Source organism: Erinaceus europaeus, chromosome 19 (genome assembly GCF_950295315.1).
Source record: "Erinaceus europaeus chromosome 19, mEriEur2.1, whole genome shotgun sequence".
NCBI lineage: Eukaryota > Metazoa > Chordata > Mammalia > Eulipotyphla > Erinaceidae > Erinaceus > Erinaceus europaeus.
Genome location: NC_080180.1, coordinates 21526786 through 21749906, shown reverse-complemented (window position 1 = coordinate 21749906; position 223121 = coordinate 21526786). Strand labels below are relative to the sequence as shown.

General features: G+C 46.2%; 6 protein-coding genes, 1 long non-coding RNA gene and 2 pseudogenes across 27 annotated transcripts; 4 read left to right on the top strand and 5 right to left on the bottom strand.

Moving 5' to 3' along the window:
- The first annotated feature begins 42761 nt into the window (after window positions 1–42761).
- MYOG (myogenin) lies at window positions 42762–45142 on the top strand. 2 transcript variants are annotated; one of them, XM_007522111.2, is made up of 3 exons: window positions 42762–43305; window positions 43941–44022; window positions 44563–45142. In XM_007522111.2, the coding sequence occupies exons 1-3, from the start codon at window positions 42835–42837 to the stop codon at window positions 44682–44684; spliced, it is 675 nt and encodes a 224-aa protein (XP_007522173.1). In that variant the 5' UTR covers window positions 42762–42834; the 3' UTR covers window positions 44685–45142. The 2 variants fall into 2 exon arrangements, with proteins under 2 accessions (XP_007522173.1, XP_060034602.1); XM_060178619.1 differs by having other exon boundaries at window positions 43857–44022.
- Window positions 45143–50030: 4888 nt separating this feature from the next.
- Window positions 50031–106342, bottom strand: PPFIA4 (PTPRF interacting protein alpha 4). Of its 17 annotated transcripts, XM_016187687.2 has the most exons (32): window positions 106200–106342; window positions 97502–97583; window positions 89535–90141; window positions 87681–87782; window positions 86338–86502; window positions 86038–86112; window positions 85757–85843; window positions 84662–84853; window positions 84380–84526; window positions 84074–84208; window positions 82229–82312; window positions 81949–82080; window positions 81641–81703; window positions 80998–81089; window positions 77443–77551; window positions 74572–74780; window positions 72578–72818; window positions 72160–72195; window positions 71856–71989; window positions 71476–71642; window positions 68953–69046; window positions 68394–68475; window positions 67510–67710; window positions 66055–66117; window positions 65480–65506; window positions 63338–63513; window positions 59664–59761; window positions 58757–58932; window positions 56396–56464; window positions 52464–52641; window positions 52255–52356; window positions 50031–52119 (listed from the first exon to the last, which is right to left on the bottom strand). In XM_016187687.2, the coding sequence occupies exons 3-31, from the start codon at window positions 89766–89768 to the stop codon at window positions 52298–52300; spliced, it is 3627 nt and encodes a 1208-aa protein (XP_016043173.1). In that variant the 5' UTR covers window positions 89769–90141; window positions 97502–97583; window positions 106200–106342; the 3' UTR covers window positions 50031–52119; window positions 52255–52297. The 17 variants fall into 17 exon arrangements, 16 of the variants coding, with proteins under 16 accessions (XP_016043173.1, XP_016043174.1, XP_060034578.1 ...); XM_016187688.2 differs by lacking the exon at window positions 106200–106342 and having other exon boundaries at window positions 84662–84850; window positions 97502–97823; XM_060178595.1 differs by lacking the exons at window positions 97502–97583; window positions 106200–106342 and adding an exon at window positions 90250–90314.
- A 1452-nt stretch (window positions 106343–107794) lies between these two features.
- Window positions 107795–129002, bottom strand: TMEM183A (transmembrane protein 183A). 3 transcript variants are annotated; one of them, XM_007522109.3, is made up of 8 exons: window positions 128806–129002; window positions 128477–128566; window positions 127483–127650; window positions 119928–120087; window positions 118825–119005; window positions 116369–116449; window positions 113456–113611; window positions 107795–109777 (listed from the first exon to the last, which is right to left on the bottom strand). In XM_007522109.3, exons 1-8 carry the CDS (start codon window positions 128912–128914, stop codon window positions 109592–109594), a joined length of 1131 nt encoding a protein of 376 aa, XP_007522171.1. In that variant the 5' UTR covers window positions 128915–129002; the 3' UTR covers window positions 107795–109591. The 3 variants fall into 3 exon arrangements, 1 of the variants encoding a protein (XP_007522171.1); XR_009546320.1 differs by lacking the exon at window positions 107795–109777 and adding an exon at window positions 117007–117170 and having other exon boundaries at window positions 113565–113611; window positions 128806–129001; XR_001601498.2 differs by lacking the exon at window positions 107795–109777 and adding an exon at window positions 117007–117167 and having other exon boundaries at window positions 113565–113611; window positions 128806–129001.
- On the bottom strand, window positions 111232–111384 carry LOC132534817 (U1 spliceosomal RNA; annotated as a pseudogene).
- A 27682-nt stretch (window positions 129003–156684) lies between the features above and the next one.
- LOC132534725 (alpha-1,3-mannosyl-glycoprotein 4-beta-N-acetylglucosaminyltransferase C-like) lies at window positions 156685–176473 on the top strand. Its single transcript, XM_060179182.1, has 3 exons — window positions 156685–156845; window positions 158900–159056; window positions 175253–176473. The coding sequence occupies exons 1-3, from the start codon at window positions 156738–156740 to the stop codon at window positions 176365–176367; spliced, it is 1380 nt and encodes a 459-aa protein (XP_060035165.1). The 5' UTR covers window positions 156685–156737; the 3' UTR covers window positions 176368–176473.
- Window positions 171427–173659, bottom strand: LOC107522445 (heterogeneous nuclear ribonucleoprotein A3-like; annotated as a pseudogene).
- A 15467-nt stretch (window positions 176474–191940) lies between the features above and the next one.
- On the top strand, window positions 191941–196662 carry LOC103112667 (alpha-1,3-mannosyl-glycoprotein 4-beta-N-acetylglucosaminyltransferase-like protein MGAT4E). 2 transcript variants are annotated; one of them, XM_060178594.1, is made up of 4 exons: window positions 191941–192193; window positions 192633–192762; window positions 193931–194087; window positions 195368–196662. In XM_060178594.1, the coding sequence occupies exons 2-4, from the start codon at window positions 192655–192657 to the stop codon at window positions 196489–196491; spliced, it is 1389 nt and encodes a 462-aa protein (XP_060034577.1). In that variant the 5' UTR covers window positions 191941–192193; window positions 192633–192654; the 3' UTR covers window positions 196492–196662. The 2 variants fall into 2 exon arrangements, with proteins under 2 accessions (XP_060034577.1, XP_060034576.1); XM_060178593.1 differs by having other exon boundaries at window positions 193928–194087.
- Window positions 196663–205678: 9016 nt separating this feature from the next.
- On the bottom strand, window positions 205679–215770 carry LOC132534607 (uncharacterized). The gene is made up of 3 exons (XR_009546318.1): window positions 215633–215770; window positions 215286–215376; window positions 205679–205894 (listed from the first exon to the last, which is right to left on the bottom strand). It is a non-coding gene; the product is annotated as an uncharacterized LOC132534607 (long non-coding RNA).
- Window positions 215311–222031, top strand: LOC103112639 (NADH-cytochrome b5 reductase 1). Its single transcript, XM_007522108.3, has 9 exons — window positions 215311–215431; window positions 215699–215848; window positions 215982–216054; window positions 216495–216601; window positions 216808–216937; window positions 217659–217742; window positions 219466–219551; window positions 220701–220800; window positions 221056–222031. Exons 1-9 carry the CDS (start codon window positions 215417–215419, stop codon window positions 221226–221228), a joined length of 918 nt encoding a protein of 305 aa, XP_007522170.1. The 5' UTR covers window positions 215311–215416; the 3' UTR covers window positions 221229–222031.
- Window positions 222032–223121: the final 1090 nt, after the last annotated feature.

Genomic DNA, 223121 nt, shown 5'->3' with positions numbered 1-223121 from the left:
CCTCTCCCTCTCCCTCTCCCTCTCCTACCTCTCCCTCTCCTGTGTAGAGTGACTTCACTCAGATTCAGGAGGAGCAAAAACAATAACTGAGACCTTGGATTTGCCCCAAGGGTGGTGAGAAGCATTCGGCACTTCCTCAGAGTCACAGAAGGCTCTGATCAATGCCTTATAGAGATGATCCTTGAGGCCACAAGGTGAGTGGTGGGTGTAGGACAAAGCAAAGAAAAGAAACATCCTTGGAGATCGCTATAGGAGTTCTATGGAGGAAAGAGAAAGGCTGTAAGCTGGGCAGTTGATGGAACAGGACAAACAGGTGGACTAACTCCAGAAATCCTTCTCTGCCCTTAGCCAGCTTTCTAGTCCTATTCTCAACTCTGACACCATCTTCCCAGACAACACTCCTAGCCCACCTGCATGTTAGCTGTGGGTTCAGGCAAAAATTAGTAAAGTCATGGGACCCTAGGAATATACTAAAATAGCTTTTTCCAAAACGCAGACCCTAAATCTCATCTGCTATATTCTTATCTTTATGTTCTTGATTAGTAGATAATTTGTTCTTCTTTATATCTTAATGCTTTTTTATCCACAAAGTTGCAGATACTACCATGACACTAACCTGACTTCCTGAGCAGACAACCTCACCAGTGTGTCCTAGAACCCCACATGTGCAGAGCCCTACCCCCACTAGGAAAGATGTAGACAGGCTGGGAGTATGGATCCACCTGCCAACACCCATGTTCAGTGGAGAAACAATTACAGAAGCCAGACTTTCCACCTTCTGCACCCCATAAAGATCTTGGATCCAAAAAAAAAAAGATCTTGGGTCCATACTCCCAGAGGGGTAAAGAATAGGGAACCTTCCAATGGAGGGGGTAGAATAAGGAACTCTGGTAGTGATTGTTTGGAATTTTACCCTTCGTTACCCCACAATCTTGTCAATCATTATTAAATCACTAATTAAAAATAATATTTTTATTTGAAAAATAGATCCTTCGCTCACTGGGCTAGTGCCTTTTGAGGGTTGTGACCTTCATTATCCTAAGATCAAAAACAATCCTAAGAAGTGAAGATGGGCGGAGGAAGAAATGGCTACAGATCAGTGTCAAAGGATCAAGACAGAGATGAGTCTGTGAGGCCATAAAAAACCAGGAATGGATGGAGTGTGGGCTGGAGGAGGAGGAGTCTGGGATGACTCCTAGGTATCTGCCTCACAAGGTGAGTGGACTGTATAGCCAGGGATAAAGCCAAGGCAAGCGATCAGTTCTATTATTTATTTATCTGTCTTTATCATAACACCACTCTGATCTGGCTATTGATGGTGCCAGGGTGGAAACTGGGGCCTCAGGAGTGAAGCCTCTTGTGCTCTTTCCCCAGCTCTTTGTTTGCTGCTTAATGAGCCAAAGCCACCCGTGACCTCAGAAGCCTTTTTCCCACTTGAAGGCATCATGTAGAAAAGCACCTAAAATAATTCCTGGCATAGCATAAGTGTCCAGCAAACATTAACTCAATGAATAAAATGCAAAGCAAGACCCACCCTGGTCAGGGCGCCTGTCTCCATGACATCGGGCAGGGACATGTGGCCCTCTGGTTCTGAAAGGCCACCAGAGACCTTGGACAAAAGCTGACCTCAATCTCCCAAGAGGAAAGTATAACTATCAACATGCAGACACTGAACCCACTGGGAGTCAGTTGGATTCCCCAAAAGAAAAGGATAGGGGTTGGGAGGTGGGTCAGTTCAAGCCCCTGGACACATAGAAGTACTGGGGGGGGGGGCAACTTCCCAAGTAGTGGAGTAGTGCTGAATGGCCTCTCCTCCTCCTTTCCTCCTTCATCTTCCCTCCCCCTCCTCCTCTTCTTCCTCTCCTCCCCTCCATTCTTTATTTCTCACCCTCTAAGAAAAAGGGAGAAGGGAAGGGAGGGGAAGGGAAGGGAAGGGAAAGGAGGGGAGGGAGGGGAGGGGATGGGATGAGAAGGGAGGGGAGTGGAAGGGAAGGGAAAGGAAGGGAAGGGGAGGGGAAGGGAAGGGAGGGGAGGGAAGGGGAGAGATGGGAGGGGAAGGGAAGGGAGGGGAGGGGAGAGAGGGGAGGGGAAGGGAAGGGAAGGGAAGGGAGGGGAGGGGAGGGGGGAGGGGAGTGGAGGGGCGGGGAAGGGAAGGGAAGGGAAGGGAGGGGAGGGGAGGGGAGGGGAAGGGAAGGGAAGGGAAGGGAAGGGAAGGGAAGGGAAGGGAAGGGAAGGGAAGGGAAGGGAAGGGAAGGGAAGGGAAGGGAAAGAAGGGAAGGGAAGAGAAGAGAAGAGAAGGGAAAGAAGGGAAGGGAAGGGAAGGGAAGGGAAGGGAAGGGAAGGGAAGGGAAGGGAAGGGAAGGGGAACTGAGGCCAGTAGAGTTTGGGTAGTCTGCTGTCATCAGAGCTTGCATGTCAATGCTAGTTTGAGGAGCCTGCACTTTGTAAACCACCCCCATTGCACAGAATTCCCTCAATTTCTGAATTGTCTTTGTTCTCACGCCTTAGCTATTGTCCATTTACTGGAAGCTTTTGATGAGAGTGAAGGGAAGTCAGGGTGCTGTTTATGCTGATGCTCTCTGGGCTGAAGTCATGGAAACTCACCGAAGATTTACTGGCCTGCTTCTCCATCAAGGGGTATTAAGAGGCTTTGAGGGACCCAATTCATCAGACTTCGGGGCAACTAACATCGTACTGCAATGACAAGGCTTGTAAACACTCTAATCTGGAAAAGGGATGTGCCAAGGGCACACTCAGGACATATGGAGAAAGTGACTGACCGCTGGGACCACTCAGGTGCAGTGAAGTCCCCAACAGCAGAGAACAGCAGCACTTGAGGCTCTCTGACTCAGATGAGGCCATGGTCTGAGAGAAGATTTCAGACTCCCAGACAAGTAAGGATTTTGCTTTGAGTTTCTGTACCTTTCACTTTTTTGACATTAACGTCTTCTGCTTCCACACTCCAGGTGCTATTCTTGGTGTTCTGTGTGTCCTAGTGTGTGCGAGCATCTTACAAATGGTGAGTGAACAGAGGCTCAGAGATTGGAGATCTGGACGCCCTCTGGCAGCTGACTTAGTGCCTTTCACCTCTTTGTATGACATGAGGCTGTGCCTGACCCACAGAGAAACTACTGGCAGCAGGGCTCCATTTCCAGAGAACTGGGTACCAGGAAGGGAATTAAGCTTCTCAGAAGTCTCAGTTGCCCCAAAAGTTTGGTTTGCACTGGATGGATGCCAGAACCTGAAAGATCCTGCCATGTGGTCTAACTCTGACCACTATCTGACTCCACTTCCTTTTTCCTCTGAAAACACTGAGGCCAGTGCTGAGAGTCCTCACTGGTGGTGTGAATGTGGAGTCTGCAAACTGCATGCTTTGTCTGTTAAATGGCCCCCCTTCCCCAGAACTCCACCTCTGCTCCTGAGGTTGACTTGGACTTGGACAGAACCTAGGCTTACAAGAGTACTCTTCTCCCAACTCCCACCCCCCATTTCCTCCTTCTTCAAATTTGTTCATTTATTTATGAGAGAAAAGAGAGGAAAGAGGGAAAGAACCAGAGCATTACATGTGACACCAGCATTCAAGCTCAGGTCCTCTCATGCTTGAGAGTTCAATTCCCTACCCACTGTACCATCTGCCAAGGAGCTACACACAGTGGTGCACTTCTATAGAGATTAGTTCAACAGCTTTTGAATTGCTTTCGTGTTGCTACTTAAAATCTTTAAGTGTTTTCAGCTAGCTTCAACCACTATTTTTCTTCTTTTCTTTATTCTGATAGAGACAGAGAGAAATGGAGAAGGCAGGGGAAAGAAAGGGAAAGAGAAAGAAAGACACCTACAGCACGGATTCACCACTTGTGAAGCTTCCTTCCTGCCAGTAGGAACCAGGGCCTGGAACTCGAGTCCTTGCACATGATAACATGTGTGCTCTACCAGGTAAACTAGTTATGGCCTTCAGTGGGCAGTGATAGCATAATGGTTATGCAAAGGAACTCATGCCTGAGGCTCAGAAATCTGAGGTTCAATTCACCACACAGTCATAAGCCAGAGCTGAGCAGTGCTCTGATAAAAATAATTTATTCAATTATTTTTTTTTGCCTCCAGGGTTATTATTGGAGCTTGGTGCCGGCACTACAAATCTACTGCTCCTGTGGCCCTTTTTTCAATTTTTTTGGATAGAACAGAGAGAAATTGAGAGGGGAGGAGAAGATAGAGAGGGAGAGAGAAAAACAGACACTTTCGGACCTACTTCGCCGCTTGTGAAGCTATCCCCCTGCATGTGGGGAGCTGGGGCTCAAACCAGGATCCTTGCTTGGTCCCTTATGTGTTCTTAACCCTGTGTGTAACTGCCAGCCCCTTAAAATTAAAAACAGAGTTGAAAGTAAATAAATAAAAGTTATAAGCTTCAGTTTCTAAGGTATGATCGAATGCTCAGAGTTAATTGCTCTGGTATCTTGTTAAAGATAACTATACGAACTGAAAAAAATAATTAAAAGTCACTTTTATTGGGCTGGGAAAAAATAGCATAGTGTTTTATAAAATATGCCTTCATGCTTGAGGCACTAGAGATCCCAGGTTCAATCCCAGGCACCACTACAAACCAGAGCTAAAAAAAAAAAAGTTATTTTATTTATTTTTGTTATTTTATCTTGTCTTTACTGGGGCTTCATTGCTCTGGGCTGACTATTTAGTTGTTTGCTTCAGACAGAGATGGAGAGAAGAAAAGACACCACAGCAGCACTGAGGTTTCCTGCACTGTGGTGGGGGATGGCTTCAAACCTGGGCCACACACAGGGCAGAGTTCTTTCTAAATCAATACACTGAAAAAATGAAAGGGAAATTCAGAAGATTTAAATCCTGGTAAAACAGGAGCCTGGAGGACTAAACCTCACAGTGATGTCAGCATTTACAATGAGCTTCGGTTTTCACAAAACTTGTTGACCTGCAGGGCTTGTCAGACTGGGGAGACTAATAGGAGAGCACTCTCTTAGCCTGTGCCCATAAATCTAGACTTTATGGGCTTTTGCTAGAATTCACATAAAGATGAATTCAAAATAGGTCTGCTATCCTACCTATATATCATGAGCCTGGCACCAAGTGGAAAGGAGGGACATCTCTCTTAAGAATTAATACCAAGAATTAAAAATTTAAAAAAAAGAATTAACATGCTAGCTCCTGTGCAGATCTGCTGTCCAAATCCACACTAAAGCATCTACAGTTAGTGGTCTTGGTGTGGGGTGGAGGACATCTCCTAGGCTATAGTACTCTTCAGTGTTTGGCTGCAGTAAATGAAAAACAGTCCAGGAAGAGTGCCAGGGAGATAACGCTAGCAATAGGTGCAACAGACTGTCATGCCTAAGACTTCAGGGTTCCAGGTTCAATCCCTGGCATCACCATAAGCCAGAGCTGAGCAGTGCTTTGGTAAAAAAATAAAAACAAACAAACAAAAAACAGGGAGTCGGGCAGTAGCGCAGCAGGTTAAACACACATGGCACAAGGACCAGCAGAAGGATGCCGGTTTGAGCCCCCGGCTCCCCACCTGCAGAGAAGTCGCTTCACAGGCGGTGAAGCAGGTCTGCAGTGTCTGTCTTTCTCTCCCCGTCTCTGTCTTCCCCTCCTCTCTCCATTTCTCTCTGTCCTATCTAACAACAATGACGACATCAATAACAACAACAATAATAACTACAACAACAATAAAAAGACAACAAGGGCAACAAAAGGGAAAATAAATAAATTAAATTAAAAAAACAAAGCCTATAGAACTTTGTGAAAATTATCAAATTATCAAAAATTATATGTTCCAATATATTATACACTGTGGGGCTGATAGTAGCATTGTTGAAAATAGTGCCTCTAAACAAAAAAGAAAAAAATCAAACCCAAGTAGCCATCAAGATAAATTTTAAAATTTAATATAATCAATTCATGGCTGATATTGTTCTATTTCTAGGCTTCATAAATCATTTCTAATCTGTACATTTTACTCCCTTCTGAACTGTGCTACTTTTTTTTTTTTTTTTAGTTTTAAAAATGTGTTAAAAGGCGGTGGGCAGCCTTAAAAGCAAATTAGACAACGATGAAGTAAGAATGACTATGCTGGGGTCATATCAAACTGAAAAACTATTCATAATGTTCAGAGAGGCACGGATATGGAAAATATAAGCGAAGTATTAAACTGAAATTCTAGATGACACTAGAGGAGGAAGGCGGAGAGACAATATTTGAATAATTAATGGCTGGAATTTTCTCAGAACTAAATAATAAGTAACTGATGAGCCTGCCAAGTTGGGAAGCCCAGCTAATTAAACCAGTATAAATAAGCCCCACCTAGCGCATCCGAGTGAAGCTGTCAGAATGTTGAGAATATCTGAAAAATTTTCTATGTCTGGGTGGGGGCTGCTCACAACTTTCAGCATCTGGTTCAAACTCTTTCAAAACAAAATATGTGCATGCTCAACATGGAGGATGATTTTTCTGCACCTCCAAATGCATGCAGATGAGTCAAAGCAGACCTTCCCCCCCCCCCCCGGTACTGATCAGTATGCTCTGAATGCTGAAACCGCCATCAAGATGAAAGCTTGCCATTGTCAACATTTTGAACAACAGCAACCACAAGTGACAGAGCACTGCCTTCTTCCACCCAATAAGAGTCAAAAAGGAACTTGCATGAGAATTGAAGCCAGCTGGTGATTTGTCCATCTGGTGATTTTGGATGTATAGAAAACACCTGTGTAGTATGTGCTTCCAATTTCAAAGTCTCCATATTGAATCTGGGACTTGGTGAGGACTTCTTCATTAATGTCACCTGCTCAGGAATTGATCAGAGTCTACATGGAAATGCACAATAAAGACATTGCTTCCAACTTATCAGTTGACCTCTACATGTTGATAGCGGTCCTCACAAAGGATGGCCCTATTGTTGATTATACACTGATTGATGGGTCAAGATACTCAGGATCTCTATGACGCTAGAAAGGAGAGGAAAATACTTGGATTCCCAGTTCAGCACTGGCAATGAGTAGAGTGCAGGAAGCTATAGCCTTAATGACATGTTGGGCAATCAAGAATAATGTCAAAGGAGACATAGAGAGCCTTTCCTGAGCTTGAGCTAGTGTATTCAGAGCAAGCCCCTATGCTGGGCAACTGAAAAACTCTGTAAAGAGCAAAGGTTTTTGTTAGAGTCATGGCTTCTCATAGGAAAGTGGACATGTTGAACATTAGACCTGAATTCAAGGGAAAGTATGGCCAGTCCCTGGTCAACTACATCTAAGAAGACAGCAAAAGTGGCTACCAGATATGAATAGACACACTGACCAGTGGACTAGAATTGAGAGCCTGGAAGTAAGCCCCCACACCTATGGACATTTAATCTTTGAAAAAGGTGCCAGAACTAGTAAATGGGGAAAGCAGAGTCTCTTCAACAAATTATGTTGAAAAAAATAGGTTGAAACATGCAGAAGAACAAAACTGAACCACTATATTTCACCAAATACAATAGTAAATTCCAAGTGGATCAAGGACTTGGATGTTAAACCAGAAACTACCAGATACTTAGAGGAAAATATTGGCAGAACTCTTTTCCTCATAAATTTTAAAGACATCTTCAATGAAAGGAATCCAATTACAAAGAAGACTAAGGAAAGTATAAACCTATGGGACTACATAAAATTAAAAAGCTTCTCACAGCAAAAGAAACCACTACCCAAACCAAGAGACCCCTCACAGAGTGGGGAGAAGATCTTTACATGCCATACATCAGACAAGAGGCTAATAACCAAAATATATAAAGAGCTTGCCAAACTCAACAACAAGAAAACAAATAACCCCATCCAAAAATGGGGAGAGGTCATGGACAGAATATTCACCACAGAAGAGATCCAAAAGGCCAAGAAGCACATGAAAAAATGCTCCAAGCCTTTGATTGTCAGAGAAATGCAAATAAAGACAACAATGAGATACCACTTCACTCCTGTGAGAATGTCATACAACAGAAAAGGTAGCAACAACAAATGCTGGAGAGGTTGTGGGGTCAAAGGAATGTCAATTGGTCCAACCTCTGTGGAGAGCAGTCTAGAGAACTCTCAGAAGGCTAGATATGGACCTACCCTATGATCCTGCAATTTCTCTCCTGGGGATATATCCTAAGGAACCCAACACACCCATCCAAAAAGATCTGTGTACACATATGTTCTTAGCAGCACAATTTGTAATAGCTAAAACCTGGAAGCAACCCAGGTGTCCAACAACAGATGAGTGGCTGAGCAAGTTGTGGTCTATATTTCTGGTCACTTCATTAACTGACCACATGACATGATCTGCCAGGATGGAAAATGTCCATGTTTTTCTCTTTTTAGAGAGGTGAGCAGGGATATGGCAGGGGGGGGTGGCATTTTATTCAACCCCCCCCTTTCTAACAGTATTGCCACCTCCACCCCAATTCAGTGGGCTGTGCTTGTATCTTTGTCCCAGCTCCTGTTATAGAAATAACATTGTAAGGAGAAATCAGCCTAGTGTCAGTATCTTGGTCTAGGGAAAAAAATTAATGTTTTTCTTTTTAAAAAATTGAATACACAATGGAATACTGAGTAGTAACTCAGCTATTAAAAACGGTGACTTCACCATTTTCAACCCATCTTGGATGGAGCTTGAAAAAAATCATGTTAACTGACATAAGTCAGAAACAAAAGGACGAATATGGGATGATCTCACTCTCAGGCAAAAGTTGAAAAACAAGATCAGAAGAGAAAACACCAGTAGAACCTGAACTGAAATTGGCGTATTGCATCCAAGTAAAAGACTCTGGGGTGGGTGGGGTGGAGAATACAGGTCCAAAAAGATGACAGAGGACCTAGTGGGGGTTGTATTGTTATGTGGAAAACTGTCAAATGTTATGCATGTACAAACTATTGTATTTACTGTCAAATGTAAAACATTAATTCCCCAATAAAGAAAAAATTTTTAAAGTGACTACCAGAAACCTTCAAGTAAAAGACAGTCAGACTGGCAGCTTTTGAAATGAACAGTGAAAGTCAGACAGTAGAATAAAGATATCTTTAATGTGTTAAAGAAAAAATACCCACCTGCAGGGGAGTCACTTCACAGGCGGTGAAGCAGGTCTGCAGGTGTCTATCTTTCTCTCCCCCTCTGTCTTCCCCTCCTCTCTCCATTTCTCTCTGTCCTATCTAACAACAACAACAACAACAATGGCTACAACAACAATAGAAATAACAGCAAGGGCAACAAAGGGAAAACAAATAAATAAATATTAAAAAATTAAAAAAAGAAAATAATAATAATTCACCCCAGAATTTCTGTACTTGGTGAAAATATCATTCATGAAAGAAGATATATGAAAATATTCAAGTAAATATGATATGAAGAAATATAAATAACTCATGATTAAAGAGTAAGTTTTGGGGGACAGATGGTGGCACACCGGGTTAAGTACAAAGCACAAGGACCAGTGCAAGGATCCAGGTTCAAGCCCTCCGCTCCCCACTCTCTCACTCTCTGCCCCCCCTCAATTTCTCTTTCTGTCTTATCCAATAAAAATGAATGTATATGCAGGAGCAGTGGATTAGTAGTGCCAGCACAGAGCCGCAGTGATAACCCTGGAGGCAAAAAGAAAAAAGAGTAAGTTATAACTGGAATTTAAATATTTATGCTTGCCTTAGTCTTCTTTGTAATTGGATTCATTTCACTGAAGATGTCTTTAAACTTTATGTGGAAAAGAGTTCTGCCAATATTTTCCTCTAAGTCTGATAGTTTCTGGCCTAACATTCAAGTCCTTGATCCACTTGGAATTTACTTTTGTATTTGGTAAAATATAGTGGTTCAGTTTCATTGTTCTGCATATTTCAACCCATTTTTTCCAACATCATTTGTTGAAGAGACTCTGATTTCCCCATTTAATAGTCTGGGCAACTTAGACTCCATAGGTGTGGAGGCTTACTTCTGGGCTCTCAATTGTATTCCACTGTTCTGTCTGTCTATTCATGTTCCAGTACCAAGCAGTTTTGATTACAATGGCCCTATAATACAATTTAAGATCAGGGAGTGTGACGCCTTCAGTTCTGTTCTTTTTTCTCAAGATTGCTTTGACAATTATATATCTTTTCTGGTTCCAGATAAACATTTGTAGCACTTGTTCTATTCTCCTAAAAAATGAGGTTGGGATCTTGATGGAGATAGCATTAAATTTGAATAATTCACTGGATAGTATATTCATTTTGATGATGTTAATTCTTCCAACCCATGAAGATGGAATATCTTTCCACTTCTTTGTATCTTTTTCAATTTCCTTGATTAGTGACTCATAATTTTCAGTATACAAGTCTTTCACTTCTTTGGTTACATTTACTCCTAGATATTTTATTGTTTTTGTTGCTATAGTAAAAGGAATTGATTTCTGGATTTCAACTTATTCTACCTTAGTGTTTGCATAGAGGGATGCCACTGACTTTTGAATATCAATTTTGTGGCCTGACACCTTACTGTATTCCCTGATGATTTCCAAAAGCTTCTTGCTGGATTCTTTGGGTTTTTTTTTTTAAATGTATACTATCATGTCATCTGCAAATAGGGAGAGTTTGACTTCTCTTCCAATCTGTATCCCTTTAATTCCTTGCTCCTGCCTGATTGCTATGACAGGAACTTCCTACACTATGTTGAATAGTAATGGTGACAGTGGGCAGCCCTGTCTAGTACCTGATCTGAGGGGAAATGCTTCCAGTTTTTCACCATTGAGTATGATGTTGGCTGTAGGTTTGCTATATATAGACTCCACTATCTTCAGGAATTTTCCATCTACTCCCCTTTTTTGTAGTGTTTTGATCATAAAGGGATGTTGGATTTTGTCAAAGGCTTTCTATACATCTATTATTATAACCATGTGGTTTTTGGTCTTGCTTTTATTGATGTGGTAGATCACATTGATTGATTTATATATACGAAACCAACTTTGCATGCCTGGGATAAACCCCACTTGGTCATGATGAACAATCTTTTGAATATACTGCTGTATCCAGTTGGTGAGAATTTTGTTCAATATTTTAGCATCAATGTTCATCAGAGATATTGGTCTGTAGTTTTCTTTTTTGGTTGTGTCCCTGTCTGCTTTTGGTATCAGAGTGATGGTGGCTTCAAAGAAGCTGGAAGAGAGTATTCCAGTGTCTTCAATCTTCTGGAAGACCTTTAAAATTAGAGGTATTATCTCTTCTTTGAAGGTTTTGTAGAATTCATTTATAAAACCATCTGGCCCAGGACTTTTATTTTTGGGAAGATTTTTGATAACTGTTTAAGTTTCATTAGCTGTGATGGGCCTGTTTATGTTATCTAGTTCCTCATTATTTAATTTTGAAAGTTCATAGGTATCTAGGAAATGGTCCATTTCTTCCAGGTTCTCTAGCTTGGTGGCATATAGTTGTTCATAGAAGCCTCACATGATATGTTGAATTTCTGCAGTGTCTGTTGTGATATCTCCTCTTTCATTTATGATCCATTTATTTGGGTCTTTTCCTTTTTTTGTTTTGTGATTATGGCTAAAGTTTTGTCGATTTTGTTCACTCTTTCAAAGAACCAACATTTACTTTCATTGATCTTTTGTATGGTTTCCTTATTTTCAATGTTATTTATTTCTGCCCTAACTTTAGTTATTTATGTCCTTCTGGTTGCTTTAGGGCTCCTTTGTTCTTCTTCTTCTAGGTCCTTAAGGTGTGCAATCAGGTTGTTAATTTGAGCTTTTTCTTGTTTCCTAATGTGTGCTTGTAGGGCTATGAACTTCCCTCACAGCCTTAGCTGTGTCCCAAATATTTTGATAACTTGTGTCTTCATTTTCATTGAACCCTCGAAACATTTTGATTTCTTCCTTTATTTCCTCTTTGACCCAGTAGTTGTTAAGTCGTGCACTGCTGAGCTTCCACATTTTGGGACTATTACTAATCTTTTGTTGATTGTTAAGTGTTAGTTTAATTCCACTGTGGTCTGAGAAGATGCTTGAGATGATTTAAATGCTTTTGAATTTGCTGATGCTGTCTTTGTGGCCTAGAATATGGTCTATCCTTGAGAATGACCCACGTGGACTTGAGTAAAATGTGTATTCCAATTTCTTGGGATGAATAACTCTGAAAATGTCCAATAGTTTTACTTTATCTATCTCCTCATGTATCTCCCTCATGTCTTTACTGATTTTCTGCCTGGATGATCTGTCAAGTTGAGAGAGTGGGGTGTTGAAGTCCCCTACTATGATTGTGTTTCTGTTAATATATTGCTGTAGCTCTTTCAGTAGATGTTTGATGTATTTAGATGGCTTCTCATTGGGTGCATAGATATTAATAATTGTTAAGTCCTCTTGATTGACTGATCCTCTGAGCATTAAGTAGTGTCCATCCCTATCTTTTTAAATTTTATTTATTTTAAAATCTATTGTGTCAGATATGAGAATAGCTGTTTCTGCTCTTTTATGGGGGCCATTGGCGTGTATGATAGTTTTCCATCCTTTTACTTTGAGTCTGTGTTTGTCTTATTGAGTTAGGTGAGTTTCCTGTAGACAGCACATTGCTGGGTTGTGTTTTCTGATACATCTTCATAGGTGAATTCAGGCCATTGACATTTATTGATATCAAAGATTGAAGATAGTTTAATGCCATTCTTGTAGATTTTTAGAGTGTTCTGATAGATAGCCTATTTATGGTGGTCTGACTGTTCATAGGAGACCTTTCAGAACTTCTTTCAGGGCAGGCTTGGTGATTGTTGATTCCTTCAACTGTTGCTTGTCTGAGAAGGTTTTTATGCCTCCATCTAGTCTGGATAACAGTCTAGACTAGAGAAGTTCTCAGCTATTATGTCCTGAAGAATGTTCACTCTTTCTTTCCCTCCCTCTTTTTCTTCCTCTGGTAAGCCAATAATGCACATATTATTTCTTTTGAAGTCATTCTAAAGGTCTCTGTTGTTGTTTTCAGTATCTCTTAATCTCTTTTTGAGATCTCTTACTTTTTTAGTTGTCTCTAATTCATCCTCGATCTTGCTAAGTCTGTCTTCAGCCTAATTTATTCTATTCTCTTTCTCCCCTACTGTTTTCTGGAGTTCATCTATTTTGTTACCCTGTTCTGATACTGTTTTAGCTGTTCAGCTAGTTTTGTTCTTAGCTCAGTTATTTTAGCTTTTAGCTCTCTAATAACCTTGAGCTAATTAGTGTTTTCTTCCAGAGTCTCATTGGTTGTTTCTGCATTTCTGATAATTCTTTCAAACTCTTTACTCACTCCTGTGATTACTTCCTTAACTAGTGTTTGGATGTCAACCTTAGTATTTTGTGCTTCAACCTTTGGGGGGCTTTTAGCTGGATTCTTGTCCTGGTTCATTTCTCCAATATTTCTTCTTGTTGGTTTAACCGTTTTATATAGTATGTTATGAGGCCCCTCTCTCATGACTTTTCAAATTACTCTTCACTCTTGCCTGGATTGACTTGTGTCTAAGTAATGTAATTAAAGAGTCCACAGTTGTGGAAATTGACAGTTTATTCAATGTTATTTTAATCCCTGAGTTGGAGCACAGAGGCTATTAAAAGCCTTTTTGGTTCTTCCCTGTAGGCTATGGGAGCCTGAGGGCTTTTAAACTATAAGTAGGCTTTTTAGCTTAATCCCTCACTCCTGTACAAGAGATAAAGCAGGGTGGGGCAGAGATAATCCAGTGGTTATGCAAAGAGACTCTCACAGCCCCACCACTAGGCCACTGAGGCATAGATCTTCTCCCGAGTTCCCTTGTTAGTTTTCTGTTCCCTGGTGTCAGCACAGGGCCTCCTCCCTGCTGCTCTGGCTTCTGAGGGCAGTAGCAATGGAGACTCACAGTTGCATTTGGTGAGTCTTAGAGGAATCCTCTCCTCCCTTCAGTCATCTTTTTGTTGGTGAAACAGACTGGAGGTGTTGTCTCAACTGGTAAACTGCCAGACTATTACCAGCCACTTAATCTTTCCCTAGGCTCCTCTCTGTCCGCAAGCCACATGTATTTTCACTCACCAGTGATTTGGTGGGTTCCTGAAGTCGTTCTAATCCTGTCTTGTTGCAGTCCCATATGATGTCCTTTGGTATTCCTAGTTGACCTGGGAGAGGAGAGGAGAGAAACACAGCTGCTGCTGCTCCATAGCCCCACCTCCAGGAATTTCTCAGGAATTTAAATATTTATTAAAATAACACTATATGTCAAATTTGTGAAATACAATTAAAGTGGTAATTTAGAGGAGAAGCATCGTCTTAAAAGCACACACAACCAATCAAAACAGAATGAAAATCAATGTGTTAAGCATTTAAAAATTCGATAAAGAACAGTAGAACAGTAGATTAAATTTAAAGAAATAATAATAATAAAGAACTAAAATTAATTAACGCATAAAACAATGAGAGGATCAATAATGCCAAAAGTTAATCTTGTGATAAATCTTATAAAATTGGTCAAAGTATGACAAGAATGGTAAAGTGAAAAAAAAGAAGAAGAAGAAAGGGGGAGAAACAACTCAAAAATGTTTCAATGAAAAATGAAAAGGGGAGACAATTACATGGAGTTAAAGATTCTTAAATGATTTTATCTTCTTGCTAACATTTCTTGAATTTTAGATTTTTAATTCATAACAATATATAGTTTATCAAAACTAATTCAAGAAATAAGAAAAATTTAAAGAAAAAATTTCCTAATCTATCAGAAAATTGAGTCAGTAGTTCTGTCAGTAAATCTAGAAACAAATCCAATCTTAAGAGAACAATTCAAGAACTATAAAAAAAGTAGAATCCCCATTCATTATTAATCTAGTACACCTTTTTAAAAATATGTATTTCCTTTTATTTGATAGGACAGAGAAATTAAAAAAGGAGGGGAGATAGAGAGAGAGAGAGGAGAGAGAGAGAGAGAGAGAGAAATCTGAAGCACTGCTTCACCGAGTGGAGGATCTTCACAGCAGGTGAAGATCAGGAGCTTGAACCCTGGATCCTTGTGCATGGTAGTACGTGCACTCAACTAAGTGCACCACCTCCCAGCCCCTAATCTAGTGCACTTGATAACAAAGAAAGATCATTTTTTTTTTCTTTGCTTTGCTTTGTTTTGTTTCATGTATGTACCTAGGAGACAGTTCAATGGTAGGATACAGTACTTGAATGCATGAGATTTCTTTTTTTTTTTTCTTCTCCCTAGTACTTTATATGCTGGAGTGATGCTTTGGTTCTTTCTGTATGTTCCGCCCTCCCTCCATTTCTTTCTCTTATTCTCCTTGTAAGTAAATAAACAAATCTTTAAAAGTATGAGGTCAGAATTTTAAAGGTCATTCTACTCATGAATACACATGTGAAATCTAAATAAATTATCAGCAAACCAGATACAGCAACATATAAAAATGTACTATATCTTGACCAGGATGCATCTATTCTGGGAATGAAAGTTGCTTTGTCATTTTAAAAAATCAATTAATGTAATTCACCACATTAACTGATTAAAGGGAAAAATAATCTAACTGTTGAAAAAAAGCACTTGATTAAAAAAAATAGATTCATGCTACCTAGACTTTTAGCAAATTAGAAGCAGAAGGAAATTGATAAAAGATAGATTTTCAAAACTCACATCCAACATTACACTTAATGGCAACTCAGAATAAGGAGAGAATGTATATCATCAACCCAGATATTCTGACTAAGACACAGAAGGAGGGAGCAGGAGAGAAGGAGAGGCAGGGAATCTCCAAGAATTGATAAGGACAAATGGAGATTGTTATTTCTCCCAGATAATAATGTTATCTGTGGCAAATCTTTAGGAATCTGTAGATGAATGACTAGAATAAATAAAAGCATTTTGCAAGGTTACTGGACAACAAAATCAATATATACAATTCAATTTCACTTAATCGATACCATTTCCATAAACTGGCAAAAGCGCAGTGTAATTTTTAAAGCTATAGTCATTCAAAATAACCAAAATATAAGGTAACTAGGAATGACTCTAACAGAGTGTTGTTAAGACTGTTCTCTTTCTGCCACCAACTGTGCCTGCATGAATACACTATTCCTAGAGGCCCTTTATTTTTAGAGGATGAGAAACAGAGATAGGGGGAGAGAGAGAGAGAAGAGAAAAGACACCTGCAGCACTGCTTCACCACTTGTGAAGCTTCCCATGTGGAGGTAGGATGGAGGCCTTGAACACAGCTTCTCACACATGGTAGTATATTTGCTCTATCAAGGGTGTCACCACCTAGCCTTTATTCATTTATTTATTTACTTATTTATTTTAATGAGAGCGATACATAAATAGAAAGACACCAGAGATTATTGCCCAGCTCTGGCTTATGGTGATGCTGGGAATTGAACCTGGAATTTCAGGGCCTCAAGCAAGAGAGTCTTTTGCATAACCATCAAGCAAAATGAGGAAGCTCCAGACCTCCTCCAATTTTTTAAAATTTAAAAGACTCTGCTATGGGTGGGAGGAGAGTACAGGTCCTGGAAAAGGGTGACAGAGGACCTAGTGGGGGTTGTATGTTATGTGGAAAACTGAGAAATGTTATGCATGTACAAACTATTGTATTTACTGTTGACTATAAAAACATTAATCCCCCAATAAAGAAATTTAAAAAATATTTAGGATAGAGGCAGAGAGAAATTGAAAGAGAAAAGGAAGAGAGAGAGACACCTGCAGCACTGCTCACCATTTGTGAAGCTTCCCCCCTGCAGGTGGGGACCAGGGGCTTGAGCCTGGGTCCTTGTGCACTGTAATATGTGCACTCAACCAGGTATGCCACCACCCATCCACTCCTTCCCCAAAATTTTATAGGACAAACTTTATTCATAACAAGTCTCCGTGAGGGCTGGGAGGTAGTGCAGTGGGTTAAGAGCACATGGCGCTATGCACAAGGACTGGTACAAGGATCACAGTTCAAGCCCCTGGCTCCCCACCTGCAGGGGAGTCACTTCACAAGCGGTGAAGCAGGTCTGCAGGTGTCTTTCTCTCCTCCTCTCTCGATTTCTCTCTGTCCTATTCAACAACAATGATAGTAATACAACAATAATAATAACAACAGGGCAAAGAAGGGAAAAAATGGCCTCCAGGAGCAGTGGATTTGTAGCGCAGGCATTGAGCCTCAGTGATAACCCTGGAGGCAAAAAAAAAAAAAAAATCTCCCTGCAGTTCAAAAAGAGAAGTCTCTTTTTCCTAGGTCAGATCGATGGAGTTTACAGTTACACCAGCAACACATGTACCAGAGTGATGTTATCTCCTATCTCTCTCTCTCTCTCTCTTTCTCTCTCTTTCTCTTTCTCTCTTCTTCATGAATAAATAAATAAAATCTTTTTATTAGAAAAAGGAAGTCTTTACTGTCCCAGAGTAGAAACTAAATTCCACTTAGGAAACCAAAGATTGCAAGAATTTTATGGAGAAATACTTGAAAACTTTATTGATTCCACAAGCTAGATATTGGGTAGCTTGGAATGTTCCTACTCATGACCACAGAATGTGAGCTCAGAGCTACAGGGATGCAGAGGATATATAGGCTCCTAAGCTGAATATGGACCCCAAACCAAATCAAATCGATGGAGTTTTCAGTCAACAATATTTATACCCCTTTCCCATATTAGGGAGCTACTGTCTTCCCTGATCCAGCTTTCTGTCTCTTTTCCAGCCATGACATCACCTCCCCTGACAATAACTTGAATCCACCTGCATATCAGATTTCAGGTTCAGGGGAAAAAAAAAAAACTAGTATAGCTATAGGCTCTTTGAAATATAACTAAAATATGCCTACTAGCTATATACAAAAGGGAGACCCCCCCCCCAACTCTTCATCTGCACTATTCCAGCCTTTAGGTCCATGATTGTTCAACAATTTATTTGGCTTTGTATGTTAACTCTCTTTTCAGCCACCAGGTTCCAGATGCTAGCATGATGCCGATCAGACTTCCCTGGACAGACGACCCCACCAATATGTCCTGGAGCTCTGCTTCCCCAGAGCCCCACCCTACTAGGGAAAGAGAGAGGCAGGCTGGGAGTATGGATCCACCTGGCAACGCTCATGTTCAGTAGGGAAGCAATTACAGAAGCCAGACCTCCCATCTTCTGCATCCCACAATGACCTTGGGTCCACACTCCCAGAAGGATAAAAGAATAGGAAAGCTATCAGGGGAGGGGATGGGATATGGAGATTTGATGGTGGGAATTGTGCGGAGTTGTACCCCTCTTATCCTCTGGTTTTGTTAATATCTCCTTTTTTAAAATAAATTAAAAAGTAAATAAAAAGAAAACTTTATTGAAAAACATTGGAGGAGAATACTTATTTCATGTTAACAAACACTTGGGAAGGATCAGCTACACATCAAGTTGTTGTAGTGCTTTACCAAGATTAGCCCACTAAATTCTCATAATCAACAATGTTAAAAGACACTTTGATTATAGTTGCCCTATTTTCAAATATGAAATCAAGAAATGATCATAATGTCACAAATCTACTGAATGACAGAGTTGGGGTTTGAGCCCAACTCCAGAATGGCTACAGAGCCATGTTCTTCATGATGTAAATGAATGGAGAGAGACATCTATTTATAGTTTGAAGCACATGGAATTATAAAAATGTTAATTCTTTTCAAAATTATGAAGGTATCAGTTACTTTCCCCAAACTGATCTATAGTTTCAATATAATTCTAATTAAAATATCAAGAAAATCAAAACAACACAACATTAAAAAGTCCAGGAAATGTTACAGTGGTTCAGGTATAGCACCCAGCCAGTTCCTGGGCTTCACTTGCAGAGCAGGAGAGAAACCAGATCATGACAGTGACCCACACAGAAGCCAAGGCCAGTGCCACTCCATTTTATTAAGCTCCTACTATGTGCTATTCACTACCTACAAACTGGGATACAATGCTGAACAAAGCAGACAGGGCCCAGCTCACTCTGAGTTTAAATAGATAGTCACAACCACCTGCAAAAAAGTAATGGAAGTGGAATAAAGTGGTGACTCACCTGATACAGAGTACATGTTACCATATGCAAAGATGATGGTTCAAACCACCGGTTCCCACTTGCAGGAGGGAAGTGTATTGAAAGGTGAAATAGTGCCGCTGCAGGTCTTCAGGTCTCTCTCTCTCTCTCTCTCTCTCTCTCTCTCTGTCTCTCTCTCTCTCTCCCTCCCTCTCTCTCTCCCTCCCTCCCTCCCTCCCTCCCTCTCTATATCTCCCTGTCTTTCACCCTCTATTAAAAAAAATAGCCACCAGGAATGGTGGAGTCATGTGAGCAATAAGCTCCAGTGTTAGCTCTGGTGGCAAAATAAAATGATAAAATAAAATAGTTGGTATTAGAACATCCCTCACATTGAGAACTTTAAAAGTTGAAGTAATGATACAACCAGTTGAGTACATACTTTATAGTGCATGAGGACCTGAGTTCGAGCCCTTGCTTCCCTTCTGCAGAGGAAAAGCTTTATGAGTGGTGAAGTAGGTCTGCAGGTATCTCTCTTTTTCTCTCCCTCTATTTTATCTATCTAATAAAAAGTAAAGGGGGAATAAAATAAAAATTAAAAAATGGCTGCTGGAAACAGTGAATTTGTTGTGCAGGCTCCCCAGTGACAACCCTGGTGGCAATGAAATAAATAAATAAATAAATAAATAAATAAATAATTTAAAAGTTGGTTAAGCCATGGCCTGGGAGGTGACACAATGAATACAGTGATTCACAAGCATAAGGTCCTGGGTTCAAGCCCCTATATTGCATGTGTCAGAGTGATGCTCTGGTTCTTTGGTTCAAATAAATATATATTTTTTTACGTTGGTTAAGGGCCAGTGATATAGCTCACTTGTATAATGCACTGCTTTGCCACATGTGTGACTTAGGTTCAAACCCAGTCCTCCCTCCATTGAAGGATATGATCTCTCTCTCTCTCTCTCCTTTATCTTCTCTGTGTCAAAGAGGGAAAAAAGCTGGTTAGCCCTATCTGAAAGTTCAAAATCATGGCAGTCAAGCCTTGAAGAAACAAGAACAAAAGAAAGTGGAATTATGTTCAGGTAAGGGAAATACTGTAGTGGTTATGAGGGAAAATTTTTTTTAAAGACTTTCATGATCTTGATGCCTGAGGCTCCAAAGTCCCAGTTTCAGCCCTCTGCACCACCACAAACCTGAGCTGAGCATTACTCTAGTAAAATAAATAATAAATAAGTACATGGCAGAAGCAAACACACACAAATTTTCTATCCAGGAATTTGGCTAAATCATATGTATGTGGAGCAAAGTTTCAATATGTCAAGTAGAAATGCTGGAAATGCTAATAATGGTTTAGGCTAGAGAGTGTTCAAGTTCAGGGCCCCCAAAATTTCAGTTTAGACACCAGAAGAATTATATCCTAGAAGCAAGGCTAGTATAGACAGACAAGTGTCAGTTGGGTCAAGACAAGCCACCATGGCCCCTGGTGGCCTGCTCTGCAGAGCATCTGGAAGCCTTACTACTTAGGACTTGCTCCAGCCCCCAGGACAACCATGGCTCCCCACAGCTTCCACACTGAGGACCCCACAATGTCCTCCTGTATGGACCGCAGAGGATGTTGGCACTTTTACAACAAAGCTAATCATAGTCTCACACCACATACCAAATTCAGTTCTAGACTTAGAGGACTCTGTATGAAAGGCAGAGCAACAAAAGTTTTAGAAGAAAATTAAAGTCTTCCTGGTATTTCAAGAAGCAAAGATTTCTTCAGCAAGAACCAAAATAAATAATAATAACAATAATAGTTTTAACGGAAATGAAGTGTGGGGAAAAGACCATAACAGTGAAAAGCAAACCAGAGTAGAAGAAACACTTGTAATAGTTCTAACAGGCAAAGGATTGCTAACTCCATTTTATTAAGCTCCTACTACGTTCTCTTCACTACCTACAAACTGGGATACAATGCTGAACAACGTAGACGGGGCCCTGCTTACCCTGAGTTTAAATAGACCGTCACATCCACCTACAAAAAAGTAATGGGAATGGTGTAAGGAAGAATTGCTACACTATTTTGTAAGAACTGCCAATCCAATAGAAAAAAGGGAGGGGAGAGGGAGAGAGAAAGAAAGGGAGAGCGAATACTCAAGCAAGAGTTTCATGAATGAAGAACTCTGAATGCTGGGCCAGTACAAAATAGCTAACCTAGATAGTGTTTCTGCTTTGCCATTCACACTACCCAGTTCTGAGCCTGGCCCCCAATGCACTGGAGGAAGTTTCAGTGCTGTGGAATCTTCCTCACTCTCTCTCTTTCTGTCTGAAAAAGTCATCCCAGAGTGGTGAAGCCCCAGCAACAACAAAAGAATTCTAAATATCTGTCGGGCTGCGCCATGGAGAAGAGAGAGAGGAGATCCGGAGCGAAGAGGGAACACAAATCTTTATTCGCATGGGCACCTCAGAGTTGGGTGAGAGCGCAGTGGTTCAGGCCACGAGGAGGTAGCAAAAATGGCCGCCTCCCAGACCACCCTCCCTTGCAGCTAATCACCAATGTGAAAAGCGGGCAAGAGAGACGAGGGGCGGAAAAAGAAGGGTTTTAGAGGGCAACAACCAGGAGTGACGTGTCGGGACAGGATTGGTTGAAAAAGGCACTGCGAGAATATTGCAAGAAGTGGCAAAGCCTGAAGGCACAGCTTGGCAGATGTGACTGCATCTGCATAACTCCCCAGCAAATATCAGTATACATCTGGGTTTGTTGCATGTGAAGAGAGAAAACTCTCTGGTGTCTCTTCTTATAAGGGCACTAATCCCATCAATCCCCCACCCTCATGACCTCATCTAACCTTCTTTACCCCCACCCCACCCCACCTCCAAATAACTCCACACTGGGGATTAGAATTTCAATATATGAATTTGGGTGTGAGGAGACACAAATAGTCAGTCGAGAGCACATGCCACCCAGATTAGCTAATTGTCACTCTGGTGGATTGAGGCTGAGGCGCACAGGACCTATGAAGAAAGTGTGCTTTTAGGTGCTTGGAATGAGGATGGAGAACAGTCCCAATAATTGTCACTTCATCTTTCCAACAAGATGCTTGAGGGCTTAATTAGCTTTGGCGACTCTGAAAGCTACTGCTTCAGAGCCCCTTTATGGGATTGGGGGTTGCCTACCCCACAGCCCCTTTAGGTTTTCTGTGCAAATGCCATCTGCCTTGCAGCTGCAGGCCCTGCCTGGCCAAGGACTGACGAGGGAGCATGCTGCTTTTTTGCAATTTCTTTAAATGGGCACTTCCTTCCCAGAGAACCAGTCTCCAGAGAGTACTTCGACATGTGTGGTGATGGGGAGTCCAGGCTTACGGGTGGAGGAGGAGGCAAGAGGGAAAGGCTTTCATTTCTCAAGTAGAAAAACATAAAAATCCTGCCAGAAAGACAGCCAAGAAGGGGAAGGATAGAGGCTGTTGCTGTTGGGCTCAGTATTGGGGTTGCATGTAGCAGATGGCTGGGGGTTTATTTATAACTTGCAACAGGCAGAGCTGAGATCCGTGAAATGTCAGGGGCTGAGCTGATAGTGAATGGGAACAGGGTCGGGCTTCAGACCTCCACCCAGACCTCTAGGGTGCAGGTTTGTGTGTCTGTTGAGGAGGGGTCCCAACCTTCAGGCTAGGTGGATGACGTCCCAAAGGACCACTTTCCAGTAATACTAGCGGCCCACTAACAGTAATAAGTCAGTCGGACACTTTGTCAGCTGGCTGGGCATTAGGCACTAACCTAAATGGGTCATCATGCCATCTGCAAAATGAGGAAACTGAGGCCTCAGCTGTAAGTAGTGATACACTCCACCTGACCTTCTGACTTGTGGCAGGGTGTATGTGTGGCGGGGGGGGGGGGGAAGGGGAGAACAAAAGTCTGCTGTGTCCCATCAGCTCTTGGCCATTAGAAGAAATGCCATCCAGACTTCCCTGGACAGACAACCCCACCGATGTGTCCTGGAGCTCCGATTCCCCAGAACCCCATCCCACTAGGGAAAGAGAGAGACAGGCTGTGAGTATGGATGGACCTGTCAATGCCCATGTTCAGCGGGGAAGCAATTACAGAAGCCAGACCTTCCACCTTCTGCATCCCACAATGCTTGGATCCATACTCCCAGAGGGATAAAGAATAGGAAAGCTATCAAGGGGGGGGGGGGAATGGGATACGGAGAGCTGGTGGTGGGAATTGTGTGGAGTTGTACCCCTCCTATCCTAAGGTTCTGTCAGTGTTTCCTTTTTATAAATAGAATAAAATAAAATAAAAAAGAAGAGGCAAGGTCAAAGATGTAGAAATCTGAATGAGGAGCCTTGATAGAGGCAGGAACAGAGAACCAGCAGAGCCAGGAAAGGTGTAGATGGAAGGTTCTAGATGTTTTGTGTGTGTGTGTGTGCGCGCGCGTGCGCGTGTGCATGCGCACATGTGTGTGTGTGTCTGTCTGTCTAGACATGCATGCACACAGCCAGGTGATCAGCACAGAAAGCACTGCCTGCTCATGACATGACTATTTCTTGGCTCCCGAGGACAATGCAGGCAACCTGCTGAAGTTCAATATGGCTTCCTCGACTCTGCCATCTGTCGCTTCAGGCAAACGACTTCCTCCTCTTAATTACTCGATTTCTCCCTTCAAATGAGACAATTCCTCTGAGATCCTTCCAGTGTTCATCAGCTATGCTTTCTCTGCAGTTAGTGAGTGTGTATGTGGGGGGGGGGGTGCAGAACAGGAGTGGGGAGAGACTAAAGATGTTTAAAGGCCAGAGGTCAGGTTTTTGGCTACCAAGCTTGAAGGCCAAGAGCCAAGCCCTAGCAGAGACAGCCAGCAAGAGCAAAGCAGAAGGAAGATGAGTTGGGAGTCGCTATGAACACAGCTGATCATGCCAGCATCCACTCCCCACTCTCTGGTGGTGCCAGCACACCCACCATTGGGCGGATGGAATGTCCCTAAAGTCACAGACTGAGGAGTGGGGCTGCCTGTCTCTGATCAAGTCCCAGGCAACCTGAGGCAGCTGCTCCCTGGGTGCCACTGAACCCTGAAGGTCAAGGTGTCTGGCCTCCTGCCCCCTTAGGCTACAATTTTCTGCCACCATGGACAGCACTTCCATCTCCCTTCACAACATCTCTAACACAACAAGGTCAGGAAGTCACCCTAGGTCCCAGAGCATGACCCAGAGAAAGAGAAATGACCTCGATTCTCCCTCAGTGCCCTAGAGGGAGCTTGCGTGGGTGCCATCATTTCGTTCGACCACCCCAGAAGAATGCAAGGGAGAGCCCCCTGGTGTACTTGGCCACTTCCACCACCCACCCACCCACTTTGAAGAGGAGATGGTCACCAGGGCCACCCCAGGTCTGAGTCTGAGACAGCAGTGCTTAATGGAGAAGACTGGCTTTGGAGCCAGCCAGGTTGGACTCTGATCCACCGTCCAGCTTCTCTGAACTGCCCTAGAAGCAGTGGAAGCTTCTTCATTAATCTGAACTGTGGCTCCCATGCTGAAAATTGCAACAATGATGTGTGCCACACAGAAGCACTGTGGGGATTCAATCGTCCCTGTGTGCCACAGTGCCTGGCCAACACGGAAGTCCCAGATGACGATGGTGCTGTGGCTGCTGCTGCTGATGACACAGCCATGATGGCCACTTTGTCCCCTGAGCCATCCCCCCTTGGGGCCTAAGGCACTTCCCCTGACCATCCCTCCCCAGCCAAGGGCCACTTGATGGAGAATTAGGGTGTCTCTGGGCTCAGGGACCCAGGAAGATGCTTCTCCCCACCCCCAGACCAGAAGTCTGAGATCCTCATGCGCCAGCAGGGCAGACAGTTGCTTCTAAAATCTGGTCACAGCCCAGGGAGATGAAGAACTGGCAACTGGAGACTTGGAGAGCCCGGCAGAGTATTATGAAAGCAGCCTTGTTGAAAATCCAGGGTTCAGACACTGGCAAGGGGAAGGACAGGTGGCTGAGTTCCCAGACCCAGTCCCCTGTCCCACCTCCCAAATCCACAACTTCCCCATTTATAAATGGAGAAAAGCAAACCAAAGTCCAAAGTTGATGCAACTAGAAATCTGGAGCCCTGACAGACTGAGGACAAGGGAGTGTACTGCAGTAACTCCTTTAGCTACTGGGCCTGGGAAGCTGGACCACCTACCCACACCCACTGCTAGGATGTTGCCTGTTTTCAAAGGCAGGAAAGTGTGTGGGTCTTGCCATGGACAGGCCCAAGCCCCCAGCCTCAGGGGGTGGGGAGAGGAATGGGGAAACAGGCAGGCAGTGTGGCTCAGGGAAAGCAACTTGGGCAGCAGGGCCTGGAGGGCGGCTCGCAGAGTTCCCAAGCCTGCTATGTAAAGACCGCACAGATGGACGCGCCCAGCTCCAGGGAAACATTTGCTTCCTTGTCTCACACCAACTCACTGAAGAGGTGGGTGAGGACGGCCTGGGGGACACATGGACCCAACAACAGGTCGGGGAAGGGCAAGGAAGCCAAGCCAGGAAACTGAGCAGAAGTTTCCTAAGATCCTTCCAGAGGTCTGGAGCAGGTGGCTCAAAAATGCCAGAGCTGGGTCTCACAGAACACTCAACCCTCAGTTCCCAGACCTGGACTCTGGCCCCAGAGAGGGGACTGTGGGATTAGGGAGCTGGGGGATCACCACTCGAGTGCTATGTGAGCCAGTATACATTTCTTAACTTCTCTGAGCTTCACTTTTCTCCTTTGTCAAATGCGAACCCTGTCACCACTGCACAGCCTGGTGAGAAAAGAGTGAAGTTTGATGCCCAACCCCCCCACCAGCACAGAGGCTCAGAGAGTGTTAGCTTTCATTTCTCAAGGTAGCATAGGGGTGGCTGGCAGAGCTGGGGGGAGAGTCCCAACATCCTGACTCTGGATCCCTGTCCCAGGCAGGCCTCTGCTGTGCCATAAGGGGGAGTGGGGGTGGGGGCACGTCGGAAGGGATTTTTCTCATGGCCAAGGCATGGGAATGTATTACCAGGGCTTCCATTTTGGGAGCTTATTTAAGCATCTGCCTGGAATGGATTAAAGGCCAGGAGAGAGCTAAATGTCAGCTTGATGACCCATCCTGCCCACAGAGGCAACTTACCCAGGCAGGCTGGTCTGACCAACACTCCCACCCCCACCCTCACCCTACGATGGGCAATAGAAAGGCATTGATTCACTCAGCAAACATTTCCTGAGCACGTACTATGCCCAGAGAAACAGGATTCCCAAATATCATCTTGCCTATGAGGGAATAAAGTGTCCAGATTGGAAATGCAATGAAGGGCCACACAGCTGGTTAGTGGCAGGGCCTGGTGGGAGCCGGGTTGCCCTTTGCCCCAATTAGCTTCACGGAGGAAGGAGTCAGACCCTGTCAGAGGGTGTTCATGGGCAGAGGTCCATACAGAGCCCTGGATTACCCCTTCCTGAAGGTGGAAATGACCATTGGTGACCGGTGTCCTGTGACCTTGTTCCTAGAATTGCCCAGAACTCCCTGGGGGCCACCCTGCCTTGAGAAGGAAGCTCAGTCAGCACCTCCTAGAATCAGCATCTCACCAAGTCCCTCCTGTGACATCCTCCCCACCCACCAGCTTCACTGGGGACCACCAGGCCCCTGTTCTAAACACTCGGCAGAGAAGGAGCCAGAGAGAGGAGATGCTGTTGTCTCAATCAAACAGGGTTCACATTCCTCACTCTCAAGTGGTCACCACTCTTGAAAAGAGACAGAAACCCTCCCCTAGGGAGCTCCCAAAATAATACAGGTGGTAGAAGAAATGTGACTTTGGGTCTCAGGGAGCTCCCAGTCTGATGGGGAGGCATGGGCAGAAGGCAGAGTCAATAATAATAACAGAAATGAGACTGACTAAGTGAGTTCCCATAAATACTAACTCATTTAAGTTGTACAAGAACTCCACGAGACAGATCCTATCTTTATCCTGAGGAGAAAACAGAGACAGGGAGAAGTCAGTCTACTTCTATAAGACTCAAAAACTAGAATGTAATGATATTAACACCCAGGCAAACTGGTTTAAAGATCTCCCACACGCAAAAAGAAGAAGAAGGAGGAGGAGGACAAAGAGGAGGAGGAGAAAGAAGAGAAGAAAGAAGAAAAGCAAGTCTCTGGGCAGTAGGCATTCTGGGACTCTGAGAACAGGTGGGTTCTAGGTGACCAATGGCAGAGTCTAGCTCAAGAAGGCTGCCTGAAACCATAGTGTCCCAGGTCTTGCTTGGAGCTCAGGACCCAGGATAAGTGTCCAGGAAACTCCAGTGCAGAAAACAGGCCTGCAGAGCTCCAGAGGATGAGAAGAGAGAAGTGGGGCCAGTGGAGAGGGACCTCTAGATGAGGAAGGTGCAGAGGGCTTGTGAAAAGCTGTCCAAGCACTAGAGAAAGGCCACTGGCCTGATGTAGAGCAGCTGACTAAGGCAAAGGAGCCCCCAGATTGAGCACTGTGAGAAGAAAAGAACTCAAGGAGATATCCACAGGGATGGCTCTGGGGCACCAAGCCTAGGGGTCTTCCTGGAGGTGGGGAAGCAGATTGTCAGTAGCTTAGACCCATACACTCCCACTTCCCTATGTCCAACTGGATGCTCTCAGAACAGTGTTCTCTGGGGTACCCACCTTAGATATTCTAACAGCTGAATAACATAGAGATCACAGTCTGTGTTTCTGGTCTAAGCTTTACAATCTCTCTGAACTCTGGGTTCTCCTCTAAAAACTGGTGTTAACAGAATTTCCTGATGAGATGAATGTGACAAGGAGTATACTTATGGGCTATAGCTGATCCAGCACTTAGCACAGAACTGCTAGACAGGGCTCACAGAATAATGCCACAAGGGTTAGTTAGAAATTTTATTTCCAAAACTTTGGGGATTTGCTGGCAATTTCTCTAATTGATTTCTAATTTAATTCCAGTGTAGTCAAAGCACATGATCCTTATTGTCAACATTTTCAAATGTATTGAGGCTTGTTCTGTGGTCCAGCATATGACCTGTTGGGGGAGGGATGTTCCAATCCACCCATTGTTGGGTGAAGTTGCCTACAAATGCCAACTGACAGCATTAATAGATAGAGTTGTTTAAGTCTTTTATTTTGGAATTGATTTTATTTACTTATTCTATAAACTACTAAGAGGATTTTTTTGTTTGTTTATAAAAAGGAAATACTGACAAAGCCATAGGACAAGAGGGGTACAACTCTACACAATTCCCACCACCAGAACTCCATATCCCATGCCATCCCCTCATAGCTTTCCTATTCTTTAACCCTCTGGGAGTATGGACCCAGGGTCACTGAGGGATGTGGAAGGTCTGGCTTCTGTAATTGCTTCCCCGCTGAACATGGGCGTTGCCAGGTCGATCCATACTCCCAGCCTGCCTCTCTTTTTCCCTAGTGGGATGGGGCTCTGGGGAATCAGAGCTCCAGGACACATTGGTGGGGTTGTGTGTCCAGGGAAGTCTGGCTGGCATCATGCTAGCATCTAGACCCTGGTGGCTAAAAAGAGAGTTAACATACAAAGCCAGACTGAATAAACTGTTGACTAATCATAAACCTAAAGACTGGTTCATGATAGTGCAGATGAAGAGTTGGGGGGGTCTCCCTTTTGTTTATAGCTAGTAAGTATATTTTAGTTATATTCCAAAGGGCTTGTGGCTATACTAGCTTTTTTTTCCCCTGAGCCTGAAGTCTGATATGCAGGTGGATCCTAATTATTGTCTGGGGAGATGATGTCATGGCTGGCAGAAGGACCAGAAAGCTGGATCAGGGAAGAGAGTAGCTCCCAAATATGGGAAAGGTGTATTAATATTGTTGACTGTAAACCCCATCGATTTGATGTGATCTGTGGCCCATATTCTGCTTAGGAGCCTATGTGACCTCTGCATCCCTGTAGATCTGAGCTCACATTCTGTGGTCATGAGTAGGAACATTCTAAGCTGCCCCAATATCAGGACCCATCTTCCTCAGGTGTAGCATAGAGTATGTTGTCCAGCCTCCCTTCAGAGGATGGAACATTCTCTACCGTTGTTGATCCAAGTTGGGGGCAAGGTCCTATGGGGAGCCCACAAAGGGGTCTGTTTTGTTGTTCCTGATAGAGATGACCGGTAACAATGGAGAGAGGGATTTATTCGAGGTCTAGGCCCATCATGTCTGTTTGGGAAAGAAGGTTTTTTTTTTTTTTTCCAGTCTTTAGCTAAGCTTTGGATTTATCTATCTCTTCAGTTTTTGCTTCCTATATCTGTAAGTTCTATAACTAGATGCATATACATTTAAAATTTATGCTTTGTTGATAACTGATCCCTTTATCATTAAGGTCTCTCTATATCCTTAGTAATACATCCTGTTCTGAAATACATTTTTTTCTAACATGATCATTCTGGATCTGATTAATGTTCTCATAGCATATATTTTTCCATCAAGCTGTGCCTTTGTGTTCAAGTTAGTATTTTATATAGACTGTTTGGGGGTGCATTTTTTTTATCCCAGTCTCTTTCTATTTAATGCAGTCATAGAGGTGGTAGGGTGTCAATGTATCATCTTGCTAGTTGTTTTTCATTTCCCCATCTGTTCTTTATTCCTTTTTGCCTCCTTTCTTGTCTTCTAGATTGACTAGTCTAATGTACTTCCAGAACTGACTTGTGCTTTACCTAATTGAAATTGTCTAGTGTAAATAGTATAAGTTTTTAATTTCTCCTTCAAATAATATTATACCACTTCCCTAATAGTCTAAGACCCACACAGCAGCATATGTCTGTCTTCTACCTCATGACCTCTCTGCTACTGCTGTCACACATTTTATCTTTATATTCTAAGCACTAAAGTACAATGTTTTTTATATTTTCTCTGAATAGAGAACATTCTTTTAAGGGAAATTTTAAATGAAAGAGGAAAGCCTTTTTATATTTATACACATGCTTACCACTTCTGCCACTCTAGATTTCTTTATGAAATCAACGTTTTCACTCATACAATTTACCTTCTTGCCAAGGAACTTCCTTTAACATTTATATAGTGATTATCTATCAGTTCTTCTTCTTCTAGCGTTTGCCCTTCTTCCGTAGCCAGTCAACAGCATCAGGTTGAGCCTGATGTAAAGTTTCGAGACCTCCTTTGAATCTGGAGAGGTGGCAGTCGTTGACTATGTGGGTCATAGTCTGTCTGTAGCTGCAGGGGCAGTTCGGGTCATCTCTGGCTCCCCAGCGATGGAACATAGCGGCGCACCGGCCATGGCCTGTTCGATAGCGATTGAGGAGGGCCCAATCATAACTTGCTAGGTCAAAGCCGGGTTGACGCTTGCAGGGGTCTGTGATGAGGTGTTTGTTCTTTACCTCAGCTGACTGCCAGCTCTGTTTCCAAGAGACTGGAACAGAGAAGTTCAGTGTAGGCGTAGGGGACCAGATTGGGTGACGAGACGTCAAGCGTTGGACAGGGTGGGCGAAGATATCCGCGTATATTGGCAGGTCCGGTCGAGCATAGACGTGGGAAATGAACTTAGATGATGCCACATCCCGACGAATATCTGGTGGGGTGATGTTGCTAAGAACTGGCAGCCATGGAACCGGGGTGGAACGGATGGTTCCAGAAATTATCCTCATGGAGGAATATAATTTGGAATCGACCAAGTGGACATGGGGGCTACGGAACCATACTGGGGCACAGTATTCTGCAGTGGAATAGCATAATGCCAGAGATGATGATCGAAGTGTGGAAGCGCTCAAGCCCCATGAGGAGCTGGCCAGTCTTGCAATGATGTTATTCCTCGCGCCCACCTTTGCTGCAGTTTTTATGAGATGTTTGTGAAATGACAGAGTGTGATCGAGAGTAACGCCAAGATAGACTGGCTGGGCTTCATGCCGGATTCTCGTATCGTCAAGCTGCACATTAATCTCACGCGAGGCCGAAGCATGGTGTAGATGGAAAACAGATGATACCGTTTTTGCAGTGCTAGGGATTAGTCGCCATTTTTTACAGTAATCAGATATCAGAGACATGTCTTTCGTGAGTGTTTCCTCGAGGATGTCGAACTTGGATGCCTGAGTTGCACAGCAGATGTCATCGGCATAGATGAACTTCCTTGAAGAAGTTTCTGGGAGGTCATTGATGTAAATATTAAATAGCGTAGGAGCCAGAACAGAGCCCTGGGGGAGGCCACTTGAGACAAGTCTCCATCTGCTAGACTTGTCACCCAGATGAACCCGGAATCTTCTGTTTTGGAGAAGAAACGATATAGTGTTGGCCACCCATGGAGGCAGGCATCTTGAGATCTTGACTAGGAGACCACGGTGCCAGACCGTGTCATAGGCTGCTGTGAGATCAACAAAGACAGCACCCGTCTTTAAATTCTTCTGGAATCCATTTTCAATGTAAGTTGAGAGGGCCAGGGCTTGTTCACAGGTAGATCTTCCTGGGCGGAAACCAGCCTGAGCGGGTGATAGGAATTTCTCTGTAAGATGAGAAATACGTGACAGAAGCAACCTCTCAAGGAGTTTGTAACACACGGAGAGGAGAGAAATTGGTCTATAGCTGGCGGCCAGTGTTGGGTCTTTCTTTGGTTTCAAAACCGCTATTATCTTCGCACGATGCCAAACTTTGGGCATAGACTCAGATTCCAAGATGTGGGACAGGAATGAAGCGAGCCACTTCTTTGCCGCGGGACCCAGGTTAAGAATGAGTTCTGGGGTGATGTTATCATAGCCAGCAGCTGTTCCCGGTTTAACCCTCTTCAAAGCGTCTTCCAGTTCAAACAGTGTAAAGGGAGAGATTTTTGGAGATGGACAAGATAACCGGAAGTGGGATGACCATTCATGGGAAATTTCTCTTTTCCAGACTGGGTCGATCTTAGCACGCCCAACTTGAGTTAGGTGACTGGCCACTGAGTTTGGAGATACGGGATCTCTCAGTAATAAATTCTGTCTACTTATTCTTGTCTGGAAAAGTCCCTGCTTCTTCTTCTTTCTTGAAGGATACCTTTTCTAGGTATGGACTTTTGGTTTGTGGGTTTGTCTTCATCTCAAAGATTTGAAAAAGATAAACTAGGGCTAACAAATATCTCACTTGGATAGGGTGCTGCTTCGACATGTGCAGGACCCACATTCAAAACCAGCCCCCACTGCACTGAAGGAGACTTTAGTGCTATATGGTTTCTTTCCCTCTCTCTTTCTCTGTCTCAATCTTTCCATCTGCTGAAAAGTCAGCCTGGAGCAATAAAGCCCCAAAGGTGACAAAAAAGAAGGAAAGGAAGGAGGAGGAGGAGGTGAATGTCTGCTGTGTTCTTACATTTCTAGTATCTGAGGATAAACCAGTGATTATTCCTCTCTTAGGTTCTCCATATTGAAAATGACTCTTTGCCCCAGCTAGTTCTGAAATGCTGTCAATGGTTTTCAGAAACACAATTATATATGTGCTATAGTGTGTTTTTCTTTCTGTCTACACCCTGGATAAATTTTAGTAAATGACTTCAATCTGTGAGTTTCTTTTTAAAAATTTATTTATTTATTATTAGATAGAGACAGAGAGAAATTGAGAGATGAAGGGGAGACAGAAAGGGAGAGAGACACCTGCAGCCCTGCCTCACCACTCATGAAGCTTTCCCCCTGCAGGTGGGGACCAGGGGCTTAAACCTGGGTCCTTGCACACCGTAGTGTGTGTGCTTAACCAGGTGCACCACTGCCTTGTCCCTTTTGTTTGTTTGTTTCGTTTTGTTTTTCAAAGATTTGCAGCCATAATTTCTTCTCATATTTTTCTGCTGCTTTGTGGGAGTCCAATCAAATATATGTCTTTCAGCTTGATCTCTCTCTCTCTCTCTCTCTCTCTCTCTCTCTCATTGCTAGGGATTCACAGCTCTGGTCTGACATCTTCAGATAGAGAAATAGACAGAGACAGAGGGGTGTGAGAAAGACACCACAGCACTGAAGCAGTAGAGACTGGGCTCAAGCCTGAGTTGTGTGTGTGTGGCATATTTGGCACACTTTCCAGCTATTTTGCCAGTTCCAACACTGATTTCTCTTCATGCAGTTCCAGAAATCAAACCCACATCTGAGTGTTAACAACTTTTTCCATTTTCCCTTAGCATGAAAGAGTGAAAGAGACAGAGAGGTAGTAAGAGGGAGCAAAGCACTACTACCACACCCACAGAGGTCCCCTTGCTGCTCCCTTGCTGTGCTAGAGAGCGAACCTGAAGCTGTAGGTGCGTGAGTTGGATGATTTACTGCTAAGCCATCTCCCCAGTAACTGAGGCTCATTTATTAAAAATATATAATATTCTGTGTTTTTCTTTAGATAATTTCAATTGCCTTATATTGAAATTCATGGAACTCTTTCATGCAATGTCTAATCTTCCATCAAGCTCTTATGGACTGAGTATTTGTGTCCACCACCCCACCCCCCTCACACACACACACAAAATGATACGTTCAGCACTACTCACCAGTGTGATGGTGCTTGGAGATGAATTTTTGGGGACGTTATTAGGCCATACATTTGAGGACCTGGTCTCACAGGATTAGCGCCATTCAAAAATGAAACCCTAGAAATCTTGAACTTTCTCTCCCCCTTACCAACCATAGCCTACGCACTAATAATAGACCATGTAAGCACACACCAGATGGGGAAGATAGCATAATAGTTATACAAAGAGACTCTCATGCCTGAGGCTCCAAAGGCCCAGGTTCAATACCCCCGAAACCACCAGAAGCCATAGCTCACAAACACACACACACACACACACACACACACACACACACACACACACACACACACACACACACCCCAGAAAGGTAGCCACATGCAAGCCAGGAAGAAAATCCACTTCAGAATCCAACCACCTGTGCTGACATCCTGATTGTGGACTTCGCATCTTCAGAACTGTGAGAAAATACATTTCTGCTGATTGAATCGTCCACCTGTGTTGTTTTGTATGGCGGCAAATACACAGCCCTATCCAGTGACACCTTAATTCCTTTTTGTCTCTTCCATTTCTCTATTACAACCATGTTTTTCTTCCAGTCCTTAAGCACACTGAATATAGTAGGTTTTTTAATGACTGGGTCTGATAATTCTATCATCTCTATCATTTTGGCATCAGTTTTTATTTATTTTATGTTGAGAGAGAGATTCAGAGACAGGCCAGAGCATTTGTGATGCTTTGCCTTATGGTGGTGTTGGGACTGAATCTGTGACCTCAGAGCCTCAGGCATAAAAATCTTTTGCATAAATGTTATACCGTCTCCCCTGCCCTTCTGGGTCAATTTTTTATTATTATTATTTAACTTTTAGCCAAGCTGGGCCTTGCACCTCTCCAAAGTCAGATTTTTCATTCACATAGAAAGAGAAAGGAGAGAGATCAAAGTATCAGTTTCCCCCAGTACTGAGTTATATCTGTTTATTAGTTTCATTATTAGACACCTGGCACTGAAATTTTTTTATAATCAAGTGCTAGATCTTATCAGATTCATGTAAGACTTTGTCCAAGCAGGCAGCTAAATTTCTTTGATCCTTTTGAAGCTTGATTCTACATTTGTTAAAAACTAGATCTAGAGTTGTATTTACTTTATTTGAGTATAAAGAGGTGCCTCTTCCATGATCTCTGTTAAAGGCCCCCTGCCTTCAGTGAGGGCTCTTGCTTTGTCTAGTGGAGACTCAGGTAACCCCTGTCCTGTATGAGTTGCGGATTACTGAGCTGGAGAGGGGAGCTAGACTGTGGGACTTTCTAGATGACTAGATGTGGAAGGATGAAAGTAAGTAATTACTGTGTGGGTGGTGGCACCACTCATGAATCACGGGAATAGTGGAATGGGTGGGAGGATCAATGAATTCCACATCAGACATATTTAAGAACCTTCAAGGCACAGAGGTAGAGGTGGCTACCCTTACCCTTAGTGATGTGATCTGCTACTGAAGGAGGACAGATGGCGGCCAGAGTATAGACTTGGGAGTTATCAGTACATCACAACTGAGAACAGCTAAAAATTTCCAGGCACTTAGACACATGGTGGTTGAGACTGAGTTGGGAGGACAAGATTACCAAGTGAGGTACAGAAAAGAAGACCAAAAATAGGAGACCCCCCCCTTTAAAGGGCAAGCAGGGGTGAAGCCTGTAAAGAGGAAATGGAAGAGGAGATGGGGAGAGAAGAAAAAAGAGGAGCGAAGGAGGAATAAGAAGAATAACCAAGAGATGGAGGAGCCATGGAAGCTTAAGAGTGGTTTCAAGGGGTGGGGGGTAGCCAACACTGTCAAATGACACCAACCAATGAAGGGAGATGGGGCCAGCAAAACAGATCACTTGGGTGGTGTCCTGCTTTGCCATGTGAGCAGCCCAGGTTCCAGCTACATTAAAGGAAGTTTCAGTGCTGTAGTCCTCTTCATGTTCTTTCTGGGCCTGTCTCTACCTAAAAATAAATAAATAAACAACTTGGAGTGGCTCAAGAGGTGACACAATGATTAGAACTTTGCACCTAAAAGCATGAAGGCCCAAGTTTGGTCCCAGTCATTGCATGTGCCTGAGTGGTGCTCTAGTTCTCTCTCTTCCTTTCTCTCACTCTTTGCCTCAAGTGAATCTCTCTCTCTCACTTGTAATAAATAAAGTAAATTTTGTTTAAAAGTCTGGAGAACTATTCCCTGGGGTTGGTGGTTGGCACCCAATAGAAGTATGTGGGAAGTGTACTATCAGGGTTCCAGGGAAGGTGGGAGCCAATGAGAGAAAGCTAAGTGAATGGAAAGTAGAATGAGTTAGTGTAAATGCCTCTTTCTAGAAATTTGGTGAGAAAGGAAGTGCCAAAAACATAGCTGGTGAAGGGGGGTGTCACAAGGGAAAGAGAGGGATTTGTTGATAGGAGAGTTTGATAGGCTTATGGGTTCAGAGGAAAGACCAGTCAAGAGAGAAAAGTTAAAGACGCTTGAGGGAAACAGAAATAAAGTCCTCAGAGAAAAGGCTATCAGGATTAATAACACAGGGAGAAGTTCCAACTCCCTACAGTGAACAAGTAGCACAACTACTTACAACTGGCAGAAAGAAGACATGAGTCCTCATTTCCATTTTAATAGATTTTATTATTCATTTTCAGGATAAAGATACAGACATTGACCAGAGCACTACTCAGCTCTGATTTATGATGGTAGTGGGGATTAAAGCTGAGACCTCAGAGCCTCAAGCATGAAAGTAATTTGCATAAATCACTATGTTATCTCCCTAGCCCCTCACTTGCATTTTAAAGACAGGAGAATAAAGTCCAAAGGGTAAGAGGCAGTCTCAAAACACACAGCCCTGGACTTAGCAGAAGAGGTCCCATCCCCATGACTGGCCACCTGACTTTCTGGGACAGAAGTCCTGTGTCTACAGTTGTGGCTTCACTGCAGGATCCCAGGCAAGATGGGTGTCTGAGTTGCAAGAGGGGAATGCAGGGAGGGTCTGAGAATGCAAGGAGGGTCTGGGAAAGGGTGGCTGATGGGCGAGGGACCAGGAAGGAGAAGACAGAACCAGGAGAAAAGCAAAAGCATCTCCACCCAGGCAGCAGCTGTTCCCAAATATGTCACAACTTGTCAAAGAGGCAGAAATAGAAGCTGTCCAGGGAGTGAAAGGGGGTGGGGTGGCATGCGAGGGCTTCTGAACCCACTGGGAGGGCAAAATGGGAGGCTGGAAGAGAAGGGGGGTGGGCAAGGGGATCAGAGCAGGGGTGAGTACAACAGGTCTCTGCCAGCCTGCTCTGGGCAGGGTGAATGGGTGCAAAGGGCCAGCTGGCTACACAGGCCGAAGTTGGGCTAGGCCAAGTTCAAGCAGCCCTCCTCCACCTGCCACATGAGCACTTCCTCCAGATCCACAAGCCCACCCCAAAAAGACAAGGCCAGCCCTCAAAGGGTCCCATCATTCCATCTTGCATCTTGATTTGCAAGCAGGGAAACTGAGGACCAGAGCAGAGAAGCCAAAGCACAGTACCCTGTTTATCCAGGTTCCTCGCTCCCACCTGACCTTAACTTCCGGGAAGCATGTGTCTTAACCTGGAAGTGAAGGCCCAGCTCACCCAGGAACGCAGAATATTCCTCAGGAAGCCTCTCCCATATTTCCAAGGCCCCAGGTTCACACAGACACATTCTCTGCCAAGCCCTGGCCTGGTTATTTTTAAAAACTAGTTCTGGTTTATTTTCTGTGTCCAACAAACACCACCCTGTGTGACACAATGACCCCACTCCCTTCCACCTCCAGGCCCATACCTTCCCCCACCCCAAGGTCAGAGATTCTTGATGAATGAGCTTGGATTCTGGGCTCCAGATTCTTGGCAGGGACGAATTTCCCAGTGGTCATCTGATGCTCAGTCTTCAGTGGAAGCAACATGTAGCCTGCGGAGGCCTGGGGCTCTGCCCTCCTCCCACCCTCAGCCCTAGTACTCACCTGCCATAGACTCTCTAGCCTGTTGCCTCTCACCTCTCTCCTGCACCTTCTTTTCATCTCTCTGGCACTGCTTCTCCCCAAGTCTCCCTGAACTACCCTCCCATCCAAAGCCTAGAGCACCCCCCAGTCCTTCACAGGCTCCTTCTTGTGGCCCCAGGCCCACCTAGAAAAGCTGGGTTCACTGGTAGTATCCTCTGTATCTGTCAGCTCAGGTAGAGCAAGAAGCAAAGAGGGAGAGACACCACAGTGCCAAAGCTTCCTCTGGTGCCATAGCACCTCCCATGTGGTGCGGAGTCTGGAACCTGGGTCTTGCACATGGTAAGACATGCACTCTATCCACTGAGCTATCCCCCAGCTGACATCCTATGATTCTGTAAGCTTTCCTCTCCCTGCTGCAAAGCCACTGGCCCACACACACTCAGGGCTGATTCGAGTTTCATTGCCATGCCTTCAAGGCCAGAAGGGACTGGAAGATTCTGGAAGACAGAGTGCTGGGGCAGGTGTGCAGCACAGGTGAAGGGGTTTTCTGAGCATCTGAAACCCAACCAGGGCCATGCAAATAAGGTCAGCCCAGCATGCAAATGGCAGAGTCTAACACAGCCGGTCAGAGTGATCAGAGCAGAGGAACAAACTGGGCTTGGAGCCCCCTCTCAGGGAGTGGGGTTGGGTTGGGGTGGGGTGGGGAGGTAAGAGCTTCCCCTGGAGGGAGCAAAGCTGCGGGGGGAGGAGGCCACCAGCATCAGGGCAGGGGCCCAGTGTGCCCACACCAGCAGGGTAAGGATTAGGGCCGGCCGCCCCGCTGTCAGGTTAGAGCTGATGGATGGCCACTGGTGTGCAGCACAAAGGCTGCTCTGTGCCTGGCACCAATGTGTTCCTGTCCATCAGAGGGCAGCCAGCGGGGGTGGAGGGGCAGGAGATGGGGGTGGAGGGGCAGAGCTCCCACAGAGGAGCAAGGTGGGCGAACATGAAAGGTGAGACCCCTGGACCCAGACCTGTCCCAGAGAGGCCATGCCCACAGCTGGGTCAGACACAGTCCCCAGGTCACCTGTACACACACACACACACACACACACACACCTACAGATGGAAACATAGACACATAAGGTTACCCTTGTCTTCCAGCCCTGACACACTTGAAGCCAAATGCACCCCAGCCTGAGAGCAGAGTCATGAGGAGGACAGGACAGGCAGGGGAAAATGTGAGGGAGTAGCCCCCTCAAGCTTACCAGGCCCCTAGCAATCCCTCCCCCCTTTTGTGTTTTTTTGGTGTTTGTTTGTTTGTGTTTTATCAGAGCTCTACTTAGCTCTGGTTTGTGATGGTGGGAGAGGAGGGGGTTGAACCTGGGGCCTTGGAACCTCAGGCATGAAAGTCTTTTGCAGAACCATTATGCTGTCTCCCCTGCCCTCAAGCCCCCTCTTCATCACCTAGCCTTCCTGCCTGGGCTGGAGGTCACAGAGTTCTCAGTCTCTGTCTTGTGCACGTCAGTGACCAACATCCAGCACGAGATGGGCCCTTGTGTCTCCTGACTGGAAAAGTAGCAGGGTAAACATGTCCACATCCATGCTGGGTGAGGCTGGGTCTCTCAACCCATTCCTGCCACTCTGGCTTCCTGAGGGCAAAGAGGAAAGCAGGGAACCAGCCAGCGAGGGGGCGCCATGGAGGAGAGGAAGGGCTTGATACTGGAGTCTCTGTACCCTTCCACCCAAACAACCAGTCTCCCCCACCACACACACTCATTCCCGCTCACACTCACACTCGTACCCTCACACATACACACTTGTACCCACAAACACATACACACACTCACAAACCCACCCACTCACACAGTCATCACACACTCACACACACACAGACTCACAAAAGCTAGCTTCTGCACACGCAAATACATACTCCCACCTCACACATACAAGTTCACACGCACTCTCACACATACGTACAAACCCTACACACTCATACATTCAAACTCACACACACAAAGACACACACAGTCTTATACACAAACTTACACACACACACTCACATGCATGTACACTAGCCCTCTGCCAGTTGTGCAGCCCCCCTCTCCAGTAGGGTCTAACCCCCCCCCCAAGCCTCCAAGGTGCTGTGGCCCTTCAGCACCTCAGGGAATCTTGTCCCGGCTGCCTTCTGGTCTCTTGCCTTGGCACTCAGGTACCTCCCTGCCCAGCTGTCCATCACTCACCTATCCAAGCAGGTTCCATGAGATGGCTATACCCAGCACCCCACCCTTCTCTCCTCCTCTGTCCAAGTGCCCCTGACTCTAACCCCCCAGCCCAGACAATTCCTATCCTCCAGGTTCCCTGAGGCCCCCATATGCCATGGTTTTGATTTTCTCCAAACTCCTAAATCCCTCCAATGAGAAGCCCTACCCACCCGTCAGGGCCTACACTTGCCAAAACCCCAGAGTGAGCTCCAAGGAGTCATACAGAACAGCCACTTTACCTGCTTCCACATTTAAGGGAAATAGAGGTATCGCCTAGGGGTGAGGTGGAGGGAGGGTCTCCAAAGGACAAAAAGATGCAATTTCTGGGTTTCCATAGTAAATTCAGCCCTCCTCCTTCTCTCTGGACTCTTTCGGTTAAAGTATAAACTGAGGTAAAGAGGGTTTTTAAAAAATATTTATTTACTTATTCCCTTTTGTTGCCTTGTTGTTTTTTTATTGTTGTTGTTCTTGATGTCATTGTTGTTGGACAGGACAGAGAGAAATGGAGAGAGGACAGGAAGACAGAGAGGGGGAGAGAAAGATAGACACCTGCAGACCTGCTTCACTGCCTGTGAAGCAACCCCCTGCAGGTGGGGAACAGGGGGCTCGAACTGGGGTGCTTACGCCAATCCTTGCGCTTCTTGCCACCTGTGCTTAACCCACTGTGCTACCCCCCCCAACTCTGGGTAAAGAGGTTTTTTTTATCGAGGGGCAGGTGGTGGTGCACCTGGTTGAGCGCACATGTTACGGTGAGCAAGGACCCAAGTTCGAGTCCCTGGTCCCCACCTGCAGGGGTAAAGCATCACGAGTAGTGAAGCAGGGCTGCAGGTGCCTCTCTGTCTCTCTCCCTCTCTATGGCCCCCTTCCCTCTCAATTTCTGGCTGTGTCTATCCAATAAATAAATAAAGATTTTTTAAAAGAGAGGGATTTTTTTTCTCACTATTTCTTTTTTTGGTGGGGTGTGTGTTAGAAAAGGAGATTCCTCTTCAGCCCAGCTGGATGGGATCAAAGCAAAGCCTAGAACCCATAGCCTCCCCACCCCACCCCCCAGAACTGCCATATTCTATCACATGGCCAAGGCTGAGAATCAGATCAAGACCTCACTGCACTACCTCCCTTCCCTACCCCACCCCCACCACACACACACACACACACACACACACACACACACACACACACACACACACACGCTGGGTTCTTCTGCTGTGCAATATAACCCCTCCTCATCTTTGTTTTCTGTCCGTGGAGCATAATTTCACTGCTTCCGGCTACTTTTTCATTCAGATACAGAGACCACAACACAGGAGCTTTCTCTGATGCCATAGAACCTCCTGTGTGGTGCTGGGTGGAACCTGAGCCCCACTCAATGAGTCCTTTCTCTGACCCTGTCATCTCTGTTTGCTACACTGAAAGGGCACCAGCACTTTTCAGGCTGCTCACCAGAGGTAATGAGGAGGGGAAAGGCAGGTCCTTCAGACCCCACTCAGATATCACTTCCTGTAAAGTCTTCCCTGAGCCCCGGGCCCACTCCTGTTGCCCCCAGTTGGCACTTACAACAGCACCTTCTGCTGTCAGAGAAAGAGGGATGAGGTTTTGTACAGTGGGGCTGGAGGAGAAAAACTGGTATGAAAGGATAAGAGATAATGGTGGCAGGTGGCAGATCAAAGCCAGGACCCTCTGTGGCCACAGCAGCAGTGGGACTGAGGGGTCTGTGGAAGGGGGACTGAAGCCACCAGAGAAGGGGACTTGGGCATTGGAGGCTGGTAACCCTCAAAGGTCCCCTGTAGTCCCCAAGCCTTGCCCACAGTGGACCTGAAAGCCTGCCCATGCCACTGTGGAGATTGGTCCCTGGCAGCCCCCTCAGCCTCTGCTGAGGGGTGGCTGTGGCTGAGAAGGCTGGAGAGTCCCACACACCCCCACACCTGCTACCTGCCACTTGAGACCTGCCAGCTAGAGTGTAACCCTGAAAGCTCAGTCAGGACAGCCACACCAGGTGATAAGGAAGGAGTTTCAGCTATGGCTGAAGGTCTCTGCCTCCATCATCCCCACCCACCCAGTGAGGAACCAGGACAGACTGGTGTCCTTGGCAAGGAGGTGACACAGGAGAAAGGCTAAATGACAGGGTAGAGGAGGGAGAAACTTAAGAGATCTTGACCTTGCCAATGTAAGGAAGGTGGCAATGTGTGGACTACAGATTCTAATCCCTGCTCTGATCATGGGCGGCTGAATAGAAGAGAAAACTTCCACTCATGCCTGTGCAGCCCCCCCCCAAAAAAAAAAAAAAAAACTAGAACCAAAAACTCCTGCTCCTCTTGCCTCCATTTACCCCTGACCACATAAGATCTAGAAGAATATATGTTAAAGTCACTTTGCAGGGCCAGAGAGACAGCTCAGCCATATCAGAGCTCCAGCTTGGACACAGGAGGCACCAAAGGTCCCAAGTTCAATCCCCACACCAGTATATGCCAGAACTGAATAGTCAGTTTCTTTCTCTCTCTCTCTCTCTCTCCCTCTCCCTCTCCCTCTCCCTCTCCCTCTCCCTCTCCATCTTCTCTCTCTCTCTCTCTCTTTCTCTTTCTCTCTCTCCTCTATCATTCTCTATATTATATAAATGTCGTTTCTAAAAGTTGCTTTGCAAACTCAGAAATTAGCTCCAATCTTACCCCTGGACAATGGATAACCCCACCCCATCCCTCCCACCATATTGGAAACAACCTCACTCTTGGGAGAGGTGTTTTTTTTAAGTCTCATCTGACTGTTAGGAAGCAGAGGATGGATAAATTGGCTTCTCCAGGCCCCTTTTAGCCTATACCCACCCTTTTCATGTCCCCACCACCCTCCAGCCCCCCAGCCCCTAGCCACGGCCACCCTGCTGCTTTGGGCCAAGCGAGGGTAGAGCCGGCTGCCTGCCCAGGGAGGAGTAATTGAAAGGAGCAGATGAGAAGAGAATGTGTGTCCTCCCCCACCTCCCCTGCCCCACCGGGGCTGTTGAGAAATGAAAACTAATCAAATTACACCCAGCGGCCTCCCTGCCCGTGGACAGGAGTCTGCCTTGCCGGGGGCAGGCGGGCTGGGTGGGGCGGGGGCGGGCGGGGGAGAGGGCAGGGGAATCACGTCTAATCCACTGGAAACGTCTTGATGTGCAGCAACAGCTTAGAGGGGGCTCAGGTTTCGGTGGCGTTGGCTATATTTATCTCTGGTTCCATGCCAGCGGGGAGGGTTTAAATGGCACCCAGCAGTTGGCGTGAGGGGCTGCAGGAGTTTGGGGGCTGGTGGCAGGAGCAAGACTTTCCCGACCCCATGGAGTTATACGAGACGTCGCCCTACTTCTACCAGGAGCCCCACTTCTATGACGGGGAGAACTACCTGCCCGTCCACCTCCAGGGCTTCGAGACCCCAGGATACGAGCGGCCTGAGCTCAGCCTGAGCCCCGAGGCCCGAGGGCCCCTGGAAGACAAGGGGCTGGGGACCCCGGAGCACTGCCCGGGCCAGTGCCTGCCGTGGGCCTGCAAGGTGTGCAAGCGCAAGTCTGTGTCGGTGGACCGGCGGCGCGCGGCCACGCTGCGGGAGAAGCGCCGCCTCAAGAAGGTGAACGAGGCCTTCGAGGCCCTGAAGCGCAGCACCCTGCTCAACCCCAACCAGCGGCTGCCCAAGGTGGAGATCCTGCGCAGCGCCATCCAGTACATCGAGCGCCTGCAGGCCCTGCTCAGTTCGCTCAACCAGGAGGAGCGCGACCTCCGCTACCGGGGCGGTGGCGGGCCCCAGCCGGGGGTGAGTGCAGGGGCTGGGGCACAGGGCGCAACATGTACCAGTTAGGTCTGGGGGCTGCAGAGCCCTCCTCCTGTGTGGGAGCTGGGCTGGCCAGCTGTCCCCTGTGTCCCTGTGTGCTTTTCAGTGGAGTTAATGGCAGCAGCAGGAGAAAGAGGGGCAGAGGGCAAAGGCGGACTCAGCCCAGCAGTAGTGAGGCTTAGTCCCAGCACCCAGGGTGGAGACCCAGAAGGCAGGGGGAAGACTGCTTTGCCTTCCCCCTCCCACCTCACCCTTGAGAGAAAACCCAGCCAGCACTTTCTCCTGGAAACCCAGCAGGCCGGGCTGTCTGGCCTGTTCACCTTCATCCTCCAGGCTTGGGAAAACCCAGTGCCGTTAGACGGGCGTCCTGTGAGGACAGGACCACCACCCAGGCTGGAAAGGCCAGAAAGAGGGACTGGGGGGTTAAGGGGAGGAGGCAAGTAAGGGGCTGACTGTGGCAATTCCAGGGGCCTGGGCGAGGGGTGGGGGATGGCTTCAGGGAGGGGCTACAGTATTCGGCCTGCCCACCACAGGTGCTTCTGCCCATTGGGACTGGACAGAGAGACAACGCGGAGGATGGCCGGGCCCTGACCTTGGGCCTTGGCGGTGTTTTGCAGGTGCCCAGTGACTGCAGTTCCCACAGCGCCTCCTGCAGTCCAGAGTGGGGCAACGCACTGGAGTTTGCCCCCAACCCAGGGGGTAAGTGCCAGCTGGACCCTTAGTCTGTGTCTCCACTCCATTCTCCCCTCTTACCTTCCTCCCCACTCCAGCCTCTTCCCTGAGCCTCGTCAGGGACCTGCTGGGCGCAGGGTCCCCAGCAAGAGGCTAGGAGGTCACCTGTGACAAATCACAGATGCCTGTAGGCCTCTGGTAGCTCCTGGGTTGGTGGCCGACACTGCCCATGGAAAGGAAGGTGCCCCTGCTGCCCCAGGAGTCCCTGGGAACTGCTGAGTCAGTGTTGCCAAACTGGGAAGTTCCTCTCTGAGTGCACAGCAGCCTGGCTCTGGAGAAGATGCTTCCAAATCCAGACCTCCCTCCCCAGAGAGCTCAGAGAGAAGACATGAATGTTTGTGCACCACAAACCTGCACAGGTGTGCACATGTGCACCGCATTGGGAAGGGAAGGGCAGGGGAGAAGGACACTGAGTTTCTGTCCACCTATGTATCCACCTGGGAAAACATGTGCCACACCCGAGGATCCTACCTGTTACCAGGTAACAACCTTCTCATCTCCTTACAGACCATCTGCTCACAGCGGACCCCACTGATGCCCACAACCTGCACTCGCTCACCTCCATTGTGGACAGCATCACCGTAGAGGACGTTTCCGTGGCCTTCCCAGATGAAACCATGCCCAACTGAGCTGGTCTGCCAGGCCAGACATCTGCGAGAGTAACTCCCCTGCTCCCCCAAGCTGGCCACAGCTGCCTGCACTTCTGCAGCAGGGGCCTCCTACATCAGGTGGCCCCAATGCCAGGGAGCCCACATGGGGCTGCCAAATGCCAGACTACCCCCATTCCTCCTCCATAAAAGGCTAACCCACCACCCAGAGGGGGAATGGACACTCTCACACATCTGACTCCTTAGAGCAGGGGACCTACTGTTTCCAAGGAGATGAATGGGGGACCAGAGCACCCCCTTGTGTATGCCCCCAGCTCAGGGGCCAAACTCAGGAGCTTCCTTTCATCATAAGGCAGCCTTCAGTCCCACCTCCTCCAAGGAGGTGGACTAAGAGGCCAGACAGTGTCCCAGCTCTCATGAGCTGTGCCCACCTCCGGTTCTTGCCTCTCCCTGATGCCAGTGGCTGGGCTGGGCCTGCCCTACATCGAGAGAGAAGACAGGGAGAGGAACAGAAGAACCCTCTGTTCCCAAGTCCCTGGGGGGCCAAGCTTTTGCAGTGAATATTGAGAATCTTCCAATAGTTTCATGTTTTGTTTTTGTGTTGTGTGTCATTTGTAAAGCTGCCATCTGACCAAGGTCTCCTGTGCTGAAGTTGCCAGAGACAGGTGGGGGTGGGTGGGAGGGAGGGTGGCAGGGGATCTTGAGGTGATTTCTTTTGTTAACAAATTATAGTGTGGTTGTGCCATTGTTTTGTAATTTTCTTTTGCTAACTTATTTTGGATTTCTTTTAAAAAAAAATAAAGACTGGGTGCTTGAGGCGTGTCATGATGATGGGAGGGAGGAGTGTCCATCATTCCCCCGCATATACCCTGGGAGTAGGAACTCCAAGGATCAGAGGGTGGGGTCCAGAAGCAGTGGGAGTACCACCTGCTGGAGCAGGCACGTTCCACAGAAACCCCTGCGGCCACAAAGGAAAGGTCGCTGGGAATGCTACTGCCCTCCAACTCACAGACATGGTTCAGTCTGAAGCCTTCCATCTAAAACCCTGAAAAGTCCACTCTCCCAATTAACAGGGCTTACTCCAAACCCAGTAGGCAGGGGCACAGAACTGGAATGTATGAGCTTCCCCTCCTCTGTCCTTGCCTTGCTTTCAGTGGAACTCTAGACTCTAGACTTGCTGACTTGACTTGCAGGCTCATTGCCATACAAGAAGTTGGGGAGAGATATAAGAAAGAGAAGTTGAGTTGAGATTATAAAGGATTAACTGGACATGAACCAGGAACTGTGTATTACTATAGCTTTGGGACAAATTTCTCTCACTGATTACCAATCAGCAGTGTCAGAAACCACTACAAGAGTCTGGGAGCTCAGAGTGGGGTACATTGCAGATGGCATCCAGTTCTTTGGGGTCTCTGACAACAGACTTGATCCTGTTTCACCAACTGGGGTCTGGTGCCTGTCCTGCATTTCTCTAGGCTGTCTCCCCCATACCTGCCCTCCTGGCTTGTACATGAAGAGAGGGTTCAACACACTCGTCCCCAAGTTTCTCCGAGAAAGAAAGGAACCTCAGAGAAGGCTCGCAGAACTGGGTGAGGCTGCAAAAGACAGGGTCTCTCCCAGGGCTGGCTTGTCCCAAACAATCTGTCAGGGCAGGACCTGTTGGGAACCCCAAGTTGGCTTAACCTGCCCCGTTTGTGAGTTTTCCTTCCTGAGTTTGAACTCAGCTGAACACGTATTCACAGTCTTGCCATCTTGAAAGAGCAGGGGAGACATTACCAGGCCACTTTCCCCCTCAGCTCTCTGCCACCACTCACTGTCACATGCCTGGGTATAATGTCTGAGTTCTCACTCTGCAGTCACTCTCTCCTGATTATCCACCAGAAACACTGAACTGCTCACTGAGGGGAGCTCTTCCCTCACAGGGTTCACTTCCTCTCCCTGGCTGTGCCCACTGTGTGGAACTCCCACAGCTTCTGGCTGTGGTCTTGGGCTGGCCCAGAAGGGCACTCCTCTCCTCTAAGAGCTGACAGGCTCTGAAGCTGCCAGGTATATATTTTAAGCTTATCTCTCTTCAGCTATCCTATCAGTTGGAACCGTGCACCCATCTGTAATCCGGTGAGAACGGCTAGTACTCAGCAATAGCTGTTAGGGGTCAGTAGGTGCCGGCCGTTGTCAAGCGTGGACATGCTCTACTTCTTTTTCATCACTTTGCAGTCCTGACGCTGCTCACCAGGCAGAAGCAATTTACTGGAATGGCACAGGTTCGAGGGGCACATTTTGCCAAGCTGGAGCCCAGCCTCACTCACTTTTTTCACAGGATAAACAACCAAGCCTCGAAGGCACAGGGCCCTTCTTAGATTCATGAAAGTTCAGCCTTCACAACTGAATTATAGGTAAGATTCCAATTAATGCAGGGTGAGCACAGTACTTTAGGGAAATCAGCTGAAATTGGGTCGCCTGTGCAAGCACCTGTGATAAATAAAGCTGGATTAATCAAATATTGCCTAATAATGGCCTTCAGGGAATCTGCTAGAATGAAAAGAGTGGAGTTCCTTGAAACTGACATACCAATTGCCAGTGTGCAAGCAGGAGCTTCTCAGAGTGGTTAGATAATGGGTGTGGATTAAAGAATGCCAAAGGCATCCTTTGTTGCACTCCAGTAAATACTCTGAGGTATCTAACTTCTTTTTTTTTTTTCTTTTTTAAGTATTTTATTTGTTTTTGAGAGAGATACAGAGAGAAACACCAGAGCACTACTCAGCTCTGGCTTGTGGTGCGGGGAATTAAACTTGGGACTTCAGAGCCTCAGGCATGACAGTCTCTTTGTATAACCACTATGCTATCTACCCCCACCCTGAAATATGTCTAATGAATGACAATATGATGGTAAGTGGATGTAATTGTGCTTTCTAAGAATAATGACTATCTTTTGAAACTTCTGATTAAGATATAGACATAGGGGGAAAAATGTTTTCTAAATAGAGATTGAGAAATGTATGTCTTGCCATGTGCCATCACCAAAAGAATTTGAGAATAATTGAACAAGAGAACCTAAAGTTTAAAAAAAATGCCAAATTTATATGTATTGAAGTTTAATTTCATGGTACTTCCCTAAGCAGACGACCTCAACAATGTGTCCTGGAACCTCATCTCTCCAGGGTTCTACCCCACTAGGGAATGATAGAAATAGTCTAGGGGTATGGATCGATCAGTCAATATCCATGTCCAGCAGAGATGCAATAAGCCAGACTTCTCACCTTCTGCATACCATAAAAATCTTTGATCCATACTCCTAGAGGGATAAAGATGAGGCACCCTTCTTAAAGTAGACCATTGGGCAGGCTGGAAGGTCTTCCCCAGAGCAGCAGGAGTAGTGAGTAGTGGAACCAACAAGAGGGAGAAGAGGGGACACTGGTGAGTGACAGGAGAGGCATCCGCTCAGCTCTGGTGGGCTTCATGGATTGAACATCATACCCAGTATATCCTGTCCCTTGGATGTACCTGAATTACTGGCTACTGGGCTCCAGGTGAGGCCTACAAAGGTGGGGGTGAGCAAAGGCTCTGGCTAAGGTCTTGACTGAAGAAGTTGGTTCAGGTCCAGGGGGACCCCCAAATCCCCACTCCACTGCCACCTCACCCCTCTTCCTTCAGTCACAGCACACAGACAGCCTTGCTTTGCTGGGAACATTCTAGGAAAGGAGCCGAGATGCTTCTTTCATCTCCAAATGCTGCCAGCAGCTCAAGACTGGGATTCATCTCAAGCTCACACTCAGATTTGCACATAAGAAGGTGCCACTGCATCCTCCTCCTCTTCTCCCCCCCCCCACCCACCCCCTCCGTTTCCTCTCTTTCCTCTTCCTCTCTCCACGCCAGCAGCTCTGGGAGAACTAGGTTTCACTGAGCATCTTCAGATGGTATTTGATTCCACCTTTGATCATGGAGATGGTGGGAGGAGTCCCCAGAGGCAGGAAAGCACTAGGCTACCGCCTCCCAGGCCTCTGTCTCCTGGTGGGGCTCAGGCCTGGCTGCCTGTCTTGCTCCTATCCTGTCTTTTGTATCCACAGGCTCTACCAAACCTGTTCACTAGTGTTTGGGACACTGTTAGTCTCCCAAAGGCTACAAGGGAGCACACTGCCTCTGGAGAGTTCACCATTCAGGCCTCACCGTGAAGTCAAGTGCTGCACATGCAGGGGATTGAGGAAGGATGTGGGTGAGGCCTCCCCAAAGGGCTGGGGCTTGAGTTCACTTAAAGGAGAAGCAGTAGCGGTCAAGGTGGTGGCACCATGTTGGGATCTTATGGTCTTGGCTTCTAGTTTCCTGTTCTGAAAGTAGTGATAAGACATCGCAGGACTGTGAGGGTCAATGAAGCTAAGCTCAAGGCCAGGTGGTGGCGACCTGGTTAAGCACACATGTTATAGTGCACAAGGACCCAGGTTCAAGCCCCCAGCCCTCACCTGCAGAGGGAAAGCTTTGCGAGTGGTGAAGCAGGTCTGTAGGTGTCTCTCTTTCTCTTCCTTCTCTAGCTCCCCCTACCCTCTCAGTTTCTGGTTGTTTCTATCCAACAAATAAAGAAAATAAAAAAGTTAGAAAAATAAATTTAAGAAACTTAAAAAAAAAAAAAAAAAAAAGCTAAGCCCTAGCGTGCTTAGAACAGCATCTGCCAGTGGGTTTTCACTTTATTTAATAATACCCCTATCAAAACCTCCCCGATAAGCTTCACTCACTGTTCACTCAAGTACATCTAGAGATAGAGAATCAAGACAGACAGAAAGGAGTTCACTCACACACAGGCCAGAGAGAAGCTCAGAGAGGAGACAGCAATGGCTTTACAGTACTGGGGTCCTGGGCTCTGATGGCAGAGCCTCTAATTCTGCTGATAGTGAGGGCAGAGGATGACTCCCAGACCCAAAGCCACAAAGGCAGGGGAAGAGGTGTTCAAGATGCTGGCTGACAAGGTGGGCACATTCTCTGTGTGAGGAGGCTTGGACCAGTGGGGGAAGGAGAAGATACCCTGCTTTTGTATCCAGGAAAGGGACCCCTGATGCTGGGTGGGGATGCAGGAGCTGCTGAGAGTAGGCAGCAAAGTGACAAGAACAGAGGGTGCTCAGGAGCTCAGGAAGTGTGGAGTGAATGGTGCCCCGCCTATACCCCAGCTACTCCCTGGCTACTCCTTGGCACAAGCAGCCCAGACACCACCCTCCCCCTCAAGCCCCCATTTACATAAGTGCATGCACAAGGTTATCGATGACAGATGGCTTTCAAACTCTGATATTCATTGAGCAGCCTTCAGCACGCGCACATGTGTGTGTAGAGTAGAATATGCCAGGTAAGCTCAGAGGTTAAAGAAAAATATCAAAGATCCATGTCCACTGTCTTAAAACCAGGTTGTTTATTGGTACATACGTACACACCCACACTCACACACCCACATGCCCAGTCCTGATTGGCACAGCACTGAGAAGGGACCTGACAAGATACAAGGGGAGACAGAGGAGTTCAGGTCCTTGGTGATTCTCCAAATAAAAAGGATATTGTAGGGCCAGGGAGCCAGGGACACAGCAGCCTTCCACCCCTGTGTGTGTGGCTTCCTCTTGTCCATCATTTCCCTGCAGGGCTGCCTGTGGTGCTCTGAATGGACCCAGGCCCACCAACTGCTGCCCATGACGTGATGACATAATAGGCTTGAGATGTCGAGGAAAGGCTGGGGAAGAATCCCCCACTTAGCTGGCCCTCACGGAATCCCCTGAAAGTCAGATGCCCTAATGGTCCCCGACCTCAGTGATCTTAGAAGTCTGGGCCTCCTCCACAGTCCTAACACCCATTACCCTGGACCGGGGCTTCTCCTCACCATCCAACTCACTCCCGCTCATGACAGCAAGGACAGGTGGGTGCTTTGCCCACACCTGGGGTGCCCCTAGCCTCACTCTGGTGGAGCTCTCCTCTCCTGAAGAGCGAGCAGCAGCAGGCTAAGCCTGACACTGCCCCACTCCCTCTGGACTGAGTGCTCTGACATGCTGTCCCACCTGCCAGCCTAGACTCAGACCTGAACTGATCAGGTTGCAAACCAGTTGCTCAGCCACTTGTGGAAGGGCCAGGCACTGGTCCCCTCCAGCAAATGTGAACTGGGCACTTTTCCTCTCCTTCCCCCTCAGACAAGCCTGGGATGCCATCAACCCACCCAAACTGAGCTCCAAAACTTTCCCAAGGCACCTTGACAGGATGAGGAGGCAGGGAAGAAGAGGGATTTCTTGGGGCTGCCATTCCTACCAAGCCAGAACCTGTATCCCCAGCCCCAATCTGCTGGGGGAAACAGTGGAGCAGTGGCAGGTCTGAGAAATTCCTGGAGAAGCCAGTACTTTCACACCCACAGAGCCCTGACAAAGGGTGGATCACTAGGAGACACACAGCAGGAGAGTGACAGTTGTCACTAGCATTAGGTTTCCTGGACCTGGGACATAGCTGACTGAAGGGAGGTAGCTTTGCTTATTTCCCAGGGGTCATGGGGAAGGAAATCTCCAACTACCTTTTCCCCAAATCTGATTTGAGGTCAATGAACATCGAATCTATTCACCAGGGGTTACTGAAGAAGTGGGATAAGGGTAGTGAGCAAGGGGGGAGGGTATGGGGGACATAGGTGGGACTCACACTATCCCCCAACCCAGCAGTAGCTCCACCTATGGTTGGGGCAGGAGGCATTGTCACTGTCCCTTGGGTTTAAGGATACCACAGGCCATTGGCTCACCCTCCCCTCACTGAGTAGGTGGCCAACGGTCTCCCCAACCCCAGGGGTCATTCCTCTCAGGGTCTTCCAAGTCAGGACCCAGAACTGCTCCCCACCCCCAGCCTCTTCTGTCCTTCCCTGCCTCACCATCCTTTGGGGGAATGGGCCTCAGCAGCACCCAGCCCCCAAAGTGGTCCTGAAGGCAGGAGCTGGGGGAGGGGATGAAGATGGGTTGAGGATGGGTAACACTGGGGATGCCTGAGCCAAATGTCAGAACATCTGCATCCCAGGGAGGTGGCTCAGGACCAAAGGGCCAGACAGCCCAGGCCTGGCAGTCTGAGTGCTCTTTCCTAGAAGGGTCACCTCCAGCCCTGGGCACAGGACCCTGGCAGCGGGTGGCCCCCCGGGCCAGAACAGTCTAGGTCCCAGGAGGGAGAAAGGGAGGACAGAAGGAAGGCAGGCACACACCAGCCTGGGCTTCCAGACTCTCCCTCCCTCTGAACATGAGCATGGGCAGCCTGGGTGCCTCCCAGGCGGGGAGGGGAGGGTTGAGGGCCAAGAGGGTCCCGGGAGAGGCAGGATGAGTAAATGCTAAGATCCAGGATACTGGAAAGTCGGGGCGCCGCGGGAGGAGGGGTCGAGCAGGAGGGTCAGGGCCGGCTGAGGCTGTGGACCGGGCGACTGGCTAGTCCCGGAAGGCGGCGAGCATGTGTCCGTAGAGATAGTGGGAGTGCGCTGCGAGGAGAGGAGACGGGGTGGGGTCAGGCCCTGTCCCAGGCTGCGCAGCGGCCGCACGTGCGAGCCAGCAAGCGGGGAGCGCCCGGAAGCGGCGGGGGCGGGGAGGCCAGGCGCCCGGGCCGGCCCACTTACCCCGAGCCACGGGCACACCCCGTCAGACCCGGGGCGGGAGGGCTCAGCAGGAGTAGGTCCGAACCGTGGAGGTCTCCAGTCTGTGCGCCCCCGCCGGCCCGGCTGGGGATGGCAGCGCGGGAGAACAGAGCGGTTAGTGCGCGCGCGCCCCGCCCGCCGCCCGCCGGCCAGCGCAGCGCCCCGGGCCCGCAGCCGCCGGCCGCACTCACCTTCCGGGGTGATCTTCTTGGGCGGGCCCGGCGCGGGCTGCAGTGGCCCCAGCGCCGCCACGCGGAAGCCGGCGGGGAGCGTCTCGGCCGAGGTGCTGAGCAGGCCGCTGCCGTGAGGATCCCGCGGCCTGAAGCGCTTCCTCCACGAGGGCGCGCGGCGAAACACCTTGTCCTCCCCCTGCACCGTGGGGACACGCAGAGGCCAAGGAGCCTGTTGTAATTGCCACCCCCCTCCCTGCCTGGAGGCAGGGTGTCTGGCTGGTTCTAGGGGTACCACCCCTGTCCCTTTGGAAAGAAGGGAGCACGGTCGCATCCCCTTTCTGAGCGGGAGCTCCTTGCTATGCTCACTGCCTGCAGGTGGGGAGAGGCCCTCTGAGCAGATTGACCCTACATCTGAAACCCCAGTTCCTACTGCCTCAGCCACCGACCCCCCCCCCCTTCCCAAGCTGGGCCTGGGTATCCCAGTGTCCTTCCTATTCTGCCTTTTCTGGTCCCTGCCTATGGGAAGAGGCAAGAGACCTCACTGAGCTTCTGTTTCCTTAGCTGGAACCAGGAACCTCAGCACCCTGCATGCTTCTCAGGCAGTTCCATCTTTACAGGGGCAGGTGAGAGGGGTTCTGCTGATGGCCAGTCACAGGCAGGGCCTCTACCCAAGTCTCCAAAATAACAACTTCTGCCCACAGGATGCTCCTCTGCTCAGGTCTCCTCAGGCCACCTTCAGATCCCACAGCCACCCTGCCTGGCAGCCATGCCTCATCTCCCTTCACCCACCATGTCCCTAGCAAAGTACAGCCAACAGAGACAGAGACACCACACACACACACACACACATACACACACACACACACACACACACACACAGCTTTCGCCTCTGCCAACCCTCTCAGCCCTATGCACTTTGAATTTGCTGATTGTGCCCTGAGCAGGCAAATGCTCCCAGAGCCCATCACTGCATTCACCTAGTGTTTTTTTTTTTTTTTTTTGACATACTGACAAGATTAGTCGATGGCTAATCTTCCCTCCCCCACCCTTTCAAATTCTATGGTCCATGGGACTTTGATCATTTCGGTACTAACCACCATATCTCATGCCTGAGTTTATTAGCAGCTGTCCTCACTTTCTGGCCTCCTTATGATCTGACCTTAACCTAACCCAAGACCCTCCCCTGCTCCTCCATCTCCACCTTCAACCAAACCAAAGGATTTGTTTCTGTATCCCCCTCCTGACTCCTAACAGGCATTCTTCTTATTTGCTGCAAGTCCCCCATCTTCATGCAGAAGCACAAGTGGATGGAGCCCTCCATGGTCTTGTAGCTTGAGAGGGGAAACTGAGAACCAGAACTGGTGGAGGGAAGAGTTCCAAGAGACAACTTAAAGTTGCATGTGAGAGATAGTGGGATAGGTGGCAGGGTCCTCAGACCTAAGACTGCCAATGGCCCTTGTCCTCCCCACTGTCACAAAGTCTCACCTCACTCCCAGGACGTAGCCCACTTACAAGCTTTTTGCAAGCCTGACACCTGGCTGCATCAGCTCTCCCCCCAGGCTTCCGAGATGACATCACCTACCCGATCATTCCACCCCATGTCTGAAGCTGAATAGGCCTGCTTGTTCCATGTGCTTCAGGAAGTCAGCAGCACGGAGGGAGAGGGGCAGGGGTCAGACACACATTTGCTGTAGCCTTGCCACATCTCACTCAACCTCTCTGAACTTTAACCTTCATCTATAAGATGGGATAATTACCTGTGTCACATGCTGATTATAAGGTGATGTATCTGTTAGCACTGAACCACCATGCCCTGCAGAGTGGGCATTCAAAGACTGTTTTTTGTAAGGGCTAAAGTAGTAAATTAGAAAGCACTGTATTAACATTTTTGAGAGTTTTTTGTTTGTTTGTTTGTTTATTTGTTTTTGCCTCCAGGGTTATCGCTGGGGCTCAGTGCCTGCACTAGGAATCCACTACTCCTGGAGGCCATTTTTTCCCATTTTGTTGCCCTTGTTGTCGCTCCTGTTGTTATTATTGTTATTGTTGCCAATAAGGCAGAGAGAAATAGAGAGAGGAGGGGAAGACAGAGAGGGGGAGAGAAAGAGAGACAGCTGCAGACCTGCTTCACCGCTTGTAAAGCAACCCCCCTGCAGGTGGGGAGCCGGGGGCTCAAACTGGGATCCTTGCGCCAGTCCTTGCACAGAGCCATGTGTGCTTAACCCGCTGTGCCACCACCCAGCCACTATTTTTTAACAAGAAGGAAAGAGAACCAGAGCATCATTCTGGCATATGTGGTGCCAGGGATCAAACCTGGACTTCCTGCTTGCAAATTCACTGTGCACCTCTTGAGCCACACAAGTCATTTTCCCAGACACCACGGAAGAAACCTCTGACCCTAGGTGTCTAGAGACTAAGCAGGAGAACCGTTAGCACAGGGACATTGGGAAAGTGAAGCTCTCTGAGTGGGCACAGCTGGTGGGGGGCTGGTAGTCTTATCTCCTTGGCTGGAGTAAAGACACGCCACACTTCAAGATCCTTCTGTGAAGTAAAACACCTCTCTAGAAAGTCTGCACATCCCCAAGATGTCCTCTCTTTTGAGATACATCTGTCACTCCACAAAGGTGGGCTTTCCACCCGTTCACACCAACTCCACAGGGACATGTGGATAAGCAGGAACACTAACGATGTCCCCCAAGGATGCTCAGAGGCACTCAGTGGGGCAGGCATGTGGACGGAGAGAGGGGAGCGACATGGGAAATGGGGGTCAGAAACAGTGATCTGACTGAAGATGGAGATGTTAAAAAAATAAACTGTCTGGGCTCTTTTTCAACTTGTGTGGAGTCGGGGAGGCTAAGGCGGACCTGGTAGGCAAGGGCAGGCAAGGTTGGTGGCTGGAAAATAGAAAATGAGAAGGGAGCAGGGTGGCTGAGGCCAAGGGGGTGTGTTCCCAGGAGGCAGGTGTGTTCTGCAGGACTCCCTAGCAGGGGTGTTGTGGTTAGAGAACTCGGGGTCCTCCCAACTACAGTCCAGCCTAAACTTCAGGTGAAGGCCTACAGGAAGCGAGTGAGGGACTGTTTCTTCAGGAGGACTGAGGGAAAGTGAGGACAGACACAAGAGTCAGACTAGGCAGTCAAATTAGGCAAGATGCCTGTGAGGTGGCAAGAGTCTGGGCTGTGTGTCCAGCTGTGTCAGACTGCACTGAGAAACAAGTGAGCAAACCTGTGTGTGCTGGCAACCTCAGCATAACGTCCACCTGCAGACAAGCACACTGCCTACTTACTGGAACCTTAAAAAGCGGGCAGGAGACACACTGTGCTGACAGCACTGAAGAGATGTGGTCTAAGACATGAAGACATGCTCTAAAGAGATGGGTAGTCAGCTCGCCCAACTGACAGGCACTTAACCAGTGAGTTTGAGTCCTGGCTGCTCAGGAGAGTACCAGGAACAGCACAAAGGGAGCTCCATGGATGGTGGAGAAGTGCTGTAATGTCACCCTTTCTCTCCCTCTCCCCTCTCCAAAGTGAAAAAAAATCAGCCCATGGAGGTCACTCAGCAGTGGCATCACACATGCATAAAGGCCTTAGGTTCATTCCCGTGTGTGTGTGTGTGTGTGTGTGTGTGTGTCACACGCAGGTGCACATACATATGCCCTGAAGAAATGGCCCGTGATGAAAATCTCTGGCTATATGAGCAGGGCACAGAGCTGGAAAATAATGGAGGTAGGACACATAGGATCTTGCAGCCTCTGTACAAGGGGGGTGGGGAGTTCTAGAGGCTTCTCTAGCCTATTTCTAGGCCTGGCCTTGCTTCTCTAGTGCCCTGACATTGTCCCCAGCCCCCCTGGCTCTCTTCCTTGAGGTAATCCCAAGGAAAGCAGAACTCATGAAATTCAATCCATCTAACCAACAATGACCAAGGACTAGGCTCCCGACTCCCAGCTAGCTACTCACGTCGTCCAGCTTCCGGTCTGTGCCCAAGGCCAGCAGGTTGTTGAATTCTCTCTCCATCACCTGTCGGGCCTAGATGAGAGAGGAGGAGGTAGAGGGCAGAAGAGAGGATCACTAGTGACCTTTATGCCACCTTCCACCTGCTTCCATGCATTTAACACATTAGCCCTGTGCTCCTCCTTCAAATAAGCCTCAGTATTCTCCTAAGTGCAATTGTACACCGCAAGGCCTCTTTCCTATGGAACAAAATTAGAAAACTGCAATGTTCTGAAAAGTAGGCTCACCAGCTGTGTTTTACCACATTCCCTGGTGGCAAAGCTAAATGGATATGCAGGGAAATAAGGAAGGTTAGAAAGCAACAGATGTGCTGCTAGCCACAAAAACAGGGTGTGTTTAGAAATAAGAAACAATAAATTGGGAAAAGTCTCTCTGGGTGGAGACTAGTCAAGAAGGCCAATCAGTACCAGCATTGTGAACACCATGTTTTTATAGATGATCGGAACAGGGAGCAGATCAGACAACATTGATTCTCTGAATAGGAGACGTGAACGCAGTATTTATAAACTTTCCACACAGCTCACAGCACTATGAGAGTGGGCAAGAAAGCAGCAGAGGAAACTGGCAGTGGTCAAGTATAGCAAATATATGGGGCGGGACAGGGGGAGATAGACAGCATAATGGTTATGCAAACAGACTCTCATGCCTGAGGCTCCAAAGTCCCAGGTTCAATCCCTGCACCACCATAAGCCAGAGCTGAGCAGTGCTCTGGTAAAAAATAAAAATAAAAATAAAATATAAATATAAATAAATAAATCTTTAAAAAGAAAAGAAAATGTATGGGGCTGGGGACATGGCATTAATGGTTCTGCAAGTCTCATGGCTGAGGCTCTGAGGTCCCAGGTTCAATCCCCAGCTTCACCACAAGCCAGAACTGAGCAGTGCTCTGGCATATCTTTCTCTCTCTCTCTCTCTCATTAAAATAAAATATTATTAAAAACTTTTATAGCAGGCCTGGAGAGATAGCATAATGATTATGCAAAATGACATTAGTGCCTGAGACTCTGATGTCACAGGTTCAAATACCACCATAAGCCAGAATGGAACAGTGCTCTAGTTAAAAATAAATAACAACTTTCAAAAAGAAAATGTGCATCTTCAAGAAAGAGGAGAATTGTTCTGTCTGACTGATGGTGCTGGAGTGGGGCTCTCAACAGAGAAGGCCTACTGCCACAGCCACCCCAAGAAGGCCAATATGTCACCCAGAATTATGAGACAACACAGTTCTACCCTCACATGAGTCAAAAAGAATATATACTATATACTCCTGGAACAGCTTCTGCAGCTCTGGTGGCTGAATTTCAAAAAAGACCTGACAACTGCAATCAGTCCAGACAAGGGCAGTTAAAGTGATCAGGGCCCATGGCATGTAAATGCAGAAGGACTAAAAGAATTAAGATCCTCCCCTGGGGAGACAACAGCCTGGGTCCACAGGCAACACAATCAGAGTTTAGGAAATCCCAAAGGTGAGAACCTGAAAGCAAACCACCACAGTTAGGGCCAGGCAGTTCCCTTCCCCCAGACAGCGCCCGGCTGGGCTGCAAGGCACTTTTAGAACAAATAAAATCAGGAAGTGCTTTACACAACAGGCAGTGCTTCTAGCGTCTATTACCCATGAGGAGTTAGGACAAACTTAAATTGGTTTAGGAGAATTTACACATATTCGAGGATGACAGCTCCACAATCATTAGGAAATGTCATTTAAGGAGAGGTCTGATCTTTGAGCCTGTTGACAGGGAGACAAAGACCTGGCAGGGAGAGACTTGGAGTTTTGTTATTCGGGACATTTAGCCTCCTAAGCTTTGAAGCCCAGCAGTCAATCTGAGGGCAGGAGACAAAACGAGACATGTGTTGTCTGAACAGTGAGGCTATTTCTCCTTTAAGAAATGCCCTTGCAGGCCTGGGTGGTTGTACAAGTGGGCAAAGCACTGGACTGGCAAGCATGATATTCTAAGTTCAATCCCTTGTACTGCATGTGTCAGAGTGATGCTCTGGTGTCCCCTATCCCTCTCTTTCTTTCTCTCTCTCTTTCTCAGTTACTTAAGTAATTTTTTTAGAGAAGGAAATGCCATTGCAGAAGAGCAGGTTGAGGAAACGGCAGGCATGGGGTCACAGTACAAAGGTAAGGCTGGAGAAGCAGTGTTCACAGCTGTGCTCTATGTGAAGGATTTTCTGGGTCTCCCCTCTGAGACCCAGAAAATCTCCATTAGCCCCCAAACCTGTGTGTGGGTGAGAGTGAGAAAGAAGGGGATTTGGGGCAAGGAGGAGAGAGCATGCCCAGCCCTCCAGGGGCACCAGGAAGCCCACCTGGGTGTTCTGCGTGGGGATCTGGAGCACCAGGGCGAGTGTGTGGTGGGCGAAGTTGTCATCCAGCGCCAGCAGGGCCCCGTGCACACCACTCTCGCGCAGGTTCCCTGCGTAGTCCCGAAGCCCAATAGACTGGACCCAGTGAACCACCTGGTCGTTGGTCCAGACCAGCACGTCTAGACAAAGGGCGAGGGAAGAAATGGGGCAGACAGACACAGGGACAAAAGCAGAGCCCAGGCACCCTGCTCTCTGACTCGCAACCTTCTGCATCTTTCCCTCAGTGTTCTGTGATCTCCTTTCTGCCCCTGCAAACCCAACCAACCTGCAGGACTCAGGGTCCAGCTACAGGCTCCTGGCTTTCTCCCCAGAATGCTTCTCTTTCATTCTACCTCCAAGTCACTTTTTTTAATATAGAGGATAAGAGACAGAGGAGAAACAGACATCTGCAGCGTTGCTCCAGCACTCATGAAGCTTTTCCCCTGCAGGTGACCAGTGGGGACTTGAACCCAGGCCCTAGCTCATGTGCACTCTAGCACCACCACCCAACCCTTCAGGCCACTTCTGAGACTTAACCTCTCACCCACCTGCCCAACCCAGACAGATCATCAAGTCCCAAGAGCTCGCTTTCATCTCCATCTATAGCACCATCCCAGGCACTGGCTCCACTTGTCCAGCTACGGGTCCGTGGGGTAGGAGTTTGGGGAGTGTTGTGGTGGAGTGGGCAGGGGCCATTCTCCACCAGATGGCAGTTTCCTTCTAGGGAGGCTAAATCCATCTTCCTATGGTTGGGGCTATCTCCTCCCTCTCACGTTTGGAACTTCCAAGAGTCCCAGGCTGCCTTCCCTCTACACAGCCCAAACTGGAGTCAGCCAGGAGCCCTGTCCTCCGGAGGAGAGCCCAAATTTACCCTTAATCTCATGCTGGCTTTCCTCTCGCCTCTTCTCCAGCTCCTTACGATCATAATTCAGCTTCTTCAGACACATGATGCCGTACTGCAGACTGGTTCTGCAAACACACAGCCCCACTGAGCCTGAGCCTGAGCCTCAAACACAGCAGGAATGCTTGACCCCATGCCACAGGGCCTTTGCACTGGTTGTAACCTCTACCCAGAACCCTCCACTCTTCTGCTGCGTGACTCACTCCTTTGAATTTCACCTTCTCAACTCGTCACCTTGCCCACCTAACTTCCAAATCACTGTCAGTACCCACAGCCCCACACTCCCATTCCCACTGAGTCTAATTGTCTAATTCCCCTGGCCTTCTTTATCTACTAACATAACTATATACTCATTGTTCCTTGCCTGCCTTTCCTGGTTAGAATATCAGCTCCATGGGGACACGGAACTTTGTTTTGTTACTGATGTATCTCAAATCCTCAGAAGGATGTCTGGCACAGGGCAGAAATCATAAAAGCTTAATAAATGAAATGATGAAATAATTCACACAAACTGCTAAAAGCACTCAGACACTGCAAGACACATATAAGTACCCAATAGATAATAACTAAGCCGGGCTGGTAGCCTAGAATCTGTGAGTGAGGCAAGAGAGCTCAGCTGGGAGGATGCCTGCTTGGTCATGGGTGTGACCAGGAGTAAGCATGGTCCCCACCACATTGGGAGAAGCTTTGGTGCTATGGTCTCTCTCTCCTATATCACTCTGTCTCTGCTTCTATCTGGAAAAGCTGACGCAGAGCATCAAAACCACAGAATTTTTTTTTTTAACTGTGGATGAGAAGGGACCCCCAAGGCCATCTGTTCTAGCTTCCACTTAGTGCCAAAGAGTGATCACCTGGGCCTGAACACCTCTGGTGACAGGGAAGTCAACACCTGTTGAGACATCTCATTCTGCCTCAGGCAGCCTACAATGTGGTTTTCTTAACTTGAACCTACCTACTTTTGTCACTCAGCTTCTCTGGGTTTGAAACTAAATTCTGAGATGAAACCACACAGACTGCTGCATCCATCTCTCCCCAGCATTCCACCCAGGGAGCCCTTCTGCCTAGAGCAACCCCTTGAAGCTCAAAGGCACCTGTTCTCAGAAGCCTTTTCTGGCTCAAGGCTCCCACGTATTGGTCAAGCCACTGGTTGAAGCTCTGGCCCACTGTGAGGGGGGCAGGAACACAGACCTCCTCGCTGGGAATTCAGCCTCACTTCCTATACTTGTCAGCCCTGTTTCTGTGACTTGCAAGGTGTTACATGGCACAGCAAAAACATAACGGCCTTAAAGTCAGGTCAGTCTGGGGTTGAATGCCAGCTCTGCCTCTTCCTGGCTGCTGGCACTAGGCAGGGGGGATCAGGGGCCCCCTCTCTCCAGCATGACAGGTGACAGTGCATGGAAGCCCTGGGACATAAAGACAATGGCATCACTACCTGGAAAATGTTTCTTATGATGCAGGTACCAGATCTCCCCAAACAGGCCCTTCAATGAAGCCTGCTTTGTAGGATACTGCTCCTCAGAAATGAGCTTTTAAATTCCCATTTCTTGTGATAAATAAATATGATTTTAAACAAACTTAAAAACACAAAAGCACACTGCTGTGGAGTCAGCGCAGGCATCTGCAGAGGGCTGTGGTGCTGTCTTAGCCATTCTGAAGTGCTGGTCATTTAGAGCTGAATCTGGAACTTGGTGTGCGTAAGAATCCCCTCAGGAGCCCAGGCAGAGGATCTGGGGGAGGGGGGTCTCAATGCTGGGAGGGGTCCAGCTGACCCAGGAAGCACTGGTTCACCCCCACTCCCCACCCCTATCAATCACTAGGAAGGGGACAGGTGCAGGCGGCCCGACAGCCTCCTGGATAGCTTCCTTACTGCCCCAGTGATGGGGGGCAGGGAGTACAGAGGGAGCACACAGCTAGAGGCCCCCACCAAGAGGCCCTGCCATGCTTCAGCTGTTACCCCATGGAAAGCTGGGACTGCTGCTCCTTTCTATGCCTCAGTTTCTTCATCCATGAAAAGCAGAGACTTCAGACCAAACTTTCTAGAGTTAAAGGAATCAGAGTCCCAAGAGAATCTTGAAAAGCCATGCACACCCCAGCCCCAACTTCTGCCCCATTGTCAAAGTCCTGACAGCCTGTGCAATGTGAAGTCAGATGTTGACAAGGACCTCCTAAGAACTGTCAGCTCCTGAGACCATCATCACAAGTCTTGCTCCACAGCCCCAAACCTACTGCATCAAACAGACTAGATCAGTCAGCATCCTGGAGATGCAGGGGTTGCCTAAGAGACGCCCTGTCTTACTTAGCAGGCTGCCATGATCCAGCCCCAACTGCCTGTCTCAGAGTGTCGACAGAGCTTTCACATTTCCAAGAGAAGCCAGACCTCCAATTTTCTGTGAAATTCCCCAGTGTTTAAATACTGGCAACTAAATCGTCATTTAAAAAAAAAAAATACTGTGTGGGCCAAACAAAACACATCTGTGGGCCAAGTGTTGCCCATGGGCTGCCAGCTTGGGACTGTAGTACAGCCACTTGTGAAAAGATCTTTCCAGTACAGGAGGAGAGGACTGGTTGAGCTCCTGCCGCAGCAGACATGGGTTCACCACCCAGAGACTCCCAGCTAGGACATTAGCAGGGCTGGGGCCCTTTCCTTCTACATGCAGAAAAAGATGACTAAAATTTCCCTTGGGCTTAGTTGAGACTTCTCAAGCAATGAAAATTCAGCAAACTCAAAGAAAAGCAATGAAATCCCAACCTTAGGGGGGAAAAAAATCTCCAAGAAAGGGAAGCTAACAAATTAAAAGAAGATAGTGCATCCTTCTAGTCAAATTGGATGAAACTCGAGGTGCTTATGCTTAGTGACTGAAGTAAGTAACAAAGTGAAAGATGGTCTCACTCATGTGTGGCATACAGAGAGCTGAAACGCATGAGCTTGGGGGTGGGGAGGGGAAAGCCAACCCATCTCTAAGACCATAGGAGAACTAAGTCCTCGGGGACTAGAGACACAGAACTTTGGTAGGACTATGCCCCTATTGTCTTATAATCTTGTAAATCAGTTTAAATCACTAATCTAAGAACCAGGAAGGAAGGGAGGGAGGAAGGAAGGAAGGAAGGAAAGAAGGAAGGAAGGAAGGAAGGACTAAAGAAAGAAAGGGAAAGACACAAAAGAAAAGGAAGGGAAGCTAATGAGAAATAGCATCTCATTTTCTTTCTTTCTCCCCCATCCCACCAGAGACGGGATAAGAAACAGAGGGTGAGGGTGATCGCAGAACAGCGCTCTCACCAGCTGGACTGCAAGAGAATCTTGGGGACGGGGACACAATAGACATAGAGAAGGAGAGACACCTGCAACACTGCTCAACATTCACGAAGCTTCCCCTTTACAGGTGGGGACTGAGGGGTTGGACCCTGGTCCTCGAACATGGTAGCATGTGCGCTCTACCAGGTAAGCCACCACCTTGCTCCCAACTTCTCATCTCAGGGGTTGGAGTTGAGAGACTCAACTCCTCAAACTGCAGGCTGATACCAAGCTTCAGCTTTCCTGGGACGGAGGCTGTTTCCACCCAGAACAGACTGTTGAAGGAGATCTGGGGCCTCCTGATTCCCAGAGACAGACGCCCCCAGCCCAGCTCTGGCTCCAGCTCACTCACCGGTGGAAGCTGTCCACCATCTTGAGGTGCACGCGCAGGTCCTTCTTGGTCAGGTGGTCGAGCATGCGCGCATCCACCAGGCACTCCATGAAGTAGCTGCGGTACTGCGGGAGCCCCAGGCTGGGCAGCCACTCGTTGCCAATCCACTCATGGTTCATGTCCCCATAGGCCAGGGTCTGGGGAACAAGGTGGAGGGTTACGGGGGAGGCTGGCAGGACCAGCAGGGTGTGGCTGGCAGAGCTGGCTGAGAGAGACGTCACTCCATCCTCCCTGGCTGCTGGGTACCTTATAGCGGTAGTGGTGGCGGGAGGTGGTGGTTTTAAATGGAACTTTTCAAGCTCCTGAAATGAGATAGTGCTGCTCACTTATCAATTAGCTACACTAATAAACAGAAGCCACTGCGTGAACCCCTTCCTGTGGGCTCTGGGGTACATTTGCCAGGCTGGGTGGCAGGCTTGCTTTTCTGCCTCTCTGTCGGCCTCAAGCCCAGGGGACAGACTGTGTGACAGGCACTCACAGAGTGGCTGAGGGAAGCAGGCCTCACCTGGGCCACTGGCTAAATACTTGGGGGAAAAAAAAACATGTAAAGGGCCCTGGTCTATGGCCACCCTGCCCCAGCCCTTACTGCCCCTGGAGGTAACCACTACACTATTATTATTGTTGTTTTTCCTGTGGCTTATTATTACCCTTGCTTAAAGTTTTAACAGTTGCCAATACACCTTTATCTATGCAATAGATAATTGTACACAAGTCTTAGCATAAGAGTCTATGACTCTTAGGCTGGGGGGGGATTTCCTAGTGTAGAACACAGGATTTGCATGCTTGAAGTTCCAGGTTCAAGCCCCAGCACCACCATATGCCAGAATTGAGTGGTCTTCTAGCTCTGTCTCTGTCACTCACACACACACACACACACACACACACACACACACACACATCAATTCTATGGTTGTCTGAGGACTTGAATTTTCCCCTTAGCATCATACTTTTAAGGTTCAGGCCAGGCAGGCGGTGGCACACCCAATGGAGCACACACATCACCAAGCACAAGGACCCAGATTTGAATCCTCACTTCCCACTATGGGGCATGCTACACAAGTAGTGAAGCAGATCAGCAGGTGTCTTTCTCTCTCCATCTCTCTCTCTCTCCATCTCTCAATTTCTCTCTGTCCTACCAAAATAAAATAGAAAGGGAAAAAAGGAAGAAAAAAAAAAGGAAAAATGATAATTGGGAGCAGTAAATTTGTAGTGCCAGCACAAAGCCCCAGTGATAACCCTGGTGGCAATAAATAAATAAATAGATTCATCCATTCTCTCTTCCAGACAGTACTGAACTAAATAGGGTTTGATACCATAACTGATCTGTCCACTCTTCTGATTTTGTCTGGAAGACTTTATTAACTTTTCTATTTCCTTAGAGAGAAAGATATTTATTAGAGAGAGGAAGAGAGGAAGAGAGAGAGAGAAAGGGGGGGGAGAGAAGCCAGGGGCCTGTTGAGTTCTGGTATTGCAGTGCCAGAGATTGAACCCAGGACCTCACACGAGGGCATGTGCTCTACTCCTGAGCCCCGTGCCCACCCCAGCCCCACCCAGTCTGCTATGGACAGGGCCTCCCTGGAAGAATCCACTGTTCTAGGCCTCATTTTTCTCTACAAAACTATTTCTGCCTGACATGTTGTCCACTTATTTGTCTAATGACAAGATTGCTGCCACACATGGGCTCCGTTTGTTGACTTCTGCATTCTGAGAGCCTCCGGAGGTTGGTGCCCAGCAGGCTAATGCTTATCTACTGACATCTGCTCAGGAATGAATGAATGCAAGGCTTCTGCTCAGCATTAAAGGGCTCCCCTTGAGAGAGGGACAGGGAGAAGCAGGGGCTTTGCAGGGATCTGAGTCTCATTATTCTTAGGAAGAGGGTCCATCTGAGGGGAAGAGGGAGGCATGCTGGGGGAAAGCCCTCTGGGGCTCCCCTGTCATCATCGTGAGAAACTAGAACCAGGGGAGTGAAAAGGGAAATTAGCCCAGCAGGCGGAGAGAACTCGTGTGACAAGAGACAAGGGACTCGTGAGTCCTGCAGGAGAGAACCTGCCAGGAGACCATCCTGGACTCCTGAGAGGCTGCTGGACAAGGGCAGGGTCTTACCTGAGCCCAGCTGCCCTCCTCACTGTCCTGGCAGGAACAAGTGCAGCAGCGTGTGAGGAAAACAGGCAAAGTCATGGCCCAGGCAGCCACCCTTCAGCCCCAGGGAGAGGAAGAGGTGGGCAGCCCATAGGCTGAGCAGGTGAGGGTGTGTGGCGGGGAGGGACAGTGGTGGAGGGACAGAGGCTGGTGCCTGTGTTATCACTGTGAGAATGGGAGACCAGACAGTGGGGACTATCCTAGTCCTGCCCATTCCCCCACCAAGGATCGGGACTCCACGGCTTCAAGCACACAGCAGCCAAAGTGTAACCAAGCCCTGTTCTTCTCCACTACACCAGAGGCTGAGAGGAGCTTCCCTGCCCTGGAATAGACCCCCCCCCACACACACACACACACATACACACTTAATTGCCCCTAGTCTCTCTGCTCCCCCTCCAACCCCCCACCCACAGACAGAGCCCAGCCACACCCAGGCATGACACCCTCACTCTAGCTCACCTGCCGCCCTCTGCCTCCCTGTATTTTCCCGCGTCCTCGTGAGACCATGAGTCCCAACCCCTGGCCCAGGTCCAACTCACTGTTTTACTGGATGTTGCCAGCGTTTCCATCTCTTCATGGGTGACCCAGACGTTCCCGGAAGACTGCAGGCAGAGGAGAAATCTAGCTGGTCCTAGTGTGCCCCCTCCCAGGGTCTCTATCAGACCAGGAGCCCAAGGACAAGGACAAATGCCCTGTCCCCAAAGTCTTCCCTTCCCCCTGAGTCTCAGAGTCCAGCTCTGAGCAGCTCATGTCACTAGTGCATGCTGCAGGGCAAAGTGCCTGGCTCATGGGAGACACCTGGCAAATCCATCCTGAATGGTGACAGATGTGTGAAGGGCGGGCAGGTGAGGAGTACTGGCCCAGTGGTGGGGGTGACTACACTGAGAGTCTGCAGTCCAGTCTGCACTCATAAGCACTCCTGCCATCACTACCACACCACTGGAGGGAAGGAAAATGGGTGCAGCTATTATGAAGAATTCCTCAACAAATGCAAATGGAAATACTGTAGGATGCAGCAATACCACTCCTGGGCATTTGTCCAAAAGATAAGAATGTACTAAGTTAAAGGGTTATATGTGTTCCTGTGTTCATAGCTGCATTATTCACACTAGCCAAAATATGGACGTGACCTAAATGCCTATCAACAGCTGGCTGCATAAAGAAGCAATGGGCCATATGCTCAATGGAGTACTAGTCAGCAATTTAAAAAGATGACATTGTGTCCACTGGGACAAGATGGATGGAACTGGAGGTGATTATGCTTAGTGAAGTAGGTAAGGAAGTAAAGGACAGCTACTAGATGGTTTCACTCATATGTGGAATATAGAGAACTGAAACACATGAACTTGGAGGAAAAGAATAAGTCAACCCATCTCTAAGACCTTGAGGGAACTATGATGGTTATCATCGGGGGGGAGGGGTAGAGAGGGTAGGGGCAAGTTGTATGGAACTATACCCCTATTATCTTTAATCTTGTAAAACACAGTTAAATCACTAATTTAAATGTATATATATATATATATGGCACTGAAACAAAGGACTCTGGGAGGGAGGAGGAGAAGGGAGGAAGAAAACTCTAGAAACCCACTACAGAAAGAAATTGTATACATGTGTCAATGACTATACTGTAAAGCACTAACCCCCTTAATAAAAATAAACAAATAAATAAATTTAAAAAGAGGAAAAAAACAAGTGTTCCAGTTCACACCTTCACTGCTCCCTTGTAACCACTCCAATCCCCCAGTCTGGTAGCTACACAGAAGCCCGGGGACCTGGCCTGAATTCCAGAACTGCTGGCACAGTCAGGATGGGGCAATACAGCCCAGGAGAGATATACAGGATGCAGAGGGCAGGCCTGCTGGGATCCTTCTAGAATCAGAGTCATCAAGGGCCATTTAGGCCACCCCACTCCCAAAAGGGCAATTTTGTGAGCACTTATCCTGGGGTTTCTGGGAAACGTCCTGGGGGTGGGGGTGGGCAGGACAGTCACTCACAGTCCTGGAGGTGGGGGGCGCAGAGGGGCTGGTCAATGACACCATCTCCTGGATGGCCAGCCGCAGCTTGAGCCGATGCAGGGCATTGCTGATGCCAATCTCGCGCTGGATCTCCGTGTCTGACAGGGCTGACATGATGGCCCCGCTCTTGACATTGGCCCTGCAGGCAGCCACGTACCAGGCTGGCATCCCCACCCAGAGCTGCGGGCACAGGGCAAGGAGTGGAAGTCACCCTCTTCCCCAAGACCAGGGCCCCACTGCCTAGAGCACGATAAAGCACTAAGGGGCAAAGGTGTCAGAACCACAGTGCAGAGGGAGAAAGCAATAGCTGACTGTCAAATGTCTCTCATTCCTTCTCTTCAGATGAAAAGTCTGAGGTCTGGGAATATGAAGGGTTTTCCCTAATAGGGGGTAGCACCGTTAGGAAAAGCCAACCTGTTTGTGAGGCCCTGCAGCTCAGTGACCCCTAGCTGCCCTGACCAAACCAGCTCTGGCAGAGGCCTCACATGTGGCACCCACTCTGCCCTCCAGAGAGCCCACAGTGTCTGCCAGAGAGGGGTAATGCCGCCTGCTCGACAAGGCAGCCATGCCATTAGCGGGAAAGAAACGTGAGAAGGCTGTAAGGGTGCCTGCCTTGCCATGCATGTGGCCCAGGTTCAAGCCCCTGGCACTACAGAGGAATGCCTGTGCTGTTGTGTGTGTGTTTGTATATGTGTGTAGCTCCGTCTGAATGAAAAAGTGGTCTGGAAGCAGTAAATTTGTACATGTGTGAAGCCCAGACACCAGAAAGAAAAAGAGAGACCATCCCTCTACCGAAGGAGTTTTCCACTCCTTAGAGTTCTTCCCATAAGAGCCCCAGGGGGACTCCCTTTGGCCAGACTTACCTCCAGCCAGGAGACCACTGTGGGGCCATCCCACTGGGCAAAGGGCATCCCCTTCCTGCGGGCATCTTCAAGCAGCTGGTGCCTTCCAGGAAGAAGAGCAGACTCACTCATCCTCCCTCCTCCCTCTCGCCCATCCAAACACTAACCACCCCGACACTGTTCAGCTTCTGAGATCAGGCAAGTTCAGCTGCATTCAGAGTGGCACAACTGTAGATGCCAACCCTACCTCCTTTCTCCACACACACACTCCTAGGGGCCTGCTGCCAGCCCTGGGCTGCCTACCACCTCCTCTCTGCCTGAAACCAGGGTGATATCAAGACACAGGCAGGAGCCCCTCTCTGTGCCCACAAGTTGAGGGGCTCTCCACTCCATCTGCTCTCCCCAGGTCCATCTCCCACAGTCCCAGCCTCCTTTTTCCTGGCTCATCCTAAGATCATTCTTCCAGCCCCTGCTGTGCCCAACTGGCCAGGTGCCTCACTTAAGAAAGGTCTGAGCTCCACCCCCACAGTGCCCAGGGAGTAGGGGTCCCATCCTGGTGGAGCCCAGTCTCTGCTCTTACTTTTTCTTCAGCCGCCGATCCTTCTCTGCCTGGGTCCCCAGCTTGGCAGGCACCAAGGGCTCTTGCAGACTGAGCTCAGAGTCTGTAAGCAGAACTGGGGGGGGAGAGAGCACAGCCATCAGTGGCCCTTTGCTCCTGCTCCCCAGGTCCCTGGCTGGGTGGACCAGCAGGGTGCTCTACTGGCCAGAAAAGCCCAGCAAGACTGGTGGGACCACCTATTCCCTGTTCTTGCGGGGGGGGGGTCACCAGAGTGAGCCACCCCCAGCCTGGGGAATCCCCCACTCCAGCCTTGGTCTTAGAGGTGTTTGCTAGTCCATCTTCCAAACAAGGGTGCAAAGGAGCCCCAGACAGGAATAGGGTTCAAAGGGGAGTGTCCTGACTGGGCAAGGGAAGGAATGGGGCACATGGAGAGGCCTGTGTTTCTTGGATGCATTTCCTAAGAGTCTTTTGAGCAAATGTCAGAACCCCAGGGACTTTCAGGCAGAGGCAGTATCTATGAATTTGGGGTCTCCTGGTCAGACCCCACAGAGCCCGAAGGGGTGCAGGGAAGGGTAACGCCAAAAGCCCTGTAAGCTGTTGCTTCTGTGAGGTGTGCGGCCACAAGGAGTCACAAAGTCATATGCCAAATGCCTCCTTCCATTGTCACAGACCCTGTTGCTTTGGCTGGTGCTCAGCACCCTGTCCCTGTGTGGCCCCACCCATTTCAGAGCAGAGGAGCCCACCTCCTGAGCAGAGGGGCCTCTGTTACCTCCTCCTCTTCTTCCTCCATCTTCTCTTCATACCTCCTCCTCTTCCTTCTCTCCCTCCTCCTTCTCTCCTCCTCTCCATCTCCCTCTCCCCCTCCTCCCTGCTTAGAATCCTCCCTGATTCACACCTTCCTGAGGTGCAGGGAATGTATAATTATGCATTTGGGTTTAAAGGTTCCTCTGCTGCTCAAAATACATCAGTGGCCCCACTGTCTCAAGGGGCCTGGCATGGCCCTGAGGAGATGCCCCAACTCCCACCCCAGCCCACTGCAGGCCACTCCTTTCTTCCCCACTAAGAGCTCTCACCCCCAGGAACACCTGCCTCTCCTGGCTCCACGCTGCTCCCCCCACGCACACCCCTTCTTGGCTACTTCCTACTCAGCTCCAAACTTCAGCCAGTCACCAACACACCTGGCTCAGCCAGGAAGTGCACAGCGCCGCCCTGGGTGGATCTCTATCATCTCTCTGTTTAGGGAACTGTCACTAGCATTTTTCTTTTTCAGGGCCAGAGAGACAGTTCATCTGTGGCTCAGGTTTAAGCTCAGGAGCCACACAGGAGGCCCCATGGCACCAGATCACTCAGTGCTTGAGTGAGGTCCCAGCTCTGAACTATTTCCTTCTTTTCCATTAGTCACTGAGTTTCTTGAAAGAACTGACTTTTGTTCCCACACCTAATACTACGCCTCGTCTACAGTAGTTATTTAATCAGTGTCGGCTCCACAAATGACTGAACAGACGAGGAGGAAAGAAGAGGGAGAGGGGAAGAGAAGGGAGAAGGAAGGGACAGATGAGAGCCAACGTCTGATCACAAGCCACACGTGTTCTAGAACTTAGTATGGCCACAGAGATGGCAGTAACACTACCCCAGTCCAAGCTCTTGAACATAATGTCTGCTAAGCCATGACTAGTCCTGGAGGCTACGTACACCAGAAAGAACATCTAATTAGTGGTTCAGGAGGTGGCGCAGTAGCTAAGGAACTAGACTCTCAAGCATGAGGTCCTGCGTTCAGTCCCCGGCAGCACATGTACCAGACTGATGTCTGGCTCTTTCTCTCCTCCTATCTTTCTCATTAATAAATAAATAAATAGAATCTTTTTAAAAAAATGAAAGGAAGGAAGGAAGGAAGGAAGAAAGAAAGAAAGAAAGAAAGAAAGAAAATCTAATTGAAAAATGGCTTGAGGCCAGGAAGTGGAGCTGTGGCTAGAGTGCTAGACTTAAAAATATGAGGCCTAGACTTAGAGCTCCAGCATCACATGTGCCAGAGTGATGTTCTGGTGCTCTCTCTCTCTCTCTCTCACACACACACACACACACACACACACACACACACACACACCCTAGCAGGGCCAGGCAGTGACATACCTGATTGAGAGCAAATACTGCCGTGTGCAAGAACCCAGGTTCGAGCACCAGTCCCCACTGAAGGGGGTAAGCGTCATGAGCTGTGGAGCAGTGCTGCAAGTGTCTCTCTTTCCCTCTTCCTCCCTATCCCCCTTCCCTTCAATTGCTCTCTATCTTAACAAATTAAAAAATAATAAGTAAATATTTTTCAAAAAATGGAAAGCAAATATACGCATGTGTCAACAACTGCACTATAAAACATTAACCTTCCCCAATGAACATGGAAAAAAGGAAAAGACCTGGGGGGGGGGACACTCCCCTCACCCTCCCCACTTTGTGAGAATGAGCTCGCACAGAAACCTTCTTCTCCACAGCTGAGAGCCTCCTGCTCCTGACACCCCTCCACGTACCCACCCACAGGGAAGGGACAGAGACCGTGGCCCGTGGCGGCGTCCTGGCTCAGCTGGATCAGCCTGCCCTTCTCCTTCTTCCCAAATAGGCGGCCGATGGATGACTTGATGCCCTTGCGCTTGACGCCCTTGTGCAAGGAGTCCTGGCTGCTGTTGCTGCTGCTGGGGTTGCTGCCCTGCTCCTCCGAGGCACTGCAGGGCCACAGCCAGCAGGGGGCAGAGGAGGAGACACAGGGTGAAGTCACCCGAGAGGAGAGTGAGACCCCAGGAAGAAATGGGCCAGAGCTGGGGGACAAGGGGTGACCCGGGAGGCTGTCCTTCCTTCCCCAATGGGGTGGTCACAGGGTAGTGGTTCTCTCTCTGGGAGCAGTTCAGAGGGAGGGGCTGGGGGGGCTCCCCACTTACCTCTTGCCTTCCTCCTGGCTCAGGGCTGGGTGGCCAAGCTTCTCTAGCCGCAGCGTCCTGGGTGAGGAAGGAGGAGAAGTCTCACATTTTATGGTGGCTTTATCCTCTCGGTTCTCTTCCCGAGACACTGGCGACTGAACAGACAGTGGAGTCGTCAGGGCATAGAGGGAGAGATGCGGGGCCTGCCTACCCAGACCAGACAAGGAGGGCTGTGGGGAGGCCCCAGGGGCCTCTCTGAGTTCAAGCCCGGGGAGCAGGGCCTGCAGAGGTAACCCGTGAGTACCTGGTGACAGTCAGCACTCACCAGCAGCTTCCTCCTATGCTTTCTTAAGTCACTGGGCTGGAAGAGAGAGTGCAGGGTGAGCTCAGACCCCACTCGGCACACACCTGAGAGTCCACCCCAGGGGGAGTCTGGTGGTCTTGGGATGGGAGGAGGGGGTTCCGTGTCTCTCAAGAGCCTGGAGAGAACAACATATCGGAAAAAGAGGATGGGCCAGGGATTCCTCTAGAAATGTGGAGACGGTGTGGGCAGTGGCCAAGCCTCTGAAGCTCTTGCGCTCATCTCAAGGGAGATGGCAGGGGACATGGGACATGGGCCCTGCTGGCATGACAGTGGGAAGGGACCCCCCCAGGGTCTCCCACACCTTACAGCACCATCACAACCGCCCCAGAGCCCAGTAAAGACAGGCCTGCGCACCCACTGCCCCAGGACTCTCTCTTACCAGGGTCATGACCCCCATACGGTCCAGGTCCTGTGCAGCACTACGGGAGGTGAGCTTAGGCGTGGAGCGGCCACTGAGTGGAGGTGACGCACTGGCCAGGGACAGGGCAGTCAGAGAGGTGGGGATAGAGCCGCGCTTGCGACGCTGGCTCAGGTTGAGAGCCTCCATGCTGCCGCTGGTGACGCGCGTCTCAATCTCCTCTGCACGCAGCTCCGTAGACTCCTTCTCTTCCTGGATCATTCTGGAAGGCAGACGGAACCGAGCTCACTATCATCTAGGCCCAACAGGAAGCAGGACCTGAGCCCCACCTGCAGCATGGAGCCCCATACAGAAGGCAATGCACAGGAGAACCCTGCTGCTTTCTGGCATGACCAGGGCACAAGAGGCCTGCAGGTCTGCGGGGACCCACTGCATTGGATCTAGAAACTTCTTTCAACTGGACAACTTCAACAAACACCCCAGTTGAGCAAAAGCAACTGCTGCAGGAGGCAGCTGAGCACAAAGACCACACACACACATACACACACATACACACACAATTCTGGAAGTCAGAATTTCTGTCTTGCCACTAACTACAGGTGGCCTTGAGTCTGACACTTTGCTCTCTGGCCTCAGTTTCCCATACACGCAATGCTAGGAGTGCTCCAAGTCAGCAGTTAGTTCCCAAACACGGAGCTTTTAACTGGCACTGACCCCTGTTCCATGGAACAATGAGAAAACTCATGACAACAGTGTGTTGAGGGCAGGGGTGTGTCTGACACGTGCTCACATACACACACGCACACACTGCAGGGCCTCGTGCAGAAAGCAGCACCCTTCAGGGACAGGACTTCATTCTAAGAGTGTGTCTTTCCCACTTGAGGGATGTTAAACATGTTCTCTCTTCTGGAGAACAGTTATGAAAGGCAAGGGCAGTTATCTTTAGTGTTCCACTCAGCAGAACCAAAGTTGACCAAAAAGGGGCTGGGTGGTGGCACACCTGGTTGAGTGTACATGTTACAGTGCTCAGAGACCCAGGTTTGAGCCCCCAGTTCCCACCTGCAGGGGAAAAGCTTCACAAGTGGTGAAGCAGTGCTGCAGGTGTCTCTCTGTCTCTCTCCCTCTCTATCACTCCCTTCCCTTTCGATTTCTGGCTGTCTCTATCCAATAAATAAATGATAATGCAAAAAAAATTTTTTTAAGTTGACCAAAATAAAAAAAAGTGGTCACTGGAAGCAGTGGATTTGTCATGCCCAGAGATAACCCTTCTGGCAATAAAATAAATGAATAAGTTATATAACAAATGATTTTCTTTAAAGTTGACAGTCCTATGATTGCTGTATGTGTGTGTGTGTAATCTGCTTTTCACTATAAGATCTGAAAGTATGAGAAGCAGTGAGTCAGAAGCCCTCTGTCAGCCTCACAGCTCCAGGATGCTGGCACTCAGCTCTCCCTCACTGTCAGGAGTAATACCCTCTAGCAAGGCCAGGCACAGTACAGGTGCTGCCACCACTCCAAGCCCGGGGTTACTGCTTGATGCCTTATCAGTGATGGGAGGCCAGGCACAGTCACTGACATTAGATCCAAGCTTGAAGCCTGGTTCTGCTATTTACTGTGTGACTTCAGACCAGCCACTCAAAGTCTCTGGTTTCTTTGCACTTAGCTATAAAAAGCCAAGAATGCTGCCTCTGGCAGAGACTGTAACCAGATGGACACTCACCTTTATCAAGTCCTCAATCTGGGGTGGCTTATGTAAGTGAGCGCCATACTCATAAAGATTGTGTTTAGCTGAAGGAGATGCAGAAACACAGTCCCCTCCTGAGCCACATCACCAGATCGAGAGAAGCAAAGCCTGAGAAGCCAATCTCAGATCCTGCCTGTCTTGGCCCAGGAGCCTGATGCCCACACAGAGCTCCCAGACTGTGGGACCCTAGGGTACAGTGATAAGATATAAGACAGGATTTTTCCTGCAGTGTCCAGGTACAGAGGGGACCCCTGTCCCTCAAACTCCCCACCTGATCTCCTCGTTGATGGCATCCAGCTGTTCCTGCAGCATCATGGCCAGAGTCTGGGCATCCGAATGGCCACTGGGGGATACCACATCCATGGAGCTCACCAGGCCCCCTGGTTCATCCTCATCCACATCAGAGATCTCAGGGTCACTGTCAAAGGCAGGGGTGGCTGTGGGGGCCAGCACCCCAGGCAGAGCAGAGGACTCCCAGTCCTTGGCAAAAAAAAGAGTAATAAGACACACCAGACAGCTGAGGGGCAGACAGCCCTGAAAACCAAAGAGCACCAACACATCCTGAGAACTTGCTAGAAATGCACATTCTGGGGTTGAGCAGTAGCATACCTGGTTGAGTGAACAAATTACAATGTACAAAGGCCAGGGTTCAAGCCCCTGGTCCTGACTTATACAAGGGGAAGCTTCATTAGCAGTAAAGCAGTGCTACAGTCTGTTTCTTCCTCTATCTACCCCTTCCCTCTCAATTTCTCTCTGTCACTATCTAGAAAAATAAAAAAAGACTGTCAGGAGAGCTGGATTCACAGTGTATATACCAAGCCCCATCGATAACCCTGGTGACAAAAAGAAAGAAAAAGGAACGAAGGCACATTCTCACACTCTGCCACAGACCTACTTGTTCAGTATCTGCATTTTAACAAGAGCCCTGAGTGATTTCCATGTGGATTAAAGCTAAGAAACCACTACAACAGCCTACGAGGTGGCACAGTGGACAGAGTGTTGGACTCTCAAGCATGAGGTCCAGAGTTGGATCCTGGCATTACATGTGCTACAGTGATGCTGACTCTCTCTTGCTCTCATAAATAAATACAGAATTGTTAAATACACTCTAACTCAAGGAGCTAGAGAGAAGATTGGTTAGGAATAGAGTCTAGAGAAAAATGGAATCCCAGATCCATGTAATGAGAAAGGTAGTTAACCTCTCTGTGCTTCGGTTTCTTTACCTATAAAAGGGCATGGTAACGGTCCCTAGTCCATCAGTGGGCTTAATAAGGAAAGACTTGTAAGCACATGGCACAGTGCCCAGCACAAAGCAAGCACTATGTAAAGGCTCTCCCATGTCTACAAATACAAACAATGATCCAGAATGAGCCAGGGACTAAGAAAGGCCAAGCAGCTCTGGCTGTCTTATGTCTTCCAGCATCTCGGGCACATCACACAGGTCAACCCTGAATGCTGAGAGCTTCTCAGAAACCACTCTCTCAGCTTCCTGAGAGGACAGGGACCCAGAAGAGCAAAGTGCATAGGACTGGGAAGGAAGAGCCAAAAGGGGGAGTGGGAAAGATGAGGTTGGTGGCCAGGGATGGAGAGGTTAAAATCCCACCCTCTGAGTCCCAAACCCCAAGTTCCCCCTTAGGACTTTTCCTAGTTTCTGGAAAATAGCTATTCTGTTAAGAAAATGAAGAAAGGGATGAGAGGGGAGAAAGAGGTACCTTAATAATTATTTAAAATAATAGTAATTCCAGACTGAGTCCATAGTCACAGATGGGAACATCCTGCACTCATTTCAGAGTGGCAGAGTAGGCTGGCCCAGCCCCCCTTTGGAGAGTAAGGCAGTCTCTGCCCTTACTATTTCATAGTGAGGGTATGGTCCTGTAGAAGCCTACAACAGGACTTATAGTGACACTTCCAATGGGTGTGACCAGTGATGGTAAAGAGAGGGATCTATCAAAGGTCTAGGCCCATATTACCTATGGGGGGAATCCAACGATCCCCATCTAAGATCCTAGGTGACAGGGTGGCCTGATAGTGGCTAAAAAGGCCACTGGTGAGTGAGTGAGCCTGTCTCTTGCCCTTGTCCAGCTTTTTAGTCACTTCTTTTTCTGTCATACATTGTAATCTTATAATCTTGTAACAAGCTATTAATAACAAATACAAATTATTTTAAAAGAAAAAATAATAATTTTAATAGGGTAGTAGGAGTCTCCCCTTCTCTACCTTCTAGTACCCAAGGCCCTGTAGAGGATCTGGGCTCAGGAAGGAACTTGGTTGGAAATTATGGTGCAAGAATGGAATCACCTGGGAGTCGGGCGATAGCGCAGTAGGTTAAGCACACATGACATGAAGCGCAAGGACCTGCTTAAGGATCCCGGTTCAAGTCCCCAGATCCCCACCTGCAGGGGAGTCCCTTCACAGGTGGTGAAGCAGGTCTGCAGGTGTCTATCTTTCTCTCCCCCTTTCTGTCTTCTCCTCCTCTCTCCATTTCTCTCTGTCCTATCCAACAACAACGACATCAATGATAACAACAATAATAACAACAACAATAAAAAAGGCAACAAAAGGGAAAATAAATAAATAAATATAAAAAATTTAAAAAAAAGAAAGGAATCACATTTCCTCAGAAGTTGAGAGTGGGTTGGTCCTTTTCTACTCCCTATCATTCTTGTTCCCCCAGAATCCACCCAACAACTTGGCCTAAACTCACAGCTGCTCAGGAAGCTGCAGTGTCACCCCAGGGGGCAGTTAACCTGTCATCTTCACGCCATCCCACAAACCACAGCTTCTGACCCACAAAGCTTGCCAATTCCAATTTGCCCCTCCACACCCCACCCCAACCACCAGAAGCACATGTCTGTACCCCCAGGTGCACGTGCACACGCTTCAGTGCTCCCCCAGGGACTGCTGGCCGCCCGCCAGCCCCAGCCCTTGCCCACCAGGAGGCCGAGGCGAGGGGGGCACAGCTGTCGCAGCTGACTGTGGCCCCAGCCCCAGGGCTGCAGCTGTCATGGACATGGGGGAGGGCAGGGGGTGGAGGGGTAGGCTCTGCACTACATACCAGGCGCCTGAAACCGGAGCCAGGCATGTGGCCAAACTGACCCCAAACTCCCTGGGGAGACTCTCCCACACTCTGATACCCCCTCACCTTGGCGGACTCTTCCCGCAGTGCTGAGTATCGGCGATGCGGGCCTGAGGGTACGTGGGTGGCTGTACCCAGGGAGAAGCGCACATCCCCTGTGCTGCCCATGTGTGACCTTGAGTGAGGGGGTGGGAAAGAAAGCACACTGAGTACTGAGCACCCCAGCTCACACCCACTGGGTCCCAAGGGCTGTGAGACCTTCAGCTTGGAGAAGATGAATCTGAGCAGGACCTAGGGCTGCTGCTAAACTGGGCAGAGCAGCCATGTAAGCAGAGAGAGTGGCAATTTATTCCCAGGTCAATTCCTCAAGGGTCAGACTGGCGGCCTCCTAGGGAGGTGGCTTTCCGTTAAATAGAAAGACCTGACAAGAGCTGGTTTATGTTGTAGCTGGTGGCTTGAGAAAAGCTAAATCCAGGGGGCTAGGCAGCGGCACACCCTGTTAAGCACACACATTACCATGCACAAAGACCCAGGTTCAAGCCCCCACTCCCCACCTTCAGGGGGTCAGTTTCATGAGCAGTTAAGCAGTCTGCAGGTGACTATCTTTATCTCCCTCTCTCTATCTCCCTATTCCCTCTTAATTTCTCTCTGTCCTAAAGAAAAAGAAGGAGGAGGAGGCGGAGGAAGAGGAGGAGAAGAAGGAGGAGGAGGAGGAAGAGGAGGAGGAGAAGGAGAAGGAGAAGGAGAAGGAGAAGGAGAAGGAGGAGAAGAAGAAGAAGAAGAAGAAGAAGAAGAAGAAGAAGAAGAAGAAGAAGAAGAAGAAGAAGAAGAGGAGGAGGAGGAGGAGGAGGAGGAGGAGGAGGAGGAGGAGGAGGAGGAGGAGGAAGAAGAGAGAGAAAATGGCTGCCAGGAGCAGTGGATTCATAGTGCCAGCACTGAGCCCCAACAATAACCCTGGTGGCAAGAAAAAATAAATAAAAATCTAAGTCCAAGAGCCAGGAGGTGGCTCACCAAGTAGAAAACACACGTCACTATGTGCTAGGATGTGGGTTCAAGCACCCAACCACCACAGAGGAGCAGCTGCAGGAAGGAGCTCCATGAGCTATAAAGCAGTGCTGTGGTCTCTCTCTCTCTCTCTCTCTCTCTCTCTCTCTCTCATCTTCTATCTATCCATAAAAGGGAGAAAATGGTCACTGGGAGTGGTGGAGTCATGAAGGCACAGGACCCCAGTGATAACTCTAGTGGCAAAAATATATGAATAAGTAGTACAAGCTGAGCTCCCCACCCATTACATATTCAAGCAGCCATTCTTGGGTCGCCAGGCTAGAATGGTGTGGAGGGGCCTAGTCCCAAGAGGCTGGAAGGGGTGATGTCTCGGGGTCCTCTTAGCTCTACGGGGCTTTGTTTCTGGTCTTCTCCCCAGTAATTTGCCTTGCCCCCCCCCCCCCCGAATCTGGCCTATGTGTCTGGATGACATGCAGGCAAAGCATTCCTGGAAGCCTGAGGACTCACACAACGCAGCAGAGACTGGGTGAGTGGACAGCTGACCTCTCCAAAAGTCTATCCTGCTCTCAGATTCTAGGCTCCCACAGCTGCCACAAGCAAGCAAAAAAGCAAAAGGGAAGGGGAATTTCTGCTTTTCTCTGTCTTTGCCCCTGCAACTCAGTCCTAAGCTCATAAAGTTGGGGGTGGGGTGGGCGGATGTCTTCTGAGCTGAGCAACCTAGGGAGGAACCCCACAGCTAATCTGGGTCTCTGTTCCCTGCTTCCTACACACACACACACACACACACACACACACACACACACACACACACACACACATCCTCTCCTGTACTGTATTTCCTGATGGACTTGCCCATGGTACTTAGGTCTCTAACACCCCCAGACAGCCATAGGCTTCTCTTTTTCAAGTTCAATGACCCTTTGCCTGACTCAAGCCTGACCCCTGCACATTTACACACTGCCCCATTAACCTCTCTTCATGAAAGCGGATCTCTACTTCCCTGTGATGGTGACAACATGACCAAAGGGAGCTCCAAGAGTTATCATCTTAGAGGATTTGAGTGGACAGAAATGGCAGGAGCCATGACCACAGGGTGGCATCACCCACTTCAGTCTCCTCCTTTCTCTGTACCTCCCCAGGCAGAGGGCAGGCTCCAAGTATGAGCTTCATGCCAACTGCTTCTTCACAAAATGTGGAGAAAAATCCAGTAATCCCCTAAAATGGGGACCAAATTCAGGCATCAGGAAGAAAACTCCACTCCCCATATTGTAAAATGTTTTCGGGGGAAGAAGCAGGTAGTGGTGTATCCGGTTGAGCATACACATTATAATGCACAAGGACCCAAGTTCAAGACTCCCAGTCACCACCTGAAGGCGGGAACCTTCATGAGCGGTGAAGCAAATACTACAGCTATCTCTCTGTCTCGCTCCCTCTTTATTACCCCAACTCCCCTCAATTTCTCTATGTCCTATCAAATAAAGGAAAAAGGAAAAAATGGCCATCTTATATGGTGGACTCGTGTGCAGGCACCAATACCCAGCAACAGCACTGATGGCAATAAAATAAATCTTTTCAGGAAAAGAGAAAAATTGTCTGAGTGACATGGCATCTGGATTCCAGCAGTCACGAGGTTCTGGAATCTCATTCCGTCTCTTCTGCTGTCTGCCATCCTGCCTACTGCCTACCTGCTTCCAGAGCCTAGCAGTGATCTTCCATGTCCCAGAGACTGCATCGCAAAAGAACTAGAGTGAGCCATGGAGATGGTACAGATTGTACAGGAACACAGACTGGCACACCTAAGGCCCCACTGGCACCAGGTTCAAACCTCCAGCATCACCATATGCCAGAGCTGAGTAGCCTTTCTCACTCATCCATGAAAATAAGCAAATCTAAAAAACTGAAATTTAGGAGCTAGTGAAACAGCTCACTTGGCTAGTGCACTGCTTTGCCATGTGTGAGGCCCTGGCTCGAGGCCAGCCTCCACCACCATGAAGAAAGTTTCCATGCTATGATATCTCTCTCTCTCTATCTATGTATCTGTCTATCTATCTTTTTAAAAAATTACTTAGAAGACAGCAAGACAGCTCACCTGAGGTGGGGGAGATGCCTGCTTTGTCATGCCCATGACATAGATTTTTGCCCAGATCCCATTGCACTGGACAAAGCTTCGGTGCTGTGGTGTCTTTCCCTCTCTCACTCTGTCTCTACCTTTCTATCTGAAAAAAGTCAAGCCAGAGTTATGACAGAAGAAGAAGGAGGAGAAGGAGGAGAAGGAGGAGGAGAAGGAGAAGGAGAAGAAAAGAGTGAGCCAGGCACTTCCTGAGCATGCCCCCGCCAAGGGTGAGGGTGAGAGCACACTAGCCATCAGCCCCTCTCAAAGGCATACCCTCTGACAAGGAGGCAGGTGACAGTCCTGGTCCCTCTGCTGAACTGCTTCCCTTCTTCCCTTAGAGAATAGCCACTCCCTTAAAATCTGTCTGAGTGAGCTGGGTGCTTACAGCCAAGCTCCCTGAACCTCAGTGGCCTGCCTGAACTGGAGGCCCTGGGAGGGTGTCTCCTGCCTCAGGGTCTATCCAGGACCCCGTCCCCGCACATCTGCCTCCCAAGCTGCAGTACCTGGAATGGAGGCTGTCCACAAACGACCCCCCTCGACCCTTCAGCTGGTCCACCTCCTGGCGCAGCTTCTCAATCTCTTCAGACAGGCGGCCCTGTGCCAGGCAAGCCCCGGGTGGGGATGGGAGAGCAGGGAGAGACAGAGAGGGGAGACAGGAATAGAGAGGACAGCAGAGTTGGGGAGAAACAGAAGAATACACTGCACAGTCCAAAGCTAGGGCCCTAGGCCAAACTCATGGATGACACCCAAAAAAAAAAAAAAAGGTCTGACTGGAAGGCAACTCAAGGTTTATCTATGGCAGGCAAGTGAGGGACAGAGCCAGGAGAGGGGGCAGGTGGGGAGGGCTCACTGCAACAGGTCGTGTACAAATGCAGAGGCGTTGGCTAATGCTTCCTCAGAGGTGCAAGACTCCACCAGCACCTTCTGTTAAGTTCTTCACCGGGCCAGCCTGCTGCGGCCCCCCTGTAATTCCAGCAGCTCTTTCCTCCAGGTGGCAGCTGGTGATGCTTGGACTGGATGGCTCAGGTGGGATGGGGCTGTGTGTGTGTGTGTGTGTGTGCTGTTCTTCAGTCTACCGCTGGTAGGGGTGTGTGTGTGTATATGCGTGTGTATGAGAGTGTGCATGTCCAGCCTGCAGCTGGGTACCTTGTGGTGGTGCTGTTCTTCAATCTGCCGCTGGGAGCTCTCCAGCTCCTGGATCAGCGTGTTCTGGAGAGAAGAGCTGGGAGCTAGGGCCCACCCCCAGCACCTCTGCAGCTCAGGCCTCGCCCTCCCTTCTCAGTCAGCCCCATTTCTCCAGGCAACGCCCCCCAGCCCCTCAGGCCCCTCCCACACCGGGCCACGCCCAGCCCCGACTAACCACTCACAAGCTGATCCAGCCCAGCTCCGCCCCACTATCGGGCCCTCTCTCTCTGGCCACGCCCCCCCGAGTCCTGGCCCCAACCCCACGGCACCTTCTCCTCCAGGGCCGCCATGCGCTCCTTAAGATGAAGCTGCAAGCGCTCATTGGACTCGCTAAGCAGCCGGTCCACCGTGTCCGACAGCCGCTTGTTGTGGTCCTCATTCATCTTCTCCCGCTGGCGCACCTGCACGACCAGCCCACCTGCTAACGCACCAGGGGCCTCTCTCCAGCTCTCTTACCTCCTCCTCTGCCCCTTGGTGACTCTTCCCCAGTGCCCCCACAATCGGCCCCCTGGGCAAAGGGGAAGCGGAAAGCCTAGCCTGTGCCCTCACCCTAGCCAGCTCCTGGTTCTTCTCCTCCAGTTGCCCCTCCAGCTGCCGCAGGTGCTCCTCGATGTTGCCATGCCGCTCCTCAGCCTGGGGTCGGGGTGGGAAATAGGCTGTCTAGGGAATACACCCTCCTGCAAACAGGGTGGCCTCTGGGGACCAGGGTTCAAATACCAAGCCCAGGCCTCCACCTAACACCTAAGCACAAAATCGCCTTCACTTCTGCCTTTCCCAGTACCGCCAAAACTCCAGCAAGTTTTCCCTTCACCCCTTTATTCCTACTTATGATGAGTCTTAAAGCATCTCAGAACTGGCAGCTCAAGAGACCAGACTAGACTAGACTAGACTGTAAAGTCTCTCCCTATAGTCCAAAGAGAGAAAATAAATAAAAATAAACTCCATTTGAAAGCTTGAGCTCCCACAAATCTCTGTGCTCTAGACAGACCTTCATTTAAAAGCACAGACTCAAGCCAAGCTGGGTTCAAATCCTGCTCATTCTCTTCCCAACTGTGTGACCTGGAGCAAGATCCTGAATGCCATGTGTGTTCTCCCTAGCTCAGCTCTGCAAAATGTGGGTCGAAATATCACCCACTGTACCACTTTGCAAATGAGATGGACCAATCCAAAAACCCTTGTGACTTGTGGGCACTTGACAAATGCCAGTCTGGTTTCCCTTCCATTCATGCATCTCCAGAGATGGAGACCTTACTGTCTCTGCTCACAGAATCGTCAGGAATCACCCTGACAGCACTCCTACTGTGACTCACTTGAATATATTAATCACTTGTCAGTTCTGGGAGATACTAGAATTGACGGCTGGCGTCCCACACATACAACCTCTGCTACTCATTAAACTCAGCCCTTTGTTCCTAGGTGCTGGAGAAAGTTCGGAAGCCACCGAGTTCAACCCCATCATCACAGAGATAACACCATCAACAACACCCAAGGAATTTTGTCCAAGTGACAGAGCTAGCTGGCAGCAGTAGCAGATGTAGCCCTGGGTCTATGAGGCACCGACAGCCAGGCTGTGGGTTCTGTCCCCAGGGTCCCCAAGCTGACACACTAGCGTTCCCTCTCTCCATGGTAGGAGGAGGAATATCCACACAAGACCTCCCCACTGCATCCAGCCTGCTGCAAGCACAGTATGTCTATGTGTGTGCATCTCTCTTGATCTCCCAGATCTGTCACGTGCCCAGCCAGAACACCCCCAGGAATGGCTGCTCTATACAGTCAAGTGCCCATGGGGAAAAAAATCCATATCCCCTTTAGTTTATCTTAAAACTGCAGTCTTCAAGCAGCCAAGGTGGTCCTGAGATCTAGAATTAATTTTTTCCAGAGCACTTCTCAGCTCTGGCTTATGGTGGAGCTGGGACTTGAACCCAGTATCTTTGGTGCCTCCAGCATGAAGGGTTTTTTTTACATAACCATTATGCTGTCTCATTAGCCCAGAACTCAAGGTTTCTACTTTCCTAAGGAAAAAAAAAATTCTCAGCCTAATTCTCTCCACTTCCAAGTGTGTAGACTTTGATCATAACTTCTCTCAGCTTTCACCTTTCCAGAGATGAAAGTCCTCATCCACTACCACCATGTCTGCCCCCAAAGACCCAAGCTAGAGGGAGTATTAAGCCCAGTGGTCCCAAAGATGGTGAGAGACTTCACACTGGCATAGCCTCTTCCTTTCTGCCCATTCTGTCCAGTAATGAGGACAGAGATCACTCATCCAGCTGACAGGAGTTTTCAACTCCCAGCCCCATGTGCCCCCACCACCACTACTCCCCTCACACTCACTGCATGGCTCCTCAGAGCTCAGGAAGTGGGGGACAGGGTGACCCCTGGCCCTCGCCCACTCGCCTTGGTGAGGGCTGCGATTCTCTGGGCCAGCTCAGCCTCCACCTCGGGCAGCGTCTCTGCCTTGCGCATGGTCTGCTGCAGCTTCTGCTCTGCCACCTCCAGCAGCTCCTGCAGGTGCCGGGCCTTCTCCTCACACTGGCCAAGGGGGTGGGGGGCATACTCAGAGGGAGTACCCAGACAAGAAGGGGCAGGCATGGCTCTTGGCCACCTGGGATGCCCTACTTCTCCCAGGGCAGCCCAAGTCTCATCTAACCACTGAAGCTTCCTGGGGGCCTCTGGCCACCCCACCCCAGCTGGGTGCATTACCTGGCGGTGCAGAGACTCCTTATTGGCCAGCTCATTCTCCAGCTTGTCATTGAGGTCATGGATGGACGTGGCCTCCCGCTGGGCGGCCAGGTAGCGTTTCTCCAGCGTGGTGATCCGCTCCTCCATGTCCTCCTTCTGGGCCAGAGCCTGGCAGAGGGAGCATAGGAGGGCAGCTTCTCCCGGCCCCCTTGGTGCCAGCCCCACCTGAAGAGCTAGGTCTTCTCCCAGCCCCCTTGAGCCAGCCCTCTCCACCATGGCCTTCTATTCCCAGCCCTCGCTCACCTCCCGGAGGTCCCGCTGGTGCTTGTTGCTCAGTTCTTCCGACTTGATGAGGTCTCGGCGGGCCGTGCCTAGGTCCTCTTCCAGCTCAGTCACAGTGGCCGTCAGGGTGACCAGCCGCTCTCGCGTCTGGCTCAGCTCAAAGTTCTGCTTCTCCAGGAGCTCCTGCAACTCCTCCACCCGGCCCGAGTCCTCCTCCAGGGACAGGAGCCGGCCCTCAGTCTCCAGGCAGGTGGAGGCAGAACCGCACTGCCTCCGGGCCCAGGGCACACACACAGGCCCCCGCCAGCCTGGGCCCAGGAGCGCACTCAGGGCAAACACAACACACCCTCACTCCCCTAGCACCGCTGGAAAACAAGAGTTTCTATGTTCCCTGCCATCTCAGCCTCTTGGAGCCTAGAGAGGGGCACAGCTAGGAGCCTTGCCTGAGGCTGGCACACCGGCAGATGGCATCTGATTCTCAGGTGACAAGCAATAGTATGTGCTTATTTTAGGCTCTTATAAAGTTTGGGCTTTTATAAATCTTTACAGATGTGGGTTTTTTTATAGATTCATTTCAGTCATCTCATATGAGATACAGCTTCACACAAGAGAAGAAACCAGAGCACCACGATGGCTCACGTGGTGCCTGGATAAGACCAGGAGACTCAGGTGTGCAAGTCCTGCACTCCACCAGCTAAGCTATTTCCCTAGATGCAAGAAAGAAAAAGAAAGAAAGAAAGTGTGTGTGTGCATGTGCACGTGGATTTGTTTGCAGATAGAGGAGGGGGAATTGTTAAAAGAATTTCTCCCGATCTGTTTTATTTTTGCCACCAAGGTTGTCACAGGGACTCAGCCACTGCATGACTCCACCACTGCAGGTGGCCTTTGTTTTTCCTCTCTTCCAGACAGCGTGTGAGAGATAAAGACAGAAAAAGGAGAGACACTGCAGCATTGTTCCACGGTACATGAGGCTCCACCCAGCACTGCCATGCGGTGGCCCAGGGTGGAACCCGGGTCCTCTCACGTGCTAACAGGCACTGAGCTGAGGCAAGGCAGCTGTGCCCATCTGTCTGGGAGATGTGTCCTTCCCACCCCGTTATGAGCCCCAGAACCCACCTTCCACGGGCGCTTGGGGCCCAGCTCCGCAGGCCCTTCTTCTTCCAGTCCATCTCGAAGGCCTGCCCCCTGCTGCAGGGCAGAGACCTGTGGGCACAGTGCTGAGACTGAGAGGCGAGAACCCCTGTATATTCAGAGGGGACCCTCTGAGTCCCCAGCCCCAGGACCCTCTGAGTCCCCTTGACCTCCAGTCAAGACAAAAGGACGTCCACTAGGGAGCAAAGGGTCGCCCACACCGGCTCCCAGGAGCCGCAGGAGAGTGGACATGGCGGGCAGCCTACCTGCTGGTGGGCCCCAGCCAGCTGCTCCTCCAGGGTGGTCACTCGCTCCAGCGCCGCACGGAGCCGCTCTCGCACCTGCCCAAGGGGGGTGAGGGGAGAAGCGGGTACACACTGGACTCAGGTTGCAAGGGCCTCAACTGGACCCCACCACTGGGCACACTTCTGAGAGGGAACACAACAGGAGCCCTGGACACTGGGTCAGCAGGCAGAGGAACCACCAGGAAGCTGGAAGGCCGGTCTCCCTCACAAGGACGCTACAGGAAGCCCAAAGGAAAGACCCCCCGAGGCTGGGATGGGTACCTTCTCATCCAGGGCCTTGTGGTGCTCGAACAGTGACTTGAGGGCCTTCAGCACCTCCACCTCACTGGACACGCCAGAGGGGGACTGGGCCTGGCGCTTCACCACCGTCATCCGCAGGGACCGCTCGTGGCGGGACACCAGGCACTCGAGATGCTCCAGAAGCAGCTGGCAGGGGGCAAGAAGAGCAGAAGGAGGACATGGGCCTGTGCCTCTGGGCTGGCAGCAGAGCCAAGGGCCTGGTTTTCACACAAGGCCCCTGGAGTCACCTGTGCGAGGTTCTGGACCTTTCTCTGTGTCTCTGTATCTATTTCTTTTGTATGAACACAGAAATACATGTATAAAAGCGAGAGCATTAGTGACCCAGGACGTGGCACAGTGGCTACAGTGATGAACTTACAAGTATGAGGTCTCAGGTTCAATCCCCAGCATCACATGTGCCAGAGTGAAGCTCTGGTTTTCTCTTCTCTCTCATCAGTCAATAAATAAAATGACATATACAAATACATTAACTAGAGGCCTGGGCAGTGTGACACCTGTCTGAGCATACTTGTTACTATATACAAGGATCTGGGTTCAAGACCTGCTCCCCACTTGCAAGTGGAAGCTTCATAAGAAGTGAAGCAAATTCTCTCTCTCTCCCTCTCTCTCTCTCCCCCCTCAATTTCTCTCTGTCATATCAAATAAAATAGAATAAAGGGGGGAGGGAAATGGCTGCTAGAGGCAGTGGATTCATAGTGCCAGCACCAAACCCCAGTGATAACAGTAGTGGCAATAAAAACAATAGATTAATTAAATTCAATAGAATATCAGTGACTTGGAGCAGAGTGGTGGCTCACCTGTCAGAGCACCCAGGTTGTAACGTGCAAGGCACATCCCCCACAGGACGGGGGGAGCTTCATGAGAGATAAAGCAGTCCTGCAGGTATTTTTCTTTCTCTCCTTCTCTTATCTCCCTCTCCCTCTCCCTCTCGATTTCTCTCTGTGTGTGTGTGTGTGTGTGTGTGTGTGTGTGTGTACAGTAAGAAAAGCCATGGCATATTTTTCTATGCAAAAATGAGTTATGACTTTTCTGACAAACTGAAGACCTCCATGGTGACTAACAGTTTCTGCCCCACTGAGCACCTGCCTTACGCTGAGAGCAGCCCTGGCCTCCCTCCCAGCACCCGACTCCTTATGACCCCCAACTGCAGTTGAGAAGTCTTTATGGGAGGATGAATAGGTGACTGTCCCCCCAGGGCACAGGCAGGATAAGCGTGAGTGGGGGAGTGCTAGGCTCTGGCCATGTCAGGTGTACACACATACACACACACAAACACACACACACACACACACACACACACTTACTCGTGTGTTGTTCCGCTCCGCTTTCAGCTCTGATATCTCCTCCTCTCGCTCCAAAAGCTGCTCTCGACACAGGCTCAGCTCCCGGGTTAAGGTTGTAAATTCCTGGAAGCACCCCCACCACAGGGCACCTCAGTACTTGGAGATCTGCCCCCGAGGAGTGTCCTGAGCTCCAAGTCAATGCCCCACGCTCTTCTTACCTTCCCTTACTCTCACCACCTGCCCCCCCCCCAAGTCCCCACTTCATCACCACACACGCAGTGCACCTGCAGCAAGCCATGGTCTCCAGGCGGGGCCTGGCCTCATTACAGGGTGCGAGGGACCGAGTCGGGTCTGGGAGTGGGAAAGCCCTTCATGGGTGTGTTCTTCAGCTGGCGCTACAACCTTAGGCTATGTTCCCCCTTCCACTTCTTGGAGTTCTGCTTTGCTTGTTTGTTTGTTTTTTGAGCTGGGGCTTCACCACACCCAGGTCACTTCATCATTCAGACAAAGAGACAGAGAAACAAAGAGAGAGGAGGGAGCCACCATGGTGCCAGAGCCTACGCTGGAGCCATGATAACTCCCATGTGGCGCCAGAGTTGAAGCCTAATTGTCAGGCACGGCAGGGCATGCACCATACCTGCTGAGCTATCTCTCCACCCATCCATCCCATATTACATTTTATTTATATCTATTTTCTCTTTTGTTGCCTTTGTTGTTTTTCACTGTTGTTGTAGTTATTGTTATTGCTGTCATTGTTACTGGATAGGACAGAGAGAAATGGAGAGAGGAAGGGAAGACAGAGAGGAGGAGAGAAAGATAGACCTGCAGACCTGCTTCACCACCTGTGAAGCGACTCCCCTGCAGGTGGGGATCCAGGGGCTTGAACCGGGATCCTCTAGCTGGTCCTTGCACTTTGAGCCACATGCGCTTAACCCACTGTGCTACCGCCCGACTCCCCGTTTTGCATTTTTTATTTTCCTAGTCATTCAATAATGCTGTTCTTTAGAAACCTGTGGAGGGCAGTACTGCTCCTGGGGTGATGAGAGGATGTCCAGCAGTTGATGGGTCCCTGGGGTCCTTTTCCTATTGCTCTGCAAGCTGCAGGTCAGAGTATGGGCAGCAGTAGCTGAGGTGATGGCTCAGTGGGGGAACACTAGACTCGAGTTCATGGAGTTCTGGATTCAAGCCCCAGCACTGCATGTGCTAGAGTAATATTCTGGTTCTTTCCCTGGTGCTCCTGGATTGAGTCTCTCCCTCTCTCTCTCTCTCTCTCTCTCCGTGTGTGTGTGTGTGTGTGTGTGTGTGAGAGAGAGAGAGAGAGAGAGAGAGGGAAAGAGAGAGTATCTTTCCTGTATTATATGAAATAAATAAAAATCTTTGTAACCCTGGCTATACAGCACTGGACTTTCATGTATGAAGTACATAAGTGTGATCCCCAGCATAGAATATTCCAGAATGATTCTATGGTTCTAAATAAATAAATGAATGAAATTTTAAAGCTTTGAGAAAGAAAGAAACACCACACTAGACAAGTGCCTGCGCTGCTAGCAGTCGTGCTGTGGATGGACAGGCGAGTGTGGAAAAGCCTGGCTTGCACAGGGACCTCCGGTGTGACTCCCCTCGCTTCTCTCATGTGTGCACTAGCCGGGCTAGAGCAGATGATGCCTGAAGCTTCTCCCATCTCTGCTCTGGCTCCTCCACCCACCGCCTCCACGCAGCCAAGGCAGGAGGGGGCTTTCCGGTCTATGGCGCCACCTGCTGGCCGCATGGGCTCACTGCAGCTAGCAGCTAGGGCGGGATTTTCTTCCGTCTGCCCGCCTCCCAAAAGATGCAGATGGGCCCAGAGGAGGGTGAGTCCCCCCTGCGGGGCCTTACCTGCGGGAGGGCAGAGTTGAGGTGGCGCTGGAGCTGGTCCCGCTCGTGAAGGGCGTCCTGGAGCCGGCTCTGTGTGGCCGCCAGCGTCTCCTGGCTCTCGCGGAGGGACTCTAGAAGCTTCTCCCGCTCATCTAGCATGTTCACCATCAGCTGCTCGAAGTTGGCATCGGCGTCGGCGCTGTGAGGGGGGCCCAGAGGGTCCCCCTCGTTGATTGTGGGCATCACCTCACACATGGTGGGGCTGGGCAGAGCCGTTCAATGGCAGGGCACAGGGAGGGGTCGCAGGGGTGGCAGCCCCGAGGGACCCAGTGCTTGGGTCTCAGAGGCGGCAGTGCCAGGCAGGGCCGTGTCCCATGGCCTCAGTGGCTCTGAAGGGGACCTGGGGCCTGCAGCCCTGGGAGACGGAGCCAGGGGGCCTGGCCTAAGCTCTCAGAGCCGGGGCTGGGCGCCCTGCGTCCCCAGACAAGTGGGCAGCTGTCCTGTATGGCCATGACCAGCGGGCAGGGAGGCAGAGCTGGAAGCAGGTCCTCGGCTTAGACGGAGCCCGGGAGCCGGGCACAGCCCCAGCGGCGCCTACGGACACCCATGGCTTCTACAGGGCAGCGGCCTGTGGGAGGGAGAGGCTGTGTGAGGGCCTGGTGAGGACCCCTGGGGGGCATGGGAGCTCTGGACTGGGACAGGGGAATGGCGCTGGCGCTGGCTCAGGCTGACTCACTCGGATGGCGCCTCCCTCGGTTCTCCCCATGAGCACAGGTCGCTGCCGCTGCCCCAGCCCCAGCCCCCCCACCCCCCAGCTGTCAGAAGTGCAGCCACACAGGAGTGGTTCCCCCACCCACGTGGCTCACAGGCCAAATATAGAAATGATTCAGTCAGCTCAGGGGAGCAGCAGGCAGGCTGCCCAGAGTCCTCCGGAGACGTGGGGATGGGGGTGGGGGTGGGGCAGGGGGATGGAGTCTCTCTGGCACATACCCCCCCCCCCAGCATCCTCCCCAAGCTCAGGGCACAGCAGACAGGGTTGAAGGGCTCAACGTGGGTGTGAGGTCTACACAGGGTGGAGGCTCCCCTGGCATAGCTCAACCCTGGGAGAGGCAGGAGTTGAGTGGGCACTGGGACAGGCAGAGAGAACTGGCCCTCAGGAGGTCTGCCACTCAGGAAGGAAGCTCTGGCTTGTCAACACAAACACACACACACACACACACACAAGCAGCTGAAGACCTAACACCAGTTCTGTTCTGAGTTCACTGCCTCCAGATGAGAGCAGGGACTGAATAATGTAATGCAAAAGAGTCAAACTGGGGGGGGAGAGTTATTCTCATAGGGCAAGATAAGGCAGGGTTGCTGTTCATGTCAGGACATCATCTTCCTCCATACAACTGCCCGTTGCTGGCAATGCCAGAAGTCAACAGAAGGACATTTAGTAAATGTGCAGGCTGCCCACACCTTGAGCAGGGCACAGGGGAGCCCAGCGGTCGGAGCAAACACAGGCAACCTCCCAGAAGCCTAATCAAGAGTAGAGGGAGCTCCCAGTGGTGGGACGTGGCATGTGAGGGCCCCGCAGAGCATCTGGATGCATGGATACTCCAGAAACAAGGCCTACGTACCACCCCTCCCCCCCACCTGGGGACCCAACTGTCCACCCCACACCCGGCAGACTCAGGGGTTCAGAGTGGACAGGTGGCATCAAGGCTGGGAAGCCCTTGGCAAGGGAACCAGAGAAGGCCCGAGCACCTTCCACGGAAACCCCTCTTCTCCCAAAGCCCCCGTGATCTAGTTGGAAGGGGTAGCTAGGGCCCGATAGCAGTCAGCACCAGCCTGAGAAGCCCAGACCTCACACCCACAGCCATTCCCAGAGAGCCCCATGGTTCACACAGGCATATGGGCAGTGAGTACACACATGCACACACACATGTGAAGAGGCGGGCACAGGAACATGAAGGCCTGCAACATACACGTGACCACACACATTCGCAGGCAGAGAAGCTGGTTGCTGGCTGCTCGCAGAGGCAGGATCACAAGAGGCAAGAGAGCAGAAACCAGCAGGCTGGCCTGCACCCAACCTCCCACTACACCCTGATGCCAGGGAAGCCCACACCTGCCTCCTGGTGCTGCAGAGCTGCTGGGATGGACAGGTGGGCTGAGTCCCTGCCTGGCCACAGCTGCCACCTGCCCTGCTGCCCAGACCCCGTCCCCCTGAATCCTGAGTGTTCTCAGCCTTGAGGCTGGAAATCACATGGTCATCACCGCCCAGACGCTCCCACCATCCCACCCCCAGAAAAAAGAGGTGGGCAAGCAGCAGAGGTCAGAGAGGGGAAGGGCCCCAAGGCTGCAGGAGGCCCCTGGAGAAGATTCTGGATGCTCAGAGACCTGGGGTGGCCTGTCCTGATCCCAGCAGCCTGTGGGCTGGAACACATGGACCCAGAGGCCACTCAGGAGACCAGCTGGGTGACCTTGGGTTTGTCACTATGCTTGAGATCTAGTCTATGTAATGATGGCATGTTACCACTCCTTGTTTTTTAAGATAGAGATAGGCCGAAAGGGAGAGATAGAGAGATGAAGAGACAGAGAAAAAGGAAGAGACCACAGCATCAAAGCTGCCTTCAATGCACTGGGTCACACACAAGGCCAAACAGAGCACTAACCAAGTGAGTGACTTTGCCAGCCCCGTGGCCCTTATTTCCCTCCCTTAAAGGAATGAGATCAGGAATAAGCAGCTCAGGGCAGGACAGAGCACTCGATTCCAGGTGAGAGTGAACTGTGCTGGTGGTGGAGCAAAGTGGGCCTGAGGCTCACACCACAGACCACACACATGACTATGCTCGAGGACCCAGGTTCACCTGCAGCGGGAAGCAATAAAATGATGCCATAGGGGCCTCTCCTCTTTCCGTCTTTCTCCCTTTTAATCTCTGTCTCTCAAGCTCTAGCAAAAAGAAGAAGGAAAAAAAATTTTTAAATGGTCACCAGGAACATTAGAGTTTTGAAAATACTGAGCCCCACAGGTCGTGGCATACCCAACAGAGCACACCTGTTATGATGCACAAGGACCCAGGTTCAAGTCCCAGTCCCCACGATGGGGGGTAGCTTCATGAGTGGTAAAGCAGTGCTGCAGGTGTTTTTCTTTCTCTCTCTCCCTCTCCCTCTCTCTCTCCTGCTTCCCTTTCAGTTTCTCCCTCTCTATAACCAAACAATAAGTTAAAATTTAGAAAAGAAAATACTGAGCCTCAGAAATAACAAAAACAAGCAAAAAGGGTCGGTAGGTGTTTTGGGGTTTGTGTTTGCTTGTTTGCCTCAAGGGTTGTCACTGGGGCTCAGTGCCTGCACTAGGAATCTACTGCTCCTGGTGGCCATTTTGTTCCATTTTGTTGTTGTTATTGCTGTTGTTGGATAGGACAGAGAGAAACTGAGAGAGGGGAAAAAACAGAGGGGAGGGATAGACACTTGCAGACCTGCTTCACTGCTTATGAAGTGACCCTCCTGCAGGGGGGGAGCCAGGGGCGCAAAAGGATCCTCATGCCAGGTCCTTGTGCTTCATGCCATGTGCACTTAACCCTGTGCATTACCGCCCAGTCCCCTACTTTTGAGTTTCAAATATCCTTTTAGGAAAGGGCTGAGGGGCTGCCAGATGAAGATGTGTCCAGAGGGGGCCCAGCAGAGGCCCCTTGGGTGACTGTCACAGCCCCCCAGGCCCCACACACCCCCTCACACTTGCAGAACCAGCAGGAAGGGCACTGGGCCAGCTGGTCGGGACACCTGGCTTCTCCAGGCTCAGAGCATCTTTAAATAGTACAGTCGTCTCAGCCTAACAGAAGCCACCTCGCTCCCGCACAATTCCTAAGTGACACTCACAGGTCCTGATTCAGAGGCGAAAGCTCCCAACAACATCAACACCACCCCCCGCACCACCACCACCAAACAAGCACTGGCAAGGGGTTCGCCAGTGAGGAGTGTGGGCAGACTGTGAAACAACGGAAGAGGCCGTGACAGCCAGCGAGGGAGTGTGTGCTCGGGTGGGGAGGGGGGGAACCAGGCCTCTGTGCTCACTTGCAGACAAAAAGAGGCAAGCTTCTAGGCCTTCTTGGCTCCCCCAAAAGACATCCCATTCCCCATAACAAACAGGAAGGATGGGGACATGGGTCTGTGCTCTGGCTGGCTCCTGCCACCCCAGCAGATGGCTGGGCCCCCAGCCGGCAGGAAGCTCAGCCAGGGCAAAGCCACCGGCTGTCAGGACTGGGCTGGGCAAAGGGAGAGACTCAGGACTGGAGGGCCCTTCTGAGCAGAGATGTAAAAAAGGGGAGGAGGCACCCACCTGATAGAAAGCAGGGGGAAGGCCTGAGGAGATAGGGAGGGAAGTGGTGACAGGGAAATAATAGCCATGTGATGGCAGCTGTCACCTGTCGATGACAGCTTCTTCTGTGCCAGGTGACAGACACTAACTTTATTTTTTATTTTTTTATGTGAGGCTGGGGCTTTGTGCATGCATGATTTCACCACTTCTGGGCCAACGTTTTTCATTCTTTTTTATCTCAGAGAGAAAAAGAGAGACCAGAGCTTCCCCCAGTGTTGTGGCCTGCCTGCCAGGCTTCAGGCACAGCAAAGAACATACCCAGTGAGCTATCCTCTGATCCTCAATTTTTTTTTTCAGAAGCATATCCAGCCTTCAAAGTTTGTGATTTTTATTTTCACTCCTCACAATACAACCAGTTTTTACTATCTTCAGTATCCTGATACATTTAACTTCTTCACTGTCCTTCTGTATAGCTTCCCACAGGAACAACGCTCAAGGCTCTGACTGCAGCTCAGTATAGAAAATTAAGTTCTGGAGCCAGGTGGTGGCGCACCTGGTTGAAAGCACATGTTGCAATGCTCAAGGACCCGGTTTGAACCCCCCATCTACAGGGGGAAAGCTTTGCAAATGGTGAAGCAGTGCCACAGGTCTCTTCTCTGTCTCATTCCTTCTCTGTCTCCCCCTTCTTCTCAATTTCTGGCTATTTCTATCAAATAAAGAAAATTTAAAAATTTTTAAAAGAAAATTAAGTTTCTTTATTATTATTATTATTTATTTTACAAAATTACATGTCAATAGGGCCAACCCTCAATTTTCATGTTTGTAGATGCCTTAGTCATCACTGCCAATGCTTGGAATTCACCAAGATGACTTTTAGTTGGTGAGTGGATCAATTTCAACAGATAGTGACAATGGAATATTACTCGACAGAGAATGTAATGAGCTCTCCAGTGAGGCAGAGAGGGAGCGTACATGCTTCTTACTGAAAAGAAGCCAGTTTGCAAAGGCTCCATGCCAGATAATTCCGGAAGAGGAAAACCTATAGAGTAATCACTAAAAATTGGCAGGACAGGTGGACGGATGGGAATATGGAGAAAGATTTGAGAGCATCGGGATTATCTGCATGATAGCAAACTGATGGGTCCATGGCCACTGAACGGACTGTCTCAAGGGGGAGATTTGGGCAGACAAGGGCCTCTGGGGAACGATGGTGGGCTGCCCAGTCACAGCAAACCCACCACTCAGGTGGGAGGTGTCGGCACAGGAGCAGGCAGACCTGAAGCATGAGGAAAATGCATTGACTTGAGTCCTCGAAGTGTCATGCAAGAAAGACCTAAAGCTTCTTCAACATGAGAACCAGAGCTCACAGCCCAGTAGCAGGAGCACACAGCAAGCAGGGAGAAGAAGGACTCAAGCTCAGTCCAGCTAGCTCCCCAGACGGGGCCAGAGGGGCCAGGCAGTGGGGAACCTGGTTAAGCACACACGTTACAGTACATGAGGACCCAGGTTCAGGCCCTGGTCCCCACCTGCAGGGGGAAAGCTTCACATGTGTTGCAGTAGGGTTGCAGGTGTCTCTCTCCTGTCTCCCCATCTCTATGTCTCTAGCCAATAACAAATAAACAAATATTTTACGGAGGGCAGGTGAGGGTGAACCTAATTAAGCACATGACAGTGTGTAAGGACCCAGGTTCAAGCCCCTGGTCCCCACCTGCAGGGGGAAATCTTCACAAGTAGTAAAGCAGGATGGCAGGTGTCTCTCTCCCTCTCTATCTCCCCTCCCCTCTTGATTTCTCTCTGTCTCTATCTAATAATAAATAAATAAAAAGAAAAAATCTTTAAAAGAAAAAAAAATCTCTTAAAAAAGGGGGGGGTCAAGCAGTGACCCATAGGGTCAAGCGCACATGGCACAAAGTGCAAGGACCTGCCTAAGGATCCCAGTTTGAGCCCCCGGCTTCCCACCTACAGGGGGGTCACTTCACGGGTAGTGAAGCAGGTCTGCAGGTGTCTTTCTCTCCCCCTCTCTGTCCTATCCAACAACAACAGCAATGACAATAATAACACAAAAACAAGGGCAACAAAAATGGGAAAATTGGCCAACAGGAGCAGTGTATTTGTAGTGCAGGCACCAAACCCCAGCAATAACCCTGAAGGCAAATTTTAAAAAGCTGGGGCTGGGGTGGAGGGGAAGGAACATGGCCTCCTGCAGGCATCCTATCTGCTCCAAGGTGGCTGGGCCATAGACCCCTCGCTTGATGCAGTCCATGACCCCATGGCTTGGCCCTGCTCCCCCAGCCTGAGAAAGATCACCAGGATCTACATCTACAAGGGCCACTGTCCCCATGGCCATGACCTGCCTCCAGGGCCCCAGCCTTAGCTGGCTCCATCACCCATGTGTCCCCACATCACAGCCCACATCTGCAGGCAGACTGTTCTGGGGGCTCCAACTTCCTCCCCCGTGGTCTTTGGGGCTCTCCTCTCAGTAGGGTGCAGTCAGGCTGCTCCCTTTCCTTCCATCCAGCCCAGGAACTTTTCCTTTGCCCATTCTAGCTCACTGGCCCGAGAAGGCCTGTCTTTACAAACAGCCCTGCTCACTGCCACCACCTCCTGCTCCAGAACCCAGGACTATCCTGGCTGTCTTTCTCCCCAGGAGCCTTTTCTGGTCCTCACCTCCCAGATATATGCTACCTGAAGGCTCAGTTTGAGGACTGCCTCTGGGTGCTGTGACACAGGGCCCCAACATCCTGGGATTCAACAGTCACTTCTGGTCCATGTCCCCCAACCCCAACTGTTGACCTTAGAAGCTCCCAGACAGAAAACTGGCCTCAGGCCTGGGAGTCATATCACTGCTCTTATTCTCCCCAAAAGAAATGTTTTTGACCGGCCAGGTGGTGGTGGTAACATCTGGTTAAGTGCACACATTATAGTGTGCAAGGACCTGAGTTCAAGCCACCTGCAAGGGGAAAGGTTCACAAGTGGTGATGCAGTGCTACAGGTATCTCTCTGTCTCTTTCTCTATTTCCCCTTCCCCCTCTCAATTACTCTCTGCCTCCATTCAATAATAAAAAATTTTAATTAAAAAAAAAGTTTTTGAGAGCAAGGCCAGGCATTTCCTGTCTTGAAAGGCAGGCTCTGGGGCCTGAGAACTCGCGTGATCTCCCCAAACATCAGCACCTTCCTTCTCTGTGAAGTGGGGATGATGACAACAGTACCCGGAGTGATCTGAGGGTCACAGAGTGTCACATGCCAAGTGCCACTCCCTCAGTGAGCACCAGGCAAGGCCCACTGTAAATACAATCAGAAAACTAAGGTTTGGGTCAGAGAGACAGCACAGAGGTATAGCACAGGACTTGAATGTTAGAGGCCCTGGGTTTGATCCCTGCTAACACCAATAGCCAGAGCTGAGCAGTACTGAGGTCAAATAAGCAAAGGCTAAGAGCCATGCATATAGCTCAAGTTTAAACCCAGGCACCACATGGGAAGTGTTACAGCAACAGAGAAAGCTCTAGTATTGTGCTGTTTTTCCCTTTCACATCAACTATTTCTCTGAATAAAAAGGATGGCACAGGAACAGTGAAATCACATGAGAGAGGCCCTGACTCAGCAAAAAAAGAAAAGAAGAAGGGGGGGTATTAGCCACAGGAAGCTACTATCAGAGACAGAAGTCTCTTGGAAAAGCTCTACTTACCGTTCCTCACTGCTGAGTCCCTCCAGGAACATCTACAAGGTCAGCGGTGAGACCTCTCTCCCAGGGCTCTTGGCTCCTGAATCTGGAAAAGGAAGGTCACAGTGCAATCCAGTACCTCAGGCTGTTGCAGGCCACTGGCAAGAGAAGGCAGGAAGCTGCTCTGAGAAGCACTAATGCCACCGAGCAAGCCCAGAGCAGCACCGACCACGGACAAGCACCTGCCACCCCAGACACGAGCTGCCCAATGTCCAACACCTTCAGACCGGCACAGGAAGAAGTGCTGTGATCTCACAGGCACCTCTGGGCTGAGCCTGTGAACCCCGTCTTTCCAGCTACTTCTTGATACCCCAAGATATGATGGCTCTATCATCTGGGTGAGCCAACCCTTGAGGGGGAGAGACAGCTCCCAGCCCTTAAGGGGGAGAGATGTTGTTTATGGATAGCTTTCCTCAAATGACAAAGCTTGACTTTTTTATAAACTGCCTTCATTAGAAATGTTAAAGCCGCGAGTCGGGCAGTAGCACAGTGGGTTAGCAGGTGGCACTAAGCGCAAGGACCGGCATAAGGATCCGGGTTCGAGTCCCCAACTCCCCACCTGCAGGGGAGTCGCTTCACAGGCGGTGAAGCAGGTCTGCAGGTGTCTGTCTTTCTTTCCTCCTGTCTTCCCCTCCTCTCTCCATTTCTCTCTGTCCTATCCAACAACGACAACATCAATAATAACTACAACAATAAAACAACAAGGGCAACAAAAGGGAATAAATAAATAAATATTTTAAAAAAAGAAATGTTAAAGCCTGAGGCAGAAAATATTGGTTATTTGGGAGCCTTGTTATAATGTGCGCCTGGTTAAGTGCACACATTACTGGATGCACCCAGGTGCAATCTCTCAGTCCCCACATGCAGAGGGAGGAAGCTTCATGAGCAGTGAAGCAGGGCTGCAGGTGTCTCTCTCTCCCCCACTCCCTCTCAATTTCACTGTGTCTCTATCCAAAACAAGTAAATAAAATTTTTTAAAAGATAAATCTTTTTTTTTTGCCTCCAGGGTTATCACTGGGGCTCAGTGCCTGCATTATGAATCTACTGCTCCTGGAGGCTATTTTTCCCCCTTTTGTTGCCCTTATTGTTTTATCATCATTGTTGTTGTTATTATTGTTGTTGTTGTTATTGCTGTCATTGTTGTTGGATAGGGCAGAAAGAAATTAAAACAGGAGGGGAAGACAGACAGGGGGAGAGAAAGACACCTGCAGACCTGCTTCACCCCCTGTGAAGTGACCCCCCCTGCAGGCGGGGAGCCAGGTGCTGGAACCGGGATCCTTGCACCAATCCTTGCACTTTGTGCCATGTGCACTTAACCCACTGCGCTACCGCCTGACCCCCAAGATGAATCTTTTCAAAAATGAGATACTGGTTACATTCTATCTGTAGAACCAATACAAAGGAAAGAACATCACTAAAAAGGCAAAAGATGACATCGAACTTCTGTGAGGCAGCGTGACCCTCAGGTAGTCCCAGTGTCAACGCTTGCAGGCGTATCTGATTCTCTGGAACTGATACCTTACTGTCCAGAGATGGTGCAGTGGATAGAGCACTGGACTCTCCAGAATGAGGTCCTTGGGGCCAGGTGGTGACGCACCTGGTTGAGCGCACACATTCCACGTGCAAGGACCTAATCCCTGCCTGCAGGGGGAAAGCTTCACCGGCAATGGGGCAGTGCTGCCGGTGTCTCTCCTTCTATCTATCTATCTACTTACCTATCTATTTCTTCCTGCACCAAGCCCTGATGGCAGATAATAAATAAAAGAGTAAAAGAATCACATAGTTTCAACAAGGGGAGAAGTGTACCCAAATGAGAACTTTCTACATGGGGCTCAAAGCTTTCCACTGGAGAAGATGCTGGTGGTCTCTGAAGCACTGGTCCTTTGGATGGTCGCTTGCACGTGCTTCTCTTATTATTCATTCTGTGGTGAGTGCTCACACCCCAGGACACAGGTGTGAGTGGGCTGTCCCAGGATGACTGGACACAAGGCCCTGTGCACCCCACAATAACTCTGAAATTACACCGAGTAGTAACCAGCACAACTAAGACTCTCTCTCTCTCTCTCTCTCTCTCCCCCAGCACCCTGCTGAGCTCTGGCTTATGGTGGTGTAGAGGATTGAACCTGGTACTTTGGAGCTTCAGGCATGAGAGTCTCTTTGCATAACCATGATGCTACCTACCTCCACCCCTAAGTCTTTAAATTAAGGCAGAGATTTGCAAACTAGGCATTATGACAAAACATCACTGAGGAGAAGCCTGGGACCAAAAAAAGAAGTGAGACATATACATCCTGAGCTCTCAACTCCCTGCCCCTACTTTCCCTCACCAGCTCCAGTGCTGTCCCTCCTACTGGACACCCGATTAAGGCTTCCTTGGTGTAAAGGACTCCAAGCCTAAACGGGGCTGGATATCCCTGCTTTCAGATGAATGTGGTGGGTGGAGCTGGGAAATATATACAATTCATGGTGTGAAGACCAGGATTCGAGCCCCTGGCTTGGACATGGGAACACCATACAAAGGGAAATTTTCACTAGTGGTGGAGCATAACTGTGGTGTCTCTCCTTCTCTCTGTCTCTTCCTGTAAAAAATAAAATAAGACTCTGCTCAAAGCAGTCGAATTTGGCAAGTCCCAGTGACAAAACCCTGAACACACACACAGAGAGAGAACTGTCTACAGAGACTGGGAGCCAGCTCCCCCAATAGAGAACCTTCTACCATATGTGAGGCCTTGAGTTCAAGCCCTGACACCATGTGGAAGCATGATGGATGACAGCAGGGCTGGAGCTATGATATCTCTCCTCTCTGTGTGTCTGTCTCTTCCTCTATCCTCTCTCTTTCCCTCTCTCTAAAGGGACTATAGAAAAAAAATCAGCCTGAGAAGGTTACTGTGTGGCAGAATCACACACATGCACGAGACTCAGATTTCATTCCCCAGTGGCATGTAGTGAATAATCCATGGGCAGGCAGGCAGGCAGGCAGACAGACAGACAAGACAGACTTAGGAGCTGGGAGACGGCTCAGCTAGTAAAGCACACACTCTGTCATACATACGGACCCAGATCTATGCCCCCAACATCACATGGGAACACCACGTAGGAGGCTTCATGGGTGGTGGAGCAGTACTGTGCTGTCTCTCCTCCTTCTGTCTCTCTCCTCTGTCTTTCATGGTCTATCTGGGGGAGAGCTTCCAGGAAAAGTGGAATTGTTCAGGCATGGAGCCCCAACAATAACCCTGGCAGAGTGGGGTGGGGAAGAGGAGGAGGAAGAGGAGGAGAAGGAAAGAAAGGGTAAGAGAAATTACTTTAACTTTTTTAAAAATATGGGGCCAAGTGGTGGCAGACCCATAGTAGAGTGTAGGCTACACCATTATGCAAAGACCTAGGTGTAAGCCTCCAGTCCCCACCTTTTGGTGGTGGTGGTGGGGGCTTCACAAGCAGTGAAGAAATGCTGCAGGTATCTTTCCTGACCTCCATTTCTCTCTATCTCTATAAGAGAAAGAAAAAAGAAAGGAAGGAAGGATGGAAGGAAGGAATGGAAAGGAAGGGAAGTGAAGGGAAGGGGAGGGGAGAGGAGGGGAAGGGAAGGGAAGGGAAGGGAGGGGGAGGGGAAGGAAGGGAGGGGAAGGAAGGGAAGGGAAGGGAGAAAAGAAGGAAAAACAAGATTGGCAGGAATATCGGATTTACCGTGCAGACACCAAGCCTCAACAATAACTCAACAATAATAATATACTTTATTATTTCTGTGGCAAACACAGAAATAATAAAGTATATATTTCCCTTACCAAGGATTGTCCACAGAAGGCCCCTGCTTAAATAAGCACAGCAACACACCAGCAGAGACCTGAGAAGGCCTCACTGGTGACACTGGAAGCATCACCTCCATGTTTTTACTGGCTAGCAGGACTCAGGATTTCACACAGGCTCAGACAGAAGGCTGCCTCGCTGAACACTGCGCATAGCTCTGGGGAACTCAGTCTTATGCACAGCTTCACAGCCATCTTCTGCTAATCAGAGGAGCAAGTGTGTGTCCTCAAGAATGTTTGCAAGAGCAGAAATAAAATAGTAACTGTGGCATATTATATGGAGGCTAAAAATCTCTCAAAACTAGGGGTCCAGATGGGATAACTATCAGCCCACAAGTGCTGAATCTCTGCATTGAGCCCCTCAGAGGAAGGAACCTTCATGGAGATGGCCAAAGGGATCAAGAACCTGAGAGGGGCAGACATGTGCCAAGGCACAGAGGATCCAGTCCACATAAATGCCCGGAGAGAAGAATGCATTGTAAGAAGGGGGGAGGAGGTAACAAAAGTGTGCTGTGGGTTTGGGAGAATACTAAAGAAAGAAGTGTGGGACCCAGTGGTGGCGCACCTGGTTGAACACACATGTTACAGTGTTCAAGGACCCAGGTTCAAAACTCCAGTCCCCACCTGCAGGGGGAAAGCTTTGCAAGTGGTGAAGCAGGGCTACAGGTGTCTCTCTGTTTCTCTCCTTCTCTATCACCCCCTTCCCTCTTGGTTTCTGGCCATCTCTGTCCAATAAATAAATAAACAGAATACAAAAACCATTTTTAAACTAAAAAGAAAAAAGAGACAGAAGGGTCACACATATTCATGCAATATAGCACCCAGTGTGTGGTCACAAGAGGGGTGTGTGTGCATGTGCGTGGGTGCCTGTGTATATAGCACCCAGTGTGTGGTCACAAGAGGGGTGTGTGTGCATGTGCGTGGATGCCTGTGTCTGCGTTTTCCTAAGAAAAGAGCCAGTGTGTGCACAGTAGGGAGGCTGTGTGCTGTGAATGCTTGTGAGAATGGCAGGGGTCATGACTGTATAAGACATGGTCATGAGAAGATGTGTATGGGGAGCTGGGGAGACAGCATAATGGTTATGCATAAAGACTTCTGAAGTCCTTACATCTTAATTTCTCTCTGCTCTATCAAATAAAATAGAAAGAAAGGAAAAAATGGCCACTGAGAGTGGTGAATTCATCACGCAGACACTGAGCTGAGCCCCAGTGATAATCCTGGTGGAAATGTAAAAATCAAATTAAATTAAATTAAAATGTAAGTGTAGCAGCCCAGAAAGTAGTACAGTGGCTAAGGACTCTCAGACATAAGGTCCTAAGTTCAATCCCCAACAGTGACTGTGCCAGAGTGATGCTCTAATTCTCCCTCTCCTCTATCATAGATAGAGTACATATATGAAGTGTTTTCACCATTGACAGGCAATCTACCTCCCCTGTGAAATAGCAAACTCTGAGGAAGCCCCAGTCATCTCAGACATGCATTTAACTGAGGACAATTCAGCTCTGTTGGCTGGACAAAATCAGTCACGCAGGGTCCTAGATGAGAATCAGGTTTTCAACCCAACACTTCACTACTAGATTATATTGTCTATCAGTGCTTTTCTAAGTCAGTGTGCAAACATATTTATGTAATTAATATGAGCATACTCTAAGGGGACCAGGTGGTGGCACAACCCATTGAATGCACATATTACCAAGCACTAGGACCCGGGTTCAAGTCCCCAGTCCCCTCCTCCCATCCTGCATGGAGGAAGTTTCACGAGTCGTGAAACAGGGCTGCAGGTGTCTCCCTTTATCTAACTATCTATTTATCTATCTCCCCTCTTCTCTCTCAATTTCCGTCTCTGTCCAATAAGAACTCTAAAAAAAGGAAGGGAGAGAGAAAGTAAAAAAGAAAAGAAACACACTCTTTTTGCTCATGAGTATTATTCTCCAGGGCTAGGTACCTAAACCCATATGCCCTGCATGAGAAAAATGTAGAGATTTTTCACTGTATTGCTTACAGCATCAAATTCCTGCACTGAGACCTAACACCACTGCACTGGGTCCCCACAGGCTCCTCTGCTCCAGGTTAGAGACTTCATTGAACCTAGGAAATCAGAAGACAGACCTCTTAATTCAGTCCAACAATTACTTATTGAGCAGATGTCCAGGAACCCAATATTGAGTTAGGAAGGGCTCTGGACACAAAGGACATGTGAAGTATGATCTCAGCCCCGTGGAAGTTCCCTGTCGACTTGAGAGAATATAGATCCCTGAGGAAGCCTTGTAGAGCAAGAGAGCAGGGCACAGGGCGAACATTGAGTGTCTGGCACGGCCTGGGGGGGGGGGGGTCAGGGCCTGGCAGCACTTGGAGTCAGACCAACAGAATTACCCAGAGGCAGTGTTTCCAGCTCTCTCAGAAAGAGACAGCCCCAGCCAAAGCCTCTCAAGCCCCCTGGAAGGCAAGAAACTGCTCCATACCAGGGCCAACTCTACAGTGGGGGTGCGGGGGTCACAGAAGGCCCTTGAGGAAGGTTGGAGGGAGCTGGAGTTAGAGCACCCTGCTTCTCTGACAGCTGAGCAAAGCGCTCCCAGCCTAGTCCGCTGCTACCCCCACCACTCACTCTCTCTGCTACCTAAGGCCCCTTCCAGCAAAGGGGAAGCACATCAGAAGTAACCCCGGTTAGCTGAGCACCAGGCGTCCCAGTGCTTCTCCCTCCACTGACCACCCTGAGTGGTGCTCCTGCAAACAGCTGCGAGTGTCCTCCAGAGCTAATTATAGGTCAGTGAGGGAGCAGGCCAGAGGGGGGCCAGATGGTGACTTCATGCAGTGGCAATACACCCTCCCCCTCCCTCTCCCCCCAATCCAGGCTGCCTGGCTCCCTCCCTGGGACCTAGCCTCACAGGGAACTTCCTCTCCCTGGGTCCTTTCCATCCATACCAGTCCTCTGCAGCTCCCAGAAGAGCACACACACCTCCATGCTACTCACCAACCACACCTGCCTGCCCTCTCTAGCAATCCATCTGCCCGCCAGCACACAGCTAGCACACAAATGCTAACCCTTGGTCCCCAGATCCCAGGCCTGGCCGTGGGCCCTCACTCCTGCCTCATTCCACCAGAGCCTGTCTCCTCCCCAGCTCTCATCCTGCCAGCCTCCTGGGCTCTGAAAAAGCCCACGAGCAAGCCCCTGACAACTGTTTCCAAGTCAAAGAGATCCAGGAGGCTGGTTGCCAGCCCTGCCTATTTCATTCCCCTTTCCCAGCCTGAGGCCTGATCACACACCACAGTTCTGACATCATGACATGCTCAGCGGCCAGATACCACCCTTCCACGGCCCCTCCCTCCACACTCCCCCACCTTGCAGAGATGGCGACTCCTGCTGGGACCTTGTCTAGTGTATTCTTGACCGTACCCCACACCCACACCCACTGTGTTTGTTCTTGATCACCACCTCCTGATTTGTCTTGGCCTTTTTTTTTTTTTTTAACACTTTGTATCTCAGGCAACTAAAGCAGAACCAAGTCCTAGAGACAGGCAAAAAAAAAAAAATCACTCAAAGTCCCCCTTTCTCCAAGGCAGCTTCCTTTGGTCAGTGAGCAGTGGCAGGCAGGGAGTGAGTGGGTGGTTGGAATCCTGTCCAGAGAGGCCCCACAAGCATGCAGAGACAGCTCTGGTTCTTTTTAACCCAACAGCACTGTAACAGAACTTGAAGGGAGTGAAGAGTCCAGGGGGCGAGGGGAAGTGGGGGACAAAGTGTCACCTGTGTATCTTTCAGCCGCTCCATGGCACCACAGTGCCTTCAGAAGGCCCTGAACCTAGAATGATGCCTGGCACAGAACAGCTGCCTGATAAAATGTTTGCTGATTGTTGAGCCAAGTACTCAGTACTGGTTCCAGTATCTCTGGAAAGAGTGAGGTTAAGTCCCAGAAACCTGGGTACTAGAGGGCCTCTAAACTCTCACCAGGAGGGGCTCCCCAGCAAAGCAGAGCCTCCTTACTCCTTAACCACTTGCCTGTCAGGCAGGACAGCTGCCGCTACTCTCCTGCCCTCCAATGGACCAGCATCCCTCTCCTCAAAGGTGACATCACACCTAGTGGCACCTAGCCCTCCTCCCTCTTCCTCCTCCTCCTCCAAGAAAACCACACCACGTCTTTTAAGTCCTCCAGCCCGACCTCTCTTGCCACCCCCACCCCCCAAATCTGCAGGCTCTGTCCTGGAAACACCCCCTCCTGCCTAGTGGCCCCACACCCAGGCCCCTTCCCTCAGGAATCTCTTCTTGGTGGTGACCACCCGCGTCCCCACCCCCACCAGACCTCCAGTCGGCCACTCCTCCACCCTACAGCCCTGGCGCTGCGGAGATTGGGGTGTCTCTGGCAAAGCCGTAGACTGGCAGTTCCAGGAACAGATTGCTGGCGAAAGTGAGGAAAGGTGTTATGAGCAAGGGGGAGAGGATGAGACCCCCGGGAAGCACGGAGACGTCGGCTCCTCTTGTGCCCAAGGAGCAGCTGGCCCAGGAGCCAAGGGACGCCTTTTCCTGACCCTTCTCCAGAGGAAATGGGGGGCGCATTCCTTCCAGTTCCTACCCGCAGGCTTGCCAACTCAGCCCCCCTCCTCCAAGGCTGAAGAAGGCTGAACTCCTCGACCCCCCCACAAACCAGACATCGCCCCCCACTCTCATCCCCAAGGGCACAGGGCTCCGCAAAGGCCAGTGAGGGGCGGCAGAGGGAGCCGGATCTGTGCCTAGAGACCAGACATTCGGAGTCACAGGCAGCTGTTTCCCCAAGCGCGCTAGACAGCGACCCCTCCCCAAACTGAGGGAGGCCGGAGGTGTGGAAAAGGCACCCTCCCCCACCCCAGCCCGAGCTGTGGATGCTCACTTGCCTGCAATCACCGTAGGCCCAGCAACTCGGCTCACAGGCCGGCAGCAGGCAGCCTCGTCCTCGCGGAAGCCGACCTGGAGAGCGCAGCGGGCGCTGAGGTCTTGCAGCCTCCACCAGCGCCAGAGCGCCCTGCCCCAAGGCCCCGCCCCACCCCTCCGCTGGCCCTAGCCCCACCCCGGGGCGGAGCCTATTGGCTTCCGAGGCCACGCCCCCTGTGCCCCGCCCCCCTGCACCTGAAGGCTGCTTTGATGTGCTCGCCATCTTGGCCCTGGGAGATGGCTGGGAGCCAAGGTTTACCTAACAAGAACGCAGGCTCTGGGCACACATCCTTCCCAAGCAGGCACAACACACAATCCATCTCTTCCTGATCTCATACTTGTTCCTGACTAACCACCTGCTCCCTACCTTGACCTCAGTCCTGTCCTCGTAGTTGTTACCAGTGGGAAAATTCTCCCTTGTGCTCCGGCACCCATTTACTTCTCTTTTGATAACACCCATTTTTCAAGTGGTGAAACAAAATCCTGATCCATTTCTGTGGCATGTGTCTTAAGTAAATGGTGGTGCTTGCCTGCTGGCACCTGGCTGTGCTAGCCCTGTTACTATAAAATGAAATGTTGTCTATTACATATATAGTAGGTAGACAGCCTCCATGCCAAATCTTCTGACAAATGCTAGTTAAATCTCTCCACTTTCCTGAATAGCTCCTTACCCTGTACCCTTGTGGCTATTAATGTATCTTTCCCATCTGGGTTGTGAAGTTTTATCACGTTGCCTACTCAATACTCAGTAAGTATACAATACTCATTAAGCACTAGAAAGAAGTGTGAATAACTGTTGTATACGTACAATGTCTACATATGTATAATTGCACACACTACATGTTCTCTATCTGCAACAAAAGTGTATTTGAAATTAGTGACACATATAACCTTTTTAAAATCCTCTCCCAATATATTCCCCATTTGGATTTCTTCCATTGTATCTTTGACAGAATGCAGGGAAAGCTAAGTAATTTGACTGGTTTATTTGGGGAGTGAGAACTAAAGCTAAATTTGTGTTGTCTGTCCAACCCTCAGAGCAAAAGGAAGTGAAAATTGCAAAGCTGTTTTTAACCTGTAGTGCAGAAAGCACCAATGCTTCTCCAGATGGTTTGGTGTTTGCGTCAAAAGAAAATCCCCCAGTTCAAGCCCCCGGCTCCCCACCTGCAGGGGGGTCGCTTCACAGGTGGTGAAGCAGGTCTGCAGATGTCTGTTTCTCTCCCCCTGTCTTCCCCTCCTCTCTCCATTTCTCTCTGTCCTATCCAACAACAACATCAATAACTTCAACAATAAAAAGCAACAAGGGTAACAAAAGGGAAAATAAAAATAAATAAATATAAAAAAATTAAAAGAAAAAGAAAATCCCCAAATCACTTTTCATCTTTTCATTGACAAAACACAATCATCTTAGAAATAACAATTGGGCAAATGGAGGAGGGAGGCTGAATAATGATAAATGCTTACCAATATTATGCTAAGAGGCACAGAAGAGCCAATATCTAATCTAACTTCTTTCATTATACCATGGAATTGGAGACAAAAACTCAGGTTGAGTCAGGATACAACTATAAAGTCAGATTTATTTCACTTCCCTTTGAAAGGTACCCTAAGTGTGGGGACACACAGCGCAGCAGGAAGCGCTCCTGCTCCACGGCATTCTACATTCTTGAGTTTCTTTCCTCCTGTCTCGGAGGTTGTCTTTGGGTTTTATCAGTGTAAACAGCCAAATTTTGTTTTTTTACTGACCCAGGCTCATTTTCTGTGTGAACAGTTTTAGTACCACCTTCAGTGTGGGGTAAGGTTAGCTGTTAGCAGCAGTATTAAGCAGATGCTTCCTAAGAATATTGTTCTTTAAATATAGCAGTGGATAGAGAAGATGGGAAGGGAAAAAACAACATGCTAATTTAGCAGTTTGGCTCATGATAATAACTGCCCCCACAAGACTTTTGTGTTTAAAGAATACTGTCTTACTGCCCACCTCATGGATATACAACTCACTAATTAATTGGGGAATTTGGTGGGGGGTGGGGAGGACAAGCAGCAAGTTTATCTTGTTAACAAACAATAGCAACAATAAAAACCCACCCATAAACCTCTTCCCAAAGTACACTTGCTATAGCAAGTCTGTGATTATCAGGAAAATATTAGCATCTCTTCAGGGTCAAAAGGCCAGGTTCCTATAGTCACACAGGATGATCTCAGGCAGCACAGAGCAGAGCAAAGTCACTAAGTGCTTACAATTCAAGAGGCTGGTTTTGATATGGGATGCTTTTTTTCTTCAGTGACCTTCAGCAAGATAAATGCTTACACCAATTCAATGAAAACACTGCAGTAACTTTCTTGGCTTGGTTTACATTTTTTCTTAGACATTTAAACGATTTTTTTATCAACCGGATATATTATACATTTTTGCTGATTAGGAATAAGGTACACCACAATCAAATTTTCACTTACTTTTACTTGTTTAAATCTGTATACTCTCTGTCTACTCCCTTTTGCAACCATCTACCACAAGAAAACTGAAATGAACCTTTTAGACTGTGGTACAGCTGGGACACGTGGGTGGTATGCTGGCTCTGCTTTTCACTGGTTATTACAACCTTGGGTGTATCACTGATCCATAGTTTTCAACTATAAAATGAGGCCAGTATTGTTTACCTTACAGAATGTTGAAAATTAAAGTTATTATGTAAAGTTCCTAGTACAACACCAAGGGCACAGTCATAGTCATGATCATCACCACTACCAATCTCATGCAGGGGAAAAAAAAAAAACAAAAAAACCTAAAGTCCAAAATTGGCAAACGAATACTTGTACAATAAATATCCAAATGTTATTTTTAAAGAAAGATACACAAGCAATCTTATAAGATTCTGAAAACCCTGTCACCTGCTTTATTTCTGAAGAAGGGTAAAGGGAAAAGAGAAAATAATCACTTGAATTTGAAGGGCAGCTAGGTTGAAGCAACAATAAACAATTTTAGTCCTCTAAGATCCCTCTGATCCATAACGGAATGCTGTAATTTCCTTGTTCATCCAAGAGTTCAACTTTTCTCTACTGCAAGACCATCCGTTTTTGCTGGGATGAAAGAATAAAGAACAAACTCAATAGCACCAAATGGGGTTTAACGCAGAAAGTAGGGCCATGCTTCTCCTTTCACATTAAACCGTGTTGTTTCTACATCAGAGCTGTCTTTTCCTCTTGACTCAATCAACCCTTCTTTCCCCTAACAGAGGTTCCAGGAACCTGAAGAATATGTGCATCACTGACCAGCTGCCCCTTCCAAACTGGAATCTGATTTTGAATGGACTGGCCTAGCTGAGGGCTGCCCTCACAGACAAGAAGCTTTGATTATGCTCTCAAGGAGAATGGATACTGAGGATGCCACCAATCAAAGAGCCGAACGCTGTGCACTGGGTCCAGGATGACTTGCACCCCCTGTTCACTGCGCAGTTTGCGACCACCGTGGACAGGAGAATCTTGGAACACCAGTCTCACTCGATGATGCCGCATGTCCGTGCTCACATTGATAGTAAACTGGGAAGGAAGAGTACCAAGATAAACAATCTTATTTTCCTATGGCTTGCTGGAGAAATGAGACAATTCAGATACCGACTAGGCCATAAGACAATCTCTAAATAACAACACTAACACCTTTGCAAAAGTATAGGATTAGTTGTGCATAGTATATAATAAATTGTGCCTAGTTTCCTATACTATGCTTAAAAAAAAAAAAAAAAAAGGCCTCATAAATGGTTGAATAAATTAAGATACACTCACTGGGGCCAGAGGTTGGCGGACCTGGTTGAGCATACATGCTACAAAGCATAAGGACTTGTGTTCAAGCCCCCAGCCCCCATCTGCAGGGGGAAAGCTTTGCAAGTGGTGAAGCAGTGCTGCAGGTCTCTCTCTCTCTCTCTCTTTCTATCCCTCTCCCTCCCTACTTCCCCTTTCCCTCTCAACTTCTGGTTGTCTCTATCCAATAAATAAATAAAAATAATAAAAAAATAAAACACAAACTAATAAATTACCATTAAATCTTTTTTTGTAAACTAAGCTAGGGTTTGGGGAGATAGCACACAGCAGCAGTCTACAGGATTTGTACATTGAAAAGTCAGGGGGGTTCAATCTCTAACCTCACCAATAACCAGAGCTGAGAAGGGCTCCAGTTTAAAAAAAAAAAAAAAAGATGACTGTTTTGGTTGAGGGTGAAATGGACTGATTTCTATCATGGGGAAATGTGGAAATGTATCCTAGTGACAACAAAAACCCTGTAAACCAACATTTCCTCAAAAAAGTGACATGGAAATTGAAAAAAGAAAAAAAAAAATGGGTGATGATAGTTGCACAGCTCAGTAACTATTATAATCACTGAACTGTATGTACATTTAAATGTGTAATTTCTGTGTGAACTGAATAGCAATACTTTTAATTAAAAAAAAAAGGGGGGGCCTGATTGAGCACACATGTTATAGTGAGCAAGGACCGGGGTTTGAGACCCCAGTCCCCACCTACAGGGAAAAGCTTCACAAGTGGTGAAGCAGTGCTGCAGGTGTCTCTCTGTCTCCTCTATCTCCCCCTTTCTCTCAATTTCTGGCTGCCTCTATCGGATAAATAAAGATTTAAAAAAACAACAACAACAACATAAAAGGTAAGGCCAGGCAGGATGTGGCACACTCAGTTAAGAACACATAGTAGCAGAAGCAAGGACTCACACAGAGACCCGGATTTGAGTCCTCAGTCTCCACCTGCAACAGGATTGCTTCACAACCTCTCTATATTCCCCTCCCTTCTCAATTTCTCTCTATCCTATTGAATAAAAATAAATAAATAAAAAGGTAGAATTATAAGAGATGACTTGACAGGATTTTGGATTTTATTAGAGATTGCTGAATAAGCCAAGCAAGATACACAAGTAGACATTCGGTTACACTTTTTTGTAACATAATCAAGAAAATGGTTCTGTTTTTTTTTCCTTTATTGTTTTTGTCAGGGGGAGAACATGAATGTACTCCCCTACTACAAATTATGCAGTTGAGTTTCCCACATTTGAGGAAATTGCACATTCCAGAGTACAGTGGATAAGCCTCGCCCTGGGAAAATCCCCTTCATGATCATGGTGTCTCCCCCTGCCAGGTAAGTATAGCAAGAACATTCCCAAATATGTATGTGTAGGTCTATTACATTAGTATGAGTGTCTATCATTAACATGGCTTAGTCAAGATGAAGCAGAAAGTTGCCTATAATAAAAATAGGATGTATGACATAATCTCTACTATACAAACCATTTGAGAGTGAAAATATATATATATGACCTTCAGAGTTATCGCTGGAGCTCGATGCCTGCACTCTGAAATCCACTGCTCCTGGAGGCCATTTCTTTCCATAGTATAGGATAGGACAGAAAGAAATTGAGAGAGGGGAGGGGAAGATAGAGAGTAAGAGACAAAGACACCTGCAAACCTGCTTCACCGCTTGTGAGGAGATATATATTTTTAAAGTCCCTAAAAGGGCAATTATAGCGATAGGAATATATAAAACTTAATTGCTTAATGTGTTTATTAAACTATTTACACACCGCATATTTTTTTCTTTTAATTTTAACCACAGCACTGGTCAGCTCTGGCTTATGGTTAATTATTTGCTTTACTATTATTTTACTATTTAAAAATAGCTATTTCCAATGCAAATAAGGAAACCCCTAACATGAATTCTCCAGTTGTCAGACCAGTCAAAAATGTTAAAACCTGGAAAATATACCAGAGATATGTTTGTTGCTTAATAATGTAATTCTTTTTTTTTTTCCTTTTGTGACCTTTGTTGTTTTATTGTTGTGGTGGTTATTATTATTATTGTTACTCATGTCATTATTGTTGGCTAGGACAGAGAGAAATGTAGAGAGGAGGGGAAGACAGAGAGGGGGAGAGAAAGATAGACACCTGCAGACCTGCTTCACCACTCATGAAGCTTTCCCACTGCAGGTGGGGACCAAGGGCTTGAACCTGGATCTTAGTGCACTGTGCTGTGTGTGCCAGCACATGGACCCCTTAATAATGTAGTTCTTAGCTAAACCCTGAATAATCAGAATACCACAAAGAGTACAGTTCACCACCTTATATTTTAATATTCCATTCATGAAACCACGTGTGAGGATATGTGCATAAGTAGCTCAGGGACCCTGCCATATAGTTCTGTACAAGCCTCATCATTAACCCTAAGGAATTATATTTCTTAAATGTTTATTTATTTATTCCCTTTTGTTGCCCTGTTGTTTTATTGTTGTAATTATTATTGTCGTCGTTGTTGGCTAGGACAGAGAGAAACTGAGAGAGTGGGAGAGAAAGATAGACACCTGCAGACCTGCTTCACCATTTGTGAAGCGACTAACCTGCAGGTAGGGAGCCAGAGGCTCAAGCCAGGATCCTTATGCCGGTCCCTGCGCTTTGCGCCATGTGCACTTAACCCACAGCACTACCGCCTGACTCCCCAATATTTCTTAAATGTTAATAATCACCTTAAAGAGTGTAAAAACCTTCCCTTTACTAAAGAGAAGAAGAAATAAAAACCACCCCAGATATAATTAGCTGTTCCTAATACACAACATGCCTTCACACATTCTTTTATTTGCTTTTTTTTTTTTTTTTCTGATAAAGACTTCATGAAGCAGAGTGAAAGTAGGAGAGAGAAGAGAGTGAGTGGAAAAGATTATAGCACCGAAGCTTCCTTCAATGCAGCTGGGCTCAAACTTGGGTCACACATTTGGCCCAGTAGCACTCTATCCATGTAAGCAATTTCGCCAGTCTCATTCCATACATATATTTTTTTTTTCCTATAGGGTTATTCCTGGGGTTCAGTGCCTGCACTACAAAGCCACTGCTCCTAGAGGCCATTTTCCCCATTTTGTTGGCCTTGTTGTCATTATTATTGTTGTCATTGCTACTGTTGTTGGATAGGATAGAGAAATGGAGAGAGGAAGGGAAGACAGAGAGGGGGAGAGAAAGATAGACACCTGCAGACCTGCTTCACTGCCAGTTAAGTGACCCCCCTGCCGGCAGGCTCGAACCAAGATCCTTACGCCGGTCCTTGTGCTTCGCACCATGTACCTTTAAGCCAATGCGCTACCGCCTAACTCCTACCCCATTCTTTTATTACTCTTCAAATATTTCTTCCTCAGTGGTTAAAAAGCTGAAGATGACATTTTGTGTCCCCACTTACCAAGGTAAAGATCATTCCCATGACAATTGGAATAAAGATGAAATTGAGGGTTGTGACCTGCAGCAGGCAGCAGTCCTGGTCTGGGTTGGTGTGCACGTCTTCATACTGAATGGGGGGCTGCAGCCCTCCCATACACTTGCTCTTTAATCTAGGAGACTAAAGAGAACAGAGACTTAATCTACTGGTTCAGGGAAATGTTCATAGCTCTGAGACTCAACCAGAGAAAGCCCCACAGTTCAATTAAGATTTGCAAAGTTCATTTTTCTATTATCTCTTTCCTATGTATATATACCAGATCCTATAAAGATCAAGGAAAGCTTGCTCTTTGAAAAAAGAGGAAAACAAATTTGGATGGTCAAGGGGGCAATGTTTCATTTAGATGCTATTTTCTGTCACCTGGCAAGAAATGGAAACATAGTTTCTATCACTGACTACTCAATATTTCAGAGAATGCAAATTCCTTGTGACTTAAAACTCCAAAGATCATCAAGAGGAATGAAGGAAGAAGTAACCATCTAATTTCAGACACCATAAAACAAAGGTCACGGGCCAGGAAGTGTGGTACAACAGGCAAAGCACACAAGTTACTATGAGTTCAAGCCCCGGGTCCCCAACTGTGGCGGGGGAGCTTCATGAGCAGTGCAGTAGACTACAGATATCGCTCTTTTCTTCCACTATATCCCTCTCTCTTGCTCTATTTTTTTGCCTCTATCATAATGAGAAAATAAATAAATAAAAATAAAAAATAAAGTGAATCGTGAAATAATCCAGAAAGAGAAGGATGAATATCAGATGATCTCACAGAAAGGGGAAGCATAAAGCATGACCTGTTTCAGTGTATTACACCAAAGCAAAGGACTCTGGGGAAGGAGGACGGGGGAAGGGGAAGGGGAAGAGGGGTTTCAGGTCATCTGGGGATAAGAGTGTTTTATAGACACTTATTTTGGTGAAATGAGACATTATACCTATGTGCCAACAACAGTACTGTAAACCATTAATCTCTTAATAAAAGAAAAAAGGGAAGGGAGGGAGGGAAAGCAAAGGTCACAAGTCTCAAAACCAGAAGAAATTTCAGCATTCACTATCCTGCAATAATTCTGGTCTCAGCTTACATGTTGCTGAGACAGCCCTCAGGCACTCCTTGTAAAGATCCTATAATAGACTTTTGCCAATATCTAATACTATCACAGACTGTGAACATCTAACTAATCACCAACTAAATCATCAGAGCCAAAATTTGCCTCTAAAGCTATGATTGCAAAAAATCTAATGAAAAGTTAAAATTAAAATTTATTAACTTTACTTATAAACTCATCTGCAATTTAACTGACATCAAGTGAGATATGATTAATAGTATCTGGAATGTAATATATATATTGAGAGAGGGGGGGAATATGGAAACTGGTTATAAGAAAACAGACTCTAAGAAGCAATAAAGACAACCAAAACATATCCCACTATGGTCAAGAACTCTGGTATAGTCCAGACAAATAGCAGAAAACAGAGGAGATAGCATAATGACTATGCAAAGAGACTCTTGAGCCTGGGGTGCCCAAGTCCAAGGTTCAATCCCACACACACCACAAACCAGGGCTGAGCAGCACTATGGTAAAAAGAAAAGGGGGGGGGGGGCGCGCTAGGGAGATAGGGTAATGGTTTGCAAGAGACTTTCCTGCCTGAGGCTCTGAGGTCCCAGGTTTAATACTCAGAACCACCATAAGCCAGAGCTGAGCAGTGCTCTGGGCTGACTCTGACTCTTTCTCTTTCTCTCTCTCTCTCCCTCTCTCTCTAATTCATCATAATAAAATTTTTTTAAAAACCTAAAATTTAATAAGGGGCTAGATAGCATAATGGTTATGTGAAGAGACTCCCATGCCTGAGGTTCTGAAGACCCAGGTTCAATCCCTGGTACCATCATAATCCAGAGATGAGTAGTACTCTGGTAAAAAACAAACAAACAAACAAAAACCACCCAGCAGCAGGTAGTGGAGGTGCTCTTCTTATAAATAGCCTTTGGGCAGCTGCTCCCCAAATTATCTCAGAAATAAAACCATTTAAATTGTTGTTTACAAATGCAATCGTTTGGGACAATGACAACAAAAAATAGGACAGAACTCTAGTACATTGTCATGTGTTTGCTTCTCATTTTAGTCTTCAAATATATAGAATAGTAATTAAATACTATTCCAAACTCCCATAAACCTTCTGCCACTGGTCATTTTCCCACATTTTCTTATCCTAGCTCTATTTGTTTAAAATGTAAGCTCTGGTACTAGAGATCACACAGGAAGCCTCAGGCATGCTACGTACCAGCTGACCTATTTCCCTGGCTGCAATATACATAAATATACACATAAGAATCATACCTACTTTGGGATTGGGGGATACAAAATTGTTTGAAAGTAAATGCCACCTTTATTCAACTTGCCTGAAGACACTTATAACCACAATATAAGTATCACACCTAAGAAAATAATAATTTCAAATTTGTTTTTATTTATTTATTTTATTATTGGGTAGAGATAGATAGAAACTGAGGGAGGAGATAGAGAGGAAAAGAGACACCTGCAGCCCTGCTTCACCACTCGTGAAACTTGCCTCCTGCAGGTGGGGACCAGGGACTTGAACCCAGGACCTTGTGCACTGTAATGTGTGCATTTAACCAGGTGCACCACTGCCTGGCCCTCTCAAATTTCTTTAACTGCCCCCAAAATGACTTTCATAATTTTCTTTTATTGCTTTTTGTTTCCTGACCACTCAAGGTTTACTTTGCATTAAGTATATTAAGTATATATCACATATACCACATATTATAATAAACATTAAGTATATATTATTAGATTTTAATAAGGCAATTTTATATGTCTAGTGAACTTTATTAGAACACAATTTAAAAAAAAAAAAAAAAGATACCTGTTTTTTGAACTTGAAGTTGAATTCCCACATTGGTTCCTGTCTGTTCCCAACAATCTTTCTGCACCAGAAAAGTAAGCACTGTAAGAAAATAAAAATAAACCAAGAATAATAATAATAAATAAAGAGAAAAAAATCAAAATAAAGTAACAAAACTAATCAGAAGAAAACCTTTCTGATCACCACCTCCAGAGTCAGCTATGGTCCCAATGCTGAGATCTTACTTTGGCACAGATAAACCCGCCCCAATCTGACACTGCAACATGAAGAGACAACCCCAGGGCTACTCAATAAAAAGAGGGACCAATGTCAGTCAACCTCAGAGGCTGCTGAGGTCAATCCTTAACGTTCTCCTCTTTAAAGACAGAAGTAAGGTCTCTAGAGACCAGGGCGTTCTCTGATCCAGCAGGCCACTCCTCTATGTTAAAATCTAAGGGCAGCCAGTGCCAACAGGCAAGATGGTCACAAAACCACATGGGAGGCAGAGAAGGCCAGCCCTGGAATTGGAGCAAGCCACTCAGGACCTTCTGAGAGCAGACAGCCGGGGTGGAAACTACAGTTGGGCTGAATTCAGTGTAAAGTAAGCCCCTTAATGAAAGTCAGGCTACAGCTAGGGTTAAGCACAAGAAGTTAAGTACCTCCCAGGGGATAAGGGGTGGGTCGTCCGCCGTGCCAGCTGTCCTGCACTTCAGACATGCCCTGTACGTCCTGCTGTTCCATCAAAAATAATGGGCTTGGCTTTAAGGGGCAAACACTTCTGCTGCCATCACAACGGCTCCAGTGTCCCACACAAGCTATGCTACTGGAAAGAGAGAGAGGGAGAATCAAATACGAAAAGCTGGAGTCCAGGAACAACTTCCTTTAGGCATGCTGGCAACTCCCTGAATGCCATGCGACTGTGGTTATATGAGTGGCAAGGCCATGCAGGGGACACCTGCCACTGCAGGTCCCAAATCATCTTCATCTTCAGAAGAGAAATAACAAGGTACAAAAGCAGCAGCCAAGTGTCCTGGGGTAACTGTCTGAAATGAGACTGTAGTTATCACTACCTTGGCTTTGTATAGTTTGCTTAAAAGATATTAACAAGTGGTGAAAAGAATATGAAGACATGGGATTTGAGACTTAGGAGTAGCACTTGCACTGTGCACTGGAGCCGCTAGGATGTGTCAAGCATGAGGAGTTTGCCCAACGCTGCTCTGCTCCCGGCAACAAAGTCACCTTCAGCATGGTTAGCTCTCTCCGCAATTGGTCTGATACAACCAAGTGTTTCTGGGGGTGGGAAACTGTAAATGGGAAATGACACACTGTCTGCTCATGTTACCAGCAGCAGCAGCTACTAGGTGAAAAGCTATGCAACCGGCAATCCAACTCCATCAGCCAGCACAACATTAATTCAGCTCAGTCAATGGCTCTAAGCTCAGTTTGCAACCCTGGAAGGAACCTAGATAGTCTAAACAATCAAGCACTACCACCCAGAATATTATCACACTGAAGATAAACTGGGGAAGAGCAATTACAACATCCAAAGCATAAAAACAAAGCAGGAGAAGACAAAGTGCCACTGAACCCCAGATTGCACAAGAGTAAGAAAAACGACCCATAGGCTCAGAAGATACCACGCTCAGGATGGTGTTAGTAGTTGGATGATACCAAGTCTGAGGCATCCATTTTCCTTAACTAATCATACCTGTCGTAATTGTCTATCTTGATAAAAGGCACATTAACTAGATATTTCATTAGAGCACTGGCCAAAGACTATCTATTTAAAAATTAAAAGAACACCAGAAACTTGAACAAATTCTATGACTATAAAATGGGAAATTCTGAGATACCAAAATAAATACAAAAAAAAATAAATAAATAAAAAGCCTAGACCACAAAAAGAATTTTAGATCAGCAAGATTTATGATGGGAGTACCTTCTAGTTTCTGAGATGACCTGCCCCAGAGCCTGGCCACAGTGGGGGAGGGGGGTAGCAAATACTAAGAGAGTTAAGAGTTATGCCAGAATCTTTTAAGGAAGTTAACAAGAAAGGGGAACCTCACGTGTCATGGTCATACTAGGAAAAGAAAATGAGCGAGTTACATCTTGACATCATGGTTGCAAGCACCTTTTAAGAAGTACAGTTTGCATCTATCACCTTGAGTTGTGCTCTTTCTAGCCCAAACCACCTAATGTGATCCAATGTACAATGCATAAAAACAAACTAAAACAGAGGGAATAAAGAATATGCTGAAAGCACAAGAAAGCTTCATGGTAGAGGTAACATAAGCCAGTCCAGCACAGCGGGAATGCCTTGGAGAGGTACAGCCCCCAAACCCTGTAAGAACACATGGTCTCCTAGCATCCTGGTGTCTACCGGGCGAGCGCTCCCCATCAGAAAAGCTGGAGACAAGCCGTGATAACAGGCCTATGATACAAAACTCGGTTAAACCCCAACACTAATTCTCACTTACTTTGGAATTCTTTAATGTGCTGGGAGTACTTTCTGGAATGGCTGGATTCTTGGAGATTCGAGCAGCAAATGGCTCATACATATGGTACAGAGATCGGATCACACAGGCCCGGAGACAGCGCAGCTTCTCCATTGACTCTGGTCGCAGGCGCAAAGGCAGAGAGGCATCCAGCGTGTAGTGCCTGCAACATGATACATTACTCCTACCGATATGTGGCCAGTCTCTCCTGAACTAGGTCAGTCTCCAAGGACACCTGTTCTCTGCATGAACTGTTCTGGACCATTCCACTGGCCAGCAGTCAGCTTGTGCCAAATGTTCTTATTAACACAAACCACCATCTCCTTCACCCCTCAGTTGCTTTTGCTTCTTGGCTCTGTAAAGTTCAATATATATATATATCTTGAAGTTCTCTTATGTCTCTAACCAATTTTAAACCCTTACTACTTTACTCTAGAAAATGGCAAACCTCTTGATTCCAGTATAAAATGCTTCCGTTGCTCAATAAATAAACAAATAAATAACCTGAGAAAAAACTACTAGAAAAAAACTGAGAAAAGCTACTAGATTCTAATGCCACATGCTTCCACAAAGTTCTCTGCTCCCTGCTACCTCAACATGCCTAGGTTTGTGGACTGACAGTTAGTAATCTTCACCAAACTCTACACCCAGTACAGTTAAGCCTCCCACGAATTATGCATTTCCCTCTCCTCTCTATAACTATACATAGCAAGAATAAGTACTATGCTGTTTCAAGAGCATTAAAAACCAAAGAAATAACTAATCCAGTTGGAAAGATAAGTAGATAGGCATCAACAGTTTTTGAAAAGTCAGAGATAATTCTCTTTAAGACTTGAAGCAAAATTCTTTTCCTGAAAGTGAGTTCTAGATTTGTAAGGGGGGGGGGGGGGGAGTGTGAACAATCACCAGGAAGAAAATGATCTGAATGCATACTATTAATTTTAAATTGGAGAGGGGCTCAAGGAGTTCAAAGCTAAGAATAGAAAAAAAGTGAAAAGAGGCCACCATCAAGGAACTGGCTTCAAATCACACACAGCAATGAGATCAACTACACAGTTGTCAGAGCAAGCTCCCTGTGGTCGCACCTTCGGTACAACCTGGTCCAAAAGGCAGCAGTGCAAGTGACAGTCCAGGCATTCTTACAAATCAGGGAAAAATTCACAATGTCCTCAGGACGAATATAGGAGGCCAGCAATAGCCAAATATCCATGGGATACTCTTCTCCTCCAGCCCCATCCAGGTCATCTGAAACAGAAGAAACAATTACAGTCATTTACCTTCATATACGTAACCCAGATCATTTCATTTCTTGCAGGATTTGCACAACTAAGGAAAAAAAAAAACAACTTTTCAAACTCATCATTTCTTGCTTGTTTCACTGCAAGAAACTTTTGTTTCCAGTTGCCCAAGTGAAAAAGTCTTGCTCTTAAGGTCTTTCACAATTATTTACATACTATTCTGCAGTGTCTATTATGTTCGTTTCTTTTCTTTTTTTTTAATATTTATTTATTTATTTTCCCTTTTGTTGCCCTTGTTGCTTTTTTATTGTTGCTGTAGTTATTATTGTTGCTGTTATTGATGTCACTGTTGTTGGGTAGGACAGAGAAATCGAGAGAGGAAGGGAAGACAGAGAGGGGGAGAGAAAGATAGACACCTGCAGACCTGCTTCACCGCTTGTGAAGTTACTCCCCTGCAAGTGGGAAGCCGGGGGCTCGAACCCGGATCCTTGCGCCAGTCCTTACACTTTGTGCCATGTGCACTTAACCCACTGTGCTACTGCCCAGCTCCCTATTTTGCAGTTTCCATCAACATACATGATGTAATTCAACTATCAAAATATTTCAGTGAAACAGAAATATCATTGTGCCCATTTTACAAATAAAATAGAATCCTGTCACCTAGTCAAGATAAACAGAATACAAGTTTTCTGACTCTAAATTTCAGTTTAGCACTGAAACTATCCTTAATTTTTCTTTTTGATCTTTTTTTTTGGGGGGGGTGGTTGGGGGGGGTCTGGAGGAAGTATCAGGGCTACAAACTTGTGTAATCCCACCACTCCTAGCAGACTCCACCTTTATCCTTTATAAATTTCAGACAGACAGAGGAGGAAAGAAAGGCCATTGCATCATCACCCCAGTGTTCATGAAGCGCCTGGTGCAGCGCCCAATGCTCCCAAGTGGCACAAGGGGCTCAAACCAAGGTCCTCACATTATCACAGTGTGTGTTCTAGAGGGCAAGCTCTCTTCTGGTCCCTTGTTCCTATTTTCTTTCATTTTCCTGTCTTCATTCCTCACATACTTTCCTCAGCTTAATGATTTAAACAGCAAGAATATCTATGATAGTTATGAAGAAACCTCAAAGTGCAGATTAAATTAAAAAACAACACGTAAGTTACTGGGCGCTCTCAGTACCCAGTAACTAACTGCCTGCAGACGAGGTTCTTTTCTTCTTGTGTCTTCCCTGTTTCACTGCCTGCTTGATCTACAGTCCTAGTCAAAGGCGTTCTTCCTCCAAAGGCACTCTATTCTATGTCAATGTATCCCTACTTCTTTCTCTTTCAGACCACACTAGTTTACTATACATGCCAGATTCAAGTGAAAATTCATGTTCCATAAAGACATCTGAATCTGAGCTAAGCCTAGATCTAGACCCAGACCCAGCCTTCAATTCAGACCCGGTCATAAGTATCCTAAAAGGAGCTTTATTCTTCTTTCTTAAGCCCCTAAACCCCTCCCTAAAGCTGTCTCTCTTTTCTAACTAACTGCTTCCTGTAGCTCTATGACTCAATCAGGTCCTTACACTTGAGTTTTCATAACAGAAACCAACCCACACCTTTAAGGCAACATCCTCTTTACTGATTCCTACCCCTTCTAGTATCTCCAGTGAGTTTTCAAGACTCTCCCTTCCAATTCTGCACCCCACCATCTCCCACATTAACTATCTCAGAAAAAAAAAGGAACTATCAGAATGCCCTACACTGAGACCCAGAAGTAGTTCAAAAAGCAAAATGTTACTTTAAATACTGCCTTTAAAGATAAAGCTTCATCATTACTGAAGAATTGTCAAGAGTCTTAAACACAGTTAGGAAATTTAAAACATGGGAAATGTGAGCCGGGTGACAGCTCGCCAGGTAGAGCACATAGTTATCACACACAAAGACTTGAAATAAAGACAGTAAGATGCCACTTCACTCCTGTGAGAATGTCATACATCAGGAAAGGTAGCAGCAACAAATGCTGGAGAGGTTATGGGGATAAAGGAACCCTCCTGCACGGCTGGTGGGAATGTCAATTGGTCCAACCTCTGTGGAGAGTAGTTTGGAGAACTCTCAGAAGGCTAGAAGTGGACCCACCCTATGACCCTAAAATTCCTCTCCTGGGCATATATCCTAAGGAACCCAGCACATGCATCTAAAAAGGTTTGTGTATACCTATGTTCATAACAGCACAATTTTTAACAGCCAAAACCTGGAAGCAACCCAGGTGTCCAACAACAGAAGAGTGGCTGAGCAAGTTGTGGTATATATATATATATACACACACACACACACACACACACACACACACACACTGGAATACTACTCAGCTATTAAAAATAGTGACTTCACTTTCCTCACCTCATCTTGGATGGAGCTAGAACGAATCATGTTAAATGAGATAAGTCAGAAAGAGAAGGATGAATATGAGATTATCTCACTCAGACAGAAGTTGAAAAATAAGAACAGAAGGGAAAGAGACACCTGCAGACCTGTTTCACTGCTTGTGAAGCTTCTCCCCCCCGCCCCCCACCAGTGAACCCACATCCTTGCGCAGGTCCTTATGCTTAGTACTATGTGCACTTAACCAGGTGTGCCACTGCCCAGCCCCCCTCCATATCTCCCTCCCTCCCTCCGTCCCTCTCCCCGCCTCTCTCAACTCTATTTAAAAAAATACATTGCCCACAGGGGATGGTGGAGCTGTGCAGGTATTGAACCCCAGCAGCAATCCAGGTAATAATAATAATAACAATAAAGTTGTTTTTTTTAAATAGGGAAATGAAATAAGAAAAGGAAAATTATTCATGGAGATAAGCTATGACAAGACAGAAAATGTGATAGTCCTAGATTAAGAGGAAGAGTAGTCAAGTAGGGGCTAGGTGGTGGCAGATGCAGTTAAATGCACTATGACCAGGGACCTAGGTTGAAGCCCCCACTCCCCACCTGCAGCAGTGATGCTTCAAATGGTGAAGCAGGTCTGCAGGTATCTTTCTGTCTCTCTCCCTCTATATCCCCCTTCCCTCTCAATTTCTGTCTGTCCTATCAAATTAAAAAAAAAAAAAAGGAAAACATGGCTGCCAGGAGTCTTGGATTTGTAGTGTCAGCACCAAACCCCAGCAATAGCCATGGAGACAAAAAAAAAAAAAAAAAAGTAGTCCAAGTAAAATAAAGAGCTAAAATGAAGCACAGATACATAAGATACACATCTGCAAGCAAGAGACAAGTCTAACAAGATACTAATATTAATATGCTAATTCAACTTTAGCTATATTAAAAATTAACTGTGCTAATGAGACAGAGTAACAGTTATGAAGACTTTTATGCCTGAGCCACCAGAGGTCACAAGTTCAATCCCCAGCACCACCATACACCAGAGCTGAGCAGTGCAAGGGGGCTGAGGAGGCCGGTTATCAACTTTTTTTACATGAGATCTTGGTTTGTCTTTTCAGAGTCTTCCTTTTATGGTTGGAGAGGCGGCACTGATCCCCGAGACTGCCTGGGTCAGAGTCACACTCGGGCATGTTCTCGCTCTCTTGCTCACGCGCCTCCACCTGCTCGCGCGCACGCGCCCTCTCTTTCTTCCCTCCCTTATTAATAAATTTAAAAAGAAAAAATAATTTTTTGAAGGAGTATTTCTCAGGCCAGAGAGACAGCTCCCTTGGATACCATGCCTGCACTGCCATGTGCTTAACCCAGGCTCAAGCCCGAGACTACGTGGGAGGTGCTGTGGCAACAGAAGTAGCTCCGGTGCTGTAATGGTTGCCCCGTCTCTGTGAATGAAAAAAGTGGTCTGGAGCAGTGAAATCATGCAGAGAATAATAGCCGAAACAAAAATGGTCATGAGTTGGTAACTGTTGAAAGTAGGTAGTAGCTAGCTACATGGGGTTCAGTCCATTACTTCCTCTTAGTTTGTGTATGTGTCATTTAAAGGGCTAAAAAGAGGATGAGAGGATAGCTCACTCAGGAAAGCCTGTGTCTGACTATACCTGAGGCCCTAGGTTCAAGCCCTGGCCCCACATGGAAATACCATCCCTCTCCCGCTCCACAGATGGTGAAGCCGTGCTGTGGCGCCTCTCCCTTTCTACGTCTCACAACCTCTCTGATTTGAAAGAATAAAAAGTAGTCCCGGTCAATGCATGTGCAAGACCCCAGGCACCCAAAATAAATAAATGAAGCTAAAAAAAAAAAAAAATGACAGCAGCCAGGTGGTGACGCACCTGGTTAAGTGCACAGATTATAGTGTGCAAGAACCCATGTTTAAGCCTCCCATCCCCACCTTCAGGGGGAAAGCTTCAGGAGTAGTGAAGCAGGGCTGCAGGTGTCTCTCCGTCTCTATCCTCTCTATCCTTCCCTCCCCTCTCAATTTCTCTGCCTCTATCCAATAATAAATAAAAATATTTTAAAAAAATAAATTTTAAAAAGTGACTGGAGGGAGTTGGACGGTAGTGCAGCAGGTTAAGCGCAGGTGGCGCAAAGCACAAGGACCGGCATAAGGATCCCAATTCGAGCCCCTGGCTCCCCACCTGCAGGGGAGCCACTTCACAAGCCGTGAAGCAGGTCTGCAGGTGTCTTTCTCTCCCCTCTCTGTCTTCTCCTTCTCTCTCCATTTCTCTCTGTCCTATCCAGCAACAATAGTAACTACAACAATAAAGCAAGGGCAACAGAAGGGAATAAATAAATAAATAAACCTTAAAAATTTAAAAACAAAAAGTGACTGGAATGAATGGGGGAGGGCAAGTAAAACTGGGCAAAAAGTAAGCAAAAATTAGGAAGTCTGTAAGCCAGAGGGTGGGGGAGATGGTTATCTATTTAAACAGACTTCATGCATACGACTCCAAAATCCCAGTTTCAACCCTTCACAGCAACACAAACCAGAGCTGAACAGTGCTCTGGTAAAATTAAAAAAAAAAAAAAAAAAGATAATTTAAAAGTCTATATGCCACAAAGCATATACCTGTTGACTGACATCCTGAATTTATAACGAATTCTTATAACTGAGTGATAAAATAATCCAATTTTAAAATAAGCATAGGACTTGAAGACATTTCTCCAAAGAAGATATACAAATAGCCAATAAGCACATAAAATGATGCTCAATATCATTATCCATCAGAGAAATGCTGATGAAAACCCTTGGATAGCACTTCAGACCCACTAGAATCGTCACAATTTGAAAAGTCATTCAATTCCCAACACCACTTTATGCTACAGCTGAGCCTAGGTACCCTAACCTCTCATAAAAATAAAACTTTTTTTTTTTTTGAAAAAACAAAATAGTCATTAAGTACTGGTAAAACTACTCCATAATGATATGAAGAAACTGGGGCTCTCGAACACTGCTGATGGGAACGCAAGGTGGAATCATCAAAAGCATTTTGGCAATTTCCAAAAACCTTAACAGAATTACCAACTGATCAGCAATTTCACTCCTACCCAACAGAAATGAAATACATCCGGGACTGGCAGCCCAAGAAGTGGCACATCAGCTAAAGTTTTGGATGCCAAAGCATGAGATCCCTGGCATCACAAGCGCCAGACTGATGATCTGGTTCTTTCTCTCTCCCTCCCTCTCATAAATATTTCAGAAAAGAAAAGGCAGGGTTGGCAAAATCACTAACTTGGATGGTGTGCTGCTTTGTCATATGTGAGACCCAGGCTCAAGTCCAATCTCCGTTGCATTCCTAAAGGAAGCTTCGGTGCTGTGGCCTCTTTCAAGTCTATTGAGTGTTCATAGCGGCGTTCGTATTTTATTTTTCCCCCGCCCCTATTTTACTTTATATATATAAACAGAGACAGAAATAGATGGCAAAAAAGGTGAGTGAAGAGGGAGTCGGGTGGTAGCGCAGTGGGTGAAGCGCAAGGACCGGCCTAAGGATGCCGGTTCAAACCCTGGCTCCCCAGACACTTCACAGGTGGTGAAGCAGGTCTATCTTTCTCTCCCCCGCTGTCTTCCCCTCCTCTCTCCATTGCTCTCTGTCCTATCCAACAATGTCAACATCAATAACTACAACAATAAAAAACAAGGGCAACAAAAGGGAAAATAAATATATAAATATCGGGAGATAGACAGTAGCACAAGGGGTAAGCGCATGTGGGGCAAAGCACAGGACCTGTGTAAGGATCCCTGTTCATCTGTCACCCCATTGATCGCCAGGGTTGATTCGGCTGATCTGGCTGGCTAAGCAGGTGTCCCCTTCCTCCCTCACCGCTCCATGTGCATCCCTCACGGAACGGTCTTCCATCTGACCCGTCTTCCAGAGGGTATACGAGTAGCTGCGCTCCCCTGCTAGAACCTCCAAACAAGCTCTCAAGGATCCCTGTTCCATCCCCCAGCTCCCCACCTGCAGGGGCGTCACTTCACAAGCAGTGAAGCAGGTCTGTAGGCGTCTCTCTTCTCTTCCCCTCTGTCTTCCCCTCCTCTCTCCATTTCTCTCTGTCCTATCATAAAACTACAATAACAATAATAATTATTATATAATATATAATTATATGTTATAGTATAGAATATATAGTATATTATAATTATATAATATATAATAATAGTAATAAAACAACAATAACTACAACAACAATAAAAAACAAGGGCAACAAAAGAGAATAAATAAATATTTTTTAAAAATAAAATAATTAAGATAGGGGCCGGTGGTGGCGCACCTGGTTGAGCACACGTTACAATGCTCAAGGATCCAGGTTTGAGCCCCTGGTCCCCACCTACAGGGGGAAAGCTTTGCAAGTGGTGAAACAGGGCTGCAGGTGTCTCTCTATCTCTTTCCTTCTGTCTCCCCCTTCCTCTTGACTTCTGGGTGTCTCTATGCAATAAATAAATAAATAAATAAATAAATAAATAAAAAATAGTAAGGGTGGAGGGTAGATAGCACAATGGCAAACAGCAAACAGACTCTCATGCCTAACACCAAAGTCCTAGGTTCAATCCTACACACCACCATCAGCCAGAGCTGAGCAGTGCCCTGGTAAAAAAAAAAAAAAAAAGTAAAAATAAAAATAATAATAATGGGGGGGAGAAACTGAGTAGAAACTGGTTATATACACTTCACACATCTGGGAAAACATTTTTGTCACCTATCTACTTCCCTATATATTAGAAATCCAGATATACTAAAGTTTTTTGTTTTCACATTGTGATTTTTTTTTTAACCTGATAGTGACATGTTCCTAATGAATGGCTACTTACAGTGGAGTTCACTGCTCCTGAAATCTGACTGACTTGTCTGTCCCCTTGCTCAAATTAAAACAAAATAAAAATAAACCCTAGTAGAATAAACCCTGCTCCACTAATAAGATCCAAACTACGGTTCCCTACTTGTACTCCTGAGAAAATGAGGACTTCAGGTTACCACCACAAGGCAGGACCAAAAATCCTGTACCTTTATGCCTCTTGCTTTTCTTTTTTCTGGAGATGGTTCTCTCAGGGATGCTCTCCTCCTGGGCATCCATCTCATCACTGCTGTCCATGATGTCACAAGGCTCACCAGCCCCAGAAAGAGATTCCACTGCAGGGACCTGGGAAGCTTCCAGGCCACAAAGAGATTTTACTAGAAGAAAATAAAGGGAATAATGAGATGGCAAGAGTCCTAACCAGAAACATAGATGGATTAGTCAGGCTACCAACCTCAGTGCAGGAAAGGAAAATGGAAAAAGGAAAATGGGGGGAGGTAATAAAGAAACAGGTATTGTAAGAGTAGACTGCTGCAGCTGAGAATCTAAATAGAAATAAATGTTAGCAATTTAAATGCAAAATTTGTTTAAGCACTTAGCAAACTGACTTCAAAGGCTCCTTAAAAGAGGCAAGTTCACCCATGAAGGGAATCCATTAATTCCTCCACTATAAACCCTTAAAAACAAACAAACTGAAGGCTATTCTCATTTGCTAGCAAGGGACAAAATACTATTTAACTGAGCTCCTGGGCTGGAGACAGTGGGTGTCATAAAATAATTAACTTAAAATGTTCAAGTCTCGAGGGTCCTTGAGCAAAGCTTGTGAGAGAAGCACAGAAAACAAAGTATTTCAAAGTTATTACACATGGAAGCAAACCGCAGAGTAACATGTGGTTAATAATAGGTGAGCTACAAGGAGAAAAAAAATAAAAAGAGTAATAAGCAGAAAGCTGTGAAAAACTTAATGGTGTGTAGATATCTTTTAATGCAAAGTCTCATGAAATATTCCTGCTACAGAAGTTGCTATTACGCTCTTCTCACTCTCGCTCTCTCATTAGAAGCCCGGGGATGAGAGCACACATTTATGAAAAGATGCCCAAAGGTCTGCAAGAAAAAACACCTGAGGCAGAATCTCTGGGAAAACAGAATAAAACAACAGAGCTCTTTTAACGGTTGCAGTGTGAAATCGCACTGGAAGCCTACCTTCCTGCTGAACAGCATTGGCGACGGCTTTCTTGATCCGTCCAGACCTCACGATGGCCGGATCCGAGTTGGCATAATCCGCCACCGTCACTGAAGCAAACATTAATATTGCAGAGCATTTAGAATCCCGCCGAACAGCGCCCAAACCCTCGGAGGAAGAGGCCTTCGCTCTTCAGCAGCCCACCGCCCAGACCCGCTCCTCTCCCGGCGCCCCCGACCCGCGACCCCCGACCCCCGACCCGCGACCCCCGACCTCCAGCGCAGGCTGGGGAGCGCTCGGCCGGCCCCGCCAGCCCCCGGCCTTTCACCGCCCCCGCACCCTCGCCCACCTCGCCCAGAGCAGGCATCGTGGGCCCGGAACTTGAGACGCTTCCCTCTCTTCGGCATGGCGACCCTGTCGGGGCGAGGCCGGCCTAGCGGGCCGGGACCCCGAGCCATGCCTCGGGCCAGAGAGCGGGCCCCCGGAGCCGCGGGCCAGCTCCGCCCGGCTCCGCGGCCATCCCGCACCGGCGGCCAAAGCTATCGCGAGAGCGCAAGGCCTGGGCTAAGAGAAGCGTTGGCAGCTGACACGCCCCCTTCGGAAGCCAATCGCCTCGCTGCCTGCGGGGTACGTCATCACCCAGAGCCTCTATGGAGCGCCTCTTGGGTGGGTTCGTTCTTTGCAGGTGGCTTTGGTTCTTGAATGTATGACTGCCGTAACCGATTAGTGACTTAGACCTGCGTGGATTAAAATAGAGTTTACAGACTGGTCGCCCCAATGTTTCTGCTGCCACCTCTTCCACACTTTAGCATTACCTCCATGCTCCAGCCCTCTCAAGCCACGTACACGGAGCTAGTTTAACGTAAATCTATGAGTCTTCGCTCTGATTTATTATACAAAGCTATAAATTGGGGCTTGGGCTGGCGGTGGTGCATCCGGTTAAGCGCACATAGTACGAAGCTCAAGGGCTCGCTCAACGATCCCGGTTCGAGCCCCCGGTTCCCCACCTGCAGCGGGGGGGGGGGGAAATTCACAAGCGGTGAAGTCGGTCTGCAGGTGTTTATCTTTCTCCATCTCTATCTCCACCACCACCCCTCAATTTCTCTTTGTCCTATCCACTAAAATGGAAAAAATGGCCGCCGGGAGCGGTGGATTCTTAGTACAGGAATCGAGCCCCAGTGATAATCGGGGGGGGGGGGGGGGGGGCGGCGCTAAAAATTTCTGAATTCTCGAAATAAGAGGAGGAAGTCTTTAAAAGTTTGCACCCTCCAATCAAAATGCTGGAAGACTATGTAAAGATATATACTGTCTTCCTTTGCAGAGTCACTGAGTGAAAGTCTACCGAACTGTTGAAGGTTAATTACACATCAGAGCAAATAAGTATTTGATGTCCTGAGTCATCAGTGCAAATATGTTATTTCGTGTCCTGAGTTAAGTTCTTTGTTCTTCTGTCTTGCACCATCCAAAAGGTGCTAATTGCCAGTTTGAGAAGCATGCTACTTGGAGACTAGACATCGACCATGGGGAATCCACCAGAGAGCCATCCTAAGATAGTTAAAAAGAGAATCCTATTTTAAAATTTTAATTATTGATGCATAGAAGTTCATTACGTGCAAACCACTAGCTTTTTCCTGGCATTGTGTAATTTCATTAGTGTGCTGCTTCGCCATGTATAAAAACCCAGGTTTGAGAATGGCCCCTAGAGTATTGAAGAAAGCTTTGTGCTGTGGTTTCTTCCATCGATGTAGATAGATATAGATATATAAGTGGAATTATATTTGAAGGTGAATATAACCAATTATAATTGGAAACTTTTTAAATTAATTTGAATTTAAAAGACACCATGAAACTAGAGTCTAAAAGACTTCAACTTTTTCAACGAAAAAAAATTAAGTGGGTTCTAGAAACCAACCCCAGTTTCACAAATGTACTTGATCTCTGAGCCTCCCCGCAAAGCTTCTTCCCCTCTTTTGTAGAATGAAAGAGAGAGAAAGAGAACTATCGCTCAACTATCCATGGAATTCTCCTTACTGCTACCTCATGTTGTCAGGGCTGGAGCACAAAGTTTCACTCAGGTGAGGAGGCACTCAGCCCTTTAAAACTGTGTTAATGTTGCCAGTGTATAAATGTTGGTATGCTTCTAATTCTGATTCATGTTTGTAGTCAAGCTGAAAACTCAAGGAAAAGCAGTGAACCTCATTTCACAGTGTAATCAATAACATTTTCATAAAGCCCAGATAGATGTCAGTTTCTACTCATGAAGCCTGCCATTGAAATCTTTGAGGCATTGGGATTCTAGAGGAAATTAAAGATGCCAGAAATACTGTATACTGTGACTATGACAAACATACTGGATTTAACTGAAATGTGCTTTCATTCCCAGTGCTTTAGTTATAACTTCAGTTTATTGGATGAAATAAATACTAATCCAAACTATCATCTTTCAAATTTTCAAAAATGAGATTACCACAAGGGAGGTAGCTTCTTAGGTAAGAAGGCACTTCGTGCATACAGATGGGCGCTGGGTTCAGTCCCCAACGCCCCTGCAGGTGAGGAGCCAGGGGCTTGAACCAGGATCCTTCCGCTGGTCCTTGTGCTTTGCGCCACATGTGCTTAACCCACTGTGCCACCACCCGACTCCCTAAAGTGACACTTTTAACAATGGCATTGTTACCTGCCATGCCCAAAAATGAATGTTCTTTTGAGAAAGACAAATGAAGTTGTTCTTCTAGCTGTTAGATTTAAATACAGGTGGCAACTAGCTATTAGGAAAAAGGTGGATAGATAATGCTATTCTAAAATCTTTGTCGTATGTGGATAAAGAAGTTATGGGACATACATTCAATGGCATACCACTCTGCAATTTTGAAAAAAGATGGTATTCACTATCACTGGCCATCTCTATCAGGAACAACATAATGGACCCCTATGTGGGCCCCATAGGACTTGGCCCTCAATGCGGATATGTGTCATAGAGCCCTGCCTCCCCAGATCCCTGCCCCACTAGGCAAAGAGAGAAACAGGCTGGGAATATGGATTGAGCTGTCAATGCCCATGTTCAGCAGGGAAGCAATTACAGAAGCCAGACCTTCCACCTTCTGCACCACATAATGACCCTGGGTCCATACTCCCAGAGGGATAAAGAATAGGGAAGCTATCAAGGGAGGGGATTGGATACGGAGCTCTGGTGGTGGGAATTGTGTGGAGTTGTACCCCTCTTATCCTATAGTACTGTCAATATATCCATTTGATAAATAAGAAAAATTTGAAGATAGCATTATGTCCTTTGGGATAAAATGGATAGAACTGGATGTGACTTTTATTTGACTTTGGTGTATGGTGTTAGGTGGTGGTCTAATTTTACTTTTCTATTTGTGGATGAGCAATTTCCCTAAACATCATCTGTAGAAGAAACCTTCTTTACCCCTTTGAATGGTTTTGTCCCCTTTGTCATATTAAATTAGGTAGTTGTATGTGTATATGGTTGTATATGGGATTTCAAGTATACTTCATTGATCCAAGTGTCCATTTTTATTCCAGTACCATGTTGCTTTGATTACTATTACTTTGTAGTATAAACTGAAGTTGGAGAACGTGATACCTCCATAGTTTTTCTTTTTTCTCAGAACTGTTTTGGCAATTTGTGGCCTTTTGTGGTTTCACACAAATTTTTTGGCTAAGTTGTTCATTTGCTTAAATAATGCCATTGGAAGTTGGGCAGAGATTGCGTTGAAATTGTAGATTGCTTTCAGTAGACTGGACATTTTAATAATGTTTATTCTTTCAATCCAGGAACAAGGAATGGTGTTGCATTTCTGTGTGTCCTTCTCTCTTTCTTTTAGTAGTGTCCTATAGTTTTCGTATTAAAAGTCCTTCACCTCCTCCATGAGATTCACCCCAAAGTATTTTTATCTTTTGAGGAATTGATTGTAAGTGGGATTGAGTCTTTCATTTCCCTTTCCTCTCATCCCTTGTTTGTATACCAAAATGCCACAGATTTATATGTATTGATTTTGGGGCAAGGGTAGATAGCATAATGGTTCTGCAAAAAGACTTTCATGCCTGAGGCTCCAAAGTCCCAGGTTCAATCCCCTGCACCACCGTAAATCAAAGCTGAGCAGTACTCTGGCTATGTGTATACATATACATATACATATACATATACATATACATATACATAATCAGTAATAATATAGCCAACAGGCTGACCTGATATCTAAAAGTAGAATTTTCCTATGACACATTTTCTAAACCAAACTGGCACAGTACTAAGAAATAGTGACTCTTGATTTACATGGGAAAAAGATCTACTGCCAGAAAGCCAGAAAGTAAACTACCAAATTATATCAAATGACCCAGAAACCGTAGGATCACAATAGCACAGTGGCAAAGACTACCCTGAGAAATACTCCCAGCCAGCAGAGCAGTTCCTGGGAGGGAAGGAGGCCAGGTGAGCTGCTCTCTGCTCTGGACCCACTGCGTCTACCATCACGGTCTCAAAACAGCGGCTTTTCACTTGTCAACTTTTATCATAAATGTTTTTTGTTTTTCTTCCTTTAGTGAAAACAGCTATTAATGTAGTTTTTTGGTAAAGCAGGACACACCTGTCTGCCTGCATTTCATCCAGCTTTGTGGGTTTTTTTTTTTCCCCACCAGGGTTGTCATTGGGGCTCGGTGCCTGCCTTAGAATCTACCACTTCCAGCAGCACTTCTTTCTTTCTTTCTTTCCTTCTTTCTTTCTTTCTTTCTTTCTTTCTTTCTTCTTTCCTTCCTTCCTTCCTTCCTTCCTTCCTTCCTTTCTTTCTTTCTCTTTCTATTTTATTTGATGAGACAGAGAGAAATTGAGATGAGAGTGATCCCTTGAAAGTGGAGAGTGGGGTCTCAGACTTGGTCCATGTGCGTGGTAGTGTGTGAACTCAGCCAGATGCACTACCACCCAGCCCCTGTGTTATCATTTTCAAATAACTACCCCAGACAAACCTTATTCCCCCCTTTAATGTGAAATTCTCATGGCTCAGAAGGTTGTGCACTGGCTAGAGTACTGGACTTGAAAGCATGAGGTCTTAAGTTCAAGCCTCAGTACTACATGTACTAGAATGATCCTGTGAGGTTCTCTTTCATTTTCTCTCTCTCTCTCTCTATCTCTCTTTCTCTCTCTCCTCTCTTATCTCTCTCTCTCTGATAAACAAGCACTTGCCTAGGAAGATAGCATAGTGGTTTATACAACAGGATCTCATGAGTTGCCAGGCTCAATCTTGAAACCATCATAAGTCAGATCTGAACAGATCTCTGTTCAAAAGGATAACTTTTCCCCATAACCCAGTACATATATATGATTTGTTTTATTTATCTCATATGATTTAGAGAGAAGCCAAAGCACTACTCCAGTACATGCGACACCAGGGACTGAATCGGGAAATTAGGCATTCATGTCCCATGCTCTACCAGATGAATTATTTTACCCCCAGGCACACATAGTGAAGTTTACTAAGTAAAGTTGTCAACAAAGGAAGTACTTCTCTAGCTCATCCCTTCCCTTGAACAAATCTAGAACATTTTTTGCAAGTGGAAACAAAAATAAAATGATGGTCATGACAACCCGCTCTGTCGGGTGCACAGGAGCTGGCCTTGCTCGCTCCCTGTCTATGCCTCACCCTTCTCCTACCTACTCACTGGTCCTTCCCCACCAGCCTCCTTATTCCTCCTCAAACAGAACCAGCTCCTCCATGCCTTCAGATCTTTGTAATTGCAAAGTTCTTTCTTCCTGAGACATTTTCCTCTAAGATCCACATATGATCTGTTCTTTCATAGAACCTAGATCATTATGTACAAATGTATTTAGCAATACTGAGAGGGTAAAAAGGAGAAAGAGCAGGAGAGACACTATAGCATCACTTTACCTTTCTTGGAGACCACCTTCCCCCCTCCCCGGCAGTGTTTGAGCTCAAACCAGAACCTTTAGCATAGCAAGAAACTTGTGCTGCTGGGTAAATTATCTCCCAACCAAACCTCCCCCCACCCACCTCACCCCACCCCTCCTTTTAAAAAAAAAATGTATGTTTACAGGAGTCAGGCAGCAGCGCAGTGGGTTAAGCCTAGGTGGTGCAAAGCACGAGGACCAGCGGAAGGATCCTGGTTCGAGCCCCCAGCTCCCCACCTGTAGGGAGTCACTTCACAGGTGGTGAAGCAGGTCTGCAGGTGTCTGTCTTTCTCTCCCCCCCCCGTCTTCCCCTCCTCTCTCTATTTCTCTCTGTCCTATCCAATAACCACAACAATAAAACAACAAAGGCTACAAAAAGAATAAATATATATGTGTATATATATATATATATGTTTGGTTGCTTGGGATGGTCATGGAAGCAAAGGAAAGACACAGAATCTGAGGAGTAAAAATTTCTTTTCTACTCATGTTGTCCTTGAAGGTGACAGACTGACTTTATTAGATAAAAACAGAGAGACAGAGACCATGGGAATGAAGAAAAGACAACACAACACTGAAGCTTCCTCCGGAGTGGTGAGGGCTCAGCTAGAACCTGGGCCATGGGCATGACGATGATGAGCTGCATGGCAGTCGGATACTGTAAGACTTATTTAAACATTTATTTATTTGTTTATTTTGTATAGAGACAGAGAAATTGAGGTGGGTATATAGAGAGACAGAGAAATTGAGGTGGGTATATAGAGAGACAGAGAAATTGAGGTGGGGTATATAGAGAGACAGAGAAACTGAGGTGGGTATATAGAGAGACAGAGAAACTGAGGTGGGTATATAGAGAGACAGAGAAATTGAGGTGGGTATATAGAGAGACAGAGAAATTGAGGTGGGGTATATAGAGAGACAGAGAAATTGAGGTGGGTATATAGAGAGACAGAGAAACTGAGGTGGGTATATAGAGAGACAGAGAAACTGAGGTGGGGTATATAGAGAGACAGAGAAATTGAGGTAGGTATATAGAGAGACAGAGAAATTGAGGTAGGTATATAGAGAGACAGAGAAATTGAGGTGGGTATATAGAGAGACAGAGAAATTGAGGTGGGGTATATAGAGAGACAGAGAAATTGAGGTGGGTATATAGAGAGACAGAGAAACTGAGGTGGGTATATAGAGAGACAGAGAAACTGAGGTGGGTATATAGAGAGACAGAGAAATTGAGGTGGGGTATATAGAGAGACAGAGAAATTGAGGTGGGTATATAGAGAGACAGAGAAACTGAGGTGGGTATATAGAGAGACAGAGAAACTGAGGTGGGTATATAGAGAGACAGAGAAACTGAGGTGGGGTATATAGAGAGACAGAGAAACTGAGGTGGGGTATATAGAGAGACAGAGAAATTGAGGTAGGTATATAGAGAGACAGAGAAATTGAGGTGGGTATATAGAGAGACAGAGAAATTGAGGTGGGTATATAGAGAGACAGAGAAATTGAGGTGGGGTATATAGAGAGACAGAGAAATTGAGGTGGGGTATATAGAGAGACAGAGAAATTGAGGTGGGGTATATAGAGAGACAGAGAAATTGAGGTGGGGTATATAGAGAGACAGAGAAATTGAGGTGGGTATATAGAGAGACAGAGAAACTGAGGTGGGTATATAGAGAGACAGAGAAACTGAGGTGGGTATATAGAGAGACAGAGAAACTGAGGTGGGTATATAGAGAGACAGAGAAACTGAGGTGGGTATATAGAGAGACAGAGAAATTGAGGTGGGGTATATAGAGAGACAGAGAAATTGAGGTGGGTATATAGAGAGACAGAGAAATTGAGGTGGGTATATAGAGAGACAGAGAAATTGAGGTGGGGTATATAGAGAGACAGAGAAATTGAGGTGGGTATATAGAGAGACAGAGAAATTGAGGTGGGGTATATAGAGAGACAGAGAAATTGAGGTGGGTATATAGAGAGACAGAGAAATTGAGGTGGGTATATAGAGAGACAGAGAAATTGAGGTGGGTATATAGAGAGACAGAGAAATTGAGGTGGGGTATATAGAGAGACAGAGAAACTGAGGTGGGTATATAGAGAGACAGAGAAATTGAGGTGGGGTATATAGAGAGACAGAGAAATTGAGGTGGGGTATATAGAGAGACAGAGAAATTGAGGTGGGGTATATAGAGAGACAGAGAAATTGAGGTGGGGTATATAGAGAGACAGAGAAATTGAGGTGGGGTATATAGAGAGACAGAGAAATTGAGGTGGGTATATAGAGAGACAGAGAAATTGAGGTGGGGTATATAGAGAGACAGAGAAATTGAGGTGGGGTATATAGAGAGACAGAGAAATTGAGGTGGGGTATATAGAGAGACAGAGAAATTGAGGTGGGGTATATAGAGAGACAGAGAAATTGAGGTGGGGTATATAGAGAGACAGAGAAATTGAGGTGGGGTATATAGAGAGACAGAGAAATTGAGGTGGGGTATATAGAGAGACAGAGAAATTGAGGTGGGTATATAGAGAGACAGAGAAATTGAGGTGGGGTATATAGAGAGACAGAGAAATTGAGGTGGGGTATATAGAGAGACAGAGAAATTGAGGTGGGGTATATAGAGAGACAGAGAAATTGAGGTGGGGTATATAGAGAGACAGAGAAATTGAGGTGGGGTATATAGAGAGACAGAGAAATTGAGGTGGGGTATATAGAGAGACAGAGAAATTGAGGTGGGGTATATAGAGAGACAGAGAAATTGAGGTGGGTATATAGAGAGACAGAGAAATTGAGGTGGGGTATATAGAGAGACAGAGAGACACCTGCAGCACTTCTTTACTGCTCACAAAGCTTTACCCTGCAGGTGAGTACAGAGACTTGAACCTGTGACCTTATGCACTATAATGTGTGCAGTTAACTGAGTGCACCACCATCTGGTTCCCTTTCAGAGGTACTTTAAATTTTAAGATTGATTGATTGATTGATTGATTTTAGAGAAAGGGTTTGGGAGATAGTGCATACAGTAGTGCTCACTCTATTTTTATTTAGTTTTCTTTGATAGGAGAGATAAATTGAGAAGAAAGGGGGTTAGAGATGGAGAGGGAGAGAGACAAAGACACCTACAGCACTGTTTCACCACTTATGAAACATCCCCCCCACAGGTGGGGGCAGAGGGCTTGAACTCTGGTCCTGGAACATAGTAGGGTGTGCTTAACCAGGTGGCCACCGCCCAGGCCCTTAATACATATAATTTACTATGAATGAGAAGCTAGGTTCAAGCCCATGTCACCACATGGAGGGAGCACTATGCACAGGGGAAACTTCACAAGCAGTACTAGGTTGTCTCTCCTTTCCTCTCTGTCACTCTCTCCATCTCTGTCTTGCATTCTTATAAAAAAAATTAGAAAAGAGGGAGTCAGGTGGTAGTGCAGCGGTCCCCGTTTGAGCCCCAGGATCCCCACCTGCAGGGGAGTCGATTCACAGGCAGTGAAGCAGGTCTGCAGGTGTCTGTCTTTCTCTCCCCGTCTTCCCCTCCTCTCTCCATTTCTCTCTGTCCTATCCAACAATGACAACAACAAGAATAACTACAACAATAAAACAACAAGGGCAACAAAAGGGAATAAAGAAATAAATATTTAAAAAATAAAAATTAAAAAAGAGTGCACTAGGAGAGATGGGATCCTGTAAGCATGAAACACTGCAGGAAACCATGGTGTCCACAGAGAGGAAGAGAGGAACAGGGTGTCACTCTGGCATATTCTATGCCCAGAATCAAGCTAAAAACCTTCAAAACCTGTAGTCCAGCAGCCCAGAGCTAGCACAAAAGCAATCTAGATGGAAATGACTGTTAAGTATCCTACAGATTGTAACTTATTAAGCAAACACTGATCCCTTTGAAATCCCCACAGATACAAGCTATTTGATGTTGAGACTAAAAAGTGAGAAAAACTGCGACTCTAGTTCATCCAGCTCTTGCTCTGACTTCACAAGGAGACATTACGCTGGAATGACAGGAAATGTAGATAAGTTCTTGGCTGAGCCCGGTGTCTTGTCCATGTGCCCCAGAAGCCACTGTTGGTGACCTTGGTAGGTTCAGACATTAGTAAGATTGATTTTCCATTGATTACATGTATTTTTGTTAATTTCTGTTATTCCTCTTTTCAATTATTTAACCTTCTTTTTCCTATATCTCCCCTCTCCATACTCCATCTTTCACCACCTTCTTCCCTCCCTACTCCTCCCCCTGACCTACTCTTTTCCTCCATTGTCCTTTACTTGTTATTTTCTCCTTTGTTGTTATCAATCCCACTTTATTTAATCTGACATATTTCAGTACCATTAGTAGATTACCACATTATTGATAGAATCAGTCAGTATATTTAGTTAGTTGTTTTTTGTTTGTTTGTTTGTTTGTTTGTTTTCATAGTTCATAGAAATAATCAGCACTGCTAGATGGTGGCCCAGCTAGCTGCTCAGTGAGAGTGGTAAGGTCATAATGAAGGACCTTCCCGCCACCTCCTCCACTCGGTTCAGCCTTGCTCACTACATTGTGGGGAAGACCACTGGGGAGGTGACCTTCCGGAAAGTCGGTGTGGCCCCTCCTAAGTGCCAGAAAGATTGCCATAAAAGTGATCAGGAAAATCCGCACCCCCAAGCTCCAGTGCCTGTACCAGGAGGGGCCAGATGAGTGTCCCACCTTCCCTGCATCCTGACTCTGTATCAAGTCACTGTGACAGAAAAAACCCTCTTTCTGGTGCTCAACTGCGCCTGGGGGGAGGCCTACCATTAGGGAATACCTGCTTCATTCCTTTCCTCTGGACATCACAGAAGCATTTTAGAATGTTAAGAAAAGGGAGCTTCTTTTGATAATTCCAAGAACTCTGTTTGCATTTTACTATACTTAGCTCAGGTTTTGGGAATTGTGCTTAAAAACTTTAGAAGTAGAGATAGCCAAAAAGTTCACTGCTTTGCCATGTGCACAACCCAGGTTCAAGTCCATCCCCACCACACTGAAGGAAGTTTGGTCATGTTTTCTTTTTTTAAGTTTTTTTTTTTCTTTTTTTTTTTTTGCCAACAGGGTTATTGCTGGGTCTCAGTGCCTGTACCACAACTCCACAGCTCCTGGAGGCCATTTTTTCCCATTTTGTTGCCCTTGTTGTAGTTGTTATTATTAATGTTGTTATAGCTGTTGTTGTTGGGTAGGACAGAGAAATGGAGAGAGGAGGGGAATACAGAGAGGAGAAGAGAAAGATAGACACCTGTAGACCTGCTTCACCACTTGCAAAGTGACCCCCCCCAGGTGGGGAGCTGGGGACTCAAACCCGGATCCTTATGCCAGTCCTTGTGCTTTGTGCCATGTGTGGTTAACCCACTGCACTACCGCCCAGCCTTCTGGGTCATGTTTTCTATCTTGTCACTGGTACAAGTGGAAGAAAGTCACCGTACTGGTGGCCTATATATGTGCTCGTAGTAAAGCAATAGAGGGCATCGCCAGTAGACTGAGAACGGACGATGGCTGACTGGAGCTCGTAGTAAAGCAATAGGGGGCATCGCCAGTAGACTGAGGACAGACGACGGCTGACTGGAGCTCGTAGTAAAGCAATAGAGGGCATCGCCAGTAGACTGAGAACGGACAACGGCTGACTGGGTATCTATCAAGCCACCTAAATGTCTCTTCCTTCTGATGCAGAGTAGAATAAGTTGTTTTGATGGCACATTTTCAGGAAAAAGAATACAATAGAGTCAAGCCAAAGCCATTGGAACAACTGTTTTAGACCGGGGCTTAGATGGGAAACAGAAATTATACAACTGTACAGAGAGGAAAAAAAAAAAAAAAGGCAAATGCTGAAATAAAGTAAGCTATATGAAATTACTTTAAGGACTAGTTTTGGCCTAACATCCACATGGGAAACAGACAACTTCAACCATGCCTGAGGCAGGCATTTCTTCCGTAACTCTGAGACTCCAGCTTAAATCCTACAACTGCCTTATTACCAAAAAATAAAAATAAATAAAAACCTATACTTTCAACTCTTCTTCAGACATCAAGACATCAGCTCACATTCTTTGCAAATAAAAGCAGCCTCATCATCCAGCCTTGTGGTCAGGATTAGATCAATAAGTCATAATAGCAGGAGTTCTTCCTTTCTTCCTATCTTTCTTTCTTTCTTTTAACAAAGTGAAAGGGAAGTGAACTGGCATCTTTTTTATGACTGGAAAATACTACTGCTTCTGAGGAACTGGCCTGTTCTTTGTTTTTGCTTTTGTTTTTTTTACCAGAGCACTGCTCAGCTCAGGCATATGGTGGATATGGTGGTAAATATGCAAATTGAACATGGGACTTTCCGTGCCTCATGCATGAAAGTCTTTTTGTGTAACCATTATGCTGTGTCCCAGCCCAGATATTACTTTTCTCTCAAGTATCTAAAATTAATAAAGCTTATCTAGTGAAGACGAATAAAGCAAATTCTCCAAGAAAAACACTTTCGACCTAGAAACAGTTTTCCTAGATTTCTGACTTAGACTAGTTTCCTGTGTTCCAATTACAGTTTCACTTGAGATCCAGGTGTATTCCTAGTATTTATGTGACACCGCAGAGGTCTTAAGCTATTCTGAACTGATTCTTTTATTTGTAACTGGAGTCCTAACTAATCCTTCTGCTCTCTTAAGCAAATCTACTTGCCCCAACTTCCTTTACCTGTTCACTTAGCAAGCCACTGGCTCCCCCTGGAGGAAGAAAGATAGGAATGCTTTGTGAACAAAAACTGGTCTCTTTTTTTTTTTTTTTTTTTTTTTAGGATTTTTATTTATTTTCCCTTTTGTTGCCCTTTTGTTCCTTTTTGTTTTTTTATTGATGTTGTAGTTATTATTGTTGTTGTTATTGATGTCGTCGTTGTTGGATAGGACAGAAAGAAATCAAGAGAGGGGAAGACAGAGAGAGAGAGAGAAAGACACCTGCAGACCTGCTTCACAGCCTGTGAAGCAACTCCCCTGCAGGTGGGGAGTAGGGGACTCAAACCAGGATCCTTCTGCGGGTCCTTGCATATTGTGCCACGTGCGCTTAAGCCGCTGCGCTACCGCCCAACCCCCACTGGTCTCATTTTTTTAAAGATGTCCTCAACTTCTACAAGATCACTCACTCCACAGCATGGTTAATAACTTAAACAGATGACCACTATTCTGGGTCATCTCCATAAACCTAAGATGTCAATGAATTCGCATCTTTTGGTACTAGTCAAAAAAGTGTATTGGCCTCTTCTGACAAGATTTTTTTTTCTTTCTTTTTTCTTCCTCACATGGCATGTCTCATCTAGGTTTGGAGCAAAGCTCTGGCTCTGCTCCGCGTGGTCACTCAGAGACCCAAAAGGACATCTTGTAGCTGTGGAGCCCAAGTCCAACATCTTGTAACTACCATATGGAAGGCACAGTCACCTCAGTGAGCAGAATGGAGGAAGGGAGAAAATGGAGACTGGCATCGAGCTTTGCCCCTCTCTGCCCCCAGCCTGCCCTATATTTTTACCTGCTGAAGGTAGCATTGTGACCTCACCTAACTGTGGTGGCGGGGAGGCAGGGGTGGGTGAGGTGGTAACAAGTTTAGGGAGCAAATGGGATACTTGAAGAGACTTAACTGTCTCAGTTGTAAGTAGAACACTGCTTTTTTAAATATTTATTTATTTATTCCCTTTTGTTGCCCTTGTTGTTTTATTGTTGTAGTTGTTATTGTTGTTGTTATTGATGTCATCGTTGTTGGATAGGACAGAGAGAAATGGAGAGAGGAGGGGAAGACAGAGAGGGGGATAGACACCTGCAGACCTGCTTCACCGCTTATGAAGCGACCCCCCTGCCAGTGGGGAGCCGGGGGGCTCAAACCGGGATCCTTAAGCAGGTCCTTGTGCTTTGCTCCATGTGCGCTTAACCCACTGCGCTACCACCCGACTCCCTGAAAGCTGTTTTTTAATGCTTTCTCATCACTCAAAAGTAACCTTACCCCACTGACATGTTGCTGGGAGGAGGGAGTAGGAAGACTGGTGCTCCCTATTCAGGGAGAATAATAGTCATCAGGGTGTCTCTTGGGGGGGGGTAAGCTATCTTGTGTGGCCTGTTCAGTGGTCTCCACCCAATCTGTATAGTCAGAGCCTAGAATTTCATATGCCTTTTGCGTGTGAATGTGTGAGTTCTAAGTTATCAGACAGACAAAATGGCCCTTGGTAGATTTACTACTCCAGTTATGGTGAAGGGTTTCATGTGGCTGGGCGATGATGGTTCTTTTCCATTTCCCTTCCTGCCTCAGTAGCCCTGGTGGGAATACGATGTGTGTCTTATAGGAGTAGCACCTAATTTCCTTATTTGATTCTGAAACAAGAGTCTCTACAAAAACTCTTCCACTTTGCGCCACGTGCACTTAACCCACTGCGCTACCACCCGACTCCCTGAAAGCTGCTTTTTAATGCTTTCTCGTCACTCAAAAATAACCTTACCCTACTGACATGTTGCTGGGAGGAGGGAGACCACATGGAAGTCTCAAGGGCGACCTGGGATGAGCCTTCAGACTGGAAGGCAGAGTGACTCAGCAGAATCTAAGAGGGAACCTTAGAGACTGAGCATTTAGGAGGACAGTACCCCACCCTTCCTTTCTCTCCTCCAGTACCCTGTCTGGTTGGATCCCTACTCCATTTTCATAGCTTTCCTTGCCTACAAAGGATCTCTGGCTTACAAAGGTGAAAAGTGTCTTTAGTTAGTTCTTGTTGTGAACCCCCAGAAAATAACTATGCATTAGGAAACCCTAATGCAGGAAAAGAGAATTTGAACATTGAATAGAGTCAAGCTTCTTGGCCTTGTTTATTGATGACATAAACTAAAAATGAGGGGGAGTGGATAGTGACACACCTAGTTGAGCACACGCATTACAATTGTAAGAGATGGTTAGGTCTTCTCTTCAAATGAATGGTTGAGTAAAAAAAAAAATTATAAATTGTTATCTATAGCCACCTGTGGTCAGTAATTCTGTATTCTTTTTTTAAAAAAGGTTTTATTTATTTACTGATGAGAAACATAGGAGGAGAGAGAAAGAGCCAGACATCACTCTGGTACATGTGCTGCCAGGGATTGAACTCAGGACCTCATGCTGGAGAGTCCTAGGCTTTATCCACTGCGCCATCTCCCAGACCACCTAATTCTGTATTCTTTAGGTCAGATAATAGTTACTGGCAGTGCTTGCTAATCTTCCAATAGAGACCCTCATTTTTTTTTTCCTATCCTTATTTAGACAACAGGGAGATTGTGAGGCCAGGGGTGGAGGAGACACTTCTGAATCTGGTATAAAAGGGAGAAGGGGGTGGGGGTGCACGGCTGCCTGACTGCCACTGTTGGCAGTACACCCTTTTGCAAAAGAACAAACACCTTGCTTCAACTCCTTATCTTTTGCCTTGACAAGTAATTTTAATTGGACATCATTTACAGCACAATGCACAAGGACCCAGGTTCAAGCTCCCGCTCCCTATCTGCAGGAAGAAAACTCTGAGAATGGTGAAGCAGTGCTGTGGGTGTCTCTGTCTCTCTCCCTCCCTATCTCCCCCTTTCCTCTCAATGTCAGTTGTCTCTACCCAATAAATAAAGACAATGAAAATAAATAATTTAAATAAATAAATAAATATTTTTTTAAAACACAACATAAAATGAAAATGAGGAGAGGGATGCCAGTTTAGGAACAGGAGGCTTCGGAGAGAATGAGACAGTGGCGGATTGAGGCAGGAATAGAAGAAACACCAGGAGCCGACACCTGTGCTTCTCTGAGCGCTGACACAGGGCCCGAAATGCAGTTCACATTTCTCTCCGGAGCTGCTCTTACCTCTGACACCATGAGACAGACTCTTTGTTGTTTTTTTTCATTTTTAAAAATTTTATTTATAAAAAGGAAACACTGACAAGAACCATAGGATAGGAGGGGTACAACTCCCCACAATTCCCACCACCAGATCTCCGTATCCCATCCCCTCCCCTGATAGCTGTCCTATTCTTTATCCCTCTGGGAGTATGGACCCAGGGCATTGTGGGTTGCAGAAGGTGGAAGGTCTGGCTTCTGTCATTGCTTCCCAGCTGAACATGGGTGTTGACAGGTCAATCCATACTCTCAGCCGAGACAGACTCTTTGGATAAGTCTCCTAGCAGTTGTGTCATTAGCCCATCTTCTCATTTATTATTTATTTATTTACTTATCTATTTATTCCTTTTTGTTGCCCTTGTTATTTAATTTGTGCATTTTCTATGAAAAAGCCCATACTGAGGAGCAAAAACTTGTGGTGAGTACAGAGCCTGACAGTGTAGCCAGTTTTCAGTCATTAATTAGGATAATGAATAAGTGAAGGTTTTTGTCTTGAGAGGAACACTCTTAGACTGTAAATATTCTCAGAGAAAGACTCAAAGTAAAGCTGTTCATGATGATGTGAGCTATTGAGTTTTGGCTAGATCTTCTCATTACGTATAGGCAATCAGGAGCTGGGCAGTGGCACAACTGGTAAAAGGCACACATTACCACAAGCAAGGATCTGGGTTCAAGCTCTTGGTCCCCACCTATGTGGGAGGAGAGAAAGTCTCACAAGCAGTGAAGCAGTGCTGCAGGTGTCTCCTTCTCTGTGTCTCTCTCCTTCTCTACTCTCTCTGTCTCACCCTCTGTTAAAAGGAAAATGGAGGAGGGGGAACAGATATTGGTCTTCAACATCCAGCACAGTCTAAGTGAGATGGATGACTTTTGGTACCTGTTAGTGTGGGGGCTGGGGAGACAGCATAGTAGTTATATAAAAGACTTTCATGAGGGTGCCGAGTGGTAGCACATCGGGTTAAGCTCACATGGCGTGAAGCGCAATGAGCGTGTAAGGATCCGGATTCGAGTCCCCGGATCCCCAGCTTTACAAGTAGTGAAACAGGTCTGCAGGTGTCTATCTTTCTCTCCCACTCTCTGTCTTCACCTCTTCTCATGATTTCTCTCTGTCCTGTCCAGTAGCAATAACAGTAACAAGGGCAACAAAAATAGGGGGAAAATGGCCTCCAGGAACAGTGGATTTGTTGTGCAGGCACCAAGACCCAGTGATAATCCTGGAGGAAAAAAAAAAAAAAAGACTTTCATGCCTGAGGCACTGAGGTACCAAGTTCAGTCCCAAGCACCACCTCTTGGGGGGGAGGAGGGGAGATGGAAAGAAAAGGGCAAAAAGGGTAAAAAGGAAAAGGGTAGAAGGGTACCTAGAAGGGTAAAAAGGAAAAAGAGAGAGGAAATTAGATGTGGGATATGATGGAGGAAGGCAAGTTCTTACTCCAGGACCCTCTTACAGACATTCCGCTCAAAACAGGGAAGTCCCTCTCCCAGGACTCCAAGACCTTCACCCCTTCTGGAAGCTCTGATAATGTAGTAGGGATAGTGATTAACTGAGCCCCAATACTCTATTTCTCTGGTGATTGAGTCATTGGGCTTGACTGGCCTGTTCTAATGGGGAGAATCAGCCTCTGAATGATCAGAGGATCTGGGAGTGAAAGCTCAGAGCTGCTACTTACTTATCCCCACAGGAGAAACAGGAGAGAGCTTAGCAGATGGTTGCTGAGCAAATCAACTTGAAAGAACCATCTGGAGACCTTCAAGGAAAAGCAGATAAAGTCTTCTTTACTCCTACACGACAGCTATAAATTCCTGTCAGCTATAAATCCCCCCCCCCCGAAAAAAAAATTTAGTACCTGGGAGGAAGTGGGAAAAGGTCAGACAAGAAATGCTAACAAGAAAGGGGAAGGTAGGGGCCTAGGAACCCTTGATCATCATAAGGAGCAAGGACCCCTAACCTCCCCATGCCTAGAACTGTTGACCTGGGGGGAGGGGGGACGGGAGGAGCTGGCATCTAGCGAGGAAAAGTGGGTGCTGGGTGACATGCTGTGGAAGTTGGTGCAGGGATGGGCCCGAGTGTGCTTTCTTCCCACTCTCCAATGGTAAGCAGGATGAAAGGTCCATAGTAACCCCGAGGTTCATTCAGGGCAGGTCTCCTGGGAGAAGACAGAATGAGAGAGGACCCAAGGGAGAAGTGTGGGGACCTCTAGGGGATGAAGAAGAGGGCAGCTAGGTGCTGATTCACCAGACGCAACATAAACCTGGAGTTGACTGAGGTCTCCGGACAGTCCACTGACCCAGGTCAGGCTGGACCCACTGTGGCTAGATACCCCAAGGTCAAAGCCAGGCTGCGAGAGTTTTCCAAGGCAGCAAATTTACCTTTAGGGTCAGATAACCTTCCCCTTTCCAAAGCATCTTATCTTTCACAAAGATCAACTTCCCTTCACCCCCAACAGGGCCGGAGAAATAGAGCTCACTTGGATGTGTGCTGTCTTGCCCTCTGTGTAGCCCAGGTTAAAACCAGGTCCCCCACCACACTGAAGGAAGTTTTGGTGCTGTGTGCAATTTCTCTCCTCTCTCTCTCTCCCTATCTCCATCTAAACAATAATAAATAAATACTCCCCCTCATAAAGAGCCCTTCAGAGTAAAGATCCAATCAAACCTTTTCACAGTTTCTGCCCAGACTTGACCTCCTCTGTAGACCCAAGTCTCCTATCTGCCCCCCTTTTCTCCTTACCACTCCCTCTTCCTCTCCCACTGTGCACGACTGTATGCAAAATAAATGCCAAAGTATTTGCAACAAACCATCATATTGATATTAGCTTCCTGTTAGTATGAGCTATAGATTTTATTCATTTTAGAATATTTGCTGCTTGAATGAATCCTAACGAAAAAGAAGTTCACAAAATAAGTATCTCTGAATAAATGCATAAGGGAATAAGTTAATGTGTGCTCTCAAACTGGAAATCCCAAACTGGAAATGCTAAATACACAGTTTCATACACTTGGTTAAATTTTCTGTCACCAAGAAATTGTATCTCCTAGTTTAGTACTTTATATACTTTTTTGCCATATAAAATGCTGGTAAAGGTAATGAGTTTCACTGTAGTTAAATATAGATATGAAAATACATGAAGATTTAGATCTACTTCTGATGAATTCAAGGTCATGTTCAGACTCTGTGAGTCCAAGAATTGTTGTACCAGGGGATTGGACCATCCATGAACCCAGTGCCATTTTCCTATGCACTGTCATTTTCTAAATCATTCCAGTACTCTGGAGATATGGATGCCTCTTGCATACATGAGAGAAACCCTGTAAATCTAACTAATTAAAATGGTTTGAATAATCTCCTTTCATAACCTTCACTGAAGACCAAAGATGCTGGGGAGAGGAAGCAGCTGGTCAGTTTCCTGGAAGGTTGCTTAGAAAACCACCAAAAAAAAGGTGTATTTGTTGTGCAGATGCCAATTTCTACCTTTCCCGCTGAAAGAGAGCAGGTGCCCAGGGAAATGCTCTGTCCAGGGTCAAGCTAACTTCTGTCAACAAAGCATCTCTTTCTCTTGGAGAAGCTCTGTCCTTGTGGGCCAGGCAGTGGTACACTGGTTAAGTGCACATAGTACAAAGTGCAAAGATCCGGGTTTGAGTCCCTGCTCCCAACTGCAGGGGGAACAGTTCACGAACGGTGAAACAGGTCTGCAGATGTCTCTGTCTCTCTCCCTCTCTCTCCCCTCCCCACCCCTCTCAATTTCTCTGGTCCTATCCAATAAAATAGAAAAAAAAAAAAATGACTGCCAGGAGCAGTGGATTCATAGTGCTGGGAAGGAGGAAAGTGAGTAAGGGAGATAACATAATGGTTATTCAAAAAGACTCCCATGTCTGAGGACCCAAAGTCCTAGGTTCAATTCCCTGCACCACCATAAGCCAGAGCCTAGTGGTGCCCTGGTATAAATAAATAAATAAATAAATAAATAAATAAATAAATGGAATAAAGTGAGAAACCAGAAGCAATAGTAAATAGGTTCAGCATTTTATATTAGACATATATTACACATGTAGTTGGGAAAATAACCATAAAACTATTTTGATTTAAAGACAACAACAACAACAATGTGACCCAGTTCTAGTTCACAGTCCTGGATTTAGGTCAGAGTCCTAGGAAGGCCATATCAAATTTTTCACTGTTTCCCTTGGTCCCCAGCCAAGGAGCTGGCGGTTGGTGCTTGGTATGATGCTGGACAGCCAAACAAGCCCCATTCAGGGAGAACAATGGTTGTCAGGGAGGGGATGTCATCTGAAAGCAGTGACCAACTACTTCGCCTTGGAGGATGTATGTTCTGACCCCCAGTCCAATCTCCCCAACCCCAAACATTATATTTTCTTCCTGATTTTAGGGAAAGTCCGGAACACTCAAGAAGCATGAGATGTGAAGCTGAGTTCCTATACACCCAGGAAAAAAAGTCTCAGAGGTAACAACAGTTCCAGTCAAGTGAGGAATAGATATAATTTCCTCACTCCTCTTGAAAACTCTGGGGGGATTGGAAGACTGATATCAGGGAGGGATGCTGTGTCCTGGGTCTCTGACTTGATCCCACTCATGACCTACCTTGGACCCTTAATTTTTACTTCTTTAATAAATGTCTGTGTTGCCAGGGCTTTCCAAAGGGTATAAGGAAATGAGAGAGAGAGAGACAGAGACAGAAACAGAAAGAGAGAGGGGGATTGTTATGAAGGACTGGTCCACATGATTGTGGAGGCTGAGCAGTCATGAAGCCAACTGTAGGGTCCAAAAGCTGATAGTATTATTCCAGTCCAAACCTGAAGGCCTGAGAATCAAGAGTGCTAATGTCTGAGAGTAAAAGAAAATAGATGTTCAAGCTCAAGGAGAACAGCATAAGAAGTATGTGCTGGACAGAGAAGAGAGGGGAAAAGGAACGAAAGATTATTCAAAGAAACAATGTCTGGGGGCCAGGTGGCGGCACACCCGGTTGAACACACATATTACAATACCAAGGACCCAGGTTCAAGCCCCTGGCCCGCCCCCCCGTAAGTACATATGTCAATAATATAATTTAATTACACCAACTGTAAGGGAAAACTTCACAAGTGGTGAAAGAGTGCTTCAAGTGCCTCACTGTCTCTCTCCCTCTCTACCTCTCCCTGACTTCTCTGTCTCTGTCTAACAAATAATAAATAAAATTTTTAAAAGAAACAATGTCTGAAATTTCCCCAAATTTAATGAAATATATGAAGAGGAAAACCAAAAACCTCAACCAACTTCAAGTAAGATGAACTCATAAAAACCACACCATGAAACAAGCTTTCAAATACCAAGTCAAAGAGATAATTTTGAGACCAGCAATAAATAAATAAATTAATCCTTAGATACAAGGTATCCTGAGTAAGACTAATAGCCAGGAACAGCAAGATAGTTCACTTCAAAGGAACCCTCCTGCACTGCTGGTGGTAATGTCAATTGACCTAATCTCTGTGGAGAACAGTCTGGAGAACTCTCAGAAGGCTAGAAATGGACCTACTCTATGATCCTGCAATTCCTCTCCTGGGGATATATCCTAAGGAACCCAACACACCCACCCAAAAAGATGTGTGTACACATATGTTCATAGCAGCACAATTTGTAATAGCCCAAACCTAGAAGCAACCCAGGTGTCCAACAACAGATGAGTGGCTGAGCAAGTTGTGGTATATATACACAATGGAATACTACTCAGCTATTAAAAATGGTGATTTCAACATTTTCAGCCCATCTTGGATGGAGCTTGAAGAAATCATGTTAAGTGAAATAAGTCCGAAAGAGAAAGGTGAATATGGGATGATCTCACTCTCAGGCAGAAGTTGAAAAACAAGATCAGAAGAGAAAACACTAAGAAAATCCTGGACTGGAGCTGGTGTATTGCACCAAAGTAAAAGACTCTGGGGTGGGTGGGGGGTAGAATACAGGTCCTGGAAAAGGATGACAGAGGATCTAGTGGGGGTCGTATTGTTATGTGGAAAACTGAGAAATGTTATGCATGTACAAACTATTGTATTTACTGTTGAATGTAAATAGTTAATCCCCCAATAAAGGAAAAGAAAAAAAAAAGAAGTTGAAAAACAAGATCAGAAGAGAAAACACATTGTTGGGGTAGATAGCATAATGGTTATGCAAAGAGACGCTCATGCCTGAAGCTCCAAAATCCCAGGTTCAATCCCCCACACCACCATAAGCCAGAGGCTGAGCCGTGCTCTAGTTAAACAAAAAAAAAGAGAGAAAGAGATGTGTCAGGGCCTCACACATGCCAGTTTCACTGCTCCAAGACTGACTTTTTCATTCTGATTTCAAACAGAGAAAGATAGTCATAACTAGAGATACAGAGAGAAATGCTGCAGCGTCAGAATCTCCCCCTGTTGCTCCAATGTGGTGCCATTACTTAAACCCAGGCCCTACACATGGTGAATCACACATGCAGCTGGATGAGTTCCCTTCTTGCCCCAACAACACACTCTTGAGCAGAGTAGATCAAAGAGAAAATCACAAGCATAGTTAGAAAGTACAATAAATGAAAGAAAGTAGAGATATCATATGCCTGAACTTAAGGGGTGCAGGCAAGTGATTCTTAGGGGGATTTTATAATTCTAAGTACCACTTTCCTGCATCCCTTAAGTTTGGGCATATGATATCTTTACTTTCTCAATTCAGTAGCCTAACTTTCCAACTTAAGGAACTAGAAAAACAAAGCAAACTAAACTCAAATCCAGCAGGAGGAAGGAAATAATAAAGATTCATGCTCAGAGAAATGAAATGGAGAACAGAAAAGCAATAGAGAAAATAAATTTAAAAAACTGGTTCTACAAAAGGATCAGTAAGATTGATAAGCCTTTAGCTAGGGATGCATTGGATCGACCTTCTCGTGGTGCATCCCGTGAGTACCCATTTATTGGGGAAACTGAGGATCCTTCCTAGCCGACTGAATCCACATGGATCCCAGTCACTTTCAAAGCCAGCAACAAGCAGACATCAGGCTCAACCTGACGCTGTTGACTGGCTACGGAAGAAGGGCAAACACTAGAAGAAGAAGAAGCTAGGTAAATTAAGGGAAAAAGAAGATGCAAATTCCAATATCAGAGACTACCACTGACTATACATAAATAAACAGGATATTAGAGAGCACTATGAGGGGCAGGTGGTGGTTCACCCATTAGAGTGCACATATTACCACACATGAAGACTCAGGTTCAAGTTCCTGGTCCCCACTTGCAGAAGGGAAACTTTGTGAGGTACAGAGCACTGCTATATGTGTCACTCCTTTTTCTATTTCTCTTTCTTTCTTTCTCTCTCTCTTCTCTCTCTCTCTCTCTCTCTCTCTCCTTCTTTCTACCTATATAGATATCTATCTCTTTTTTTCTTTTTTTTCTTTTTTTTTTTCACCAGAGCACTGTTCAGCTCTGGCTTATGGTGGTGTGGGGTATTTAACCTGGGACTTTGGAGTGTCAGGAATGAGAGTCTGTTTGTATAACCATTATGCTATCTACCCTCCACCTTCTATCTCTATCTCTACCCTCCAGCAAAAAGAAAGAAAAAAATGACTGCTAATAACAGTGGAATTATGCTGGCACTAAGACCATTGATAACCTTTGTGGCAAAAATGTTAGTATGACTAACTGTCGCATTGGCACATTGGATAACAAAGATTCAAGCCCCTGGTCCCCACCTGCTGGGATAAAAGCTTCACAAATGGTGAAGCAGGGCTGCAGGTGTCTCTCTGTCTCTTTCCCTCTCTATCTTCCCCTCCCCTCCCAATTTCCCTCTATCTCTATCTAATAATAAATAAATAAGTATTCTTTAAAAGTTACCAGCTTTACTATTTGCACTTAAACTGCAGTCAGTGATGCATTTTTGCTAGGTCACCTGCTTGCATATTAATAAGCCTGCATGAAAGGTATGCAGAAGCACACACATATACAAACCACCATCAACAAAACAAAAAGGCAGAGATACCTGAAATCATATATCCAGAGTATTTAGAGGCAAAACATTCTTTTTAAAAATGTCTTTATTGGGGGATTAATAGTTTACAGTCAATAGTAACATGCATAACATTTCCACCTAACAGTACAATCCCCACTAGCTCCTCCTCTGCCATCTGATGTTCCAGGAACCCTCTCCCCCATCCCAGAGTCTTTTACTTTGGTGCAATACACCAACTCTGTCCCAGTTCTGCTTAGTGTTTTCCCTTCTGATGCTATTTTTCAACTTCTGTCTATGAGAGAGATCATCCCATACTCATCCTTCTCTTTCTGATTTACTCACTTAACATGATTTCTTCAAGCTCCATCCAAGATGGCGTAAAGAAGGTTAATTGACCATTTTTAAATAGCTGAGTAGTATTCCATTGTGTATATAGACCACAACTTAGCCACTCATCTGTTGTTGGACACCTGGATTGCTTCCAAGGCAAAACACTTTTTTAAATTTTTTTTATATTTATTTATTCACTTTTGTTGTCCTTATTGTTTTTTTATTGTTGTAGTTATTATTGATGTCGTCGTTGTTGGATAGGACAGAGAGAAATGGAGAGAGGAGGGGAGAGAAAGAGAGACACCTAAAGACCTGCTTCACCGCCTGTGAATCGACTCCCCTGCAGGTGGGGAGCCGGGGGCTTGAACCGGGATCCTTACACTGGTCCTTGTGCTTTGCACCACGTGGGCTTAACCCGCTGCGCCACCGCCCGACTCCCAGCAAAACATTTTTAATTAAGATCAATTGCAATTCAAGGATGTTCCTCTTTTTTTTTTTTCATGCCTTTTCAATATCATACAGAAAGTCCTTACTAGTGCAGTAGAGTAAAGGTATACAGACTGGGGAGAAAAAAACATGATCTGTGCTTGCAAGCAAAATGATTTATAGAGAAAATCTGAGAATGAACAAAATTTCCCAAGTCAATAGGTGAGTTTAGCTAGGTTTCAGGATCCAAGGTTAATATATAAAAGTCCATTACTTTTCCTATATGCCAGCAGTGATATTTGAAATAAAAAAACATGTCATTTTTACTAACTATTCCCAAAATAACTTAGATGTAAATCTAAAAATATGGGCAAGATACATAAGGAAGCACACAAGATGCCAATGAGCAAAATCAAAGGACTAGATAAACAGAAAGGTATTTCATGTTCTTGAATAGAAAGACTCAAAGTTGTCAGGATACCAGCTCTTCCAAACTTGATTATCTATGGATTCAAAGCAATCCCAATCAAAGCCTCATCAAGTCATTTATGGGTATTGACAAATTGATTCTAAAATTTATCTTTGGAGTCATGAGATATAAAACAACCAATACTCTATTAAAAGAAAGAACAAAGCTGAAGGATGAAAAATAATATAAAATACTGAAATGATGCTGTCGTTGATGACATTTCCCCCCCACTCTTTTTTTAAATAGTGATTTCATAATGATTAACAATGTTGTAATACAAAGGGATATAATTCCATACAATTCCTACTACCATAGTTCTGTATCCCATCCCCTCCATTGAAAGTTTCCCCATTCTTTACCCTTCTGGGAATATGGAACAGAATTCTTTATGGGGTGCAGGTCGATCCATTCCCCAGCCTATTTCCATATTTTCCTAGTGGGATAGGATTCTGGGGAGGTGGGGTTTCAGGACACATTTAGTAAAGTTTTCTGCCCAGGATGTCAGGATGTCAGGCTTCTGTGCTAAATATGAATAGACATGGGCGCAAGGTCAGATCGATGGAGTTTACAGTTAATGGTATTTATATACTTTCTCCATATTTGGGAGCTTCTGTCTGCTCTGATCCAGCATTCTAGTCCTATCCTCAACTCTGACAGCATCTTTCCAGACAATACTCCTTCCTAGGCCATCTGCAAGTTAGCTGTCAGGCTCAGGCAAAAATTAATAAAGTCATAGGCCCCTTAGAATATACCTAATATAGACTTCCTAGCTCCTTCCAACATGAAGACCTTAAATTCCGTCTGTTATCCTCTTACCTTTAGGTTCCTGATTGTCAAAAAAAAAAAAATTCTGCTGGGGTGGGTGGTGGTGCACCTGGTTGAGTGCACATGTTACAATGTGCAAGGACCCAGGTTCGAGCCCCTGGTCCCCACCTGCAGGAGGAAAACTTTGCAAGTGGTGAAGTAGTGCTGCGGGTGTCTCTAAGTCTCTCTCCCTCTCTATCACCCTCTTGATTTCTGACTGTCTCTATCCAATAAAGATAATGAAAAAAAATTTTAGAAAATTCTGCTTTATATCTTAATGCCTTTCAGCCACCACGTTGCAGATGCTACCATGATGCCAACCTGATTTCCCTGGGTGATATGTATTCCTTCACCAATATGTATCCTGGAACTTCACCTCCTCAGAGCCCTATTCCAATTGGGAAAGGTAGAAACAAGCTAAGAGTATGGATTGACCTGTCAATGCCCATTCAGCAGAGAAGCAATTACAGACGCCAGACCTTCCACTTTCAGCTCCCTATAAAGATCTTTGGTTCATACTCCCAGAGGGATAAAGAATAGAGAACTATTCAATGGAGGAGAGAGTATATGGAACTCTGGTGGTGGGAATTGTATGGAATTGGACACTCCCTTATTCCATAATCTTGTCAACCATTATTAAGTCACTAACAAAAAAATTTTAAAAGAAAAGAATGTGTTAGTGCCAGTAGCATAGCAGCAGACTTTCATGCTGGAAGTGCCAAAGATCGCAAGTTCAATCTCTAGCAAGCCCAACAGCCAGAGTTGAGTAGTGCTCTGGCGGGAAGGAAGAAGAGAGGAAGCGGGGAGAGAGAGCAGGAGGAAATGCTAACTAAAGTTTTGCCAACACCTGACCAAAGAAGATAAGCAAATGTCAAACATGCATTTGAAATGATGCCACCACAAACTTGTTAGAATGGCCCAAACTGGGGGGTCGGGCGGTGGCGCAGTGGGTTAAGCGCATGTGGCACAAAGCGCAGGGACTGGCGTAAGGATCCCGGTTCAAGCCCCCGGCTCCCCACCTGCAGGGGAGTCGCTTCACGGACGGTGAAGCAGGTCTGCAGGTGTCTATCTTTCTCTCCCCTTCTGTCTTCCCCTCCTCTCTCCATTTCTGTCTATCCTATCCAACAACGAATTGCAATAATAATAACAAGGGCAATAATAGTAACCACAACGAAGCTACAACAAGGGCAACAAAAGGGGGGAAAAAATGGCCTCCAGGAGCAGTGGATTCATGGTGCAGGCACCGAGCCCAGCAATAACCCTGGAGGAGGGGAAAAAAAAAGAATGGCCCAAACTGACAACACAGATGTTGGGAGAATGTGTAGTAGCAGAACCCTCATACACTGCTCATGGGATTGCAAAATGACAGTCACTCCAGTAGGAAATCTGGCAGTGTCTAACAAAATTAAATGGACTCTTACCATATGGCCTAGTTTCTTGGTATTTATCCAGAGGAACTGAACTTTTTTGCCCATGTGAATGTTTATAGCAGTTTTACCACAATTGACAAAACTTGGAAATCACCAAGATGTCCTCTAGAAGGCAAATGGGTAAATATACTGAACTATACCCAGATATTGGAAGACTATCTGCACTAAATACTAAATGTTATGAAAACATAGTGAAGAAACTTAAATGTATATTGTTAAATAAAAGAAGTCAATATGAAAAGGGTGAATACTCACGTGGTGTGAAGGGCAAGGACCGGCAGAAGGATCCCAGTTTGAGCCCTGGCTCCCCACCTGCAAGGGAGTCGCTTCACAGGTGGTGAAGCAGGTCTGCAGGTGTCTGTCTTTCTCTTCCCCTCTCTGTCTTCCCCTTCTCTCTCCATTTCTCTCTGTCCTATCCAACAACGACGACATCAATAACACAACAATAATAACTACAATAGCAATAAAAAAACAAGGGCAACAAAAGGGAAAATAAATAAAATATATATTTAAAAACTTTTTAAAAAGACAAGAAAAGGATGAATACTGTCAGAGTCCAACCACATAATAATCCAGGAAAGGCAAAACTATGCAGATGAGAAAAAGGTCAGGGACTGGGCAGTTGAGCAGGAACAAATAGTCATGGACAAAGGATTTTAGGGCAGTGAAAATACTCTGATACTGTAATTATGGGTTTATTTATACACTTGTCTAAGCCCATAGAATGTATAATACCAAGAGTGAACACTAATACAATTATGAACGTTGGGTGATAGTAACTATGTCAGTGTAGATTCATTGATGCTAAGAATGTTGGGGGTGGAGCATTGGTGATGGAGTATATGGAGAATCTCTGCACATTTCTCTCCAGTTATCTGTGAATTTAAGTCTGATCTGAGGCACAGTCTGTCAGAGATGCTATTTATAGAAATAAACTATACTTTCTTGATTAGTAGAAAGATTGCTGTCAAAACAGTGAAAACTGTTCTCAGTAATGTATAAATTGCAGGCATCTGAATATATACCAAAGATCACAGACTGAGAGCAGCCATCCCAATCCCAGTGCTATGAAATGTTCCCTGTGGAAACTGAGCATTACTATTGTGACAATGGTGTTCTCAATTCTCTGTTTCATTCAAGAGAACCCCTTTGATACTACAAGTTTCCTGTCTCTGGTGAGTACCACAAATTTTGGGCAGGGCAAAATTGAAATCCCAGGGCTGGAAGTGGGGGAGGGGAAGAGGGAGAGAGACATACCAGGAACTAGGAGGTGGCACTCCAGTAAAGCATATGCTACAATGCAAAAGTACCCCAGTTCAAGCCCTTGGTCCTCACAGGGGGGTAAGCTTAACAAGCAGTGAAGTTGTGCTACAAGTATCTCTCTTTCTCCTCTCCAGCTGCCCCTTCCCTCTTGATTTCTCTCTATCTCCATTAAATAAATAAAATATATATTTTAAAAAGTAGATATTACCTAAGTGCACCTGTCAGTATCATAGCCATTTGAAGAAAAGGACAATAAAGCTTGATGACAAACACCATTTTTCTTTGGTGGAGATAATAAAGAATGGGGCATTCTAGAAGAAAGAATTGGAGGGGGGGGGACACTGAATGCTTCTACAAAGGTGGCCCCTAATAAGAGAATATCACTATTGGGGCTGGGTGGTGACACACCTGGTTGAGCAAACATGCTACAGAGCTCAAGGACTCAGGTTCGAGCCCCTAGTACCCACCTGCAATGGAAAGCTTTGCGGGTGGTGAAGCAGGGCTGCAGGTGTCTCTCTCTTGTCTCTGTTCCTTCCTACCACTCCTCCCCCTCTAAATTTCTGGCTGTCTCTAGCCAATAAATGAATAAAGATAAAAAGAGAGAGAATATCACTATTTAGAAAATATCTCATTTTAGGGAATTTCACCATGGTTTCAAAGTTATACCTATTACTCCCATTTTATACAATAAAATCCTGAAACTCAGAGCACTTAAATCATTTCTTCAAACCAACAGTATTCTTGAGTTGAGAAAAATCCATCAGGTGAGGGAGTTGGGAGGTAGCGCAGCGGGTTAAGCGCATGTGGCGCAAAGTACAAAGACCGGCATAAGGATACTGGTTCAAGCCCCAGCTCCCCACCTGCAGGGGAGTTGCTTCACAAGCAACTCTCTCCCCCTCTCTGTCTTCCCCTCCTTTCTCCATTTCTCTCTGTCCTATCCAGCAACAATGACATAAGTAACAACAACAATAAAACAACAAGGGCAACAAAAGGTAAATAAATAAATTTTTTAAATATTTATATATAAAAAAAGAATAATCCATCAGGACCCAGAAAAGGCAAAGAAAAGAGATTTTGAAAGAATGAAGTGCCACTAATGATGGTGGATTTAAGGTGGTGTGTTGGATGGTATCTCACAGCTTGTACGTGCTTTGTTTTTACTGGCTAGGTAGCTCACCTGGTAGGGCACCTGTATCACAATGCATGCAACCCAGGCTCAGGCCCAACACCAGATGGGAGGTGCTATGGCACAGGAGGAAGCTTTGGTGCTGTGGTTTCTCTCCTCTCTGTCTGTCTCTCAGTCTTTTCTAAACAAGTGCAAAAATAGGCCTGGAGAGCTAAAATTGTGTGTGCATAAAGCCCTATCCCTAATAATAATAATTTTAAAAGCTTCCTTCACCATAGGATTATGTGGCCCATAGACTATAATCTTAGAAATGTTTGTGAAGAATGACAGGGGAGCAGGGTGGTGGTGCACCGGGTTAAGCTCACATAGTACAGAGCGCAAGGACCCACAGAAGGATACTGGTTTGAGCTCCCAGTTCCCCTGAAGGGGAGCCACTTCTCTCTCCCTTTCTACATTCCCCTCTCTTCTCAATTTCTATCTGTTCTATCCAACAAAATGGAAAAAATGGCCACCAGAAGCCATGGGTTCATAGTCCTGGGACCGAGCCCCAGCTATAACCCTGGAGGAAAAAAAAAAAAAAGAATGACATAGGTTAACATAGTCTCACTCCCTATATATAAAACCCAGGAGAGCTGGAGAAGTCCCAGATCCCTTCACTCAAGACCAGAGAAATACCCTTATGTCAAACCTTTTTACAAAGTAAGAAGAGACTGGGTTGAACCCTGAGCAACCTGCCCTACATCCTGGATAAATTTCATTTGAGTTATACAACAGAAAACCCACCCAGCCATTAATTCCAAAGGCCATACATCTTAGAGCTGAAACTTGTTCCATTTTTAGGAGGAAAAGAAAATGGTAGCATGGCAGAGAGCTCGGATGCAAACCAGCCCTGGTAGAACAAACTACCTAGAAACCTTCAAAGAGATGCAGAAAAACTCAGAGCTACTCAAAAGCATGAATGCCAGTATTTTTCTTGGAGCCCCTCCTGTGACAAAAAGTGAGTATGCACAGGGGTACAGACTACTTTGGGGGCAGTTCAAAGGAGTGGGGGGAGAGAAGGCAGACATAAAGGAAAAGGGACCTAGGACAGCATTTGACGCAGAGCACTCTCCTCAATTGCCTTCAGCTTCTCACACACCTCGGGTGTTCCCCCCAGCTATACCAGTAGACCCTCCATCTTGTTCATTCATCTTCTGCACCCCCCCCCTTATCTAAATGTTGTTATGTGTCAGGGTTTCAGTCCTTGTCTAGACTTTATTGTCTTGGTGACCTCATTCCACCTCCTAGACTTCAGGACTGCGTGTATGCTGATTACACTGAGAATCCACTCTGGTCTTGATCTATCAGTGGTCCACACTGACCTCAGATGCAGGGTGTCCCTTGTTCCCGGCATGGTAGCCTTGCTGGCATCTGTAACTGACATCAATGGCTGGAGAGCACTGAGCATTTTTCTCTGTTAGTTCAGTCAGGGGCTTGCAATTCTTCTCACTGCTAAGTCAGCTTCACTTAGGCACCACATACTTTCCTGAGGTCTGGTGAGGACATTCATTTGATTCTCATAAGCAGTAATGTTAGCTGATAAGGAAAAAAAGAAATTTGAAAGAAAATTAAATTTTTGAGATTTAAAAAAATAATGTGTCGTTTTCTTTATCTAAATTGAGGATAATGGTAACAGCTGCTTTCAAATCTGTACCCTATCATTCCAACATCAGAATTATCTTGAGGTTGTCTTGGTTAACTTTATTTTCTATTTCTTTTTTAAAGATACATTTTATTATTTTTTAATGAGAGAAAGAGCACAGATCACTACTCAGCTCTGACTTATGGTGTTAATGGGGACTGAGTCTTGGATCTCAGAGTTTCAAGTACAAAGACCTTTTGTATAAGGCAGATCTAGGACCGTGAATTGTTATGTGGAAAACTGGGAAATGTTATGTATGTACAAACTACTGTATTTTACTTTCAAGTGTAAACTATTAATCCCCCAACAAAGAAATTTTAAGAAAAAAACCTTTTGTATAACCATTATACCATCTCCTCAGTCCTATCTTCTATTTCTTTTATTATTTTTAATATATTTTATTTATTTATCTATTTTGGATAGAGACGGTGAAATTGAGAGGGAAGGGAGAGGTAAAGAGGAAGAGGGAGACAGCAGCAGCACTGTTTCACTGCTCATGAAGCTTCCCCCCACAGGTGGGGGCCAAGAGCTTGAACTTGGATCCTTGGGCACTGTAACGTATGTGCTCAACCACCTGGCCACCTCTTTTATTTCTTAAATAAGCTTTTTTTTTTCTCACATCTCAGGTTTGAGTCCAACTCCTAAAGCATTGCTTCTGTCATCTCCTTTACTCTATTTCTACAAAAAAAAAAAAAGAAAAGCTTTTTCTGGCTCAAATATTTTAAGAATTCAAAAGATAAGGTTAAGCTATTTACTATGTGATAAGGTTCAAGAGGGTTTAAGTTCATTGGCCTTAATACTACAAAAAATTCCCAATAAAGATTTTTTTTTTCTTACACAGGGGTAGATAGCATAATGGTTATGCAAAGACTCTCCTACCTGAGGTTTCAAAGTCCCAGGTTCAATTCCCTGCACCACCATAAACCTGAGCTGAAGGAGTCGGGCAGTAGCACTGCGGGTTAAGCGCACGTGGCACAAAGTGTTAATGGACCAGCGTAAGGAGCCCCCGGCTCCCCACCTGCAGGGGAGTCACTTCACAGGCAGTGAAGCAGATCTGCAAGGGTCTTTCTCTCCTCCTCTCTGTCTTCCCCTCCACTCTCTATTTCTCTCTGTCCTATCCAACAACGATGACATTAATAACTACAACAATAAAACAACAAGGGCAACAAAAGGGAATAAATAAATAAAATAAAATAAAATTTAAAAACAGAGCTGAGCAGTGCTCTGGTAAAAAGAAAAGAAGAAAAAAAGTAAGTTTTTTTTTTCTTTACATTTAGAGGCATTTTAACATAATGTGTTTTTGTAATATCAGTATAAATTAATAATATCTTTATATCTCTTTTAGTTTTAATTATTCCCATGAAGGCATACACATGACCTACTAGCAATGAGTGCCTGTTATGTAAATACCATTTCCCTCTGAAGAAAAAGTGGGCCCCTTATTAAGAAAGACTAATTCCAGCTCTAAGGCAGAAAGTGGCATGCCATAAAACAAAACTTTCCAAAATGACTAAAATGACTAACAAATGTGCTGAAACACTAAGAGGTCTCAGGTTCAAACCCCAGCACCAACATAAGCCAGAGCTGAGCAGTGTTCTGGCTTAAAAAAAAAAAAAAAAAAAAAGACTAAGATACATAAAAGGCAATCAGGATCTAACTTCAGAAAGTCCTTTGCCATATACTTTCTTCAAGTTTGAGAGCTATCCTCTGACCTAGTTCAGCTTTCTAGCCCTATTCTCTATACCATCTTACCAGACAATACTTTTTTAGTCCATCTGCACTGTTAGCTACCAAGCTCAGGCAAAAACTATTCAAGTCGTGGGCCCCTTGGACCATACCTAAAATAGACTTCCTGGCTTCTTTCCACCCTAAGATCCCTGATTTCATCTGCCCTATTACTATTTTTTGTTCCTGTTTATTAAACAGTTTGCCCTGCTTTATATCTTACCACCTTTCAGCCACCAAATTTCAGATGCTATCATGATTCCATCTGACATTTCTGAGCAGACAACCTCACCAATATGTCCTAAAGCCACACCTCTCCAGAGCCCTACCCAATTAGGGAAAGACAGAAACACACTGGGGGTATGAATCAACTTACCAATGCCCCAATCCAGTGTAGAAGCAGTCACAGAATCCAGAAGTACCACTTTCAGCATCCCCAAAAGAATTTTGGCCCATACTCCCAGAGAGGAAGAGATGTTAGAGGAAGATAACCAGAGGGCTTTGAACTCCAGTTCCATCAAGATCCCAAGACCCAGAGAGAAAAAAGGGGAAAAGGACATTCAGAAGTAGTAACAGGTGTACGTGTGACTTAGAAAGAAAGAGAAGACATCCTCACTTCCTATTACAATTCTCTCACTCTAAAGCTAACCTTAGCAAAGCAAGGACTGCAAAAGCAGAATAAGGACAAGAGACTGGCATACTTTAACGATGACTCTTGAGTTACTATCACACCATTCCACCAGCTGGGACCCTAATTGGGGAGTCCTGAGACTCCCAAACAGACTTGATGGGCCTAGACCTCAAATAAATCTCTCTCTCCATTGTTTCTGGTCATCTCTATCAGAAACAACAAAATAGACCCCTTTGTGGGCCCCCATAGGATCTTGCCCTTAACCTGGATCAACAATGGTAAAGAATGTTCCATCCTCCAAAGGGAGGATGGACAACATACTCTATGCTACACCTGGGGAAGATGGGTCGATACTGGGGTAGCATGGAGCGTTCCTACTCATGACCACAGAATGTGAGCTCAGATCTAGAGGGATGTAGAGGTCACACAGGCTCCTAAGCTAATTATGGGCCCCAGATCAGATCACATCAAATTGATGGGGTTTACAGTAATATTTATACCCCTTTCCCATATTAGGGAGCTACTCTCTTCCCTGATCCAGCTTTCTGGTCCTTTTCCCAGCCATGACATCATCTCTCCAGACAATAATTAGGATTCACCTGCATATCAGATTTCAGGTTCAGGCAAAAAAAAAAAAAAAAACTAATATAGCTACAGGCCCTTTGAAATATAACTAAAATATGCCTACTAGCTATCTACAAAATGGAGGACCCCCCCCCAACACTTCACCTGCACTATTCCAGCCTTTAGGTCCATGATTGGTCAACAATTTGTTTGGCTTTGTATATTAACTCTCTTTTCAGCCACCAAGTTCCAGATGCTAGCAGGATGCAACCAAACTTCCCTGGACAGACAACCCCACCAATGTGCCTTGGAGCGCCGCTTCCCCAGAGCCCTTCCCCACTAGGGAACGAGAGAGACATAGTATGGATCGACCTGTCAACACCCATGTTCAGCGGGGAAGCAGTTACAAAAGCCAGAAGCTTCAACCTTCTGTGTCCCACAATGACCTTGGGTCCATACTCCCAGAGGGATAAAGAACAGGAAAGCTATCAGGGGAGGGGATGGGATACAGAGTTCTGGTGGTGGGAATTATGCGAAGTTGTACCCCTCTTATCCTATGGTTTTGTCAATGTTTCCTTTTTATAAATAAATTTTTTTTAAAAAAGAAAGAGAAAGCAGTACCATAGGGTAAAAAAGAGGGGGGACAAATATATGTAAGTATAGATTGATATATGTAAGTATTGTATGATATGTATAATATGTAAGTATTGTAGAAACAATAGTCAACCCATATTTGTAACCTTGGGATAACTACTACAGTTTCCAGTGGAGGGAATAGGGACACAAAACTCTAGTGGTAGGAACGGTGTGGAATTATACCCCTGTTATTTCATAAATATGTAAATAAATATTAAATTAGGAATAAACAAAATATTTCATTTTCAGGGGCCAGGCAGTGGCACACCCGATTAAGCACACATAGTACTAAGCTCAAGGACTGGAGCAAAGATCTCGGTGTGAGCTCCCATCCCCACACACACCCCCCACTGCAGGGACGTTTCACAAGTGGTGAAACAGGTCTATATTTCTCTCTCCCTCTCTATCTCCTCATCTTCTCTCAATTTATCTCTGTCCTATTCAATAAAAAAAAGGGGAGGAGGAATGGCCACCAGAACCAGTGGATTCATAATGCTGGCACCAAGCCCGAGTAGTAACTCTGGAGACAAAAAAAAAAAAAAAAAGGCATCCTGTGCCAATGATAAGACTACCTGAGCATCACCAAGGATAAAATTTCAGTTATTTGAAACACATAAAAAACAAATCAATGAGTTTATCAGATACCAAAAAATAACAATTACTCTGACAAATTGTGTCACCATTGGAGAATGCTAAGTAACCAATCCATTATTTTGAAAGCAGTAAATAAAGATAAGAATTAAGCAATTATTTCATATCCTTGTATAAACTATTGGGCTGCCAGAAAAATTCATGATTTTTTTTCTGTTTTTCCACAATGTGCGCTTAACCCGCTGTGCCACCGCCTGGCTTATTTTTCTGTTTTTCTATGCAAAAATGTGTCATGACTTTTCTGACAGCCCAATGTTACTAGGGAAATTATAAGTAGACAAAGAATTTTCTCTTTGTAAAGAATTGTAGGGCTGGGAAGATAGCATAATGGGTATGCAAAATACTTTACTGCCTGTGGTTCTAAAGTCCCAAATTCAAGCCCCAGCACCATCATAAACTACAGTTGAGTTGTGCTGGGGTCTATCTCATTAATATAAATTAAAATATACATATATATATATATATATATATATATATATATATATATATATATAAAAGAGCACTGCTCAATTTATGGTGGTGTAGGCAACTGAACCTAAGACTCTGGAGCCTCAGGCATGAAGGTCTTTTTGCATAGCCATTATGCTAGCTCCCCTGCTCAAATAAATAAAATATTTTTTTTTAAAAAAAAGCATTCCAGGTAATAAATCAAGGAAAAATGTTTGACTTAAACATTTTCACTATCCTTTAGCCCCTATAATGACTATAAGTACTGAATAATAAAGGTTTCTGACACCCTGAAATAAACATAAATAGGCTGCTATTATTTTAAAATATATTTTATTTAGAACAAGGGTAGATAGATACCGGTTATGTAAAGAGGCTTCAAAGTCCCAGATTCAATCCCCCACACTGCCATAAGCCAGAATTGAACAGCGCTCTGGTAAAAATAATAATAATAATAATATATTATTTATTTACTAGATAAATAAAGAGAAATTGATAGGGAAGATGGAAAGATGGAGAGACCTGTTGTACTGTTTCACTACTCATGAAGCTTTTTCCTGCAGATGGGTACCAGGGGCTTGAACCTGGACTCCTGTTCTTTATAACATGTGCTCTCTACCAGGTGAACCACCACCGCCTAGTCTCTATTATGTGGTTTCGTGGAAGAATCCTTAAGTGTCACTGACAGAAAACCTAATCAGAACTCAATCAAGTCCCCATATTCAGATCTCCTACAAACTTTTTCTGATTTACACAAGCCTGGTTTATTGCCAACAAGTATGATTTCATCTTCAATTTCTCTTGAGTATTGATTTAACGTATTTGAAATCTTCTTCAATTCACTGTCCCCTTCTATTTCTGGAGTGCTCTTTTTTAATATAATCTTTATTTATAAAAAGGAAACACTGGGGAATTGGGCAGTAGCGCAGCGGGTTAAGGCGCGGGTGGTGTAATGCACAAGGACCCGCGTAAAAATCCTGGTTCGAGCCCCCAGCTCCCTACCTGCAGGGGAGTCGCTTCACAGGCGGTGAAGCAGGTCTGCAGGTGTCTGTCTTTCCCCCTCTGTCTTCCCCTCCTCTCTCCATTTCTCTCTGTCCTTTCCAACAACGACGACATCAACAACAACAATAACTACAACAATAAAAAAAAGGGCAACAAAAGGGAATAAATAAATAAAATGAATATTTAAAAAGTTAAAAAAAAACACTTACAGAAACCATAGGATAAGAGGGGTACAACTCCACACAATTCCCACCACCAGAACTCCATATCCCATCCCCTCCCCTCATAGCTTTCCTATTCTTTATACCTCTGGGAGTATGGACCCAGGGTCATTATGGGGTGCAGAAGGTGGAAGGTCTGGCTTCTGTAATTGCTTCCCAGCTGAACATGGGCGTTGACAAATCAATTCATAATCTCAGCCTGTCTGTCTCTTTCCCTGGTGGGTTGGTGCTCTGGGGAAGCAGATCTCCAGGATACGTTGGTGGGGTCATCTGCCCAGGGAAGTTGGGTTGACATCGTGGTAGCATTTGGAACCTGGTGGCTAAAAGATGAGTTAACATATAGAGCCAAACAAATTGTTGACTAATCATGAACCTAAAGGCTGGAATAGTGCAGATGAAGATTTGGGGGTTTCTGTTTAGTAGATAGTTAGTAGGCCTATTTTAGTTATATCCCAAAGGGCCCATGACTATATTCATGTTTTGTTTTTTTTTTCTTTCCTCAGCCTGACATATGATATGCAGGTGGAACCAAGTTATTGTCTGGGGAAATGATGTCATGGCTGGAATCTGGAGTGCTCCTTGAACTTGAGTTGTTGGTTGCCTTCCACTGTGTTGGTGATTCTTGCTTCATATTCAGATTCAGTATGGTGGTATGTGTTTCAGATTTACATTTGAAGCGCTAGTGACTTCTTCACTCTAAGTAACCATCTCTGTTTCCCTCTCTGTGAAAGTGGGTTGTGATTCTAGAAAACTGCCTCATTTGATTGTAGGAGAACAGTCACACACAGGAAAGGACGGAATGGGGGCAGCTGATCTGGATGGATAGTTTCCCTGTGTCTCCTGATAGAGCCTGAAGGCATTTGGGACACCCCTCCCACCTTGACCCTCCCCCATTTGTCTGCTTATACTGGATCTGGCAGGCGATACAATTTCTTTTTTTTTTAATTTTTTTTTATTTAAGAAAGGATTAATTAACAAAACCATAGGGTAGGAGGGGTACAACTCCACACAATTCCCACCACCCAATCTCCATATCCCACCCCCTCCACTGATAGCTTTCCCATTCTCTATCCCTCTGGGACCCAGGGTCATTGAGGGTTGCAGAAGGTAGAAGGTCTGGCTTCTGTAATTGCTTCCCCGCTGAACATGGGCGTTGACTGGTCGGTCTATGCTCCCAGTCTGCCTCTCTCTTTCCCTGGTAGGGTGGGTCTCTGGGGAAGCTGAGCTCCAGGACACATTGGTGGGGTCTTCAATCCAGGGAAGCCTGGCCAGCATCCTGATGGCATCTGGAACCTGGTGATTGAAAAGAGAGTTAACATACAAAGCCAAACAAATTGTTGAGCAATCATGGACCCAAAGCTTGGAATAGTTGGAGAGGAAGTATTAGGGAGGTACTCACTGCAAACTTTAGTGTACTTCTGCTTTCAGGTATATATTTTGCAGTAGTTTATAGATATGTGTGAACATAAGCTCTCTCTCACAGAAACTGGTGTATATCTAGGTTTTGGGACTTTGTTAGAAAGTGAACCACCTGAGATGAAATTAGAGTGTACTATAAAAGGAAAGGTCTCACCCGAGTAATGAAGCTGAAGGGTTGTCATTCCACACGTGAAGTCTCTGGACACAGTCTGAGGTGAAGCATGTTGAGGTGGCAATCGTTGCATTGGTTAGGTTGCGGTCGGCAGATGCAATATTATTTGATATGGATTGGGAGAGGCATACGGGAAAGTGGGCCCTATCCAAGGGTTCCAGGACTGGGGGAAGTAGGGACTCTATAGTGGAGATGTGAGGTTCCTGCTGTCTTAGGATTCAAAAAGACAATCGATAGTTAATGTTATCATCACATTATTTGGTAATTGGGTTAACTTTGAAAAGTCCTTTTGTTATGGTTTGCTGTACAGTACCCAGTATCTTGTATATAGCTGTGCTATTGGATGCTTCTAATCGATACAATTTCTTAACATTTATTTATTTATTTTTCTATTTATTTATTTATTTTTACCAGAGCTCATCTCTGGCTTATGGTGGTGTGAGAGGCTGAACCTGGGACTTTGGAGCCTCAGGCAAGAGAGTCTCTTTGCATAACCATTATGCTATCTACCCCTGCCACCCTGAACATTTATTTCAAGGAACCATATGGAGAGTCTTATCCTATAGACAAAAACCATAGCCAGTTCACTCCCTTCCCCCTCTGTTGCCTATAGAATCATAGGTTTCAGTTGTGACATTCTCAGGGGCTTGTCCCAAGCAGACTTTCCACTTTACTTAGAAATCCTTGAGACTTTAGCCAGGGGTGGATGCTGCTACCACCAACTCTTAGGTGGTCAGTGGTCCAAAGATTCTGGAAACAGTTCTATCTCTAATTATTGTCTAGGTGACTATCCCAGGACCCATTCCTTTCACTGAGTGGCCCTGAACTGAGAATTTCTGGAGGCTTTAAAAATGCACTTGTGGGAAGTCAGGTGGTGGCGCAGCGGGTTAAGCACACGCGGCGCAAACCGCAAGGACTGGCTCAAGGATCCCGGTTCGAGCCCCTGGCTCCCCACCTACAGGGGAGTCGCTTCACAGGTGGTGAAGCAGGTCTGCAGGTGTCTATCTTTGTCTTCCCCTCCTCTTTCTATTTGTCTCTGTCCTAACAACGACATCATCAACAACAACAACAATAACTACAACAATAAAAAAAAACTTTAAAAAAATGCATTTGTGGGGGCCAGGTGGTGGCGCACCTGGTTGAGCACACATGTTATAACGCACAAGGACCTGGGTTCAAGCCCTCGGTCTCCACCTGCAAGGGGAAGCTTCACGAGTGGTGAAACAGTGCTGTCTCTATCCAGTAAATTAATTAATTAAAACATTTTTTAAAAGTTGTATTTGTGTAGCTGTTTGTTGTTTTGTTTATTTATTTACTTGTTAATGGGTAGAGACAGCCATTGAGAGGGAGAGGAAAGATAGAGACAGACAGACACCTATAACACTGTTTCGTCATTCATGAAGCTTTCCCTCTGCAGGTGGGGCCTGGGAGCTTGAACCTGGGTCAGCTCAATGGGGTGTGCCACCACCCAGCACCCCCCCACACACACACACACATTTTCATTGTGAACTGAGAATTTCTTCAGCTCTTTGGAGTAACAATGCACTTAGCTGTTTTCTCTATGTCTCTTTTGGGCAATAGTTCCTTCTATTTATATTCTTCTAACAATCCTGTTCCATAGTCTGTCTTTCTTTTTATTATGTATTTTTCATTGCCACCAGGGTTATTACTGGGGCATGGTGCTTGCATTCTCAGTAGGCCACTCTTTCTTTCTTTCTTTTTTTTAGTTATTATTGCTGTCATCATTGTTGGATAGGACAGAGAGAAATGGGGGAAGGAGGGGAAGACAGAGAGGGGGAGAGAAAGACAGACACCTGCAGACCTGCTTCACCGCCTGTGAAGCAACTCCACTTCAGGTAGGGAGCTGGGGACTCGAACCGAGATCCTTGAGCTAGTCCTTGCGCTTTGCGCCATGTGCGCTTAACCCACTGCACTACAGCCTGACCCTTCCTTCCTTCCTTCCTTCCTTCCTTCCTTCCTTCCTTCCTTCCTTCCTTCCTTTCTTTTTTTCTCTTTTTCTTAATTCTTTCTTCTTATTTGATAGGATATAAAGAGAAATTGTGAGAGGAGGCAGCATTGCTCTACTAGTAAAGTTTTCTTCTTACAGAGGCTTGAACCTGGGTCCTTGCCCATAATAATGTGTGTGCTAAACTAGGTGCACCATTGCCCCAGCCCATAGTTTGTTATGTTTTCTGTTTGTTTGTTTGTTCTATCAAAGCACTGCTCAGCTCTGGCTATGGTGATACTGGGGAAAGCTTTTGTGCATAACCATTATGGTGTCTCCTCAGCTATCCATAGTATCTTCTAGGAATTCTTTATTTTTGCCTCCATGATTATCGCTGGGACTCAGTGTCTACACTATGAATCCACTGCCCCGGAGGCCATTTTTCCCCTTTTTGTTGTCCTTGTTGTTTATCTCTGCTGTTGTTATTGTTGTTGTTATTGCTATTGTTGTTGTTGGACAGGACAGAGAGAAATGGAGAGAGGAGGGGAAGACAGAGAGGGGGAGAGAAAGATAGACACCTGTAGACCTGCTTCACCACTTGTGAAGCGACTCCCCTGCAAGTGGGGAGCTGGGGGCTCGAACCAGGATCTTTGAGCAGGTCCTTGAGCTTTACACCACATGCGTTTGACCTGCTGCACTACTGCCAGACACCCTAGGAATTCTTTAAACATTGTGGTGCTCCTTACCTTATCAGAGCTCTGCCCCACTAGGGAAAGACAGAAACAGGCTGGGGTTGTGGATCGACCTGTCAACACCCATGTCTAGTGGAGTGGCAGTTACAGGAGCCAGAACTCCTACCTTCCACATCCCAAAAATAGGGTTTTTTTATTTAAATACTTAATTCTACTTAAAACACACACTGCAAACACACAAGTGTCTCTATTAGTTCCACATTTCAGTGCCCATTAATGTTATGGTTTAGAGATGGAAAGAATAGATTCCCCTTAAGCTGCAAGTCAGCAGGTGTTTCTTTACAGTTGACTTTAGAAAATTCATACATAGTATGAAATAATTAACTAAATAGTAATTAACACTGATCTTCTTCACTTGTTAACTCACAAGGAAACACCTTCAAAACTGCATTTTTGGGGGCCAGCCAGTGGCACACCTGGTTAAGTGCACGTTACAATGCACAAGGACCCAGGTTCAAGTCCCTGGTCCCCACCTGCAGGGGGGGAAAGCTTCAGGAGTGGTGAAGCAGGGTTGCAGGTGTCTCTCTGTCTCTCTCCCCCTGTACCTCCCCTTGCTTCTCAATTTCTGGCTGTCTCTATCAAATAAATAAAGATCATTTAAAAAATAATAAAAGCAAAACTGCATTTTGTTAAAGTTTCTGTACTAAAATGTAGAGAAACTGAACTACACAAATATTGAAAAGTTAAAAATTGCTTACTTTTGGGGTCGGGCGGTAGTACAGCAGGTTAAGCGCACGTGACGCAAAGCAAGGACCGGCATAAAGATCCCAGTTCGAGCCCCTGGCTCCCCACCTGCAGGGGAGTCGCTTCACAGGCAGTGAAGCAGGTCTACAGGTGTCTGTCTTTCTCTCTCCCTCTGTCTTCCCCTCCTCTCTCCATTTCTCTCTGTCCTATCCAACAACAACATCAATTACAGCGATAATGATAACTACAACAACGATAACACAACCAGGGCAACAAAAGGGGAAAAAATGGCCTCCAGGAGCAGTGGGTTTGTGGTGCAAGCACCGAGCCCAGCAATAATCCTGGAGGCAAAAAAAAAAAAAAAAAGCTTACTTTTTTGTTCCTGGTACCACTGCCACAATTTACAGGGCAATATAACTGCTGTAAAAAAGGAAAGGGGAAGGGGAAGGGAAGGGAAGGGGGAAGGGGAAGGGGAAGGGGAAGGGGAAGGGGAAGGGGAAGGGGAGGGGAAGGGGAAGGGGAAGGGAAGGGGAAGGGGAAGGGAAAGGGGAAGGGAAAGGACAAAGCTACAAAAGATCAAAGCCCTCAGGAATGTGCTTCTAATTGACACTACATTGCACTAATCAGCTTTCCCTGAACTGCAGCTATGACAGTCCTGAAGAAGGGTTTCCTGTTTAAGCTGCAGTAACTTTCTTGACTGTGCCTCACTGCTCTTTCTGTGGCAGATTTTACAGTTCCTCTAATGGATTTTGGACGAACTATCTCAAAGTAACCTACAGCTTTCCTGACAACTCCTTGCTCTCTCTCCTCTAAGAACTGTAGCCTTTTCTGCTGAGTTTAGAACCTTCTGCTGCCACTGCTACCACTTCCACCACCAGATTCATAACCACCACCACTGCCTGAGCTTCTTCCACCAAAACTGCCCCACTTCATGGGCCCATGATTTGACTGATGCTGTCAATTATAATTTTTTAAATTTTTTTCATATTTACTTATTTATTCCCTTTTGTTGCCCTTGTTGTTTATTGTTGTAGTTATTATTGATGTCGTTGTTATTGGATAAGACAGAGAGAAATGGAGAGAGATGGGAACGACAGAGAGGGGGAGAGAAAGACAGACACCTGCAGACCTGCTTCACCACCTGTGAAGCGACTCCCGTGTAGGTGGAGAGCCCGGGGCTTGAACCAGAATCCTCACACTGGTTCTTGCACTTTGAGCCACCTCTGCTTAACCTGCTGCGCTACTGCCTGACTCCCATTAATTATAATTTCAAAAATCATTGTAATTCCCACCACCACCATAGTTATCACACCACCAAAATTTCGTCCTTCATGGTAACCATCGTATTCTCCACCACTGCCACCTGATTTCCATATTCTGGTCCACCACCACCACAATAGCCTCCTCCACTGTTATTGCCAGGACCAATGCCATAACTGCCACCGTCACCTCCAAATCCATCATATCCACCATCTCCTCCTCCATAACTACCTCTGCTGCTCCCACCTCCACCGTAACCTCCTCTTCTGCCAAAGTCTCCTTCACAGCCTGTTTCCTCCACCACCTCCAGAATTACCTCCCCAACCCATGAAGTTGCCAGAGCCACTTCCTCAGCCTCTTTGGGACCCAGCTGACTACATTTCTTGTTTTGAAAGGGCATTTCTCACTTCACAATTATGCCTATTAATAGTGTGGTAATTCTGAACAAAAATTTTAACAACTGTATCGTGATCATTAAGTTACAAAAACAAATCCATGGGCATAATGGTTATGCAAACAGACTCTCATGCCTGAGGCTCCAAAGTCCCAGGTTCAGTCCCCTCACCACCATAAGCCAGAGCTGAACAGTGCTCTGGTAAAAAAAAAAAAAAAAAGCAAATCTTACCTTTTTTCTACTCTGTCTCTCTCTCTTCTATAACTTCTGTGCTTATAATTGTTGTTAAAATTTTCGGGCTCTTGCTGGCCGGGCTAGCTTCACGGGCGGGTAACAGAGACGCGGAGACAACGGCTGGGCAGGGAAGCTGTATTTCTTTATTCAGGAACAACGATTCATAAACTAAGACAAACTAATCACCAAACAGAACTCCGCTGTCTCTTTGCAGTGGCGCAAGCACTCTCTCTTACTCTCAAACTCAGGAACCCTCTCTTACTCTGGAACTCAGGAACTCTCCAACTCTGGCGCTCCCCGAACTCTCTCTCCAAATCTCGAATTCTGGAACTCTGGTGGGGTCCCTAGGGGCAGGGCCAAGCGGGCCCGCGAAATTAACAGGACTGATGCAATTCTCTTGGCGGGGGAGAACTACCCAATGTAAAGCATACAACAAATAATCTTGTCACACTTTTCAAAGTAATCTCTTGAATTGTACTCTTTTGTATCTTCTTTAATGCCACCAACAAAAATTGTCTTCACTGTTAAATGGCACAGGGCTTTACAAAATCTTCTAGAAACAACTCCCGGGGGTCGGGCGGTGGCGCAGTGGGTTAAGCGCATGGACCGGCGTAAGGATCCCGGTTCGAGCCCCCAGTTTCCCACCTGCAGGGGAGTCACTTCACAGGCAGTGAAGCAGGTCTGCAGGTGTCTGTCTTTCTCTCCCCCTCTCTGTCTTCCCCTCCCCTCTCCATTTCTCTCTGTCCTATCCAACAACGAACAACATCAACAATGGTAATAATGATAACCACAACGAGGCTACAACAACAAGGGCAACAAAAGGGGGAAAAAAATGGCCTCCTGGAGCGGTGGATGCATGGTGCAGGCACCAAGCCAGCAATAACCCTGGAGGAAAAAAAAAAAAGAAAAGAAACAACTCCCTTTGGTTCCACTACTTGCCAGTCAACTTTGTGTGGTTGAGCACACATAGCTGCATTCGTCTCTTCCACGCAAGAGTACATCACAAAGCCAAAGCCCCTGGAATGTTATGTTTGTGGGTCTCGCATCGCCACATAATCTGTAAATGTGCCCCACTCACTTCTCAAAGTGTTCTCTTACACTGCCATTTGTAGTTTCAACGCTCAGACAACCAATGAACAGTTTCCTCAATTGCTCGGGTTCCTTTGGATCATGACCCTCCATTTTTGAGACCTGATTTGCCTCTTGCAACTTGAGTTCAGTATCCCCCCAAAATACTTTTGATTCATACTCCCAGTCAGGAAGAAGTGATAGGAGGTAGAGGATAAGAGGGATCTCAACTTCAGTTCCATCAGGACCCAGAGAGAGAGGAGGAAAAAGGGAAGGACATTTGCATATAGTAACAGGGTTGCATGTGGCTTGGAGGGGAAAAGAAGATGGGACCTGGAAGAAAAAGGGGGCAATTATGCACAACCTAGACAGATAGTTGTACAGATGATAGTGAGCCCATGTCTGCAACCTTAGGAGAGCCACAGTGGTTCACAATGGAGAGGGACTGGGGATTCAGAACTCTGGTGTTGGGAATGGTATGGAATTATACCCCTGATGACAGGTAATTTTTGTTTACTTTTTTGTTTTTTTCTTTTTACATGCATAACATTTCTCAGTTTTCCACATAACAATATAACCCCCACCACTAGGTTCTCTGTCATCCTTTTCCAGGACCTGTGTTCACCCCCACACACCCCTACCCCAGAATCTTTTCCTTTGGTGCAATACACCGACTCCAGTTCAGGTTCTACTTGTGTTTTCTCTTCTGATCTTGTTTTTCAACTTCTGCCTGAGAGTGAGACCATCCCAGATTCATCCTTCTGTTTCTGACTTATTTCACTTCACATGATTTCTTCAAGTTCCATCCAAGATGGGCTGATATGTAATTTTGTAAATCAATATTAAATCACTAATAATTTTTTAATATTTTCATTTATTTTATTTTAATGAGAAGGGAAAGATACTGAGAGCAAGAGACCTGCACACTGCTCAGTTCTGGCTTATGGTGATGCTGGGGAATGAACCTGAGGTCTCAGAGCCTCAGGCTTTTAAGGCATTTGGATAACCATTATGCTGTCTCCCAGCCCCACCAATTAAATTATTTATTTATTTATTCCCTTTTGTTGGCCTTGTTGTTTTATTGTTGTAGTTATTCTTGTTGTCATCATTGTTGGATAGGACAGAGAGAAATGGAGGAGGGGAAGTCAGAGATGAGGAGAGAAAGACAGACACTGGCAGACCTGCTTCACCGACTGTGAAGCGACTCCCCTGCAGGTGGGGGGGGGGGTTCGAACCGGCATCCCTAAACCGGTCTGTGCGCTTTGCGCCGCGTGCGCTTAACCCGCTGTGCTACCGCCCAACTCCCCCCACCACTAATTACATTTTAAAAAGAAAAACATAAAAACTTCCTTCAAGCTACACACACACAAAAAATGTGGTTCTAGCAATCTTTCTGGTTTGTCAATTCGATTTCAAATGGGAGGAGATACAGATGCAACGTTTTCTTGTTCAGTTTTATTGTGTGTGTGTGTGTGTGTGTGTTTGGCTTTTGTTTATTATCTTTATTTCTCCCACAATAGTTTTTAAAAGATGACGACTTTTCTAAAACTCACAGCTTATCGACAGATCTTAACATTTAACGGTCCACACTCGGTCCTGGGGAAGAAAACATGTAAAGCACCCACAGGAGCGCGTGCAGCTGGCAGAAGGTATAGCCAGAAAGTGTGACCAGACCGACTATTGTCCTCTTTTTCTCCCCAATTCTAGAACTGCTGACCATAGGGATTTCCATGGTGCCGCCTCCCCAAGACTACCACCTCGTGGACACCCTGCAGTCGCTCTTCTTTGCTTCCACCTCATCTGAGCAGAAACACTTCATTGTTCTGGTGCATTTGGCAGGCCTTGACCCCACACGGCTTGATCAAATGACCTCCTCCCTTACAGTCTTCTTTGAACCATATCTCCAGGCCAGACAGCTGGTAGTGATCAATACTCCTCTTCAAAGCTACCTTCAGAAAAATGGGACTGACACCCCTGCCCATGTAGCTTTCTACTCTAAGCAAAACATGGATTATGCCATCCTCATGAACTTTGCTACCAACCACTCTGATTATTTCCTAATGATCAAAGATGCTGTGAAATGCACCCCTGGATTTGTCACCCACATAGCCAGCACGGTGTCTGCCTTGAAAAATAAGCTGTGGGTGACTCTGGAGTTCTCTCAGCTGGGCTTCACTGGGAAGCTCTTTCGTACTAAAGACCTGCCCCAATTTGTTCATTTCCTTCTCCTCTTCTACCAGGAAATGACCTGTGACTGTCTTCTTGCCCACTTTCATGACCTCGTGCAACAAGAGCCAATCCAATTCTTCCCTCCCCTCTTCCGGCCTATTGGCAACTATTCCTCCTTCAGTGGAAACTTTGGGAACCTCAAAGAGAAAGAGTTTGAGGAAAATGGCACTAGTTCTCCCAGCAACCCTAAGGCCTCCATCTACACTAACCTGAAGGTTGCCAACGGCTCTGCTGTCACAAGTGCCTACAGCTTGGATAAGAACTTCTTTTCTGTCAGGGAGGCTGAAGTTGGCAGCCACCTGACTGTGGTGCTGGATATACCTGCAGAAATATTCCGAGTTCAAGTGCTGACTGGCTCCGACCTACGAGAGAATCGGCTGGAAGAGGGCCAAGTAGAACTGGGCTATGATTCTACTAACCTGGTTACTGACTGTGATGACTATGTCCTGCTGGGGCTACTGGTAGATGGCACCCTGAACAAAGAGGTGTTATCTTGCAGGTCTGGGAAGAAAGTGAAGTGTGTACGGTTGCTGGTGACGGCCACTTCACCTTCTAAGGTAATAATCAGGAATATCAATCTCTGGGTTAACTGAAGTTCAAGCAATAAATGGAGAGAACATTGGGAATTGGGGGAGTGCTCAGACAGAAGGTGAACATCTTCAGAGATTTAAGAAAACATTAAAATCTTAAAACTGGTCAAGGAAATCTCCTTTAGTGCTTTCAGAATTCTTAATATAGAAAGCGCAACATGGGGGCCAGGTGGTAGGGCAGAGGATTAAGTGCATGTGGTGTGAAGCATGAGGACCATGGCAAGGACTCCAGTTCAAGCCCCTGACTCCCCACCTGCAGGGGGGTTGCTTCAAAAGCGGTGAAGCAGGTCTGCAGGTGTCTATCTTTCTCTCCCCCCTGTCTTCCCCTCCTCTCTCCAATTCTCTCTGTCCTATCCAACAACAGCAGCAATGACAATAATAACAATAACAACAACAACAAGGGCAAAAAAATATGGGTAAAAATGGCCTCCAGGAGAAGTGGATTTGCACTGAGCCCCAGCAATAACCCTGGAGGAAAAGAAAGAAAGAAAGAAAGAAAGAAAGAAAGAAAGAGAGAAAGGAAGAAAGAGAGCAACATGCTGGGGCTAGACAGTGGCACACCTGGTTGAGCGCACACATTACAATGAACAAGAACCCAGATTTCAAGCCCCTGGTCCCCACGTGCAGGGGAAAAGCTTCGTGAGTAGTGAAGTAGGGGTGCAAGCGTCTCTCTCTCTCTTTCTTTTGAAGATTTATTTATTAATGAGAAAGATAGAAAAAAACCAGACATCACTCCGGTATATGTGCTGCCAGGGATTGAACTCAGGACCTCATGCTTGAAAGTCCAGTGCTTTATCCACTGTGCCACCTCCTGGACCACTCTTTTTTCCTTCTCTATCTCCCCTTCCCTTCTGAATTTCTCTGTTTGTATCCAATAATAAATAAATAAAAACTAAAATTAAAAGAGAGAAGAGGAAGAAGAAGGAGAAAGAAAGGAAGGAAGGAAGGAAGGAAGGAAGGAAGGAAGGAAGGAAGGAAGGAAAAAAGCAGGGTAAATGTGATGCTCGAGAGTCTTGGACAAGAGAGATGGGCTTATCAAATCCTTCCCTGATTTTCCCGCCCAAATAGTTTACCATCTAAATTTCATTCCTTGGGGTAAGAGCATCATATTTCTAGAAACAACAGGAACATATGGGTGGACCTAACTGATGCTTCTACCACAAAACTAACTGTGCATGAGAGAAGAGAGAATATCTTTCAAACAGCCAAGAAATGGGTCTGTGAAAGGCTGAAATTCCCATATGGCATCAAGTAGTTGGCCAGGAGAGAAACAAGAACGTTTTATCTCTGTGGTCTCATTTTCCATGACATCATTTATTTGGTAAACATTAGCTGGGTACCCTTTATGATTAGGCAGAGTCCTCTTGGACATGATCTCCCAATATGCCAGGATAGTCTTAATAGTATCAAAATTATTAGAAATTTGCTCTGGTTTCTAAGAGCTCTTACCTCCTGCACAGTCTTATCCCTGGAACTATATGGTAATTTGGATGTTTCTAAATAGGCAAAACCTCAAATATTTTACATAGATATTAGTTCAGCTGGGTCATGACATCTTTACCCCCCCAAAATGAGATCTAAACTCTGGGCCTTAAGTTCAACTAATAGGTACCATGTCTTAACAATAGTAAGAACTAATGTGTGGACTATGATCCATGAAGGCAGGGAGAGAAGAAAAGTCTCATTTTAAGAGGAATATTTAAGAACTTAAATCAAAAGCCAGGCAATGTGTCCACTGAGTTTGACCTAAGGAGACAGAAAGACCTGAATATGGAAAGAAGACAATGGGGGGAGTCGGGCTGTAGCGCAGCAGGTTAAGCGCAAGTGGCGCAAAGCACAAGGACCGGCATAAGGATCCCGGTTCGAACCCCGGCTCCCCACCTGCAGGGGAGTCGCTTCACAGGCGGTGAAGCAGGTCTGCAGGTGTCTTTCTCTCCTCCTCTCTGTCTTCCCCTCCTCTCTCCATTTCTCTCTGTCCTATCCAACAACGACAACAACAATAATAACTACAACAATAAAACAACAAGGGCAACAGAAGGGAATAAATAAAATAAATATTTTAAAAAATTTAAAAAAAAAAGAAGACAGTGGGATGGAACCAAGGAGAGGAATGCGTAGGAAAAACAGGGATGTGAGGTAGAAACTTCAGGAGCAGGCAGGGGAGACAGCATAATGGTTATGCAAAGAGACTCTCATGCCTGAGGTTCCAAGGTCCCAGGTTCAATTTCCCACCCCACCACAAGCCAGAGCTGAGCAGTGCTCTGGTTAAAAGCCTCAGCAGCAACACTTGCAGGGAAGTTGTGTACATGTAGCCAAGAAAATGAACTATAGACAGAATGACAGATTTACAATGCCACTGCTGCCCTCCGGATCCACCACAGTGTTGGTACTGAGGCCATTCTTCCCAGAGATTGTGCCCAGTCAGTGACTGTCCACAACAGAAATACTTAGCAAGGCTCCTTCTGGCAAGATCAGGCACCCCTCCAAAAGGTAGCATTAGCCCACCGACCTCCCAACTGATTGCTTGAACCCCTCCTGGATCCACACTGCTATCCTCGTCTCTTAGCCAGTCCTCTTTCTCTGTCACCTTCCACAGTTGTCAGAGCCTCATCATAATTTAAACTGCTCTCGGCCTTGTCCTTCCTACAGTAAAAATCTTAGTCCACTAATAACTCTCTGAAAGAAAGTCAAGTCCCATTTTTGTGATAGGTGTGAACTAATACAAGGGGTACTGAGAGTGGTTGGAGTGCCTGGCACAGGCCTACTTATGACCCCCAGGAAGCTGTGAAAATAAAAGATAAAACAAGTTAGTAGAACATGTTATCACCATAGGAAAAGAGGCAGACAACAAGGCTGCTACTTAAGTCCATGAAAGGATAAAATGAAGGAATGAGAGGCTAAGGGAGACAGGCCAGGCCAGTAAAAACGTGCAATCCTTTACTTAGTGCTCAACCTGAGCTAATTTTCAGATCCGCACACAGTTATGGAAGAGGTGACCAGGCTCCTGGAAGGAAGGACCTGCAACACGATATCCTGTGAATCTTCCCACACTGTTTCTCTAAAGACGTGAACAGGAAATCGGTAAACAAAAGCTGAGATACCAGGGGTGCAGGAAAACAGTTTATTGGTGCCAGTCCCAGGTTAGCTATAGAATTTGGTTTTTTTTTTAAGGTCTGGGTGGTGGCAAACCTGGTTGAGTGACATGTTACAGTATGAAAGGACCCGGGTTCGAGCCCCTGGTCCCCACCTGCAGGGGGAAAGCTTTGCGAGTGATGAAGCAGGGCTGCAGGTCTCTCTGTCTATCCCCTCATTCCCTCTTGATTTCTGGCTGTTTCTATCCAAGAAATAAAGATAATAAAACTTTTTTTTTCTTTTCTTTTTTTTTTTGTCCAGAGTTACCACTGGGGCTTGGTGCTGGAACTATGAATCCACTGCTCCTGGAGGCCTTTTTTTTTTCTTTCTTTCCACTTTACTGGATAGGCCAGAGATAAATCGAGAGGAGAAGGAATATAGAGAGGGAGAGAGACAAAGAGATACCTACAGACCAGCTTCACTACTCGTGAAGTTTTTCCCTGCAGGTGAGGACCAGGGGGCTCAACCCTTATCTTTGAGCAGGTCCTTGCACTTTGTACTGTGTGCTTAACCAGGTGCACCACCACCTGACCCCCAGGCTATAGATATTTCTGGGCCTTGAATTTCAGTTTCTCTCTCTCTCTCTCTATTTTATTTTCATTACCAGAGCACTGCTCAGCTCTGGCTTATGGTGGTGCAGGGGATTGAACCTGAGACTTTGGGGCCTCAGGCATGACAGTCACTTTGCATAACCACTATGCTATCTACCACTACCTCCCTCAGTTTCTCTCTCTCTTTCTCTCTCTCGCGCTTTTTAAAAATTTTTATTTATCAAAAAAAAACACTGACAAAAACCACAGGATAAGAGGGGTACAACTCCACACAATGCCCACGACCAGAACTCCGTATCCCATCCCCTCCCCTCATAGCTTTCCTATTCTTTATCCCTCTGGGAGTATGGACCCAGGGTCATTATGGAGTGCAGAAGGTAGAAGGTCTGGCTTTTTAAAAATATATACTTATTTATTTATTTTTCCTTTTGTTGCTCTTGTTTTACTGTTGTAGTTATTATTGTTGTTATTGATGTTGTCATTGTTTGATAGGATGGAGAGAAATGGAGAGAGGAGGGGAAGGCTGAGAGGAGGAGAGAAAGATAGACACCTGCAGACCTCTTTCACTGCTTGTGAAGTGACTCTTCTGCAGGTGGGGGGCTGGGGGTTCAAACTGGGATCCTTACTCCAGTCCTTGTGCTTTGCTCCATGTGTGCTTAACCCGCTGCACTACTGCCCAACTCCCAAGGTCTAGCTTCTGTAATTGCTTCCTGGTTGAACATGGGCATTGGCAAGTCTATCCACATTTCCATCCTGTCTCTCTCTCCCCAGATAATAACTTGGATCCACCGGGATATCAGATTTCAGGCTCAGAGGAAAAAAGAAAAGGAGGGGAATCTAGTATAGCCACAGACCCTTTGGAATATAACTAAAATATGCCTACTAGCTATCTACAAAATGGAGACCCCCAAATCTTCATCTGCAATATTCTAGCCTTTAGGTTCATGATTAGTCAACAATTTGTTTGGCTCTATATGTTAACTCTTCTTTCAGCCACCAGGTTCCAGATGCTACCATGATGCCAACCGTCCTTCCCTGGGACGACCCCACCAATGTGTCCTGGAGCCCCACTTCCCACTTCACCACCCCACTAAGGAAAGAAAGAGACAGGCTGGGAGTATGGATTGACCTGCCAATGCCCATGTTCAGCCAGGAAGCAATTATAGAAGCCAGACCTTCCATCTTCTGCACCCCATAATGACCCTGGGTCCCTACTCCCAGAGGGATAAAGAATAATAAAGCTATGGTGGGGAGGGGATATGGAGTTCTGGTGGTGGGAATTGTGTGGAGTTACACCCCTCTTATCCTATGGTTTTTGTCAGTGTTTCCTTTTTATAAATAAAAATTTTTTTTAAAAGAGAGAGATGACATGTAGCTGGGAGGTGGCACAGTGGCATTGTACTCTCAAACATGAGGTCCCTAGCTCAATCCCTGGCAGCACATGTACCAGAGTGGTGCCTGGTTCTTAGTCTCACCTCCTATCTTTCTCGTTTTTAAATAAAATCTTAGAAGAAGAAGTAGAGGTGAGAACTGGGGAGACAGTATAATAGTTATGCAAAAAAGACCTTCATGCCTGAGTCACCAAGGTCCCAGGTTCAATCCAGACAATTCTCTAGAGAGAGAAAGAGAGAGAGAAAAAGGTTAGGATGCAAAATATTTTCATGCCCCTAAGATCCCAGGTTCAATCCCCAGCATTACCATAAACCAGTACTTAGATGTGCACGGCATAGTGGAGGTACTTAGTTTGGCCCTCAAGTATGAGGTCCTGAGTTCAATCCCTGCCATTACATGTACCAAAGCAAGGCCCCTCTCTCATCTCCTATCTCTTTCTCATGAATAAATAAATACTTAAGAACAAAAAAAAAAATGATGAAAATTTTACCCTAAAACACTACCAACATTCCCATAGTAAAAATAATTGTGGTCTGGGAGGTGGCTCAGTGGATAAAGCATTGGACTCTCAAGAATGAGGTCCTGAGTTCAATCCCCAGAAGCACATGTACCAGAGCGATGTCTGATTCTTTCTCTCCTCCTAGCTTTCTCATTAATAAATAAATAAGATCTTTAATAAATAAATAACAAATAAAGTTTTTGAAACCTATTCTCTTCCAAATCAGGGTAGGACAGAAAGCAATTTCACCAGTAAGATACAGTAGTAGGGGGCCAGGCAGTAGTGCAGCAGGTTAAGGGCACATGGTGCGAAGTGCAAGGACTGGCGTGAGGATCCTGGTTCGAGCCCCCAGCTCCCCACCTTCAGGGGAGTCGCCTCACAGGCGGTGAAGCAGGTCTGCAGGTGTCTATCTTTCTCTCCCCCACTCTTCCTTCCCCTCCTCTCTCCATTTCTCTCTGTCCTATCTAACAATGATGGCATCAACAACAACAAAAAACTACAACAACAATAAAACAAGGGCAACAAAAGGGAAAATAAATAATAAAAAATTTATAAAAAGATACAATAGTAATCCCCATCATATCTCTGTCTAATTGACTTGTCTGGCCCCTGAAGAAACTGGGTGGATCCTGAAAAAATAACCACTGGCTCCCATTGTAAGTGAGAAAATTGGTAAACAAAGACCAAGATACCCAGGATGCAGGAAAACAGAGTTTGTTTTGTTTTGCTTTTTATTGATGCATCAGACCCAGATTGGCACATGTCACAACCTGAATTCTGATGGAGTTTCTCTTTTATACCATAACAATACACAAAGTAATGTTGGATAATTATTTGCAATTTTAGGGTTAAATACATGCAGACCATGAGAGAAGGGATGGATGGCATGTAAACCATGGGGGGGGGGGGGCTGTGGGGAGGGATTAGTGAAAAGCTAACTTGCTTTAAAGGCCATGCAAACAGTAGGAAATAGAAGGAGATTAAGCCTGGAATCTATAGCTTTCCCTTAGACTGGTACAAATATTTGTAGTTATTTTTTTAGTATTTACTTATTTATTCCCTTTTGTTGCCCTTGTTTTATTGTTGTAGTTATTATTGTTGTTGTCATTGTTGGATAGGATGGAGAGAAATGGAGAGAGGAGGGGAAGACAGAGGGGGAGAGAAAGACACCTGCAGACCTGCTTCACCGCTCATGAGGTCACCCGCCTGACGTGGGGAGCCATGGGCTAGAACCCGGATCTTTAATCCCGTCCTTACGCGTCACACCACGTGCGCTTAACCCGCTGCGCTACCACCGACTCCCTTTGTAATTAGTTTTATATCCTATATCACCATGAGCTCCGTCACTTACTTGTCCTGATCACACACACACAGCTGCTGTACCAGGTGTGCTATCACTGCTAAAGCAAACTAATAAGCCATCACTAGCTTGGCAAATGTGTTCTTTCCAATCCTGGTTTGAAAATATCAGAAACTGGGGTCGGGCGGTGGCGCAGTGGGTTAAGCGCATGTGGTACAAAGTGCAAGGACCAGCGTAAGGATCCCGGTTCGAGCCCCCTGACTCCCCACCTGCAGGGGAGTCGCTTCACAGGTGGTGAAGCAGGTCTGCAGGTGTCTATCTTTCTCTCCCCCTCTCTGTCTTCCCCTCCTCTCTCCATTTCTCTCTGTCCTATCCAACAACGAACAACATCAACAATGGCAATAATAATAACCACAATGAGGCTACAAAAACAAGGGCAACAAAAGGGGGGGGGAAATGGCCTCCAGGAGTGGTGGATTCATGGTGTAGGCACTGAACCCAGCAATAACCCTGGAGGAAAAAAAAGAAAAGAAAATATCAGAAACAGTTCACATTTGAGATGGCATTTATATTTTTGCCCCAAGACTGTCAACTCTTCTGCCCTCTATCATAATAGCAGGTTGTCGGAAAAGTCATTATGTATTTTTCTATGTTTTTATTTTTTGTTATTGTTGTTATTGATGTCATTGTTAGGACAGAGAGAAATCAAAAGAGGAAGGGAAGACAGAGAGGAGAGAAAGACAGACACCTGCTGACCTGCTTCACCACCTGTGAAGTGACTCCCCTGCAGGTGGGTAGCCGGGGACTGGAACCAGGATTCTTATGCCTTGCATTTTGTGCCACGTACGCTTAACCCACTGCACTAGCACCCTTTTTTCTATGTTTTTCTATGCAAAAAGGCATCATGACTTTTCCAACAACCCAGTATAATCCAAAGAGATTTGGGCCACTTGGACGTCCCACAGAACATTATACTGATTCATTTTGTGCTAATTACTGAAGTGGTTTGGGGGCCAGGTAATGACACACCCAGTTAAGTGCACATATTAGCGTGTGCAAGGACCCAGATATAAACCCCTGGTCTCCATCTGCAGTGGGGAATTATATAGCTTTTTATTGGCTTTTAATAGTATGTTAGTATATAGTTTAAGAGAGAAAATTATTATGTTAACTGAAGGAATTATGCTGAGTCCTGACCCCCTTTTCTCACGGGAAGGACTTATCTAGCTGAAACAGACTGGAGTGCTGAGAATAAGCAGACCCCTCGCCCACACAGGAAGATTTTCTGTGAGGGCCACTGTTACTCCATATTGTCTAAGGCAGTCAAGAAAAACCTTATGGTCCAATTGCTGCAGTACAGCTGCACTTCACCCATGCCTCGGCCTCGCGTGAGCTTAATGTGCAGCTTGGCGATACGAGAATCCGGCATGAAGCCCAGCCAGTCTATCTTGGCGTAACTCTGCATCGCACTCTGTCATTTCACGAACATCTCATAAAAACTGCAGCAAAGGTGCCCACGAGGAATCACATCATGGCAAGACTGGCCAGCTCCTCATGGGGCGCGAGCACTTCCACACTTTGATCATCATCTCTGGCATTATGCTATTCCACTGCAGAATACTGTGCCCCAGTATGGTTCCGTAGCCCCCATGTCCACTTGGTCGATTCCATATTATATTCCTCCATGAGGATAATTTCTGGAACCATCCGTTCCACCCCGGTTCCATGGCTGCCAGTTCTTAGCAACATCGCCCCGCCAGATATTCATCGGGATGCGGCATCATCTAAGTTCATTTCCCACGTCTACGCTTGACCGGACCTGCCAATATACGCGGATATCTTCGCCCACCCTGTCCAACGCTTGACATCTCGTCACCCAATCTGGTCCCCTACGCCTACACTGAACTTCTCTGTTCCAGTCTCTTGGAAACAGAGTTGGCAGTCAGCTGAGGTAAAGAACAAACACCTCATCACAGACCCCTGCAAGCGTCAACCCGGCTTTGACCTAGCACGTTATGATTGGGCCCTCCTCAATCGCCATCGAACAGGCCATGGCGGGTGCGCTGCTATGTTCCATCGCTGGGGAGCCAGAGATGACCCGAACTGCCCCTGCGGCTACAGACAGACTATGACCCACATAGTCAACGACTGCCACCTCTCCAGATTCAAAGGAGGTCTCGAAACTTTACATCAGGCTCAACCTGACGCTGTTGACTGGCTCCGGAAGAAGGGCAAAGGCTAGTAGTAGTAGTACCCTTGAAAAACCAGTCTCAACGTTTCTACCTATCAGCAGTTGTTCTGTAAACGGAGGTCATGATAGTCCGAAACCCAAAATTTGCTTAACTGACAAAAACTGCCAGGGACTGTGGTCAAAACTCCATGACAAATAAGTCTGAACTTTAAGTGCCCCCTAAGTCTCCCCTTCCAAGTTCCCCCTCCTGATGTGGATTAAAAGAATCTGTCTGCGTCTCTTTGGAGCTGACACATCACTACCGGGAAGTGCATGTAGCTCAGGCTTAAGCTTGCTTCAGTAGAGGCTCTTTGCTTTTACATGTGATTCAGGGAACAGGACCTGAAAACTCTGGGCATAACATTAACCCAGCCTGCACTGGACATCTCCAACCAGAAATGGGTCATAAATCCCATGGCCCATAAATCCCTTCCCTACTAAACAAAGTAACAGGACTCTATCAGTTCCATTTTGGGCTTTTAGCTCTCCCCAGATTGGGCTCTCCATCTCAACTGGGGCTTCCCACCCCACCCCACCTTGCCTACTATATTAAACTTTGCTATGTCGGCACTCCTGACTCTACTTGACTTACTTTGTGCCTCGCGATTCTAACACTTTGGTGGTAAAACCTGAGGGGGCTAAGAATACAGCCTCTCTCTCTCTCTGGGCCTTTTAGTGTCACACAAACCTAACACTAACCACTAGGAAAACTGCAAGAGAAGGCCGACAAGAGAGCTCATCTGAAAACCCAGGTTCCAGCCCACCCCCCACTGCACTGCAGGAAGCTGTGGTGCTGTGGTGTCTCTCCCAGGTGCACTGCTGGAGGTCGTGTTTAGAAAATAGTATGACGGCATCCCAATAAAATTAAAAATAAAGCTAGAAAATAATGTTAGAAATATGTGACACAAATGAGAGCAGAGAAGCCAGCCTCATAGCCCCTCCCAGGTTTTAGCACCAAAAGTTAGAAATCCAATCTGAGACATTAAATGAGGCAAGGAGAGGCAGGAGGATAGACAAAAGGAAGTCTGAATGCAGTAGCCAGAGCAGAGGTAAAATGTGTGTGTGTGTGGGGGGGGGGGGGTAGGAGCCCCAGCTGGGATAAGTGAGAACCCAGATGGGGGGGAGCTGAGAAGCCCACCCTGGAACAGGCTTGGGGGTGTCTTATAAAGGGTCTTAACTATTTCTGGCATGGGAAGCGTCACAGGATTTATGCACTATTTAGAGATGTTTCTGGTTGGATGTGTCTGGTGCAGGCAGGGGTAAATCTTCCTGTGTGAGCGAGGGGTCTGCTTATTCTCAGCATGTCCCCTTCAGTCTGTTTCATCAAGATTAAGTTCTTCCCATGAGAATAGGGGGATCAGGCCTCAGCATACTTCCTTCACCATATAATCCCACAAATTTCATTTCAAGGAATGTATCCTTTTGGATATATTCCAAAAGAAATGAAATGGGGAGAGGGTGTCAGTGATCATTCTGGAGGCAAAAAAAAAAAAAAAAGAAGAAATGAAATCATGGTCAGGTGGATAACACACAACAGACTTTCATGCCTGAGGTTTAAAGGTCCCAGGTTCAGTCCCAGTCTCCCCCACAAGAAAGGGGCTTCATGCATGCAAGAGCAATAAGCCAGAGTTGAACAGTGCTCTGGTTTTCAAAAATTAAAATTAATGAATAGTATTATCACCACACCAGAAAGAGAAAGAGAAAGTGAAAGAGAAGAAAAAATAGTGAAGCAGATAAAGAAGGGAAGGAGGGAGGGAGAAGATGAACAAAATGGTCATTATATGAGGTGATATGTTTGCTGTGCAGATGTCCCCTCAGGCTAGTGCCAGTTCCTGAGAGAGTTAATATGGTATTCTCCAAGTGCCCTTCCCAGCCAATCCTGTCCCGGCTTGTCACTCCCGGGTTTTGCCCTATAAAGCCCTTCTTCCGCCCCTCTCTCTCTTGCCCGGTTTTCACCTCAGTGGTTAGACGCAGAAAAGGGTGCTGCGTGAGGTGGCCATTTTGGCTAGCTCCACGTGGCCCGAACCACTGCGCTCTCACCCAACTCTGAGGTGCCCCCACGAATAAAGAATTGTGTTCCCTCTCCACTCCGGATCTCCTCTCTCTCCTCTCTCTCTCTCCTCCACGTCACAGCACGACAATATGTTACTTAATTTGATAGTGGTAATTGGTCCACAATGAAATGTATATCAAAATATCAAGTTGTATACCTTAAACATGCAGTTTTGTAAACTATGTGTTAATAAAGCTGGAGGATTAGGACCTAGCACTAAAACTTCTGGAAGGTGGCGCAGGAGGTAGTGCATTAGACCAATAGGCATGAGGTCCTGACATTAAATGTGCCAGAGTGATGTCCCCCGCCCTCTCTCACTCTTTCATTAATAAATAAATCAATCTTTAAAATTTTCTAGGAGGGGCTGGGTGGTGCCACATCTGGTTGAGCGCACATGTTGCAATGTGCAAGGACCCAGATTCAAGCCCCTGGTCCCCACCTTCAGGAAGGAAGCTTCACAAGTGGTGAAGCAGGGCTGCACATGTCTCTCTCTCTCTCCCTCCTCTCAATTTCTATCTCTGTTTAATAAATAAAGATAATTTTTTTAAAATGTTAAGTATTTCTGGGAAGAAACATGAGAAAATATTGTAGTATACAATATATTTTTATTGTTGCCATGACTTCACCACTTCAGGTTAATCTTTTCAGCTAGAAAGTGAGAGGCAGAGACTAAGAGAGAGAGGGAAGGATACCAAAATCTTCCTGACAGTGGTGTGGGCCAGGCTCAAATCTGGGTCACACGCCTGGCAAAGCAGGCATCCTCCCAGCTATTTCACCAGCCAAGAATATTATTTAAACAGGGTCAGAAAAAAATTAACTACAATAAATAATAAATTGAACTTCAAAATGATACGGAACTTGACAAAGATTTAATTTTTTTATTTTTTATATTTATTTTATTCCCTTTTGTTGCCCTTGTGGTTTTTTATTGTTGTAGCTATTATTGTTGCTGTTATTGATGTCATTGTTGTTGAACAGGACAGAGAAGTGGAGAGAAGAGGGGAAGACAGAGAGGGAGAGAGAAAGACAGACACCTGCAGACCGGCTGTACCACCTATGAAGCCACCTGTGAAGCCCCTGCAGGTGGGGAGCCTGGGGCTCAAACCGGGATCCTTATGCCAGTCCTTATGCTTTGTGCTATGTGCACTTAACCCGCTGCTCGACCGCCCAACTCCCAGATTTTAAAATTTGATTTAACAAGAAAGAACCAGAGCATCACTCTGACTTATAAGGAAACATAAGGCCAGATGTACGCAAGCCCAGTCTCCCTGCGGAGTTGGGGGAGAGGGGTTCTGTGGTCCAGGAGGTGTCATGGCGACTAGAGAGTTGGGCTTATAAACATGAGATCCCAAGTTCAGTCCCTAGCATCTCACATGCCAGAGTGATGCTCATAGTTTCTCTTTGCTCTCCTGCCATCACTAATAAAGAAGGGAGGGAAGTGAGTGATGGAGAGAGGAAGAACTTCAAATACAGTCTTAATAACAAAAGGGGGAGGAGGCGAAGATGATGATTGTCATAAATAATTTCCAATTAAAATTACTTCTCAAGACAAAGGATAAGGAATTGAAGCAAGGTGTTTATTATTTCGCAAAAGGGCGTGCAGCAGTTAGTGGCAGTTAGGCAGCAGTGCGCCCCACCACCACCCTTCTCCCACCTTTTATACCTGATGCAGAACTGTGTCCTCCACTCTTAGGCTGTTTTTCAGAGCTCACAGTCTTCCCAGTCTAAATAATGAAAGGAGGAGAGTCTGAAGGTTTCTCCTGGAGAACTAGCAAACGCTGCATGTAAATATTACTTGACCTGAAGAATACAAAACTAGTGAGCACAGGTGATTATAGATAACAATTTATATTTTTTTAAAAAAATTTAAGTACTTAACACTCTCATGTTCTTTTGAAGAAAAGACTTAGCCATCTCTTACAATGATGATGACGATTGTTGTAAATGACAATCAATTAAAATTACTTGTCAAGGTAAAAAACAAGGCATTGAAGCAAGGCGTTTATTCTTTTGCAAAAGGGCCAGCGGTAGCAGTGGCAGTCAAGAAGCAGCCGCCCCCTCACCCTTTTCCCATTTTTTTTTATTTTTTGTCTCCAGGGTTATTTCTAGGGCTAGGTACCCGCACTACAAATCCACTGCTCCTGGAGGCCATTTTTTCCCATTTTGTTACCTTTGTTGTTGTTTTTGTTATCGTTATTATTGTTGTTGTAATTGCTGCTGTTGTTGTTGGACAGGACAGAGAGAAATCAAGAGAGAAGGGGAAACAGAGAAGGGGAGAGAAAGACACCTGCAGACCTGTCTCACCGCTTGTGAAACAACCCCCTGCAGATGGGGAGCCAGGGGCTCTAACCCGGATCCTTATGCTGGTCCTTACACTTCAAGCCACATACGCTTAACCCACTGCGCTACTGCCCAACCCCCTCTCTCCTATCTTTTATACCTGAGGCAGAACTGTCTCCTCCACCCCTAGGCTGGGCTTCAGAGCTCTTAATCTCTCTGTTGCCTAAATAAAGAAAGGAGGGAGAGAGTCTGAGGGTCTCTGCTAGAGGATTAGCAAGCACAGCGAGGAACTGACCTAAAGAATACAAAACTACTGGCCACAGGTGGTCACAGATAACAATTTATAAAAAGAAATTTTGTACTAAACAGTTGTTCTATTCGGGTTATTTTGAAGAGAAGACCTAACCATCTCTCACACTGATGATAGGAGTTAGGAGGTGGCTCACCTTAGAGAACAAAAATTATCATGCACTCTTGAGAGAGGACCTGGGTTCAAGTCCCTAACCCCCCGCATGGGAGCACCTGTAGGGAAGAAGCCTCACAAGCAGTGGAGCAATGCTGGGGTGTCTCTCCTCTCTATGTCACTTTCTTTCTTTTTTTTTTTTTTGTCAGGTAAATTAGACATTATTGGACACAAAACTATGTTAGGGAGAGAGAGGTAGAGAAAAAGAAAGAGGGAAACATCAATTCCGCAATAAAGAAATTTAAAAGAAAGAAAGTAAGAAAGAAAGAAAGAAAGAAAGAAAGAAAGAAAGAAAGAAAGAAAGAAAGAAAGAGGGAGTCAGGTGGTAGCACAGCGGGTTATGCGCACGAGGAGCAAAGCGCAAGGACTGGTATAAGGATCCCAGTTCAAGCCCAAGGCTCCCCACCTGCAGGGGAGTCGCTTCCCAGGCGGTGAAGCAGGTCTGCAGGTGTCTGTCTTTCTCTTCCCCCTCTGTCTTCCCCTCCTCTCTCCATTTCTCTCTGTCCTATCCAACAACAATGATAGCAATAACAACAACAATAACAACAATGATGATAAACAACAAGGGCAACAAATGGGAAACTAAATAAATATAATAAATTAGACTGAGAGCTGACTTACATGTTGCTCACATGGTGATCGAGGGGGTGGGGTAAAAGAGCTTACATGGTTGCAGTCAGTGACAAAGAGAGCTCTATGTCACTTTTTCTCCTCTGTCTCTGTCTCTTGCCCCTATCTAAAAGAAAAAAATAAAGGGTCACCAGATGCAGTGGAGTTATGCAACTTCAGTGACAACCCTGGTAGAAGAGAGGAAGAGGTGGAGGTGGGGGAGGGGAGGGATAGGGGAGGGAGGAGGGGAGGGGAGGGTGGTGGCGCACCTGGTTGGGTGCATGGGTTACAATGCACAAGACCCAGATTCAAGCCCCTGGTCGCCACCTACAGGGGGAAAATTTCACAAGTGATGAAGCAAGTCTGCAAGTGCCTGTCTCTTTCCCTCCCTATCTCTCCCTTCCTTTCAATTTCTGGCTATCTCTATCCAATAAGTACATAAAGAGAATTAAAGAAAAATTTTAAGGAGAAGGAGGGGGAAGTGAAGAGGAATGGAGGAGATGGGAGAGAAAGGGGAAGAAGCAAAGGGAACTTCAGAAGCCCACTAGGCAGGTCTAGACCCAGAAAACAACGAGATCTGGGGCCAATTCTGGTGACAAAGTAACAGTGTGACCACAAACCTAGAGATGGGGGTCCAGATAGAATAGCAGCAGTGACCCCCCCCCACCAGGAACCATCTCCAGAAGCCCTGAAACAGAGAAGCATTATTCGTAATTCACCCTCAGGCCTGAGGAAATAACCCAGCAGTTTATATAACACCATTCATGCCTGAGGCATCGCCACAAACCAGAGCTGAACAAAGCTCTGGCAACCACACACACCAAAATTCACCCTTATGAATTGGATTCAAGCTGACATTCCCAAACTTCTGGATTGAGCTAAAAGCTGGTAACCTGGCTTTAAGTGTCATCCCCAACTCTCTGCCCCACCTTCCCCCAGCAGGCCCTTGCTGTAGGGCTGGGGTGGTGAATAACCCTCATTCAGGGTGAACAATGGTTGTCAGGCAGGGTCACCTGGGAGGGGTGACAAGATTCAGCTACTTCAGAGGAGCCACTGAAAGACCAAATCCTACAACTAAGGTTTCCTCTCCTGTTTTCTGATAAGCCCTCCAGTCACATCTTCTATGAAATAGAAAGACTCCAACTTATAGACCATTTCAAACATGAGGAAAGACTCTCCGTGACTGGGAATCTCTGACAACCTTCTTCCTCAGTCCAGTATGGGGGAGAAATACTAGGCAGAGAATCTTCTAGAGCCTCTGATTTGATTCAAAAACTCATAGTCTACCAAACGTATCCCTGGGAAGGAAGAGGCATAAAAGTAAGTAGGGACTCGTGGGAGGGACCCCATGTATAGCTCAGGAACACCCACGTGAAGAACATGGCTTGAGTTTGAAGTCTAGGGGAGAGTGCGATAAATACCTCAGCCCTGATTTCCTCTTCTTGGTGACACGTCCTCTCGGGCTGGCTCTCAAGAGTGGATAAGTGAAGAAGCTGCTCCAACTCCACGGGGAAACCCAGACAGGAGTGAAGAATGGCTCAGATTCCCTGATGCTGTCTGTTTTCCTAGCTTCAGAGTGTGGGTGCAGGAAAAGTCAGAGTGGGTGGGCAAGAGCTAAGGAAATAATTTGGCAGTGGTGGCCAGGAGGAAGGGTGGAGCAAAGAAGTAAGAAGCTTCCAGGTGAAACTCTCCCCACCCACCCCTGTGCTCCGCTAGCAGAGGGCATTCTCAGTCTCACCCTTCTGTCCTTCCTTCAAAGAGCTGCCCCAGGTCCCAGCAGCATGCAGCCTGGCCTATGGCAATACATCTCAGGGGCTGTAGCCCTAGTCTTCCTGAGCTTCTTCATCCAAGAGAATAGTGAGAAGCACCCTGATGATAACTTATCTCTGGTAAGTTCCGAAAGTTGAGTTCGGATTACTTGACAATCCTTCAGTAAGGAGAAAGAGTCCAAGTTGTGCCAACACTCTAATATTACCATAGAAATTCTAGGAAGAGAGCACTAGAGAATCAGAAGATCAATAAAAGATAAATATTGACCAGTAAAGTACACATGTACACAAGGACCCAGGTTCAAGCCCCCATCCCCACTAGTGGGGGGGTGAAGGGGGGAAGAAGCTTCATGAGTGGTGGAGCAGTGTTGCAAGGTGTCTCTATGAACCCCCTTCTCCCTCAATTTTTCTACCTCTTTCCAATAAACAAATGAATAAAATATTTTAAAGCGAATACAAAAAAAAGATAAATGTTGAGCCATTCTTGAAATATTCTAGGAATGGAGGGGGATCATAAAATATAAGGTAATTCCATTTTTATTTGTTTAAGGACTCTCCATACATTCTTCCAAAAGGACTGTACCAATTTTCATTCCCACTAACAGCATAGCAGAGTTCCTTTTTCTCCACAACCTTGTCACCTGTCATTTCTTGATTTGTTTCTTGGAATTTATAGTTGTCCTTTAGACCTGGTACAAATATATTTTTTAAAGGCAAGATTTTTTTTAGATGTTTATTTATTTATTCGTGAAGAAGATAGGAAGAGAGAGAAAGAACCAGACATCACTCTAGTATATGTGCTGTCGGGGATTTGAACTCAGGACCTCACTCTTCAGAGTCCAGTGCTTTATCCACTGCGCCACCTCCCGGACCACTAGACCTGGTACAAATATTTGCAATTATTTCTATATCCTATATCAAAACAAGGAAAGATGGATGGAAGGACGGAAGGAAGGAAGGAAAAAAGAAATGAAGGAATGAAAGGGAAATTAGATGCAGTCTGTGATGGAGAAAGCAAGTTCTTTCTTACCTCAGGACCTGCCTAGACATTCCACACAAAACAGAGGAGTCCCTCTCCCCTGATTCCAAGACCATTACCCCTTCTAGAAGTCCATGTGCTCTCATGATGAGGTGGGGACACCAGTTAACTAAGCCCTGACACAGTCTTCCCTGGAGGCTAGGTCATTGGGCTTGACCAGCCTGTTCTACTGGAGAGATCTGTGGTCTTACTGGTCTCCAGAGATCAAGAGGTAAAACTTAGGGCTAACATTTATTCTGTTCTCAGCAGGAGGAAAAGAAGAAAATTGTGTGGCAGCTAGACCAGGAGAGAATCAGCTTGGACATCAAGAATCATCTGGAAACCTTCAGGGACATGCAGACAAAGCCCCCCTTGTTCCAACAAGTCAACTATACATTCCTGTCTGGTTCTTCTCCTCCAAAAAAGAGTGAGTAAAGAGGAGGAAGCGGTCAAGCTAGGGGAAGAAGATAGGCAAGATATTCTGACAAGAAAAAGGGAAACATGAGCTGGCACCTAGTGAGAAAAGTCCTGTGTTGAATACAGCAAAATTTGGTGCAAGGATGGCCCTGTGTATCTTCCCACTGTGCTTCTCGAATGGTGAGCAGGATGAGGGTACACAGTGACCCAGGAAGGAGAAATCTCCCGGTGAGGTTCATTCAGGGAAGGTATCCTGGGAGAGGAACACAGGATAAGACAGGACCCAAGGGAGCAGTGTGGGAAGCACTGGGGGAGGGACAAGAGGACAGCTGGGTTTGACTGAGGTCTCTGGACAGTCCCCTCATACAACTCTGGCTGGGCCCACTGTGGCTGAGATACTCTAAGGTCAAGGACAGGATGAGACAGTTTTCCAAGGCAGCAAATTTACCTTCGGTGGTTTACAGCCTTCCTCATCCAAGAGCATCTAGTCCTTCATAAAGATCCACCCAATAGGGACCAGGCTCACCTGGTTGAGCATATATGTAACCATGAGCAAGGACCCAGTTTTTTCTTTTAATTTCTTTATTGGAAAATTAATGTTTTACATTTGACAGTAAATACAATGGTTTGTACATGCATAATATTTCCTAGTTTTCCATGTAACAATACAACCCCCACTAGGTACAGGGACCCAGTTTTAAGCCTCTAGTCCCCACCTGCAGGAGGAAAAGCTTCACAAATAATGTAGCAGTGCCAGTTTCTCTCTCCATGTTTTTATCTCCCTTCCCTCTCAAATTTTTCTTGTCTCAATCCAAAATAAATTAATAAAACATTTTAAACCCCCCTTTCAGAGTAGTGTTCCAACAAAGCACTTCACAACTTTTTTCACAATATTTTATTTATTTTAGTTTAATGATATAAATGATAGATAGATAGATGATAGACAGATAGATAGATGATAGATAGATAGATAGATAGATAGATAGATAGATAGATAGATAGATAGATATGTACCAGATTTCAACTCAGTTCTGACAGTTCGGACTTGTGACTGATGGTGGTGCTGGGGATTGAACCTGGGACCTTCAGGCATAAAAGTCTTTTGTATCACCATTATGCTGTCCATTTCCCAACTTCTACCTAGACTTTACCTCCTCTCTGGGTCCCACTCTTTCCAGGAAAAGAGAGGTTTCACGGGTCTTGGCATGAAGAGAAGATCTGGTAGGGAAGACGTAGGCCCTCTGTACCACCTTGAAGTGCTAAAAGCTCCCTTATCTCCCCCTCCCCCAGAATTGTTGACGGTGGGAATCTCCTCAGTGCAGCATCCTTCTGGGAACTACCTCCTAGAGACCCTCACGTCCCTGTTTAATGCTTCCTCAGAAGCTGAGCTGAGTTGTATTGTGGTGCTAGTTCACCTGTCAGATCCTGACCCTCAGAGGCTCACTCGAGTGGTTGCCAACATCTCATCCCTCTTCAAAGAACAGATTGAGGCTCAGAGGCTGCTTGTGATTCAAGCACACTGTCTCCAAGGAGGTCAGAACAACAATCTCTCTTCACCCTGTGAAGCACTTTACTCCAGGCAGAATGTCAACTATGGCCTACTCATGAACCTTGCTATGAACCTCTCTGAATACTTCCTGCTGCTACAAGATAATGTGCACTGCGCTCCTGAGTTCGTGTCAACCATGTACTGGACATTATTAGCCTGGAAAGAACTACCTTGGGTAATGCTGGAGTTTTCCAGTCTGAGCTTCTCTGGGAAGGTTTTCCACACCAGTGACCTCCACCGGCTAGCCTCTTTCTTCCTCCTCTTCCATAAGGACTCTCCTGGTCATATACTTCTCTCTCAATTCCATCTTCTCATGGCCCAGAATGTCCCGATTCGTTTCAGTCCCTCTGTATTTTACCACATTGGCTCTTACCCTGTGCTGGAGGGCACTTGTTTTCCTGTGGAGGAGGAACCAGTGTTTGGTGAGCCAGATAATCCCGTTGCTGATGTCCTCACAGACATGATGACAACAGGGCATAGCTACGCAGAATATGCATATTTTCTGAACGATGAAGGCTTCTCTACCCTCGATGCTCTAAGAGGCAACTACTTGACGGTAATTTTTGAAAAACCACACAAAGTCATCCGGATAGAGGTGCTGACTGGCACTGACGACGGGGAGTACCGGATGCAGCATGGACAAGTAGAAGTGGGTTACGACCCCTTTGAGAATTCCATGGGTTGTACTCGTTATAACTTTCTAGGGCCCCTGATGGAAGGACATCTGGACCAGAGGGTGTTTTATGAAGAAGACGCAGTGCAGGAGTTGAGCTGTATACGTCTGGTGGTGCTTGAGTCTCAAGAGTCTTGGCTCCTGATCAAACAGATCAAAGTCTGGACTCAGAATGAAGAAGAAAAGGCATAGAGGACTCCTAGGTGGCTGGTGGGGGGAAAACACATGGTTGAGAAGAAATAAATAGAGAAATTAATCAAGACCTGCTCATTCAGAGTAGGGTGACTATAATTTATTGCTCAAACTGGGACATTTTTGAGAATTAAAGTAATCACTATAAAAAATCATGTAATAAACGAACATCATGAATGTCCCAAGAAAACATAATTTCAGTTATCTTAGGCTACTTAAGGTTAAGCACATGGGCTAATGAAGGTCAGAGATAAGACCATGTCTGGGGCTGGGTGATGGTGTAGCTGGTTGAGTGCAACCCTTACAGTGTGTAAGGACCTGGGTTTAAACCCTCAGAACACACCTGAGGTGGGGGATATTCATGAATGGTGAAGCAGTCCTACAGGTATCTCTCTCTCTCTATCTATCTATCTATCTATCTATCTATCTATCTCTTCTTTCCCTCTCAATTTTGCTCAGTCTAGCCAAAATAAATAATAAATATCTTTTTAGAAAAAGACAACATCCTCTGATTCCCAAGAAGAGAGGAGCCACCAAGAACTTCATGAAGAACTCTTTCTGTGAAGGAGTTCTTGCTCTAAGTAGACTTGAAATTACCTATTACAACAGATATCTTTCTGTTTCCATTGGAAATTAAGAAGTTAGGATTATATATTTCTTCAAAAACCTATGCAGTAAACATCTGAGTACACACTGGAAACTGAATACTATTGAGACGTATTAGATAAGATGAACCAAACAGGAATTACAAGGGCTTTGACAACAAAATGCAGTAGTTAAAATACATTGTAATAAGGGTATCAACTCTCTCTAAATTGGTTAATAAAATTATGAACCCTAAAAAAGCACAAATATGCACTGGTGCAAAGGGCAAGGACTGGCATAAGGATACTGGTTTGAGCCCCCAGCTCCCCACCTGCAGGAAAGTCACTCACAAGTGGTGAAGCAGGTCTGCAGGTGTCTATCTTTCTCTCCCCAACTCTGTCTTCCCCTCCTCTCTCCATTTCTCTCTGTCCTACCTAACAACGACGATATCAATAACAACAACAATAATAACTACAACAACAATAAAAAAAAACAAGGGCAACAAAAGGGAAAATAATAAATATAATTTTTAAAAAAAATACAAGTAAGGATTTGTCTTTTGTTTTGTTTTGAATTTTTCCCTAAAGTTAAAAGCTTGGAGAACTATTTTAATATAAAATATTATATATTACATTATATAATATATTATATTATGTATATTATATAATATTAATATAATGCCTCTCAGTAGAATGTATATTCTCCTGCTTCACTAGAAGCAGAATTATATCATAGAAGACCATACATGTGTGAAAGGAAGGAAGAAAGAAAAGAAAAGAAAAGAAAAGAAAAGGAACAAACTTCCCATATTCTTTGTAATTTGGGTTGGCCAATAGAGTAAAAGCAATGGGGAAGGGGGGTAGATAGCATACTAATTATGCAAAAAGAAAAGATTCTCATGCCTGAGGCTCCAAAGTCCCAGGTTCATTAAAAAAAAAAAAAAAAAAAAAAAACCCTCTCTAGGTGAGTTCTCTCTTGAAAAGAAAAAAGAAAAAGATTTGGATTCTCACGCAGTGCTCTTTATGAATCTTTCTCTCTGTATCTACCTCTCATTAAAATAAAACAAATAAAGTATATATTTTAAAAATACTCCCAGAGGGGGAAGAAATGTTAGGGGAAGATGACCAGAAGGCTCTGAACCCCACCCTATTCCATCAGGACCCTGAGAGAGAAGAAGAAAAAGGAAGGACACACAGAAATAGTAATAGGTATAGGTGTGACTTAGAAAGGAAAAGAAGGCAAGACCATAGGGAAAATGGGGAAATACATATATATATGTATTTATAGAAATTAATAGTCAACCCATAACTGATTTGGGGAGAACTACTGCAATTTCTAATGGAGAGAATGGGAACACAGAACTGGTGATCGAAGGGTATGGAATTACACCTGTTATATTCTGGTTTTGTAAGTCAATATCAAATCATTAATACTAAAAAACAAAAAATAAATAAATCTTAAAAAAGAAGGGAGAAGGGAGACACATCACAGAAAAGGGGCAGAAATATGACTTGCCTAGCTTTATCTTTGCACTACTAGAGGGAAAAAGATCTTTTATATTTCTGAATACAAACTATCCCTTCTGTGGCTTTGAAACCATCCATATTAACATTACCAGGTGCTCCCTTAACTCTCCAGCCACAATCTTAGTTTAAACTGGCTGTAACTCAATGTGATAGTGATCTCCAAAATGGAAAAAGGAAATGTAAAGCTTCTAGAGGAATTTAGGACTCTTAGAATCTTTGAAAAAGGCACAAACAATATTTTTTAATCACAAAATATGTAAGGAAAGAATGCACTGTAATAATAATAGTCAGAGGGGAGTTGGGCTGTAGCGCAGCGGGTTAAGCGCAGGTGGCGCAAAGCACAAGGACCGGCATAAGGATCCCGGTTCGAACCCCAGCTCCCCACCTGCAGGGGAGTCGCTTCACAAGCAGTGAAGCAGGTCTGCAAGTGTCTATCTTTCTCTCCTCCTCTTTGTCTTCCCCTCCCTCTCTCCATTTCTCTCTGTCCTATCCAACAACGACAACAACAATAATAACTACAACAATAAAACAACAAGGGCAACAAAAGGGAATAAATAAAATAAAACAAATATTTTTTAAAAAATAATAATAATAATAGAATTAAAAACCAACAACGATCAAATCACAGCCTGGGCAGCACACTGGGTAAACCACTGAATGTCTAAGCAAGAGGTCAGGTCCCCAGCATCACTTGTGCCATAGTGATGTTCTGATTCTCTTTCTCTCTCTTTCTCATTAATAAATATATTTTCAGAGTCGGGTTAAGCACATGTAGTGCGCTTGGACCTGCTCAAGGATCCCGATTCAAGTACCCAGCTCACTACCTGCGGGGGTGGGGGAGGTTCACTTCACACGCGGTGAAGCAGGTCTGCAGGTGTCTATCTTTCTACCCCCCCATCTTCCCCTCCTCTCTCAATTTCTCTCTGTCCTATCCAACAACAAAAGCAACAACCATGAAAAAAAAGATGGCCTTCAGGAGCACTGGATTCATAGAGCAGACACCAAATCCCAACGATAACCCTGGAGGCAATAGATAGATAGATGGATGGATGGATGGATGGATGGATGGATGGATGGATGGATGGATGGATGGATGGATAGACAGACAGACAGACAGACAGACAGACAGACAGATAGATATAGATAGATAGATAAATCTTCAAAAAGTAGTCAAGAACTGACTTCCACAACTGATGAAAATAAGTGAATAGAAATTCATGTAGGGGGACTACCATGTGACCATCAAGCCTGTAAGTGAATCCCCTTCTCTCTCTCGTTCATGCCTTACCATGCTTCCTAATAAAAGTTTAAAATTACCTGGGGAAAAAAAAAAGAAACTCATGTAGGGGCCAGGTGGTGGCGCACCTGGTTGAGCACACGTGTTACAATGTGCAAGGACCCAGGTTCAAGTCCCCAGACACCACCTACAGGGGGAAAGCTTTGCAAGTGGTGAAGCAGGGCTGCAGGTGTCTCTCTGTCTCTCTTCCTCTCTATCACCCCCTTACCTCTCGATTCCTGGCTGTCTCTATCCAATCAATAAATAAAGATAATTTTTAAAAATCATATAAACCTCAGGAGAATAGACAGCACTGAATTAAAAAGTCGCTAACAGCAATGGGGGGGTGGGGTGGGAGAAGAAAGTTCACCTATAAAGGAAAACAATTACCCTGACAGGTATCCCAATGGCAACAGTATAAGAAGAGAGAACTATCTTTAAAATGTTCTGAGAGAGGGCAGGTGGATGAGCATACATGTCACAGTGTATAAAGACCTGGATTCAAGCCCCAGATTCCTACATGGAGGAGGCAAGCTTCACTAAGGCGGTGTTGCAGCTGTCTGTCTATCCATCTATCCATCTATATATCTACTTATCTCCCCCTCCCCTCTCAGTTTTTCTCTGCGTCTATCCAATAAATAAACAAATAAATAAATAACATTTAAAAATAAGATGAAAATAAAATGCTTAGAGAAGGGGCTAGGTGGCGCACCTGGTTAAGTGCACACATTATCGCGCACAAGGACCCCGGGGGTTCAAGCCCCTGCTTCCCACCCACACAGGGGAAGCTTCACTAGTGAAGTAGGGCTGCAGGTGTCTCTCCGTCTCTTTTCCTCTCTGTTTTCCCCTCCCTTCTCAATGTCTCTGTCTATCCAATAATAAATAAATAAATAAATTGAAAAATGATTAGAGGAAATATGTAGCAACATAAAGTGCCCAATGAGACTTACTTCAATGTAAAAAGATGTTTTTCAAAATGAATAAATATTAAAATCAGAGTTTCCCCATGTGTAAAGATACTCATTCAGGGGTGGGGGAGATAGCATAATGGTTATGCTGCAAACAGACTCTCATGCCTGAGGCTCCAAAGTCCCAGGTTCAATCCCCCACACCACCATAAGCCAGAGCTGAGCAGTGCTCTGGTGGTCCTCTCTGTGTCTCTCTCTGTCTGCATCTCTCTCAAAAATAAAATAAATATTTTTTAAAAAGATACTCATTCAGGGAACTTCATAAAAATAAAATAAATAAAAATGAAATAAATCAATAGTAAAAATAAAGAAGGGACTGAAGATTTTAAAGAAGATTATCTTAAGTGGGGAGGGGGTAGATAGTATAATGGTTATGCAAAAAGACTCACTTACCTGAGGCTCCAAAGTCCCAAATTCAATCCCCCCACCACCACCATAAGCTAGAGCTTAGCAGTGCTCTGGTAAAATAAATAAATACATGAATTATTTTTAAGTTAAATAACTCTTTTAACTTTCCCCTTTCTTATTTTTTATTTTTTAATTTCCTTTTGTTGCCCTTGTTGTTTTATTGTTGTAGTTATTATTGATGTCATTGTTGATGGATAGGACAGAGAGAAATGGAGAGAGGATGGGGAAGACAGAGAGGGGAGAGAAAGATAAGACACCTGCAGACCTGTTTCACCACTTAGAAAGCGACTCCTCTGCAAGTGGGAAGCTGGGGGCTCGAATTGGCATCCTGATGCGGGTCCTTGCGCTTTGCGCCTTGCGCCACATGTGTTTAACCCGAACTTTCCCCTTTCTAAGGTGGTTTTAGGGGCCAGGCAGTGGTGCAATTGGTTAAGCACACACATTACAGTGCGCAAGGATGCAGGTTCAAGCTCCTGGTCCCAGCCTGCAGGAGGAAAGCATCACGAGTGGTAAAGCAGGTCTGTAGGTGTCTTTCTCCCTCTCTATCTCCCCTTCCCTTCTCAATTTCTGTCTCTACCCAATAGTGAATACATAAATATTTTAATGTGGTTTTAAAAATGCTTTGTACTCCTGGATTTTGAAGAGTGAATAAGTTAATTCATAAAAGACACTTAAACAGCTGCCAGGGAAATAGCTCAACTAATAGAGGATCATACCTGAGGTTCCTAGTTCCACATCCAGTGCTGCACATACCAGAGTGGTGTTCTGGCTTCTTTCTCTCTCTGTCTCATGTAAAACTCTCTTGCTTATAAAAAAATTAATTATTTTTATTTTATTTTATTTTATATATTGCAAAAGACAGAGAGAAACGGAGGGGGAGAGAGAGGGAGGGAAAGAGAGACACCAGGAGGCCAGGTGGTGGCACACCTGGTTGAGTGCACACAATACAATGCTCAAGGACCTGGGTTCAAACCGCTGGTCCCCACCTGCAGGGGGAAAGCTTCACAAGTGGTGAAGTAGAGCTGCGGGTGTCTCTTTCTCTCTCTCCCCTACCTCTCTCAATTTCTCTCTGTCTCTATCCAATATATGATAAATTAAAAAAAGATATACTGAGAAAAAAAAAAAAGAAAGGCCAGCAACACAGCTTCACCACTCATGAAGCTTGCCCCCTGCTGCTAAAGATCTGGGGCTTAAACACAAGTCCTTACACATAGTAGCATGCACTTGACCTAACATACCACAGCCTAACCTAAATAAATTATTTCCTCCTTTATTTGATAGGATTGAGAGAAACTGAGAAGGCAGAGGGAGACAGTGAGGAACAGAGACAGAGCGACACCTGCAGTACTTGCTTCACTGCTTGTGAAGCTTCCCCCCTGCAGGTGGGGAGCTGGGATTTGAATTGGGTCATTGTGCATGGTAATGTGTTTTAAAAAGATTCTTCAAAAGTAACAAACATCTACTAAGAGCTCATTGATTTTTAGCTACTATTATACTATTATCATTATTGTCTCGGGATGCATTGGATCGACCTTCTCGTGGTGCATCCCGTGAGTACCCATTCATTGGGGAAACTAGCCGACTGAATCCACATGGATCCCAGTCACTTTCAAAGCCAGCAACAAGCAGCTCCTGACAGCTTTCAACCTGACGCTGTTGACTGTCTATGGAAGAAGGGCAAAAGCTAGAAGAAGAACTATTGTCTAAATGATTTTAATTTTTTTTCTTTTTGCTTGAAAAAAGTTCATTCTTTTGCAAGAACACAGTTTAAGGGCTGGGTGGTGGTGCACCCTTTTGAGCTCACATGTTATAGTGCAAGGACCTGGGTTCAAGCCCCTGTTCCCTATGCGCCACTATCTACATCTGCCGACTTACCTGCAACTTAGCCCTCCATGAACCATCCTTATCAGTTGGGCCCCCACCCCTCTCTTTGTTCATTAACAAATACAAGGTCTAGGGAGTTGGGTGGTAGCATAGTGGGTTAAGTGCAAGGACTGGCGTAAGGATCCCAGTTCCAGCCCCCAGCTTCCCACCTGCAGGGGAGTCGCTTCACAGGTGGTGAAGCAGGTCTGCAGGTCTGCAGGTGTCTATTTTTCTCTCCCCCTCTCTGTCCTCCTCTCCTCTCTACATTTCTTTCTGTCTATCCAACAACAACAACATCAATAGAAATAATAACTACAACAATAAAACAACAAGGGCAACAAAAGGGAATAAATAAATAAATATTTTTTTTTTAATGCAAGGTCTAAAAAGGCATGAAGAACTTAGCCTTAGGAGCTGAGTGGTGACACACCTGGTTGAGTGCACATGTTATAGTGCATAAGGACCTGGGTTTGAGCCCCTGGTTCCTACTTGCAGAGGGAAAGCTTTGGTGAAGCAGTGTTACAGGTGTTTCTCTGTCTCCCTCTTTTTTTTTTTTTTACCAGAGCACTGTTCAACTCTGGCTTATAGTGGTGCAGGGGCTTGAACCTGGGACTTGGAGTCTCAGCCATGAGAGTCTGTTTACACAACCATTATGCTAAATACCCTCCACCTTCTCTCTATCACCCTCTTCCCTCTTGACTTCTGGCTGTCTCCATCCAAGAAATAAATAAATATTTAAAAAATTTAAAAGAAGAAGGAAGAAGAAAAAGAGAAGAAAAAGAAGAATTCGGTCTTCTGGACACAGACCCACTCACACAGAGCAGTGAGCAGAAAAGCTAAGGATCCAGAAACAATTGAGAAAATTAAGAAATCAAGAAAGAAAGAAATGACGTATCTCAGCAATTCCCAGGGTCCTTTCTACGGCCACAGGAGGCATTAGTCCTTCCTAGGTATTGTGTCCTCAGCCCCACTGGTGTCAGTCCAAGAAAGATGCACCAGAAATAGAACAGATGCTGGAAGCTGTTGAAGTAAGACGGACGATGACCAGAACCAAGAAGAAAAGTAAAATGAATGCTTTGCTTTGTTCTTCCAGTTGCACTCTATTCTCACCCCATAAATACATAGCTTCTTTTGATTTTTTTTAAACCAGAGCACTGCTCAGCTCTGGCTTATGGTGGCACTGAGGATCAAATGTAAGACCTCAGAGCATGAGGCATGAAAGTCATCTTGCAACACCATGATGTTGTCTCCTCAGCCCAATACATATCTTCTTCATATTTTAAGACTTTATTTATGAGAAATGGGAAGAAAGAAAGAGAACCAGAGCACCACTCTGGTGCATTTGTTGTCAGGACTGAACTAGGAATGTCAGGCTTGGGAGTCCAAAGTTTCATCCATTGTGCCACCTCCCTGACCAGCCAATGCATACCTTCTTTACATCCCTCCATTTCACTGTTCTTTGCCCTCTCAAGAGCAGTTCTTGGTTCAATGTGATTGCACCATCCCAGGAGACATTGGGCAATGTCTGGAGATATTTTTGGTTGTCGCAGCTGGGACACAAATTTTGAACAGTCTTTTCTTTTTTTTACACACACACACACACACACACACACACACACACACACACACACACACACCCTCCTTCCTTAATGACACTGTATTTTAAAAAATATTTATTCCCTTTTGCTACCCTTGTTTTTTATTGTTGTTGTTATTTGATGTCGTCACTGTTGGATATGACAGAGAGAAATGGAGAGAGGAGGGGAAGACAGAGAGGGGGAGAGAAAGATAGACACCTGCAGACCTGCTTCACCGCAGGTGAAGCGACTTTCCTGCAGATGGGGAGCCGGGGGCTCGAACCAGGATCCTTAGCCGGTCCTTGTGCTTTGCGCCACATGCACTTAACCCGCTGCGCTACCGCCCGACCCCCAATGACACTGTATTTTAAAGAAAATTACTCCTTCTAAAATTAGCTCTCTGATAGCAAAACTGCTGGATGAAGAGAGAAAACTCAAGGACTCATCTTGCTGTTTTTCCAGCCACACAACTCCTGCTGCCTCTGCGAGTCTTCATATGCTTTGTCTTTGTAGAAAGTGCACCCCAAAAAGGGTGTGTTCAAATCTGTTTTATTTTGGTGGACAGGTGCTGTGGTTTCTCTCTTGCAATTAGACATAATTAAATATGTAAATTATATGCCTCTTAAGACTGATGCAAGTGGGTTTTTATTCTTGCTATGTGTTAGAAATCTAAGAGTAGGGGGAGTCAAGCGGTAGTGCAGCAGGTTAAGTGCATGTGGCGCGAAGCACAGGGACCGGTGTAAGGATCCTGGTTCGAGTCCCAGATCCCTACCTGCAGGGGCGTCATTTCACAGGTGGTGAGTCAGGTCTGCAGGTGTCTTCCTCTCCCCCTCTCTGTCTTCCCTTCCTCTCTCCATTTTTCTCTGTCCTATCTAACAACGACAACAATAACAACTAAAACAAGGGCTACAATAGGGAAAAAAGAAAAAAGAGAAAAAGAAATCTAAGAGCAAGGATAGTTTATTTTTAATGAGTTTTTTTATTTCTTTATTGGGGAATTAATGTTTTACATTCTACAGCAAATACAATAGTCTGTACATGCATAGCATTTCTCAGTTTACCACATAACAATACGACCCCACTAGGTCCACTATCATCCTTTTCCAGGACCTGTATCTCCCCCTCCCACTCCAGAGTTCTTTACTTTGGTGCAATACACCAACTCCAAGTCTTTTTTCTTAAAAGCAGAAGTTGTCAAAACTGTATAAGGAGAGAATAGATTCAAAAAATTATTTTGTCCACAAAAGGCAGAATTATCAGTTAAGTTATTGACTTATTATATTATTGACTTATTATAAGTTATTGACTTAAGGCATGGTACATAAAATGTGTGCAGACAAACCTATCTACAGATGTATCTACCAAGATACATTTTAAAAACTACTATACTTATGAGTGTGAAGACCTGGAGGCTTTCTAATAGGATGTCCTTACCAAAAATTTTTTTAATTTTTTTAATTATCTTTTATTTATTGGGTAGAGACATCCAGAAATTGACAAGAAAGGGGAGATAGAGAAGGAGAGAGAGGCACCTTCAGTACTGCTTCACCACTTGTGAAGCTTCCCCTCTGCAGGTGGGCACTGGGGACTTGAATCCGGGTCCTTGCACATTGTAATATATGCACTCAACCAGTTGAGCCACCACCCATCTCCCTTACCAAAATTTTACAGTTTATTTTTAATTATTACTTTTATTTATTTATTGAGAGAAAGGGGAAAAAAGAGAGAGAGAGAGAGACCGTCAACCCTGTTTCACCACTTGTGAAGTTTTCCCCTGCGGGTGTGGACTGGGAGCTTGAACCGAGTCTTTGCACATTGTAATGTATGCCCTTAACCAGGTGCACTCAAGGATGCTGAATCAAACACTTCCCTGAGGCTCGGTTAATGAAGATTAATATCCTATTATTGGATTCAGCAATGTGGATATAAAATTAAACAGAGTGGGGGTCTAGGAGTCTGGATCAACCTGCCAATACCCATGTCTATCGGACAAGTAATTACAGAAGTCAGAACTCCCACCTTCTGCACCCCAAAGAAAATTTTGGTTCATACTGCCAGAGCGATAGGGAAGTTTCAAATAGAGGGGATGGGACACAGAACTCTGGTGGTGGGGACTGTATGGAATTATATCCCTATTATCTTACAATCTTGTAAATCAATATTAAATGACTAATAAAACATTTTAAAAAGTTAAATAGGGTAGTGGAAGTTATACAAAAGACTTTCAAGCCTGAAACTCAGAAGTCCCAGGCTCAGTCCCCAGGAGCACATGTACCAGAGTCATCCTCTGGTTCTCTTTCCCTTCTTCTGTCTTTCTCAACAAAATAATTTAAATTTAAAAAAATAAATAAAGGAAAAGCAAAAAGGAGTTAGAATGAGTATCTTCCTCCAGATCACACGAAAGATTTTTTTTTAATTTTTATCATTGGATAAAGACAGAGAGAAATTGAGGCGGTGGGGTAGAGAGAAAAGACAGTAAGACACCTGCAGCCCTGCTTCACCACTTGTGAAACTTTCCCTGGGAACCAGGGGCTTAAACCTGGGTCCTTTTGCACAGTCATGTGTGTGCTTAACCAGGTGTGCCACCCCCTGTATTTGTCCACAAAAGGCATAATTACCAGGTTATTGACTTAAGGAATGGTTTGTTTTTTTGAGCGGTGACTCTCTGGAGAGATGTAGAGACACGGTCTCCAGACCATTTTGCAGAATAATTAGTTCTTCCTTCCCTCCCCAGAGAAGATTTGTTTCCAAACCAGGAGAATAAAGATAATGCCTCCCTCTGGGACAAGAGTTGGGCAGTTTGCTAGTGATCCATTTATGAGACTGGGAACTTCCTGAGGCTTTTCAGCTGTGGCACAGAACCCCTGTGTTATCAGCATCACCTGGACCTAATCCTTTAGACCCCTAGCACCCTACCCACTCTTCCCACCACGGACACCCAAGTGTTTCAATGGGATCATGAGGTAAGGGGAATTGTTATAGCCCACACTGCCTATATAAGGTACCATTAATATTCAGAACCCTATGTAAATGGGGACAAAGTCCAGAGAGCCCACACTTGTGTCATCCAGTGAACTACTGAAACCAGCAGCTTTGCTTTCCCCATGAGGAATGATGTCATTTCCCACTCTGATGGAACCAAGGGAGAAGTCCAGGTTCAAGCCCCCAGTTTCCACCTGAAGGTAGAAAGTTTCATGAGAGGTGAAGCAATGCTACAGCTGTCTTTCTTTCTCTCTCCCTATCTCCTCTTTCTGTCTCAACTTCTTTGTCTCTATCCAGTAAAATAAAAATAATAAAAACATTAACAAAAAAAGGAGGGAGAACATAGTGGTCAGAATGATGGCAGTGGAGGTGGTTAAGAATGGTCAGATTCCGGATACAATTTTTAAAATAGGAGTCGGGTGGTAGCACAGTGGGTTAAGCGCATGTGGTGCAAAGCGCAAGGACCAGTTAGGATCCCAGTTCAAGCCCCGGGCTCCCCACCTGCAGGGAAGTCCTAAAGTATATGCTATCTAACTCCAAAAAGAAATAGGTTGTTGATTTCTAGTCTGTGATGTCCAATACCCTATTAAAAAATGGACATCACTTACAGAGATTCTTTTTAAGACTTTCTCTTTCTTTCATCTGATAGGACAGAGAGAAATTGAGAGGGGAAGGGAGGTAGAAAGGAGAGAAGGAAAGACACCTGCAGACATGCTTCACTACTCATGAAGCTTCCCCTTACAGATGGGGAGTAAAGGTTTGAACCAGGTCCTTGTACATGGTAATGTGTGCGCGCAACCAGGTGCATCGCTGTCCAGTCCTTCAATTACAGATAGTCGAAGTTTGTTCCTAATTAATCAAAATGTATCTAAAATATAATGCTTGGAAGTAAAATTTTGATACATAACTGTTATTAAGCTAAGGAAGTTCTTATCTACTCCTATCCCAAGAGTTACAGTTTTTTTTCAAATTATGTGATGAACACATTCTCCTCTAATCTATTAATGTGGAAAGTTTGATATATATGATGAAACATCCTTACACTTCTGAAACAAACCCAGAACAAACCTATCATTTATTTTTAATAAATGTTGAATGTAGAGAGAGAGACAGACAGACAGACAGCCTGGTATGGTGGGAAAAACAGCCTCTAGGAGCAAAAAAAAAAAAAAAATTTGAATGTATTTGCTAATGTCTAGTTTAGGTAATTTACTTAACATCTATATTCATAATTACTGAGGGGTCAGGGTAGTATGACAGTGTGCGTCTTACATGCATAAGACCCTGGGTTTCAGCCTAGGTGCCACTTTAAAAAACAAGCAAGAGGGGGTCGGGTAGTGGCGCAGTGGGTTAAGCGCACGTGGCACAAAGCGCAAGGACCAGCGTAAGGATCCCGGTTTGAGCCCCCAGCTCCCCACTTGCAGGGGAGTCACTTCACAGGCGGTGAAGCAGGTCTGCAGGTGTCTATCTTTCTCTCCCCCTCTCTTTCTTCCCCTCCTCTCTCCATTTCTCTCTGTCCTATCTAACAATGAACAACATCAACAATGGTAATAATAATAATAACCACAACGAGGCTACAACAACAAGGGCAACAAAAGGGGGAAAAATGGCCTCCAGGAGTGGTGGATTCATGGTGCAGGCACCGAGCCCAGCAATAATCCTGGAGAAAAAAAAAAAAAAAAGCAAGAAAGAGGTCAGGTGGTAGCACAGCAGGTTAAGCTCTCATGGAGCGAAGTGCTAGGACCCGCACAAGGATCCTGGTTTGAGCCCTCCCCCCCCCACTCCCCACCTGCAAGGGGGTCACTTCACAGGTGGTAAAGTAGGTCTGTAGGTGTCTACCTTTCTCTCCCCCTCTCTGTCTCCCCTCCTCTCTCCATTTCTTTCTGTCCTATCCAACAATAGCAGCAGCAATGACAACAACAACAATAATAATAATAACACACAAGGATAACAAAATGGGAAAAATGGCCTCCAGGAGCAGTGGATTTGTAGTGCAGGCACCAAGTCTCAGCAATAACCCTGAAGGCAAAAAATAAATAAAAATAAACAAGGAAGACAGGGGCTGGGCAGTGGTCCAGCGGGTTGAGTGCACATAAGGACCTCACTTGAGTCCCCGTCCCCACAAGCAATGGAATAGTGTCACAAGTGGTGTAGTGCTGCAGGTGTCTCTCTTTTTATCTCCCTCTCAATCTCTCTTTCCCCTCTCAGTTTCTCTCTGTCTCTAGCCAATAAAATAAAAAGGAAAAAAGCAAGAATAGCTGGGAGGTGGTACGGTGGATAAAACACTGAACTCTCAAGCATGAAATTCGAGTTTAATCCCCAGCAGCACATGTGCCAAAGTGATGTTTTGGTTCTCTCCCTCTCTATTAAATAAGTAAATAAAGTAAAATAAGCAACTGAACAATGTATTTATTTTATATATTTATTATTTTTAACCAGAGCACTGCTAAGCTCTGTCTCATAGGTGCCAGTGATTAACTATGGGACCTCAGAGACTCCAGCATGAAAATCTTTTGCATAACCACTATGTTATCTCCCCAGCCCAGAAGAAATAATTTTCCTTTCTTGTGCTACCTGTGAAAATAGAACAGTATTATCCCCAAATACTGATTGAGCCCCTATACATAAAAAGATTGTATGAAATGCTAAAAAGTGTCAGTCCCTACTTTAAAAATATATATTGTTATGGGGGTTGGGTGGTAGCGCAGCAGGTTAAGCACATGTGGCACGAAGCACAAGGAACAGTTCAAGCCCCCGGTTCCCCCACCTTCAAGAGGGTCGATTCACTAGCAGTGAAGCAGGTCTGCAGGTGCCTATCTCTCCCTGTCTCTGTCTTCCCCTCCTCTCTCCATTTCTCTCTGTCCTATCCAATAACAATGACATCAATAACAACAACAATAATAATAACCACAACAATGATAAAACAAGGGCAACAAAAAAAAGGGGAGGATAGTCTCCAGGAGCAATGGATTCATGCTGCAGACACCAAGCTCCAGCTGTAACCTTGGAGGCAAATACATATATATATTGTTACGTGGTCTGGGAGATGGCACAGTGGATAAAGCACTGGACTCTCAAGCATGAGGTCCTGAGTTCAGTCCCCAGCAGCACATGTACCAAAGTGATGTCTGGCTCTTTCTCTCTCTCTCTCTCCTCCTATCTTTCTCATTAATACATAAATAAAATATTTAAAAATATATATTGTTACTAAATTTTAAATGAGAAAGAGAGGGAGAGAGAACCAAAGCATCACTCTCTCACATTCATTACCGGGGACTTAACACAGGATCTCGTATTTGAGGGTCTAAGGACACCAGTCCTTACTTTTTATAGTAAAGGAGATAATAATTGATTACAGAATGGATCAGACAAAATCAGTGCAGCAGTGCTAAGAAATGCAATGCATAGTTAGACTATATAATGGGGGTGAGTTATCAGAGGCAGAAAAGCAACACTCAGAGAGAGAGAGAGAGAGAGAGGGAGTCGGTTTTGCTAGAGACAGAAAACTGAGAGGGAGGAGGAGATACAGAGATATCCGCAGCACATCACTACTTGTGAAGCCTCCCCCTTGCTGGTGGAGACATGGGACTGAACCTGTGTCCTTGTGTGCTCTACCAGGTACACCACCACCTGCTCCCCTCAACGTCCTTTTAAGAAACATAGAAGAGAACACCTAGATATGGACCAGGTCCTGTTCACAGATGACATGACTGTCTAAAATTCCAAGAAATTTATCAAAGTCACAGAAAACAGGTTCATCACTTAATTTATTCTCCAACTCAGGGCAGCAAACTCTGTCCAACACTCCAAAAGTTGTTTTTAGGAAGAAAGAGTTACTGAGTCTCTACAGTCAAGTCGCCCAGAACAAGCCAATCACAGACATCCTGTGCCATGGCGTTGTAGTCATGCCAGTTGAAGTGTCACCACAGGCTTTTGGAAACACACTCACAGAGATCAGAGTGGAAGTTCTGCTTTTCCCTATTTCTGTACTTCAGTCTCTTGCCAAATTTTCTCTTCAACAAAGGGAAACAGTCTAGAACCTTTGAAATAGAGCTGGACAGTGACAAAAGATCAGCAGTGTGGTTTCTTAGCTAAGCTAGCAGAGGGGCTGTCAAAGTAACCCTGGGTTCTCAGAGCAGAAAAGAAGTGTCCCCCCCACCCCACTCCACTTCCTCTCCAACTCTCCCTACCCATCCACACTCTATCCATGTTGGCACACCGTGACTTCCTTCAAGGCATGATACAGGATGCTCCAAAAATTCAGAAAGAAGTTTACTCCGGTTTAAGGTGTTTGGGACTTCTGCTAGAAATCAGAAGATTTGAGCCAAGGTGGGTGGGGGAGAAAGGAGTTTATACTTGCAGAAGAGAAGTCCAGCTCACTCTGATAACTCACAGCCCTGAACAAAGGGATGGTACAAACTTATGTAGGGGGTGCAGGCTGAGAGCAGAAAGTGTCACCACAGAAGCAGAGGCTGCAAGGTAAAGGGGGTGGAACTTGTACCTACTGCTTAAGGTCTGGTTGCCTTAGTTACTATTCTGGCTACTGTTATCTTTTCCTGTATAGCTGTGTCTGGGAAAGTCTAGCCTCAGCATAAGATACACCACTGGGGGTGGGGAGGTATCTTTTTCATGGTCTCCTGTTATATGGGGCTTCTCTCCTTCTTACAGTTTGGTTAGTTAACTCTTTCTTTGCCTTGACATTCTCTTTTCCATACAGGGCATTTTATTTTCTGGCATTCTGCTCTACTTATCTACTGCTTACTCAGTGAAGTTCAGTCTGACTTTCTTCATCTCAATTTTTTGTTTTCATTTTTTTTATAAATTTTATTTAGTTATTTTCCTTTTTGTTGCCATTGTTTAACATTGTTGTGGTTATTGATGTCGTTGTTGTTGGATAGGACAGAGAGAAATGAAGAGAGGAGGGGAAGACAGAGGGGGAGAGAAAGATAGACACCTGCAGACCTGCTTCACCACCTGTGAAATGACTCCCCTGCAGGTGGGGAGCTGGGGGCTTGAACTGGGATCCTTACACTGGTCCTTGCACTTGGCGCCACCTGCGCTTAACCCACTGTGCCACCACCCGACTCTGTTTTCATTTATTTTCAATTTTTCTATTCTCTGTCACTGTGACTTAGTGTTTGTTTGTTTGTTTTTTATGGGAGCACTGAGCAGCTCTGATTTATGGTGGTGCAGAGGATTGAACCTGGGACTTCAGAGTCTCAGGCACGAGAGTCTCTTTGCATAACCATTATACTATCTACCCCTGCCCATCACCGTGACTTAGTAATATGCGTTTGGTTCCTCTCTTAGGTCTATGTTGGCGCCACCCAGCTCTGGCCTTCCCGCCAGAAGCCTTCTACCCCTGTAGCTGTGGGGGGCAGAGATATTCTTGGAATCACCAGGATTTCTAACAAGCACCCTTCTGGGGCCTTCTTACAAATACACTATAATCATAACATAATCATAACATAACATAATCATGTTATAAGCACATATTATAAGCATATTCAGGGGCTTAATTTTCAGAGACTCTTCAGAGGAATAGTTTTAGCTGGCCTGGAAGTAAAGGAAAACCAATCTCATGGAAAGCTAGGGCTCCAGTGTTCTTCTGGCTTGCAGGTATTAGTGAACGGAGCTGAGAACCGGCTCTCATCCACCCATGTGCGGTGGAAAGCAAATGCCAGTTGTATTTGGCTATTGACGTTAAGAAAGCAAACCAGAGAAAGCCAGCCAGACATTTACCATCTAGTGTCTCTCAGTGTCTATTTCTGACTCATCTAGCTCTAGCTGTGCTGCCAACAGAGCTTAGGCCCCAAATCTTAACTGAGCACTGGTGTTATATTCTGGTTATTATAGCAGCTGGTCAGGACAAGCAGCTTAACTCGAACCCAAAGGGACCCCCCCCCACCCGTGCCCAGGTGGATCTGATGAACAAAAGCAGTCAAGAAGGGCCCAGGAAATGACTGTGCCTTGTACTCCTCCACCTGGGGATTCTGCCAGGTTGTTCAATTCTCTGATTCCAACTCAGCCTGTTGAAAAACTAAGGTGGAGGAAGTCAGAGAGTAGCGCAGTGGGTTAAGCGCATGTGGCACAAAGCGCAAGGACCGGAGTAAAGATCCCAGTTCGAGCCCACAGCTCCCCACCTACAGGGAAGTTGCTTTACAGGTGATGAAGCAGGTCTGCAGGTGTCTATCTTTCTCTCCCCCTTTCTGTCTTCCCATTCTCTCTCAATTTCTCTCTGTCCTTTCCAACAACATCAATAACAATAAGAATAATAACTACAACAATAAAACAAGGGCAACAAGAGGGAATAAACAATATACATGTATATATGTATATGTATATATATATATATATATATATATATATGAAAAACTAAGTTGGAGGGGTAGTGTCACACCCTACAAGTGCATATGTTATAGTGCTCAAGGGTCAAGGTTCAAGCCTCTGGCCCCCACCTGCAGAGGGGAAGTATCATAAGTGGTGAAGCAGTGTTGCAGATCTCTCTCTCTCCCTATCTTATCCCTTCCCTCTCAATATGCTTCTACCAATAAATAGATAAGAGAGAGAGAGACTAAGGCAACAGTGGCTCAGGAGATGATGCAGTGGATAAAGTTTTGGACTTGGAAATATGAGATCTGAGGTCCATCCCTAGCAGAAAATAAATCAGAGTGATGCTCTGGTTCTCCCCCTCTTGCTTTCATAAATAAATAAATAAACAAATAAACAAATCTTTAGAGCAAGTAAATAAATGGATGGGAGTACTGTGGATAAAAACTCTGGGCCTAGGTAGTGGCACACTTGGTTAAGTGCACACATTACAATGAACAAGGCCCCAGGTTCAAGCCCCTGGTCCTGTAGGAGGAAAGCTACATGAGTGGTAAAGCAGGGCTGCTGGTATCTCTCGTCTCTTTCCTTCTCTGTCTCTCCCTTCCCTCTCAATTTCTCTCTGTCTATATCCAATAATACTTTTTTACATCACAAACAAGTGTGATTCTTTTAAATATTTGTTTATTCCCTTTTGTTGCCCTTGTTTTACTGTTGTAGTTATTGTCGTTATTGATGTTGTTGCTGGATATGACAGAGATAAATGGAGAGAAGAGGAGAAGACAGAGAGGGGGAGAGAAAGAGAGACACCTGCGGACCTGCTTCAAGACTTGTGAAGCGACTCCCCTGCAGGTAGGGAGCCAGGGCTCGAACCGGGATTTTTACGCCAGTCCTAGGGCTTTGCGCCACCTGCGCTTAACCTGCTGCGTTACTGCCCGACTCTCAATTTTTTTTTTTTTTAAGAGTGGATAAAGACTCTCAAGCATGACATCCCGATTTCAACCCTGGGCATCCCATGTGCTGGAGTGATGCTCTGGTCCTCTCATTAACAAATAAATGAAATACTTAATAAATTAATTAATTCACAAATGCACTAATAAATAAATAGTAAGGTAGCCTCATGATGGCTAATTCCAAACCCTTCCGCTCTGGTTTGAGTCTAGACCAAGGTAGCCCGCGACCTTTCTACTTAACATGAGCCTACTCCACCCTACAGGCTGCCTCTAGTCTCCCTTCCTGTGTGGGGCTCAGCTGGTCCCTGCGGCAGGAGCTGCGATCTTACCGTTGGGTGAGGGGAGGGTGGGCACCCTGCTGGTGGGTGGGGCGCAGGGCGTCTCTGCCGGCCTCCCGAAGCCCGCGGCGCATTGTGGGATCTGTCAGAGGGCCAGGAGGAGCAGGACACGCCGCTGGGTCATGGGCTTCCAGTCGGTGAGCCCTTCGCCCCTAGATCCTGCTCCAGGGAATTCCCCCCCACCTGGCTGTGGGCGCTCAGCTCCCGGCCTGGGGCTCCCGCCCCGCCCCGCCCCGCCCTGGACGCTGGGTCCCCCGGGACACCGCCCTGGACCTGCCCCGGCTGCCCGCTGGCCCTGACCCTCCGGCTTCGGCGGGCTCCCCAGGGCCAGGCCGCACCTGCTGGGGGGCTGAGCCCCCGGCGCTCCCCCGGGCTGGTGGTCACGCTGCCTCCTCTACCCACAGAGCACCATCTTGCTGGCCTCCCTGGGGGTGGGGCTGCTGACCCTGCTCGGCCTGGCCCTGGGCTCCTACTGGGTGCGGAGGTCCCGCCGACCGCAAGTCACTCTCCAAGACCCTAATGAGAAGTACCTGCTGTGGCTGGTGGACAAGACGGTGAGCAGCGGAGGGCCGGGGACGGAGCGGACAGCGTCCACTGGACACGGGGGTGTGCGGGGGGGGGGGTGGGGGACGAGGGCTGGGCAGCAGTAAATCCGCCCGCTGAGACACTGTGTCCTCCGCCGTCCAGACTGTGAGTCACAACACCAGGAGGTTCCGCTTTGCCCTGCCCAGCGCCCACCACATTCTGGGGCTGCCTGTAGGTAAGGATGTGTAGGGGGGCTTGGGAGAGGCAAGGTGTCCCCTGGAGGGCGGGGCAACTCCTGCTTCAATCTATCGCCTCCACTCCCCATTCCCCTCCTCTTCCCTGGCTTTTGCAGGCTGGGGATGGGGGGGACTTCGGGACCCCTGAGAGCAGTGGCCTCTGTGTTCCAGACATCTATCACACTCAAGCGAGTCTCCCCTTCTTCCTGCACAATTTCCTCAGACCTCTCTCTGATGCAGCACTCCTTCTTCCTGGTTACTCTAAGCCTGGACACACTGCCCTGCCCAAGCTAAAATCTTGGCAGGAATTGCTAGGAGCTCCGATGGGGGTGGGGGGGGAGGGGGAGGAGCTTGGGAGGGAGCCCCTGTGGCTGAGGCGGAGGACGCCTCACCATCTGCCAGCTCCCTGAGGCAATGACAGCCCTCTGCATGTCCCCAGGCAAACATGTCTACCTCTCTGCCCGGATTGATGGCAGCCTGGTCATCAGGCCATACACCCCTGTCACCAGCGATGAACATCAAGGCTATGTGGACCTGGTCATCAAAGTAAGGGGCCGGGCAGGAAGGAAGCTCAGGAGTCCCTTACCCTGCAATAGGAGGTGCTTGGTTTGGGAAACAAGAAAATCTGAGGGCTGGAGGGGAGGGAGCCCATGTGTGGTCCCTGTGTTAGCTACCTGGAAGGAAGGTTCAGTCAGCATGGGGCTCAGCCACCAATGACATTCCAAAGAGATCGTCTCATTCTGTCTTCTCAGGTCTACCTTAAAGGTGTGCACCCCAAATTCCCTGAGGGGGGGAAGATGTCTCAGTACCTGGATGGCCTGAAGATTGGGGATGTGGTGGAGTTTCGGGGGCCAAGTGGGCTGCTCACTTATAACGGGAAAGGTAATGAGTGGACTCTCTTCTCCCACAACCTGTTCTCCACTTCTCTAGGTAGCACACGGTGGCTGGGTGTGTGTGTGTGTGTGTGTGTGTGTGTGTGTGTGTGTGTGTGTGTGTGTGTGTGTTTGGGGGTGGGGGGGCAGAGCTTCTCACTCTGTAAGCATATCACTGATAATTTGAACTCACCAGAGAGAGAGAGATGACTAAAGCAAACATGCCTCACTCCTCAAAGATCATCTCTCCAGTGGGCTTTACTAGATGGAGCCAGGACCAGCTATCAGCCCTCTCTGTAGACCAGCTGGGTGCATTTGCAAGCCTCCAGAGCACTCCATGGCACTTGCTGGCTTGTACTAAGCCTGTGTGGCCATAGGCTGGCAGGTAGTTAATAATACAGGACAGATAGCCCTGGCCCCATTGTCCCTCAAGTGTATTATTGTCAGGGCTGGCTCTTCTCAAACCTCCACCCCAGCCGCAGGATCAAATTTCATAGCTGTTGTTCCACTGACCTGGGACATGCTTTTCATGCTGCATTTTTTTTTTTTACCAGAGTACTGCTCAGCTCTGGCTTATGGCAGTGTGGGGGATTGAACCTGGGACTTGAGAGCCTCAGGCACAAAAGTCTCTTTGCATAACCATTATGCTATACCCCCATCCTCTGCATTCGTTTTCTAAGTTTGCTGTATTAACTTTGCTTTTCCACACCTCTCTTTGCTCAACTTCTCAGGAAATTTTAGCATCCAGCCCAACAAGAAGTCTCCCCCAGAATCCCGAAAGGCAAAGAAACTGGGAATGATTGCTGGCGGAACAGGTGTATGTCACTTGAGGGGCCATTCTCCACCCCCCATTGTCAGTAACACTGCTGTTGTTACCCTGAAAACTTCCAGTGCTCCCCCAAAGGCTGGGCAATTGTAGCTAAGCTGTTAGTTGAGAGAGTCATACCAATGACTAGAGCTCCCCAATATCTGAAAAGCAAAATCATAAAATCAAGTAGAAACAAACAAAAAAATATTTTAAGTTATTAATGTGAGAGATAGGAGGAGAAAGAGAGAGAAAGAGGTCTAAAGCATCACTCTGGTGCATGAGCCACTGGGGACTGAACTCTAGATACGATGCTTGAGAGGCTACTGCTTAGTAGTGGTAGCATTAGTATTATTAGTATTGGATAGACAGAGAAATTAGAAAGGGGAAGAGGAAATAGAGAGAGAGAGAGAGAGAGACCTGCAGCCTTGCTTCACCACTCTTGAAGCTTTCCCCCTGCAGGTGGGGACCAGGGGCTTGAACCTGGGTCCTTGTGCACTAAACGTGTGCACTTAACCAGGTGCACGTAGCCCCAAGACTCTACTGTTTTACTCACTGCACCACTTCCTGGATCACTCAAAGATGATGATGATGATGATGATGATGATTAGAGTGAGAAATAAACCAGGACCTCAAATTGATTGGATCTAATACTTTTTTTTTTTATGAGAATAGAGAAAAGCAAAGAAGAGGCTAGTTGAGAAGAAAGAAAACACACTTTGGGTGCTTCTGTATATAAAATACTATACTGGTCACTTTTATATATGAACCATGAAGCAGGTAACCAGCCTTGCCCCCTTTAAAGCAGAGAAAAGAGAGGTTCAGAGAGATCTAGAGCTTTCTCGGGGTTATTGGTATGCCCAGAGACAGGGTTAGTATCCAGGTCTGCCCAGTTCCAAAGCATATGCACTTAACCTGAATGCCCAGTGTTCCAGAACCATCATCATTGAATAGTCAGGTACTGACCTATGACATGCATCCTAGCCTCCAAGAACTTTCAGAGGCTGTCTCACATTGGTTCCTTAGCAGGAATTCAACCATGAGAACTTGTAGAGCATGTCCAATTCAAGAGTTTTAGAGAATTGCAGGGTTGGGGAGTATCAAGAGATGTAGGTGTTGAAGAATACATGGTAGGAAATTAGAGGAATTGGATTTTCTTTTAAATAACAAAACAACAAAGGGGTTGGGTGGTGGCATACATCACCATGCATGAAGACCCTGGTTCAAATCCCCAGTTCCCACCTTCAAGGGGGAAAACTTCACAAGTGGTGGAGCAGTGCTACAGGGCGCTACAGGTATCTCTCTATTTGTCACCATCTTTCTGTCTCTCATCCTTTATTTTAAAAAAAAAAAAAAGTCACCAGAAATGGTAGAGCTGTATAGGCACTGCGCTCTGGTGATAATCCTGGTGGCAAGCAAACAGTCACTAAATGAAGAAAGGGTTGGCTGGAGGGAGCTGGTTGGTGGCACACCTGGTTGAGATCACAGGTTACAATTTGCCAGGACCCAGGTTTAAGCTTCAGGCCCCCATTTCCAGGGGAAGGCTTCATGAGCCACATGTAGCAAGGCTACAGGCGTCTCTCTCCCTCTCTGTCTTCCCCTTCCCTCTCAATTTCTCTGTCTCTATCCAAAATAAGTAAGTAAATTTTAAAAGAAAGGGTTGGCTAGCCGAAGAGTTGGGGCAGGGGGTAGGCTGTGGCTGCCACATCTCACTGTGGGATATCTTCATATAGGAATCACCCCCATGCTACAGCTGATCCGGGCCATTCTGAAAGACAGAGAAGATTCAACCCAGTGCTTCCTGCTTTTTGCCAACCAGGTTTGTGCACTCTTCTCTGTCCTTCAAGGCTGCTGTGTGGGTAGGGTTGAGAGATGTGGCACCTCAAGGGGGTGTAGCTCAGGGGCAGAGCATTTGACTGCAGAGAGAGAGAGAGAGAGATGGCACCACTTTTGGCAGTATTGGTTTGTTCTTATGTAAGTTTGAGAGACTTCACATGGAGGGCAGAACATTGGTCCACATTCCTTCCCTGACACCCAAGGAAAGAAGAAAACATTTAAGGAGTTTAGCCCTCAGTAGAGACACTTGCATCTCTTTGGTTAACTATTCCATTTTTTTTAACTTTCTTTTTTTTTAACTTTTATTTTATTTTATATATATATATTTTTTATTTTCCCTTTTGTTGCCCTTGTTGTTTTTATTATTGTTGTTGTTATTGATCTCATCATTGTTGGATAGGACAGAGAGAAATGGAGAGAGGGGAAGAGAAAGATGCAGACCTGCTTCACCACCTGTGAAGAGGGCTTGAACTGGGATCCTTACACCACCTTGAAGGGGGCTTGAACCGGGATCCTTACACCAGTCCTTGCGCTTCATGCCACGTGCACTTAACCTGCTGTGCTACCGCCCGGCCCCCTCCATTTTTTTTTTGCCTTCAGGGCTCATTGCTAGCACTATGAATTATGTGACACCCCTGAAGGTGGGGAGGCTGGAACCGGGATCCTTGTGCAGGTCCTTGTGCTTCATACTATGTGTGCTTAACCTGGTGCACCCAGCCCCCAGTATTCCATCTTTATCCCTCATGCTGCTTAAACAAAGGCTATTTCCTTCTACTTCCTCAAAGTCTTGCTTAGTCCCTGAAACTTTATCATTTTTTGCCCTTGCCTATTTGGAAAACAGAGAAGTATGTTTATGCTTTTTTTAAAAAAAAATCTATTTATTTATTATTGGTAGAGACAGAGATATTGCGAGGGGAGGGGGAGATAGAGAGGGAGAGAGACAAAGAGACACCTGCCATACTGCTTCACCACTTGTGAAGCTTTCCCCCTGCAGGTGGGAAGAAGGGCCTTCCCTGCGCACTGTAATGTGCGTGCTTCACTAGATGCGCCACCGCCTGGCCCGTTTGTGCTTCTTATGTGGGCCTGAGCTGTTTGCTAGAATCTCTGCTTCCTCTGTTCATTTTCCTTTCAGACTGAAAAGGACATAATCCTCCGGGAGGACTTGGAGGAGCTGCAGGTCCAATATCCCAATCGCTTGAAGCTCTGGTTCACTCTGGATCATCCCCCGGAAGGTACCTACCCCAGATCTGGACCCTCCAGCCCAGGGCCTTGCTCCTTTCTCTCTTGAGTTTTAGTTTCAGTGAATCCAGCCTTTCCTGACAGACTTCCCCATCTGATCGCCTGCCAGACCCTTCCCTCCACTGCAACTGGAGTCTACCCATGGGGCTGCTGCTGCAGTTTGATTGCAGGCCCTTCCTACCGCCGCTCTGCGCCCCCTGCCGGCAGGCGTCTAGAGCGTCATTTCTCTCTTCTCTCCTCTCCGGCAGATTGGGCCTACAGCAAAGGCTTTGTGACTGCTGACATGATCCGGGAGCACCTGCCTGCTCCGGGGGATGATGTGCTGCTGCTGCTGTGTGGACCACCTCCCATGGTGCAGCTGGCCTGCCACCCCTCTCTGGACAAACTCGGCTACTCACAAAAGATGCGGTTCACCTACTGAGCCTCCCCCAGTTTCCCCAGTCCCGTTCCCTGCATCTGTCACCCAGATACTAAAAAAGCCTTCCTTCCCTGCCATTTTTTTTGTCCTACCCTGGAACTAAAATCTAGGTGGTCCATCCTTGCAGATATGGAAGTGAGCCAAGACTGAGTCCCTCTGAGAGGCCCCCTATGTTTCCTTGTGATAAAAGGCCCAGGGAAGGCCCATGGAACAGCCTCTTCTGTGGGTCAGAAAGAGAGAAGCTGGCCAGAGAAATAGCTCACTTGGATAGTATGCTGCTGTGCCATGTGTGTGACTCAGGTATGAGCTTGACCCTCCCACCCCACACACATACTAAAGAAAGAATCAGTGCTGTACTCCCCTTTCACTCTCACTTCTCTCTCTCTCTGCATTTCTACCCATCTCTAGCTCAGAGAAAGAAAGAAAACAGAAAGGAAAGAGAGAGGAAGAGAAGGAAGGAACGTGTATATTTGTCCCAAGACTGGCTAGTTCTTTGACAGTGCCACACTCTTTGTGCCTGTGAGGAAAAAACTATGTGTACAATGGGTTTTGCTTCGTATCTGGGACTTAGCCTACAGCAGACTCTGTGTGTGAGCACATGCAGAGCAGACTCACAAAAGATGCCTTATAGAGATTGCACACAAGGAATACTGTCTTCAGAACAGAGAAAGGAATCTGAAATATGTACCTGGGTGTCTGCCTCTCTCTGCCCTTGACCAGGCTGGAGGAAAAGGCTCCCCAGAGTCTAAGACTGTTGCTTGTGCCTGGAATGTCGACTATGCAAATAAAAAAGGGCTTGTGTCAGAGGTTCTTGTTCCCAAGGATTTTTTTTTTCCTCAAGGATTTTTGTCCCTGACTACCTTGGGTGAAAGGTAATCAAAATTTCTCCTGGGTCTCCCAAAGATTCTTTCAGCAAATGTGTATCCTGTGCTGAAACGTGAGCTGCCACCAGACTCAGTGATGATCTTAGCAGCTGTCTCAGCAGAGTCAGAAGTTCAGCTTCTCCCTGGAGACTTCTAAGCTGGGGGAAGCAGAACACACTGGGTGTGTGTGTGGGGGGGGGGGGAGCAGAACACACACTTTATGAGCCCAACTACCTCTCCCGGAGCTTGGACACTCTTCCTCTTCCTCCTTCTCTTGGCCTTTCTCCCAGTTCTGCCTGCATGGCACCTTTCAGAAAAAATGCAAAGAATTGTCTTCTTTTTTTTAATGTATATCCCTATCTTTTTATTATTTAATTTTTTATTTATAAAAAGGAAACATTGACTAAACCATAGGATAAGAGGGGTACAACTTCACACAGTTCCCACCACCAGAACTCTGTATCTCATCCCCTCCCCTGATAACTTTCCTGTTTTTAACCCTCTGGGATTATGGACCCAAGGTCATTGTGGGATGCAGAAGGTGGAAGGTCTGGCTTCTGTAATTGCTTCCCCACTGAACATGGGTGTTGACAGGTCGATCCATAATCCCAAGAATTGTCTTTCTATTTGGAAGAGAACTTGCCTCTTTAAGACATAATTTTTTTTTTTAATTAAAAAAAGGAGCCTGATATCACCAGCCCCAGCCATACTTGCTGGTGCCTGGACAATGTGCTTCCCCCAGTCCATCTGTCCTGACTGCCCTTCTCTTTCTGCTCTGGTAGTCTGGCCGATCCACTCCAGGACAGGACTAAGGCATTTTCTCTGGATCTTATTTGTTAGTCCCATTGGAACAAAGCACTATATCAGCTCCGAGAGACAGAATTGATATTGGAACTATGTGTTGTTTTCCCTACAGCCCCTGAAAGAAAGATTTGTGGTGCCACTAGAATTCACTTCTCTGTAGGGCAGAGTTCCAGTGAGTTCTGCTGTTTGGGATCCTATCCAACTTAATATATACACATATATTTTTTAA

Excerpts from the sequence above, each read along its gene's own strand:
- PPFIA4 (XM_016187687.2), bottom strand. The coding sequence starts at position 89,768 with ATGTGTGAGGTGATGCCCACAATCAACGAGGGGGACCCTCTGGGCCCC. Across the intron at positions 71,643-71,855 it reads AGCCAGGAGGAAGGCAAGAG|TGCCTCGGAGGAGCAGGGCA; the intron begins GTAAGTGGGGAG and ends GTGGCCCTGCAG. Across the intron at positions 63,514-65,479 it reads AGGAGGGCAGCTGGGCTCAG|ACCCTGGCCTATGGGGACAT; the intron begins GTAAGACCCTGC and ends CTTGTTCCCCAG.
- TMEM183A (XM_007522109.3), bottom strand. The coding sequence starts at position 128,914 with ATGGCTCGGGGTCCCGGCCCGCTAGGCCGGCCTCGCCCCGACAGGGTC. Across the intron at positions 120,088-127,482 it reads GAAAAGCAAGAGGCATAAAG|ATGACCTGGATGGGGCTGGA; the intron begins GTACAGGATTTT and ends CTTCTGTTTCAG. Across the intron at positions 119,006-119,927 it reads TGGACCAGGTTGTACCGAAG|GCACTACACGCTGGATGCCT; the intron begins GTGCGACCACAG and ends ATCATGTTGCAG.
- MYOG (XM_060178619.1), top strand. The coding sequence starts at position 42,835 with ATGGAGTTATACGAGACGTCGCCCTACTTCTACCAGGAGCCCCACTTC. Across the intron at positions 43,306-43,856 it reads GTGGCGGGCCCCAGCCGGGG|GTGCTTCTGCCCATTGGGAC; the intron begins GTGAGTGCAGGG and ends TGCCCACCACAG. Across the intron at positions 44,023-44,562 it reads GTTTGCCCCCAACCCAGGGG|ACCATCTGCTCACAGCGGAC; the intron begins GTAAGTGCCAGC and ends ATCTCCTTACAG.
- LOC103112639 (XM_007522108.3), top strand. Across the intron at positions 216,938-217,658 it reads GCTCACTTATAACGGGAAAG|GAAATTTTAGCATCCAGCCC; the intron begins GTAATGAGTGGA and ends TCAACTTCTCAG. Across the intron at positions 217,743-219,465 it reads AATGATTGCTGGCGGAACAG|GAATCACCCCCATGCTACAG; the intron begins GTGTATGTCACT and ends ATCTTCATATAG.
- LOC132534725 (XM_060179182.1), top strand. The coding sequence starts at position 156,738 with ATGAAATGTTCCCTGTGGAAACTGAGCATTACTATTGTGACAATGGTG. Across the intron at positions 156,846-158,899 it reads CTACAAGTTTCCTGTCTCTG|GAGGAAAAGAAAATGGTAGC; the intron begins GTGAGTACCACA and ends TTCCATTTTTAG. Across the intron at positions 159,057-175,252 it reads AGCCCCTCCTGTGACAAAAA|AACTGCTGACCATAGGGATT; the intron begins GTGAGTATGCAC and ends CCCCAATTCTAG.
- LOC103112667 (XM_060178593.1), top strand. The coding sequence starts at position 192,655 with ATGCAGCCTGGCCTATGGCAATACATCTCAGGGGCTGTAGCCCTAGTC. Across the intron at positions 192,763-193,927 it reads CTGATGATAACTTATCTCTG|CAGGAGGAAAAGAAGAAAAT; the intron begins GTAAGTTCCGAA and ends TTCTGTTCTCAG. Across the intron at positions 194,088-195,367 it reads TTCTTCTCCTCCAAAAAAGA|AATTGTTGACGGTGGGAATC; the intron begins GTGAGTAAAGAG and ends CCCCTCCCCCAG.